General features: G+C 34.8%; 1 protein-coding gene and 1 long non-coding RNA gene across 3 annotated transcripts; one reads left to right on the top strand and one right to left on the bottom strand.

The window, feature by feature from the left end:
- The first annotated feature begins 91777 nt into the window (after positions 1 to 91777).
- LOC136024799 (fibroblast growth factor receptor-like 1) lies at positions 91778 to 205148 on the top strand. Its single transcript, XM_065700269.1, has 9 exons — positions 91778 to 91931; positions 105911 to 105996; positions 113821 to 113936; positions 123045 to 123201; positions 132529 to 132689; positions 146617 to 146764; positions 162199 to 162380; positions 183043 to 183244; positions 203806 to 205148. The coding sequence occupies exons 1-9, from the start codon at positions 91915 to 91917 to the stop codon at positions 204321 to 204323; spliced, it is 1587 nt and encodes a 528-aa protein (XP_065556341.1). The 5' UTR covers positions 91778 to 91914; the 3' UTR covers positions 204324 to 205148.
- LOC136024803 (uncharacterized) lies at positions 132106 to 269777 on the bottom strand. Of its 2 annotated transcripts, XR_010616924.1 has the most exons (4): positions 269723 to 269777; positions 242744 to 242958; positions 142442 to 142609; positions 132106 to 132447 (listed from the first exon to the last, which is right to left on the bottom strand). It is a non-coding gene; the product is annotated as an uncharacterized LOC136024803 (long non-coding RNA). The 2 variants fall into 2 exon arrangements; XR_010616923.1 differs by lacking the exon at positions 132106 to 132447 and having other exon boundaries at positions 141643 to 142609.
- Between the last annotated feature and the right edge of the window lie 18581 nt (positions 269778 to 288358).

The following is a 288358-nucleotide window of genomic DNA, read 5'->3' as shown; positions in this document are numbered from 1 at the left end:
AAACGACTCATTTTTTTAATATTAGAGAATTTTTCCAACTTTTAAACAATTCAGATGTCCATGTGGAACTGTGATACAAAGTTTACTCACCATGGACACCATGTGCTTGGCTGATTGTGCCTAAAGGCCCTTTTCACACAGAAATAATAGCTGAAATGCATTACCAAGAATTTATTTATCGCCTGAAAATTGTATTAATGCTATACAGCTCTGCTTGGATCCATTGAAGGATTTAATCGAGAAGATATGCATATATTGTTTCTAGAAAATTTTAAGACTCTCTTGGAAGTTTTTAGTTGGATACGAGGAGCTAGCACCTACAAATAGTCGCAGAAATCATGGGAGTAAATGCCACTTAAAGTGGTAAGATTGGGCTGCCCTTAAAGTAATAGGATAGGGCTGCGCTTAAACTCACAGATGAAATACTACTGATATTGTTGTATGCTTTTTCGACTATTGTGAACAAAATGGCTATATTACAATTTTTATTCGATACATTTGGGGAAAAGAAGGTGTCAGGGACGAAGGGGGTCCAGTTGCCTTCCATCAATTTTGAATCTCACAATGGAATTATAACAGTAAATTTCCAATTTGTTGATCCTCCTCTAAAGTTCACACAATCATCCTTTCCATATAAAGCTTATATACCTGAAGGGCATAAGTTACAACCATTGCCCTGAGACTCTTAAAGGTTGTGTCAATCCCAAAGACCATTTTATGTAATATTTAGACTCTCTTTGAGCATATGGCTGTCTCAAAATTACCGTTGGGTAAATTGGGATAATATAGACCTAAGAAGGGGGATAGTTGCCTTTGATCATTTTGACTCGTCAAAAGGGCACTACAACTTTTTGTTCTTGATCTAATGAGCCCGTTCAAAAGCTTATATGACCAATTTTTCCATTTAAACCCCATATATCCATGGGGTGAAACTTAAAACCCTTGTCGTCAGGGCTGTGAAGGGGAAATTTTAATCTTAAATGCATAATTAATGGACCCTTCAACTACTCTGAACAAAATAGCCGTCTCAAAATTTTTATTTAATGTATTTGATGAAATAATAGACGTGAGGGGGTTGACAGTCCTCCAGTGAAATTTTTATTATCCAAAAGGGCACTAAGCATTCAGATTTCCAATCGAAAAAGCCCCTTTTGAAATTTCTACGACAGCTCTTTCCTTGCGAAGTGCCCTGGTCTAATACCGAAAAAGAGGGGGGATTGCTTCCCACCAATCACTGTGACTGTAAACTGGCTATAATGAAAGAAAGCCAATCACTCGGTATAATATAAAGTTTGACTCTTTCATAAATCTTCTTTTTAAAACAATAAGAAACTTTTACGTAAAGAGCGAGGTGCTGAGGAGGGAACAGCCCCTTTCATATACGGAGTAGTTTCTGTTCGTTTAAAGTTTTAATGTCGCTCCTTGATTTCAGTTAACAAAAAATGTGCGTTTTATTTAATTTCCGAACGTTTTTGAATTAATGTATGTTTTGATTTTGGCTCTCCGCACTTGAATACTTAGATGCCCTTCAATCTTTTGGTTACTTAAAAAGGCAACTAGAACTTTTAATTTCTTAGGAACATTTTTATTCATAAAAAATATAAGTAACCTCCGAATTAACTTTCGCAACAAGCTTCTATATTCGTATTTTTTTAATACGTATATAGGGAGGGGGGTTTGCCCCTTCTTTAATACCTTGCTCTTTACACTAAAGCTTAAATTTTGTCCCAATTCTTTAAGAATGACCGCTGAATCACAAAGGACCTAGAAGAAATGGTTTAAATTAATAAAAATACTTTAGCGTAAAGAGCAGGTATTTAGGAGGAGATGAACCCCTCATATGTGAAACAATTTCCGTTCGTTACGTTTTAATCCTGCTCCTTACTTTCAGTTGAAAAAACTTTTTCATATTTATCTTTTCATTTTTTTTTTGTTTTAAATAATATTAGAAAATCCTTCGCTGGAAATATTCTCCTCCCATGAAATATTCCTCAATGGAAAGATCCTCCCATGAAACCCCCTCCCCTTAACCCCCTCCCCAGCCAAGAAAAAATTCTCCTGAAAACTTCTCTACACTTCCCAATAACCATTACTACATGTAAACACTGATCAAAGTTTGTAACTTGTAGCCCCTCCCCCGGGGACTGTGAGGGAGTAAGTTTTCCCCAAAGACATAGTTATTAGATTTTTCGATCAGAATTTTGACCCGTTGACTTTGGAGGAAAAAGTGAGCATGGGAAGGGGTCTAGGTGTCCTCCAATATTTTTGGTCACTTAAAAAGGACACTAGAACTTTTAATTTTCGGTAGAATGAGACCTAACGCAACATTCTAAGACAACTAGGTCGATACGATCACCCCTGGGGAAAAGAAAAAACAAAAACAAGTAAACACGCATCCGTAATCGGTCTTCTGGCAAAAAATACGAAATTCCACATTTTTGTAGATAGGATCTTGAAAATTCTACGGTAGGGATCTATGATACGCTGAATGCAACGGTGTGATATTCTATGACTTTTAAGGGGTATTTCCCCCTATTTTTCAAATAAGGCAAATTTGGCCAAAAATTTCCATTCTTTTCAAAACAGTCCAAAGATCATGTAACAAAGACTTTGGGGTCTACACTGCCCCCCAGAGCCCAGGGCAAGTGTTTTTTGGTCATTTCCATGTGATATTTAAGGTTTTACGGAAAAAGTTGTAGCAAAACTTTGGAAGGGGTTCGTTTTATTGGAAATTAAAAATTCTAGCTCCTTTTCCAAAGTAAAAAGTGATCAGAAGTTAACTACCCCCTCCTCCACGCTCTCTTTTCCTCTAATACATCAGATCAAAATTTTGAGATAGTCACGTTGTTCAAAATAGTTATAATTTCATATAAATAAAACTCCACGGTTGACAAAACTCCCAAGCGCCCGGGGGAAAGTGGTTTAAGTTATGCTCCTGGGGCATATAAGGTTTTTATTGAAGGGTGGTCACATAAACTTAAAGGGGGCTCATTTAGTTGGAAATTAAAAGTTTTAGTTTACTTTTTAAGAGTAAAGAGTGATTGAAGGGCAACTAGCATCCCCACACCCTTTTTCTTTAAATGCAATCGAATTTCTTATGTAGCCATTTTTTTTTCAAAATAGACCATGGTTAATATAACACTGCCTCTAGGGATTAACCCCCCCCCCTAGATTCTGGTGGCAAGAATTGTATCTTTTGCCCCTGGGAATGAAGGTGTTTAAGGAACGGGTGGTCGCATTAATCTTCGGAGGGGGTCATTTGATTGGAAATTGAAAGCTTTAGTTCTATTTTTAGGGTCAAGAGTGATTGAAGGGCAACTTACCCTCCCCATGCACCTCTCTTCCCCAAATATATCCGATAGAAATCTGAGATAGCCATTTCAATTAAAATTGTCAAAACATCACCGAATAATATCTTCAAGGTTGACTCAAGCCCGCAGAGTCCAGGGGTAGGAGTTTAGCCACTCCTGAACTACAGTTTCAAGCAGATTTTTTTTTCTTTTTTTTTTACGTTGGAAAATTACATGTCCACTCACGATGCGTGATAAGGGCAATTTCATAAGCTGAAGGACTTATCGTGATGGATTCCGGACAATCCCCAGAAATATATCAACTATTCATAACTTTTCCCTAAATGGTTTATCTTTACTTATCACTTTTAGCTGACACAGTGATCCTTCAGATGTCTCTTAATGTGTTAGAAGGGTTTAGTAGGAGCCAAAAGAAAGAATGCAAATCAGTTTTGGGATGTCAAGTTTGAGAGATTATTTAGTTTATCTTATTTAGGGACCTGCATGATTTTATGGTGAGCTTCATAGAGCCAAATATTCGTTGAGATTAAACAGCAGGATTTTAGTTACAGAATGGTTAAAAAATGGATTACAAAAACAGGAACACATTTAGACATAGAAAAAAAAACAAGAGCTAAGAGCTCATATGGCACTTGTGACGAGGCGAGAAGAGCTAAGAGCCAAGAGATCATATGGTATGAGCTCTAACAAAATTCTATGAATCAATAGATTGATTTAAAAAGGAAAATAGGAGGCTTAATGCCGGTCAAGATTTAAAATAAGAGCTCTGAGTCACAAAGTCCTTCTAAATATCAAAATTCATTAAGATCCGATCACCCACTCGTAAGTTATAAATACCTAATTTTTTCTAATTTTTCCTCTCCCTTTTGCCCCCCAGATGGTCGAATCCGGAAAAACGACTTTATCAAGTCAAATTGTGCAGCTCCCTGACACGCCTACCAATTTTCATCGCCCTAGCACGTCCAGAAGCACCGAACTCGCCAAATCACCGAACCCCTCCCCCCAACTCCCCCAAAGAGAGCGAATCTAGTACGATTCTGTCAATCACGTATCAAGGACATTTGTTTATTCTATCCACCAAGCTTCATCCCGATTCCTACACTCCAAGTGTTTTTCCAAGATTTCCCCCTCCAAATCCCCACAATGTCAAAAGATCTGGTCGGGATTTGAAATAAGAGCTCTGAGACATGAATTCCTTCTAAAAATCAAATTTCATTACGATCCGATCATCTATTCGTAAGATATAAATACTCCAATTTTCATGTTTTCCAAGAATTCCGGTTCCCCCCTCCAACTCCCCCGAATGTCACAGCATCTGGTCGGAATTTGAAATTAGAACTTTAAAGCACAAGATCCTTCTAAATATCAAATTTCATTAAGATCTGGTCACCCTTTCGTAAGTTACAAATACCTCAATTTTCAATATTACCCCCCCCCCCCCAATTCCACCAAAGAGAGCAGATCCGGTCCAGTTATGTCAGTCATGTATCTTAGCCAGGTTTCTATTCTTCCCATCCAGTTTCATCCTGATCTCACCGCTTTAAGTATTTTCTAAGATTTCCGGTCCCCCCAACTGCCCCCCCCCCAATTACGCTTGATCCGGTTGAGATTTAAAATAAGATATCGGAGTTACGAGGTCCTTCTAAATATGAAGTTTCATGAAGATCCGATTACTCCTTCGTAAGTTAAAAATACGTCATTTTTCTTATTTTTCAGAATTACCCCCCCCCCCCCCCCCGCAATTGAGCGGATCCGTTCCAATTATGTAAATCACGTATGCAAGACTTCTGCTTATTTTTCCAACCAAGTTTCATCCCAATCCCTCCAATCTAAGCGTTTCCCATCATTTCAGGTTTCCCCACCCCAAACTTCCCCCAATGTCACCAGATCCGGTCAGGATTTAAAATAAGAGCTTGGAGACACGATATCCTTCTAAAAATCAAATTTCATGGAGATCCAATCACCTGTTCGTAAGTTAAAAATACCTCATTTTTTCTAATTTTTAAGAATTAACCCCCCCCCTAACTACCTCAAAGAGAGCGGATCCGTTCTTGTTATGTCAATCATGTATCTAGGACTCGTGTTTTTTTCCACCAAGTTTCATCCCAATCCCTCCACTCTAAGTGTTTTCCAATTTTTAGGTTTCTCTCTCCCAACTCCCTCCCCCCAATGTCACCAGATCAAGGTCGGGTTTAAAATAAGAGCTCTGAGCCACGATATCCTTCTAAATATCAAATTTCATTGAGATCCGATCACCCGTTCGTAAGTTAAAAATACCTCATTTTTTTTATTTTTCAGAAATACCCCCCCCCCCCCCTAACTACCCAAAAGAGAGCGGATCCGTTCCGTTTATGTCAATCATCTATCTAGGACTTTTGTTTATTTTTCCCACCATGTTTCATCCCGATCCCTCCACTCTAAGTGTTTTCCAAGTTTTAGGTTTCCCCCTCCCAACTCCCCGCCCCCATCACCAGATCCGGTCGGGATTTAAAATAAGAGCTCTAAGACACGATATCCTTCTAAACATCAAATTTCATTGAGATCCGATCACCCGTTCGTAAGTTGAAAATACCTCATTTTACTAATTTTTCAGAATTAACCCCCCCCCCAACTACCCCAAAGAGAGCAAATCAGTTCCGATTATGTCAATCATGTATCTGGGACTTGCGCTTATTTTTCCCATCAAGTTTCATCCCGATCCCTCCACTCTAAGTGTTTTCCAAGATTTTAGGTTTCCCCCCTCCAACTCCCCCCAATGTCATCAGACCCAGTCAGGATTTAAAATAAGAGCTCTGAGACACAATATCATTCCAAACATCAAATTTCATTAAGATCCAATCGCCCGCTCATATGTTAAAAATACTTCATTTTTCTATTTTTTTCCGAAATAACCGGCCCCCACTCCCCCCCCCAGATGGTCAAATCGGGAAAACGACTATTTCTAATTTAATCTGGTCCGGTCCCTGATACGCTTGCCAAATTTCATCGTCCTAGCTTACCTGGAAGTGCCTAAAGTAGCAAAACCGGGACTTTAGGTTTTCCCCTCCAACTCCCCCCAATGTCATCAGATCCGATCGGGATTTAAAATAAGAACGCTGAGACACAATATCATTCCAAACATCAAATTTCATTAAGATCCAATCACCCGCTGATAAGTTAAAAATACTTCATTTTTTCTATTTTTTGCGAATTAACCGGGCCCCCACTCCCCCCCAGATGGTCAAATCGGGAAAACGACTATTTCTAATTTAATTTGGTACGGTCCCTGATACGCTTGCCAAATTTCATCGTCCTAGCTTACCTGGAAGTGCCTAAAGTAGCAAAACCGGGACCGACAGACAGACCGACAGACCGACAGACCGACAGAATTGGCGACTGCTATATGTCACTTGGTTAATACCAAGTGCCATAAAAATACTACAAAAGCCATATCATCCCCAATGTTTACAAGATGATTTCTATTCGTTTCAAGCTTAAAAAGTGTTGTGTCCCACGAGTTTTTCTTAAATTATGTACGCGCTGTTTTCATAAGAGACATTACTTCATGTATAGACCAATAAATACAGGAATAATCCTGAACAAAGAAATATTTTCATTATAAGAAAAAGATTAGGGGTGCAGGGAATTGCAGTTTTCAAAATATAGGGGGCAGTTTTGTTGTTGTTTTCTCATTTTACTAAGAAAAGTACCAAAAAAAGTACCCAAAAAACGTATTTTAAAAATATGGGAGACGAATGATAGTTTGAAATTCTGCTTAGAAGCAACGCTAGGATCTGTAGAAAGTTACTAAGAAAAACTGATAGAAGTTTTATGTAAACATAGGTAAACTCGTAGAAGACAAGGGAGGTGGGTTTATCCTCTGCTCAATGAATGATGACTACTGGTAAGGAGGATTGACTTGTAATGTTGCAAAGGCCGCAATCCTTTTTTGTCTTTTTTTTAAACCTCTTTTAAACATCAGTAGAATTATTGTAAAGAGGATTTACGGGTTAAATATGAAACAAACACAAAACTGACACACCAGTTCAGGCGTGTAAACGGATTTTTTGGAAGAGGGAAAATATAGAAAATATGTTATCATTGAATTTAAAGGGCTAAGATTAAAGGGCCAGGTCATGAGGCCTTTCCTGTGTGCATCCCTTAATCAGCTTTATTGCTGGATTTTGAGCACGAAAAAATCTTAATATATAGGGAAATAGAACGTCGAGGTCATTTTAATTTTATAAATTATTTTAATATTTTTTTCTTGTTTTCAATTCGCCTTTTATTCAAATACGTTCTGAACATAAATTTACAATCTAGTATCTTTATTTTACACATCGGAGTTTCTGTTTTTGAGTGTATGTCAAATTCTGCAAATTAAAATGTTTCATAAAACATTATTAAAACATTAAGTTTAAAACATTTTCAAACATTAAAAGATAAAACATGAAGTGTTTCATAATACTTCCTAGTCGATATTTTAGTTTCCGTGCAACCTCAAAAACTGCACGTGATTACCAAAGTATTAGGATGGTAATAAAGACTTTCCAATTATTCTAGAAAATCGCTACAAAAAGAAAAAAAGGAGCAATTTCTCATTTTTTTACCTTTCCCACTTTTGTCCTCGTGTTTTGTATTGCAGCCAATGAAAGTGGTCTTCTAGTAACATAAAAGATTGATTACTCTTTTTGACACTTCAGAATTAGGAAAAGTGAACCAGCAGCTGGAACAATCAGCAGTTAAATCCCTTTTGAGGAATTGAATGCACGTACCGTTCAGTCATCCCATACGCCTCAAGCTGAAATGGTGGGGACGGTGATAGAACAAAAATAAAGATCATTCATCACAGAGACATTTTGTCGATGGCTGAAAACACAAGATAAACATTTTACGGTTACGTTTGCCCTTTGATAAGCAAAATTGGACCCACATTGGTTTTTCTGGGGAGTTTTTCTTTATATGATGACAACCATTGTATGCTGGTTGGTTTTATTGAGGGTTATTTCACTTTCAAAATCAAGTATACCCCATGGTGCGTGCAAGGTCGTATCTTGAAGGGGGAAGGATAGTTCCCTAAATATTTGTCCAACTCGTAGAATTGTAACAAAAATGAATATCAACTAATTTGTATATGCGCTTTGCATTTTTTTTGTAAAACCCCCTTAAATTTTTTTTACCCCCTGCCCTGGGAACACCCTTGATACAACCCTGAGTACGTGCCATGCATAGTTGAAAGGCTCCGCGAAGAACTGTAGCGCGGCAGAGTGTTTTCTGGCTTTGGAAGAAGTATGCCATAGGTGATGGAACAAATAAAATTTCCAGATATATACCAGGTGATGAAGAGGGGCAGTCCCATGGATTTTATTTGTAATTGATGACTGAGCCAAAGAATTTTACATTCAGAAAAATTGTGGGCCAGACATTTGCTTCATAGGTGAGATTTTGCTTAAAAGGAAGGATTAGCCATAAAATTGGTTTTCTGATTTTTGATATTTGACTGACTTATTTTGACTGTGGCCCCAGACGTACTCGAGAGTCTTCTTGAGACCATCTACTTTACACGTTGACGGAACAGCTCTCTTTAGGATGTTCGGTAATCTGCTTGATTCAAAATTTACAGGAGGTTGTTTTCGAAGTTATCCCGCCATCTCTTCCTTGGTCTGCCGGCGTAGCAGCTGCCGCTCACCTTCGAAAATAACAGTTTGGCAGTCGGTAAATTCTCCATCCGGCCAACGTGGCCCAGATATCTAAGTTTTTGTAGGAGTACTCTTTGGAGTATAATTGTTTTTTGGCCTGCTTAAGACATAGTTCTCGAGAATTTTTTGGGATGAATAGGGGGAGGTTGGAAAGATTCTTACCCAAAAGGAAGGGAACGTGTTTATTACAGTGATGGGATACTGCAGAGAATACTTTTATAAAAAAATTTCTAAGAATCAATCGGCTTTGTGTGGTTTCCCTTTTTTATTACTTTTTATAAGTTTAGCATAACAAAAATATACTCTAAGAACAGAAAGTTTATAAGGTTCACTAAAAAATTGACAAACCGGACAAAGAGAGAAGATATGAGGTACAACAAGGCTATTATTAATTTTTGCAAGATTTAATTTATCTATGTGTTTTATATAAGATGCAGTTGAAGCAAAATCAGTTCTATGATCAAATTTTTTCCATAGAACTCAATTCTATGTTCAAATTTTTTCCAATAGGCATTCCAAGATAAACTAGTTTTTGAGATACTGGAGCTTGAACATTAGCTAAAAATAAAAAAAATAGGGCCATTTGTCTCCTTAAAATTGAAAGATACACCAGTAGTCATTTTTTAAATTGAAAAAAAGCCCAATATCTAAACGATAGTATTAAACGTTTAGTATTAACTAATTTAAATACTAAACGAAAAAAGAAATTTCTTAACTGAAAGTAAGGAGCAACATTAAAACTTAAAACGAACAGAAATTATTCCGTATATGAAAGGGACTGTCCCGTCCTCAACACCCCGCTCTTTACGCAAAAGTTTTTTATTGTTTTAAAAAGTAGAGTTGTGAAAAGAGTAAAACTTTATCATAAAGAGTAGGGTGTTGCGTTCGCCCCCTAGTCAATATCTCGCTCTTTACGCTAAGGTTCGAATTTTGTTCCAATTCTATGAGAATGACCCCTGAACCACAAAGGCCGTTCAATTAGAATAAATAGCTCTTTTGAAATTACTAAAAATACTCTAGCGCGAAGAGCGAGGCATTGAAGAGGATACAAACCCCCTCATATACGTAATGTTTTTTTTTAAGTTATAATGTTGCTCCTTACTTTCTGTTGAAAAATCTTGTTTTTTTATTTAACTGCAAATTTTTTTAAATAATGCTGGAAAAACCCCCGACCCCCACCCCCACCACCATAAGAAAATAACTACTTAAAACGAAAGTATACTTCGTTAATAACCAATACTATATGTAAACAAAGGGCAAAGTTCATAACTTGCAGGTCTTCCCAGGGGGACTGTGGGGGATTAAATCATCCTCAAGGACATATTTATTTGATTTTCAACTATTCTAAAAAAAATGGCTATCTAAAAAAATGATCCGGTGACTTTGGAAAAAAATGAGTGTAGGCGGGGGCCTAGTTGCCATCAAACTTTTTTGGCTACTTTAAAAGGCTACTAGAACTTTAAAATTTATTTATGAATGTTTTTATTAGTAATAGATATGCGTAACTTCCAAATTGACTTACGTAAAGAACATCGAATGCGCAACTTACGTAACGAATTAGCATTAAAATGCGATTCATAATATATAAGTTTCATAAAGTTTAGTTATACCCATCAAAAGTTACGAGCCTGGGAAAATTTGCCTTATTTTTAAAAATAGGGGGGAAACGCCTACTAAAAGTCATAATATCCTAGAGAATCACACCATCAGATTCAATGGTTCGGAGAATCCTACTGTAGAAGTTTCAAGCTCGTATCTACAATAATGTCGACTTTTGCGTTGTTTACCAGAAGACAGATCACGGATGTTTGTTTATTTATTTATTATTTGTTTTTCCAAGGGTGATCGTATAGACCCAGTGGTCCTAGAATGTTGCGAGAGGGCTAATTCTAACAAAAATTAGAAGTTATTGTGCCCTTTTTAAGTGACCAAAAATAGAAGGGCCCCTAGGCCCCCTCCCACGCTCATTTTTCACCAAAGTCACCAGATCAGAATTTTTAAATAGCCATTTTGTCCAGCATAGTCAAAAAACCTAATAATTATGTCTTTAGGGACGACTTCATCCCCCACGGTCCCTGGGGGAAGGGCTGTAAGTTACAAGCTTTGACCATTGTTTACATATAGTAATGGTTATTGGAAAGTGTCCAGACGTTTTCAGGAGGACTTTTTCACGTTAAGGGAGGTAGTTACGTGGGTGGATCTTTCAATGGAAGAATTTGTCATGAGGAAAGAAAATTTCCATGAAGGGGCCGCAGGATTTTCTAGCATAATTAAAAAAAACAATAAGAAAATAAATAAACAAAAAAGTTTCTTCAGCTGCAAGTAAGGAGCAGCATTGAAACCTAGAATGAACAGAAACTTTTACGTATATAAGGGGTTCGTCTTCTCTACAATACCTCACTTTTTACGCTAAAGTATTTTTAGTAATTTCAACTATTTATTCTACGACCTTTGTGATTCAGGGGTCATTCTTAACGAATTAGGACAAACACCATGCTTTAGTGTAAAGAGCAAGGTATTTACGAGGGGCGAACCCCCCTCATATACGTAATAAATATATACAAATATAGAACTTTGTTAAGTAAGTTAATTTGTAAGTCACGCATATTTATTAATTATAAAAGCGGCCGTAAAAAAAATCTGGCTACATTTTCAAGTAACCAATAATTGGAGTGCAGCTAGGCCTCGTCTCCCGCCCTTTTTTTCAAAATTTTCCGATCAAAACTATGAGAAAGCCATTTAGGCAAAAAAAAAAACAAACAATTATATACAAATTTTGTTTTAATTTTGTCATGGTGACTTTGGGAAAAATGAGCGTGGAAGGGGGCCTAGTTGCCATCCAATTTTTAGTGATTCAAAAGGGCATTAGAAATTTTAATTTCTGTTAGAATGAACTCTCTCGAGACATTCTAGGATCACTGGGTCGATAAGATCACCTCTGGGAAAAAAAACAACAAATAAACATGCATCCATGATCCTTCTTCTTGCAAAAAATAAAAAATTACACATTTTGTAATAGAAGTTTGAAACCCCTACAGTAGGATTTCTTATACGTTGAATCTGATGGTGAAATTTAATTAAGGTTCTATGACTTTTGGGGGGTGTTTATTCCTTTTTTCGAAAATAAGGTAAATGTTCTCAGGCTCGTTACTTTTTATGGATACGGTTAAACTTGATGAAACTTATATATTCAAAAAAAGCATAACAATACGATTCTTTTGATGTATATATTTTTATCAAAATTTTCCGTTTTTTAGAGTTTCTATTACTATTGAGCTGGATTGCTCTTGACTACAGTTCGTTACCCCAAACTGTTTGAAAGACCGTGAGGTAAGGCCACCTTGACGGACTCCTTTCAAAACATTCATTATAGCAAACATGGCATGCTCCCGGCTAATACCTTTTTGGTAACCAAACTGGTGGGGTGGGGCATAACATTTAGAAACAATTTCATCCAAAATAACTGACTCAAATAATTTAGAAATAGTACAAGAAACTGTTATAGGTCAGAGCAAACTACTCGTTGTGAAGTCCTTTTTGCCTTTTTTTTGGAATAGGGATATTTGATCAACTGTAAATTGATAAGGAACAACTCCGTTTTCTATAGATATTTTAGAAAGTAGTGATAAATGATGAAAAAGAAAAGTACTTGCATAATCAAAATGTTTGGCAGTGATTCCATCAACTCCTGCGGAATTTCCTTTATTTAGTTTTTTACAATAAAACAATATATCTCTTAGCTTAATCATAAATGTCGAAGATTCGTGTTTTTTTTCAGACAAGCACTTGGTTCTTTGTCAAATTTTGATTCAAAAGCAGGATTGGGAGAAGAAAACTCATGCTTATAATAGTTTATCCACTCATGCTCAGAATGTTTTTTCACAAATGTGTTAACAAGGGCGTTCAAATTTTTTCCAGAGCTTCAAAGGGCTCTCTGGAGTTTTATGGGCTTTTTTCTCAATAAGATCAGCGCAAAAAAACAAAATAACGTTTAGAACGTAGCCTGCCCAGACTTCGGCCTGCCGCAATCCTTCCATAGGTTTAGCCAAATTTTAGAAGAATCACACGTGGACATAAGGGAAGAGTTGTTTCACCAACCCTGATTTTCAGAACCTTTCCTAACGCTTGCACGGGACAGCTGAAGCTTCAGATCACTTTAATACATGGTTAATTTCTGCTAGACGGGTGGTAAGTCCAATGGCTATTTCTTTTTTACAAAGGCCCGAGTGTGTACACAACAAATGTGAGGGCATCTTTATTTTGTTTAACACACCGTCGCATTCAAAACGAAAACTCTTGCGGTTAACTTTTTTCCAGTCTCTTATATAAGACCACTTTCTACGACAAAAAAAAGTCTTGGGGGAGGTCCAGTTGCTCTCCCATTTTTGGTTACTCAAAAAGAAAACTAGAACTTTTTTTACAGACATTTTTATTAGTAATAAATATACGTAACATACGATTTAGCTTATGTAACTTCTATATATATATATATATATATATATATATATATTTATTAGGTATATGAGGGGGTTCGTCCCCTCGTCAATACGTCGCTCTTCACACTAAAGCTTGAATTTTGTCCGAATTCTTTAAGAATTACCCCTGACTCACAAAGGCCGTAGAATAAATAGTTGAAATTACTAAAAATACTTTAGCGTAAAGAGCAAGGTATTGTGGAGGAGACGAACCCCCTTATATGCGTAATATTTTCTGTTCATTTTAAGTTTTAATGCTGCTCTTTATTTCCAGGTTGAAAAAGATTATTTATTTTTTCATTGTTTTTTTTTTTTTTTAAATAATGCTAGAAAATCCAGCGCCCCCTTCATGGAAAATCTCTTCTCTCATGATAAATTCCTCCATGGAAATATCCAACAAAGTGACCCCTTCCCCCGAACCACACTCACCCCAACCAGAATAAGTACCCCCTGAAACGTCTGTACACTTCCCAATAGCCATTACTATGTGTAAACAATTGTCAAAGTTTGTAGCTTGCAGCCCCTCCCCCGGGGACTGTGGGAAATTAAGTTGTCCCCAAAGACAAAGTTATTAGGTTTTTAGACTATGCTCAACAAAATAGCTGTTTCAAAATTTTGATCTAATGACTTTGGGTGAAAATGAGCGTGGGAGGGAGCCTAAGTGCCCTCCAATTTTTTTGGTCAATTAAAATGGGCACTAGAACTTTTAATCTCAGTTAGAATGAGCAATCTCGCGACATTCTAGGACCACTGGGTCAATACAATCACCCATGAAAAAATAAATAAATAAACAAACAAATAAACACGCATCCGTGATCTGTCTTCTGGCAAAAAACACGAAATTCCAAATTTTTGTAGATAGGAGCTTGAAACTTCTACAGTAGGATTTTCTGATATGCTAAATCTGATAGTGCAATTTTTGTTAAGTTATTTTCGTTATTCTATGACTTTGAGGGGGTATTTCCTCCTATTCTCTAAAATAAGGCAAATTTTCTCAGGCTCGTAAATTTTGATGGGTAAAACTAAATTTGATGAAACTTATATGTTTATAGTCAGCATTAAAATGCAATTCTTTTGATGTAATCTTTTACATAAAAATTTCGTTTTTGAGAGTTTTGGTTACTATTGAGCCGGGTCACTCCCTACTACAGTTCGTTGCCAAGAACTTTTTGACAAATCTTTTGAAGCCTGAGTACCAGATAGCCGGCGACCAATTGAAGTATCGTTGCTTGCTTTTGTATCACTCGTTTGGTCAGTTTATTTTATAGCATTTATTTTGGCCTTGGTAACTTGAGTTGATAAAACTGATGTAATGCTTCACCCTTCACAGACAAAACTTCACCTCATCTTTTGACATATTTTGTATTAACAATTATTCTTGATTTCACTGAAATTTATGGAGGATCACAGCTTTGTGAAAAATAGACCATCTAGAAAGGCTATAATCTATAATCTAAAATCTTGCAATACAAAAAGGCACCTTCGTGTAACCGTATATTTGGTTCATTTCTATTACAATCGAAGTTGAAAATTATTGCTTCTTTGTCTTAAAAACAGCCTTTTAAAAAATACAAAAAGTTTCTTGTTAAAGTCTATTGCTGAAATTTGAGAAATTCTTCAAATGCTTACGAATAACTTTGAAAAAAAATCTTTCTTTAAAAGCTGTATAAGAAAAATTGATCTCAATAACAATATCCTATTTAACTGACATACGAACTAAAACTCAGATAGCGATATCCGCCTGCCGCTTACACTTGATAAGATTTACTGAATTCTTTTAAAACCTTTTAACTAAATTTTGAGCTGTGTTGGCACTTTTAATGTGACTGGATTTAATTTTTCTTCCTCTCTGCCTTTATACTATAGAAAGCTTTTTTTTGTTGAAAAATGTCCAAAGAAACGCAATTTTTTGACATTAAAATTACACTGAAAAGACTGATTATTCCAGAGCCGAAAATTTCTCTATGGGAGGAGTAATAGCGTCTAAGAATTATTTTCTTATCAGTTTTTTTCTATATTTTAAGGTGATTCTCCGAGGTTTGAAGCAAATTCTATTTCCTATAGCATTGAAATACGCAACGAGATTTTCTCCTTTCTCATTGGCTTAATTGCTCTCTTGAGGGTTGTACCAGAATATTTAAATACTGTTGTTTATTACGATCGGATTTAAAGGGAATTTAAATTTTTTTCACATGTCTAATTGGTAACAGCTGACCATTGAAATTTGGTTGATTACAAGTCAGATAACAGTTTAGCATTTGAATTTTCACAATGGGCAGAAAAAAAATAAGAACAAATAAAGGATGGGAAAACCTGAGACATCGGTAAGTTCTATTCCAACGTTATTGTAGATTATATTACTTTTATTCATGTACAAGTTACATTTTCAAACAGTTCGTGGTAACGAACTGTAGTAAGGAGCGAAGGGGCTCAATAGTAACCAAAACACTAAAAAGCGAAGTTTTGATACAAATAGTTACCACAAAAGAATTGCATTTTAATGCTGATTTTAAATATATAAGTTTCATCAAGTTTAGTCTTACCGGTCAAAAGTTACGAGCCTGAGAAAATGTGCCTTATTTTAGAAAATAGGCGGAAATACCCTCTAAAAGTCACATAATCTTAACAAAATCACACCATCAGATTCAGCGTATCCGAGAACCCTACTGTAGAAGTTTCAAGCCCCTATCATAAAAAAGGTGGAATTTTGTATTTTTGCCAGAAGACAGATAACGGGTGCGTATTTTTTGTTTTTTCTTTGTTGTTTTTTTCCTCAGGGGTGATTGTATCGACCTAGTTGTCCTAGAATGTCGCAAGAGGGTTCATTCTAACGTAAATTAAAAGTTCTAGTGTCCTTTTTAAGTGACCGAAAAACTGGAGGGCACCGAGGCCCCCTCCAACGCACAGTTTTCTCCAAGGTCACCGGATCAAAATTTTGAGATAACCATTCTGTTTAACTCAGTCAAAAATCTAATAAATATGTCTTTGGGGATTACTAAATCCACCTCAGTTCCCGGGGGAGGGGCGGCAACTTATAAACTTAGACCATTGTTTACACATAGTAGTTGTTAATTATGAAGTGTACAGAGGTTTTCAGGGGGACTTTTTTGTGTTGGGGTTAGGGTGGGTCGGGGGGGCAGGTTACGTGGGAGGATCTTTCCATGGAGGAATTTTTCATGAGGGAAGAGAATTTCCATGAAGGGGTCGCAGGATTTTCTAGCATCATTTATAAAAAGACAATGAGAAAATATTTTTTTTCAAATGGAAGTAATGATCAACATTAAAACTTAAAACGAGCATAAAATATTACTTAAATAAGGGGGTTTGTCTCTTCCACAATACCTTGCTCTTTACGCTAAAGTATTTTTAGTAACTTCAATTAGTTATTCTACGGCCTTTGTGATTCAAGGGTCATTCTGAAAGATTTGGGACAAAATTCAAGCTTTAGTGTAAAGAACGAGGTATTGACGAGGGGGCAAACTCCCTCATATACGTAATAAAAATACACACATATATAAGTTCGTTACATAAGCTAATTCGTAAGGTACGTATGTTTATTACTAACAAAAACGTTTGTTAAAATATAATAAAAAAAAATCTAGTTGTATTTTTAAGTAACCAAACATTTGGAGGTAACTAGGCCTCCTTTCCCCCCCCCCTTTTTTTTTAGCGAAATCGTCCGATCAAAACTATGAGAAAGCCATTTAGCTTGTAATTAACATAAAATTGCTTCTCCAAACTAAACATCCGTATGATATATGGGTAGATTATAGCAAAATATATCGTGCAGAGTACATTCCGGCAGAATATACTTCAATCTTTTGAGGATGCCAACTCCACGTGCAACTTTGGTGGAGATAATGTCGCTATGATGCTTCCACGATAGATTTGAATCAATATGGAAGCCGAGGTACCGCAGCTTTTCACCTAATAGAACTTTACTACTTATATCAACAGAATCACCCACTCTACAAAATGTCAGTAAGAATTTTTCTTTACATTCACACACAGCAAACTTAAACTTGTAAACATCTCTAATCTTTTGAGAGTAATATGAGCTTTTACTATTAAATCATCTGCGGATTTTGCAAATACTGTTAGCAATATATGTATCCTTTAGATAAACGCGCGTCTTGTTCACATAAACTGAATAAAGTAAAGGGCCCAGCACAGACATTTTGCTATTTATAATGTTAGATATTGTCGTATGAGTGTCTACACCAGGTAACTACTTTACCCCATGAAATACAAGGCTATCAAGCATGGACTCCTGATCATAATTATCAAGCTTTTTTTCTATTCTACTAATCCTCTCCTCCAAATTTTCAATTTGAAATCTCAGACTAACAAGAGCCTGCTCGATTTTGCAAACTTTGGATTAAACTTGAGCGTGATTGAATCATAAACCTGGCTGATTATCAGTTCAATACCTTCTTTGTTCAATGAATTTGGGTCATTGGGTCATTGGACGGTTAATTCGAAAAAATGAGGTATTTTTAAGTTACGAAGGAGTGATCGAATCTTAATGAAATCTCATATTTAGAAGGATCTTGCAACTCAGATCTTTTATTTTAGATCTGGCTGAATCCAGTTTCATTGGGAGGAATTGTGGGGGGGACCGGAAATCTTGGAAACGCTTAGAGTGGAAAGGTCACGATGAAATTTGGTGGGAAGAATAAGCACACATCCAAGATACGTGACTGACATAACTGGACCGGATCCTCACTCTTTGGGAGAGTTGGGGGGGGGGGTAATTCTGAAAAATTAGAAATATGAGGTATTTGTAATTTATGAACTGGTGATCAGATCTTAATGAAACTTGATATTTAGAAGGATCTTGTGCTTCAGCACTCTTATTACGAATACCGACCAGATCCGGTGACAGTAGGCGGAGTTGGATGGGGAAACCGAAAATCTTGGAAAATGATTAGAGTGAAGAGATCGGGATGAAACTTGGTGGGTAGAATAAACAAATATCGTAGATACGTGATTGACGTAACCGGACTGGATCCGCTCTCTTTGGGGGAGTTAGGGGGGTCTAGTGCTTTGGCGATTTCGGTGCTTCTGGACGTGCTAGGACAATAAAGATTGGCAGGCATGTCAGGGACCTGCACAAACTGACTTGATGAAGTCGTTTTCCCCGATTTGACCATCTGAGGGGGGCTGAAGGGAGAGGAAAAATTAAAAAAATGAGGTATGTTTAACTTACCAGTGGGTGATCAGATCTTAAGGAAATTTGATATTTAGAAGGACCTGGTGTCTTAGAGCTCTTATTTTAAACCCCGACCGGCATTAATTATCTGAGTTTCCTTTTCAATCAATCCATTGATTCTTAGAATTTTGCTAGAGCTCATACCATATGAGCTCTTGGTTCTTCCGACCTCGTCATAAGTGCCATATGAGCTCTTAGCTCTTGTTTTTTTTTCAGGAAGAAAAACTTGCCCGAACAAGAAAGTTTACCAGAACAAGAAAAATTTCCAGTGTCTCCAAATTGTTCCAGGCTTTCCGAAACTCCGAATCCGGCTTTAACTATTATAGATGATTCTACGGTTAGTAAAAATGCGCCATCTGGTAGCTCTTGCGATTTTGGTTCGCCAGGAGAACACTTTGGAATCGATTTGTCTGGAATTCCAGATGTAAATTGTATAGTCAACTTGCGTCATCTGCTTAGTGAGTTTATAGAAGCAATAAAACATCAGTTCAATTGCAAGGACGGGAAATCAAAGCTTTGCGTGAAAGAAATTAAAAACACTGGACTCCAAACAAAGCTCGTCGTTATCTGCCAAGACTGTGGCTGGAAAAAGCGAGTAGAAGGTGAGCCGGAAGCCCCCCTCAATACTGTAAAAGAATACCTAACAAATTTCAGTGAACAGATATTAGGTAACAAAAAAGAGAAGATCAGCAATTTACAAGGCAACGTGAACGTGAAAGCTGTATGGGGTATCATGGGGACCGGAGGAAGCTAGGCATCTTTGAACGAATTATTAAGTGTATTGGGAATAAAAAATATGAATCCGAAAACGTTTATGAATTTAGAACGCTTAGTTGGTTACGCATGGATGGATGCACTATCAGATGTCTTAGTAGAAAATGGTCGTGAATCCTTGAAATTAGCCATTCATGAGGACAGGTTTATCAACGATTTTTTCTGGACTAAGGTCATCTGTGATGGTGGCTGGAATAAACGCAGCAAAGGACACGATTATACTGCAAAAGGTTGTGTTGGGGTAATCATTGATGCCTTTACGAAAAAATTATTATATGTAGGAATAAGAAATAAATATTGTTACCTCTGCTTCAGCTCAAAGAAGGCAAACCAGAAAGTGAAAGATCATGTTTGCTTTATGAACTACAATGGTCCCTCGAAGAGCATGGAAACCGACATTCTTGTTGAAGGTTTTCGCCAAAGTGAAGCCATGCATAACCTTCAGTATTTACAATACATCGGAGACGGCGATTCTAGTGTTTTTTACAAGCTAAGACAAAGTGTTTCATACGGATCATATATCCAAAAAGAAGAATGTGCCAATCACGTGACCAAGAACTATACAAAATACCTCCATAATGTTGTGAAGACAAAAAAAGGGATGCACAGCAAATTTCTTTCAAATGACATAATTCTAAAGCTAACAAAAAATCTACGAGGTGCAATAAAAAAGAACTCGGCTGATGGTGGGTCTGCCGAAAATCTAAGACAACTCTTACGAAGAGGCCCAGAGCATGTGTTTGGTAATCATAAAGAGTGTGATTCTGGCTGTGCCAAAAAGAATGGGGTCTTAGAAACTATGGAGAACCGCTATAATAACCTTCCGAAAACTATTTTGGAGGATGTAAAAGCTGGCGTGGAAAATATTTGTAAAAAAGCGGACTTATTAAGAAACGATGCAACGACCAATCTTGCCGAGAATTATATGTCTGTTGCAGTGAAATTCGTAGGCGGAAAACAAATAAGCCGCTCGAAACGATGGTCATACCATGCTAGGATAAGTGGAGCAAGCCTATCCTACTCCTTGGGCCCGAAATGGCAATCTTCTACATGGAAAAAAACATTTGGCTACAGTCCTTGCAAAATAACAAAAGAATACACGGTGAAAACTTCTAATCTTCGGAAACGGACAAAAACAAATCAGAAAAGATATTACGCAACCATGGGTGGGAGATATATGGCCAAAAAGAAAGAGAATCGGAGTTTGCCTAAAGGCGATCAAAATTACGGACGAAATTGCAACAAGCCTGATATGAATCCAGAGGAATTTGAAATCGCAAAAGCTGATTATGTTGCAAAAAATATGAATCTGGATGGAGCCAAACTGCAGGAGATCTACGTAAACACAATGGGGCAAAATGATAACTGGATATTTGAGAGGAGCAAAAGGATTACTGCCACTTATTTTCATAGAATAGCTTCTCGCAAAAAAAAATACTCCAACCGCACCCATAGTCAAGAATATCCGAATTAATTCTAATTTCAAATCTATTCCAATGCTTAGGGGAATTCAACTGGAGGCTATTGCACTGACGGCGTACGAGCAGAGAGAGGGAGTATCATTAATAAAAGGAGATCAAATGGGACTACTCATTCATCCAAATATCCAGTTTCTTGGAGCTTCTCTTGATGGTCGCTTAGAAAACGGCACACCAGTTGAAGTGAAGACTGTCCATAATACTCCCAGAGGAATGACCATAAGGGAAGTGGCATCCCAAAAAGGATTGGTAAAGAATTTTTTCCTATGGTCACACAATTCAAAATTGGAGTTAAAGAAAAATCACAAATACTATGCTCAAATTCAAGGTCAGCTAGAAATCACCAATCATGAAGAATGTCACTTGGTGGTATATCACCATGAGCATGATGTGGAAATTTTAACTATTCCGAGATCAAAAGAATATTTTTTGTCCATATTACCAAAGCTTCAGGAGTTTTGGAGCGATTGTTTACTTCCGGAGATATTAGACTCGCGATTGATTAGGAACATGCCACTTAGAGAGCCTGCCTTAGTCCGGGCTGCAGCAAATCGCGGAATGAAACGGACTTTGGAGCCAGAAGACAGTGGATGTGAGAAAATTACTTGGTCCGACACTGAAAGTGAATATTGAAAGTGGATTTTTCATTGACATGCGAATAGTATAGAGATTGTTTAGGGGTCATAATGTATTAGTAGCAGTATTGTTAACCTTAACCTATTAGGGTTGTTTGAATAGTAGACTATTATAGGTTAACTATTAGTGTTGGTGAATAGCATATAAATATTAGTAAGTAAATTCTATTTGAAAAATTTCAGCATTCTGTCGAAGTCCAAACCATGTTGATAAGTAAACTCTAATTACGTTGAGATTTAGTTGCTACTTTAGGCACTTCCAGGTAAGCTAGGACAGCTAAATTTGGCAGGCGTATCAGGGAGCGGACCAAATTAAATTGGAAATAGTCATTTTCCAGATCTGACCATCTGGAGGGGGTAGGGGCTGGTTAATTCGGAAAAATAATATTTTTTCGGGGGCCGGTAATATTTCAGAAAAATTTCGGTTAATAGAAAAATGAAATATTTTTAACTGACGAACGGGTGACGGGATCTTAACGAAATTTGATGTTTGGAAAAATGTTGCGTCTCAGAGCTCTTATTTCAAATCCCAACTGAATCCGGTGATATTGGGGGAATTGAGGGGGGAACCTAAAATCTTGGAAAACGCTTAGAGTCGAGAGATCAGGATGAAACCTGATGGGAAAAGTAAGCAAAAGTCATAGATACGCAATTGACATAACTAGAACGGATCCGCTCTCTTTGGGGGAGTTGGGGGGTTAATTCTGAAAAATAGAAAAAATGAGGTATTTTTAACTTAGGAAAGAGTCATCAGACCCCGATGAAATTTGATGTTTGGAAGGATATCGTGTCTCATAGCTCTTATTTTAAATTCCGACCGGATTCGGTGACATTGGGGGAGAGATGGGAGGGGGAACCTAAAATCATGGAAAAGGCTTAGAGTGGAGGGATCGGGATGAAACCTGGTGGTAAAAATAATCGTAAGTCCTAGATATGAGATTGACATAACTGGAACGGATCTGCTCTCTTCGGGGGAGTTGGGAGGAGGATTGTTAATTCTGAAAAATTAAAAAAAAAGGTATTTTCGAGTGACGAAGGAGAGATTGGATCTTATAGAAATTTGATATTTGGAAGGATATCACGTCTCAGAGCTCTTATTTTAAATCCCGACCGGATCCGGTGAAGAGGAAGTTGGGGGGGGCCTAAAATCTTGGAAAATGCTTAGAGTACAGGGGTCGGGATGAAACTTGGTGGTAAAACTAAGTACAAGTCCTAGAAACGGGATTGACATAACTGGAACAGATCTGTTCTGTTTGGGGGAGTTGGGGAGGGAGGGTTAATGCTAAAAAATAGAAAAAATTAGGTATTTTAACTTATGAAAGAGTGATCGTACCTTTATGAAATTTCATATTTAGAAGGACCTCGAAACTCAGATCTCTCATTTTAAATCCCTACCAGATTCAGTGTCATTAGGAGGGGGGACCGGCATTACTGGTACGGATCGGTTCTCTTTGAGGGAGCTAGAAGTTGTTAATTTGGGAAAATTAGAAAAATTGAGGTTGTTTTAACTTAAGAATGGATGACCAGACCTTAATAAAATTTTATAATTAGAAGAAACTCAGGTCTCAGAGCTCTTCTTTCAAATCCCGACCAGATCTTTTGACATTGAGGGGGAATTGGAGGGGGAAACTGGAAATCTTGGAAAACGCTTATAAACGGCGTAGATACGTAATTGACGTAACTGGACTGGATCCGTTTTCTTTGGGGGAGTTAGGTGGTGTGGTTCAGTGTTTTGGTGAGTTTAGTGCTTCTGGACGTGCTAGGACGATAAAAATTGGTAGGCATGTCAGGTAGCTGCACTAATTGACTTGTTACAGTTGTTTTCCCCGATTCGACCATCTTGAGGGCTGAAGGGAGAGGAAAAATTTGAAAAATTGAGGTATTTTTAACTTACGAGTGGGCGATCGGATCTGAATGAATTCTGATATTTAGAAGTACCTTGTATCTCAAAGCTCTTATTTTAAATCCCGACCAGCATTAAGCCTCTGATTTTCCTTTTAAAGCAATCTATTGATTCTTAGAATTTTGCTAGAGCTCATATCATATGAGCTCTTGGCTCTTCTTGACCTTGTCACAAGTGCCGTTTGAGCTCTTAGCTCTTGTTTTTGATGAATAGTATATAAATATAAGTAGTTTCAAAAATTTATTAAATACTCCTAAGGGGTTTCCTTCCTCCCTTACCTGTATTTATGACCCCAGGGCAAGGGTGCCTAATGTTTATTATGTACCTTCAGGAGCATATCACTTTAAATGACATTAATTTAATAAGTATATGCATTACTCCGTAAAGCAAAGTATATGATTACCCCGGTTCCAAACCGGGGTAATCAGTCATTTATGAACGAGCTTATAAATCATCAACTATATGAGATGACGGGGAAAAACCAAAATATTCTAAGATACGGCACTATTAGGAATAAAATGAGATCCCGTGGAACTAAAATGGACGAATATCCTACAACTTTAGATTTAAAAAAATAATGTTCGTATATTTTATAGGCCTACAATCGGCGTTTCTTTACTTTTAAGAGCCAATAATGTCTAAAATAATGTGTTTTAAAGAATAACGTTCTTTTTAAAAATAATATTCATACATTTTATAGGCCTACAATCGATGTTTCTTTACTTTTAAAGGCCAATATTGTTTAAAATAATGTGTTTTTAAGAATAATGTTCTTTTTAAAAATAATGTTCATACATTTTATAGGCCTACAATCAGTGTTTCTTTACTTTTAAAGGCCAATAATGTTTAAAATAATGTGTTTTTAAGAATAATGTTCTTTTTTTAAAAAAATGTTCATACATTTTATAGGTCTACAATCAGTGTTTCTTTACTTTTAAAGGCCAATAATGTTTAAAATGATGTGTTTTTAAGAATAATATTCTTTTTAAAAATAATGTTCATACATTTTATAGGCCTACAATCGGTGTTTCTTTACTTGTAAAGCCAAACTGTTATCTGCTTTGTAACCTAACAAATTCCAATTCGTATGGTGTTAAAATGATATTGCCTCAAGGTGTTGTTGCCAATTATACATGTTTTCAGCTTCCTTTTAAATCTGGTCTTAATGCTAAGGAGATGTCAACATTCTTAATGACATTCTGGCAAACCCCTCAAGGAGTGCTTAAGCCAATGAGAAAGGAGGAAATCTTGAATACTAAGAATTATTGCTAAAAATCATCTGTTATAACTACAAAATTAACAATCTTTGGGATTATTTGTCGGTATAAGATCTACAAAACGACACAAAAATCAAGGCTATATGATTAGTAAAACCCTTTTAAACAGTAAAGGAAGAATATCTTAAATGGCAAATTTTAAAGGAAACTGATGATAATAAAAAAAAAAATTCACGGCTAAAATTTTTGAAATCTTGTGGCAAATGGAGAGGCTACTTTACAATTCTCTACGTCTTCTAAAAGTAATTTTATTGCTACTTTTAAAAATTAGAGGTGTCCCCACTAATTAATTTTTTATGAAGCTCTAAAGAAAAAAAATGCAAATTTGTTCGGCCTATTCATGTCAAAGCTTTCAATGAAGCCACAGTAATTTTTTCATCAAAGAATCTGCTCGTGTCTGTTGTTAATACGCATTACACTGCTATAGGAAAATAGCATTGGCTTCAAACCTCGGAGAATCGCCTTAAGCGGCTTGTATACTACTGAGTGAAAATCACGGACCTGGCCCACAACCCAACGAGCGTAGTGAATTGTAATTAGAAATTATGCACTATGTGTGCATGAGCTACCATTCTGATAAGTATGATTCCTCTTACCTTTTTCAGCACACATATAGCCTAACTCTAATAAAAATGATACAGACAAATATAAATACAGACAAAACTATCAAAATGCTGGGTTATTAAAGTGGGAATATACTTTTACAGAGTGCTTACTGGATTCTTTTTGGAGGGGGGTAAATAGAGTGGAATTTATTTTTCAGATCTAGTGGGGTAATTTCTTTTATTTTTATTTTTTTAGCGATATAAAAAAATTCAATGAAAAAATCACTTAATAAAGTAGGGAGAGGGACTAAAAAATTTTCTCTCCTCCCTCAGGGAGAAGGCAAAAACTTGAAAAAGTACGAAAAAAGCGCATCAAGTAGGATATGTAATATTTCCCTAAGCTTTTATCGCCATGTTCCCGGACAGATTTTCTCCAAAGTTTTGCTGAAATTTGTCGTGTTGTGTTAAAGTTACATATGCTTTTCTAAACATAAACATGTTAAAAGTTTGTTGTATTTGTTACACAAATTTAATAATTTATCAGAGTCCCAAGTTTGGTAGCCCATGATGTTTTCACAGTCTGAATTGTAATAAAAAAAAAAAATGCATTGAAATAGTCAAGCAAGTTACATAATAAACAGAATTCACAGGCTGTTTACCGGAAAATCTTGGATTATGGTTGCTCCTATTTAAACCGCGCATTAATTAGGTTTATACTTCAATATTCTGGTTTGTGCTTTTTGAAGACCATTGTTTTTCATTAACATGCCACCAGTTCCAGATTTTGCATATAATCATCAGGATATCTTTCTCTCTTTATTATTAGATTAATCTCTTTATTTATTAGAGAAGCGCATCCATTTATTAGGTTTCTAAAATCCCCCTCCAACGAGACTAAAAATGCGTAAATTGGGCTTGCTTACAGGTAACATTACCTATAGAGCGAAGCGTATTAGTCCGTGAGGCCCGCGGGCAGTGGGGCGAGACCAGTATTCTATATTTATTCAACAAGAGTGATAAAACTAAAAAAGGCTTATTAAATAAATATAGAATACAGACCTTGCCCTACTGCCCGCGGGGCTCATGGACTAATACGCTTTGCTCTATAGGTCATGTTACCTGTAAGCAAGCCCACTTTACGCATTTTTAGTTTGCCCCTTGGAGGAGAAGGGCCAGCCAGAAATGCATGCACTTCTATAATTAGCATTTCTAAGTGCTCTCCTGTTTCCAGTTTAGAGTACTTGTGACGAAACTAAACATTTCCAACAGTTTGTGGTTACGAACTTGTAGTAAGGAGCGACCCATCTCAATAGTAACCAAAACTCTAAAAAATGGAATTTTGATACCAATAGCTACATCAAAAGAATCGCATTTTAATGTTGATTTTAAATATATAAGTCTCATCAAGTTTAGTCCTACCCATCAAAAGTTACGAGCCTGAAAAAATTTGCCTTATTTTAGAAAATGGGAGGAAACAACCCCCAAAAGTCATAGAATCTTAACAAAAATTATACCATCAGATTCAGCGTATCACAGAACCCTGTTGTAGAATTTTCAAGCTCCTATTTACAAAAACGTGGAATTTTGTATTTTTACCACAAGACAGATCACGGATGCGTGTTTATTTGTTTATTTGTTTTTTTGTTTTTTTTTCCAGGGGTAATCGTATCGACACAGTGGTCCTAGAATCTTGCAAGAGGGCTCATTCTAACGGAAATGAAAAGTTCTAGTGCCCTTTTTAAGTGACCAAAAAACTGGAGGGCACCTAGGCCCCCTCCCACGCTAATTATTTCCCAAAGTCACCGAATCAAAGATGGTTGTTTTATTCAGTGTAGTCGAAAAACCTTATAACTATGTCTTTTGGGACGACTTAATCCTCCACAGTCCCCGTGGGAGGGGCTACAAGTTACAAACTTTGACCAGTGCTTGCATATAGTAATCGTTAATTGGAAGTGTAAAGACGTTTTCAGGGGGATATTTTGGCTGGGAGAGGGGTTGAGAAAAGGGGGATATGTTGGAGGAACTTTCTTTGGAGAATTTTGTCATGGGGGAAGAAAATTTCCATAAAGGGAGCGCAAGATTTTCTAGCATTATTTAAAAAAAAAAAAACAATTAAAAAATAAATATGAAAAAGTTTTTTCAACTGAAATAAAGGAGCAGCATTAAAACTTAAAACGAACAGAAAAAAATTACGCGTATGAGGGGCTCACCTCCTCCTGATACCTCGCTCTTTACGCTAAATTATTTTTAGTAATTTCAACTATTTATTCTACGGCTTTTGTGATTCAGGGGTCATTCTTAAAAAATTGGAACAGAATTTAAGCTTTAATGTAAAGAGCGACGTACTGCCGAGGGATTGAACCCCCTCATATACGTAATAAAACATGAGAATACAGAAGTTCGTTGCATAAGCTAATTTTTAAATTATGTATACCATTTACTAATGAAAACATTCATACAAAATTAAAAGTTCTAGTTGCCTTTTTGAGAAACCAAAATATTGGAGGGCAACTAGGCCTCCTCTCCCACTCCTTTTTTCTCAAAATCATTCGATCAAAACTATGAGAAAGCCATTTAGCCAAAAAAAAAAAAAATATGCAAAATTCGTTTTAATTATTCATCTGCGGAGAGCCAAAATCAAAACATGCATTGATTTAAAAACGTTCAGAAATTAAATAAAAAAATAGCTTTTTTCAACAAAAAATAAGGAGCGACATTAAAACTTAAAACGAACAGAAATTACTTCGTATATGAAAGGGGCTGGTTCCTCATAAACGCCCCGCTCTTTACGCTAAAGATTTTTACTGTTTTAGAAATTAGAGTTAAGAGAAAGAGTCAAACTTTAGTGTAAAGAGCGGAGCGTTGATGAGGAAGCAACCCCTTTCATATACGAAGTAATTTCTCTTCGTTTTAAGTTTTAATGTCGCTCCTTACTTTCCGTTAAAAAAAATTGTTTTTTTTTACTTAATACCATAAAGGGTCACTTTATCTAACCACGCGTTCTGAAGGATGGCAAAGTAATGATGTTTAAACAACATCCAATAAGCTACTATGATTAATTTCTTCTTATAGATTAGAGTAAAAGTAGCTTAAATAGAATTTTACACTAATCACAATAACCTTTTTTTGGCTCTATAATACGACGAAGTGTAAACTTTTTTTCAGTGTAAAGTTTTCAGTGTTCCAAATAGATTTTGTTAAGTTGTGCCAATGTTTGAGTTAGTTATTTTTGTGTGTTATTTGATTAAAAGGATTATGTTATCTGAAATCCTGGATTAGAAAAAGAGAAAGAAGAGCCTAAGGATGGGTAGAGTCAGTAAAGATTGAGTTTCAAAGTACTTCGATGAAACGATGGTCCTTAGGAAATAGGGCACCAAAAAGAGGTTCAGATGCACCCAGTCCAACACAATGAACAAAAAGATCCACATTCCGGCAGGTTTTGGAATGAGCCAAGGGAAAGAAGAAAGGAAGCTAATGTGAAAAAGTAGGAAATACTTTTGCATTTCAACGGAACGGGGGTCGAATGTAGATTAAATATCAAAATGAATTTCGGAGGCAACTGTACAGACAGAGCAAACAAAATGGCTAGATTATGTCCGAACTTGTTGTACTTCAGGATGGCAGAATGGGTATTATCTTATTGAATTATAAAATGGGGACGTTGAGTTTTTCTGCTTTGTTTGTCAAGGAAAAAGCAGATATACTCCATAAAATAGAACCTCCGTTGAAACATTTCGTACCTCACCCAAATGTGGGTCGGAGGTAAATTACATATCGAAACAATTCTCAGGGTAGGTCAATCTGACAGTGCAAAAAAATGGCCAGATTCCTTCAGATCTTGTTGTCATTAAAACTGAAAGAAGAGGATTATCTTATCTAGTTAAACATACTTATCTTATCTAGTGAATTCACTTGAAATACTTGAATTTTATTTATACCACTGATAAGAGCACAAAAGTAGGTTTGAAAGATGTTCCCCTTATCTTAATTAGTAAATTATTTTAAATAATTTAAATATTAAATAGTTAAATATTTTAAATATTATAAACATTTTAAATATTTAAATATTTTAAATAAATTATTTTATTTTAATTATTTTAAATTATATTAGTAAATAATTAGTAATTAGTAATTAGTTAATTAGTAATTAGTAAATTAGTTTATCTTCAGAAGATCACAGCCAAAAGTCCTCTTCTGTATTTGGCTCTCCTGAAAAGTTACAAAAATGGCATATACCGCACTTTTAATTATCATAACTGAGTGTCTATATTTGTCGTTCCTTTTATTTGACCTAGTTTGACCTGACTATTTAGGAAGGAATACACCAGGGTGGGGCTTCATTACCTCTAAAACTGGAAAGCTCAACAAAAAGGTTGATTTCTAAGAACTGGATAGTTTCATTACATCATTGTTTCAAATCAATTGGCTCTGTCACAATTTTCAAGTTTTGAACCAGAAAATGGCTGAAAATGCTACTTTTTTGTGGCACGAAGGGTAAGAGAACTTTTAATTTACGTTCAAAAAAGCCCTCAGCCCATTTCCTAGAACCAATGGTTTGATGTGATAACCCAAATCGGACAAAAATAAATAAACCCGCTTCCATGATCTTTCATCCAGAGAACAATGCAAAATGCCACATTTTGTAATCAGAAGCTTGAAACCTCTAAAATGATTGGTGGATCAAAATTATGCTGAATCTAATGGCAGGATTTTCATCAAGATCAGTTACCCTTTTAGGGATGATCTCCCTCTTCTTTTAAACTGGGTAATTTTTCTCAGACTCATAGCATTCGATAATGCTATATCGAATGATAATAGCTTTAGACAAGTACATCGAATATGATAATAGCTTTAGACAAGTACATCGAATATGATAATAGCTTTAGACTAGTACATCTTATGTATTGAAGTCAGCAGAAAACGCCAATTCTTTTATGTATTAATTGCTGATGAGGCCTACTTTTATTAAGTGTTTAGGTTGCTACTACCCCGTGTAGCTCCTTACTTACCGCTCATTACCACGAGCTTTTTTTTTAGAGAGAGAAAAGTTTTAATTAAATACCAATTAATAGTGCATTGTGCAAAAAAAAACATGCATTATTTTAAGATATTGGCTTTCCTATTGATATTATGGGATCATAAATAATGAATTTTCTTACAAGATATTAATGGCATATCTAAGAAGAAAGCGAAGAAGAACATTTCACTAGGCAGAAGTAAAATAAAGTTTTGGAAAGAGGCGGTGTTTTAAACGTAGCTTATCCGTGATAAAGGTGCGTAAGATAGATCAACTCGATATTCAATATTAAGTCAAGTGAAGTTGTCACTTGTGATGAACTCGCTAAATTGGACTTGCAGAAACTAATTATTCCTTTTCTAGGAAATTGTAAGAAGGCATAAAGAACGAAGAGTTTTGAGTCACAACACCTTTTAAGAAGTAAACTTTCTGTTTCTCTCTGAATATACCTTTTTCACAATAAAAGGAAGTTTTGCAGCCGATGTAAAACTTTTATAATTAGATTTCTGAAAGAAATTTTTCTAAATGAAGTCAAAGAATAACGTTAGACCTAATAAAAATATATATTATTCTATCTATAAGAAGATATCTACCATTCCAGCTCTTTGCACTAAGGTTAGCATGTACTAACCTGGCCAATTCATGTAAAAGGGGTTTTCGTAGAAACTTAAGAAGCGGCTTTTTGGATTGAAAGTTAAAAGCCATTTATCTCTGATTACTTTGAAAATTCACAAAAACAAAAAGATATACCAATAGATATATTTTGTTAAATGCAGAAAAAATATCGTAGATTCCTAGCAAAGAATGCCCTTTTGAATTTTATGGTCTGTCTACCCTAATTTTTTCCATGCTGCATCAGACCGTACCATAGAATAAATTTTGTTTAACTATTCAAAGAAAACACTTATTTTATACACTATTTCCCCTTCCCCTCAACAAAACTCCCAAAGATTTTATAAATGTAAGTCCTTATTTACGTATTCACGTATACATCAAATTTGCTATTTTCACAAGCTTACTAGAGTTCAAAAATAAAAATATTCACATTATCCCCTTTTCTTCTTCTACTTCTTTATAAACAAGAGTACCGTTAGTAATTATCAGTGTATAACAAATTTTTTCCATAGCTGTCAAAAAATTCAAAATACATTTTCGTACTTTATCGCTTTTCTGGTTTTAGGAAAAGAAAAACAAAGTCATATGATAATAAATTTAGTTTCACAATTAAAAGAGAATATTAAATTTTTACAGTATCTTCATTTCCCATCTATACAATACTCCCAAACATCAGTGCGTCACATGCGCTTTACTAAAACGGAAAATATTTTGAACCAAGGATTGCTTTAAACAAGAGGAACAGAGAGAAAATAATCAACCCAAACGAAGATTCAACGAAGATTTTGAATGACTGATAACTGCTTAAAAATGGAAAAACACAAATCTATATTTTTATCGTAAATTGATCTCAGTTGTCGAAAACTGAATTTGCAAGTTTTTCAGCATGTTTCAACGGTTTCGCTTATTATGAAATAGTTTTCTGTTAAATAGATTGCTCCATCATTGTTAAAGTACAATGGACAGTGAATATTAAATCTGATTGTTTAAATTGGTTAAATGTAAGCTCATCAGCCAAACATCTTAAAATTGATAAGAGTCTGGACTTGGATATATAGTTATGCAGTTTTTGGTATATTTTTGGTTCTGCATATAGTTATTTTAGTTTTTGGCAGCATGAAAAATCATCTTAAAAAAGTATAGTTTTCCTATGAAGGTGTAGTTGTTTTTGAAAATCACCGATGGCTACTGTTAACGTCTGAATTTTTATAGACAAAAAACTTTGTCAAGTTTGACTAAATAATTTTGCTTTTTCTTTTCATGATTCAGCATGGCGACACTGACGAAAATGTAGTACTGCCCTGAAAACTTCATAATTTCAAAACTGTCAAAAGAAAAATCATTGAAAATTACAGTTTTTTAGGTACAAATGACCTAAGTTTGGTCCAAGGGGAAAGTGTTTATATTTTAAGGTCGTTGGTACTTTTATTAAATATTTAATTTAGATTTCTATTTTGCTCATTCTATTCATTATATCAGAGAAACTAGTTGAAAAATATTTTTCTCTTCGTCGATATATCAAGAACTATCCTTTGATATGATGCTTTTAGAAAAAAACTGGTTTATTGGGGCTCTTTGAAAGATGGTATCTTCTAGAAACTCTGACGGATTTAGGCCCTGATGTTTAAAGGATTGAAAGTTGACTGGACTAGAATGCAACTCTTGGAAATCTGTTAGTTCTAAAATGACTATTTTTGAAGTTTTTTTGGCAAAAAGTACGTCAGTGTTTAGGTAGCTTGCTATAAAAAAATATTTAAATTGGTTAAATGTAAGCTCATCAGCCAAATATCTTAAAATTGATAAGAGTCTGGAAAAAAATAAAAAAGACCTGGATATATAGTTATGCAGTTTTTGATATTAGCAGTTTGAAAAATTATCTTAAGAAATATAGCTTTCCTTTGAAGTTGTAGTTGCTTTTGAGAATCACCGTAGGCTACTGTTAGCGTTTGAATTTTTATAGACAAAAAACTTTGTCACGTTTGACTAATTAATTTTTCTTTTTTGTTTTCATGATTCAGCATGGCGACACTGACGAAAATGTAGTACTGCCCTGAAAACTTCATAATTTCCAAACCATCAAAAGAAAAATCTTTGAAAATTGCATTTTTCAGGTACAAATGACCTAATTTTGGTCCAGGGGTAAAATGTTTGCATTTTAAGGTCCTTGATACTTAAAATAAAGGATTTCTTTTGTATTTTTAGGGAGTATTTACCTCAAAATTGTTTTCTACTTCTTCTTAATGTTAGCAATCCAGTGTTCACTCTCTAAGTAACCGAATACACGATCAGGCTTTTCAGGTCTAATTAAAGGGAAGAAAAGAAGAGGGGGAAATTTGATTAACAAGCTTTAGAAACAAGCAGAAACTGGACCCTTCAAATTGACCTTAAAGATTCGAATGCTCTTTAGTTCCAAGTTCCACGTGTCTTTTCGACAAAGATTTAAAGTATGCTTTAAAAAGAAAAATTAACTTTAAAAGCATTAAAAGTTAGCGAATATAAGTCTGGAAAAAAAAATTCTATAAAAGTGAAGCGCAAGATCGTAATACCTACTTTGGAGTTACTCGTTTTTATTTTAATTTGAACTTTTTGGCCAAATAAGAGAGAAATTCGTTTTCAAAACCTTCCTGGTCAACTTATAATTGGCTAACTGAGCTTAATAGGAATAGTAACTGAATAACAGTCATAGAAACTAATATCTGGACGAATAGGAATTGAAAATCTGAATTATTTGTCTGTTTTATTGTTTTTAATATTTGGCAAATGACGACTTACACTTAAATTACGACACGACTGCCTGTCCATGGATTATTCTTTACGGTTGATTGTGTATGGCTATGCAGTTTGACCTATGTATTTGGATGGATGAGTAGGGTTAAGGTCTCATTCAAGTACTGATCTATATTAATTACTAAAGTAGGAAAACAATCTTTCTTTCTCCTTCTGTCTTTCCTTTTTGTTTATATGTTTTTTTTTGTTTTGTTTTTTATGGTGTTTGTTTATTATGTTTATTTCTGTTTTTATGCTGTTGCATTGGTGGCTTCCTTCTTCATTATATATATATATATATATATATATATATATATATATATATATATATATATATATATATATATATATATATATATATATATATATATATATATATATATCAATAATCTCCTTATATAAATCATAAAGTGAACATTTCAAGGAACCTTCACACAGAGGTCTCGTGCCCTACGAGAATTTTATTTAAAATAAAAAATTTAAAATAAAAAATCGATTTAAGTATAATTTATGCTCTCTAAGCATGCTCTTACTAATTTATATGAAACAAGGGAAAAAATAGAGAAAAAACGGCATCCAGTATTAATGGTAATTTAAACAAATGCTCAAAGTAACAACAATAGAAAAAGGACAAAAAAAGGTAACTATAATCGAAATTAGAAACAATCAATTTAATTTAATTAATCTCTCGCAAAAGTAAAAAACTTTGTTAAGAAAAGCTAAAATTAAAGAAAATAGAAAAAAGGCAAAACGTATTATTTAAAAGGCTTTATAACCTGATTTTAAGCTAAGGCAGGTGCTCTACATACTCCTCCCCCCATAGTTGAATATACCAAGAATTGTGGATATCATTAGAGAATAGGAATTCATTCCATTTGTTTTACTTATGCTGGCTAACACAGTTATTTAAATTGAAGAACTGCGTTATCTTGATTTTGTCTCTCATCCCATTATATTGGATTACCTTTTTCTCTTCTAAGTATTTTTCTATGGAAGCGGAATGACTCTAGCTCTTGTAAAAGAACGATTCTAACATAGAGGGATTGGGAAAATCCTGGGAATGAAGGGATAATGGTTTTAGGTCAGCATATTCTTAACTGAAGTAGTACCGATTCAAATTACTGAATTCACAAAGAAGCAAGCATGTATTTGACAGATTGTTTTAATTTTTTATTTTATTAATGATTTTAAGACACTCAAAGGTAAATATAAGCCGTGGATCAATACTGCTTCAGTATATGTTTCGTTGGTTAGAACATACATAAACATACGGAGTATCTAGTATATGCTATTCTTATGTTTAACAGACCAAAAAGTGAGAAAAAAAGAAACTGAAAAGAAAGCTGTCTGTCAGGATAAGCTCAATTAGGAGGGTTTTTGCTAATTGAAGCAATTTCAATTAAAAGGTATGACAATAGCTGGTCATGCAAAATACCATTTTCCTTCTATGTGTTATCTTTTTTTTCACCAGGCCACTTCGTATCAAGAGGGTGGTATTGAATACTTGGGCAGAGGCTATCCTGGTCAGAAACTGAAAATGTTGCTGCCCAAGTAAATTTCCTTCTATGGAAATTCACCCCAACCATAAAATCCCTTCCCCCAAAAGAAATGTCTGTATGCTTCAAACAACAAATACTATAGGTAAACAATGGGCAAATTTCATAACCTTCAGGCTTCTCCCCGTGGACTGTGGGGGATCATTTTACACAAAAAGACGTAGTTGTTTGATCTTTCAACTATATTGAACAAAATGGCTATCCCACAATTTTGATCTGACAATTTTGGGGGAAAATCGCTGTGGGAGGGGACCAGTTGCCCTCCAATCTTTTTAGTCACTTAAAAAGGCCACTCGAACTTTTAAGATTCGCTCGAATTCTCCTCTCCCGATCTTCTAGGACCATTATTTCAATACGGTTTTTCCTAAAAGAAAAAAACAAAAACAATAAATTACACACATCCGTGATCTGTCTTCTGACAAAATAGCAAAATTCCAATTTTTTGTAAATAGGAGCCTGAACCTTCTACAGTAGAGTTATCTGGTACGCTGAATATGATGGTGTGATTTTCATTGAGTATTGAATATTAGGGGGAGCTCCCCCCTATATCAAAATCAAGTATATTTTCTCAGGCTCATAAATTTTGAAGAGTAGCACTAAACTTGATGAATTTAACATATTTGTAATCATCATAATACGCTGATTCTTTTAATATATCTACTGATGTTAAAAATTTCGTTTTTTGAGTTTCAGTTGCTATTGATCCGCGTCGCTCCTTACTTATAGTTCGCTACCACGAACTGTTTGATAATTACTTTTGTCTTTAGTTCAAATTGACTATTCATTTTCATCTCTGTTCTTTTCGGGTGTCATTATTCATCAACTGTAATTTCTGTTCCCTTTAAATTTGAATTAATATCTGACTTTATTTATGTTCTTCCTAGATTTTGACACGGCTTTTTACATATATTTCAAAAGTCTCATGTTCATATAGCTTTTTTTAAATTTTTCGCATATAAATATCCTAACCTGCTTTATTTTTTACTGTACAAAATCATATAATGATTTGTACTATCGGTGAAACACTTGTTCCTTATAATGTTACAATAGGGAAATTAGACATTTTGAAGTTTAGTTACTAAATCTAAAATGTTAACATCGCGTCGTCTCAAACTGCTGCCATTTTTTACTTGTGAGTATCAAACAGTTCGTGGTAACGAACTGTAGTAAGGAGCGACCCGGCTCAATAGTAACCAAAACTCTAAAAAATGGAAGTTTGATACCAATAGCTACATCAAAAGAATCGCATTTTAATGCTGGTTTTAAATATATAAGTTTCATCAAGTTTAGTCTAACCCATCAAAAGTTACGAGCCTGAGAAAATTTGCGTTATTTTAAAAAATAGGGGGAAACGCCCCCTAAAAGTCATAGAATCTTAACGAAAATCACACCATCAGATTCAGCGTATCAGAGAACCCTACTGTAGAAGTTTCGAGCTCCTATCTACAAAAATGTGGAATTTTGCATTTTTTGCCAGAAGGCAGATCACGGATGCGTGTTTATTTGTTTTTTTTGTTTTTTTGTTTTTTTTTGTTTTTTTTTCCCCAGGGGTGATCGTATCGACCCAGTTGTCGTAGAATGTTGCAAGAGGGCTCGTTCTAACGGAAATGAAAAGTTCTAGTGCCCTTTTTAAGTGACCAAAAAAATTGGAGGGCACCTAGGCCCCCTCCCACGCTAATTATTTTCCCAAAGTCAACGGATCGAAATTCTGAGATAGCCATTTTATTCAGCGTAGTCGAAAAACCTTATAACTATGTCTTTGGGGAAGAGTTACTCCCCCACAGTCCCCGTGGGAGGGGCAACAAGTTACAAACTTTGACCTGTGCTTACATATAGTAATGGTTATTGGGAAGTATACAGGCGTTTGCAGGAGGATTTTTTTGGTTTGGGGGAGGGGTTGAGAAGAGGGGGATATGCTGGGGGAACTTTCCTTCGAGAATTTGTAATGGGAGAAGAAAATTTCCATGAAGGGAGAGCAGGATTTACTAGCATTATTTAAAAAAAAACAATTAAAAAATAAAAGTGAAAAAGCTTTTTCAGCTGGAAGTAAGGAACAGCAATAAAACTTAAAACAAACAGAAATTATTACCCATATGAGGGGCTCACCTCCTTCTAATACCTCGCTCTTTACGCTAAAGTATTTTCGGTAATTTCAACTACTTATTCTACGGCTTTTGTGATTCAGGGGGTCATTCTTAATGAATTGGGATAAAATTTAAGCTTAAGTGTAAAGAGTGAGGTACTGACGATGGGGCGAATCCCCTCATATATGTAATAAAAACATGAGAATACAAAAGTTCTTTACGTAAGCTAATTTATAAGTTACGTAAATCTTTTACCAATAAAAAGATTCGTAAAAAATTAAAAGTTCTAGTTGCCTTTTAATTAACCAAAAAATCGGGGGGCAACTAGGCTTCGTCCCCCGCTCTTTTTTTCTCAAAATCATTCGATCAAAATTATGAGAAAGCCATTGAGCCAAAAAAAAAATATGCAAATTTCGTTTTGATTATTCCTCTGCGGAGAGCCAAAATCAAAACATGCATTGATTCAAAAACGTTCAGAAATTAAATAAAAAAAACAAGTTTTTTCAACTGAAAGTAAGGAGTGACATCAAAACTTAAAACGCACAGAAATTACTTCGTATATGAAAGAGGCTGCTTCCTCATCAACGCCCCGCTCTTTACGCTAAAGTTTTTTACTGTTTTAGAAAGAAGAATTGAGAGAAAGAGTCAAACTTTAGCGTAAAGAGCGGGGCGTTGATGAGGAAGCAGCCTCTTTCATATACGAAGTAATTTCTGTGCGTTTTAAGTTTTGATGTCACTCCTTACTTTCAGTTGAAAAAACTTGTTTTTTTTATTTAATTATGAATAGAGTCTGCTGTGAAATGAGATTCTACTGCACACGAGAAATCGAGATACCTATAAAACTCTGAGTCTGCACTTAAGTGTGTGGCACAGAGGTGACCAGGGTGGACTGAAGTAGTTTTGAGTAAATGGCTTAGAGGTTGGGAGTTATTTCCTTTGAAGGTTATTCTACTGAAATATTTTTCCTTGTTACTTGTACTTTGTCATAACAATAAAAGCAATAAAACATAACTTTTATCTCTTGCTTTGCATTTGACTAAAATAGAGTCAATAGCTCTGTTTTTTATTTTGTTTTTAATAGGCTGAAGATAAATAGTGTTTGTTCTTTTGAAGTTTTAATTTCACTCGTTAATAATTTTCTGAAAGGTTTTCTCTAATAATTGTTACAATCTAATATACTTGGCGGGAGGATATACTTCCATTAACATTTATCTAATCGTTCCTTTCTAATTGTTTTTCTATGGAAAATAAACGACTTTCGTTTTGAAAAAGGCAAGATCCTAGCGTGAGAGGATTGTAAAAAATGGCTTTAGGTCAGCAGAATCTGAACTTAAGTATCCCTCTGAAAAAGTGCTGAGGTATCAAAGAAGCAAGCGTGAATCTGTCAGATTAAGGAAAAATCAATTGTTTCCCAATGCCTTCAGACTCCGAAATTCATAAATTTGAGCTACAGTTAATAAATGCCTTAATATTCATTTCTTTGGTTTGGTAAAGCATTCTTATTTTGAAAACATTGCATATGATGTTTCCAGGTTTACCAGACAGTCTGGATCCCCTCCCCCTAGGTTTTGAAAAATACTTTTATAGCAAGTTAATTGAAATGAATTCTTTTCTAGTATTGTCGATTAGAAAAAATAAAAAATCCCCCTTCTTATTTCATAAATAAATTTAATTTTTTTTAAAATTTAACTTTAAATAGAGATAAATTTAAAATTCATATATAAAGTTTTATTTATAAAACACCAACTTTATTTTATAAAGTACGTGGCTCTGGAATCAGACGGACAAGAAAAACCGAAAATAAACTGAAAAGAAGATGGGATTGGTCGGATTATGTTCATTTTGTAGAATACTGACAAAATCAAATGATACAATAGCTTCCAAACAGATTTAATTTTTTTATTGTAAAATTTCCAATGGCCTATCAGTTTACACCAATTCTTAGGCTTAAGACTTCAAAAAAGTCTTAACGCTGATGTGCTTTAAAATTTTAGGCCATAGCCTATAAACAATCCAAAAATAATTTAAGAATCGAAAAATCTCACTTAAGTGAAAATTATTTATGAAACAAAACCTTTTAGTATTTATTTGTGGCTTTCTTTCTTTGAGGACGACAATCAGAAGATATTCCAATATATGACCTAAAAACTTGCTTTTTTAGAACAAAATTGGTTAAAGCAAATTACAACATAAAAAGTTTCGTAATAGTGGATGAAGATACAGAACAGCATCAGGCCTGTAGAAGAACAAGAATCCTGTATATTAACGATTAACATGAATAATAATCATCAAAAAAAGATTTTGAGAAAAAGAAGTGGAGGAGGAGGCTTAAAAGTAAGTAAAGTAAGTAAGACGGCACTAGACCCTTAAGGTCCAAACCCGCCTAGTTGCCCTCCAATCTTTTGGTTACTTAAAAAGGCAACTAGAACTTTTAATTTTTTACGAACGTTTTTATTAGTAAAAATACACGTAACTTACAAATTAACTTACGTAAAGAACTTCTATTTTCGTATATTTTTATTACGTATATGAGGGGGTTCCCCCCTTGTTAATACCTCGCTCTTTAGACTAAAGCATAAATTGTGTCCCAATTCTTTAAGTATGACCCCTGAATCACAAAGGCCGCAGAGTAAATAGTTGAAATTACTAAGAATACTTTAGTGTAAAGAGCTTGGTAAGTAGAAGAGGATGGACTCCTCACATGCTTAATAATTTCTGTTCGTTTTAAGTTTTAATTTTTGCCTTACTTTCAGTTGAAAAAACTTTTTCCTATTTATTTTTTTATTGTTTTTTTTTGTTTTAAATAATACTAGAAAATCCTGTGCCCCCTTCATGGAAAATCACTTCCCCCATGAGACATTCCTCCATGAAAAGTTCTTACCATATAAGCCCCTCCCCTCAACCCCCCTCTCAACCAAAAACAATCCCCCTGAAAATGTTTCTACACTTCCCAATAACCATTACTATATGTAAACAATGGTCAAAGTTTTTAACTTGCGGCCCCTCTCCCGGGAACTCTGAGGAAGTAAGTCGTCCCCAAAGACATAGTTATTAGATTTTTGGACTATGCTGAATAAGATGGCAATCTTGAAATTTTGATCCGTTGATTATGGCAAAAAAAGCGTGGGAGGGGGCCTAAGTGCCCTCCTATTTTTTGGTCACTTAAAACGGGCACTAGAACTTTTAATTTCCGTTATCTTGTGACACTCTAGGACCACTGGGTCGATACAATCACCTCTGGAGAAAAAAAACAAAATAAAGAAAAAAAATAAAATAATAAATAGACACGCACCCGTGATCCGTCTTCTGGCAAAAGTACGAAATTCCATACTTTTGTAGATAGGAGTTTAAAACTTCTGCATTAGGATTATTTGATACGCTGAATGCGATGGTGTGATTTTCGTTAATATTATATGACATTTAGGGGTGTTCTCCCTATTTTCCATAATAAGGCAAATTTTCTCAGGCTCGCAACTTTTGATGGTAAAGACTAAATTCGACGAAACTTTAAGATCAGCATAAAAATCTGATTCTTTTGATGTATCTTTTAGCATCAAAATTTTGCTTTTTAGAGTTTCGTTTACTATTGGCCGGGTTGCTCCTTACTGCAGTTCGTTAAGGCAGGACGGACTCTCAAAGAATCTTCCTATATCTCCCATGTTAAACATTTGGAGTTTGCCTGACGTTCCTGAATTAGTGATTTTGGCGGTTTTTATGTCATTAGAAGTAAAAAAAAATCTGGTGAATATTTTGACCTAATCAAATCTTAAAGTCGACAATTATTTTTTTTATAATTCCAAAATAATTATAAAACCTGTTTCGGGTTTGCATTCTAGATTGCTATGCTTGACATTGTTGTTGTGGGGTATCAAAAAATAGAGCAAAAAATTTTCTATTCAACAATCAGAAACTAATTTCTATAACATATACCTCCTGGCTGCAGTCCCTTCAAATACTTTACATATTTGTGTTCCGAAATCAAAAATTCCCCTCAAAAGGTTAGATTGAGCTGTAATCGGAGCATCTAAGAATGCATAAATTACATCAAGGGACTAACCACTCGGATTGTTCAGGAGCGATTCAGTCAAGCATTAATTAGTTGTAACCTGTTTAAACAGAGTCTAGAGAAGAAGTAGGGGACAGACACCAAATTGCCAGTTAATAAATATATAAGAAAATTGTATTGTATAAATAATTACAAGAAGAATGGCTAAGGATAAGCTGCGTCTAATCCTAGAGATAAATTGAAGACAGCACAAGGGCCGAAATAAGAAGCAAAGGTTTTATTTTAAAAAGAATGATTTATCGTTTTGGTTATTATTGTACCGTTAAAATCAATTCAGGACAAATCTATATATTGTAGTATAAGTACAATTTTGCATAATCTTCTACTGAAATAAGAATTAAAGATATATAAAGCGAGCTAATTAATAACTAATGTGAACGAAACAAAATGTCCCCAGAGTATTTAAATTTGTTATAGCAAGACTCGAGTCTTGCTGTAGAACTACCAAAGCAAACTACAAAAGCAGTAAGTGACCAGTCTCAAGTCCAAGGCATTTCCAAGAAACAATTCAACCCCTTAGTAAATAAACCCCGATAAAAATGGCCACAACCCTAATAAAATTCTTATATAGTTCTTGTTATTGACCACAGTAACATGGGGAAAAAAGAAATAAGTGAGGGCTCAATTTGCCAAATGTGCAGGCCCATCGTGAAAAGTTGAAATTAAATTACCGTGCTAGAGGCAGACCGCGTTTACCAAAATATTTGTTAGAAGGCTTAACGGTTGCTTCGGTTCACGACGAATCAAGTTCCGAAGAAATTGGAACAAATTCCCCTTTTGCGATGAAACTTATCACTTCTGGAAGAAATTTGGGGTCAGACCTACTAAAAGGCTCACGCTGGATTGTGGATCTACCTTACCTTTTCCAGAATTACGAAAAGCTCGTGATTCGCCACATGTAAGTTTTTTCTTTGTTTTTCATTTTAGGTCATTGATTTACTGCTATCAAAATTATTAGGATGGGGAATTATTCTGGGTTACAATTAATACAACTTGTACTTTAGTATTTCTTGATAATTGTCTTTTCTGCTATAGAGAAAGAATGTTCGATAACTTTTAAAGATATTTTCATCCCAAAACAACAAAACGCTCCGACGGCATCTGCTTAGGTTGGTTTAATTTCACCATTGTTGGTTTTACCAACAATTTAAGGCTTATATAGAATAATCGGAAGTTGTTTCGCTATTTCTTTAGCAATCTCAACTTCTCTTGTCCTATTTCACGGGTTTCTATCACAATATTTTCAAACTACGGTTTAGACAAGACAAGATTTATTCCTACAAAACAGCTATCACAAGCCCAAAAGGGCCAAATTCACACTTTAGTGTCAATAAAAAAATTTAAAAAAATGGTGAATGTCAATCAGTAACAAATATCAAACCAGTTTAAACTCATAAAATTGCAATCAGTAAAAAAGTCAAACGATAAAGTGTCGCAAATTAAAACCGGGAAAACAAAATGAAAATTTAGTTTAACTAGCAAGAGTTGTAAAGTTTGCAATTGCAAAATAAGCATTAAAACTATAAGTTAAAAGTGGAGTAAAAAGAGGGGAAAGTTACTAATTTAAAATTTCAACTAGGTGAAGGATGAACGTTCTTCTATATCTTTCAGTGGAAACTCTTATTGGGGCAAGAAGGGGGATTTTTGTTGAAATAGAACATGGGGCAGTGGTGGATGCAGGGAGGCGCCCTCCCCCTGACATAGTAGTAGATTTGTGGCTGGGACCGCTTGTTCTGGTTCTGTTTGGGACGATTTTTTTTTTGTATTTGGTTTTCAATAGTCGAGTTTTTAGTAAGTTTTTAATTATTAAGGCTGTTTCTTTTTATGTTTTAAACAAGGCTGTTTCTAACATGTTTTAAACAAGGTTTCAGTTACTTTTTGCAGTCTCTGTTAGAATTTATATTAATGACACATGTCCCCAAAAGGAATTTAATTAAATTTAAGTTTATCAAGGGAATCTGTCCGTAATACCACAAATGCCAATTGGGTGGCGAAAATCTTCATTCGTAAGGAGGGGAGATTTAAAATTCTGACTTAATTTGCTGCTAATAGCAACATTAAGAAATCATTATATCTCTATTTCTTTGTTCTATTTTTCCTGCTACACCATCAAACGAACTATTATTTAATGTTTAATCAACAATTAGTTCCAAAGAATATATGATACCAAAATATGGTACTAATTTTCTTTTTGACAATACAAAGTTTAACTAACTCGCTATAGTCGCCAGAAGTGCAAATGCTACAAATTATGCAGAAAAGATTAAATATATTATTTTTTTGTAGAGGGTGAACAACCTTTTAATTGTTTTATGGCGAGCTGATTCTTATAAAATTACTTTTTTTGTATCAATATTTCTAATTGACTTTAATTTCAATAGAACTCATCAGATTTTTTATTAAATAATAGTCCATGTCCACTACCTACCTACGACTTAGAAATTGTTTTAATTCCCTTTAAATTGCTGGTTTTTCTTTGTCCACAAGTTAGTCGGAGCAACCTTTTATGTGCCCCCCACCAAAAAAAAAAAAAATCCTGGATCCGCCCCTGACGTGGTGGGTGGGTGAATGTTCACTAGGGAAAAGAGAAGTAGTACAAGCGTTATGCACGGTATTGTTGGCAAAACACAAGGAAATTTGTACTCTCATTTCCTTAAGGGTGACTAGATTTGCTCTGTGAAGAAGGGAAATGTAAGGCCCTTCTGTCCCACAATTCATTGGACATGCCAGGATGGCAAACAGAGAAACAGAAAAAAAAACAGAAAAAAAATGTATTAATCCAAAAACGTTCAGAAATAAAATGAAAAAAACAAGCTTTTTAACTGAAAGTAAGGAGCGACATTAAGGCTTAAAACAAGAATAAATTACTCTGTATATTAAAAGGGTTTTTCCCTCCTCAACGGCCCGTTTCTTACGCTAAAGTTTGTTGCTGTTTTAAAAAGAAAACTTGAGAAAAAGAGTCAAACTTTAGCATAATTAGCAAGGCGTTGAGGATGGAAAAGCCCCTTTGATATACGGAGTAATTCCAGTTCATTAATGTCGCTCCAAACTTTCAGTTGAAAAACTTCTTTTTTTCATTTTCTTTTTTTCATAATTTTTTTTTATCTCCTTTTGTCGTTAAAGGGCACTTTACCTCCAAAAAAGCCTTCTCACCCAAAGGAAAAATTGCTATCCCGTCCGGACTGGCCCCTAGAAACCCATCTTCCTTGTGAATGAAAAGCCCAGCAGAGTTCACAATGCAACCCGTTTTCTTTGCAAAAGCTGCAATAGCTACAGGCTCATACATCTGACCATGCTCCATTGCCTTTGTTTGGCGGCTTCTGGGATACAGCAGCTGCCGAACTAATGAACCCACAGTCTTCATCCACCTTTTACAAACAGCACCAGCTACGGAAGCGGTAATTCTGTTTTTTCTGTATTCTATCCAGTTATTATCGATAGAATTTTTCTGAAGCCTAGTGGCTTTTTCGATACTGAGGATTTCCGATGCAGTACACTGGAGACGGGTCAAAAAATCTGTTTTTGCAATTTTGAGCGCACTGGAATCAAGATCTGGAGTGGTTACGTTCGAGCCTTAGTTTTTGTCTGCTCCGGTTGGCTCCCTGATTTCTTTTGAAGGGAGTTTTGTGGAAGTATTAGTGAAAAGGCGCTTTCTAGCAGACAGTTTTTTACGTCGAGCAGTAATGATGGCCCGCTGCTGTTTAAGTTTTTTCAACTACCTACTTGGTGTAGATCCTACAGTTCTTCGAAATATTTCAAGGCTAGCTGAGTGACCTTTCGTAAATCAGATTCCTGCTGCTTTAACACGGGTGGTATATCGCACACTTTGGCTAACCGTGATGTTTTTGCCACCTATAAGCCTGGCAACTATGCTCATAAAATATTCTGCCAGGTTGCTCGTGTTATTTCCTATCAGTAGACGAGCCCTTCTGGTCAGCGTATCAAAGGCTGAATACACATGGCTGAGAAAGATGTTGCTAGGGGCGTCTTCAGGATTAACCTGTAGAACTTTCCCGGAGAACGAGCAGCGTGTAGGACAAAATCTATGGTCGTCACGGAAAAAATGCAGAGGAATTGCCTTCAGCGAACTGATGAGATCCTTTACGCTTTTCTTCTCTTTGGTGGCACATTCAATTGCATTTCTGGCAAAATCACACATTTTCTTTATTATTTTGGCACAAAGAAATCTTCTGCGTTCGGCATTTTCATGCTGCTTCTTATTTAATTTGTTTTACAAATCGAGCATATCTTAGATTGTGCATGGATGTTGCTATTCGGAATGCGTCAACTAATATATCTGACTCCATACCTGTACTAGGCCCCTGCCATTTCATAAAACATGTATGGTCAGGAACAGATCTATTTACTTGATGCCTGTATTTCACGCAAGTACTCCAATATTTATTTCTAATTCGTAGATTTAAGAGTTTTTTCGAATAGAAACCTATCACCACTCCACAGCCTGAGAGTGCACGATATCCATAACTTGGTGTACACCGAAAATAGCGACGAGGACCACACTGCCTTTCCATAACAAACAAATACAACGTGGAGACAATAGGGAAAATTTTTTCAAGACAATGGAAATTATTTATGTAGATATTTCGGCCCTATGTCCAAGGGCCGTCTTCAGCACAATACAAGAATAAGAGAGAAACTATATATATATATAAAAGAACTTACATCAAATTGTGAGAATTAAAACTGATTAGTTAAAAACACTTATTAAAACATTTTTTTTTAAAAATATAGCCCTAGCATCCTTACTTCAGCGAAGTTCAAACAGGACTGGCGAAAAGAATGAAATGAAGAAATATAAACTCATTCAAACTAAAGAGAATAAAATGATTAGATGCAATTTCTTAAAGCTAATCTTGCTTGTTTAGCAGCCTGTCTCAAAGGCCTTTTCGTAGTTGGTTCAGTACTATTATAAATTGGTTTAGTAAAATATTTTGTTAGATCATTTTTAATTAGATTTGAGTATAAAGAATTTAGTGAGTATTCCCCCAAGTCCCTGTTCAAAGAAATATTTTTATTTATTTTGAGATTAATTTCAATTGATTCTCGAACCACCTGTTTTATTCCCAAATCATTACTAATGAGTGAAGAGTTTTCAAAAAGTATCATGTGGGACGGATTATTAAATATATGCCAACCTAGAGCAGAATCAAAGGAGTTGTTGGAACCATTTGAAATTAAGGCCTTATCTATGTGGGACCTTGTTTTATAATTAAATGCCTTAATTTCAAATGGTTCCAACAACTCCTTTGATTCTGCTCTAGGTTGGCATATATTTAACAATCCGTCCCACATGATACTTTTTGAAAACTCTTCACTTATTAGTAATGATTTGGGAATAAAACAGGTGGTTCGAGAATCAATTGAAATTAATCTCAAAATAAATAAAAATATTTCTTTGGACAGGGACTTGGGGGAATACTCACTAAATTCTTTATACTCAAATTTAATTAAAAATGATCTAACAAAATAATTTACTAAACCAATTTATAATAGTACTGAACCAACTACGAAAAGGCCTTTGAGACAGGCTGCTAAACAAGCAAGATTAGCTTTAAGAAATTGCATCTAATCATTTTATTCTCTTTAGTTTGAATGAGTTTATATTTCTTCATTTCATTCTTTTCGCCAGTCCTGATTGAACTTCGCTGAAGTAAGGATGCTAGGGCTATATTTTTTTTAAAAAAATGTTTTAATAAGTGTTTTTAACTAATCAGTTTTAATTCTCACAATTTGATGTAAGTTCTTTTATATATATATATATAGTTTCTCTCTTATTCTTGTATTGTGCTGAAGACGGCCCTTGGACATAGGGCCGAAATATCTACATAAATAATTTCCATTGTCTTGAAAAAATTTTCCCTATTGTCTCCACGTTGTATTTGTTTGGTGTACACCAGCTTCCATCAACTATAACAAATGTCTCTAGAGCTCCATTTGGGTGAATTTTCTCACCTGCTTCCAGTGCCATCCTTCGCTCGGTTTTCCCATTTTCGATAAGATAGTCATAGAGAACTTTTTCCAATTCTACGCAAATTTCTTTCTCAAATTTCGTAAAGACTTTTTGAGACAGAGTATTTGTTCCAATCGTAGAGAAAAGTTCTTGAACCTGGGCGTGAAACATTCCACCATTTATTATACCAACCACTACCTCTTTGTTGACACTTACTGTTACTGTTTCTGTTTTGTGTTTCTTTCTGATAGTATTCACACTATCAAAATCAGTCCTTTTCCGTTTTTTGACTACGGATTCCATTGAGTCTGTTTTTTAAGCCTTCGAGGAGCAAGGGGCTTTTCTGTGTGAATTGTGGCTTGCTCATGACATGATTCGCATTTGAAGATGAGTCTTGAGCGCAATCCAGCTCTATATTCTTTAGAAAACATCATATTCGAAACCAAATTGATGTCTTGGCACCTGTAAATAAAAGGCTAAATTGGTTGTGAGGAAGTAAAATAGTAAAGTAGCGATTTTATAGTTTTGGTAGAAAGGAAAGTGCTATAGCTTCAAAAAGGATAGGTAGTATGTAGAGTAGTGAGCGATTTAGGGTAATTAAGATATGAAATAAAATGTAAAATATAGCTAGAAATGGATTAGAAGTGGAAATTATACGATCTAATCGAAAGTTTGTTGTATTTCATTGTCAGATTAAACCACCCAATTTTACTTATGTATGTAAGCAAGCCAAAAACTGTCCTGAAACTACCAATGAGGAAAGCCAAGTATTTCAAAACTTTACAAAATCATTTGGTTCTTGACAGGAAATGCCCTCTAAATCGACCCGTGTCGTATTACCAAATTCCAAGAAAAATTAAGTCTCACTTGACTCCCTAAAATCAAATTCAAAGTAAAAATCCCTGCCCCAAATTCAGTTGCATCTCAACTATCATTTAGATTTTTATTCGAGTAATCCACAAAGTTCTTATTAGTACGATCAAAAATACCAATATGCTTTTATGAATTAGGAGGATCAAATTAGCTCGTTAGTTTCTCAAATCCTTTAAAGCCTTTGCAGACATTTTTTCAGAACCTTTATCCGTACTTTTTAATTAATAAATAAAAAACAAGTTTTTTTAAATGAAAGTAAGGAGCAACATTAAAACTTAGAACGAACAGAAATTATCCCGTATATGAAAGAGGCTGTTCCCTCCTCAACGCCCCGCTCTTTACCTTAAAGTTTGACTCTTTCTCTTAACTCTACTTTTTAATACCGGAAATCTTTAGCGTAAAGAGCGGGGCGTTGAGGAGGGAACAGCCCCTTTCATATACGGGATAATTTCTGTTCGTATTAAGTTTTAATGTTACTCCTTACATTCATTAAAAAAAATTCGTTTTTTTATGCAATTTCTGAACGTTTTTTAGTTAATCCATGTTTTGATTTTGGCTCTCCGTAGATGAATAATGAAAACGAAATTTTCATATATATTTTTTTTGGCTAAATGGCTTTCTCATAGTTTTGATTGAACGATTTTGAGAAAAATGAGCGGGGGAGGAGGCCCAGCTGCTCTCCAATTTTTTGTTACTTAAAAAGGCAACTAGAGCTTTTAGATTTTTACGATGGTTTTCATTAGTAAAGATATACGTAACTTACGAATTAGCTTACCTAACGAACTTCTATATTCGCATGTTTCTATTACGTATATGAGGGGGGTTCGCCAACTTGTCAATTCCTCGCCCATTACACTAAAGCTTAAATTAAAGCCTAAGTCCTTAAGAATGACCCCTGAATCACAAAGGCCGTAGAATAAATAGTTGAAATTACTAAAAATACTCTAGCGTAAAGAGTGAGGGATTAGGAAGAAATGAACCCCTTGTATGTGTAATAATTTTTGTTTGTTTTAAGTTTTAACGCTGGTCCTTACTTTCAGTTGAAAACACTTTTTCATATTTATTTTTTCATTGTTTTTTTTTAAATAATGCTAGGGAATCCTGTCCCCTCTCCTTCATGGAAATTTTTCCTCCCCATGACAAATTCCTCCATGGAAAGTTTCCCCCACATAACCCCCTCTTCTTGACCCCTCCTCCCAACCAAAAAATCCCCTGAAAACGTCTGTACACTACCCAATAATCATTAGTATGTGCAAACGCTGGTCAAAGTTTGTAACTTGCAGCTTCTCCCACGTTGACTGTCGATACGATCACATCTGAAAAAAAAAATAAATAAACACGCATCCGGGATTTGTGTTCTGGCAAAATATACAAAATTCTACATTTTTGTAGATAGGAGCTTGAAACTTGTACAGTAAGGTTTTCTGATACGCTGAATCTGATGGTGTAATTTTCTTCAAGATTAAATGAGTTTTAGGGGGCTTTCCCCCCATTTTCTAAGATAAAGTAAATTTTCTCAGGCTCATAACTTTTAATGGGTAAGACTAGACTTGATGATGAAACTTACATATTTAAAATAAGCATAAAACTGTGATTCTTGTGATGTATTTCTTGGTATCAAAATTCTGTTTTTTAGAGTTTTGGTTACTATTGAGCCGGGTCACTCCTTACTACAGTTCTGTAGTAGCTGTTTGAAATTACCTCTACTGTTAAGTTCGCTTTATGTTTGAAATGAAAAAAAGAAGATGAAAAAAAAAGATGAAAATTTTGATACGCTGACCAGAAGGGCTCGTCTACTGATAGGAAATAGCACGAGCAACCTGACAGAATATTTTATGAGCATAGTTGCCAGGCTTATAGGTGGCAAAAACATCATGGTTAGCCAAAGTGCGCGATATACCACCCGTGTTAAAGCAGCAGGAATCCGATTTACAAAAAGTCACTCAGCTCGCCTTGAAATATTTCGAAGAACTGTAGGATCTACACCAAGTAGGCAGTTGAAAATACTTAAACAGCAGAGGGCCATCATTACTGCTCGACGTAAAAAACTGTCTGCTAGAAAGCGCCTTTTCCCTAATACTTCCACAAAACTCCCTTCAAAAGAAATCAGGGAGCCAACCGGAGCAGACAAAAACTACGGCTCGAACGCAACCACTCCGGATCTTGATTGCAGTGCGCTCAAAATTGCAAAAACAGATTTGTTGACCCATCTCCAGTGTACTGCAACGGAAATCCTCAGTATCAAAAAAGCCACTAGGCTTCAGAAAATATTCTATCGATAATAACTGGATAGAATACAGAAAAAACAGAATTACCGCTACCGTAGCTGGTGCTGTTTGTAAAGGGCGGGTGAAGACTGTGGGTTCATTAGTTCGGCAGCTGCTGTATCCAAGAAGCCGCCAAACAAAGGCAATGGAGCATGGTCAGATGTATGAGCCTGTAGCTATTGCAGCTTTTGCAAAGAAAACGGGTTGCATTGTGAACTCTGCTGGGCTTTTAATTCACAAGGAATATGAGTTTCTAGGGGCCAGTCCAGACGGGATAGCAATTTTTCCTTCGGGTGAGAAGGCTCTTTTGGAGGTAAAGTGCCCTTTAACGGCAAAAGGGCTTACATTGGAAGAGTGGATAGTGCTTAAAAAAAAGACATGTCTTGAAAAGAAACTTAATAGTGAAATAAAGCTGAAAAGAACACATGACTACTATTACCAAATTCAAATGCAATGGGAATGTTGTGAGATTGATTTTGTATGCTTTGTAATAGTTTTAGGGGAAGAAGAATTATATTATGAAAAGATTGGTTGTGACCGAGAATTCTGGTCTAACAAAATGCTGCCAAATCTAAAAAATTTTTATTTTGAGGCACTGTTACCAGAAATTGTCAACGGAAGGTTACCAAGAAGTATAGAGATACGAGAACCGCTTATATAAATCCAACGGTGCTAGGTATAGATTAAATAAAAAAAACAAGTTTTTTTAACTGAAAGTAAGGAGCGACATTAAAACTTAAAACGACCAGAAATTACTTCGTATATGAAAGAGGCTGCTTCCTCATCAACGCCTCGCTCTTTACGCTAAAGTTTGACTCTTTCTCTCAATTCTTCTTTTTAAAACAGTAAAAAACTTTAGCGTAAAGAGCGGGGCGTTGATGAGGAAGCAGCCTCTTTCATACCACGAAGTAATTTCTGGTCGTTTTAAGTTTTAATGTCGCTCCTTACTTTCAGTTAAAAAAAAACTTGTTTTTTTTTATTTAATTTCTGGACGTTTTTGAATCAATGCATGTTTTGATTTTGGCTCTCCGCAGAGGAATAATTAAAACAAAATTTGCATTTTTTTTTTGCTAAATGGCTTTCTCATAATTTTGATCGAATAATTTTGAGAAAAAAAGAGCGGGGGAGGAAGCCTAGTTGTCCTCCGATTTTTTGGTTCATTAAAAAGGCAACTAGAATTTTAATTTTTTACGAATATTTTTATTTGTAAAAGATTTACGTAACTTATAAATTAGCTTACGTAAAGAACTTTTGTATTCTCATATTTTTATTACATATATGAGGGGGTTCCCTCCTTGTCAGATCCTCGCTCTTTACACTAAAGCTTAAATTTTGTCCCAATTCATTAAGAATGACCCCAGAATCACAAAAGCCGTAGAATAAATAGTTGAAATTACTGAAAATACTTTAGCGTAAAGAGCGAGGTATTAGGAGGAGGTGAGCCCCTCAAATGGGTAATAATTTCTGCTTGTTTTAAGTTTTAATGTTGCTCCTTACTTCCAGCTGAAAGAACTTTTTCATATTTATTTTAATTTTTTTTAAATAATGCTAGTAAATCCTGCGCTCCCTTCATGGAGATTTTCTTCCCCCATGACAAACTATCGATGGAAAGTTCCCCCAGCATATCCCCCTCTTCTCAACCCCTCCCCCAACCAAAAAATCCTCCTGAAAACGCCTGTACACTTCCCAATAACCATTACTATATGTAAGCACTGGTCAAAGTTTGTAACTTGTTGCCCCTCCCACGGGGACTGTGGGGGAGTAAGTCGTCCCCAAAGACATAGTTATAAGGTTTTTCGACTACGCTGAATAAAATGGCTATCTCAGAATTTGACTGTTGACTTTGGTAAAATAATTAGCGTGGGAGGGGGCCTAGGTGTCCTCCAATTTTTTTGGTCACTTAAAAAGGGCACTAGAACTTTTCATTTCCGTTAGAATCAGCCCTCTTGCAACTTTCTAGGACAACTGGGTCGATACGATCACCTCTGGGAAAAAAAAAACAAAACAAAAAAAACAAACAAATAAACACGCATCCGTGATCTGCCTTCTGGCAAAAAATACAAAATTCCACATTTTTGTCGATAGGAGCTTGAAACTTTTACAGTAGGGTTCTCTGATACGTTGAATCTGATGGTGTGATTTTCGTCAAGATTCTATGACTTCTAGGGGGCGTTTCCCCCTATTTTCTAAAATGACGCAAATTTTCTCAGGCTCGTAACTTTTGATGGGTAAGACTAAACTTGATAAAACTTATATATTTAAAATCAGCATTAAAATGCGATTCTTTTGATGTATGTATTGGTATCAAAATTCGATTTTTTAGAGTTTTGGTTACTATTGAGCCGGGTCGCTCCTTACTACAGTTCGTTACCACGAACTGTTTGATAGTTGTCATGTGTTATTACAGTCTTATCCGAATACAAATTCAGATATACAAATACACAAGCTAAACTCGAGCTTTACAATATTTTTCAATGAACCCGTATGGATAAATTAAATAAGAAAAACAAGTTTTTTTAACTGAAAGTAACGAGCGACATAAAAACTTAAACGAACAGAAAATTTTTTGTATATGAAAGGGGCTGCTTCCTCCTCAACGCCCCGCTCTTTACGCTAAAGTTTTTTACTGTTTTAAAAAATAGAGTTGAGAGAAAGAGTCAAACATTAGTGTAAAGAGCGAGGCGTTGAGGAGGGAGCAGCCCCTTTCATATACGAAGTAATTTATATTCGTTTTAAGTTTTAATGTTGCTCCTTACTTTCAGTTAAAAAACTTGTCTTTTCTTTTATTTAATTTCTGAACCTTTTTGAATTAATGCATGTTTTGATTTGGCTCTCCACAGATGAATAATTAAAACGAAATTTGCATATTTATATGGCTTTCTCATAGCTTTGATAGAATCACTTTGAGAGAAAAAGAAGCGAGGGAGGAGGCTTAGTTGCCCTCCAATGTTTTGGTTACTTGAAAAGGCAACTAAAACTTTTAATTTTTTACGAACGTTTTTGCTAGTAAACGATATATATAACTTACGAGTTAGCTTCCGTAACGAACTTCTGTATTCTGTTGGTTTTAAATTTTAATGCTGCTCCTTACATTCAGTTGAAAAAACTGTTTCATATTTTTTTTTGTATTGTTTTATTTTTAAATAATGCTAGAAAATCCTGCGCGCCCTTCATGGAAATTTTCTTCCCCCATTACAAATTACTCCATGGAAAGTTCCCCCAACATAACCCCCTGTTCTCAACCCCTCCCCCAACCAAAAATCCCCCTAAAAACGTCTGTACACTTCCCAATAACCATTACTATATATAAACACTGATCAAAGTTTGTAACTTGTAGCCCCTTCCACGGTGATTCTGGTGGAGTATGTCGTCCCTTAAGACATAGTTATAAGGTTTTTCGACTATGCTGAATAAAATGGCTATCTCAGAATTTTGGTCCGGTGACTGTGGGAAAATAATTAGCGTTGGAGGGGGCCTAGGTGACCTCCATTTTTTGGGTCACTTAAAAAGGGTACTATATACTTCATTTCTTATATATAATTCACTTATATATAACTTCATTTCCGTTGGAATGAGCCCGCTCGCAACATTCTAGGACAACTGGTTCGATAAGATCACCCCTGAAAAAAGAAATCCATATTTTTGCAGATAGAAGCTGGAAACTTCCACGGTAGGGTTCTTTGATATGCTGAATCGGATGGTGTAATTTTGGTTTTATTACTTTTAGCGAGTGTTTCCCTCTATTTTCTAAAATAAGGCAATTTTTCTTAGGCTCGTAATTTTAGATGGGTAAAACTGATGTATTTAAAATCAGCATTGAAATGCGATTCTGTTGATGTAGCTATTGGTATCAAAATTCCGTTTTTTAGAGTTTTGGTTACTATTGAGCCGGGTCGCTCCCTACTACAGTTCGCTACCACGAACTGTTTGATAAAATGAAGTAAATTGGTCACTTTGCTACGAGCAATTATATAAATTTTATTTTTGTAAATAGGTCTGCATGAAGTAAAAACCCGAAAACATGTACTTTTTATTTATAGTTTCCTGGCAAATTTATACCGCACCCTGGCAAATAATGTTGACCAGACCACAGGCACGCACGCAGGGAAAGGATTCACCCACCTCACTTTGTAAAATGCTTAATTTTCTCAGCGATATGTTTAATTTTCCCGTGTTTTCCAGGTATTTCTTTTGTAAGAGTTGAACCCCCCTCCTCCCAAAAAAATTCTCGAATAATAATTTCTCTAATTTTCTCCTCGAATAATATCTCTTTTGCAAATAAATATTCCTATTTACTTGCCAAATTACGAAGAATAACAATGCAATAATCGTAGTTTTCAGTGAGAATCCCCTTGAGTTTAATGACGGCAGTGAAATCTCATAACTTTGAGTGTTTGTTGATTTGCTGCATATGAAAAAGAACTGAATAGAGAGTATAATGTCTGTGCCCGGTAGGGCCAAAGCGAAAAACAACCCGTGCTGGAGCCTCATCTGGCATGGGAAGGAGAAGAGTTTTCCAGCGAACACTTTGTTGTGCAAGCATTTACAGAAAAGTCTCTAACATATGTGGCAGGTGAGCATGGTTGCACAAAAAAAACTAGTCCAGTGAAATCCCTCGATTTTTCTAAGCCCTTTGGTCTGAGCTACTTCTACGGCGTCGTAGACAGATTTTGTTACAGACCATATCTCCGGTCCATAAGAAAGCAAGGTGGTGATTAATTCGTTGTTAATACACATTCTAGCATAGTGGCTCATATATGGCTTATGCTAAATGCTGTTCCACCTCCCAACAACTGTTGACACTTCAGCGATTCGAGCGTATGCCCTTCTATGATTGAACTATCTCTATGATTGATTGAGCAGAGAGGGAAGGGGGGCTCGATGGGTATAACTTTGATTTCATGGTAGTTAATCCGAAGATCAAGTTTTGAGGCCTTTTCTGAGAGAACTTGGAGAGCTTCGATGATTTTTTTACGGTTCCCGTGACTAGTATATAACGATGTCTATGTTCTGCAATGTTCTTTACTAAGTGGGCCTTTTGATGCTGCTCAATCACAGGAAATGTCACCAACGACATCTATGTTTTTGTGTTTGGCTTGGCCAATGGTACTGCAAGCAGAGTCGAGTATATTTTCTTTGAAGGTATTCCGGGCGAATTTAGAGTCATTCATGTCTTGGAGGCAGCTAAAACGGCTTAAGGTTCATGTCGTCGTTTCATTGGGATAGCCTCTACTGTGACTACGTCATAGTCCAAACACTCAATAGAATCGACCATTTGTTCAATAGTAACCGCCCGGGCACAAACTTCCTCTTCAAAGGTAATAAAAGATGTAATAAAGTTTGTCCAAACTCAAACTGTGGACTGTTCAACTGTCAAAATATTATCATTACCTGCTCCAACAAAACACAGTCATCCATATACCCAAGAAACTGTTTAAAAAAAAGTTTTTAAAAAACATTATTTAGTTTTAACTCTCACAATTAAATGTAAATTTGTTTATATATACATATTTTCTCTCTTGTTCTCATATTGTGCTGAAGACGGCCCTTGAACATTGGGCCGAAACATTCACGGAACTGATTTTCATTGTCTTGAAAAGATTTTCCCTATTGTTTCTACTTTGTATTTGTTTGAAAAACTATATATTTCTTTGCAGGGATTCTATCTGCAAATTCTTTACTTCCCGATCACATGTCATTTCTTTCTGGTTTTATGTCATTTTGCAAGTTGATGCTACAGGCACTGAAGGCTGATTTCTATTTCAAGAAAACTTGTCAGTTGAAACAGAGGACGTTGTAACAACTCCTCTACCATGGCCTTGTAAAATCAACCTCTAAGTCCAATTTGTTTAAAGTTCATATTCTTTATTTTCCTTCTAAATATCAGTTAATGACTATAATACAAGAGAACTGAGAAACGGACCCAAATATAAATTTGAAGGAAACTATTGTTGAATGTATTAATTAAATTTACGCAGAGATGATCAAACCCACCGCAGAAGTAAATCTGTTCTACGTAGTTATAATGTCTATGGGCAGATCCAGGGGAAGGGGACAAAGGGTTTCATGTCTCCAGAGAAGTTAGAAAGTTGCGGGGACGAAAATTAGTGATGAGCCAGTCCAAATTTTGTTGCCCCACCCCAACATAGACTCTATATCTTCCCCTATTAATGTGATATTAAAAGGTAAAAAAAACTTCCCCTGATATTACAAAGGTAATAAGTAATAAAGCAAAGGGAAAAGCTCGCCCATCGTTCCAATTTTTGAACGGGGGTGGAGATGAGTACGGTCAAATTTGAAGTTCACTTTACACAAAAGAGCAAGCAATGTAAGTAGGAAACGTGTTCAAAAGCAGTAGAAGCAACAGAATGTGTTTAAAACATTGTAATAAAATACAAGGCCTCTAAAGTCTTTTCCTAATCAATTTCGTTGGCTTTGAATTTCACACTGAGGGGAGGGGGATCGGTAACAATAAATCGAATACACTTGTATTCAAATTGCAAAAGTTTTTCGATATTTTCAAAAGAAAATGCATAAGAAGAGAATAACACAGAGAGAGAGAGAGAGAGAGAGAGAGAGAGGGGGGAGAGAGAGAGAGAGAGAAAGAAAGAGAGATAGAGAGAGAGAAAGAGAAAGAGAGAGAGAGAGAGACTTTTATTATACATTTCATCAATATCAGCCACTTTAGAAAGTCAAAGACTTGTTAGTAGTGGCTGATAAACATACAAAGAAAAACAATACCCATTAAATTATCAAAAAATAAAATAAAAATGAGACCAAAAAGTGGGAAAAGAAAAAAGGAAAATAAAGAAGAAGAGATAGAGAGTGGGAGAAAAAAATCCTACTTAAAAAACAAGACAATAAGCCATTCCATTTAAATTAATTACTTAATTTCTTCCCAGAAGGTGGTTCTTTAGTCTAGTCTTAAAGTGACTGAAATCTTCTGATGACCTTATAGGCTACTCGTTGGTAAGAATTTCATTCTACTGGTCCAGCAAACCTTGGACTAAAACGTGCCCAAAACGCTAAACAGTAAAGTTTTTTATTGTTTTAAATGTAGAGTTGTGAAAAAAGTCAAACTTTAGTGTAAAAAGCGAGGCGTTGAGGAGGGGACAGCCCCTTTCATATACGGAACAATTTCTCTTCGTTTTAAGTTTTAATGTTGCTCCCTATTTGCAGTTATTTAATTTTTTTTAGACTAAATTCGCCTTTCATTTAGGTTGGCTGCTTCTCCTTTTCTTAAATTTTTAGCAATTTAAAAAATGCTGAAAACTACCTAGATCTACCATTTATCAGAATTATGCTTAAATTTGAAAAGAAGACGAAGTCTTAAATGTTCAATTCAGTTTCTGTATCAAACAGTTCTTAGTAACGACCTCTAATTAAGGATAAAATTGACCGAATTAAAAGGAGTAGAAATCATTAATGTAAAGGGGTACGCCCCTTTCTGAAGCCTCACTTTATACGCTAAAGTTTGACTTAAACACAAGGGCATTTGAATTTAAACGAGAAGTATTCTCTAAAAGCTTTAAGATTTTAGCCAGATGAGTGAGAGCTGAGGAAGGGGAAGACCCCTTCTATACGGAATAATTTCTTTTCGTTTCAAGTTTTAACGTTTCTACTTACATTCAGTGGAAATGAGTTTGTCTTTTTATTTAACTTATTTGAAAAGTGACGGAAATATCCTTAGCTTTCTAAAGAGGCTGCTCTCAAGAGGCTTCATAAATTTCTTTCCTAGAACATGCTTGGATGGAACTAAAACATTAGGTATCGATTCTTTTTGGTTAATTGTGCATAAAACGTTTTAGGGAATAATAGACACTTCCTGTCTTTCCTGTGAAATGTTCGAAACAGAATATTTATTGACTGGGATACATAAAATCCCTATAAATACAAGGTTTCCCTGTAATCTTTGTGAGTGTGTTCTGTTCTAGAAATGTCACATGTTCTGCAATTAAATTTAAGCTACACGTCGCTATGTTTTCTTGTACTAGCCTATGGCTAATCTGGTTCCGCATATTGTCTCTGCCGGTCACCTTTTTTTTTACATAAGTTTTTATTTTTAAAAACATTGACAGTTTTCAAGATCTATACTTAACAAATCTATGTTACAATTTTAAAAATCGAAGAATTCTTAAATGTTCTATATGAAAATTGTATTGTCTTATAAAGTGACATAATTAAATTTACTCTTCTTTTTATGGCACTTGGTATTAACCAAGTGACACATAACAATCGCAAATTCTGTCGGTCTGTCTGTCGGTCCCGGTTTTGCTACCGAAATCTTGGAAAACACTTAGAGTGGAAGGATTGGGATGAAACTTGGTGGGAAAAATAAGCACAAGTCCTAGATAAATGATTGACATAACTGGAATGGATCCGCTCTCTTTGGGGTAGTTGGGGGGGGGGGGGTTAATTCTGAAAAATTGGAAAAAATGAGGTATTTTTAACTTACGAACAGGTGATCGGATCTCAATGAAATTCGATATTTAGAAGGATATGGTGTCTCAGAGCTCTTAATTTAAATCTCGACCGGATCTGGTGACATTGGGGGGGGGAGTTAGGAGGGGAAAACCTAAAATCTTGGAAAACACTTAGATTGGAGGGATTGGGAAGAAACTTGATGGGAAAAATAAGCACAAGTCCCAGATACATGTTTGACATAACCGGAACGGATCTGCTCTCTTTGGGGTAGTTGGGGGGGGGGGTTAATTCTGAAAAATTAGAAAAAATGAGGTATTTTTAACTTACGAACGGGTAATCAGATCTCAATGAAATCTGGTATTTAGAAATATATCGTGTCTCAGAGCTTTAATTTTAAATCCCGACCGGATTTGGTGACATTGGGGAGAGTTGGGAGGGGGAAACCTAAAATCTTGGAAAACACTTAGAGTGGAGGGATCGGGATGAAGCTTGGTGGGAAAAACAAGCACTAGTCCTAGATACATGATTGAAATAACCGGAACGGATCCGGTCTCTTTGGGTAGTTGGGGGGGGGTTAATCCTGAATAATTAGAAAAAATGGGGTATTTTTAACTTACGAACGGGTGATCGGATCTCAATAAAATTTGATATTTAGAAGGACATCGTGACTCAGAGCTCTTATTTTAAATCCTAACTGACATTAAGCCCATGATTTTCCATTTAAATCAATCTGTTGATTCTTAGAATTTTGTTATAACTCATACCACATGAGCTCTTGGCTTCTAGCTCTTCTTGCCTCGTCACAAGTGCCATATGAGCTCTTAGCTCTTGTTAAAACTATTAAAGATGTTTCATGAATTCCTTCCTATAGCGTACTCAGGTGAAATTTGATGATAGATTGTGCTTTTAGTAATCCCGAGTATCTTTTGGTTTCCCTAAGTTTTTCTAGAATTTGGCTCCCCAAAATGTTCCTCAAAATTAACTTTAACGAAAACTATGGATGTGCTTTTTTGTGATAGCGCTCGTAAATTTACAAGGGCTGAATATCACTGAGATTTTGGGAAACCCTTTTTCACTCGCGGAACTTTGGAGAACATTTTGGAGAACTTTTGAAATATCAGTAATAGTGAAAATACTAACATCATCCATGTTGTGTTTAGTAGTGTATAAATTAAAAAGATGATATAATGGATGTAAATTTTTTCTCTCTTGAGATATTCAAGACGGACCCATTATGAACTGGGCAAAATAAATGGCTGAGTCAATACAGGGCTGCTCAACCGGGATAAATTGCAGTTTTATCAATATTCCCTCAGAGGCCATCCAGAAATAGTGTAAATAAAATATAAGACTATTTAAAATCTCTTAGTAGTTAAAATTAAGTATTTTCAGTTTCCCCATAACAATTCAAATATTTTCAATTCTATAAATGTGTTTTTTGTGATAATTATTTTTTTTTTATGGGTTTTTGTGTTACGTGTAAATGTATTTTTAGTGGTGAATACTTGATTTTGATTTTCGATCTCCTTTGTAGAAGCCACAGATTTATCGTCTAACCAGACACCAGATAATACAGAAAAAGCATAAAAATAAGAGAGCATGTAAAGGCCACTACATATCTAACAGAAATGATGGAATTGCTGTTGGGATCAATTTAGTTTAAATAATTGCAGGTGAATAAAAGTTTTAGCTCTTGTGTCAACAGTTTTGAGCTTTTTCTGTGGTATGTTTTGAGCTTCTAGTGACAAAGAATAAATAAATCTGGTTAGGTATTATTCATATGTTTGGCATAACGACAGTGAATTTTTGAACTTTTCGTGGCATGGAATAAATAGCTGTGGCAGGGAATCTTTTGCATCTTTGGCATAATGCTGCGCTGTCTTATAAATTTTAGCCGTTGCATGGAATAAATAGCTCAGAGAATTACACGTTGTTTGTAGTCTACAAGAAAATAAACATACATGATGAGAACCAATGAAAATCCTGTTTTCTCGAACTCTAGCATTTTCCTTTCCCTTTTCTATTTTCTTTGATGAGAGTTTTTTTCTAAGAACTGTAAAACGGAAAAATTCTTTAACCCATGCTGTTAACTCAGGGATTACTTAAAACACAAGTTGCCATGCTTTGTTTATTTACCCCGTCTAGGTTTTGAAAAATACCGGTTTGAAATTATTTTCATTGAAAAATCCCTTTCTTTCAGCAAATTAAGAAAGAAATCAAAATTCATGCTAAAGTTGAAGAACTATATTCCATTTCCCCTTGCATTTTTTTGAGCTAACACCACTCCGAAAATGGTGTATTTATTACTTTTTATATTTTGTTTTCTTGTTATTGGACTATTTTTTTTTACTTTTTTCTTGTCGTTATTATGAATAGGTCTTTTTTTCTTTAATTTTTTTTTCTTCGCAGTGGATTTACGAAGAATAACACAAATTTCAACCGTCCACTGCTCTTAGATTTGACAACATATTTTAAATATAAATTAAACAAAACAACAGGCCCTAGAAATCGCGAGCCGTAATACCGTAAGCCGTTCATCAGGTATTTTATATAAGTCCTTTTGACAACCCGGGTGATTATGGTGTTATATTATTCAGTTCAACATTCATCTCAATATTAAGTTACTGTTTCAACTTAACTCGCTTAGCCCGTCCTTATAGATTACTCATACATCCTTTTGATAACCTGGTTACAAATAATGTTTCTTGACTCAATATTCTCTAAAAATTTCACTTTAACACCCATAGCTAGTCCTAAGACAATTAAGACACAGTAGCTTTTTGTTTAGTAAAATATTCCTTGAAAGTTTAAAGTTCATAGCCTTACTCATTCCTGAGATATTCCAAATACGCCCTTGTGATAACCTGGATATAGCTTCTGCCTTTTAACTTAATGAAACAACCTCCTCAATATTCCTTGGAAGTTTCATCTTAAAAACCCTTAGCTGTTTCTGCGACATTTCAGATATGCCGTTCCTGAGTTATTGTATATACAAAACTGTTAGTTCCTAATTGATTTTTGGTTATTGGCTGCCGGTATAGTTTTTGCTGAGTAAAAAAAAGAAAATTATGTGAACTACTGAAATCTCCCCCCTCCCATCTCTATCTCTTTTCCTTCTCTCTCCCTTTCCCTCTGTCTCTTTTTCTCCATCCCTCACTCTCCCTGTTTTGTTTCTTTGTTTTTCGTTTACTTTATTTTCTGTTTATGCGTTGGGGGTTAAATAGGTGGCGGGCGTTTAACCCCTCCTCCCAGGCATTTAATCCCCCAGAAAATACCCCCGCAGATAATACCCTCCAGAAAATACGCCCCCCTACGGAAAACACTTCCCCTGAAAATACCTCCCACCCTGTGGAAAATACTGCCATGAAAAAGGACTCCTGCCAAAAATGCCCCTAGAAATATTCCCACCAGGAAAATACCCCCCCCTCCCACCGTGGAATACCTCTGGAAAACACCGCCAGAAAATACCCCTTATGTGCACTCCCCCCCCGTGAATACCCCCGTGGAAAATAAGGCTTTCCAAATTTTAGACCTTTGTTTGAGTTTTGTGTTTTTATTTTCTGTAGGAGGAAGGAATTTTGGTACTTTTGTAATATACGCCACTCACTCAAGTTTACGCTGTCTAAAACATGAGAACAAACCGGTTTCATAGATAGTTTCTTTCGACTTAGCGTGAGACAAAACAAAGACAAGTGACAGAATATATGGGAAATATATAATTTGGGCTGTATATTTGCACATAAGGAGGGGGAGGGGTAAAATATTTTGACCGTTTTATGTCAGAACAGAATTCTTATCTCATAATATGCAGGATAACTGTGCTTAACACAACTCGCATGCAGACCCGCTATGCTTTACCCCCCCCCCCGCCACTAATATGCAAATATATAGGCAGAATTTGTTCTTAAAGTAATGAAAAAACTAACGAAAAAACCGGTTTGTTTTCGAGTTTCATGCATCATTGACTTGAGTGAGTGGGATATAATACACAAGTACCGAATTTTTCATGGAGAGATTTCCCGGTATTATCTAAAAACGATCAAAAGTTCAAAAGAACAATTTTTTTCAACTGAAATTAAGAAGCAACATCAAAAATTGAAATGAACAGAAATTATCAAGCATATAAAAAGCGTTGCCCCTTCCAAAAGACCTTGCTCTTTACGCTAAAGTACTGACTTTTTGTCCTAATTCTTTAAGAACCATTCCTAAAACACAATGGCCGTTTAATTAGAACAAAACGCTTTGTTTTGAAATTCTGCAACAAAAACTTTAGCGTAAAGAGCCAGGTCTTGAGGAGGAGGCCACCGCTTTCATAAACGTAATAATTTCTGTTTGTTTTAAGGTTTGATGTTGCTCCTTACTTTCAGTTGAAGAACTTGTTGTTTTTTTTTAGTATCTATTGTTTTGTTTTTTTAATATTTCGGAAGTTCATTTTTAATTAAATTTGTGTATAAAGCATTCAGTGAATATTCTCCTAAATCCCTATTTAAGTAAATACTATTATTAATCTTAAGTCTGATTTCAATTGCTTCTCTAACTACTTGCTTTATGTCTAGATCATTGTTAATAATGGTGGATTCTTCAGAAAGTATTTTGTGGCTAGGATTTTCGAAAACATAGCTGCTTTTGCTCTCTATATACCATTATAAAATACCATTTTATTTGGAAGAATACTAACATTCTTATGTTTGGGAGGGGTGGTTTTCCACTGGGAGAATTTTTCGTTGGGAGCGAAGTTTTCGGGGGTGAACTTTCCTTGAGAAATCTTGCGCTCGGGGAATTTGACAGAATGATTGTGCTAAACTATTTTATTTGTCATACTCTCTCTTCGCCGCCTGAATTTTACAAGTGGCATTATTCCTGAAAAAATTTTCCAGGAGAAATTTTCAATTGGGCTGGCATTTTCTAGGGGATTTTTTCATGGTGGGAGGATTTCCACGAGATAAATTATTCATGGGGTAATTTCCCAGTGATAAATTATCCATGGAGGAACTTTTAACGGAACCAACTTCCCACGGAGGAGGGGGGAAGGAACTCTCGGGAAAAACTTCCACGGAAGGAGATTTCCATTTGTTCGGGATAAGATTTGAAATTAATGTCTTTTCGAAGGAAAGTATTTTAAGGAAAATTTTTCAGACGGACTCTTCGGCAAGAAAGTTTACAGGGGGAGTTGTCAGCGAGACTAAGTATTATTAGAGGGAATTTTTTGGCAAGGTAGGTATTTTTCATAGAAAAATACTTCAACTGAGAATTTTTGTTTGGGGTGGGGTTTCATGGAGGGGCCAGGTTTCTGGCATGAAATGAAAAGCCATTAGAAATTAAAAAAGAAAAAAAAAATCAGCTAAAAATAAGGAGCAACTACAAATCATAAAACGAACAGAAATTATTCTGTACATGTAGGGGAATACCCCCCTATTGTACCTCGCCCATTACTTACAAGTTTGACTTGCTGTCCCAAATCTTAAGAGCAGCTTCTGAAACACAAACGCTATTTAATTAGAAATAATATTTTCTTAAATAGGGAATTAGGAGAATATTCACTGAATGCTCTATGCACAAATTTAATTAAAATTGAGCTTACAAAATAAAAACAAAAACCAAAAAAACAATAGATACTAACACAGAACCTGTCACAAATAGACCTATAAGATCAGCAGCGAAAAAAGCTAGGCTGGCATTAAAAACCCGTTTTTAAATCATTTTCTTTCATTTCAATGAATTGCCCTGTTCCATAACAATTTATTTATCAGTCATGGTTGAACTTCGCTGAGGAAAGGATGCTGGGACTGTTTCGAAAAACTGTTAATTTCAGTTTTATTGATTTTATCCTCTTGTAAGTTGTCTTTTCTTATTTGTATTGCTGAGGACGGCCCTTGGACATAGGGCCAAAATATTCAGTCTAATTTGTTTCCCACTGTCTTAAAAAATTCCCTATTGTTCTTCTTGTTTTTGGTGTTTGTGATGGAAAGGCAGGGAGGTCTTATTATCGTCGTTATTATTGTCATTACTTCTCGTCGTTATTTACTCGTTTTTGGCTTAAAGAGGCTCTTTACTATTCTTTGACAAACTTGTTTTGTGAATTTTTTTTAATTAATTTCTATTCATTTTTATTGACATATTCTTTGTCATAGAAAAAAATTTCCTATTTTTTATTTGTTTTCTATTAGACTCAATAGTTTTTACTTCAAACTTCAAAGATTATTTGAAATTATTTCTGCTCATCTTTGGTTTATTGAAGCTCTTTACTTTTCTTTAAAATGTTCCGTATGCTTCCCGTTAACAAATATTGTCTATAAGTAATTAAAAAAAAAAAAAAACTAGTTTTTCAACTGAAATTAAGGAGCAATATCAAACCTTAAAACAAATAGAAATTATTACGTTTATGAAAGCGGTGGCCTCCTCCTCAAGACCTCGCTCTTTACGCTAACGTTTTTCTTACAGAATTTCAAAACAAAGCATTTTGTTCTAATTTAACGGCCATTGGGTTTCAGGAATGGTTCTTAAAGAATTAGGACAAAAAGTCAGTACTTTAGCGTAAAGAGCAAGGTCTTTTGGAAGGGGTAACGCTTTTTATATGCTTGATAATTTCTGTTCATTTCAATTTTTGATGCTGCTTCTTACTTTAAGTTGAAAAAATTGTTCTTTTGAACATTTGATTGTTTTTAAATAATACCAGGAAATCTCTCCATGAAAAATTCGGTACTTGTGTATTATATCCCACTCACTCAAGTCAATGATGCATGAAACTCGAAAACAAACCGGTTTTTTCGTTAGTTTCTTCATTACTTTAAGAACAAATTAGGGCTATATATTTGCATATTAGTCGGGGGGGGGGGGGGTAAAGCATAGCGGGTCTGCATGCGAGATGTGTAAAGCACAGTTATCCTGCATATTATGAGATAAAAATTCTGTTCTGACATAAAACGGTCAAAATTTTTTACCCCTCCCCCTCCTTATGTGCAAATATACAGGCCAAATTATATATTTCCCATATATTCTGTCACTTGTCTTTGTCTTGTCTCACGTTAAGTCGAAAGAAACTATCTATGAAACCGGTTTGTTCTCATGTTTTAGACAGCGTAAACGTGAGTGAGTGGCGTATATTACATAAGTACTAAAAATCCTTCCCCTACAGAAAATAAAAAAAAACGAAACTCAAACAAAAGTCTAAAATTTGGAAAGCCTTATTTTCCACGGGGGTATTCACGGGGGGTATTTTCTACCAAGGGTATTTTCCATAGGGGGTATTTTCTGGCGGTATTTTCCAGAGGTTTTTTCCGTAGCGGGAGGGAATTTTCCCGGGAGGAGTATTTCTGGGGGCATTTTTGGCAGGAGTCATTTTTCAGGGCAGTATTTTCAACAGAGGGGGGGGGGTATTTTCAGGGGAAGTGTTTTCCGTGGGGGGCGTATTTTCTCGAGGGTATTATCTGCGGGGGCTATTTTCTGGGGTATTAAATGCCGGGGAGGAGGGGTTAAACGCCCGCCACCTATTTAACCACCAACGCGTAAATAGAAAATAAAGTAAAAGAAAAACAAAGAAACAAAACAGAGATAGTGAGGGATGGAGAGAAAGAGACAGAGAGAAAGGGAGAGAAGGAAAAGAGATAGAGATGGGAGGGGGGAGATTTCAGTAATTCACAGATTTTTTTTTTACTCAGCAAAAACTATACCGGCAGCCAATAACCAAAAATCAATCAGGAACTAACAGTTCTTTATATACAATAACTCAGGAACGGCATATCTGAAATATCGCAGAAACAGCTAAGGATTTTTAAGGTGAAACTTCCAAGGAATATTCAGGAGGTTATTTCATTAAGTCAAAAGGCAGAAGCTATATCCAGGTTATCACAAGGGCGTATTTGGAATATCTCAGGAATGAGTAAGGCTATGAACTTTAAACTTTCAAGGAATATTTTACTAAACAAAAAGCTACTGTGTGCATCCCAATCGTTAAAAACACATTTCTTAATTGTTTTAGGACTAGCTATGGGTGTTAAAATGAAATTTTTAGAGAATATTGAGTCAAGAAACATTATTTATAACCAGGTTATCAAAAGGATGTATGAGTAATCTATAAGGACGGGCTAAGCGAGTTAAGTTGAAACAGTAACTGAATATTGAGATGAATGTTGAACTGAATAATAAAACACCATAATCATCCGGGTTGTCAAAACGACTTATCTAAAATACCTGATGAACGGCTTACGGTATTATGGCTCGCGATTTCTAGGGCCTGTTGTTTTTTTTAATTCATATTTAAAACATCTTGTCAAATCTAAAAGCAGTGGACGGTTGAAATTTGTATTATTCTTCGTAAATCTAATGCAAAGATAAAAAATAAAAGAAAAAAAAAGACCTATTCATAATAACAGCTAGAAAAAAAGTAAAAAATTAGTCCAATGACAAGAAAACAAAATGTAAAAAGTAATAAATACACCATCTTCGCAGTGGTGTCAGCTTAAAAAAGTGCAGGGGAAATGGAATGTAGTTCTTCAACTTAAGCATGAATTTTGATTTCTTTCTCAATTTACTGAAAGAAAGGGATTTTTCAATGAAAATAATTTCAAACCGGTATTTTTCAAAACCTAGACGGGGTAAATAAACAAAGCAAGGCAACTTGTGTTTTGAGTAATCCCTGAGTTAACAGCATGGGCCAAAGAATTTTTCCGTTTTACAGTTCTTAGAAAAAAAGCTCTCATCAAAGAAAATAGAAAAGAGAAAGGAAAATTCTAGAGTTCGAGAAACCAGGATTTTCATTGGTTCTCATCATTTATATTTTACTTTCTTGTAGACTACAAACAACGTGTGTTTCTCTGAGCTATTTATTCCATGCAACGGCTAAAATTTTTAAAACAGCGCAGCATTATGCCAAAGATGCAAAAGATTCCCTGCCACAGCTATCTATTCCATGCCACCAAAAGCTCAAAAATTCGTAATATAAACACATTCGTAAGATAAAAATACCCCAATTTTCACGTTTTCCAAGAATTCCCGTTTCCCCCTCCAACTCCCCCCAATGGCACAGGATACGGTCGGAATTTAAAATTAGATCTTTAAAGCACAAGATCCTTCCAAATATCGAATTTCATTAAGATCTGGTCACCCTTTCGTAAGTTAAAAATACCTCAATTTTCAAAATTAGCCCCCTCCCAACTCCACCAAAGAGAGCAGATCCGGTCCGGTTATGTCAGGATTATGTCACGTATTATGTCCGGATTATGTCACGTATGTTAGTCAGGTTTTTATTCTTCCCATCCAGTTTCATCCTGATTTCTCCGTTTAAAGTATTTTCTAAGATTTCCGGTCCCCCCAACTGTCCCCCCCCCAATGACGCTGAATCCGGTTGAAATTTAAAATAAGAGATCTGAGTTACAAGATCCTTCTAAATATAAAGTTTCATGAAGATCCGATCACTGTTTCGTAAGTTAAAAATACGTAATTTTTTCTAATTTTTCAGAATTCCCCCCCCCCACCAATAGAGCGGATCCGTTCCAATTATGTAAATGACGTACCTAAGACGTCTGCTTATTTTTACTACCAAGGTTCATCCCGATCCCTCCAATCTAAGCGTTTTCCATGATTTTAGGTTCCCCCACCTAAAATCATGGGATTTAAAATAAGAGCTTTGAGACACGATATCCTTCTAAATATCAAATTAAATCTATGGAGTCTAATAAAAAAACAAAATGATGTAAAATAGTTTTCTTATAAAAAAGACTGTATCAGTTAAGAATGAACAGGAATTAATTTAAAACCCTTTTTCTGCAAAATAAATTTATCAAAGAAAAGTAAAAAGCCTCGTTAAGCCAAAAATGAGTAGAAGTAGATTCAAATTATTTTCAAGCGTAAAACTACCACAAATCACAATCAATGCACGAATTAAACCCAAAATGAACAGAAATTACAATAAATAAACGATTCAATATCAAAACAAGTAAACGTTAACATGATTAGGGCTGACAATCCCCTCAAGACCAAAACATAAGTTGCAGTTTGCTGAAAACAAAATGCATTTTAAATGTTTTCAGTTTTTTTACATTTTTGGTTTAATGAGACTCTTTACTTTTCTTTAAAAAACTTGTTCCGTATGTTTCCCATTAACAGATACAATCTGTAAGTAATTAAATAAAAATAAAACAAACAAGTTTTTCAACTGAAAGTAATTAGCAGCCTCAAACCTTAAAACGAACAGAAATTATTCCGTATATGAAAGGGATTCTCTCCTTCCCAAGACCGCACCTTTTAAGCTAAAGTTTTATTTAAGTTGTTTTTTATGCAGAATTTTAGAACAAAGCTATTTGTTCTATTTAAACGACTATTATGTTTCAAGTTTTTTTTATGCAGAATTTTAGAACAAAGCTATTTGTTCTATTTAAACGACCATTATGTTTCAGGAATAGTTCTCAAACAATTAGGACAAAAAATCCAAATATTAGCGTAAAGAGCAAGGTCTTGTGGAAAGGACAACTCCTTTCATACACGTAATAATTTCTATCGTTCTAAGTTTCGATGTTGCTCCTTACTTTCAGTTGAAGAACCTGCTTTTTTAAATTTGATTTCTGATCGTTTTAAGTACTACCGCGAAATCCGGCTCTCTCTCCAAGAAGAATTTCGTTATTTGTGTATTTTACGCCACTAACTTTGATATAGTTTAACACCCCCTCCCCATTAAACCTCTCTGACAGTTTCAACCTACTGCCTATAGCTGTCTCTGAGGCATTAAAGATCCGAATTTTTTATGACCTGAATACACATAGTATTTTTTTGAATTTGGTCCAACATCTCTCTGCAGCCTTGCAACTTTTTCTTCACAACCTGGACCATCACTACGTTTTTTGAAATAGTTCAACATGCCTTGAAAATTTTCTACTTAGTACCCTTAGGTAACTTTGAGATTTTGAAGATCTATTTTTTTAGCAACCTAGATGCATCTAGTGTATTTTGATTCAGTGCAACATCCCTCAAAAAATTCCTTGAAAGTTTCCAATAAGTAGGCTATCCTTAGTCGCTGCTCAAATAACGCTAGTACGTCCTTATTACAAACTGGATGCCCAAAATTTATTTTTATGCAGTTCCAAATCTCTGTTAACATCCTCGGTTCCCATTTAATACCCTTAAGTGTTCTGGAGATATTGCAGATACGCTCTTTTGACCATACAGATGAACAGAGAACGTTTTGATGTAGTTCAGTTAAAATTACAGTTACCTTATTATTCTCTACTCCCCACCCCAACACATAGTTGGTGGAGGCGCCTCGCGCCCCCCCCAAGCCCCCCCGCGCGTGTACGTCGTTACGCGTCATATTAGTTACGCGTCATTGTAGTTGTGTCCAGGTGTCCCACCTGTGAATATATATATATATATATATATATATATATATATATATATATATATATATATATATATATATATATATATATATATATATATATATATATATATATATATATGTTTTTAACTACGTAAAACTTGACAACATTCTTCGTTGTCCCATTGTCTGTGTATATAAATAGATTGTCAGGTTTACCGACTCTTGAACATGCGACATATAATTGTCCATGGGAAGAACAATCCGTATTCAGATCTATACCTCATTATTCTAAAGATTGCCCTTGAGCTTTGTTGATGGTGATTGCTAGTCGAACATTCCCCGTGTCCCCGTGGTCATTTATATATATCCCCCCTGTGCCCCCCTGCGTCCCCGTTGTAGTTGTGTCCCTGTGTCCCAGTCGTCATTTGTGTCCCAGTGTCCCGGTCGTCATTTATATCCCCTGTGTCCCGGTCGTCATTTGTGTCCCGGCTGTCCATGGGAGAAACAATCCGTATTCAGATCTATACCTCATTATTCTAATGATTGCCCTTGAGCTTTGTTGATGGTGATTGCTAATCGAACATTCCCTGTGTCCCGGTCGTAATTTATATATCCCACTGTGCCCCCCGGCGTCCCCGTTGTAGTTGTGTCCCTGTGTCCCGGTCGTCATTTATATTCCCTGTGTCCCGGTTATTATTTGTGTCCCGGTGTCCCAGTCTGTAATATCTCTTTGAGTGTCCCGGTCGTCATTTATATTCCCTGTGCCCCGGTGTCCCGGTCGTCATTTTTACCAAATGACCAAAATTGGATGTTCCCTCCCTTAAAAATATTTATATTTTCTTCTGCTAATAGTTTTCAAAGGTACTCGTGACGTCATAGATCTTTAAAAATTTATTTAGTTCCTATAACTTACTCGATTCGTTCAATATTTGTCTACACTTACCCCTATTTGTGTTAAAGAATTGATTTTATTTTTTAATAGACATCAGTTACCATTTTATCGGTATTAACCACTGTGAACGGATTAATCAGAACAAAACTTTGAAATTTATTAATTAGCTGTTTCAATGATATTTAGCCTTCACATTATTATAGACAATTCCATTTCCATAGGAAATTTCATTTAGCAACGCAACTTTTACGCTATGCACGTTGCCAGGAGCTGGAAATCCTACCAAGGGACAACATTTCAACTAAGGGCAAATTACTCGTTTTGAAGATTCTGGTGTCATGGAAACTGATACCAGTAACTTAGGGAAATCCTTTCAATTTATATTTTCTTTGACACTTTCAAAGCATAGCATAATACGCTTTTTGTTATGCCCAAAAATATAGTGATGCTGTGGTATGAAAAAGTTAGAGAACTGAACTTTTGTCGTTGAGAACATCACCAAGATGAATTGTGAACAGCATTTGACCTGTTATTGATTGTATTATGGCTGTAAGAATTTCATTTAGTACTTACAACTCCCCCCCTCCTTATTTTCCTTGAAACTCACTAAACCTAAACTTCGGCTAATGAGTTGTCTTGAAATACTATAATATCTTGTCAAAGAAATATTATTTTTCAGTAAAGTATGTTACTTAAGCTTCTACTGTCAAACAGTTCGTGGTAATGAACTGTGAAGTAAGGAGTGACCCGGCTCAATAGTAACCAATACTTAAAAAATGGAATTTTTATACTAATAGCAACATCAAAAGAATCGCATTTTAATGCTGATTTTAAATATACAAGTTCCATCAAGTTTAGTCTTACCCATCAAAAGTTACGAGACTAAGAAAATTTGAATTATTTTAGAAAATAGGGGAAAACAACCCCTAAAAGTCGTAGAATGTTAACGAAAATCACACCATCAGATTCAGCGTATCAGAGAACCCTACTATAAAAGTTTCAATCTCATATCTACAAAAATGTGGAATTTTGTATTTTTTGCCAGAAGGCAGATCACGGATGCGTGTTTATTTGTTTTGTTTGTTTTTTTTTCCCAGGGGTGATCGTATCGATCCGGTGGTCCTAGAATCTTGCGAGAGGGCTCATTCTAACGGAAATGAAAAGTTCTAGTGCCCTTTTTAAGTGACCAAAAAAATTGGAGGGCACCTAGGCCCCCTCCCACGCTAATTATTTCCCTAAAGTCACCGGATCAAAATTCTGAGATAGTCATTTTATTCAGCGTAGTCGAAAAACCTTTTAACTATGTCTTTGGGGACGACTTACTCCCCCACAGTCCCCGTGGGAGGGGCTACAAGTTACAAACTTTGACCATTGCTTACATATAGTAGTGGATTATTTGAAAGTGCACCGACGTTTTCAGGGGGATCTTTAGGTTGGGTGAGGGGGGGGTTAAGAAGAGGGGGATATGTTGGGGAAACTTTCCTTGGAGGAATTTGTCATAGGGGAAGAAAATTTTCATAAAGGGAGCGTAGGATTTTCTAGCATTATTAAAAAAATAAACAATGAAAAAATAAATATGAAAAATTTTTTTCAACTGAAAGTAATGAGAAGTATTAAAACTTAAAACGAACAGAAATTATTACGCATGTGATGGGCTTACCTCCTCTTAATACCCCGCTCTTTACGCTAAAGTATTTTTAGTAATTGCAGCTATTTATTCTACGGCTTTTGTGATTCAGGGGTCATTCTCAAGAAACTGGGACAAAATTTAAGCTTTAGTGTAAAGAGCGAGGTACTGAAGAGGGAGTGAGCCCCCTCATATACGTAATAAAAACATGAGAATACAGAAGTTCGTTACGTAAGCTAATTTGCAAGTTACGTATATCTTTTGCTAATTAAAACATTTGTAAAAATTTAAAAGTTCTAGTTGTCTTTTTAAGTAACCAAAAAATCGTAGGGCAGCTAGGCCTCCTCCCCCGCTCCTTTTTTCTCAAAATCATTGGATAAAAACTATGAGAAAGCCATTTAGCCAAAAAAAGAAATATACAAATTTCGTTTTAATTATTCATCTGCGGAGAGCCCAAATCAAAACATGCATTGATTCAAAAACGTTCAGAAATTAAATAAGTTAAAAACAAGTTTTTTGACGGAAAGTAAGGAGTGGCATTAAAACTTAAAACGAACAGAAATTACTTCGTATATGAAAGGGGCTACTTCCCCATCAATGCCCCGCTCTTTAGGCTAAAGTTTTTTACTGTTTTAAAAGGTAGAGTTAAGAGAAAGAGTCAAACTTTAGCGTAAAGAGTGGGGCGTTGATGAGGAAGCAGTCCCTTTCATATACGAAGTAATTCTGTTCGTTTTAAGTTTTAATGCCGCTCCTTACTTTCCGTTAAAAAAAAACTTGTTTTTTTTAAACTAAATCATAGTTTGGAGCTAAACAAGACACTAATTTATTTTAAATTCACTATTTAGAGAAAAGTCTTGTATTCGTTGTTTGTCTTTATGGCTTCATTAGTTATGCTGTTAAAACTAAGAAATACAAGAATGCCTCATTTATGTTGACACTTCTGGTAAGTTTCTCTGGAGGGACCAATACTGCCCTTATTGCTGCATTAACCATAAAAAAAAAATAAAAAATGCTAAGCTCTACAATGGCTGGGATTGAACTAAAAGCCTCATTTTCTTTTGTAAAATTTCAGGTAGCTCTTTAAATTAAAAATTAAAACTGTTTTAACCGAGCTAATTTCAAGGATTTAATCCAACGAAGAAAATTGTAAACAATTTGTTTACAAAATTTTTCAGAACGAAAGCTCAAAATTTAATCTTAAACTCAAGCACCAGCCTTTTTATGTATTTGGAGTTGCTGTTTTACTGAGGTTGTGTGAGGTTGTTAATTATTTTAAGATTGGCAGGGCACTATTTCTCTTCACCTCTTTGAAATGTCAATATTTAATGACCCAACACTCAGAATCACCAGTCTTAGTCATAGAACGGAGTTTTTGTTTATATTGATGGAGATTAAGGCTAGTGGAACGAGTCTCTCTTGACGTTTAGTATCACCTCATATGTCAGAGCTTTATTCTTAGCTTTCCTCAAATGTAAATTTAAAGGGGTGTGAAAATTTCTTCATTAATTATGCTACACAGCCTTGATAAGTGACGACCCGAACCGTAATTTTTTTTTCTCTTTTAGTTTTCCATTTTTTGCTGCTAAGTTGTTGAGTATATGAATTCTTCTCAGGCAAAGCCAAAAACTTGAATCACTTTTCAAACACAATTATTTTCAATTAACCCTGAAGATATCCTTCTTCAAAACCCAAAACCTGGTTGCAGCGGCTATACAGCATTTTATCACTTTGGAGACTTAAAGAATGGTAGTGTATCCTATGCTGTGACCCTCTATTAGGCCACATCTATATATCTATATATCGATATTCTCGATATAATTTAGACATCGTATTACATATCGTTGAAAGTTTAAATAGTGTATTTGGAATCGCAAACGATGCCAAATATAAGCAGCTATACTAAAGCGGCTACACAGCCGCTGTTGAATGGTACTACACAGACATATTGAATGGTAGTATACCCTTCACCGTATTCCTAGAAATTTACAATATATGTAAACATCGTATTGTGAATCGTTGACAGTTTACAATAGTATTTGTGCAATCGTAATTCTTGCTGTCAAGCAATTAGTGCTTTGCTGAAAATGCTTGGTTTTGTTGGATCACAGACAAATATTGTATATATTCTCGTATCCATTTAAGATTTTGATTTTTTTTAACGGATTGAGCAAGGAAAAATCCAATTTTGTATCTACAGAGACCACCTAGCTGTAGAAAAGGTAGCTTAGGCTACCGTTTCTACCGTTTCTAACGGTAGCTTAGGCTACCGTTTCTACCGTTTCTAACGGTAGCTTAGGCTACCGTAGCTTAGGCTCAGACCGTAGCTTTCGCAAATTTAGCTTTTTGAAGTCTTGCCTTGAAATATTGTATAAAAAAAAGACATGGAACCAGAGGAGAGGGCAGGAGACGCCCGTAGAAAGGCTGATAATAAAAATTTACCAAGATTTTATGAAAACCCTGGAAGGACTGGTAAAAGCTTATTAAGATATTTTGACGAGGGATCTCTCGTCAAAGGCAGCTCTCAAGCCGTCGGTCCACCATGATAATTGTCCTACATATCCATTTTGTTAGATTGTGACGCAGTGAACCTTTAATTCCAGGGCTAAAACATGTGGGATTACTTTGACGATGAGCGTAGACGTGGCATTCTGTAGGAGACTTGGGGAGACGATAATGGCCAGGCCGACCTGTCTAAAAACGAAAACAAATGATACTTGCTTGGCAATTTGGACAGGCTTGGTATTCTGTATTAGAGTGGGGGAGGCAAAATCGGCCAAGCCATCATGTCTAAGAAATGGGAGACGCAATATTCCCGTTCCAACTGAAAATGTTTCTGATATTTGCGATTTTTATTTAATATATCAGAAAAGGATAAAACTTATATTCCAAAAATGAGGCTTGGATAACCAGGCATAGAAATCAAGCACTTAGTGAATCAGACAAAGTAAGAATAATTTGTGCGGTTTTCCTTAGAAATAAACTGAGTGTATGCTTATCCTAAAAAATTTCAGAAATTAGAGTTCAGTAGGAATAACCTAATGTGAGATTACAGTGGTGGTTTTTTTTATTTCTTCAGCAAAAAAAGAAAAATAAAAAGAGAAAAGTGGTGTAAAATCATTAGTAGGGGTCCAAAGTCTCTTTGGAAGGCTGGAGATAGTAGTCAGTTCTCTCAACCCAAAACTGTTTGGCCAGATATGATTACTTTACCAATGCCTAGCCTTTCCAAACTATGGCCTTTGGGAGATAATACTCCCCATTACCAGTTATTACCTATCTACCCTAAACTTTACCCTGTAGCCCCCTGCCCCACTCTCACCCTATGTTGGTATTTAAATGTATTCCCTCCATGACTATTCTATGGATTGGAACCCAGCCAAAAAATTGCTGCATGTTTCTTTCAGATTGGGCCCCATTTACTGCACCCAATTATCATCCTAAAACTTTCTATCCTTGTCACAGCCAATTTAAAATGATGCTATTGACAAGGCTTGATTTAGTTCAAATATGGATTTATTTTCACCGTTTGACTTTAACTAGTTGAGCCAGTCCCTCGAGACAAGTGATATCGTCCTGTATTTTAGGGCCCAATTCTTTGTCTCTCTCTCATGTATATGCGAGGGGGCCCGCAAATCTCTGATCAGTGATGACCCAGAGACATTTTGTCCCTTTATTCCATTTTGCTAGTGGTTTGTAGGATATATTATATTTATCTCGGGCTAAACCGATAGTTTCATCATCAAACAGTTCGTGGTAACGAACTGTAGTAAGGAGCGACCCGGCTCAATAGAAACCAAAACTCTAAAAAATGGAAGTTTGAGAACAATAGCTACAGCAAAAATAATCGCATTTTAATGCTGATTTTAAATATATAAGTTTCATCAAGTTTAGTCTTACGCTCCAAAAGTTACGAGCCTGAGAAAATTTGTGTTATTTTAGAAAATAGGGGGAAACACCCCCTAAAAGTCATAGAATCTTAACGAAAATTACACCATCAGATTCAGCGTATCAGAGAACCCTGCTGTAGAAGTTTCAAGCTCCTATCTACAAAAATGTGGAATTTTGTATTTTTTGCCAGAAGGCAGATTACGGATGCGTGTTTATTTGTTTGTATTTTTTTTTTCTTTTTCCCAGGGGTAATCGTATCGACCAAGTAGTCCTAGAATGTTGCGAGAGGGCTCATTCTAACGGAAATGAAAAGTTCTAGTGCCCTTTTTAAGTGACCAAAAAATTGGAGGGCACCTAGGCCCCCTCCCACGCTAATTATTTTCCCAAAGTCAATGGATCAAAATTCTGAGATAGCCATTTTATTCATCGTAGTCGAAAAACCTTATAACTATGTCTTTGGGGACGACCTACTCCTCCACAGTTCCTGCGGGAGGGGCTACAATTTACAAACTTTGACCAGTGCTTACATATAGTAACGGTTATTGGGAAGTGTAGGGGAGGGGTTGAAAATAGGGGGATATACTGGGGGAACTTTCCATCGAGGAATTTGTCATGGGGGAAGAAAATTTCCATGAAGGGAGCGCAGGATTTACTAGCATTATTTTGAAAAAAACAATGAAAAAATAAATAGGAAAAAGTTTTTTTCAGCTGGAAGTAAGGAGCAGCATTAAAACTTAAAACGAACAGAAATTATTACCCATATGAGGGGCTCACCTCCTCCTAATACCTCGCTCTTTGCGCTAAAGTATTTTTAGTAATGTGAACTATTTATTCTACGGCTTTTGTGATTCAGGGGTCATTCTCAATGAATTGGGCCAAAATTTAAGATTTAGTGTAAAGAGAGAGGTACTGACGAGGGGGCGAACCCTCTCATATGTGTAATAAAAACATGAGAATAAAAAATTCTTTCCGTAAGCTAGTTTATAAGTTACGTATATCTTTTACTAATAAAAAGATTCGTAAAAAATTAAAAGTTCTAGTTGCCTTTTTTATTAACCAAAAAATTGGAGGGCAACTAGGCTTCCTCCCCCACTCTTTTTTTCTCAAAATCATTCGATCAAAATTATGAGAAAGCCATTTAGCCAAAAAAAAATGCAAATTTCGTTTTAATTATTTCTCTGCGGAGAGCCAAAATCAAAACATGCATTGATTCAAAAACGTTCAGAAATTAAATAAAAAAACAAGTTTTTTCAACTGAAAGCAAGGAGCGACATTAAAACTTAAAACGAACAGAAATTACTTCGTATATGAAAGGGGCTGCTTCCTCATCAATGCCCCGCTCTTTACGCTAAAGTATTTTACTGTTTTAAAAAGAAGAGTTGAGAGAAAGAGTCAAACTTTAGCGTAAAGAGCAGGGCGTTGATGAGGAAGCAGCCCCTTTCATATACGAAGTAATTTCTGTTCGTTTTAAGTTTTAATGTCGCTCCTTACTTTCAGTTGAAAAAACTTGTTTTTTTTATTTAATTATATTACAAGAGAATTTCACTATCTTGAAAAATCCCTTCTTAATAATCCCTAGCTGGTTGCAATAGTTATACATATAATTGTTCTACATGGAGACATGCTGTACAGTAGCAGACCCTTTAAGCAAGCTGTTCTGTAGCTGTAGTATAGAAATTGGTCAGATGTGGAAAAATAGAACGTTTCATGCATAGATTTGAAGTTGGTGTTCTGCACTCCATGTTTTCTTTTATCCTTGCTGGTTTTCAGCAGTGGGTCGTATGTGGAGGGTTTAGTTTCAACCGGAATAATTGACGATAGGTGTCTTGAATAAAAAAACAGTGTAATTTGAAGGCAAAAATTTGACTTTCTGCAGTAAATTATATAATTAGTTTTAGATAAGTTCAAGGGAAGAAAGTTTGATAAATATCAATAAAGAATAATAGAAAATGTAGTATCCAGTTACTCAACCAGCTCCTTATAAAACTTCTCAGAGGGTGAAATTTTCTTATCATCTACAACATGCGTGTTGAGATCGTTGTGCTGATAAAGCGCGGAGAAGATCATTTCTATAAATCAGAAAAAGCAGAGGACCTTGGACAGTGCTCTTAGGTATCCCTAGCTTGGAAGACTGAGGTAGAGCCGGAGACAGGATATCGCCTCAGTCTACTTTTGCTCTCCATTATCCAGATAATATCCTTTATCTTATTATCCACTTATTATTAACCACCATTATCCACGTGGATAATACCCATTATCCACGCACACCAAAGTTAACCAGTTTACAAAAAAAGAATATAATTAGCTTTTGTATCGAATACTCTTTTTAAAATATAAATAAACTATTAGTAGAATTTATCCTTGCTCCAAGCATTCATTATTAAGGATGGCATGTTTCATGTGCCATATCATGTGTATATGTGCTATGTCAACTAACTTGCCTTGGGTGGAATGAAGAGGGAGAATTAGCTTGTAGTCTGAAGACTGAGTGATCTGGAAGAAGGAGCTTGGTTGGCTGAACTACTACTACTACTAATAATAATAACTCACTGCAGCACCAAGCCGCCTGAGGCCAACACAGCTACGCACGCTCCTCCTCCAACCTAATCTATTTAAAGCCTCTTTCTTTACACCCTCCCAGGAAGTTCCTATTTCCTTTAAATCTTTGTTTATGACATCCTCCCAACCCAGACAAGGACGACCTGCTTTCCGTGTAGCCTCAGACGGTTGGCCAAAAATGACAATCTTCGGTAATCTGTCATCCTTCATCCGTAGAACGTGGCCTAGCCATCTCAACCTTTCTTTCATTATAGCCCTAGAAAGCGGGATTGAACGACACTTTTCGTACAGCCTACTGTTTGAATTACGGTCAGTCAGCCGGGTACCCAGAACAATCCGTAGGCAATTTCTCTGGAAAACATCTAGTAAAATTTCATCTGGTTGGCTGAACGCTGTATCGAATTAAAAAATATTCACTTTTCTTAATCCAATCGCCGTTAAATATCCTCATAATTAACTTCTTTATATATCTTTGAGGATTCTTCTCGAGATGGCCTTCGAATATAGTAACCTCTTTTCTATTACGTTGGTGATTTAAGTCTGTTTTGATTTAAATTTTGTTCCATTTTTTTCATTTACTTCCCTTTTGTTGAATAGTCGGTAAAAGTAATTCATTATTGTTATTTTTATTATTACTATTATTATTGTTATAATTATTGCTATCATTATTATTGTAATTATTATTGTTTTTATTATTATTACCATGGTTATTATTATTATTATTGTTATAGTTATTGTTAGTGTATGAAGTCGCATTTAAAATGCACTGGGCAATACAGAGAAAGTTTTCGTCCAAAAATATAATAAATCGAATCTTTAAACTGATGAAGATTGGCTGTGATGAATCTGGACAACAATTCAATGGGTGAAAAAAATCCCCATATACATATATTCTTCCCCCCTTTCAGACTCTAGCATTTAAATATTACGTTAAGCCCTGAATGCAGTGGAAAACTTACTCTTCTTATCCGGATAGAATATTTTGTCAGATTAATTGTTGAAATTAATACTTTTCTTTGCATTGCAAGATGAACCTATTAGTTTCACAGTGTTGTCAATTTTTCACATCCTAGCAACGCTTTCCCTAATAATAGGGAAAAGGATTTTCCCTGTGAGAAAAAATAATAATATCAGAAACTGCTATTTAGTTGGCAGTCAAGGGATTATTTGACGAAAAATCAATGTAAATATTTGTGAAAAGAGTCAATAAAATCTGCTGGAGAAGAAAGGAAATAATGGCTTGTAATGGGACCCTATTTCAAACAGTCACTGGTAGTGAACTGCAAGAAAGGAGCAACTAATGCTAACGGCAGTCCAACTGGAATAACAAAAAAAGAGTTTCAATAGTAGTATATATTGGATTGTTGCCTCTGATTTATTTGTCTTTGTTTTTTCTTTTTTTTCATATTTCGTAAATGACGACTTATACTTACTTACGACACGACTGCCTATCCATGGATTATTCTTTATGGTCGATTGTGTATGGCTATGCTGTTTGACCTATGTATTTGGATAGATGAGTAGGGTTAAGGCCTCATTCAAGTACTGATATATATTAATTACTAATGCAGGAAAACAGTCCTCCTTTTCTCCTTCTGTCTTGTATTTGTATTTGTACTGTTGCATTGGTGATTTCTTTTTTCATTATATATATATATATATATATATATATATATATATATATATATATATATATATATATATATATATATATATATATAAATATATATATATATATATATATATTTATATATATATATATATATGTATATATATATATATATATATATATATATATATATATATATATAATATACATATATATATATATATATATATATACATATATATATATATATATACATATATATATATATATATATATATATATATATATATATATATATATATATATATATATATATATATATATAGATTGCACAAAGCCTCCAACTTACTGGAGGTCCCAGGGACTTCTTGCTGTTCGGTTCTTAAGCGCATCGGTGTAGACTGGAAAAGATATGCTGGTCCCCGTCCAGCACTGGTATACGAGATCATTGCTTTTCCTGAGGCCAAAATAATTTCAAAGATTTAAAGAACATGGAAATTGGAACTTGGATTGTTACAACGTTAGGCGTAACATTCTCTTCCTGCAACTATATCTCGGTTTAGCACATTGTCAAAATGTTCCGTCCGTCTTTCTCTAACTTTATCCTTATCACTAATTGTGGCCCCATTCCTATCTTTAACTGGAACTAGTCTGGACTGACTACTCCCTTTCAAATTATTAAGTTCTACCTAGCGTTAAGTTCTAATACTATTAAGTTGTAACCTGGGAGTTCTACCTACACCCAGGTTGGTAGAAATAGGGATAGATGGTATCCTAGCCTAGATAAATTTGGTGTAGGGAAACAAATCAGTAATGGGTATAGACGTTTGCGATTTTGTAGGTATAACAACCTAGTTATAGCCAATACGGTGTTTGGTTAAAAAATGGCCCATAAGTTGACATGGTATTCACGTGATGGTAAGGCAGCAAACCTTATTGATTATGTTATCAAACAGTTCGTGGTAGTGAACTGTAGTAAGGAGCGACCCGGCTCAATAGTAATGAAATTTTGGTACCAATAGCTATATCAAAAGAATCGCATTTTAATGCTGATTTTAAATATATAAGTTTCATCAAGTTTAGTCTTACCCATCAAAAGTTAAGAGCCTGAGAAAATTTGCGTTATTTTAGAAAATAGGGGGAAATACCCCCTAAAAGTCATAGAATCTCAACGAAAATCACACCATCAGATTCAGCATGTCAGAGAACCCTGCTGTAGAAGTTTCAAGCTCCTATCTACGAAAATGTGGAATTTTATATTTTTTGCCAGAAGGCAGATCACGGATGCGTGTTTATTTGTTTGTTTTTTTTGTTTTGTTTTGTTTTGTTTTTTTCCCAGGGGTGATCGTATCGACCCAGTGGTCCTAGAATGTTGCAAGTGGGCTCATTCTAACGGAAATGAAAAGTTCTAGTTCCCTTTTTAAGTGACCAAAAAAATTGGAGGGCACCTAGGCCCCCTCCCACGCTAATTATTTTCCTGAAGTCAACGGATCAAAATGAGATAGCCATTTATTCAGCGTAGTCGAAAAACCTTATAACTATGTCTTTGGGGACGACTTACTCCCCCACAGTCCCTGTGGGAGGGGTTTCAAGTTCAAAACTTTGACCAGTGCTTACATATAGTAATGGTTATTGGGAAGTGTACAGGCGTTTTCAGGAGGATTTTTTGGTTGGAGGCAGGGGTTGAGAAGAGGGGGATATGCTGGGGGAACTTTCCATCGAGGAATTTGTCATGGGGGAAGAAAATTTCCATGAAGGGAGCGCAGGATTTACTAGTATTACTTAAAAAAAACAATGAAAAAATAAATATGAAAAATTTTTTCAGCTGGAAGTAAGCAGCAGCATTAAAATTTAAAACGAACAGAAATTATTACCCATATGAGGGGCTCACCTCCTCCTAATACCTCGCTCTTTACTCTAAAGTATTTTTAGTAATTTCAACTATTTATTCTGCGGCTTTTGTGATTCAGGGGTCATTCTTAATGAATTGGGACAAAATTTAAGCTTTAGTGTAAAGAGCGAGGTACTGACGAGGGGGCGAACCCCCTCATATATGTAATATAAACATGATAATATAGAAGTTCTTTGCGTACGCTAATTTATAAGTTACGTATATCTTTTACTTACAAAAAGATTCGTAAAAAATTTAAAGTTATAGTTGCCTTTTTAATTAACCGAAAATCGGAGGGCAACTAGGCTTCCTCCCCCGCTCTTTTTTTCTCAGAATTATTTGATCAAAATTATGAGAAAACCATTTAGCCAAAAAAAATAAATATACAAATTTCGTTTTAATTATTCCTCTGCGGAGAGCCAAAATCAAAACATGCATTGATTCAAAAACGTTCAGAAATTAAATAAAAAAAACAAGTTTTTTAAATGAAAGTAAGGAGCGACATTAAAACTTAAAACGAACAGAAATTACTCCGTATATGAAAGGGGCTTTTCCTTCTTAATGCCCCGCTCTTTACGCTAAAGTTTTTTACTGTTTTAAAATGTAGAGTTAAGAGAAAGAGTCAAACTTTAGCGTAAAGAGCGGGGCGTTGAGAAGGAAAAGCCCCTTTCATATACGGAGTAATTTCTGTTTGTTTTAAGTTTTAATGTCGCTCCTTACTTTCATTTAAAAAACTTGTTTTTTTTTGTTTAATCTCACACAGGTCTTTCCGACACGTTTTTAATTTAGCGAAAACTCGCTTATCAGAAAAATTTTCAAAACTCGAATTTCAACATTTTCGACAAAGACGGATTTTCCTTCTTAGATTTTGTCCTGGCTCTACTTTGGAAAATATATCCTCTAAGATTTTCACACCCAAGGAGCTAAGTATTCTATCAAAAGACCTGTATTTGCAATGGCTGAGACACACGTAAATATATCAGAAATTATTACGAGTGTGGAGTCCGGTATTTTTAGCTCTCATGGTGAAGTTGAAAATCCAGACCTACTAAGAGGAGAAATAATAAAGAGTATTTTTGATTATAAGCCGTCATGGTCGCTTACAACTCAATCAAAGGAAGAAATTAAAATCCTCCAAAATTTGAAAAAAGGTACAAATACAGTAATTACAAGAGCGGACAAAGGAAACATAGTTGTGATTATGGATTCTGCAGACTATCAAAATAAAATAAATACCCTTTTATTGGATAAAAATACTTATAAAGAAATAAAAACTGATCTCACAGATAAATACACCAAGCAGTGGAGAAAAGAATTATAAATTTGAAAAGACAATAGACTAATCACCCCTCAAATGTACAGAAAATTTTACCTAAAAGGTTGTTCAGCCCCAAAATTTTATGGTCTACCCAAAATTCATAAGAAGGATACTCCGTTACGTCCTATTGTAACATGCTATAGTTCTCCAGCTACAGGTGTAGGAAGATTATTAGCTACAATTTTCAAGTCTCTTCTAACAACACAGAAATCTTATATGAAAAATTCCATAGATCTTGTTGAGAAGCTCAAAAATCATAGTATAACAGAAAAAAACTATCTTCTCTAGTTTTGATGCAGTTTCCATGTACACTTCACGCGATGTCCATAAATGTGAACAGGCCTTACAAAGAAAATTAGAGGAAAATTCTGCTTGGTCAGATTATAAAACCTTGGAAATTGACACAATAATGACGCTCGTACGTCTTTGCAACAAGTTCTCTTTATATTTTATGTTTCGAGAAAAAATTTTCCTTCAGGTCAAGGGCCTACCCATGGGCATTGTTTTGTCTCCTTTCTTGGCAAATTTTTACACGGATTTCATAGAACAGTCTGCTTTGAATAGTTTCCCCTTAAAACACTCTCTCTAGTTTCGTTTCGTTGATGATATTCTTGCTGTTTGGGAACATGGTCAGGACTCTCTAAAAGATTTTTTGGCACATTTGAATTCTTTGGATTCGAATCTTCAATTTACAATAAAACCGGAAGATTCAGGAAAGCTCCCTTTCTTGGATGTTTTAATTATAAAAAATATTCCTACCCTCGAATTTTCTATATATAGAAAGCCGACCCATAATGATCGGTATCTATATTTCTCGTCAAATCACCCTACTTGTATAAAAAGAGGGGTAGTAATTTCTTTAGTCGACAGGGTTTTAAAAATATGGTCACGTAATCAGGTAAAATCGGAGTTAGATTATGTTAAAGATATTCTATTTTGCAAGGGCTACCCAATCAACCTTATTGAAAATATAATAGAAAGACGATTAATAAAGGTAAAACAGGAAAATAGGGAGTCCATCCCCCTTGATTCAGTTACATGGGCAATTGAGAAATAAACTTTCACTACATTACCAAACCTCTCGAAACTCAGCGACAAACTTGGAAAAATTAAAAAAAAAAAATAATCTCTCTGTTTCTTTCAGAACTTAACAAAAAGTTGAACATTTTTTCAGCTCGGGAAAGGATAAAACGGACCCTACACTTGGTAGTGGTGTCTACAGAGTCCCGTGTTCATGTGGAAAATTTTACATTGGCAGGACCCAACAACAACTAGGGGAACGATTGCATGAACACAAAATTTCAATAGATAAGTCCGTGAGATTGGAAAATAAAAATGACAACTTTGATTCAGTTCTGGCCCAGCATGTATACGAAAATCCTGACCATTTAGTTCTTTTTGAAGAGGCAACTTTAATATCTACCGTAAATGGCCTTCCACAATCTTTTAAAGAGGCAATTGATATATATAAAAAAAACAAAATATAAATAGAAATTTGGCTATAAATAGAGACACGGGAGATTTTTCCTTAAGCCCAATTTATAACAATTTAATATTAAAAGACTCTGAATATTTTCGCCCAGTCTAATTTAAGACAAGCTGTCCGCATGTCTAATGAAAACCGAAATTGTAGACAAGCGAAATCTGTTGCAAGGCAAAGGATACTTATTCAATCTAATTGGTAACTTCTCTTTCATTGATTTCAAGTTGGTTTTTGTTGTTTGATTCAGTGTCTTTTTTCCTGTTGTACAGTTCACTTAAAAGGTTAGATTTTGTTGTTGTTTCTTCTTTGTTTCTTTTTTTTTCTTTTTCCTCTTTCTTTATTTTTTTTTAGCACTGAGGACGACTTGACGGAGGTCCTTGTCGAAATATTTGCTTGTTTTTCATATTTTGTTACTGGCTGACAAAATCCTCATTTTTCACCTATTTGATTTTTCTCTTTTCATTTATTATTTTCTTTCTTTGTTTTCATACGTCATGTATAGCCAGTAGGGTCTCAGAACGTATTTATATTAATTTTTGCAGATCTTGCTCCTTAACGGAAAGGTTTTCCCCTCCTCAATACCTTGCTTTTTACGCTAAAGCTGTTAGCACTTTAAAAAAAGCTTACTATTCTAATTAAACGACCCCCGTGTTTCAGTAGCTGCTCTTTAAAAATTGGGACTAATAGTCAAACTTAAGCGTAAAGAGCAAGGTATTGGGGAATGGCAAACCCTCATACATGGAATAATTTGTATTCGTCTTTCAAACAACGCAGGTAAATCTGACTCATCCTCTTTGAAATATACCTTTTCACTAAGAAAGAATCCTCCCCTCCCCCATCAAACTCCATCCAGAAAGTCCTATCTTCGCTGAGAATTTCCCCTCCCTGTAAAATTGCTTGAGAACGATTCATCCTGAAAAATTCTCCTTAGCATCCTTTCATTTGCAAAAAGCCTTTAATGTCTAATCGGTTTCTCGAATACTCAAGAAATACCCCCTTCCAATGAAATTATCTAACAGAAATCAAAATATGTGGAAAATAGCCTCTGAATAATTCCCACGGAACATGTCCACATGAAAAAATTGACAAAAAAAATGTAAGACCGTTAAAAATAGTTTTGTATAGTAAAATAGTATAATCCCCCCGTGTAACATTTTCCCTGGAAAACTCATCCCCAGAAATTTTCCTCCCCAAGGAAGATTCTCCCTATTCAAACCCACCCGAAGAACACCCCCTCCCCCAAAAAATGTCTGTATACTTCTCTATAATGAATAGTATACATAAACATTGGCCAAATTTCATAACTTACAGGTCTCCCCACGGACTATGGGGGTTCATTTTACACCTAAAAACATAGTTTTTTGATCTTTCAAATATATATATAAAAAAAATAGCTCTCCTAAATTATTATCAGATAACTTTGGGGGGAAAATGGGCTTGGAAGGGAGTCCAGATATCCTCCAATATTTCCGGTCACTTAAAAAGAGCACTAGAATTTTTAATCTCCGGCCAAAAGTACCCTCTCCTGATCTTCTAGAACCACTATTTCAATATGATCATCCCCCCAGGGGGGAGGGGATAAACGACAAGTAAATACGCCTCCGTGATCTTTCTTCTGGCAAAAATAGCAAAATTCCACATCATTGTTGATAGAAGCTTGAAACTTCTATAGTGAGGTTTTCTGGTGCACTGAATATGATGACGAGATTTTGGTTAAGATTACTTGAATTTTAAGGGGTGTTTTCTCCCTATTTCAAAAATCAGGCAAATTTTTTTAGGCTCGTAACTTTTGATAGGTCAACACTAAACTTGATGAATCTTATATATTTGGAATCATCATTATAACTTAATTCTTTTGACGTATCTATTGATTTCAAACTGCAATTTTTTTATTTATTTTTTTTTTACTATTGAGCCGAGTCAATCCGTACTTACAACGAACTGTTCCTACCACGTGGTAGGAACCACGTGGTTCCTACCACGAACTGTTTGATATCATTCATTATTTTTGAATCTACCCACCCGAAGTTAATACTCATCCGAAAATTTGCTTTATCAATAAGGGGGGAAGGGAGGACACCTCCATTGAACGAGTGATCTTGATGATAGTCACTCAACCAATTGCATATTAGAGGACTCAATTCTAGTGGTTTTAAGCCTCTTAAAAAAAAAAATCATTCTTTGTGATAATGTCATGTATAGATCTTTATTTGTTTATTTGGTTTTCTTCTTCTTTTTTCCCAGGGGTGATTGTGTCGAACCAATATCCTTAAAAAAAATCTAGAAATCTAAAAAGATCATTCATATACAAATGAAAGTTTTAGCATTATTATTTCATTTTACCTTTCGAATATGAAACTTTAAAGTTCTTTGGTATTTACAATTTTTTTATTCTAGTTAAACGGCCTTTCTGTTTCATGCGTTGTTTTTGTTTTTTTTAGAATTGGAGTAAAAAGTCAAATTTTAGTATTAAGAGTGAAGTGTAGAGGAGAGGGCAGCCTACTTTGTATACGGAAAAATTCCTGTTTACTTTAAGTTTTAATGTCGTTCCATACATTCATTTGAAAAAAAACTTGTTTTTACAAACTTGTTTTTTTTTGTTTTTGTTTTTTTTTTTTTTTTTTTTTTACTATTTCCCAGCATCACTTTTCAACATGCTCCATTTTCGCGTTACTGTATATAAAACAGATAACATCTAACGGGCAGAAATTACTGTAGGGGTACTGAAATAGGCACCACTCCTTGCATCCTTGAAATGAATAGTGGACCTGACACTTATAAATCATCAAAAAATGATCCTGAATATCCCGCTACAATGCAAAAATCATCCCAAGTGTATAAAATTCGCGAAGGTCCCCAGCTGACCAAATTTTTAAACTGGGATACATTTCCCAAAATAACTGAAGAGGAAAAATCTTGCAAAAATCCATAGAGAAGGATTTTATGAAGTTTTAAAGTTCTTTAGTACTTGCAGTTTTTTTTTAATTATACGGCCTTTGTGTTTCATGCGTCGATCTTTAGGATTGGGAAAAAAAAGCCAAATTTAACATCGAGACTGATGTATTGAGGAGGGGGGCAACCTCTTATTTATGGAGAAAATTCTATTTGTTTTAAGTTTTAAGTTGTTTCATACATTAAGTTGAAAAAAACTTGTTTTCTTAGTATTTCCCAGCTTCACTTTTTTCACTATTCTATTTCTGCATTCCTCTATGTAAAATATCCAAAAGGGAAGAAATTATTGTAGTAGTACTGAAAAAGACACCACTCCTTGTATACTTGGAATGGATAGTTGACCATAAATCATTAAAAACGATGCTGAATATCCTGCTACAATCCGAAAATAAACCCAAGTGTATAAAATTAGCGAAGGTTCCCAGTCAGCCAAATTTACAAACTTGGAGACACATCCTAAACAAACTGAAAAGGAAAATCCTGCAAAAAATCAATAAAAATTGATTTTTTTAACTATTAATTTTTTTAAAAAACATTGGAAAAGTTGACAGCAAAATAATTGAACAGTATAGTATATATATTGCTTCATTTTGGATTCAGCTGTCCAGTCCCAAGTGTTTTTGAATCTTTCGAATTAAGAAAATCCACTATCAGACCATCCCCACTATCAAGACCACTCTCAAGACCACTGTCTGGTCCACTATCAGGACCAGAACATAGTTGACACTTTACTAAAAATTTATAATTTTTCACTAATTTACCCTAGGCTTTGATGGCGCATATGATTTAAGCGTCAAAGACAAAGGTTTGATGAAAATGAACATTTTTTGGAGGCTCTAAGAGTTCAGGGTGCAAAAATAAATTTCAAAACTAATAATCAAACAGTTCGTGGTAACGAACTATAGTAAGGAGCGACCCGCCGCAATAGTAACTGAAACTCTAAAAAACGTAACTTTGATACCATTAGCTGCATAAAAAAATTGCATTTTAATGCTGATTTTAAATATATAAGTTTCTTCAAATTTAGTTTTACCCATCAAAAGTTATGAGCCTAAGAAAATTTGCCTCATTTAAGAAAATAGGGAGAAACACCCTGTAAAATAATGCAATCTCAACGAAAATCACACCATCAAATTCAGCGTATCAGAGAACCCTGTTGTGGAAGTTTCAAGCCCTTATCTGCAAAAATGTGGAATTTCGCATTGTTTGCCAAAAGACAGATCACGGATGCCTGTTTATTTGTTATTTTGTTTTTGTTTTTTGTTTTTTTTTCCAGGGGTGATCGTATTGACTCAGTGGTCCCTGAATGTCGGGAGAGGGTTCATTCTAACGGAAATTAAAAGTTCTAGTGCCCTTTTTAAGTGACCAAAAAAATTGGAGGGCACCTAGGCCCCCTCCCAGGCTCATTTTTCCCTAAAGTCACCAGATAAAAATTCTGAGATTGCCATTTTATGTACTATAGTCGACAAACCTAATAACTATGTCTTTGGGGACGACTTACTACCCCACAGTCCCTCTGGGAGAGGCTGCAAGTTACAAACTTTGACCGTTGTTTACATATACTAATGGCTATTGGGAAGTGTACAGACGTTTTCAGGGGGATCTTTTTGGTTTGGGGGGAGAAGTTGAGGGGGTATTATGTGGGAGGATCTTTCCATGGAGGAATTTGTCATGAGGGAAGAGAATTTCAATGAAGGGGGTGCAGGACTTTCTAGCATTATTTTGAAAAACAATGAAAAAATAAATATGAAAAGTTTTTTTTTAACTGAAAGTAAGGAGCTGCATTAAAACTTAAAACGAACAGAAATTATTACGCATATGAGGGGTTCACCTCCTCGTAACACTTCGCTCAACTATTTATTCAGCGGCCTTTGTGATTCAGGGGTCATTCTTAAGGAGCTGAGACAAAGTTCTAGTTTAGTGTAAAGAGCGAGGTATTGACGAGGGGATGAACACCCTCATATATGTAATAAAAACATTCGAATATAGAAGTTCGTTATGTAAGTTAATTCGTAAGTTACGAATATTTTTTCTAATGAAAAGGTTCGTAAAAAATTGAAAGTTGTAGTTGCGAAAAATTGGAGGGCAACTAAGCCTCCTCCCCCACTCCTTTTTTCTCAAAATCTTCCGATTAAAACTAGCAGAAAGCCATTTAGCCAAAAAAAATAACATTCAAATTTCGTTTTAATTATTTATGTACGGAGAGCCAAAATCAAAACATGCATTAATTCAAAAACGTCCAGAAATTAAATAAAAAAAACGAGTTTTTTGACTGAAAGTAAGGAGCGACATTAAAACTTAAAACGAACATAAATTACTCCGTATATGGAAGGGGCTTTTCCTCCTCAAGTAGAGTTAAGAGAAAGGGTTAAACTTTAGCGTAAAGAGCGGGGCGTTGAGGAGGAAAAGCACCTTACATATACGGAATAATTTCTGTTCGTTTTAAGTTTTAATGTCGCTCCTTGCTTTCAGTTAAAAAAACTTGTTTTTTTTTCATTTAATAAAAACAACTAAATCGCTTAGACTATGAGTGTATGAAGCTGAAGGAGTGATGTTGGGTATTGCAAAGATTAATAGGTCGAGACAGGCAGTGCTTTGCTGAAAGGAGGAATCAATTGTGCAGACCACTTCTTTTACTCCTTTCCAAAAAAAAGTATTTCTGCTCTTTTATTTTTTCCTAGCTCTGGCGTATAATGTGGGCTGCCGGAAACTCTCCGGCTCGTTGTTATTGCATGTAGTTTATAAATATTGGCTTTTTTTTAGGAATCCTTTCTAAAACCTCCTTTTCCAAATTTTCGTACTTGAACCTTTCTTGGGTCACAGGATTGCGTATAAATTCTGTATTTTGCTATAAAAGCAAAATAAAGAAATATAAACAGTATGCTTTAACTATGAAAGACGTTTGCCTTTCAAAAGTTGACTGGTCGCAAAGAACCTTTCTTAATAGATAAATATTCTAAATTACTAAAATAATTTACCAAAATTTCTGGCAAAATGTGTCCTAAGAGTTCTTAAGTTTATTCAATTTTTGGGTTTATTTCTCGATCAAATTTACGAATGTTAATTTTCTGTGCATATTGGAGAAAACTCAATCTTCTTCCGGAGAAATTTGTTATAGCGAAAGCTCTGACATCTAACGTCCGTTCGCATGTTCCAAAATAAGCAATAGAATATATGACATTGTTCGGGCATTCCTCATAAGCAAGCACAAGTGGTCTGGAGGGCTGAAAATGTTGCGCTTGCGGAGGCGGCACTCCAGCTTCAAAATGAAACAAAATGTTCCAAAACCTTCTCAGGCAAATTAGTATTAGCTTGAATCTTAGGCGAAGTTATTGTCAAAAGAAAGTAAAGCATCTAGCCAATTTGGATATATAATTTAGGATTTAACTTGAAATTCGTCGTGTAAGGATTTGGATATAAATTGGTGTCACTTCAGTGGTTGATTACTTCTAAAGGAAACATGTCAAATAAATACAAGTAGTTGCATTAAATTCTTTATTTGATATTCCTTCTAAATATAATTTTGCTTAAACTCTTTATTTGATATTCCTTCTACATATAATTTTTGCTTTTCTGGTAATGCACCCCACCACCCTAATGAAAGGAGTGGATATGGAATTAGGTAAAGGTTTTAAATTTGGCCTCTTCAGAAGGAGACAAGCAAGAACAAAAAGGGAAACATTTTTAGATTGTTCATTTTGTGCTTATTTTCATGGCTTGGATCGTCTTATTTATAATTTATCCGCAGCCCCTCTAAAATTCACGTGTAGCCTTAGGCTATACGATGAGGTAGGGTCACTAATGCAGGAACTTCCTCAGGGAAGGAGACCAGTAATAAAACTTTTATGGTAGGAGACAAAAAGAAAATATGATTTGAATAAGAAGTACGCAGATAGTGAAGAAAATGAGGAGTTTGTGGGAGGGGGCTAGCCCCAAGACATCCCCTGAATATACCCGGGAGGGGGAATACTTCCAAGTGCATAGTGTACATCTCAGAACGCCAAATGCGTCAAATAGTTCCACAACGCTCGACAAAGTTTCCATCACGATTCGTTAACTTGTCCAATGAGACACGTCACTTGCTGTACAAGATACATGAAAGTGAACGCCTGATCGATATCGTCCGTTTCTTCTTCAGCCAGACTCACATAAACTATTGGATCTAAGCAAAATACATCTGGACGACAGATATAGATTGTGACCAGCTCAGAGCTTACGGCACATTATGGATTTATATCTTTGTTTGTGCCGAAGCCGAATGGCAATGCTATTCGCCCATAGTGGCATCATTATCATCAACTAGTACAAGTTTTTTTGGTCTTTTCATGGTATGCCTCTTATCAAAAAGTTCGTGGTATCAAAAGGTTATCCCGGGGTCATGCTTAAAGAATTGGAACAAAATTTGAACTTCAGCGTAAAGAGCGAAGTATTGACTAGGGGACGAACTCCCCTAATAAACATAATAGTCCGTTTGAAGTTTTAATGTTGATCCTTACTTTTAGTTGAAAAACTTGTTTTTAATATTTTTCCTTATGAAACGCACCTTAAGCTTTTTTACGGCCTAGGTAACCGAAATTTCCAACGAGAAATTGGCAAAGTATACTCTTATTTATGTTTTAGCTCATTCAGTGTTCTTTTTTTCCAAGATGTTGGTTATTTTTGTAAAATTTTGAAATTTTTCAAGATTTTCTCCTAAGATATAGTGATTTATTATGACTCGGTGATAATCCTGTGTAATTATGAAGTCCTAAAATAGGCTAACTGTGTTTTGACCCGTACTCTGTTCATTAATCATATGGTAATCGGTGAGACTTCAGAAAAAAAAAATCACATCATAAATTGAATGAATGAATGAACTTTATTACCCGTAAAGTATAAAAAACACAAAGTACGGAGTATTATAAATAAATATAAATAAATAAACAAAAACAAATACGATAAACAGCGAAGAAAAACAAAATTCAAACTAACAAAAGACAATATGGACTAATCAATAAATTGTGATTGTTTGAGAACAGCTTTTGAATGTGAAATCGCTAGACTCGATCGGATCAAGAATGGGGAGGGGGTTACCAAAAAAAAATCATCCATGGACATGTATTACATCTGTTCTAATACTTTTACCCTCCCCATACATACAGTCTTGTTACTAAATTAAGGATCACTTTGAAATTTCACTCTTTTATGTAATAATGAAAATGACCTTTGGTTTTAGCCTCGATGGATTTGAACTTCACAACCTAAAAATTGCTAACTTAGCGTAAATTAAGAAATATCAATTTCATAGAAGATGCCTTGTTTTTGTGCGTTCTGACGCATGAATAAATTGTCAATTGCACTAAAAAGAAATAAATTAGTTTTAACATAATTTCGAACAGTTCGTATGATTGGCTTCTAATAGTTTGTAAAAATGAATAAGTTCGATTTATCATATTTCCGAATAGTTAGTGTGAAATGATTTTCATCGCTTGAATCGAGCTGAGCTGACGATTTATTCTTTGAAAGGTTCCAGGATGCAAGCCAAGCGCGTTCCAAAACTTAACTCTGTTGAATTCGAGATCTTCCCTAATATTTTGTCTGAGTTCAAGACTTGGATTTTTCCAGAGGAGTTTTCAAAACCCAAAAGGGTTGTTATTTCAAACACTATTGATCGAATATTAAATGATTCACCGCGAATTGAAATTATTGATGCCAAATCTATTAATTGGCATTATGAGCCAGCAGCGAGTGAGAAATAAATACAAAAAGGAATCCAAACCAACAAAGTCGCAAAATAATGAAAAAAATAATAATAGTGCCTATATACTGAATTTCGGGCGAAGTACACAAAATGGAAACGAGTTTTAAAACGATAAGAAAAAATTGATAATTTTGAATATTGGAACACAAGGGAATTAGATTTGCACACAGTAGATGATAAAATTCTAAGCCATTTGATTAGATGAAGTGGACGGAGCAAATCAAGATTAATACCAAAGACTATAAAGTAAAATCCCCGTAAAGTAAAATACAAAATACGTAAAGTAAAAGTAAAATACACACTATTAATATGAAAATCTAGAGACATTCTAAGATACGGCTCAATATACTCACAGACCGCTCCAATTAACACATAATGACTTAATTAATATAATTTATCAATGTTTTAGCAATCTGTCCAACATAGTTTATGTTTTGACTAATAATACAAGTTCCTTGCAATAATTTCCAAAATAGCCTACATTTTAAACTTTTATCGTAATTTTACAGAACCCAACAAACTTTTAGTTGAAAACCCAGGAAATACTGTACAACACTGCAATTTATCGGTGATGAAATTTAGTGCATATTATAGATCAATTGCGATCAATAAACATATAAAAAATGGTCCTTTTTTAAACAGTCGTCAAAATTTAAATGAAACACAAAATAATTTTAGGTACCTGTGCCGTATCCAGGATTTTTTTTCGGGGAGGAGGGGCGTGGGGTCTAAAATATTTTTCTCGGGGGATACAAAACTCCGAAAACACACCAAAAATGTGTTTATATTCATTTCTATTAAATTTTACGAGCTGGAAAAACATTTTTGGGGGGTTGAAGCCCCCTGAGCCCCCCTGGATACAGCCTTGTTAGGTGCACAAACTATGCTACGTAAAACCATAGTTTCGTCGATTTCTTTGAAAGTTAAAAAGGTGAAAAATAAATTCCAACGACCACTCTCGTTAAATACGTTCAGATTATGAAAGTAAACAGATAAATTTTACCCAGAGAAGCATAAGTATTCAAAACTTCAAAGGTACAGAAGCATTAATTATGTTTACTTAATTCATTGATGCAAATATTTGCTTTAGCTAAGCTTTCAACAGCCTTCTTGCGTAATACTGATTTTCTATATTTCTATGTATGTTTTAAGTCAAAATAAAACACGTAAGTCGACATGTAGTTTCATCAACATTAAGACGCCAGTCAGTATGACTGCGTAGTACGAGTTTACTTTATTTTAGATCTAGGTGTCTCCCCCCACAAAAAAATCCCCCTCCGCCGAAAAATCTTTCTATTTTACCGTAGCCCATCCAATACAAAAATTTTAAATAGCTGTTTGTTCAAAATAGTCCAAAGTTCAAATAACCACGCCTCCAGGTTTGACGACCCCTATTCCATCCCCTGGGGCAAAAAGTGTAAGCTATTCAAGTTACTTATTGTTAAGCCTTCAGGTAAATACAGAATTACTTCAATGGAAGGGGTTCGGGGAGTAGAGGTAAAAATTGATAATTAATCCCTCTTGATTTATGGGAATATTTCAGGTTTACGCTGTTATTAAATAAAAAAAAAAGTTTTTAAACTGAAACTAAGGAACGACATTCAAACTCAAAACGAACAGAAATTTTTCCGCATATGAAAGGGGCTGTCTCCTCCTCAACGCCCCGCTCTTTACCCTAAAGTTTTTTTTATCTTTTTAAAAAGTAGAATTGTGAGAAAGAGTCAAACCCTAGCGTAAAGAGCTGGACGTTGAGGTCGGGTCGCTCTTTACTAGCAGTTAAAAAAATATTTAATTTCTGAACGTTTTTCATTAAAACAGGTTTTGATTTTGGCTAACCGTAAATGAATAATTAAAAAAAATTTGCATATTAATATTGCTTTTTTTGGCTTAATGGCTGTCTCAATGTTTTGATCGGGCAATTTTGAGAAAAATGGGGCGAAGGAGGGGGCCTAGTTGCCCTTCAAATTTTTGGTTACTTAAAAAGGTCACTAGAACTTTTAATTTCATTTATGAATGTTTTTATTATCAATAATTACACGTAACTTACAAATTAACTTACGGAACGAACTTTTATATTCGTATACTTTTATTCCTTGAGAATTACCCCTGAATCAAAGGCCCATTTAGTTAGAATAAATAGCTCTTTTGAAATTGCTAAAACACTTTAGCGTAAAGAAATAGTTATTAAGGACGGGACGTACCCCTCGTATACGTAATAATTTCTGTTCGCTTCATCTTTTAGTATCACTCCTTACTATCAGTTGAAAAAACTTTTTGTTAATTTAAACGTTTTTTAATTAATGCAGGTTTTAATTTTGGATTCTCATCCATTCTCAATTTTTTAATCGGACCCCTTATGACTTACCTTATGACTTACTCCCCCACAATCCCTGAGGGAGGGGCTGCAAGTTACAAACTTTGACCAGTGTTTACATATAGCAATGGTTATTGGGAAGTGTACAGACGTTTTCATTCGGATTTTTTGGTTTGGGGGTGGGGTTGATGGGAGAGGGCTTTGTGGGAGGATCTTTCCTTTGAGGAATATGTCATGGGGGAAGAAAAATTCAATGAAAAGGGCGCAGGATTTTCTAGCATTACTATAAAAAAAAAACAATGAAAAAAAAATATGAAAACGTTTTTTCAAATGAAAGTAAGGAATAGCATTGAAATTTAAAACGAACAGAGATTATTACGCATATGAGGGGTTCTAAAAATACTTTAGCATAAAGAGCGAGGTATTTAGGAGGAGATAAATCGTATACGTAATAATTTCTGTTCGCTTCATCTTTTAGTATCACTCCTTACTATTAGTTGAAAAAACTTTTTGTTAATTTAAACGTTTTTTAATTAATGCAGGTTTTAATTTTGGATTCTCATCCATTCTCAATTTTTTAATCGGACAACTGTTAGAAAAAAGGGGCGATGAAGGGGGCCTAGTTGCCCTCTAATTTTTGGTTACTTGAAAAAGCCACTAGAACTTTTAATTTTATTTACGAACATTTTTATTAGTAATACTTATACGTAAATTACAAATTAACTTACGTAACAAACTTCTATACTGGCATTTTTTTATTATGTATATAAGGGCGTGTGTCCGCTCGTCAATACCTCGCTCCTTACACTAAAGTTTGAATTTTGTTCTAATTCTTTAAGAATGACCCCTGAATCACAAAGGCCGTAGAATAAATAGTTGAAATTATTAAAAATACTTTAACGTAAAGAGCGAAGTATTAAGGAAGGGACGACCCCCTCATATACGTAATAATTTCTGTTCAATTTATCTTTTAGTATTGCTCCTTACTTTCAGTTGAAAAAACTTGTTTTTTTTTAAATTTAATTTCTGAACGTTTTTGAATTAATGCAAGTTTTGATTTTGGCTCACCGTAAATGAATAATTAAAACTAAATTAGAATTTTAATTTTATTTTTTTGGCTAAATGACCTTCTCAATCAGACTATTTTAAGAAAAAGGGGACGAGGGAGGGGCCTAGTTGCCCTCCAATATTTTCGTTACTTAAAAAGGTCACTGGAACTTTTAATTTTATTAAAGAACGTTTTTATCAGTAATAAATATACTTAACTTACAAATTAAATTACGTAACGAACTTCGATGTTCGTATGTTTTTATTACGTACATAAGAGGGTTCGCCCCCTCGTTAATACCTCGGTTTTAACACTAAAGTTCGAATTTTGTTCCAATTCTTTAAGATTTACCCCTGAATCACAAAGGCCGTTTAATTAGAATAAATATCTCTCTTAAAATTACTAAGAATATTTTAGCATGAAGAGGGGGACTAACCCCCTCATACGCGTAATGATTTCTGTTAGCTTAATATTTTAATATTGCTTCTTACTTTCGCTTGAAAAAAACTAGTTTTTTTTATTTAATTTCTGAACATTTTGAATTAGTGCAGGTTTTAATTTTGGCTCACCATACATGAATAATTAAAACAACATTTGCATATTAATTTCATTTTTTGGCTAAATGGCTTTTTTAATAATCTGATTGGACGATTTTGAGAAAAAAGGAGTGGGGGAGGGGGCCTTCTTGCCCTCCGATTTTTTGGTTACTTAAAAAGTACACTAGAACTTTTAATTTTATTTACGAACCCCTCACTCTTCACGCTATAGTTTGAATTTTGTTCCAATTCTTTAAGAATTAACCCCATATCATAAAGACCTTTTAATTAGAATAATTAGCTCTTTGAAATTACCAAAAACACTTTACCGGAAAGAGCGAGGAATTGAAGTGGGGACGAACCCTTCATTTCGTATTACTTTCAGTTTGTTTTAAGTCTTAATGTTGCTCCTTACTTTAAGTTAAAAAACTTGCGTTTTTTTATTTACTTTCTCGTTGTTTTTTTTTAAATAACGCTGGAAAACCCAGTGCTCCCTTCATGGAGATTCTCTTCTCTCATGATAAATTCCTCCATTGAAAGATCCTCTCACGTAACCCCCTATCTCCAGCCCCCAGCCACCAGAAAAAATTCTCCCTTGAAACGTTGTCTTACTTCCCAATAAACAATGTTATATGTAAAAATAGGCCAAGTTCACAACTTGCAGTCCTTCCCCCGGGGACTTTGGGAGATTAAGGCGTCCTCAAAGAAATAGTTATTATTTTACAACTATGCTGAACAAAATGGCTACCTCAAAATTTGATCTGGTGAGTTTGGGAAAAATGAACGTGGAGGGGGCCTAGTTACCGTCTAATTTTTTTGGTAACTTAAAAAGGGCACTAGAACTTTTATTTCCTTTCGAATGAGCCCTCTCGTGTGATTTTAGGACCATTTGGTCAATACGATCACCCCTGGGAAAAAAAAAGAAAAAAAGAAAAAAAACAAATAAACCCGCATCTGCGATCGCTCTTCTGGCAAAAAATACACAATTCCACATTTTTCCAGATAGGAGCTTGAAACTTCTAAAGTAGGGTTCTGTCTTACGCTGAATCTACTTCTATGACTTTTAGGGGGTGTTTTTCCCTTTTTAGAAAATAAGGCGAATATTTGCAGGCTTGCAACTTGTGATGGATAAAACTAAACTTGATGAAAATTATGTATTTAAAATTAGTATAAAATTTCAATTCTTTTGATGTATATATTGGTATCAAAAATCCATTATTTAGAGTTTTTGTTACTATTGAGCCTGGTCGCTCCTTTCTGCACTTCGTTACCATGAACTGTTTGATTATGAAAGTAGAGTAACATTAAATCCCTGATATAATAAAAGGTGTTCACAGCATTTCCCACGCATTAAAAAAGACTTCTGTATTAACAAAATATTTGATTATATAACAGTAATCCGCAATAGACAATTTTCCAGTTTTTTCCTTTTCTCCAGAATGGAATTCTGGCTATTCTTCAGAAAAAATATATATATATATATATATATATATATATATATATATATATATATATATATATATATATATATATATATATATATATATATATATATATATATATATATATATATATATATTTATTACTGGGAGCCCGGTGGCTTCATCACTGGGTCCCAGCGCTTGGCATGCAGCAGGCGTCTATATATGGATTCTCACTGTCACTTGTCTTCTAAACCCAGACAATTTGGGCCTTTACTTGATGCATAACGTCCAAATGGACTTTAATTTAGAAGTTATGCCTCTGTAATTTTTTTTTTTTATTCGGCCTTTAACTTTTGCCTCGGCTTGTCTTTTGTCATTATGAACGACATATTGCCGAACCTTTGTTTCTTTTAATAGTTCAGATGGTGGGACAAAACTTCTTGTTTTTCCTAAGGTTGTTCTCGTTATTATTCAAGACAAATTGCAGAACATTTGTTCCTTTTAATTGCTCAGGTGGTGGGACATAAACTTCTTTTTCTTCCAACGATTTATCTAGTCCGCTTTTTAATTTTGAAAGGTACGGTAGGCATTGATGACCTTATACATGTCTAAATTTAAAACCAAATTTAATAATCCTCACAATCTTTTTCAATTTGCTTGGTTCGTTTTACCTCGGCTGGTCTTTCGTCATTATTAAATACATATCGCCGAACCTTTATTTTTTTTTTTTATCAACAGTATTACAGGCATTGATGACCTTATCCATGTCAAAATTGTAATTTTGACATGGACAATCATCATCGCTATCATTTTCAACTTTGACACGTTTTGATTCTCACTGTCCAGTTCAATTTTCTTCTTTTAACTCGCTTACACGTTTAGTGTCATACGTCTTCTAACAGTGTGTGTCTTTGCTTTTCATTTTCATTTTGACTCGCGCACAATACTCGGTGTCGCATGCCTTAAAACCGCAGTGTGATTGCTCTTCAACTTAATTTTTGACACTTCACTGCTGTACTTCTAACCACGTGTGTATTTGCTCCTCATTTTCATTTGTGATTCGCCGCCGCTTTTCTTCTAACCACTTGTGTCTTTGCTCTTCATTTCCATTCTTGGCTCGCTCAGTCGCTCGATGTCGCATGCCTTCTAACCGTGTGTTTCTTTGCTCTTCATTTTATTTTTGACACACTCTGATTGTCGTTTTCACATATTTTCTAACAGCATATATTTTTGCTCTTGATTTTCATTTTTGACACATTATTGTATTTTGCTTACTTCGCACAATTTAGCAATGGTCGTCGCTTTAGCTGTCCGTATTAGTGTAGTTGCAATTAAGGGTCCAGGCTGCGTATTTCCACATCTTGTCACGTTTGATTTTTTCTGGTGTTGGTTCCAAAGAATCCAAGGTTCCAAGGTTTAATTTATTTCCTGACGCTAATTTGTGGTAGTTTTAAGGGGTATGCCATTGAAGGATTGTGGACCCTGGCCTTCATCTCCCATATTAGTCCCCTAAAGAAAGGGTATCACGAGGGAACTAACCTCACTCGTTTTGGCCTCGCTTCTCATGAGTCATTAAAATGCATCCAAAACCGATGATTGTAGGCAGTACAATAGCGCTGCCAGAGTAAAGAACAATTTGAGCACGATGTATTATATAGTTTTTTTTTTCTTTTCGTTTTTTTTTCAGACGAGGACACTTAGTATAGATGGACTTGTCGTAGAAACTTCGAAAGGGGCTCTTTCAATTAGAAATTGAAAGGGCCAGTATTTTCTTTTGCTAGTCGAAAGTGATTGGAGGACAACCAGTCCCCTTACCACGTCCATCATTTCCTCAACAAATCCAATCAAATTTTAAAGATTGCCATTTTGTTCTACTTAGGTGAATGATCCAGACAGTATGTCTTTGAGGATGACACCCCCCCCCTAAAGCCCTCATTGCAATGTTTCTAAGTTATAACCTGGGGCCATATAAGATTCTTATAGAAAGGGTGGTCGTATAAATTTCGATCATATCTAATCAGAATTTCAAGTGCCCTTTTCAAACAGTTCGTGGTAACGAACTGTAGTAAGGAGCGATCCGGCTCAATAGTAACCAAAACTCTAAAAAATTGAATTTTGATATCAATAGCTACATCAAAAGAATCGCATTTTAATGCTGATTTTAAATATATAAGTTTCATCAAGTTTAGTCTTAGCCTTCAAAAGTTACGAGCCTGAGAAAATTTGCGTTATTTAGGAAAATAGGGGAAAACACCCCCTAAAAGTCGTAGGATCTTAACGAAAATGACACCATCAGATTCAGCGTATCAGAGAACCCTACTGTAGAAGTTTCAAGCTCTTATCTACAAAAATGTGGAATTTTGCATTTTTTGCCAGAAGACAAATCACGGGTGCGTGTTTATTTGTTTGTTTTTTTTTTTTTTTTTTTTTTCCCCAAGGGTCATCGTATCGACCAAGTGGTCCTAGAATGTCACAAGAGGGCTCATTCTAACGGAAATGAAAAGTTCTAGTGCCCTTTTTAAGTGACCAAAAAATTGGAGGGCATCTAGGCCCCCTCCCACGCTCATTTTTTCCCCAAAGTCAACGGATCAAACTTTGGAGATAGCCATTTTGTTTAGTATAGTCGAAAATCATAATAACTATGTTTTTGGGGATGACTTACTCCCCCACAGTTCCTGGGGGAGGGGTTGCAAGTTACAAACTTCAACCAGTGTTTACATATAATAATGGTTATTGGGAAGTGTACAGACGTTTTCAGGGGGATTTTTTTGGTTTTGGGGGTAGGGTTGAGGGAGGGGGCTATTTGGGAGGATCTTTCCTTGGAGATATATGCCATGGGGGAAAAAAATTCAATGAAAAGGTCGCAGGACGAATCTGGTCACGTTAGAGAAAAACGTCAAATTAAGAGCTTAATATACAATGCTGGGTGTTCGGAGCCTCTCTATTATGGAGTATAATTTGAAAATAACACAACTATACGAGCGATAAAACATATATACCACAGCCATAACTCAACTAACGAAAGAACTGCTAAGAGATAACACAACTATAAAGCGAAAACAGGTGAAAACTAACGGGAAAATAAACGAACTAAGAGGTGGAAGGGGCCCAGAGAAAAAATATAATCTTTTGTCAATTTTGAGCCAAACTTCCGCAAAGCAGAAATAATGTCAGAAGCCCCGAAATACCGAATTATTTTCTTTTCAAACAGTTCGTGGTAAGGAACTGTAGTAAGGGGCGACCCGGCTCAATAGTAAACGAAACTCTAAAAAACGGAATTTTGATGCAAAATTTGATTGACATCAAAAGAATCGAATTTTTACGCTGATTCTAAATATATAAGTTTCAATTAATTTATTCTTTGTCATCAAAAGTTACGAGCCTGAGAAAATTTGCCCTATTTTGGAAAAAAGGGGGAAACATTCCCTAAAAGTCATAGAATCTTAACGAAAATCACACTATCGCATTCGGTATATCAGAGAACTCTATAGCAAAAATTTCAAGCTCCTATCTAAAAAATGTGGAATTTTGTATTTTTTGCCAGAAGACAAATCACGGGTGCGTGTTTATTTGTTTGTTTGTTTTTTTTTTGTTTTTTTTTCCCAGGGGTCATCTTATCGACCAAGTGGTCCTAGAATGTCGCGAGAGGGCTCATTCTAACGGAAATGAAAAGTTCTAGTGCCCTTTTTAAGTGACAAAAAAATTGGAGGGCAAATAGGCCCCTCCCATGCTCATTTTTTTCAAAAGTCAACAGATTAAAATTTTAAGATAGCCATTTTGTTCAGCATAGTCGAAAACCATAATAACTATGTCTTTGGGAATGACTTACTCCCCCACAATCCCTGAGGGAGGGGCTGCAAGTTACAAACTTTGACCAGTGTTTACATATAGCAATGGTTATTGGGAAGTGTACAGACGTTTTCATTGGGATTTTTTGGTTTGGGGGTGGGGTTGATGGGAGAGGGCTTTGTGGGAGGATCTTTCCTTTGAGGAATATGTCATGGGGGAAGAAAAATTCAACGAAAAGGGTGCAGGATTTTCTAGCATTACTATAAAAAAAACAATGAAAAAAAAATATGAAAACGTTTTTTCAAATGAAAGTAAGGAATAGCATTGAAATTTAAAACGAACAGAGATTATTACGCATATGAGGGGTTCTAAAAATACTTTAGCATAAAGAGCGAGGTATTTAGGAGGAGATAAATACCTCACTCTTTATGCTAAAATATTTTTAGTGATTTCAACTATTTATTCTACGGCCTTTTTGATTCAGGGGTCATTCTTAAAGAATTGGGACAAAACTTACGATTTAGTGCAAAGAGCGAGGTATTAACGAGGGTACAAACCCCCTCGTACACATAATAAAAATATAAGAATATAAAAGTTTGTTATGTAAGTTAATTCTTAAGTTACGTATATTTTTTACTAATAAAAACGTTCGTTGAATATTAAAAGTTTTAGTAGCCTTTTTAAGTAACCGAAAAATTGGAGGGCAGCTAGGCCTCCTTCCCCACCCCTTAATTCTCAAAATCGTCTGATCAAAACTAAGAGAAAGCCATTTAGCCAAAAAAAAAATTAATATACTAATTTCATTTCAATAATTTATGTGCGGAGAGCCAAAATCAAACATGTATTAATTCAAAAACGTTCAGAAATTAAATAAAAAAAACTAGTTTTTTTTAACTGAAAGTAAGGAGCGACATTAAAACTTAAAACGAACAGAAATTACTCCGTATATGAAATGGGTTGTCCCCTCCGCAGTCCCACGCTCTTTACGCTAAAGTTTTTAATTGTTTTAAAAAGTAGAATTGTGGCAAAGAGTCAAACTTTAGCGTAAAGAGCGAGGGACTGCGGAGGGGACAACCCATTTCATATACGGAGTAATTTCTGTTCGTTTTAAGTTTTAATATCGCTCCTTGCTTTCAGTTAAAAAAACTAGTTTTTTTTATTTAATTAAGATCAAAAGTGATCAGAATTCATGCCGGTGATCTCCTGCTCTGGAAAGCCCCCCTTCATAAGCCTCCTTTTACCCCCTGGTTAATCAATAGCTGTGTAAGTAACATCGTTTTGCAAATATAGAGTCTGAATATCAAAGAAAGCAGATCGAGAATAATTGTGGCTCAAGAAAGTATCCTAGATTTTGCTCGGTTGGGGGGTATTTTTTAGGGATTATACAAAGAATAACTTTAAAAAACCCATCTAAATTTGCTTATATCCATTTTTGTTACGTTTTTATTAGTCGAACAGTTTTTCATTTGGTAGGGGGGGGGGTGAAACCTCCTTTACCTATTCTCCCGAAATCGTCTTGCTGTGGCTTGATTAGGTTTTGTAATTATGTTCCAGTTTAGTGCGCAAAAAATATTAAACTGATGCAATTAGAATGACTACTGTTGGGGGCTAATTTGAGTCTAAAACAAATTATTCTAGGGATAGTATTTACGAAATGGATAGTAGAGATCAAGTTATTTATAGTTTTAGTAATATGCTTAAAACTTTAAAGTACCAAGGACATCAAAATATACCGTTTTTGCTCCGTTAAAACTTGACCAATCTTAGATTTATTTTTATGTTGAAAACCATGATTTTTTGCAGGTTTTCCTTTTCAAAACTATAAAATTTTTTAGGCAATACAAATTCTCCTCAGTGTTGCGTCAATCTCAAACTGAATAGGCAAAACTAATTTATATTTATTTTCTTGTTACTCCCTTCAAATCTGTCAAAAATTCGCGTGACCCGTGAATATGCAGCTACGTGATGCGAATTAGGGAAGCGTGCAAGAACCTTTTTTTTGGGGGGGGGATCGTAATGTGTTATATAAATGTAGTTTTAATTTAATGTAGGCTCATTCTCATAGAAACGTTAATATTTTTTTGTTATTGGGGTGGGGTAATTGTGCGGATCGAACGTTCTATGCCCCTGCATTGATGTTATGATTTTGTGTATTTTGCCTGTGCTCACTTCTTTCTAGAGCCATTTTTGATGTATTTGTTTTTCTTTTATTTTTAGCAAATTTTCATTTTCGATTTCTCTTGCATAGAAATATTGCTAATTTTTTTCTGACAAGCTTTTGCTCAGCTATTGGTAATAAATTCGATACAAAATGAATCCGACATCTAGAATGGACACTATTTACATTTGTGCTATGATAGAGTAGTTTTGGCAAGTAAAACCTCCTTGATGCAGACTGGTCTGACCTTTAAGGAGGGGGAACGGGACATTTTATCGGAGAGAAGACAGTCAAAATAAGAAAATGTCCTTAGACCAACCTCATACGAGTGAACTCCTCTCCATCCCATTGCCCTGTGTGCAGTTTATCTGCACGAGCAGTTTAAAAAAAAAGCTATGCATTGTATTTTAAGTTCTGGCAAGAGACTAACAGACAACAATTTTCCAGGTGGACTGTGAATGGACTGAGCAGTATCTACGTGGTTCTTCGCCTTCTTCTGTTGTTTGGACTTGCTCACTGTGAAGGTATTAAGGGTAATTATCTTTGTTATATATTCTACGCTAAGATTACGAAAAATTAAAGTACAAAAAATGTATGTTTTCAAAGGAGGGACTACATATCCACCCAAGCTAAAGAGATTGTACTTTGCCAAGGACAAAAAATTTGTACTTTTTTTTATTTAGGACATTCATACTGAAATTTCAAATTTTTGATAGTATTTTGAATAATTAACATTTAATCATTTTGACCATTTGCCAAATAATTCCTGTTTAACATGTCTATGCATGCGAAGTTGTAAAGGTTGGCGTGTCGGGGACAATCGATCCAAATCACTGACAGAAAATTCGTACATGACTCAGATTTTCAATATTAGCAAATTGTGTAAACACAAACTTGAAAAATAATTATAAATCAATCTTACTGGAAATCAAACACCATTTGTGAAATATATGTTTTTTTATGACAACTATAGCGTGATCTTGAGGATTTTTTGGCAACTAAGATTTCCTCATTAACTAAATTTTAAATAATTTTACCTCAAAATTTCAACTAAATTTTAACTAAATTTTCCTCAAAACTTAATTAATATACCATCTCTGTGTTTAAAAGCCGTCTTCAGCCAATCGAATAAAAAAAAATATACTTACAATAAATACATGAAATGAAGAATATATTCAATAAAATTAGAAACAAATACTGTTTTATTGTTCATTTTAGTTTTTATGTATTTTTAATCAGGAGCATGCTCAGGTTTACAAAAATCAAGTTGAAAGACATACATAGATGGCTATTTCTGCGAAAGAGTAGGGTGTGTGTTTTGGAAAAGACATAGACACCTGCCCTCTAATTAAGCATATTGAAAATCCTAGGTTCTCTTTGATTCCAATAAGGTCTGATGTGTCCTTAAATAATGAAATTTGTTCTTTAAGTATGTTGACTCTCAACGTTCTTGTTGACCTTGTAAAATTAATCTTTCAGCCGTTCTGAATGAAATGGCTATCTTGATATTTTGATTCAATGTCTTCTGGAGCTTTGACATTGCCAATGGGCGATATGGGAAGTTGTTTCTAGGTTATTCCTTATCGATTCAACCCATCAAACGAAAATTATTCGATCGAATAAGCCGTCTCCCAAGTCTTTACGAGGATCTATTCTGTGTGACGACGCAGGGTGAAAAAAAGATGGCAGACGCGTCATTCTTTACGAAGTTAGTGCTGTTTCTGGACTATTACTACTACTAACACCTAATCGCTGCAACAAATCGCCTGAGGCCAACACAGCTACACGCCACCCTCCTCCATCCTAATTTTTTTCAAGGTCTCCCTCTCTACGCGCTACCAGAGAGGAAATTCCCATTTCCTTTAGATCTTTCTTTAATACAGCCCCCAACACTAACCCCAAGCGACCTGCTTTCCATTTATCCTTAGAAGGTTGTCAGAAAAGGACAATCTTCGGTAATCTGTCATCCTTCATCCGAAGATGGTGCCCTAGCCATCTCAATTTTTCTCTCATTATAGCCCTAGAAATTAAAATTGTACCACACTTTTTGTAAAGCCTACTCTTGAGATATGGGTGCCCCAACTCTACTCTTTGGGACACCCAAAATATTCAGTAGGCATTTCTTCTAGAAAAATCTAGCCCCCCCCCCTTTGATACATGCAATTTTACAACTAGCCTTCAGCCGTATCTTTCAACAAAAAAACAAAATGCTTGTGTCAATAGATTTATTAGTTTCATATCTATCTATTCACTGAGCTAGAATTATTATATTATGAAGGCTTTTTCTTAGAAAAGGCTCCAGATTTGCATAAAAAATAGGAAAATTTATTCTTTTTCATTATTTTCAACCAATTTTCAAAGCATTTTTTTTTTTTGACTCACAAAAACCATGTACACCAAATTTCAAGAATTTTATTCAGTAGATTTATAGAGAATAGAGCCTATTATCAGCGATGGAGGGATAGTAAAATTTTTGTCTTTCAATGATTAACTAAAACCGTAAGAGAATTTAAGAAAAAATAGCCGAAACTTTTATACGGAGCATAAACTTTGACTTTCACTTGAGTGATCGGGTGTATCTCAGTATTTGGCTTTTGAAGAGTTTGAGTCCAAACATGAAAGCTGGCCAAAATCAAAAGAAAAATGTAGTAAAAGAACACAGAAAAAGAAAAGTTTTTTACATTTTCAAATTGAAGATTATGTATTTGCCGAACTTACGTTTTATCTTTACCAAGAAGAGTAGTAATTAAAAAAAGTGTAATAACCGAGAAAACTAGGGTAATATCAGCCAGTGGACAGAAAGAAGCGATAAGACAAAAGCAGACATTTTGCCAATAATCTCCGCCAATCCATCTTCAGTGCTAAAAAAAGGAAAGAAGAAAATTTAACCTTTTGAAGTAAACTCAGAGTAAGAGAAACACTGAATCAAAAAAAAAAAACAAAAGAAAAAACGATAATTCACCAATTATATTTTGCGAGAGTTTTCTGGCTAACGATTGACTTAGCTTGCCTACTGACACAATTTTTCATAAAAGTTTGGACGTATGATTTTAATTTAAGCCGAGGGAAAATGTTATTGAATCTTTTTGTAGTGTTATTGTGAATTGGTTTTGAACATCTGTGGTATCAAACAGTTCGTGGTAACGAACTGTAGTAAGGAGCGACCCGGCTCAATAGTAACCAAAACTCAAAAAAATTGAGTTTTGATATCAATAGCTACATCAAAAGAATCGCATTTTAATGCTGATTTTAAATATATAAGTTTTATCAAGTAAAGTCTTACTCATCAAAAGTCACGAGCCTGAGAATGTTTGCCTTATTTAGAAAAATAGGGGGAAACATCCCCTAAAAGTCGTAGGATCTTAACGAAAATGACACCATCAGATTCAGCGTATCATAGAACCCTACTGTAGAAGTTTCAAGCTCCTATCTACAAAAATGTGGAATTTTGTATTTTTTGCCAGAAGACAAATCACGGGTGCGTGTTTATTTTTTTAATTTTCTTTTTTCCAGGGGTCATCGTATCGACCAAGTGGTCCTAGAATGTCGCAAGAGAGCTCATTCTAACGGAAATGAAAAATTCTAGTGCCCTTTTTAAGTGACCAAAAAATTGGAGGGCACCTAGGCCCCCTCCCACGCTCATTTTTTCCCAAAGTCAATGGATCAAAATTTTGAGATACCCATTTTGTTCAGCATAGTTGAAAACCATAATAACTATGTCTTTGGGGATGACTTACTCCCCCACAATCCCTGGGGGAGGGGCTGCAAGTTACAAACTTTGACCAGTGTTTACATATAGTAATGGTTATTGGGAAGTGTACAGACGTTTTCAGGGGGATTTTATTTTGTTTGGGGGCGGGGCTGAGGAGAGTAGGCTAGGTTGGAGGATCTTTCCTTGGAGGAATCTGTCATGGGGGAAGAAAAATTCAATGAAAAGGGCGCCGGATTTTCTAGCATTACTATAAGAAAACAATGAAAAATAAACATGAAAACGTTTTTTTTCAAATGAAAGGAAGAAGTAGCATTGAAACTTCAAATGAACAGAGACTATTACGCATATGAGGGGTTGTAAAAATACTTTAGCATAAAGAGCGATGTATTTAGGAGGATATAAATACCTTGCTCTTTATGCTAAAGTATTTTTAGTAATTTCAACTATTTATTCTACGGCCTATCTGTTTCAGGGGTCATTCTTAAAGAATTGGGACAAAAATTACGATTTAGTGTAAAGAGCGAGGTATTAACAAGGGTACAAACCCCCTCGTATACATAATAAAAATATAAGGTTATGAAAGTTTGTTACGTAAATTAGTTCTTAAGTTACGTATATTTTTTACTAATAAAAACGTTCTTTAAAAATTAAAAGTTCTAGTTGCCTTTTTAAGTAACCGAAAATTTGGAGGGAAACTAGGCCTCCTTCTCCACCCCTTATTTCTCAAAATCGTCTGATCAAAACTAAGAGAAAGCCATTTAGCCAAAAAAAGAATTAATATACAAATTTCATTTTAATAATTTATGTGCGGAGAGCCAAAACCAAACATGCATTAATTCAAAAACGTTCAGAAATTAAATAAAAAAAACTAATTTTTTTAGCTGAAAGTAAGGAGCGACATTAAAACTTAAAACGAACAGAAATTCCTCCGTATATGAAATGGGTTGTCCCCTCCGCAATCCCTCGCTCTTTACGCTAAAGTTTGACTCTTTGCCACAATTCTACTTTTTAAAACAATTAAAAGCTTTAGCGTAAAGAGTGAGGGATTGCGGAGGGGACAACCCATTTCATATACGGAGTAATTTCTGTTCGTTATAAGTTTTAATGTCGCTCCTTACTTTCAGCTAAAAAAATTAGATTTTTTTATTTAATTTTTGTTTAAAGTGAAGTCTATATTTATGTATTTTTTTAAGCTTCAATTACCTCCCTAAAAGATTGTAAATGGCAAATGACTTACCACAGTATTTTGGGGAGGCAATTGAAATTAAAAAATACATGAAAAAAAGCTTTGTTTTGTTTTCATTGGATTACTTAAAGTAGGAAGCGACATTAAATCTCATAATTAACAGAAATCATTCCGTATATAAAAGGGGCTGTGCCCTCTTCAATGCCCCGCTCTTTGAGCTAAAGTTTGACTATTTATCACAACTATATTTGTTGAACAATAAAAGACTTTAGCATAACGATTGGGGCATTGAGCAGGGGACAGTCCCTTTTATATATGGAGAAATTTCTGTTTGTTTTAAGTTTTAATGTCGCTCCTTACTTATAATTAAAAAAAAAATTGTTTAATTTCTGAACGTGTTTGAATTAGTACAGGTTTTGAAGATTGCTCACCGTACACGAGTAATCAAAAAAAAATTGCATATTAAGTTTACTTTCTCTAAACTAATAATAACCTTATAATAACCAAAGTTTATTTTTGTTCTAGTAATTTAAGAATGATTCATGATTCACAAAGCCTGTTTAATTAGAATAAAAACCTCTTTTAAAAGTTTCCTTTTATTCTATGAGAACCACTGTCTGCTTTTAAACTGAATCTTACCTATTCTATTTTCAAGGCAAATGTCCCCTTTTCATTTGCATTGGGTGCGTGAAGTTAATCAAGTTATTGTCTCTTTTACAAACTGAAAAAAGTGTAATTAAAAAAGTGTAATAACCGAGAAACCTAGGGTAATATCAGCCAGTGGACAGAAAGAAGCGATAAGACAAAAGCAGATACTTTGGCAATAATCTCCACCAATCAGTCTTCAGTGCTAAAAAAAAAAAAGAAAGAAGAAAAACTAACCTTTTGAAGTAAACTCAGAGTAAGAGAAACACTGTATCAAAAAAAAAGAAAAACAACTATAATTCACCAATTATATTGGGCGAGAATTTTCTGGCTAACGATTGACTTAGCTTGCCTACTGACACAATTTTTCATAAAAGTTTGGACATATGATCTTAATTTAAGTTGAGGGAAAATGTTATTGAATCTTTTTATAGTGTTATTGTGAGTTGGGTTTATAGGAACATCTTTAGTATTTTTCTTTAAAGTGAACTCTCTATTTATGTAATTTTTTTTAATTTCAATTACCTCCCTAAAAGATTGTAAATGACAAATGACTTACCACAGTATTTTGGGGAGGCAATTGAAATTAAAAAATATATGAAAAAAACCTTGTTTTATTTTTCATTAGATTAAAAAAACCTTTTTTTTAACTTAAAGTAGGAAGCGACATTATATTTCATAACTAACAGAAATTATTCCGTATATAAAAGGGGCTGTGCCCTCTTCAATGCCCCACTCTTTAAGCTAAAGTTTGACTATTTATCACAACTATATTTTTTGAACAATAAAAGACTTTAGCATAACGAGCGGGGCATTGATTAGGGGACAGTCCCTTTTATATATGGAAAAATTTCTGTTTGTTTAAAGTTTTAATGTCGCTCCTTACTTATAATTAAAAAAAACTGTTTTTTTTATAGTTTCTGAACGTGTTTGAATAAGTACAGGTTTTGAAGATTGCTCACCGTACACGAGTAATCAAAAAAAAATTGCGTATTAAGTTTACTTTTTCTAAACTAATAATAACCTTATAATAACCAAAGTTTATTTTTGTTCTAGTAATTTAACAATGATTCGTGATTCACAAAGCCTGTTTAATTAGAATAAAAACCTCTTTTAAAAGTTAAAAAAAAACTTTAGCGTAAGAGCAAGCTATTGAGGAGAAGTAACCCCTCAAATACGTAATATTTTCTCTTCGTTTTAAGCTTTAATATTGCTCCTTACTTTCAGTTGAAAAAACTTTTTTTTAAACTTAATTTCTGATCGTTTTTTAAATGATCCTTGGAAATCCAGAGCCCCCTTCATGAAAAATTTTCTTCCCCTATGAAAAACTCCCCCATGGAAAGATATACCACTTAACCCCCTCCCCAGACCCTCTCCCGCCCCACCAGAAGAAATCCCACCTGAAAACGTCTGTATACTTCCCAATCTATATCCCAACAATGGGCCAAGTTCATAACTTGAAGCCCTTCCGCCTGGGACTGCGGGGGATTCAGTCGTCCTCAAAGACATAATTCTAAGATTTGTTGACTCTGCTGAATAAAATGACTATCTGAAAATTTTGATCTAGTGACTTTGGGAAAGAATTGAGTGTGGGAGGGACCTAGTTGCCATCCAATTTTTTGGTCACTTAAAAAGGACACTGGAACTTTTAATTTATGTTCAAATGAGCTCTCTCTTGACATTCTAGGACCACTGGGTCGATACGATCACCCCTTGGTGAAAAAAAAAATACAGAAAAAAAAATAAACACACATCCGTGATCTTTCTTCTGGAAAATAAAAATAAAATTCCACATTTCTGCAGATAGGAGCTAGAAACCTCTACCGTAGAGTTCTCTGATACACTGAATCTGATGGTCTGATTTTCACAAAGATACTACGACTTTCAGTGGGTGTTTCTCCCTTTTTTTGAAAGTAAGGCAAATTTTCTCAGCCTTCTAACTTTTGATCGGTAGGACCAAATTTGATGAAACTTTTTATTTTAAATCAGCTTATACATTCAGAAACTCAAAAATTTATATATTTGATAAAAATCCGATTCTTTTGATGTAGTTATTTGTATCAAAATTCTGTTTTTCACAGTTATGGTTACTATTGAGCCGGTCCCTCCTTACTTATAGTTTGTTACCACGAACTTTTTGATTCAGATTTTTTGCTCTTAATTGATGTTTGAGGTTCACAGTTTCTGTTTTGTCTTTAACAGAAATGAGACAGATAGTTATGACGCCAAAGGCAACGAAACTTAAATTAGGAATCCCATTGTAACTTACAGAAAACCAACGAGGTTTTGCTATGTACGTAAAGAGTTTCCTGCAACGTCTTTTTAGGTTGAATTCCCCGCGAATTGAAAACAGACGCTTTCCTACATGGGTGGATACAAATTAATACTTGGGGGTGCACCAAATACACTTGGCTTTCTTTGTTGATGTTATTCGCCCCTGCATCCCTGTAATTAGTATAAACGTGGATCTTTTGGGGGGGGCATGTTTGTCTAAGATCATCCCCTCGATCCACCCCAGCTCTTCTATAATTCTTTTCCCTCATCAAGCTGGAGTCTGTTTTATACTTTTAAGCACGGCATTTTTTTTTTGAAGAACAGGATATTATCTTAGATTTTTTTTTTTTTTACAATAGGGCAGTAGATAAATCTTTTTAATAATTTCTTAGTGACTGCTTTTAAGTTTTAATTGCTGTTTCACAATAAAAAAGGTCTTAATAAAGTGATTCTGGTAAATTTTCAATCAGCGAAGAATTTAATTGGTTTTTAGGGTAAAAGTTACTTTTTTCTACTTTTTTAGTTTTTTATTCAATTCAGGGCCTCCTCACATTGTCAGTTCATACGAAAAGCGCCGAATTTTCAAGTATGGTGATCAAATAAAGCTTGATTGTCCTGTCAAAGGATATCCGACGCCTATCATAAACTGGAAAAAGGTAAGTTGTACTCTACTTTTGGAATCTTTATATTATATTTTGGAAGTCTATATTATATCTATTCCTTAATTTTTGTTTCTATCTTTGACTAATTTTTCATAGATTTTTATGGCACTTGGTATTAACCAAGTGACATATAGCAATCGCCAATTCTGTCGGTCTGTCTGTCTGTCGGTCTGTCTGTCTGTCGGTCTGTCTGTCGGTCCCGGTTTTGCTACTTTAGGCACTTCCAGGTAAGCTAGGACGATGAAATTTGGCAAGCGTATCAGGGACCGGACCAGATTAAATTAGAAATAGTTGTTTTCCCGATTTGACCATCTGGGGGGGGAGTGGGGGCCGGTTAATTCGCAAAGAATAGAAAAAATGAAGTATTTTTAACTTATCAGCGGGTGATTGGATCTTAATGAAATTTGATGTTTGGAATGATATTGTGTCTCAGAGCTCTTATTTTAAATCCCGACCGGATCTGATGACATTGGGCGGAGTTGGAGGGGGAAAACCTAAAGTCCCGGTTTAGCTACTTTAGGCACTTCCAGGTAAGCTAGGACGATGAAATTTGGCAAGCGTATCAGGGACCGGACCAGATTAAATTAGAAATAGTCGTTTTCCCGATTTGACCATCTGGGGGGGGGGAGTGGGGGCCGGTTAATTCGGAAAAATAGAAAAAATGAAGTATTTTTAACTTATGAGCGGGTGATTCGATCTTAATGAAATTTGATGTTTGGAATGATATTGTGTCTCAGAGCTCTTATTTTAAATCCCGACTGGGTCTGATGACATTGGGGAGAGTTGGAGGGGGGGGAAACCTAAAATCTTGGAAAACACTTAGAGTGGAGGGATCGGGATGAAACTTGATGGGAAAAATAAGCGCAAGTCCCAGACACATGATTGACATAATCGGAACTGATTTGCTCTCTTTGGGGTAGTTGGGGGGGGAGTAATTCTTAAAAATTAGAAAAATGAGGTATTTTCAACTTGCGAACGGGTGATCGGATCTCAATGAAATTTGATGTTTAGAAGGATATTGTGTCTTAGAGCTCTTGTTTTAAATCCCGACCGGATCTGGTGATGGGGGCGGGGAGATGGGAGGGGGAAACCTAAAACTTGGAAAACACTTAGAGTGGGGGAATCGGGATGAAACATGGTGGAAAAAAAAACACGAGTCCTAGATACATGATTGACATACCAGAACGGATCCGCTATCTTTGGGGTAGTTGGGGGGGGGGGGGTTAATTCTGAAAAATTAGAAAAAATGAGGTATTTTTAACTTACGAACGGGTGATTGGATCTCCATGAAATTTGATTTTTAGAAGGATATCGTGTCTCAAAGCTCTTATTTTAAAAGCTGACCGGATCTGGTGACATTGGGGGAAGTTTGGGGTGGGGAAACCTAAAATGATGGGAAACGCTTAGATTGGAGGGATTGGGATGAAACTTGGTTGGAAAAATAAGCAGAAGTCTTGCATACGTGATTTACATAATTGGAACGGAACCGCTCAATTGCGGGGGTGGGGGGGGGGTAATTCTAAAAAATAAGAAAAATGACGTATTTTTAACTTACGAAGGAGTGATCGGATCTTCATGAAACTTCATATTTAGAAGGACCTCGTAACTCCGATATCTTATTTTAAATCTCAACCGGATCAAGCGTAATTGGGGGGGGGGCAGTTGTTGGGACCGGAAATCTTAGAAAATGCTTAAAGCGGTGAGATCAGGATGAAACTGGATGGGAAGAATAGAAACTGTCTAAGATACGTGACTGACATAACGGGACCGGATCTGCTCTCTTTGGTGGAATTGAGGGGGGGGGTAATTTTGAAAATTGAGGTATTTGTAACTTACGAAAGGGTGACCAGATCTTAATGAAATTTGATATTTAGAAGGATCTTGTGCTTTAAAGTTCTAATTTCAAATTCTGACCAGATCCTGCGACATTTGGGGGAGTTGGAGGGGGAACCGGAATTCTTGGAAAACATGAAAATTGGGGTATTTATATCTTACGAATAGATGATCGGATCGTAATGAAATTTCATTTTTAGAAGGAATTCATGTCTCAGAGCTCTTATTTCAAATCCCGACCATATCTTTTGACATTGTGGGGATTTGGAGGGGGAAATCTTGGAAAAACACTTGGAGTGTAGGAATCGGGATGAAGCTTGGTGGATAGAATAAACAAACGTCCTTGATACGTGATTGACAGAATCGTACTGGATTCGCTCTCTTTGGGGGAGTTGGGGGGAGGGGTTCAGTGATTTGGCGAGTTCGGTGCTTCTGGACGTGCTAGGGCGATGAAAATTGGTAGGTGTGTCAGGGAGCTGCACAATTTGACTTGATAAAGTCGTTTTCCCAGATTAGACCATCTGGGGGGCAAAAGGGAGAGGAAAAATTAGAAAAAATAGGTATTTATAACTTACGAGTGGGTGATCGGATCTTAATGAATTTTGATATTTAGAAGGACTTTGTGACTCAGAGCTCTTATTTTAAATCTTGACAGGCATTAAGCCCCTTATTTTCCTTTTTAAATCAATCTATTGATTCATAGAATTTTGTTAGAGCTCATACCATATGATCTCTTGGCTCTTAGCTCTTCTCGCCTCGTCACAAGTGCCATATGAGCTCTTAGCTCTTGTTTTTTATACTGATCTTTGATTGACACACATTGATTGTTATTCTCTTTTGAATTTGTGTATTTTTGCATTTCTTGTTTCTAATGCATTAATATTGTTTCTTTTCATTTTTCGACATTATTTTGCTCGTGAGAGCCACATCAATACTAAAAATATGTCTTATTTTATCTTAAGTGTTTTCTAATTATTTCGGAAGAAGAATTAAATTGGTCATAGGCATTACCAGGTAATTGGTAGAAGGAAGCAGAATAGGAACCCATTTTGTTTTTACGATTTGTAAAAATATAATTTTTCAGGATTTGTATTTGTGTCTAATTTTTATGTTCTTGCTTTTAAGTTTTCGTGTCCGTATTAATTCATTCGACTCTTTCAATTATATACTCCCCTTATAAGCCCTCTTACCACTTAATCAGGAGTATGCCGCCGGCCCCCATCTCCTTTTAAAGGTTTGAGCTATTTTGAAATATTTGAATAGAAAGTTTTTCTTACGCCGTTAACTTTCTGATCATAGAATTTGAAATATGCACTTATTGTTGTTTGATAACGAGAATGCTTCAAGCGACTCCATTTATTGGGAAGAGAAAACTTCCCTCACCAAATTTTTGTACCCTCTCCCGGATCAAAGTTCCGAGTATGGTTCTGGTATGAAAAATTGTAGAGCTAATGTCAAAAAATTGAATTCTTTTAGGCATTATAAGCATTAGAAAACACTGGCAGATCTAGCGGGCAGGGGAGATCCCCCAAGAGTTTTCCCACGCCCTCTTTCCCTTTTTTTTCTTCACTCTTCTTTAGATTAAATTTGTCAATTTGGTCAATATTTGCCCCTTAATATTGGCCCCCTCCCGAGATTTTTATCTTTGGCACCGTTGTCACATTGGGCCTCGCCCAGATTTTACTCTAGATCCACCCCTGATCGAAAAAGGGAAAAATTGAGCAATAGTGATGAAAACGAACCCTCCCCCTCTCATTCGCTAGATCCAGATGCCCACTGAATTTCCTATTACTAGTAAACTTTACCCCAAGATAAACAAATTCATTGCTCACTGATATAGTTTCAACTTTAAAGGAAAAATTCACATCTTCACTTTCCATGGCTTTACGACCAAATACCGTCACCACTGTCTTCGATGTGTTCAGGATTAACTTCTTCTCTTCCAAATATACCTCCGTAATCATTAATAATTGTTGCAGTTTCTCCTTTGATTCAGCCCGTAATACGATGTCATCAGCAAATAGTAGTAAGCACAGTTTAGGCAAATATATCGATATCATTGGTGCATTGCTCTTAACGAAAAATTCTTTGGCATCATTTAAATAAAGGCTAAACAATTTTGGTGACAGCACCCATATATTGTACATTTTTTATTTATTTTTTTCTTTTTCTCTCGAACTTTTTTTTTACTACTGTTAAATTTTTGAGGAATTTATTTGATATTTCTAAACCAAGCAGATTAGATAAAGGTGATCGCTTGCGTGACTGATAACCTTAGATGTGGACAGCTAAAAGTTGTCACGTTTTTCAAATCCGTTTTTTGAAACGCTTTTTGTCACGTTGCTTATGCTAGGCTTCTCCCCTAAATGTGAGACAGATATAGACTACTTGTTTCCACTATTTAATAGGAAATTCCTGTGGGTTTTTTTTTTTCACAGTTGAAAAAATTTGGAAGAATAGAAAAATAAGCCTGCATACCAAATTTAGAGCTTTGGAAGCTATAATAATGACAGTGGTCGAACATGGCTCTGAAGTATGGGCGCTTTGAAAAGCGGATGAAGATTTGCTAGATGTTTTCCAGAGAAATTACCAACGGATTGTTATGGGTACCTGGCTGTTTGACCGTGTTTCAAACAATAGGCTGTACGAAAAGTATGGTTCGATCCCGCTTTCTAGGGCTATAATGAGAGAAAGGTTGAGATGGCTAGAACATGTTCTGATGATTAAGGATGACAGACTGCCGAGGATTGGTCTTTTTGGCCAACTGTCTAAGGCTAAACGAAAAGCAGGTCGTCCTCGTCTGTGGTGGGGGGATGTCATAGAGAAAGATTTAAAGGAAATGGGAAATCCCTTGGAGGGTGTAAAGAGGGAGGCTTTGAATAGACTGTGATGGAGGAAGAGTATGTTTAGCAGTGATGGCCTCACGCGGCTTGGTCCTGTATTAAGTTGTTAGCAGCAGTAGCAGTAGCAATAGTAACCATCTAATAGATTAAAAAGTTATGAGATTTGAAAATGATGCCTGTCATAGTAAAATCACTCTAAAAAAAGGTTTGAACCTTTCTCCAAAGTCCTGGTTTGAATAGTTCTCCAAAAATACTACAACATTTTTTATTTTGTTTTATACGGTTAGTCTGTCGGGAAATATACAATCATGTCATGATAAAATTTTGCTTTAAAAAAGGAATAATCATAATAAAACAATTTGTGATGTTGGAAATATATTTTTTATATTACAAGTAAATTTTATTTTCCTTCTTCTTTGATTATTCCTTCACTTAAAGCAAACACCCTAATACCTTTTAAATTAAAAAAGGAAGCTTTTTCCGCAATTGAAGTCTTTCAAAGAAAAGTAAAGAGCTAAGTTAAACCAGTGGCGAATTTCGTCAAGATCCAGGAGGAGGGGGGGGGCGAAGTTTGAGCAAATTTTCCCAAATCAAGTGCAAATGAAAAACTGAAAAGTGGAAACTTAAAAATGGTCCATATATTACCATAAAGGCAAAGATATACTAAAGAAAACTGACTTGTATCTCTCTGGATACTTCAATTATGCAGACTTATCTTAGTTTTAACAATAGCTTTTTTTGCAGAAGTTGAACTTCATCTAGGAGGGAGAATTGAGGTAAGGGGGGATCTTGGACCTGGAGAGGGGCAGTTTCCCCCATGTCTCATAGCAAAATATGCCCCTGTGTTAAGGCAAAGACGAGCAGAAATCAAGGGAAATAATTTTTTAAGCGTAAAACTACAATAAATCACTATCAATAAACAAATAAAACCCAAAACGAACAGAAATTACAACAAAAACCAGGCCAAACTTAAAATGGTCAGAAATTACTCCAAACATGAGTAGGGCTAATGCCCCCTATGCCTTCTAAAGACCAGAACGTCATTTGCGCTTTTTCAAAAAATTTTATTACAAGCTATGTGTTTTTTTAAAGACATTAAAAAGTCCCAAAAAGGAAAATGACTGAAAAGCACACATGAATCTAGGTTGAGAGTTTGATACTTAACAATATTCCGAGATACTTTTGGCTGCTCTTTTGGCAGCCTGCATGTAAATAATTTCTTTTGAATTACTTTTAAATCCCCATCGAGTTTCGCTGAAAGTTTCAACTTCATTTTCTACTCTGATCCTGCGACATTGCATCTATGCAATTTTGATACCCTGGAAGCACTTAACTTTTTTTATTTAGCCCCATAGTAGTAGTAATAATAGTAATAGCGGTAGTAGCACGCACTGGATTTAGTATGTTTGTGTATGTTTTATTACGATTTAGTAGCTTTTTTTACTAGATTTACTATGTTATAATTTAGTTCAACGTCTCCGTCAACTTTAGCTGAAAGCTTCATCTTAATACCCTTTGCCCTTTTGGAGTTCCAAGATCAAACATACACCCCTTTCCCAACCACAAATTTTTTGTGCAATGGGCAGCTTGTGTAACTTACAACCCTTGCCCTAAGTGCTGTGGGGATCGTATCATCCCTAGACGTATAGTTGTATCTTAAACTTTTTATCTTATGTATTTCGGGGTAGGAAAGCCAAAGGGAATGAAGGACAGGGAGGCTTTTTACCATCGAATCAATGTGAATCTTAAAAAAGGCGCTAGAACTTTCAATTTCCAATCAAAAGAGACACCTCCGAAGTTTCTACGACAACTCCTTCCATACAAAGTGGTCTGGTGAAAAGAATAGTAATAAGTTGTGCATGTAAGTCATTGCTTTTTACTTAGTCAGCGCTATTACGCTTCCTAATATAAAGCTCTGATCTTTTTTTGCTACTCTTTAATTTCTAATGAACTCGTTTGACTTTCTGAGCAAAATAGGCTAGAACAAGATGATTGTTTCTGTGATGGACAGCCCTTGATTTTGGAAACTAAAAGTAATTCGATTTTTTAAAACTTGAGCAGTCTAGGATTATCTTCCTCGGGAAGGTGAAAAAGCATATAAAGTACGTTTTTTACTATTTAACAGCTCAAATATTCAAAAAATGATGTTTTCTATAGTAAAATTACTCCTAAAATGTCTGAGCCCCTCTCTCATCAAGATCCTGGGTTGAATAGTTTAGCAACAGCGCAGTTCTGTGGTTAAAATAAGGTATTATCTACTGTCGTTGATAACCGTACTTTGGCGACACCTAATACTCTTTGGACCCTTCCAGGAATGTGAGAAATTGCAAAGAAAAAGTACACAGTCTTCAGTGTTTGATAGATTATTTATATTAGAAATATTTCTAACCTTTGTAATGTTTTTGATACTGTCGGTTTTTCATTGCAAACTTCATTGAAAAAAGCTTGGAAAGCTGGTTTGGAAAGTTTGGTTGTATTATCATAACACTTAGTACTTTTTTTGATTCGAATTTGGTAATGTAAAGTCATTTCCTGATGAAATGTTACCTCTAGAGAATAAAATGAGAGTAACAAAAAGTGAAAAGATCTATTTTTTATAAGTACTAATGGTTTTTTAAGTTTTACATTTTAATTTGTTTGTATTTTAATTTTTCTCTGGTTATTCCTTTTGTTAAATCAATCAACCTTCTGTTTTTTTTCTTTCAAGTCTTTAAGTCTCTTATCCTCAAGTCTCTAAGTTTCTTTGTTTGCTTCCAATTTAGTTTTTGATGAGTTTACTGGTTTTCTAAGCTAAAGAGGTTGAAACAAGGTGGTGTTTTGTGTGTTTGAAAACTCTGATTGTTAACATCTAACTGTTTTAGGCGATTTAGAACCAAAGGTGGGGGTGGTTGAAGTCTCCCCATAATGTGAGAATTCGCATATGAATACCCGATCTTCGTTGTTTTATAGTTGAAAATATAAATATGACGTCCTCGTGACAAACTTCCTTCAAAGTGGCTCCCACCTCCATCAAAATTCAAAAAATTTTGCCTTGGTTTGAATAGATGGGGAGCAATATCCCAGCATTTTGTCTTTATATGATTAGATTATTGACAATACAAAATATTGTTATGACAAGAGATTGAATTAAAAATAGCAAATGGCAATGAAAGTATAAGAAAAAATCTGTTGCAATGTAAGTTCTGTTTGTTTGGCATGTTATTATGTTTAATTCAATTTCTCTTCTTCATTTCAGGCTAATCCTTCTGTAAAACCAATCAACTTTTTAATTTTGTTTTTATATAAGTCTCAGGCTGTTTTTAATTTCTGATGAGTCCATTGGCTTTTCTAAGCTTAGGAGGTTAAAATGATTTGATGGTTTGTTTGACTGATAACCCTAGCTGTTGACAACTTACCGTTTTTCGCTTTTTAAACATATTAGTTTTCATGGAAACTGAGCGATCTTTGGTTGCATGCGGAAAAACAGCAAAAAGTTCTTGTTTTAAATTAAGATTTTATGTCGAAAATAGGTAGGATAAAAAGAAACCGCAAAGCTTATAGGTCTCTATTAAATCAAAATTCTAGCTGTGAAGAAGATAAGGAAGTAGGTAACAGGAGTTCTTTCATTTTATTTGTCAACAATTTACAAAAAGGGTTAGATTAAGGGTTAGTAAGGTTAATTGCGAACTTGTGAATTTTCCTGAATTTCTGGGCTGTTTCTTTTTCAGACTATTGAATAAAATTTGTGTTTTTATTGTTAACCTTCGCCCTGAAAAGATTCTTCCTTATATGCCTGAATAGTATATTTAAGTCTCCACCTTTTATGTTAACGGTATTTTCTTTTTTTCAATAAATTGGCATAGCCAATAAAGTGAAAGACATTAAAAGTTAAACACTAAAATTCATGGAATAACACCAGAAGTCAAACACAAAATTAGCCAAGGTTTAATATTTTAATGAAGAAAGAAATTAGTTGAATCAAAAGATTGGTGGGAGGGGGGGATATCTTCTCTTATATACCCTATAATGAACAGTTGTATGTACTTGTTTCTGTAGCGCCATATGACTTTCTTAAATCAACACAATCAATTTGTATTTCACAAATGGTGTTTGATTTCCAGTAATATTGTTCTATAATAAATGTGAATCTAAAATTCCCGAATTCCCCGCCCCTACTTACGCGCTTACTCCTGCTCATTGCACGAACGTACCTTGCTTCTTGCCTACGTTTCTTCACTATCATCTTAACCTTTCCAGCACAAAGAACTGCAAAACTAACAAAATCGAGCTATAAAAGATAAAAATAAACCGTGATTTTTCCTTTAGACAGTTCTATTACTAAGATGTTCTTGTCCCAAGGGAAGTCTGATAATTGAAATTTGATACTTTTATGTCTCATAGCATGGACAAAGATTAAGATATCAGCATCATCATAATTATCTTTTAGGATGGGGAGTCAATTACGATTGGATGGGATCGTTATCGTGCCTCCAATCAAATTCTAAGGATCAAAGAAGCTTCTCAAGAGGATTCAGGACTGTTTGAATGTATTGGAGTCAACGGGTTTGGTAGTGAGACTGTGAACTTCAATGTTATAGTCATAGGTAAGTGTAAACATGCATAACCTTATACATCCGAAGGGTGCAAGTAAATGAATAAACTGATTGAAAATTTACTATGCCACACCAGTCCATTCCCTAATATCCTATCACTCCTGAATGATCTCAAAAGAGCTGTTATTAGAAGATAGGAAAAATACAAGAAAAAAACAATACAAAATGAAATACATTTTATCTCTTTCAACGAGCAGTAATGTAGTTATGTATATTTATTTTCTTATCTGTAAATTTTTTCATGAAATCAGCCTTATAATTATACTTGGAATAGTTATAATAAATTTTACTGAAGGTGATTGTCTGTGTTAAGTGTTTTAAAAAGCACATTCCACTTTAATTTGACTGTCAATAGCAAAGAACAACTTGTCAGTACAGATATGCACAACGGTTTGCCGACTTCAATAAAATGAAATAGAAGTTGGTTTGCGGCAGAAATTTGTAATGGAAAGAAGTGACTTTTATACTTGGCAATCTTCTATCAACTTCGTCCATTGGAGTGCTCACTCATTGAAATGATATACACCAGTTGGCGAACTGGATGGATGGGGTACCATAGTCTTGACCATTTTACAGAAAAAAAAATAATAACAGAGAACTAAAGGTGAAAATACATAAAATAAGAATGATAAAAGGCGAAAGAAGACAACAAAATAGCAACCGTGCAAAGGCTGAGAATAAAAATTTTGGAGCTGGAAACTTGAATTGAATTTGAAATGAGTTAAACTATTACAAAACAAAATGCACGATTTAATGATTTAACAAGTTGCTGCCAAGGAAGAAATACAGATTTGAGGACGAGACGGCTAGAATAATCAATAGCCACAATTTCAACTGAATAACTCTAAAAAATTTGTGGCTTGACTTTGACTTTTATTTACATAATAAACAAAAATATAAACTATTACAGATACAAATCACTACGCAAGGGAAAAATTTAAATTTTGCTAACATAGCGATTAACCACATAAACATTCCTAAAGGCAACCAAAATTTAAAAGAAAGAAGAGAAAACCTACCAAATTTTTTTTGGAACATCCTAGACTAATTAAAATAATAATATAAAAGGAAGAAAAGAAAAAAGACATTCACCCTCTCTCAAACATCCCCAGAGTAACAACCACCACCCAAATACAACTCCTTCCTTCCCACCTCTTCAACCCGCTCTTCCCTTCAGCCCTATAGTCGACCCACCCCCCTCTCACAGACACACACACAAAAGCTAGAAAACTGATTCCCCAAGAAGAAATACTCTTTTAATCTTTTTCTAAACTCTGGAAGGTGCTCAGCGGTCCTAACACTCACAGGAAGCAGATTCCATACAGAAGAGCCAAGATACTTCAAAATAAAACCAGATCTCACACTGCTTTCAATATCAACAACCAAGTTATCACATCTATACGTATCATGCTCATGAACAGAACTTTTGAAACGGTAATTCTCATTACAAGTTTTAATGACTAGATTGTGCACTTGAACAACTTTTACATACTTACAACTTTAAGTATCACTGTATAAGAAAGCGATACCATGGATGAAAACTGATGCTGTGATTGTTTGATAGAGCTTTTGCATATGAAGTTAGGGAATTTGCCTAAACTTATTCAGTTGATGCTTGCATTTGTTTTAAACACATTAGATAAAAAAAATTTTAAATTATATAGGTATATATAAGGCATATATAATTGTTAATTACTTATATTTGAAAATCACTTGCTCATTTTGAAGCTGTTTCAAAACTGATACTGTTACCATGAAAACAACCAGTATATATACAAAGAAAATATGTGGCGAAGAGCCTGTAGTATAGGCAACCTATAGTGCCCAAATAAGGGTGTAAGGTTCAGAATAAAGGTAATCTTTAGTTCCAAAATAAGGAGGTTATCATGGGAGATATTAATGCTATACTACTTACGTATGCGAAAATTTAACTCAATTGCAATATACAAGTGTTGATTTATCTATTAAAATGGGTTTGTACAAAAATATGCAAAACAAGTGTCAACATTTCAAGGGCCAAGTGTCAAGCGCCAAAAGTAGGTTACAATGAACCAGACAACTTTAGAAAAATTATTTATTAACCCAAATGTTTGTTTCTAAGCTTTTAAATCAGTTATTAAGGTCCAATTTAAGGTAAAACAGAGGCAATCAAACAATTCGTAGAAACTAACTGCAATTAAGGAATGACTTTTTCTTTTCTACCAAAACTCTAGAAAAAGAAAATTTTAAATACAATTCATTCATTAGAAGATTTGGCTTTTTGTGCTGATCTCAAATATATAAAATTCATTTAATTTAATTTTACCCATTAAATCCTGTGAGCCTGAGATAATTTGATTGATTTTTAAAAAAGCAAGAAAACACCCAAAAGGTAAAGCAGTCTTAATGAAAGTCTCACCACCAGAGTCAGCATACCAGAAAACCATACTGTAGAGGTTTCAAGTTCTTACTTACAAAAATATGGAATTTTCTAGTTGTTTGCCAGAAGAAATATCACATATGCGTGTCCATTTCTATTTATTTGTTTTTTCTTTTCCCTGGGCTCATCCCATTGAACCAATGATCTTAGAAAATTGGGAAAGGGCTCATTCAAATGAAAATTGTAAGTTGTGTTGCCTTTTTAAGTAACCAAAAAGATTTGAGGCCAATAAGCACTCCTCTCACACCCCTTTTCCTCCCAAAGATTTCCTATCCAAATTTTGAGACAGCTATTTGGTTCAGCATAGTTAAAAGATCCAGTAACTATGTTATAAGGGATTATATGGACCTCCCCCCCCACAGCCAATGGGGAAAGGAATGTAAGCTATGAAATTTGACCATTGTTTATATTTGTTTTTTATTGGGAAATATACGCACACTTTTTGAAGGTTTTTCTTCGAGGGGTTGAGGGCTTTCCACTGGGAAAATTTGCCGAGGGAAGTTTTTCACGGAGGTGATTTCCCGGCATTGTTTGACAAACTATCAGAAATCAAATAAAAAGAAGTCTTTTCAACTGAAAGTAAGGAACCATATTAAAGCTTAAAACGATCAGAAATTGTTCCGTGCATGGGAGATCTAGGTTGAAAGCCCGAAACTTAAACTATATCCGTCTCTTCCCTCCTCAAATGATAAGCGCAATGTGAATAGTTTTATAACAATTAATTAAACTGTGATTTGCTTTTAAATTTATTCTAAACACAACATAATGAAATCAGGTACATTTGCAAGCACTTATATCGTGGGAGGGAAATTTGAAAACGCGGGACGGGAATATGTATACAAATAATGTATTTCTAGAAAATATCAGAAGTTTTTTTTTGGGGGGGGGAATAACTCGAAATTTCTGTGCCGAATAGGCTTAAAAGCTCCTTTACATACGCAGCTGAAATACTCAAAGAAATACTTAGTAATGCAAACCAACGTTTCACAATATTTAATCTTTTCATTTCAAATACTTCAGATATTACAACATTTTTCCTTATGTATATTAGTATCATCAGGGAGCCAACGAGAATATTTCTCATTTTTCCTATTTTGTACATTTTTTTATGTGTTCGTGTTTTACAGGGAGGATATTCACTGCACCCGCTACTTCCAAGAAGTGCATCAGTGCATATGTTGGTCTTTTTCATTATAAATTGGGTTCCTAATTTTTCCTTATTTCTGAAAATATCATCTTGGCCTTTTCAAATTGTCAAATTTCATTTTCACTACTTTTGGTACTTACACGTTGTGTAATGTATAACTGGATTTATAAAACTATACATCAAATACGCTTTTAGAATTTAAAAACAGGCATCAATTTGCAAATTTTTTCAGAGATAAGTTTAATAAGTATTTGTTTAGAAAATGCTATCAGAATTGAAAATCATTCCAAAATATCAAACCAAATTTGGAATTGTATTGTGATAGCATCTTTAATTACCCGTTGTTGATACTTGGTAAATACCATTTACACAATTGTAAACCACATCTAGATGGGGCTATGCCTCGTTGGGTCTCCTGACCGCAGACTGAAATTACGGGTTGTAGGCATTAATAATTACCTTTAATTTATGAGTTTGTTTTTAAAGATGTGGTTATAAATTACTAGTGAGAAACAAAGGTGGTGGCAAATTTGCATTATAGCTATCCTTACAGCTTCTAAATCCTTCCATTCATGGCCTATCTTATGTTTTCATACATGACCTCCTGTAAAGGGACAAACTCTTCGTGGTAAAACCAAAATTATATATAGATATGACAACGGCAAGAGGGGGGGGGCAATGACCCCCCTGATAAATTTTAAGAAACAATACCAGAGATCCTTATTTCAAAACAAAAGCTTCGATTTTTTTGGATTTTGATGTTTTGGAATTTTAACAGCTTATTGCAATAAAAGTAAGGAAGAAGATATGCACTCTTCTATTTCCAAAACTAAACCTTGCACTTAAAAAATGATTTCTAAGGTTGTCATCGCACATCGTTATCCTAGAATCCTAGAGTTTTTTTTTGTTTTTGTTTTGTTTTTTTTTTGACATAGCGCATCGATGTCATTGACATCCTAGACGTATCTTTTTTTATAGAAAGGTTGAAATTTTTTTCCATGGCAGATAAACAGATCTTAATCTTGTGGGGACCGAAACTTGCATTGGTTTTCTAGAAATAAAATTGCTTTTGTGAGTTTTTATATCTTAAAGCTGTGACTCAACGAATTCCCTGCTTTTAGTTGAAGTAAAATGAACCAGCTTCGAAGCTTAACTATTTAGACATCGAATACCTCTGAACACTGAGAGAACTCAATTTTATCTTTTTCAAAACCTTGAGCAAAGTTTCCATATATCTCGTAAATTATTTGGAAGTAATACCGGAAGTCATGATTTCGAATCAAAAGTTCCGACTTTCTTTTCTTTTTTTTAACTTCGTGTTTTTTGGTTTTAAGTTTATGAAAAGTAAGTGAGCAATACATTATTTTACATTTTAAAATGAAGCTTACACTAGGACATATGTGTAACCGTACACCAGCAGAGCATATGAAATTAATGAGTTTTGTAGCTAGTTTTAACATCGCTTCTATGTTTTTTGTGTCTCCAACCAAATATTATATTCATTCTCAAAAGCTCTGCTCCAAATTGCACAGCAATTTTTAACATTAATGGGATAAGTAACGGTATATGAAGTTATTTACTTAAGTAAGCTATGAACTGAGTGTAACTACTTTTAATGTATGTTTTTCAGTTATAGTATTACGTTTGAAACCAAATTGAGATCTCCTTGTTTAAGTAAAACAATGTTGATGATCGTAAATGAATACAAATTCTTCTTGCACAGGAAAAGGAGTCAAACCACAAATATATTTCCGGGTATATTTGCGAAAATATAAAGAGTGTAAAGATATTTGTTTTTATTATAGGAACTCTCAAGGGTGTATCCAAAATCTCCATATAATTTTTTTTCTTATATTTTTCAAATTTGTCAGGGGGAAGGACTAGACATTCCTCAATTTTCACTCTGGATAACCTTGAGTCAATCCTGTTCTCGTTTTTAGCAAAAATCTTAGCAAATAATTTAGGAAACCCTGATTCGAGATGAAATTAATGTCATTATTCCAAATTGAAAACGAGTAATAGTTGATTTTAGCCCACCCAGGCTTAAATTTTTTTTATTGTCCTCATAATTAAGTGAGAATTATGATTATGTGGAAAATAAATTAAAATCGATATTTAGATTTTTGCCACTTAGAAACATCAAAGAAATTTTTTCACGCCCACCCACATAGTTTTCTAGTCAAGTTAATTTAGTGCATTCAAACATGGACAGACGAAAAAATGCCAATTTTCATTGCCCTATAATGTCAGCCTAAAAACATCTTTTTCAATTCGCCATCTAATGTCTTTCAACATTAATACCATCCATTCCATACGGGAGCTACTGTTGATTTTTCCGTCTTATTGCCCCAATAAAATAAAAAAAAGTTGTTTTCCTTACCATAATAAAAAAAAAGTTGTGTCAATTTCCCAGTTGGAGCTATAAACACCTCAATGACTTGTGGCGATGAAACACTGGGTCTTGAGGTATTTATGATACCCTGCAGTTGGTTTTATTGAGAAAAAAAAACAAGCTTTTTTTGACTAAAAGAAAGGAGCGACATTAAAACTTAAGACTAACAGAAATTACTTCGTATATGTAAGGGAATTTTCCTCCTTAACGCCCCGCTCTTTACGCTAAAGTTTGACTTTTTTTCTTAACTCTACTTTTTGAAAAAAGTAAAAACTTTAAAGTAAACTTTAGAATGTAAGGTTAATCTTAGCATAATCTTTACTTAAAATAGCAAAATTTCTTTCGAACGACTGTAGTGCTCTACTGGGATTTAAAATATCATCTGCATAACTGATAAGCGACACATCGATCCCTTTTAAAATTAAATAAATAAAACTAGTTTTTTTAAACTGCAAGTAAGGAGCGACATTAAAACTTAAAACGAACAGAAATTACTCCTTAGTATGAAAGGGGCTGTTCCCTTCTCATCGCCCTGCTCTATACGCTAAAGTTTGACTCTTTCTCTCAATTCTACATATTAAACAGTAGAAAACTTTACTGAAAACTTTACTTTACCACAACAGAGACCCTTTTTTCACTTCATAATATTCTTCCTGTTCGGCAAAGTATCCAACTTTTAAGTGTTATGTTTAAGATTAAGCTTGAACGAGAAAAGCTACCCAGATATTTTGCATCGATGGGTCTTATTTCTTCTCCTTCATCTTCACAAGTTGAAACCCGTGGTAAATATAACGTGCGGACTCCCAAAGTAGTTACAGAGAGGTCGCGTTTTTGCCTGAGGTATTTGATTCCTCTACATTGGGAAAGATCGAAAAATGAGATTGATTTTAATGTAAGCATAGATGCTATAAGACGGAAGTTGAAAAGAGTGCTGATTCAAAGTTATAAATCCAAATAATATAAAAACCGTTTTTTTTTTCTTTTCTTTGTTTTAAGGATGTTTATTATTTTTTTGAGTATTGGGTTGGTCTCCGGGGTTCGCCCATGAGGCCTCCAGATGTCTTATGACTCATTTGGTTTTAAGTTGTAAATTTAATTGTCTCAAAATGGTGCGCGGAGGGTGGAAATGATATCATACGGCACGGGATTTGTTTTTTATTTATTTCTGCCAAGATTGGTTAAGAGAACTATTTATTTTTAATTTTTGTGCATATTTAGTGTCGTTTAAAGGTAGCTCAATTGCATTCGAGCAATACTCTCAGCCTTGAGTTACCTAATATTTTGTATATTTTGGTTATATTAAAAGAACCTTGAACCTAGCAAAATCTAGGATCTAGATTTCAAAGTCTAGGGAGGGTAAGGCAAGGTCTCCCCCCTCAGGAAAAGGATTTGATATCTCTAAGAAAAATCGAATTTGATATCTCTAAAAAAAAAGAATAATAGTAGTGAAGACATTAGTATATAGCTTGGCTTGAGTTGCCTTCTTCCTTACTGTCAAAACAAAGTCGAGATAACAACTTTACTTTGAAGGAATTTTGTTCCAGTTTTAAACTACGATGATATTTTTGAAGGCTAACAAATTTAGAATGTTCTCTTATAAAAAGACAAATTTCTAGCAATGTTTCATCGGAGAATTAAAGGCTCTTAAAATATTAAGTAGCTTTCTTAAAATATTAAGTAGCTGTTAGTTGTTGATTTCTAATACTAATTCTAAAAAAAAACTAGATTGGACAAGCAATAGAACAAAGAAAAAGCTTTGATCGTTTTGTTCGGTAGAAGATTGGGTAATCTACGTTTTGCAGTGTAAACTTAATTCAAGTCCAGGCATACCCAGATAAGACTTGGGCTTATGAAACCTCATTTGTTGTAAAAATGTATGTTGGTTGTTACATCTTATTTTTAATCAATTTTAGAATATGAAGACAACTTGGGTGTCCACTTTAGTCCTTTAAGTTCCACATTTCAAACTCCCGTCTACAAGCTAAATTTAAATTGAATAATAACCACAGTATACAACGTTGCTATTACGCCTATAGCTTGTATCTGCGATTTTTACGCAACTGAGACAGTTGCTAAGAACCATTCCCTAGGCTGCTATCAAAGGGAAGATCAACAGTCAATATAGACCAGAAAAATTGAAGTGAGAATATACTTTGACCTGCTGATCCTCCTCTTGAGAATAGCTTAGAAAATGGTATTCGTAAATTCTTTCTGAAGATTGAAAATGTAGATTGCGATCTATAGGCGTGTAAGTGCAGACAGCGTTAGTGTTTCACGCTAATAATCCTGGTTAAAACTGACTTTTCTTATATGTTTTATGCGTTGAGTGCATTATTTTTTTTGTGACACGAACTGCCACTGATCAGCATGACCGTTTAAGGCGTTTGACAATAAAATCATTTAAGCTCGAGTCTTATTAATAACTTTATCCTCCTTTTCATCATTTGCTACAATGTAAAAAAAAGAATGAACACTGAAGTCTCTTATGATGACCTCTTCATAGTTTTTTTTCAGGTTTTTTAAGAATTTATTGTTAGATGAAGATAATAATCTAATTGAGATTGAATTAAATATTAAATTAGATATTGTAAATTAATCATATAAATTTAATGAAAATAATGTGTATATATATATATATATATATATATATATATATATATATATATATATATATATATATATATATATATATATATATATATATATATATATATATATATATATATATATATATATATATATATATATATATATATATATATATGTGTAAAGTTTTTATATTTATAAATTTAAATAATAAATATATTCATTAATAAAATCCAAATTGAAATGTGTAATATAAATGTCATTTGTATCTACAAATTAAATATTTAGTATATAGTTTTGTAGGCTTTCGCGCAACTGCAAACTCTCATAGGTTTTTCTTCAGCACGAAAATGTCGGTTTTTATTTATTCTTTGTGATTGCTAAAAATTATAATTTTAACTTGATAACTTCAACATTAAGGAGATGCACGTCACAAAGACACGTTATGAAAAGATATTCAAAAAGATCTCATATTTTGGCTCAAAAAAAATAATAAAAAAAAAATAAAACACTGGGAAGTTGTTAAGCAGAAATATCAAAAAAGAGTATCTTTCTTCGTCTTAACTGGTTTGATGTTTCGTCTCATTTTACCACCTACGGTCACCAGAATCTTCATTTTGTAGAGATGGTAGTAGAGTAGTTCGATGGCAGGATCAACCAAGTATAGTAGGTTGTGGTTGGAACCGGTGATTTCTGCAATTTTGATATATAAGTACATTAGTACACCGAGGAAAGAGCACAAAAATTGTTTTATTAATATATATGCAATTTTAGATCCAAAATATGGTAATGTTTCACCTTCAGAATTTGTATCGCCAATAATTACGGAGTTCGTCAAGGCACCAGATTCACCTGTACAGATTAAGACCGGTAGCACTCTGAAATTGAGATGTGGTGCCGAGGGATTCCCGGAGCCTACTCTGACTTGGTACCGTGTAAGTATATTTATAATCTAGAACTATGAAGCAATGCAGAATGCTAAAATTAGTTACACAGAATTTTGAGCTCTAATTGAGCAACATGGAAATCTAGGTTTTTAATCTAGAGCATTTAGGTACGCCACATGTTATTAGATAATTTTTTCATCAGAATACTGTAAGAAAATGCATGCACTAGTTGCTTTGGCTCTTTTGTCTGGTGTTCCTGTTTTTGGTAAAAATATCCATTGCGACCTATACTTGAAGTGTCTTTTGGAAGTTTGGTATACTTTGAGCCAGGTAACCTGTAAAGCTATGGATCGAGGGTCAAGCTACACAGGCCCGTTGCCTCGTCAATTACAAAGGAAAACTTGATAAACAGTTTCAAGATGGTTTATGCCAAAAAAAATTCTTCATCGTAGCTGTAAATATCACAAATTCTTGTTTTGGCAAGTGTTTCTTTTTTTTTTAGAAAAGAACAGTAGCGTTGCATACTAAGCATACTAAGATTGTGCACACCCAGTGCACAGTGTGCATGCTCATATCATGAATACGTTGCAGATATGCAAACTAAGTATGTTCAGTATAATAGTGTTTACATCTAAATTTTCAGACTACTTAGTTAGCTGAAGTTCAATTTTAACGTACACATTCTCTTTAGTACAATGTTTGGCTACTTCCATAATGTTGATATGCTTCTGCTTCTTCTATAACGTTCCTTCAACTTCAGTTGCCGGAAATCACATGGGCTCCACAGCTGGGTCATTCATTACTTTCTATATTGTTACCGTTACGCTGAAAGTTCGTATCTGATATTTTCAAACTTCTAAAATAATTACAGAAAAAGTTTGTTAAGCTCCATTCAAAGTAGTTAGCGCGCTGGACTTCAGACCTGTTTGTCTGAGAGGATAGAGCTTTGCCTCCCACTGTTTCTGGTTATATGGCTTGAACGAGGGTTAGAGGTGTGGCTGATGGAAGGTAAGGAGGAAGGGTGTATCAAGGCACAGGATGGCTGGTACCCAACACCACCACCCCCCCCATTACAATACGAAGATCAGCACCGCCGTTAGGGATTGTAAAAACTCAATGCCATATTCTTTAACTTTTTTTTATTCAAATGGAGGATTAGCAGAGTATCATGTGTTACTCTGTATTGTCCTGCATACATTGCCATATACATACAAGGGTCAATCCAGCTCTAGTTGGGTACCTGGAGAAATCTGGGGAAGGGAAAGGGGAAGGATAGTCAAAGCACAGGATAACCCCACAGGGGAATATAAGAGCTACGTTCGAAGGAAGGATCAGCAGGGGATTTTTGTTGAGTAACAATTCGATCCTTCTAGTCGAAATCACCCCGCTGATTTTCCCGTTGAGAAGAGCTTGGCAAAGGGTTTTTCGCAATTATCTCGGATGTTTTAAATGTAAAATATGACCTTTAGGTATAACAGCCGCAATGCACCCCCTCGACCCGGTTGACTTGGTGCCATGCAGAAAATCCAACATTTTTATTAAGCATGCTGGTTATTTCTATGGAATCCACCTGATAATCTATGGCTCTAGATAGTCAGTGTACCATGTAGGCTATAACTCTTCTGTTTTGGTGGTAACCCGTTTCTTTCATTTCAGAGACGTTCTAAGTTAAAATGTAGAAATATTAGGACTGATGGGTGTAAACTCGTTGCTAATTTGAAAGTAAAAAATCCAAATTATAGTGGAACTTTAGCAAATAAGGCGATATTTTATTGGCCATAGAATAGTATATGGTAATTTCTAAATGATGTGAGGGTCAAATTTTTGACTGCATTTTTTTCGAGCGAATATCACTTTTTTGGACCTCAATTTTTACTCGCTCAAGATGCAGTAGTGTGCAACCCTAGCAAGTACAGTCACGTTGTTGTATGCAGTAGAGCTCAAGAATGTAATATGAAGTTCAATATTAAATCTTTTGACTTGCCTGAGGTAATGTCAGGTTCCTAATTCGCGAAAATTTAGGAATGACAAGGATTTTTTTTATGAAGATACCTGAAAAAGATGTTTCAAAAATCTAGGGGATGAAACATTTTTGGTTTTTTAATCTTCTTTAATGAAGACACCACACAAGTATTTTTCAAAATCTAAAGGGGAAACCTATCCCTCCCTATGACTTCTCCTAATTGGTGCAATCGCGCAACATATAAAATATAACTTTCATATTTTCCCTTTTTGTTATTATCTTTGGGAGGAAAATGTTACAGCTTGAAATTATAGTCCAATCTCTTGCCTAGTCCAATTTTCCATTTTTACGAGAGTAACTCTTTTCCCAGAATGAGAGTTAATCCTGCTATATCTCAAATCTCATCTCTTTTATTTCTCCCCTGTCTCTTACACAGGAGTAGTATATTCTGGCTTGTCTTGACAATTGGGTGTAGATCCTTCTAATATGAAACCCTTTAAAGAGGCTAATAATATAATAACCTGCATCAAGATTTGACTGCTGTTTTGATTTATAATCTATATTTTAAAAGTTAGCAATTAAAATTGACATTTAGAGTAGCTAAAAAGAGATTGAGTATTTCCTGCTAAATACATCTTCTATTAAAGCATATAATATGCTTTAATAAGAAATTAATATGCTTTAATAAGACAGACGTTTTTTGTGAGGGAAGTAAGAGAAAGACACTTGAATCGTAAAAAAAATTAGGTACACTATTGTACGACAATTGAGCAACAAGCCTATAGCTGAAAGTATGGTCGAAAGAGCAACATACTTACAACATACGTACTTATATGTAAAATAAATTATCCTCTAGTTTTTCTTATTTAACTATTTTTCTTATGGAATTATCTAAAACTGCGTAAAAGTAGCTATTTTTCATCAAAAATGTTCCTTTTTTCAAAGAAATTCGACCATTTTTGATGTTTTCAATCTAAAAAGCACACAAAGCAATTTCGATATGTAACTCGTCAAATTTTCAAACAGTTTATAAGTCTGGTACAATAACTTCGAAAATTAAATCACATTAAACAGAACTAAATATAAGAAAGTTCGTGAAATATAGCATGGAATCCTTCTTTTTTTTATTGTTAATTTCGTGTGATAATCAAAGAAATGCCCATAGGACGACCCAAAAAAACGCAAATTTAAAATTGTTACAAATTATAAATCGTTTGAACATTGAAAAAAATTTTGTCTAATCATTTGAACCTTCAAACTTGACAAGATCAAGAATATGATCCAAAAACGCAAATCCACAATGGCTGAAAATGAACAACCAGGCCCATCAAATGTGACAAGATCAATCCGAATAGCTAAAGCAAAGGGTATTATAAAAAAGGTCTGTAGTAAGGATAAACGAAAATGAAGAATAAAGAAATGTCCAGTTAGAAGACTTGCGACAGCAAGGATCATAAGGAGTAAGAAAAAAAGTGAAGAACAGAGAAGCTTACAGTTAGAAGATTTGCGAAAAGGAGGGTCCCAGCGAATCTAAAATAAAAGTGAAGAACAACCTACTACAGACATTCACGGATATTTTTGTTGGAAGAGAGGTGGTGCCGAGGTGGCAATAAATTTTTGTGATAGGGAGAGGGGGATTTTTCTCTGATCCTTGCAAAATAAATTGCACTATAGATCATTTTCCTTCTTATACCTGTTGTCCAATAGGGCTTGGCTTATATGCCCAGTCCTGGCAACCTCAAACCAGTTCGCATAACTGAACTACCATTTAGAGAAAAATTCGTGATCGCTTGTCAAGATCTTCCCTCATACTTTCAAGCTTTCATACTTTCAAAAGCTCTGAGTTTAACTTTAAAAAGAAAAGCTGTGAAACTTCTAATTAAAATAACTCAGTTGTTAGTAAAAATCGTGCTTAATGAATTCATTTTGTCATGAACTTTTCAGTGTGAAAGCTTAACAAGACCATCAGTAGAAAAAAGACAGAAAGTTTTGCTCCAAACACAGTTTGGAAAAAAAAGGGAATTTTTCTCCAGGAAATTGGATATTATGAAGCTATAGGTAGAAGAGGAGAGTGTACAGTTATGTTAACCTCACGAGGCTTGTTGTTGTATAGAGTTATTTGTGGTACTATTAATTAGTATTAGAAATATCAGCAAAGACAATCGATTAAATGAAACTGAAGTAGATTTAATAGTGATTTTTGCAGGGCGAGATTTATAATATATTTATTGGATTTTAGTATTAATTCGAATCAAGTCTAAAATATCAATGTTAAAATTTCAGCTCCCAACCTTTAAAACCACACCTAAATAGTTATTATGGTCTGCAATTAAGTATTTGTTATTGTAGCTTATTATAATAATGATATTGTCAATATATTATACAATAAAATTTTATTTTAAGCTACTATAATATTTTAGTATATTAGAATATAAGAAATCTATACTCAAATTTTTAATTATGATGAATTAGAAACATTAAATGGTTGTTAATAATTTTACCACGAAGTTGGGCCAAAAGGACATTAAACATAATAAACGTTTGTTTTTCTTTCAAATGAAGGTATACAAAAAAAGTAAGCAAAGACAAAATAAACACAAAAGCTTGTTTTTAGATGGTATTCCTTTAAAACTTAAATAAATTGAAATTACGCAATATTAGAGAGAGAGCTTGCTTTTCACTCTGTTAAACACCTCCCCCCTCCAGCTCTTTATTATAAAGCTTGACCAGTGTTTTTCTTAAAGCACTGTGGAGGTCAAAACATTTAAATAGTTAAAAGTCTAATTACAAGGGCTTTATCTAAGGATTCCCTTTCAATATTTTATGTGCAAAAATCAATTGGGCAGATATAACCAGTCAGGCAAATTACCATACTAAAGATTTTAGTGTTTAAAGAGGATACGACTAAATGAACATTTTCATATTCAAAATATTTTGGCATTTTTAACTTTTTATTGCATTGCTCTAGAATTGTGACATTGACTCTTGAAGCGTTGGTGTAAAACAATCAGTCCTTAAAATAAAGAGTTTGGGCCCGAAATAAGCAAGCAGCCCCCCTCTTCGCTTAGGAAAAATTTTCTTTAATTTGAAATTTACGTTACTATTTACTTTCATTTGAAAATTGTATATTTTGCTTAGTGTCTGTCCGTTCTCCAGGTAATATTCTGTGTGCTGTCTTAAGACAAAAGGTATATTACCGTCCCCCACATCCACTCGATTACTAGTCTTTACGATAAATCTGAACTATTTTTATAATAATGCTACTAAAATAACAAGGATAAAATAACATAGCTGTGTGCTTCACGCACATATCGACTTCACGAGCACCAATAGTTTAGGTTTATCTAAGGTAGGAGCATGGGAGCGAAAAGAAAGGCCGATTTGGACAGCTCCCCCCTTTTCATACTGGAAGATCAAAGATTCGTTGAAAAAGAGCAAATATTTTTCCATGTCAAATAATGACACCTTTTTTTTAACTAAAAATAAGCTTAAGAGTAAGCCCTCTGGAAGCATTTTGTAGTGCATCCCCTAGGATACCAAGGATGTGTGCACCCAAGCCTCTGTTTCATAATGCATTAACTAACAGGGATAAAAGTGTATCCTTCTGCATTTTCTCGGTTTTGTAAAAGTTTCTTGGATCAGAATCCATAGCCTAGATGGTCCAAAAAGGAAGAATCCGGGTTCAAAAACACGTGAAGTGTCCGAAAAAATCTGGGATATTTGGAATAGTTACGAAAAGAATCAGAAACATGATTAGTTTCTGAGAATATCGAGGGGTGATAGAATAGATGGCATGTACGATTATATTGTTTGATGAATTAATGGTGTTGTCACGATTACTTTAGAAATTCTAGTTATTTATCAATGGCGTTGTTATTTGCGTTCTCCTCAGAAGTATTGTTTTGCTACTTTAATTCTTCGTTTTATTTACTTTGTATTCGAGTATACGAAGTGAAATAAGTTAAAAAGTTAAAATTATAACAATATTTTAAATACGGAAGTGTTCATTTAGTCGTATTCTCTTTAAACACTAAAATGTTTAGTATGGCAATCTGCCTGACTGTTATATCTGCCCAATTGATTAGGGCACACAAAATACTGAAAGGGAATAAAGCCCTTGTAATTAGACTTTTAACTATCTAAATGTCTTGACCTCTACTGTGCTTTAGGTAAAACACCGGTCAAGCTTTAAAATGAAGAGGTGGAGGGAGGCTATATACTTTGTTTTTTTATCTATTGTTTTTTAACTTTTTTTATCTTTGGCTATCTGCTTGTTTTTTTGCACACCTTCATTTCAAAAAGAAACAAACGTTTATTATGTTTATTGTCGTTTTTGCCCAACGCCGTGGTAAAATTCTTAACAACCTTCTAATATTTGTAATTGATCATAATTGAAAAATTTAATGTAGAATTCGTACATTCGCATATACCACAATATTATAGTAACATAAAATCTTATGTCGCATAATATATTGATAATATTATTATTATAATAAGTTACAATAAAAAATGCTTAATAGCAGACTATAATAACTGTTTAGATTTCGTTTTAAAGGTTGGATTTTAACTCCAGTAGTTGAAATTTTAACATTGATATTTTAGATTTGATTCGAATTAATGTTAAAATCAAATAAATATATTTTAAATCTTGCCCTGCAAAAACACTATTAAATCTACTTCAGTTTCATTTAACCGATGGGTCTTTGCTGATATTTCTAAAACTAATTAATAGTACTACAAATAACAACTCTATGCAACAACAAGCCTCTTGATGTTAATATAACTGTGCACCCTCCTCTTCTACCTATAGCTTTATAATATCCGATTTCCTGGTAAGCTTTCACACTGAAAAGTTCATGACAAAATGAATTTATTGAGCATGATTTTTGCTAACAACTGAGCTATTGTAATTAGAAGCTTCACAGCTTTAGAAAGTTCCCTTGCTTAAAAAGAAGCTTATGTTGATATCAGTTTGATTTTCCCTTTTCTTTTTAAAGTTAAACTCAAGGCTTTTGAAAAATTATAAAAGCTGGAAAGTATTAGGAAGATCTTGGCAAACGATCATGTATTTTTTTCTAAATGGCAGTTCAGTTATGTATAAATAGAAAAAAACGAGTTTTTTTTAATGAAAGTAAGGAGCAACATTAAAACTTAAAACGAAAAGAAATTACTCCGTATATGAAATGGGTTTTCTCCTCTGCAATCCCTCGCTCTTTACGCTAAAGTTTGACTCTTTCTCTTAACTCTACTTTTTAAAACGGTAAGAAACTTTAGCGTAAAGAGCAGGGCGTTGAGGAGGAAAAGCCCCTTTCATATACGGAGTGATTTCTTTTCGTTTTAAGTTTTAATATTGCTCCTTACTTTCATTTAAAAAAACTCGTTTTTTTCTCTTTAATTTCTGGCCGTTTTTGAATTAATGCATGTTTTGATCTTGGCTCTCCACACATAAATAATTAAAACAAAATGTGCATATTAATTAGTTGCAATTATCGGAAGACTTTGAGAAAAAAAGTGAAGGAGGAGGCCTAGTTTCCTTCTAATTTTTTATTACTTAAAAAGGCAAGTAGAACTTTTAATTTTTTACAAACGTTTTCATTGGTAAAAATTATGCGTAACTTACGAATTAACTTACGTACCGAACTTCTATATTCGTCTGTTTTTATTGTGTATATGAGGGGGTTCAACCCTCGTCGATACCTCGCTCTTTACACTAAGGCTTAAATGTCCCAATTCCTTATGAATGACCTCTGAATCAAAAAGGCCGTAGAAAAAAATATTTGAAATTACTAAAAATACTTTAGCGTAAAGAGTGAGGTATAACGAGGAGGTAAACCCCTCATATGCGTAATAATTTTTGTTCGTTTTAAGTTTTAATGCTGCTCCTTACTTTCAGTAGAAAAAAATTTGCATATTTATTTTTTCATTGTTTTTTTCAAATAATGCTAGAAAATCCCGCGCCCCCTTAATTGAAATTCTCTTCCTCCATGAAAAGTTCCTCCATGGAAATATCCTCCCACGTAACCCCCCCCCCAACTCTCCCCCCTAAACCAAAAAAATCCCCCTGAAAACGTCTGTACACTTCCCAGTAACCATTACTATATGTAAACACAGGTCAAAGTTTGTAACTTCCAGCCCCTCCCACGGGGACTGCGGGGGAGTAATGCGTCCTTAAAGACATAGTTATTAGGTTTTTCGACTATGATGAATAAAATGGCCATCTCAGAATTTTAATTCGGTGACTTTTGGGAATAAATGAGCGTGGGAGGGGCCTAGGTGCCCTCCAGTTTTTTTGGTCACTTAAAAAGGGCACTAGAACTTTTCATTTCTGTTAGAATGGGCCCTCTCGTGGCATTATAGGACCACTCAGTCGATACGATCACCCCTGGAAAAAAAACAAACAAACAAACAAACAAACATGCATCCGTGATCTGTCTTCTGGCAAAAAATGCGAAATTCCACATTTTTGTAGACAGGAGCTTGAAACTTCTAGAATAAGGTTCTCTGATACGCTGAATATGATGGTGTGATTTTTGTTAAGTTTGTATGACTTTTAGGGGGTCTTTCCCTCTATTTTCTAAAATGAGGCAACTTTTCTCAGGCTCGTAACTTTTGGTGGGTTTAACTGATCTTGATGAAACTTATATATTTTAAATCAGCATTAAAATTTGATTCTTTTGATGCAACCATTGGTATCAAAATTCCATTTTTTAGAGTTTTGGTTACTGTTGAGCCGGGTCGCTCCTTACTACAGTTCGTTACCACGAACTGTTTGACACTGTTTTCAGGGTGCCGGGACTTGGTATATAAGCAAAGCCTTATGGAACAACAGGCATAAGAAGGAAAATGAACTACTGTGCATACTCTTTTGCAAGGATCGGAACAAAATCCCCCTTTCCCCATCACAAAATTTATCGCCGCCTCGACCCTACCTTTTTTCCAATAGAAATGCCCGTGAATGTCTGTAGTAGGTCGTTCTTCATTTTGGTTTTTAATCTGCAGTGATCCTCGTTGTCGCAATTCTTCTAACCGCGTATTTCTTTGCTCTTCACTTTCTTTTTTGAGTCGTTGTGATTCTTGCTGTCACAAGTCTTCTTACTGCATATTTCTTTATTTCTTTATTCTTCTTTTTCGTTTATCATTACTTCAGACGTTTTTTATGATATCTGTTGCTTTAGCTGTTCGGGTTGGTCTTGTCACATTTGATGGGCCTGGTCGTTCATTTTCAGCCATTGTGAATTTGTGTTTTTTGTGTCGTACTCTTGATCTTGTCAAGTTTGAAGGTTCAGACGATCAGACAAATATTTTTCTATGCTCAAACGAATTATCATTTTTAACAATTTTAAATTTGCGTTTGTTTTTTTTTGGTCATCCAATGGGCATTTTTTTTTATTTTCGCAGAAAATTACAAAATAAAATAAAAATTAAGGATTCCATACTATATTTCACTTACTTTTTTATGCTTAGTTTTGTTTAATCTGGTTTAATTTTCGAAGTTAGCATGCCAGGCTAATAAACTGTTTTAAACAAATTTGTTGCGGTTGATATATAGAAAGAGTTCTATTTTTAATTTCTAGACACATGAAGTTTGTTTTTTACTCGTTGTGATATTTGCTGTCGCTTGTCTTCTGTCTGCATGTTTCTTTGTTCTTCACATTGACTTTTGATTCATTGTGACCCTCGTTGTCGCAAGTCTTCTAACCGCATATTTATTTCTTTTTAATTTTGTTCACCATTACTTCAAAAATCTTTTCAAATTACTTCATTAAATCTCTTTTTATAAAGTTGTTTGAATAAATTCTACACAATATTTATAATCTTTTCTGCACAGGCTCAATACCTTTCTAAAATCACTTTGAAGAACACTAGGTACTTCTCGTCGTTGCATAGAAGCAGAGCCAGAAATATGTAGGGTGGTAGATGCCTGAAAACTCTGCCGCCGTTCCTTTGCAATTTCCATGTGCTGTCTCCTAGGACTAGCCCTCCTATTACTTCTATGCTCATTTTCCTAAGAACAAAATAAATAAAAAACCTTAGAAATCTGAAAAAGAAAAAACGACAATTCGAATGAACTTATTGCAATATAAAATTGGTCATACTAAAACATACATTTACATACATGATAATACATTTACATAGTGTTTTTTTTTTGTACAGCAGATAGAGCTGAAAGGAAGGAGACTAAACATCAGTTTGCACTTGAAGAATGGTGCCCCTCAAGGAAACTATAGCCTAGAAAACGAGACAACATTCGCACCGGATTCTGATTAATGGAAAATTCTTTTGGGCTTGGTCTGTTTTGACGGGCATTTTCTGGCTAAGAATCCTCTTCTGATCTAATTTATCTGCTATGGGCTGCCTCCCCGTAGTTGCATGATACTTTCAGGCATGAATATATAATGAGATGGAGGTAATGGGCTTTAGAGTGTCGATGCAGGATTTCAACTCTAGTTGATAGAAGACTATCGCCAAGTGCTGAAAACCATGCTTTGACCAGGATTGGCCCAAGATTGCACAAGCTCATTCTTCATACTGAAGATCCCAGGGACTCCTTGCTGTCCGGCTCCAAGCCGGCTTAAGTGCTTTGGTATTTAATTAAGCAGATATGTGACCCTCGTTTTGCACCGGTATTTGGAATCATTGATTTTCCTGAGGCTAAAATAATTTCCATGATTTAAAGAATCATGAAAATTGGGACTTGGAATGTTACGACGGTAAAAAAAAAGACTATCTTATCGACATTTTGACTGACTAATTGAGACGATTCAAAATGGACTTATTAGGAGTTTCAGAAACTCATATCCCACGGGTATGGCGCATGAAATTAGGTGATGTAGAATTTGTTTACTCAGGCAGGAAGGATAGGGTACATAGACAGGGAGTAGGGCTCATGATGAATAAGGAAGCTGCCAAGTCTTATTTAGGCTGGGACTGTATTAATAATAGAATATCGCTCATTTTATGACTAGAAAGTTCAGGCTATCACTTATAGTAGTGTACACCCCCGTAGAAACGACTGAGGGATGTACTAGTGACTCATCTGAATTTTGTTGCTTACAGTTACAGTAGGAAATAGACAGGGTCCCAGGTAGAAATATTATGTTTTTAATAGAAGATTTTAACGCCCAGTTTGATAGAAATAATTATAGATGATATCCAAACTTGGGTAAATTTAGTGTAGGAAAAGAAAACAGCAATGGCTACAATATTTGGCTATTTTCTAGGTATAAAATCTAGTTATAAACAATACGGAGTTTGGTCATAAAACGGCCCATAAGCTAATGTGGTATCTACGTGATGGTAAGACAGCAAACCTTCTTAATTGTGTTACAGTAAACCGAAGACTGGCAGAATCAATACGAGATACTAGGGTATATTGAAGCGATGTTACTTATGTCAAAAGTAAAGATCACCATCAATTAGTGTATAGGGTTAATTTAAAGCTGAAATTTTGGAAGGGTGACTACCTTGGTAGACTCTAGGATGAGAATTTGAGAGAAACTTTCCAGGAACAGTAAAATACTAAACTTCAGAATTTTTAAATTTGACACTGTGGAAGATTGTTGGAATAATAAAAAAAAAATTATTTGTGAAGTTGCTGATGGTGTCCTAGGGAAGAAAGTTAGGACTGCAGCTAGGAACATCAGTGAAAAAGCTTTGTGTTTAATATAGAGGAGAAGGGGCTTGTACCAGAATTATCTGAGTTATAGATCGTATGAGAACAAAAGGAATGTAAAAAAGTTGAGAAAACATTAAAATATGAATTAGGAGGTGAGTAGTGGATGCAAGGGATACAATTTCGAGTGATCTGCAAGATAATGCAGCTAGACGGCATATTAGTAAAATATTGTACTGGCATGTAAATAAATTCATAGGGAGTAGTCAATCCGGACTCGCCAAAGTTAAAGATAGGAACGGGGCCACAATTATTAATAAGGAAAGAGTTAAAGAGAGATGGGCAGAACATTTTGAGAATCTGCTAAACCAAAATGGAGTTGCAGGAAAAGATACAGTGGAAAATGAAAAAGTTATATCTTGGATGTGAAGGAAGATTTGTTTTGTAAGGAAGAATTAGTGATAGTACTAAGAGGATTAAATAATAATAAGGATCCAGATGCAGATAGTGTTGTAAATAGTTTTTAAATATGATGTTTCTATGGTTAGAAATAAGTTACTGAAGATAAGGAATATAAGTTCTGAAAAGGGGAAGTACCTCACGATTTTAGAAAATCCTTAATTAAACCAGTGTATAAGAGAGGTGGTAAGAGTGAGTGTGGTTATTATCGAGTCATCAGTCTTGTCTCTGTAGGTAGCAAGTTATTTAGTAATATGATACTTTTTGGACTGAGACATGCTGTAGACAAAGTTTTACGAGAAAAACAATTGGGCTTTAGAAAAGGTAGAGGATGTTGCGACCAAATTTTCATTCTTAGGTTAATAATTGAGAAGTGCCTGAGTAGTCAAACACCTTTATTCCTTGGTTTTGTAGATTATGAGCAAGTGTTCGATTCTGTTGATGGAACAGCTTTAGAAATGGCCCTACCCTTGTATGATATGCCAGACAATACATTAAATTGATTGTTGCTATGTACAAGAGTAATATTGCTGCGATTAAGGTACGAAATGAGGTTAGCAGCTGGTTTTGTATTGATTTAGGGTTAAGCAGAGTTGCGTTCTATCCTTCTTTATATGAATCATGTTGACAGACTTTGTGTTAAGGAGCATAGGAAAGGAAACGGGAGACCACGGAATCAAATGAGTGGGGGGGGGGGAACTTTCCTGGAATTAGGTTGTTTTGATGACTTAAGCATCCTTGCTGAAAGTGTGAGCAAATTTAATGAGCCTTTAGAGTCTTTACGAGTTCAGGGTGATAGAATAGGTTTGAAAATTGATGTTTGGAAGAATAGGTCACTTAGGCTAGGAAAAAGTGAAGATGAAAAGGTGACGTAGGGTAATGAAAAGATTGATCAGGTGGACAGCTTCACTTACCTTGGTTGTATAAGTAGGAAAGACGGTGGGAGCAGTGAAAATGTTAAAAGTAAAATAGCCAACGCTAAGGATATTTTTTCACAGTTTAAAAAAAGCTTGGAAGAATAGAAAGATAAGTCTGCAAACCAAAATTAGAATATTAGAAGCCACAGTGATGACAGCGGTCAAATATGGCTCTGAAGCATGGACGCTCCGAAAACCGGATGAATATTTGCAAGATGTTCTGCAGAAAAATTGCCTACGGATTGTTCTGGGTACCCAACTGACTGACCGTATATCAAACAGTAGGCTGTACGAAAAATATGGTTCGATCGCTCTATCTAGCGCTATACTGAAAGAAAGTCAGAGGTTGCTAGGGCAAATTGTATGGACGAAGGATCACAGATTAATTTTGTCCTGTCCTTTTCGGCCAACTGTCTAGGGCTAAACATAGAGCAGGTTGTCCTCGTCTTTGGTGGAAGGACGTGATAAAAGATGATTTAAAGGACATGGGAACTTCCCGAGAGGTTGCAAAAAAAGAGAGTTTTTGAATATATTGATACGAAGGAGGAGTTTCCGTAGCAGTGTTGGACTCACGTGGCATGGTGCTGCGGTGAGTTGTTCGTAGTAGTAGTGGTGGCAGTAGTAGTAGTAGTATTAGCAGTAGTACTTATAGTAATAGCAGTAGTAGTAGTATTAGTAGTAATTGAGTTATCATATGTAATATTTCACGATAAGAAAAGTGAGAGTAGCGAAGAAGAAAATCAAATAAACAAAAAGGAGAGAAAAGAGGGAATGGAAGAGAGAGTGAAAAAACCGAGAAATTTAATGTTTCTGACAAGATCTCTGCTCAACCTTCCTCAGTGCTGGAAGAAGAATAAAAAAATATGGTAGAAAACTAAAGGTAAAATAGAAGGAGCCCTTTGCTAAGCAATGAAAGCCCTTTGCTAAATGAAAAACCAATCCTTTTTATCTTTTTGTCAAACTTGGCCAGTGTATTCTTGAAAATTGTAGACAGTAAGGTCTTACAAATTATTTATGTTTCAGGATGGACGCCTCCTTCCTTTGGAAAAAACGTCAAATCGTTGGACTTTAAATATTCAAAAAGTCCAAATAGAGGACTCGGGAGAGTATTTATGTTTGGCTAAGAACCCCCTTGGTTCTTCAAATGCTACTTTTCTCGTAGAAATCACAGGTAAGCTTTTCATTAAACAATGATATCGATACAAAGGTATACTAACCGTTGGTGCAACTACATTTAGGAATTTCTAATATTGAAAATGTAAGCTACATCTAGAAAGAGGCCGCAGCCAAACCAACGGGGACAAAAAACGAAATAAAGTGATATTATTTCCTATATTATGTGATACGAATTGTGCTTAGATTTTCTTGGTTTACGAGTGTATCGTATTTTCGTAAGCCAGTTACGCTGTTCTTTAAGCATATGTCTAATGAGAAACCATATAGCATGATTTAATAAAGTCTGGTCCGTTCTTCTATGTTTCTGTGTGAAATTTTAAGCCAGTGAAAGGAATAAAAACTCATATTTTATCCGACATGGTTCCCATGTGTCAAATTTCAAGCCAGTGGAAATGTCGAGATTTTTTAGAGTAAGCCCTCTCTTTTTCTGTGTTTTAGAAACCATAATGGTGCCATTTTATCATCTTTAAGGGACAGAAAAGTAGAATTAATTGTTACAGGTAGAAATTTTAGTTTAATTTATTTCAACGAAAATTAAGTGCGAACCTGGGACGGTTTATTTACTTTATATGCATTATAATTTTTACTAAAATATGAGCAATTAAAAATGTAATAAGTAAAATATGAAATATATGTCTTAATGTGTGTTATTTGTCTTAATACTCATTAATTTTTATTTGATTGGCCATTTGCCTCCATTTTTCCTAACTTAATAATGATTTTGCAGAAGTTATTACACTAAAGATGGCAGTTAACCATGTTGACAAAACTTCAATGCACAATTTAATACGAACTTAATTTTCGATCGTTACATCTGTTAATTTACTCTCACGTGGAACGAAATATTTAATTATTATTAAATACTATTAACTTTTTGTCAAACCTGGAATGTATCCTGTGTTAGTGACGGTCAACCTTTCGATTTATAAAACTAAAATAGTGAACCTTCAATTTTTTTGAAAAATTGGTGGAAACTATTTGATGAAAGCCAGATTGGCATTTATCCCCTTGACGAGACATCTGAGCTCTTCATATTTGTATATAACCTATATTATAGTCTATAATTGTAAATAGCCTATGTAGAAGAAGACTAAGAAAGTTTGGCCTGAAATACAGAAGTGTTTACGGATTATATTTTGTAAGACGCTAAAGAAGATACACATTCTTCTTGAATATATTATTGTTATGTATTATTCTACGTCAAAAAACTGCAGAGATCAATAGTTTTCTTAAACGAGCCCTGTCTAGGATAGAAAAGTTAATCGTAAACCGAAACATGTGTCTGTAATGGTCTTTCGCAGGGCCATAAAGAGGGTGCTAGTGAGGGGATAGAACCATAATGCTATTGGGTATCAGAAAAGCCCGAGGGTGGCTCAGGCTTGAAGTAATAAGTACTTTGGTAATAATATATAATCATAGACTTAATTTTGCTCTAAAAACTTCAAGGTATAGCAATTTTTTAAATAACGTATTCGATCAGCTAGGCAAATCAGCTTAAGAATATTTTAGTGATAATTTTTCTTCCCCCATCTCATGAGGCATTAAGGTTATTACGGCTTTCTTCTGATTTCCATAATTTTTTGCATATTTAGCCATTTTACCATTTTTTTCTCCCCTCCTGGGACCCTCTAAAATAATTACCTTTGTACGTGCTAGAAATAGGTATTAGTTCAAATATAAATATATTAATTTGAATACAACTTTGATAGTTTTCTGGAATATTATTTTAATCAAACTGTTTTTAATAGCTCCCAAAGCTGCGAAAAATTCATCAAAATTTTGTTATGCTGTAAAAAGTTGTTTAAGAAACGGAAAATCAACTTATTTTAGCACCAAAACGGTGTTTTTTCCCATAGCTTCAAGTTTGCTTGGTAAAAGGGTTTTGAAGATAATTTTATGTGTAATTTCTTAAGCTTTTCGGTTTTTTCTTTTTTTTCTCTCGCTGTACATTGATAATTAAAAGAGAGAGCTCTTTCAACAAAACTCTTTCAAAGATCACCCCCTTCCATTGAGTTTTTATTATAAAAAAAGATTTTTTTATTTTAAAGATAGTATACCAGGGTAAAAAAATAAATGTTATCATTTAAGTAAAAAAAAAACTAGGTCTTCTTCAATGTTTTATATCATTTCATACTTCCATAGTTAGATTGAAATTTTAAGGATTGACTATTTGACACATTTGTGATCATAGTTTTTGCTATTGGACATTTGTACACTCTACTCCCTTAAGCTAAATAAGGGGTTATTTACAGTTCAATCCGTTTCCTTCTGCCTGATTAAAATTATATGCATACTTCTCAATAAAATACTATGCGTAAACATTGGGCAAATTTTATAGCTTTAAGTCATTTTCGCTGGGCTGTGGGGGATCACGTTGTATTCAAAGGCATATTCTTACGGCTTTTCAACTATGATAAACAAAATGGCTATCTCAAAATTTTGATCAGAAGGTTTTGGGGGAAAGGTCAGGGAAAGGGCTATTTGCCCTCCAGTCTTTTTGGTTACTTAAAAGGGGCACTAGAACTTATAATATCCGTTTCAATGAGCCATTTCACAATATTCTAGGACCGCTGGCTCAATACAATCACCCCTAGGAAGCCTCCCCCCTCTGAAAAAAAACGCATCTGTGATCTTTCTTCCGACAAAAAAAGAAAATTCCACATTTTTGCAGATAGGAGGTCGAAATCTCTGAAATAAGGTTTTATGATACGCTGATCTGATGGTTGATTCTCATAAAGATTCTTTGACTTTTAAGGGGGGTTATCAAGTTTCGGAAATCCAGGAAAATTGTATCAGGCTCTTAGCCTTTGATACGCAAAATTAAACTTCATGAAACTTACATATTTGGAGTCAACATAATAAGCCGATTCTTTTGACATATCTATGGGCATCAAAATTTGATGTTTTTTTAAAGCTTTCGTTACTTTTGAGCCGCGTCGCTCCTTACTTACAGTTCGTTACCAAGAGCTGCTTAAAAAAAAGAAAATAGCCACCTTATAAGAAGGGAGTAAACATATGACACAATCCCAAGAAAAGGAAAGAACAGCTATTCAAAATTATGGTTAGGTTTGAATTCTATCCATGGCCACTGGTGATGCCTGTTCCCTCATTTTGAATGAACTATATGTTCATATGTGCACGATATTATGTGATACGAATTGTGCTTAGATTTTCTTGGTTTACGAGTGTATCGTATTTTCGTAAGCCAGTTACGCTGTTCTTTAAGCATATGTCTAATGAGAAACCATATAGCATGATTTAATAAAGTCTGGTCCGTTCTTCTATGTTTCTGTGTGAAATTTTAAGCCAGTGAAAGGAATAAAAACTCATATTTTATCTGACATGGTTCCCATGTGTCAAATTTCAAGCCAGTGGAAATGTCGAGATTTTTTAGAGTAAGCCCTCTCTTTTTCTGTGTTTTAGAAACCATAATGGTGCCATTTTATCATCTTTAAGGGACAGAAAAGTAGAATTAATTGTTATCGGTAGAAATTTTAGTTTAATTTATTTCAAATATAACGAAAATTAAGTGCGAACCTGGGAGGGTTTATTTACTTTATATGCATTATAATTTTTACTAAAATATGAGCAATTAAAAATATAATAAGTAAAATATGAAATATTTGTCTTAATGTGTGTTATTTGTCTTAATACTCATTAATTTTTATTTGATTGGCCATTTGCCTCCATTTTTCCTAACTTAATAATGATTTTGCAGAAGTTATTACACTAAAGATGGCAGTTAACCATGTTGACAAAACTTCAATGCACAATTTAATACGAACTTAATTTTCGATCGTTACATCTGTTATTTCACTCTCACGTGGAACGAAATATTTAATTATTATGAAATACTATTAACTTTTTGTCAAACCTGGAATGTATCCTGTGTTAGTGACGGTCAACCTTTCGATTTATAAAACTAAAATAGTGAACCTTCAATTTTTTTGAAAAATTGGTGGAAACTATTTGATGAAAGCCAGATTGGCATTTATCCCCTTGACGAGACATCTGAGCTCTTCATATTTGTATATAACCTATATTATAGTCTATAATTGTAAATAGCCTATGTAGAAGAAGACTAAGAAAGTTTGGCCTGAAATACAGAAGTGTTTACGGATTATATTTTGTAAGACGCTAAAGGAGATACACATTCTTCTTGAATATATTATTGTTATGTATTATTCTACGTCAAAAAACTGCAGAGATTAATAGTTTTCTTAAACGAGCCCTGTCTAGGTAAGAAAAATTAATCGTAAACCGAAACATGTGTCTGTAATGGTCTTTCGCAGGGCCATAAAGAGGGTGCTAGTGAGGGGATAGAACCATAATGCTATTGGGTATCAGAAAAGCCCGAGGGTGGCTCAGGCTTAAAGTAATAAGTACTTTGGTAATAATATATAATCATAGTTTTAATTTTGCTCTAAAAACTTCAAGGTATAGCAATTTTTTAAATAACGTATTCGATCAGCTAGGCAAATCAGCTTAAGAATATTTTAGTGATAATTTTTCTTCCCCCATCTCATGAGGCATTAAGGTTATTACGGCTTTCTTCTGATCTCCATAATTTTTTGCATATTTAGCCATTTTACCATTTTTTTTCTCCCCTCCCCAAATATTTACGGGACCCTCCAAAATAATTACCTTTGTACGTGCTAGAAATAGGTATTAGTTCAAATATAAATATATTAATTTGAATACAACTTTGATAGTTTTCCGGAATATTATTTTAATCAAACTGTTTTTAATAGCTCCCAAAGCTGCGAAAAATTCATCAAAATTTTGTTATGCTGTAAAAAGTTGTTTAAGAAACGGAAAATCAACTTATTTTAGCACCAAAACGGTGTTTTTTCCCATAGCTTCAAGTTTGCTTGGTAAAAGGGTTTTGAAGATAATTTTATGTGTAATTTCTTAAGCTTTATGGTTTTTTCTTTTTTTTTCTCTCGCTGTACACTGATAATTTAAAAGAGAGAGCTCTTTCAACAAAACTCTTTCAAAGATCACCCCCTTCAATTGAATTTTTATTCTAACAAAAAGATTTTTTTTATTTTAAAGATATACCAGGGTAAAAATAAATGTTATCATTTAAGTAAAAAAAATAATTGATCTTTGGAGTTTGTTCAATGTTTTATATCATTTCATACTTCCATAGTTAGATTGAAATTTTAAGGATTGACTATTTGACATATTTGTGATCATACTTTTTGCTATTGGACATTTGTACACTCTACTCCCTTAAACTAAATAAAGGGCTATTTACAGTTCAATCCGTTTCCTTCTGCCTGATTTAACTTAGGTAACTTAAAAGCATGATTAACTTAAAATTTAAACAGTAGTTTAATTCAGTATATTGAGTTATGTAATTAACCAAGTTAACTTATAAACTTTAATCAACTTAAAAAAGAAACCTAACTTAAAACAAAACGTGAATTTAACTTAAAAAATAAATTATTTAATTACGGCATAGAAATGCTTCTTTTGATCTTCTTTATTCTCTGGCAAATTGGATGATTTCTAGGATTTTAATTAGATTCTAAGCCGCATTTATTTTCTGTATTTCTTCTTTTTATTTTCAAAAAAGATTCACTTTGATGGAATGTGTCAAGCCTTAAAAGTACGGAGAGTGGACGATGGAGAATCTTAATTCCCTTTTAGGTGTTTCTTTTTTTAATTTTAGGGGTAAAAATGGATACCAGTACTGGACACTTTTAAACTAACACTTTTAAACTAAAAAACCTTGTTTATGTTTAAAACATTTTATAGTGTTAAGTATAATCAGGAAATATGATTTAAGTCGGGTCCTTCTTATTTCAGGGGAAACAACCAACATTCTACTATTTAGTTTTTCTTATTTTAGCTTCTTGCTGTCTTGCACTTAAACTTATAAAATTGGGAGTGGTTTGAGCAAATCTTTTCGTTTGTTGTTTCGTGTGTTTTGTTTTCCCCAAGAGGGACCACTCAGCAGGGATTTTTGGGAGGAAAGTGAAAAGGTAAAAACGAAAAAATGCAAGAAATTATCATTGCATTAGCCAAAGTAACCTAATTATTTTGTTGAAATTATATCAGTTGCAGAAGTAGTAGCATTATGAATGAAAAACGAAGAAAAAAAAGAAGGAAAAAGGTCAATCAAACAGTTCGTGGTAACGAACTGTAGTAAGGAGCGACCCGGCTCAATAGTAACCAAAACTCTAGAAAATGAAACTTTGATACCAATAGCTACATCAAAAGAATCGCATTTAATGCTGATTTTAAATATATAATTAATTTCATCAAGTTTCATCAAGTTTAGTCTTACCCATCAAAAGTTACGAGCCTGAGAAAATTTGCGTTATTTTAGAAAATAGGGGGAACCACCCCCTAAAAGTCATAGAATCTTAACGAAAATCACACCATCAGATTCAGCGTATCAGAGAACCCTACTGTAAAAGTTTTAAGCTCCTATCTACAAAAATGTGGAATTTTATATTTTTTGCCAGAAGGCAGATCACGCATGCGTGTTTATTTGTTTTGTTTTGTTTTTTCCAGGGGTGATCGTATCGACCCAGTTGTCTTAGAATGTTACAAGAGGACTCATTCTAACAGAAATGAAAAGTTCTAGTGCCCTTTTTAAGTGACCAAAAATATTGGAGGGCACCTAGGCCCCCTCCCACGCTAATTATTTTCCCAGAGTCAACGGATCAAAATTCTAAGATAGCCATTTTATTCAGCGTAGTCGAAAAACCTTATAACTATGTCTTATATAATCTTATATATAACTATGTCTATAACTATGGTTATTGGGAAGTGTACAGGCGTTTTCAGGAGGACTTTTTGGTTGGGGGGAGGGGTTGAGAAGAGGGGGATATGCTGGGGAAACTTTCCATCGAGAATTTGTCAAGGGGGGAAGAAAATTTCCATGAAGGGAGAGCAGGATTTACTAGCATTATTTAAAAAAAAAAAAAAAAAAAAATATGAAAAAGTTTTTTTCAGCTGGAAGTAAGGAACAGCATTAAAACTTAAAACAGAAACAGAAATTATTACCCATATGAGGGGCTCACCCCATTCTAATACCTCGCTCTTTACGCTAAAGTATTTTTATTAATTTCAACCATTTATTCTACGGCTTTTGTGATTCAGGGGTGAATTGGGACAAAATTTATGCTTTAGTATAAAGAGCGAGGTACTGACGAGGGGGCGAACCCCCTCATATATGTAATAAAAACATGAGAATACAAAAGTTCTTTACGTAAGCTAATTTATAAGTTACGTAAATCTTGTACTAATAAAAAGATTCGTAAAACATTAAAAGTTCTAGTTGCCTTTTTAATTAACCAAAAAATCGGAGGGCAACTAGGCTTCCTCCCCCGTTCTTTTTTTCTCAAAATCGTTCGATCAAAATTATGAGAAAGCCATTTAGCCAAAAAAAAATTATGCACATTTCGTTTTGATTATTCCTCTGCGGAGAGCCAAAATCAAAACATGCATTAATTCAAAAACGTTCAGAAATTAAATGAAAAAAAAACAAAAAAACAAGTTTTTTTTAACTGAAAGTAAGGAGCGATATTAAAACTTAAAACGAACAGAAATTACTTCGTATATTAAAGAGGCTGCTTCCTCATCAACGCCGCGCTCTTTACGCTAAAGTTTTTTACTGTTTTAAAAAGAAGAATTGAGAGGAAGAGTCAAACTTTAGCGTAAAGAGCGGGGCGTTGATGAGGAAGCAGCCTCTTTCATATACGAAGTAATTTCTGTTCGTTTTAAGTCAAATCACGGGTGCGTGTTTATTTGTTTGTTTTTTTGTTTTTTTAAACAAAAAAACTTTAGCGTAAAAAGCGGGGCGTTGATGAGGAAGCAGCCTCTTTCATATACGAAGTAATTTCTGTTCGTTTTAAGACAAATCACGGGTGCGTGTTTATTTGTTTGTTTTTTTCTTTTTTCTTTTTCCCAGGGGTCATCGTATCGATCAAGTGGTCCTAGAATGTCGCAAGAGGGCTCATTCTAACGGAAATAAAAAGTTCTAGTGCCCTTTTTAAGTGACCAAAAAAATTGGGGGGCGTCTAGGCCCCCTCCCACGCTCATTTTTTTCCCAAAGTCAAGGGATCAAAATTTTGAGATAGCCATTTTGTTCAGCATGGTCGAAAACCATAATAACTATGTCTTTGGGGATGACATACTCCCCCACAATCCCTAGGGGAGGGGCTGCAAGTTACAAACTTTAACCAGTGTTTACATATATAATGGTTATTGGGAAGTGTACAGACGTTTTCAGGGGTATTTTATTTTGTTTGGGGGTGGGGCTAAGGGGAGGGGGCTATGTTGTAGGATCTTTCCTTGGAGGAATCTGTCATGGGGGAAGAAAAATTCAATGGAAAGGGCGCAGGATTTTCTAGCAATACTATAAGAAAACAATGAAAAATAAACATGAAAACGTTTTTTCAAATGAAAGGAAGAAGTAGCATTGAAACTTAAAACGAACAGAGATTATTACGCATATGAGGGGTTCTAAAAATACTTTAGCATAAAGAGCGAGGTATTTAGGAGGAGATAAATACCTCGCTCTTTATGCTAAAGTATTTTTAGTAATTTCAACTATTTATTCTACGGCCTTTCTGATTCAAGGGTCATTCTTAAAGAATTGGGACAAAACTTACGATTTAGTGTAAAAAGCGAGGTATTAACGAGGGTACAAACCCCCTCGTATACATATTAAAAATATAAGATTATGAAAGTTTGTTACGTAAGTTAATTCTTAAGTTACGTATATTTTTTACTAATAAAAACGTTCGTTAAAAATTAAAAGTTCTAGTTGCCTTTTTAAGTAACCGAAAAATTGGAGGGCAACTAGGCCTCCTTCTCCACCCCTTATTTCTCAAAATCGTCTGATCAAAACTAAGAGAAAGCCATTTAGCCAAAAACAGAATTAATATACAAATTTCATTTTAATAATTTATGTGCGGAGAGCCAAATCCAAACATGCATTAATTCAAAAACGTTCAGAAATTAAATAAAAAAAAACTATTTTTTTTTAGCTGAAAGTAAGGAGCAACATTAAAACTTAAAACGAACAGAAATTATTCCGTATATGAAATGGGTTGTCCCCTCCGCAATCCCTCGCTCTTTACGCTAAAGTTTGACTCTTTACCACAATTCTACTTTTTAAAACAATTAAAAGCTTTAGCGTAAAGAGCGAGGGATTGCGGAGGGGACAATCCATTTCATATACGGAATAATTTCTGTTCGTTTTAAGTTTTAATGTCGCTCCTTACTTTCAGCTAAAAAAATTAGTTTTTTTTTATTTATATAAAAAAAAAGACTAGGTGTTTCAAGTTTAAGCAATACTTTATATTTTTTCATGCTTCCATAGTTGGATTGAAATTTTGAGGATTGACTATTTGACATTTTGACGATTTTACACCTTATCCGCTTAGACCAAATAAGGGGTTAGCAACAGTTCAATCCGTTTTCTTCTGCCTAATTTAGTTTAAGTACCCTAAAAGCATTATTAGCTTTGAAGCTAAATAATAGTTTAATTCAGTCTACTGAGTTCTGCAATAAGCTTAGCTTAAAAAATGAAATTAAAAAAAAATTAAAAAAATTCAACTCTGCAATACTTTGTATTGTTTGTATTTTTCATGCTGATATCGCTGAATACCGAAGTGAAAGGGTGTCTCTCAAAATTTTATATGTTTGCTGAGAAATAAAAACCAGGCTCTTATAAACTCTTTGACAGAACAATTATTTATCTCATAACTGAAGGATATACATATTCATTTAAAAATTACCATGGCTAGCACGATTTTTTCCGGTAGGTATAAATTAGGTTTTAACTTAACATTTCGTTGGTCTTTTGGAGCTCAAGCATCAGAAAATGTTAAGAGAAGAGGTATAGATCGGGCGCAAAGACTGCCAACTGATATTGTGGTTTTCCACAGTGATTGTTTGTTTCTAAATCCCAAATCTTTGCTGAAGGCAGCAGTAAATTCATAAACAAATGCCAAGAATTCCAGAAACCTTAAGAAATCCTGGATAATTCCTGCAAAGTGGAAGTACTTAAACAGCCTACGCAAAACTTTGGCCAAAACTTTTTGATTATTTGCAACAAAGGCTTATTGGCTTTTAACAATCCTTTAAGACTGCATTTTTAAGGGCATATTTAACCTTATTTAGGTTGTGCTTGTGTAATATCTTTTTTGGTATTCAGAGCTACTTAATGAATTTGGGCTTCAACCAATCATAGTATTAAGATGTTGAGTGTAGCAATTCAAAAATAATAAATATGTATATTTTGCAGCCTTAGCTATAGAATCATTTGGTTGAATTCTATAGAATTGACATTCTAAACCTTCTAACACTTTTTAAGACCCTGTATAGTTTTACCAGGCTAATTGTAGTTCTGATGAAAAAAGAGGGTGTTTTAAGTATTTCGTAGGTAAGAGGCTAGGGATTTAGATTTTGCTCCTAGTTTATTGAGGTGTTGGATTGTTTAGGTAAAAGTAACTATTTGGGGTACCAATATTTTTTTTGCGGAAAGGGAAGCTAGTTCGTATCCTTTTAACAATTTTCAGCGTTCAATTTTTTGCAACACTTGTAGTTATGAGGGGAAAGGAAATTTGCTAAAATTACCAGTCTATGGTAATTTTCTGAGCTAAGGTTGATGGTATCTCCCGCTGCTCAAATGGGTCATGTAGTGCACAAACAGCTGGAATTTAAATGTAAAAAGGAGGTTAGGTGAAGGGAGTATAGATCATAAGAGTTAAGATTCCACTTATTTAAAATTTAGAGGCATGTATAGATACGCCTAGTACTGTATCCACTACTGCTACTACTAACAACTCACCGCAGCAATAAACTACCAGATGCCGAAACAGCTACGCAAGCTCCTCCTCCATCCAACCTATTCAGAGCCTCCCTCTTTACATACTCCCAAGAAGTTCCCATTCCCTTTAAATCTTTCTATATGACATCCTCTCACCCCAGACGAGAAGGACCTGCTTACTGTTTAGCCCTAGACGGCTGGCTGAAAAGGACAATCTTCGGCAATCTGTCATCCCTCATCCGCAGAACTTGCCCCAACCATCCCAACCTCTTTTTTTTTTTATTATAGCCCTCGAAAGCGGAATTGAACCACATTTTTCGCTGAGCCTACTGTTTGAAATACGATCAGTCAGCCGGGTACCCAAAATTATCCGTAGGCGATTTTTCTGGAAAACATCTAGTAATCTTCATCCGCTTTTTGGAGCGCATGCTTCAGAGCCATTTTTGACCACTGTCATCACTGTAGCTTCCAACATTCTAATCTTGGTTTGCAGACTTATCTTCCTATTCTTCCAAACTTTTTTTTAATTGTGAAAAGACACCCTGAGTCTTGGTTATTCTGCTTTTAGTATGTTCACTGCTCCCACTGTCTTTACTAATAATGCTACCAAGGTAAGTCGAGTTGCCCACCTGATCAATCTTTTGTTACCAACGTTATTTTTTCATCTTCACTTATTCTTAGCCTTAGTGACTTAGTCTTTTTAACATTAATTTTCAGTCTCTTCTAGCACCCTGAATAAGAAAAATCTCTAAAAGTTCATTTTGCTCACACTTTCATCTAGGATGCTGAAATCATCAGCATAATCTAAGTCCAGGAAAGTTTTTCTCCCCATTTGATTTTATGGTCTCCCATTCCCTTTCCTGTGCTCCTTAGGACAAAGTCCATCCAAATTATCCATATGAATGGAGATAGAACGCAACTCTGCTTAACTCTTGATTTAATACAAAACCAGTTTCTAGCCTTATTTTTACCTCAACTGTAGTATTGTTATAAGACTGAGGACCAAAGGTGTTTGATAACTCTGGCACTTCTCAGTTTTTACCCTAAAGGTGAAAATTTTGTCCACGAATCCCCTACCCTTTTTAAAACCGTTCTGTTCTTCTCTTAAAATTTTGTCTACAGCATCTCTTAGTCTGAAAAGTATCATATTACTAGATAATTTAATAATGAGCTTTTTCACTTATATTCCTAGCTGCAATCCTAACTTTCTTCCCTAAGACGCCATCCGCAACTTCAAAAACTGTTTTACTAATATTATTCCAACCATCTTACACATTGTCAAATTGTAAACTCTTAACTTTATTATTCAACTGTTTCTGGAAAGTTTCTCTCAGATTCTCGTCCTAGAGTCTACCAACATCATAACTTCCCGTGAGGTAGGTAATCTTCCGAAATTTCAGCTTTAAATTAATCCTACACTACTTGATGATGATCTCCTATATACCCTAGTATCTTGTATTGATCCTGCCAGTCTTTGGTTTCTTAACCTAATCAATAAGGTTTGCTGTCTTATCATCACGTTAATACCATGTTAACTTATGGGCCATTTTATTACCAAACACCGTATTGTTTATAACTAGATTGTTGTACCTAGAAAATTATTCTTCCAGATCCTCGGCAATTCACTTCATACACAATACACTTCCCTAGCTCATATTTTAGGACTTTCTCCACTTTCTTTACATTCCTTTTGCATTCATATGATCTATCACTCAGATGATTGTACAAACCCCTTCTCCTCTCTATTCAACATACAGCTTTTTCACTAATGTCCCTAGCTGCAGTCTTAACTTTATTCCCTAAGAAACCATCAGGAACTTGACAAATTGTTTTTCTAAAATTATTTCAACCATCTTGCAAATTATCAAAATTTAAACTCTTAATTTTAGCATTCAATTGTTCCTTGAAAGTTTCTCTCAAATTCTCATCCTACAGTCTACGTCAATAACAGCACTCCTAAATACCCTAATATCTAGTATTGATCCTGCCAGTCTTCAGTTCACTGTAACACAATCTACAAGTTTACTGACTTACCATCACGTTAGTGCCATGCCAACTTATGGACCATTTTATGACCAAACATCATATTGGTTATTTATAACTAGATTGTTATGCCTACAAAATGGCAAAAGTCTGTAGCCATTACTATTTTCTTTTCTTACACCAAATTTACCTAGGCTAGGCTTTCCCTACATCTACTGACCTGTGCGTTCAAATCTCCTAGTAAAAACACCATATTTCACCTTGGAACCTGTCTATTTCCTCCTGTAACTGTAAGTAAAATCCATCTGAGTCACTAGTATCTCCGTCAGTCGGATCAACAGGGACATATACTGCAATAGCAGCTACCCTGAACTTTTTAGTCATAAAGTGAGCAAATAGTATTTTTTTTATCAATACCTTCCTAGCCTAAACAAGACTTAGCAGCTTCCTTATTCATTATCAGCCCTATTCCCCGCCTATGTACCCCATCCTGCCTGCTTGTGTAAACAAATTCTTTATCACCTAATTCAATGCTTTTTACCCCTGGGAAATGAGTTACTGAATTTCCTATTAAGTCAAGTTCGAATCGTCTGAATCCGTTAGTCAAAATGTCAATACGATAGGCATGTTTTAACGTCGTAACATTCCAAGTTCCAATTTTCATATTCTCTAAATCATTAAAATTATTTTGGCCTCAGGAAAAGCAATGGTCCTTGATACCAGTGCAGGACGGGGATCAGCATATTTTCTCATGTGTACGCCGAAGCGCTTAAGCTGGCATGGATCCAGATAGCAAGATGTCCCTGGGACCTCCAGTATAAATGGAGGCTATGTGCAATCCTGGGCCAATCTTGGTCACAACATGGTTTTCAGCACTTGGCGATTGTCTTTTATCAAAGTGAGTCGAAACTCTGCACAGACAGTCCCAAGCCTATTACCTCCTACTCATTATATATTCATGCCTACAAATATTATACTACTACGAGGTGGCAACCCATAGTATATAAATTATCTAGGAAGGGGTTTTTCATCCCTAAAAACCTGTCAAAACAGACCAAGCCTAGAATAATTAGTGATTAATCAGAATCCCTTGCGAATGCTGTGTCATTTACTAGGCTATAATTTCGTCGAGGGGCGCCACTCCTCAAGTGGGAATAGAATTGACCACAAGGTCCCCAGTCTTGCAAGTAACCCTGAAAGGGTCGAGGCAGCTCTGTGCAAAGGCTGTTGTGCATAAATCTGGATCTTGAGCCCTGCTGCAGTTGTCCTCCCATAGAGGATCTTCCCACGACAGTGTTCTGCTCACCAAGCACTTCAACCTGTTACTAGGAGAAGGTTTTTAACTCATGGGACGTGCCAGACGCCCCTGGGCCATATTGAGTGCACATTTGAGGGATTTTCTTCCTCCTCAGCCTGTATTTATGGCCCTGGGTGAGGGTATCCCAGTTTCTATTTTGGACCTCCAGGGACAAGGTCCCCCCTTGGTTCCTGCCTCATATGGAGGTTTCCTACATATCTGTAGGACAGTTCCCTATCGCCACCTGGGGTGAGGCTGAGTGGCCAGTGGGAGGCCCCTAAAGAAAAGTGGACTCATAAAGCTTTCTTTTTTTCGAAAATATCGTTAAAACAAATTATCGCCCAACACTAAAGTGGAGATAGGTGGTACTTCAAAATACCTTCCTGTGTCATATTCCAGTCTATAGATCCATCCCCAAAAGTTTCACCTTCCCAATCCGACCCCCCTCCAAGGCGGCCAAAAGTAGCCGCACCAGAATTTTACCCAAATTTTGCCTAGGCTAGCCTATTTGCAAGGTTAAGAATAGTAATCTGCTTTTGCCAATCTTTAGAGCCTATTTTAGTGTTCTTATCCTGTACCTCTGTATCCCTTTCACTGTATCTCTGCATATACAATTGGTATTACCAGTAAATCACTAATCTAAAAAAAAATATTCGATGCTTTTCAACGGTCACTTGAAGACAAGCGAATTCTTGCTTTTAGATGTTGTTTTCAGTCTGATTTCAGTAAAATAAACTATTTTTCTGTATGTGGGTAAGGAGACATTGATTTTTGTGTTTTAGTGAAGGGGGGTAAAGCATTTTTCCCCGATCCTCACAAAAGAGTATATGTTTTGTTAATTATGTTTATTATATTTCACAATAAGGATAAAACGGCTTTTACCAAACCATTTTTACATAATATTCAGAAGCACAGAACACAGCCTACACAAAACATTAGTCAGTAGAAGTTTTGAATATTGGCAACATAGGTTTCTTGGGTTTTGACAATCCTTTAAAACTATTTTTAAAGGATGTATTTAATCTTATTTTGGTTGAGTTTGCGTCACATTTATTATTCTAGTATTCCGGGGTACTTCATAAATCGGGACTTGCAAGCAATGATGCTATTAAAACGGTGAATAAAAAATAGGATTGAGATCTTAAGGTGGGAACATTAAGAAATAACGAGTGTGTTTTGGAGGGAGGGCAAGGGGGTAAGGAGACATGGATTTTGTATCCCCGGGGAAGAGGATACATCCGATCCTCACAGAAGAGTGTACGAAACTTTTTTTGTCTCTTATACCCGTGATCCGACAGTTTATTTGGCCGGTTTCAAAATAAAGGTAAAGCGGTTCATGAAACCATCCTTACAGATCGAGAACCTCGTCAACCGGAATTTAGTGAAGAATTGGTGTCCAGCCAAAGTGCAGTGGAAGGAACCACAGTGAAACTTCAATGCAAAGTGAAATCAGATGATGAGCCATTTATTCAATGGCTAAAAAGAGTTGAAAGCGATAATACACAGTTATTCCCAATATCAGATGCACCCATAACAGTAAGTAAATGTAATTTTAAATATATCGATTTGAAAATGCAGAACACTAAGACAATAAAGATTTTACATCAAAAATTTACTCAAAAATTTAGAGCTCTCTGGTGTGATTCAGAATTTCACTCTTGTATTATGTCAAGTTGCATGTTGTGGACAGTTAGGAAAATTGTTTTAAATTGTGTTTTCCTGAAAAAATCTGTAGACAATTCTCAAAATCTCAAAATTTGATTTTTTTTTATCCATAAGGGAAGCCTTCTGGGCCTGACACAGAAACTTGATTGGGGTGAATGGGGTAGTAACTCCTCTCTTAAATCGTATTTGTTCCAAATTTCAGAATAATCCTTATTCATAATTATCAAATAAAATATTTTGTATTATTGCAGTTGCATTAAACCGGGGGGTTCAAACTGGTTAATCACCTTTTACAATTCTGCCGCTATCTACTACCCTTTTTTAACAATTTCTTGTGGCTATCAATTTTAATCCAAAGATGATTTTATAAATCCGACAAATCATTTTTTTGGTCTATTTTGTTTTGAAAATGAAGCAAAAAGAGAAAAAAAATACAACAAAAGCTGAGATTCTTAACCAAATGCACCATAAAGGGATTCACTGTAGGCAGAGGACGATTAAGAAAACAATTTTGACGGTTGGAGGTGTAAATAAGGATCAACGACAGGGGTATCTTTACACAATTATATACAAAACAGAATTCAAAGCATCTTAAAGGCAAGAAAACGTGCGATAGCATGTAAAAGAAAGATTTATTAAAAACTTAAATATCAAAAGGAAGGACTTGAAAGTTTATGAGATGTATCCATATAATTATGAGTTCAAGAGAAGAAAGATGGAGTGGATTAGACACGTTTTCTCATCAGCGTATTCATTCAGTTTCACTTATTTAACAATGGTGGGGGTTTTAACTCAAAGCTACTGATTAAAAAGGCTAGCATAAGACATTAAAATTGGGGTTTATTTAATGCAAGGCTTAGCACCTTCATATTTATGCTGTTCAAATGCCAAACACCGAATAATGTATAGCACCAATTCATATTTAAAAATTAACACGCACACCAAAAGCAAAAGAAAATCAGCTAAAAAAGAACTTAATATTAAAACAATATAAAAAAAAAGACAAAATGAGTTTTTCATAAGAAAAATTTTCTTGGGAGCATCGACACCTTTTTAAATTTTTAGAGTGTCAATTTGAGTGAAATTTGAAAATGTCACAAAAGATAAAAATGGCTTTCATGTTAGATGATTATAATTAGGAACTGTAGTTGGTGAACGGAAGGTTCCACGAGCATAATATGCGGAAAAACTATGTTGATTTCAAGTGCTTCGTTTTCTAACTATGTCTTTGCTTAATAAAACAAAATATAACACATTTTGAAAAAAAGAAAATAAATTTTGTATATCTTGTAAATCAAACAAGACATTAAAAATTTGAATCTAAGTTTTACGAAAAATAGCATACAACATTTTTGAAGTACTAAAACTGATTTGTTTCTTAAGATTAAATAAAAAACTTTTTTTCAACTGAAAGTAAGAAATAACATCACAATACAAAACGAACAGAAATTACCCCATATATGAGGGGTTGCTTCTTCCCTTCTCTATACTTTGTTCTTCGCGCTAAAGTTTCTTAGCAGTTTTAAAATAAGCTTCTTATTCTTTAAATGGCAATTTTGTTTCAGGAGTCGTTCTGAAAAAACTGGGACAAGCAGTCAAAATTTTATCATAAGGAGTAAGGTGTCGAGGAGGGGGGCAAACCTCTCATACACGCAATAATTTCTGTTTGTTTTGTATTTTAATGTTGCTCCTTACTTTTGGTTGAAAAAACTTGATTTTTATATTAATTTATGATCGTTTTCCAAACAATGCCGGTAAATCTGGCTCCCCTTTTATGAAAAATTCCCTCCCCTCACGAGAGAATTCTCCGTAGAAAGTTTCTCACACGTAAAACACCCTCTCCCCGTAAAATTCCTACCGGGTATTTCCGTCCTCGCTGAAAATTTCCCCCGCTTACAATTTTTGCAGACGGTTCCGTCTGAAAAATTCTCCTCATGATACTTTCGTTTGAAAAAGATTTTTCTAATTGTTTTTCTAGTCATTCCAGAAATCACCCTTCTGTGGAAAATTTTTCTGGATATCCCCCATTCTCAGTGGGAAGTTGCTTCCGCCAAAAATTCCCCAATAGAGAATTTTTTCTGCAAAAAACTTTCCCATGGAGAGTTCATTCCGTGTAACAACCCCCCCACCCACCATTAAAAAGTTAACCAGATAATTCCAAGCCCGAGGAAAATATCCCTTGAGACATCTCCACATGCAAATTAGGTCAGCAAAATGAAAGTAAGACAAATAAAGATAATTTCGTATAGAAACTTTGTCAAATTTCCCAGTCTGAAATTTCCCCTGTAAAGTTCAGCCATGGAAACATCCCTCTTCACGGAAAATTCTCCCAACGGAAACTCACCCCTTCAGAAAATCCCTCCTCCAAAACTTTTTCGTGTGATTACCCATAAAATCTACTATGCATAAATAATGGGCAAATTTTATAACTTACAGACTTTCCACAGGGGCTTTAGAGGGGCCACGTTACCTCCAATGGCGTATTTATTCGATCGTTCAACTGAATTGGACAAAATGGATATCTCAAAATTTGGTCGGATAACTTTGGACGAAAAGGCATGGGAGGGGGGCTAGGAGCTCTCCAATCTTTTTGGTCGCTTGAAAAGGCTCTAGCGCTTTTAATTAGGAATGCGCCCTTTCCCGATTTTCTAGAAAGATTGGTTCGATATGATCACCCCTGGGAGAAAAAACATGCATCTGAATTTTCCTCCTTATGTCAATAAATGCAAACTTACATATTTCAGCTGATGGAAGCTTGAAACCTTTATAGTAGGGTTCTCTGATACGATGAAATCTTTAGCTTTTTAGGTCTGTTTCTCCCCTTTTTCGAAAATCAGAATTTTTCTCAGGCTCTTAGCTTTTAATGAGTAACACTAAACTTAATGAATCTTCTATATATTGAATAAACATTAGAAACCAATTCTTTTGATGTAGCCTATCTATTTACATCAAAATTCAATTTTTTAGCATTTTGTTTGCTATTGAGTTAATTCATTCCTTACTTGCAGCTCATTACCACGAGTTGTTCGACTACCACCTCACATCTCGTGTTAACAAATCTTGAATTCTATTTTATTGGTAAATTCACTGACTTATAACATTCAAAATTCAAGGGAAGGGGGAGGAGGCTATCTTGATTGACCTGAAACTGCCTCAGTTCTCGTTTAAAAAAATGTTATTTTATGGATTCCTAATTGCTTAGTGTTTAGCAGGGAAAAAGAATTTCAGGAAAACATAAAAAAAAATTCATGAAAAGGAAAAATTAATGTTAGTACTTTATTTTGCTGGTAATTAATCTGCAGAATCCAATGAACAAATTTACTTCGGGGTCTAGTATTTCTTAGATGTTGGTTTCTATGGCGGCTTTCCTAAATCGTTATACTTCCCGTAAATAGTGATGGCTACGGTCCTCCAAGGTAGCATCCTAAGTCCTGGTCATTTCCTCGCATATAATAGAAAAATAGTAGACACCATGTTAAAACAAATCTGTTCAACAGTTAAAGTAATTGTGTCAGATATTCATGTTTAATCCAGGCTCTGTGTTGGAGGGCCTACATTTTGTTGATCCACATTTATTGAATTATTATTTAATTATAGTCAAGATTAGTAGCAAGGACTGAGGGTTTATCTTTCAAAGGTTCATGTCTAACAGCTAATTACATTTGCTCGTAGAAACAATGACTGTATAAATTTTAGTGTCCTGCTGTATTTTTAATTAATATGTGTCTTCACATCTGCAAACTGACCGTCTTACTGACAGTCCGTAGATGCAAATGATTATTCAGGAGCTTTGTGGACACAGCAATCCATAATCAGCTGCCTTCAGAGTGTTTTTTCATGGTAGCATCTGGCACATAAAACGTGTTTCCAGAGTTATCTAATTTTAGGGCAAGCAATACTCGTTAAATAGGAAACGGACGTTTTTTATCCCGGAGAAATGGTTGCAAGGGTCGCACAGCAACTCATAATTGATGCTAAATATCACAGGATTTGCTGCTGCATCTTAAATTTGGTCTACTTTCTGCTTCTTACAACGCTTTTAATTGTAGGCACTTTACTAATGTGATAAAGATTACTGTGGCAACAAAAATTATCTTATTGAAACTTTCTAAAAATCGGAAAGGGGTTTCAGGTAACTCTGAATTTTCACGCCAGATAGAAAAGCAAATAATCAAACTAGAGTGTAGTTTTCTGATTTTTTGGAAAAAATGTTTTACTATTGACGTGTCATAACAAAAACAGTAGAGTGAATATGTATTTTTTGAACTAACTTTGTTTCTATTCTTAAGAACGTAGTTTAGGTAAGTGAATGAAACTTTCGTATATTTCAAATGTTGGATATTTGAGCTAATTCCTAAAAATTTTATTAACAAGTCAAAGAAACTTTTTCTAGATAGTAACTATTTACCCAAAGAAGAAAACCTGGTTTTTGAGGCATTATTAGGGACTGCAAAAATTCTGAAGTAGCATTCGTTACGAATTTTTTTTGTTATGAACTGACAGTATTGACTTATTGCCAGATTAAATAAAAAAAACAAGTTTTTTTAACTAAAGTAAGGAGCAACATTAAAACTTAAAACAAACAGAAATTATTCCGTATACGAGAGGGGTTATTCCTCTGCAACGCCTCGTTGTTTACGCTAACGTTTGACTCTTTGTCACAATTCTACTTTTTCAAACAACAAAAAAAGCATAAAGAGCGAGACGTTGCAGAGGGATAACCCCTTTCATATACGGAATAATTTCTGCTCGTTTTAAGTTTTGTGTCGCTCCTTACTTGCAGTTAAAAAAACTTGTTTTTTTTTATTTAATTTCTAAACGTTTTTGAATTAATGCATGTTTTTATTTTGGCTCACCGCACATGAATAATTAAAACGAAATTTGCATATTATTATTTTTTGGCTAAATGGCTTTCTCATAGTTTTGATTGAACGATTTTGATAAAATAAAGGGTGAGGGAGGAGGCCTAGTTGCCCTCAAGTTTTCGGTTACTTAAAAATTTAACTTGATTTTTTATTTTTTTACGAACCTTTCTGTTAGTAATAAACATGCATACCTTACGAATTAACTTACGTAACGAACTTCTATATTTGTGCATTTTTATTACGTATATGAGGCAGTTTGCCTCCTCGTCAATACCAAGCTCTTTACACTAAAGTTTGAATTTTATCCCAAATCTTTAAGAATGAACCCGAAACCACAAAGGCCTTAGAATAAATAGTTGAAATTACTTAAAATACTTAAGCGTAAAAAGCAAGGTATTGTGGAAGAGACGAACTCCCTTATTTATGTGATATCTTATGTTCGTTTTAAATTTTAATGCTGCTCATTACTTCCAGGTGATTTTTTTTTCATTGTTTTTTAAATAATACTAGAAAATCCTGCACCCCCTTCATGGAACTTCTCTCTCCTCCTGATAGATTCCTCCATGGAAATGTCCTCCCACTTTACCCCCTCCCCCCAGCCCCCCTCTAACGTGAAAAAGTCCCCCGAAAATGTCTGTACACGTCCCAATAACCATTACTATATGTAAACAATGGTCAAAGTTTGTAACTTCCATCCCCTCCCCAGTGGACTGTGGGGGGGGATTAAGTCGCCACAAAAGATATAATTATTAGATTTTTCGACTATGCTGAACAAAATGGCAATCTCGAAATTTTGATCAAGTGACTTCGGAAAAAAGAGCGTGGGAGGGGGCATCGGTGCCCTCTAATTTAAATTGGAGGGCACTTATAAAGTGCCCTTGGTCACTTAAAAAGGGCACTAGAACTTTTAGTTTACATTAAAATGAGCCCTCTCGTGACATCCTAGGACCACTGGGTCGATACAATCATCCCTGGGGGAAAAAAACAAACAAATAATCACGCATCCGTGATCTGTCTACGCATCTGGGAAAAAATACAAAATTCCACATTTTTGTAGAAAGAGCTTAAAACCTCTTCATTAGGGTTTTCTGATACACCGAATCTGATGGTGCGATTTTTGTTAAGATACTTTGACTTTTAGGGGGTGTTTCCCCTTATTTTCTAAAATAAGGCAAATTTTCTCAGGCTCGTAACTTTTGATGGAGAAAACTGAACTTGATGAAACTTATATATTTAGAATCAGCGTAAAAAATATTATTCTTTTGATGTAACTATTGGTAACAAAATTCCATTTTTAGAGTTTCAGTAACTATTGAGCCGGGTCGCTCCTTACTACAGTTCGTTACTACGAACTGTTTGACTCAGTTTCCCTTGAAAAAAAACCACATTTTTTTTTATTTAATCTAGAAACTGTTTGATAAGAATAAATGATTGTTTGATAAGAATAAATAGTTTCATGGACAGTCAAAATGTATATGCTGATTCACGCGACGATCATACAAGGTTTATAGCTATACGTCACCAATTATATTTGATTTATTACAACTGCACAGTATATTTGAACTTATTTCTTGAAAAATATGCATGACCACGTTTTTCCTTATAATAATCAAATTTTAAGCGTAGAGATGAATTTAAAGTTTGATTGAGTTACCACAGAAAATTTGCTATGAATTATTGAACTAACCACTGCCACTAGTATGTAGGACCACATCCAGGTACGCACATAGAAATTTTTTGGGGACAGGGAAAGGGTTATTAAAATATTGTATTTAAGAATTTTAATTAGGAGTCTCCAGAATTTGAGGAAATTTTTGATTTTTTGGGGGAGGGGGGCTTGGACCTTAATCTCCCTCCCGCGTGTATCCCTGACCACAATAGCCTGAGGGTGGACCCCCCCCCCAAAAAAAAAAGAAACTTGAAGCTCTTGTGCGATTCCTCAACCATGAAACAAAAGAGGAATAAAAGTTCACCCTTTTAATGAAAGTTACTGACTGCATATAATCTCTTTAAACTCTAATCAGGACTCGCTTGCCTCCAGGCTTCAGACATGAAAAAATTTAAGAAAAACGTGTAACCCATCTGATTATTGGAAACCAACTGATTGTATAAATTGTAACAGTTCTGCGGAGAATACCCTCGCATTAGGCTTCAGCAATACGTTGCATTATAAAGAAGTGAGAAGTTAAGAACATTCATATTGGTAGAAATTTTGGGATGAATTATTTACAAACCTTTGGATTTTTCGCAAGTGAATTTTTTTGGGGGGTGATAGTTTCAAGTTTTTACTGGCAGGCCCTTAAAGTTATACAAGTAATGGAAAAATCTAAGAAAAAAACAGTAAAAAAAAATTAGTAAAGCAAACGCTTGGTAAAAACGCCAAATGTTTCTTGGGCCAAAGGAGTTTCATGACAGGGTCCTTGTTTTCATACCATTCCAAAGGAGACTACGAGAACGTTTAGGCTACTCAACTAAAATGTGCTAATCTTTTCAGAACTAATTAGGAATTATTGTGAAGTATGTGGGATGAGAGTAGGCTACTTTGTTCTTCTCAATTTGAAGTTTTGTAAAATTTAGTGTTTAAAGGATCATCAAAAGGATATTGAATCTTATCAAATAATAACTATGTGAGCAATAAGGGTATTCCCTTTCCTAATAATTAAATAAGTTTTTGCTTAGTTAATACATGGTAAAGAGACCTTTGTTCCTCAGCAGATGAAATTGAAAAATAAGATTTTCTAAAAAGCAAATAGTGATCTTTTTGTTTTGTAGTGATATTAAACAAAGAGAAACAAACGGGTTACTTTCCCGTAACTTTATGGTTTAAAGAGTACTTCAGTTCCATTGGTCTGAGATGAATTACTAATTCATCTGATGATTGTTTGTAAGCAATTAATGTCATTCCTAAATCATGGAGAAGTAAGATACCCTCCTTTTTAAACTTGAGTACTTCTATAAACTCCTGAGTGAAATTTTCACGAGTAATAAGAACACAAATTTTTTATTCACAAGTTTTTATTACAAGTGGTCCGTCTCTTTCGTCGCATTTTAAGCAAACCTATATATGTTTTTTATCAAACATTCATGGTAACGAGCAGTAAGTAATGAGCGACATGGCTCAATAGTAACCAAAACTCTAAAAAACGAAATTTTCCTATAAATAGATACATCAAAAGAATTGGCTTGTTATACTGATTGTAAATATATAAAACTCCCTAAGCTTAAGTGTTACCCTTCAAAAGATAAAAGCTTGGGATAATTTTTGGTTTCGTTAATGAAATGTGACAGAATATTACTTTTCCATTCCAAAAAACAGGTAGATACTTTTTTCCTCCCATTGACAAGTCTGACAAAATTTTAACCTGCAAAAAAATCACGACATTTAAATTCGTCCATAAAATTTCTACTAAATCCTCTTTAGTCGGTGCATAACTTGAGAATAGTCCGACAGATTTAGTTATGTCAGTTTAGCCTATGTTAGTCTATGTCAATAGCAGTTAGTCTGGGTCAGTCTATCACTGTGTCAAAAGAGGTCCTCTTTTATTGGGACTGTTTTTTGTTCTTCCAGTTCAACGGACAAGGATGAGCAAAACAAATTTTCATTTTGTATTTATCACATTCCTCCGTGAGGGTGTGTACGTATAGGGGTTGTAATACCAATTACAACCCCTTAACATTGAAACAATTTTCATAAATTATCGAAATATCTATGGTTTTGTCAATGAAATGCGACGGAATATTAATTGTCAATTCTAAAAAACGAGCAGACACTTTTTTCCCTCCCATTGACAAGTCGAACAAAATTTTAACCTGCAAAAAATCACAAAATTTAAATTTGTCCATAATATTTCTACTAAATCCTCTTTAGGTGGTGTATAACTTGAGAGTAGTCCGACAGAGTAAGCTTTTAACTTTCTTTAATGTTCAGGTTCAATATATATATTTTCTGAAGTTTGTTTTTTGTACAGTCAGGGCCGTATCCAAGATTTTATTTCTCGGGGGAGGGGGGTTTACAAAATAATTTTTTTTTTTGGGGGGGGGGGGTAAAAACGAATCAAAATTGGTTCATATTCATTTTATTTACGGTTTTACGAATCAGGCAAACATTTCGTGAGTGGAGGTGGTTCAAACCCCCTGCGAAACCGACTTTTTTACGAAACCGAATTACGAAACCCCGACTAAGCCTAATTTTTGAAAAATGGGGGGAACGCCCCAAAAATTAAGGAATCTTAGCGAAAATGACACCACTAGATTCACCGTATCAGAGAAACCAACTGTAGAGGTTTTAAGCTTCTACTGACAAAGAGAACCTTAATCTAGAATCTTTCAATCTAGCAACTTGCATTCAGTGGAAGAAAAATTTCTTTTTTTCATATTTATTACGGTTACCAATGAAAAACACTTGAGAAGAAGACTTGAATTGTTTTTCAAAGAGGATTGTCAAAAATTAAACGAAAGGTTTTTCAAAAATTGTGTGTCAAATACCTTAAGAATGATCAGACTTTGGAAAAAATTATACCTTCGAATTTTAACTTAGGAGATTGTCACATGCAATTCAAATTAAATATAAATTTACACTTTCTTCTGCTCCCTGTTTGTCAAATACCTGAAGAAGTGACCCGACTTTGGAAAAAAATTATACCTTCGAATTTTAACTTAAGAGATTGCCACATGCAATGCAAATTGAATATAAAAATAAATTTTTCCTGCTTCCCGATGAATCATGCTTCTTTTCTTTCTTTGAGAAAAATAAAATCATTATCCTTTAGATTCATTTAATTTTTAGTCATTGTTGCTCATATGGAAAATGACGAGAATTCCAAGTGAGAGTTTGGAAAACATTATCTGGCCAATATAAAGCATAGAATTGAATTTTGAATTTATTTCATTTTCAAAAATTGAATACTTTTAAGATTCATTTACAACATTATTTCAGTCACTCCTTAGTTTCATTCTTCGAAAAACGTGCTGAAAAATACAGCTTTTTATTCACATATTGATAGACCATTATTCCAAAAACCCCTTTCATAACACAAAACTTTTCAGCTATTTGCTCTCATACAGTCAGTGTCTTGTGGTCAATTGTTTGTGACCTCCTAAAACAATAATCAATTGACTGTTAGCATTCTATTGACTCTAAATGAACGACTGATATATGGCTGTTTTAAGGTTATTTTTTCTTACTGGAAGCCATCTCTAGTATTTGCTTTCTCGCAGCCATTGTATTAACCTTTTTTTGCACCCAACTTTGACCATACACAATTCTAACGAAAATCTAACAGCAGTATTGTGTTGACTGTTCGCGCAAATGTGTCACTATTTCAGATATATCTTTCCCTATAATTAGCCACTATTTCCATCTTATTGCTAACTCCCATGATCAATCTGTCAGCTTCCATGATAACGATCAGTTTCTTTTTTGGCTGGCTTGAATATGTATCACTGTTTCACGAACATTTTTCCCAATTACAACCCATCTCTGCTACTTATTTTCTCGGTGCCATCTCCTTGTAACCATTTTTTAAAACCATCTAACTTCAACCCTGTAGAACTCGAGTGATTACCTGAAGAGTATTCTATATTGAGTCTTTGCGTAGATGCGTTACTATTTCAAAGGTGACCTTTATCATTTCAAGCCATCTCTGTTATTTACCACCTTGCTTTTCAAAAGCCCCCAAGCTTTATCCTATAGAACGTAAATGATTACTTCAAAAAATATTCTATTGCATCTTCACGCCGATGTGTCACCATTTCAAAAGCATCTTTTCACGTTGAAAGCCATCTTCGTTGCTCATTTTCTCGGTGGCATTTCCTTCTAACCCTTTTTTAAAACCAACCTGCTTTGACAGTACAGAAGTTGAAGGATCGCCAAAAAATGTCCTATTGACTCTCTGCTCATATATATCACTATTTGAAAATAACCTCCTCTTGCTGTAAGCCATTACCTTTCTTTCCCTTCTTGCACGCATTTCCTTGTAACTTTTCTCTTATAGACCATCCAGCTCTTACCATCCAGAAATTGAACAGTTACCCAAGACAGTATTACAACTGAGTTTTTTTGTGGAGATATCTCACTTTAAAAAACTTTACTATGAAAGAGTGATTATCTCTGATGCTTAACTTCCCATGCTAATTCCTCGTAACCCTTTTTGAAAACAATCCAACTTCAACAAAATAGAGCACAAATACCTGTAAAATAGTATAGGTAAATGTAACGTTATGCTTACCTAAAAATGATATTTTATTGTGCCTTTCTGAATCTATGTATCACCATTTAAACATCCTCTTTTCTTATTGCAAGCCATTTTGTTATTTTCCGTCTTGCAGCAATTCCCTTGCAACCATTTTTATAAATAAATCAATTTTATCAAACGTAATGTTTTATTTACATAAAAATTGTATTCTATTCTGTCTTTGAGAATATATATATAAATCATCATTTAAAAATCATCTTTTCTTATTGTATGGCATCTTCGTTTTTTTTTCCCTTTCCTTGTAACCCTTATTATGAAACATCCAATTTTACCATGCAGATCTTGAATCATTGCCAAAAAACAGTAGACCCATTCCTGCTGACTTTTTGTGCAGATTTATCACATTTTGAAAATAAAACATCTTTTCTTGGTGAAGTAGCTATATCTGCTACTTAACCTCTTGCTGCTATTTCTTTGTAGTCTTTTTTGAAAACGTCCAATTTCGACCATACAGAAGTTGATTTATTACCTAAAAGCAATATTCTGTATTCTGTTTACTCTTTGCTCAGATGTATCACTGTATTAAAAACTTGTTTTGTTAATGCAAGCCTTTCTCTGCTATATACCATCATACAGTCATTTACTTCAAACTCTTTTCAAAAGCCTTCCAACTAAACTGTACAGTACTTGAATGATTACCAAAAAACACTATTCTATAGACTCTTTGTGCAGAAAAAAGTAAAAAATGTTTATATAAGTGAAGGATGTCAGGATTATACCACAAGTTCTTAAAAAAGGGATCCTATTATTAAATAGTTTCCTACCTCGTTCTTTTTGAGATACCAGCAAAAACTGTTTGGAACATAATAGGTTTTTTTGTTCACCTCTTGTCGCTGTCATCCTGTTATTTAACACTCTATAACTGTCATTTTTTTCTGCATTCTTTCCTGCTGTCAGAGCGGGTTTGTATGGTGTACCCAAAAAACTGCACTTGTACCCAAAGAGTATAAGTAATATACAAGAGTGGGAACTAACAATAGTCTCAATGAAAAAAAAACTGGAATGTTCATACGATTAAAACTTTATATCTTGCTCTTTTTACTATAAAAGAAAGAACAATATTTTGGCTTCCCAATAAGGATGGTAGGCTACTTTAAAAATTTAGGTGAACAAACATTTCAATTTCTAGCATAATATATTTTCATTTTATCTAGAAAAAAAAATAATTTCAGTATTTTAATCGGAAAATTAAATTCGTCAAAACAGGTACATATGTAGGGGGGAATGGTTTTGAGACTCTTTCCCTTCCTGAATTCTACATATTTTTTATATTTCCCCATGAATTGCTAAACTTTCAATGTATTTCGCCTGTTCTAGTTATTTTCCAAATTCTCCACTACACCCCCCCCCCCCGAAAAAAATCAATGCATTTTAACTTTCTGATAAGTTTAAAAATCCTTTTTAAATTACGAAAACCCAAATTTTGACACAATAATATTAAATGGGTCTACATGTGGATTTTAAACATACTGTACTAAAAAGTAAAATAAAAAAACAGAGTTACAATAAATCCCGTAATAAGTAAATATAAAGCTAATTATCATTAGATAATTCTTCTTGAAAACATCTTTCTTAACGTTTTGAATCACCCTCACTTACAATAAGATATACACTTTAAATACCCTTGATTCCAGTATTCTAACCTCAGCTATAGGCAGGTATGGCTCTGATCTCTTTTGTGGGGCAAAATATTGGTTAACGCCCCCTGCCTCCCATAATATTTCAGGCCAGATTTTAACAAAATTTCTATTTATAAAAAATATCCGTTTACTACCAAAATTTAAACACACAGAAAACATTAAAACTAATTAAATACGGCCAACATACTTTTGTTTTGGTGGATTGGTGGTGAAAATTTGAGAAAATTAAAAATTTCGGACTGCATTTGCTTATACTTACTGCAAACTGCGCCCTCTACTTTTTAGATAACAATACAAATTTTAAAAAAATACAAAATGACTATAACCTTTAGATTATTTATTTGAAATTTGTCACCCCTAAATTTCAGTGCCTGGAGCAAGTTCCCCTCTGTCCCCTCTAAAACCACCGTTGACTTAAGGACTTGTCTTTGCATTTTTCCAGTCTTTTTTCAACCGCAAAAAAACACACTCCCTCTTGCCTATTCTACCATTTCCACCCTCATTACATCCACCGTTCTTACTGATAACACTGCCTCGGCAAAAGTAAAACTTTCCACTCTGTCAGTTTTCTCGCTACCTATCTTTCCCTCATCATCCTCACTTATTCTGAATTAAATAATAAAAAAAAAAAACTGAAAGTAAGGAGTGACATTAAAACTTAAAACGAACAGACATTATTTCGTATATGAAAGGGACTGTCCCCTCTTGAACGCCCCACTAATAAAGTTAAAGTTATTCAATTTTTCTTAAGTAGAGTTCTGAGAAAGAGTAGAGCTGTGAGGAGGGGATTACCCCCTCCTCGACACCTCGCTCTTTACGCTAAAGCTTTTTAGTATTTTTAAAAAGGCTTCCTATTGTTTTAGTTAAACGACCCTTGTGTTTCAGGAGTTGTTCTTAAAGAGTTGGGACAAAATTCAAACTTTAGCGTAAAGAGCGAGGTGTTGAGGAGGGGGCAATACCCTTCATACACACAATAATCCCTGTTCATTTTAAGTTTTAATATTGCTCCATACTTTCAGTTGAAAAGACATGGTTTATTAATGTAATTTCTGATCGTTTTTAAGTAATGCAAGGAAATCTGGCCCGACCCTCACGGAGAAACCCCCCTTCCCACAAAAATTTCCTCTAGAAAATTCAATCCCCAGTGAAAATTTACTCCGACAATTAACCTTGAAAACTCCACGCGTAAAATTGAGACGCAAAAGAGAAAGCAAGGCATTTAAAAAGAATTTTGTATAGGAATTCTGGCAAATTCCCTAAGTGTAGAATTTCCCATGACAAGTTCAGCCCCTGGGAACTTCTCTCCGCATATAAAATTTCCCATTGGAAAGCCCCCTAGCAAAAATCCCCCCCACCCGAAATTGTATACATGCTTCACAATAACAAATACTATGTGTAAAAAATGGGCAAATTTTATTACTTAAAGACCTTTCCCCTGGGACTATGGGGAGTCATTTTATATCCAAAGGCATAGTAATTGGGTCTTTCAACTATGATGAGCAAAATAGATATATCAAAATTTTGATCGTACGACTTCGGGAAAAAAAGGGTGGGAAGGGGGCCAGGCTGCCCTCCAATTGTTTTGGTCACTAAAATGAGTACTAGAACTTTTAGTTTCCATTCGAATGAGCCCTCCCCCAATATTCTAGGACCACTGGGTCGATGCAATCACCCCTGCAAAAACAAACACAAAAAACAAACAAATAAACACGCACCCGTTATCTTACTTCTTGCAAAAAAAAATACAAAATTCGACATTTTTGCAGATAGGAGCTTGAAACAATTAAATAAAAAAACAAGTTTTTTTGTAAATGAAAGTAAGGAGCAAAATTAAAACTTAAAACGAACAGAAATTACTCCATATATGAAAGGGGCTTTTCCTCCTCAACGCCCAGCTCTTCACGCTAAAGTTTGACTCTTTCTCTCAACTCTACTTTTTAAAACAGTAAAAAACTTTAGCGCAAAGAGCGGGTCGGTGAGGAGGAAAAACCTCCTCACCGTTCTACAATAAAAACTTCTACAATAAAATTCTCTGATGCGCTGAATCTGACGGTGTGATTTTTGTTAAGATTGTATGGCTTTTAGGGGGTGTTTTTCCCTATTTTCTAAAATGAGGCAAATTTTCTCAGGCTCGTAACGTTTGTTGGGTAAAACTGATCTTAATGAAACTTATATATTTAAAATCTGCATTAAAATGCGATTCTATTGATGTAACTATTGGTATCAAAATTTCATTTTTTAGAGTTTCGGTCACTATTGAGCCGGGTCGCTCCTTACTACAGTTCGTTACCACGAACTATTTGACTACAGAAGGTTTTTCTGATACGCTGAATATGATGGTGTAATTTTTATTAATATTGTAATTTTGGAGGATGTTATCCTTTTTTTAAAGCAGGCAAATTCTCCCAGGCTCTTAGCCTTTAATCAGTAAGACTAAATTTAATGAAAATTATGTATTTAAAATCATTATAAGCCAATTCTTTTTATTATATCTATTGGTATTAAAATTCCGTTTTTTAGAGTTTTGGTTACTATTGAGCCGGGACACTCCCTACTTACAGTTAGTTACCACGAACTGTTAAATTGTCTGCACTCTGTCCTTGTGTTTTGTAATTGAGCAGCCCTTAATGAAGACAGCAGATTGAATTTTTAATTATATTGTAATTAAACTTCGAAGGAATTGTGTGTTTGACCTTCACTGTGAATTTCAATTTGTATTAGTGACTTTTGGCTGAAGGTCTTATGGGAAGAGGCAGAAGTAATCACCACACCATGAGCTGTAATTATTCAAACGGGTATATATTTCACAAGACAAATTTTAAATTAGAGAAAAAAAACAGCTAAACGAAAGGTTCTTGGTGTTTTCGATTACTACTGACGAATAGATTCAACTACACGAAGAGCTGCAAAAAAAATTACAATCAATATTTTTTTGTCTGGTCTTCAAGATAAGAGGAACAGCAATTTAATGTCAAAAGCTTTGAATGTCAAGCACATGGTCGCTGTAGAGAAATTTAACCAGTACGATCATATCAAAAATATTTGTCTACTACAGTCTCGGCACGTATAAAAGGTCCGCCCATTTTCTGTGTGTAAGCTTGGTTTAAACGATGTAGCATACATTTCTCATTAACTCAAGCATCTTTGAATAATAGTGTAAATTGTATTATTCATGATTGAGGAAGCAGAAAGAAATGGGGTGAGCTGGCGAAGTGATTCGCTACTGTCCCATCTCACAGGCATGACTTAAAACTTAACTGAGTGGTGTATCCAGGATTTTTAAAAGGGGGCTTTGTATTAAATTTTATCAAACACAGAAATTTCTAGGTCTAACTTCTAACCAACAATGCAACAAACCAACAATTCTAACCAACAATGCAACAGGGAAATTGCCAGGATTTCATAAATTGTGGGAAAGGGATCCATGAAGTTTCGGGACCATTGGAAATTTGCCACAAAGTATTTTACCACAAAGGGGCAACCTAATAGACTTAGCGCAGATTGTATGTCAGGTTTCACAATAATCTGTTGTTTTAGGTACTAATATTGCACCATAGAGTGTCAAATTTTTTTTTCTTGGTAAGTAAAAATAAACTCTTGAACTTTTACTCTTTTATGCTCTTTTTTGGGCCATAAAAATATCCTTCGAAATTTGATTCAGGGTCTTTGTTTTTCTTCTAATAGCTGGTGGAATAGCGCCATCCAGGAAAATGCCAAACATCTTATAACAACTGTTTTCCGTGATATTCATAGTGAGTTTTCAGAAAATTGAATGACAAAAAGAATTGCATTTGTAATTTAAGATGAATATAAAGTAGTGCTTGTTGTTATTATTGTTGTAAATATTCTGCTAGGAACTTGCAAATTGCGTTAAACTTCTCATCAGAAGCCATCTTTCTTTATGACTAATTAAGTTAACCCTCACGATTCTTTTTATCATCTTTCCAGTTTCGGTTTACGTACAAGTTTGGTATAAAACTTGGAGTATTTCAGAATTGTGTTAAGACTATTTAAAATTATCTATTAGTTACGAAGTTTATTGTTAGTTGCTAATTAATTTTTTGTCCAGGGCATCACCCAGAGGGAGGGGGTATAGCTCCTCATTAGATCAAACAATGGTCTAGCTTGCATAATTTGCTATAGCTTAATTATTAAGCTTTAATATGACATAGCGAAAGACTTTTGCAGATGCCAAAACAAAAGATTTTAGTCATGCGCATTTCTAGGATTTTCTTTTTTGGAGAAATGGGGGAGTTGAGTTTTTTTTTCATTCTTTATATTCAGTTCTCATTTTAGCTGTCTTGGCATAATTAGCTTCGCTTTAAAAGAAAATTTTCCTAAGAAAAAAGAAGTGACTAAATTTAATTTAGCTGCGAGTCTGTATTCATACCCACCTCATAATTTCCGTTTGAGAAAAGTTGATAAAACTATATAACTGAAATTTCAATGCAAAGTGCCAAATTTCTTAATCAAATGGCATCACGATATAGCATTGTTAAAATAAAAATTATTTTTACCTTGATTTTGCTTATAAATTCATTCTTTGTTTTTCTTTCCATTTTCAAACAATGTTATCTTTACCTTTTGCATTATAACAGCCAAATTCACTAATTTCCTTTTTTATCTCTTCAATGTATTGCATTCTTCCTTATCCCCTAGACGCTCGATTCCTCTTATTTCTGTTCCTGTTCTCCAGGCTGTGTCTACCGTTGCCAAGCGCGTGCCTACCCTCTCTGTAGAAAATTGAAGTGGCAGATATGGGTCATTACTGAGTTTTTCAGCACATCTTTAAAACTTGGCAATGTTGGTTTAATGAGAATGAGAAGAATTCAAATAACAATTTGGACTCGGAAAAAAAAATCTGAATCTTATTGACACCAATTTTATCGGTAAAAACCTAAAAAATATATTGTAGCATATCCAAACTGGAATTTTACTCCTTTCTTTATCTACATTTGATCCTCTAGATACTCCCGATTAAGCATCAAATGGCTGATCTTCAGCAAAACAGTGATGCGTAAAAACCCGGTTGCATTTGGCCAATAAACTTGAACGCATTAAATACCCCCAAAAAGGTTATCACAGCTAGAGAACAAGCATTTTTAAGGATCATCTTACATAAATCACCATTCACGTTTCGTTTTTAAACGAACAATAAATTTTTACTCTATAAACGACAAGAACACAGCCAAAAGGGCATAAACTGGCGTGTGGTAGAGGCTTATGAAGCATATAAGGGCGTGTTAAGTGCCAAAATTCATAAGTAATGACATGACGCGAAAATTGAAGTGACGTGATGAGTTTAAATTTTTTAACGCCGTGATAATTGTCTAGTATCCCAGATCGTGTAAAACTTTAAAAGAATGCATCTATTAAATAGAAATATCGAAGAAATAGTATATTTAGCATTGCAATTGCATATTATATATTACAAATAAGTCGCATGTGGTAATCAAACAGTTCGTGGTAATGAACTGTAGTAAGGAGCGACCCGGCTCAATAATAACCAAAACTCTAAAAATGGGATTTTGATGCCAATAGTTAAAATTAAAAGAATCGCATTTCAATGCTGATTTTAAATATATAAGTTTCATTAAAATAAGTCTTACCCGTCAAAAGTTACAAATCCGAGAAAATTTGCCTCATTTTAGAAAATAGGGGGGAAAACCCCTTAAAAGTCATACGATCTTAACGAAAATCACACCATCAGATTCAGCGTATCAGAGAACTTAATTAAATAAGTTTCAAGCCCCTATCTATAAAAATGTGGAATTTCGCATTTTTTGCCAGAAGACAAATCACGGATGAGTGTTTATTTGTTTTTTTGTTGTTTTGTCTTTTTGCTTTTTTGTTTTTTTTTTTTCCCAGGGGTGATTGTATCGACTCAGTGGTCCTAGAATGTCGCGAAAGGGCTCATTCTAACGGAAATTAAAAGTTCTAGAGCCATTTTTAAGTGACCAAAAAATTGGAGGGCACCTAGACCCCCTCCCACGCTCATTTTTCCCAAAAGTCACCGGATCAAAATTCTGAGACAACCATTTTATTCACCATATTCGAAAAACCTAATAACTATGTTTTTGGGCACGACTTACTCCCCCGCAGTCCCCGTGGGAGGGGCTGCAAGTTACAAACTTTGACCTGTGTTTACATATAGTAATGGTTACTGGGAAGTGTATAGACGTTTTGAGTTTTTTTTGGTTTGGGGGGAGAGTTGAGGGGAGGGGTTACGTGGGAGGATCTTTCCATGGAGGAACTTCTCAAGGGGGAAGAGACTTTCAATGGAGGGGGCGCAGGATTTTCTAGCATTATTTAAAAAACAATGAAAAAATAATATGAAAAGTTTTTTCTACTGAAAGTGAGGAGCAGCATTAAAACTTAAAACGAACAGAAATTATTACGCATATGAGGGGTTTACCTCCTCGTAAAACCTCGCTCTTTACGCTAAAGTATTTTTAGTAATTTCAACTATTTATTCTACGGCCTTTGTGATTCAGGGGACATTCTTAAGGAATTGGGACAAAATTTAAGCTTTAGTGTAAAGAGCGAGGTATCGACGAGGGTTGAGCCCCCTCATATAAGCAATAAAAACATACGAATTTAGAAGTTTGCTACGTAAGTTAATTCGTAAGTTACGTATATTTTTTACTTATGAAAACGTTAGTAAAAAATTAAGAGCTATAGTTGCCTTTTTAAGTAATCAAAAAATTGGAGGGCAACTAGGCCTCCTCTCTCGTTCCTTTTTCTCAAAATCTTCCGATGAAAACTATGAAAAAGCCATTTAGCCCAAAAAATTAATATGTAAATTTTGTTTTAATTATTTATGCGCGGAGAGCCAATATCAAAAAAATACATTAATTCAAAAACGTCCAGAAATTAAACAAAAAAACAAGTTTTTTTTTAAATGCAAGTAAGGATATATATATATATATATATATATATATATATATATATATATATATATATATATATATATATATATATATATATATATATATATATATATATATATATATATATATATATATGTATATATATATATATATATATATATATATATATATATATATATATATATATATATATATATATATATATATACATTCCACAAAGTTTTTTTTTGGTATTTAAGTTGTATACGAAAAACACTCAAGAACTTGAATTGCGAAGATAAGATAAACATTCAAAAATTCGGATTGTGAAGATCAGATTGGACAATAACCGGTTAGTTTGCAATGCATAGTGATAGAATGTAGCGTCTCGGTATGGATGTTCAAACTAAGGTAATGGATTTGCCAAGGACAGTAGAACAGACAATTATATTTTTCTAGGATAAAGGGTAGTTGTCCAAAATAATACAGTGCTTCAATGGACACACCATGACTTTGTACTCTTACGAGAAGCAACATGTTTGGAAGTGTAAAACTAGGCCATGTTTGAAAACGTCGATTTGCGTTTCAAAACGTGGTTTTATTAAATAAAATACGTAAAATACGTCAGTACGTGAAGTATTATATTTTCATCATATTTTGTTTTATTTCGCTAGCATTAACCAAAATTCAGTTGTCGAGTGTTTCTCGTATAATACATAAGTACCCTTTTTTCCATATTATGTCATTTCATTTTATTTAATTTATTCTATACATTTTTTTGTATTCATGGGAACTTAGTTGCATAAAAGGGAGGAATGGGGATCTAGTAACATTCTTTGTAAGTGTCAGATCATTAAACAAGTATTTCATATCGAGAACCTCACAGGATGTCTTTTTATTTTCAGTTTGGACAATGGAGATATCGAGTTGTTCGAGCTGGCCGAGTCTTAACACAAACGGACGATGGTGCTTATATAGATCGATTGGTCTTCGAACATATTTCAAAAGATGACAGTGGGACCTATATATGTGTGGCAACCAATAGCGTGGGATATAGCTTTCGAGAAGCCAATGTACGAGTCCTTCCACCGCCGAGCAACTACGCTGGTAATTTTTTTTCTCATTTGAACAGTCTCATTGGTATGATCAAAGAGAACAAGAGAGGATACTTTTCTGTTTTTCCGTTGTGAAAGTGCACTGTAAATTCATTGGTTTAAGTCGGTGACCAATTTTCGAAGTCCAATCCCTTTATTCCTTAAGGGTATTGAAAAAACAAGCTTTTTTAAAAGTAAAGAGAAATATTAAAACGAATAGAAGCTATTCCAATGGGGCTTTCTTCTCTTAAATCCCATGCTTGTTACGCTAAAATTTTTAGTGCTTTTAAATAGCTTCTTATTCCAATTCAACGGTCTTTGTCCTTCAGCAATTCAAACTCGGTACCCTTCCTCCTGGATACGACCTTGGTAAGGAGTAAAATCAAAACTTAAAACAAACAGAAATTATTCCACATAAAAGGGGGGCTGTTCCATCCTCATCCCTCATTCTTCGTGCTAACGTCTTAACGTTCTTTACAAATGACTACTCATTCAAATAGAGAGAAAGGTTTATTTAAACAACAATCGTAGCTCAAATAGCTAATTCAATGTTGAAATACAAAACATGCTATTATGCACTATTATATATTGACTTTAAAAAAAAGGGACAAAAAAGGTCTGGTAGCGGTTTGTCCGATCACGCTCAGGCACAAGTTGTAGCTTCTGTCTCGTACGGCTGACTGTCAAGGCCACTGGTGGTAAAATATCAAATTCAACGGCCCTTGTAAATGAGCAGTCTTTCTTAAATAGTTGGGACAAAAAGTAAGTTTTTTTGCAAAGATTATGGGATTAAAAAGGGTGTAGCCCGGCCCAAATACGGAATAATTCCTCTGTGTTTTATTTTTTAACTTTTCCTTACTTTCAGTTGAATTTTTTTTTTTACTTAACGCCGATTGTTTTTCAAATCATGCCCAGGCCTAATTAAGGTTAATTGTATATATATATATACATAATTGTAAATTGATTGGTAACGTCCCGATTTTTGGTTAGGGTGTAATTACCATTTTGAGTAAAATATGAATATATTTTTTTTAATGTTCTATGAACAGTGTAGTTTCGTTGAATAAGTCTTTCGTAATATCTTTAATACGGAATTTTGGGTAGACAGAAAGGGGTACTATTCTTTGTATGGACGGAAATTCTGCGTGACTTTTGATTTTTGACCTTCGACGCAGATTAAGTCATCGTGACCTCTACAATGGGGTTCTCCGATGTTTAAATACATGATATATATATATATATATATATATATATATATATATATATATATATATATATATATATATATATATATATATATATATATATATAGATATATATATATATATATATATATATATATATATATATATATATATATATATATATATATATATATATATATATATATACATATATATATATATATATATATATATATATATATATATATATATATATATATATATGTTTTAATACACTAAAGCGTTTTATATAAATAGGAAAAGAGAATTATTACCATTATATAAACAGGAAAACAGAAATATTACCATTTAAAATCGCTAAAAACAGAACTCCTGGTTGCACTTGCCATCTCCCGCAAGATATTTCCAAGTAAGGCACGTGATAACCTTCCTAATTTTTCAACCTCTGTGGGAGTAAGCATGTAAACTTAATCTCTTATGCTGCACAGGAAAAGAATGTCGCGATGGAGAGGCATTTATGCTCTCCTTAGCTCAAATAATATAGTCGTTGACGAATTAAGTTCCGAGGAGTTAAAAGTGATTAGGTACCATTACCCCCCCACCCTCCCAAAAGTCATTCCATATTTATTTGGAGGCTCAACGGGAGTTGGGATGTTTGGGCATTGAAAAGGACTCTTTAGGTGTCTGCCTCTCCACCCGCAAGTTGACCCATCGCTCCTGTTTCAAAATGGATTATATGCAATCAAAAATCATTGTATAATTTCATGAAATATGACAAAAAATCAAATTAGTTAAATAAAACTTTAAAATAATCGCCAAAAACATTTTTCTGCGACAAGGGGAAGGTATTATTAAGCAAAAAGTAACTTTAAAATAAAATTAATTTTAAAATAATTGCCAAAGAATTTTCTCTAACAAGGAGGAAGGTATTAGTTAGCAAAAAAATTACTTTAAAATAAAACTAACTTTAAAATAATTACCAAAAACATTTTCTGAGACGAAGAGGAAGGTATATGAATAAAATCAATTTCATTAAATAAAATTTTAAACTATTGCCAAGAATTTTTTTCTGCAACAAGGAGGAAGGTATTATTAAGCAGCACCCTTATTCAGGATTATTTTAATGATGATAAAAATAATTCCTACAACCCCTCCCCAATACCACTTTTTATATTTATTTGAAGGCTCATGGAGAGTTAGTCAGTTTGGGCATTGAAATGAACTCTTTTATACATCTTCCCCCTTCCCCCTTGCCTACAAAATGACCCACTCTTCATTATAGCTGATGCTTAATTTTACGTAATTAAATATAACGGTACTTGTATGATAAACCTACTACCGCTCAAGTTGTTCATTCATTTATGCATTATAGAACTTATTTTTCGTTATTTTCTATTAGCTTAGAGTGAAGCAAGACAAAGAGAAGTGACAGAATTGACGGAAAATATATAATCTGGGCCACATATTTGCGGAATAGGGGGGGGAGTAAATGTAAAGTGTTTGCACATTAGGGGGATGAAGGTAGAGTATTTAGACAGAGTGAAGTTAGAAAGCAGTTCTTACTACATAATATGCAGCATAATAGCACTTAACACATTAGGCATGCAAACCCTCTATAATTTACCCCCAACCCCCTAATAAACAAAGATATAGCCCAATTTTTTTTCAAAAGTGTTTTATCTTAATTGGTATATTACCATTTGCCATATTAATCATTTGCCTTGTATGAAGTACGTGGCTTTTCAGGAACGAATGCGCCGACGTATAGCATAACTTCCCTTGCCACTGGGTAGCTTAGTATATAGTTATTTGACGGTTATAAATCGATTTAATTTCACAGAATTTTCGATCAGTAGCAATTTGGTTTTCTTTGGGGTAAAATAAGAGTTTGGTGCCATAAAATGGTAGAAAACGTCACTTTACCGTCGTGCGCACTTTTGGTCACTCAAAAAGGGTACTAGAAATTTTATTTTTTTCTAAAGAGGCCTACCGTGAATTGCTGTACTTTTGGTTTGGCACGGTCACCCCTAGGGAAAAATCAGAATAGGCAGTTCTGACCCCCCTCTCATCTGGGTTTGATTGATTGGTTATTGGTTGGACAGCAGTTTGGCAACTACTGGCGGGGAAAAATAAAGGCGGGGCTTAAGGAGTCATTGGTGAATTACTTTCAGTTACAAATCTGGGACAAATCTTCTTTCAAAATCTCATAGATCAGACACTTTCTAGGGCTCGAAAAAAAATACATACATTAATACAAGCAAACAGTTTAGCAGCCTCGTCGAAAGTCTCTATGGATAGGGTTGTAACGAAGATAATATATTATTACCCTAGCTAATAAATTCAAACGTTTAACAATTGGTAATAAAAAGGAAACGAAAGAAGAGAATATTGGAAAAATTCTGCCCATAAAAGAAAGAAACCCTCCTGAGAAGAACGTACACTATATAAGATTCCTCGTCATCTGACCCTGATAATATTCCTACTAAAGTAATTAAGTTCATACTTCCTTCCATTGTCTCTCATTTAACAAAACTTATAAACCTCTCCTTTTAGTATGGTATTTTCCTGAATAGTCTCAATTGCACTCGATTCATCATATTATATAAGGGGGGGGGCGGAAGAGCACGAAATGATCTAGACAACCATCGGCTAATTTTTCTAATTAGTTTTTTTGCTAAACACTAATTAGTGTTCAGCAAAATAAATGAGAAGGCGATGGTTTCTCGTCTTAATAATTTTTTTTTAATTCTAAGGACCTTGTTAGTATTATTAGTAAATACGGTGGGAGCAGTGAAAATGTTAAAAGTAGAATAGGTACGGCTCAGGGTGTTTTTTCACCGTTAAAAAAAAAAGTTTGGAAGAATAGGAAGATGAGTCTGCAAACCAAGATTAGAATATTGGAAGCTACAGTGATGACAGTGGTCAAATATGGCTCTGAAGCATAGGCGCTCCGAAAAGCAGACGAACATATACTAGATGTTTTCTAGAGAAATTGCCTACGGATTGTTCTAGGTATCCGGCTGACTGACTGTATTTCAAACAGTAGGTTGTGCTGTGGTTCAATCCCGTTTTCTAGGGCTATGATGAAAGAAAGGTTAAGATGGCTAGGCCACGTTCTGCGGATGAAAGATGACAGATTGCCAAAAATTGTCCTTTTTGGCCAACCGTCTGCGGCCACACGAAGAGCAGGTCGCCCTCTTCTGGATTAGGAGGATGTCATAAATTAAGACTTAAAGGTAATGGGAACTTCTTGGGAGGGTGTAAAGAGGGAGGCCTTGAATAGATTAGGTTGGAGGAGGAGTGTGCGTAGCTTTGTTGGCTTCAGGTGGCTTGGTGCTGCAGTGAGCTATTATTAGTAGTAGTACATTCGCTTTGCCCTAGACTCCCTTTGTTTCCTGTTGCTTCATTTTTTGATGTTGTAAAGCCTGGTTGGTAAGCTCATAAGCTCAATAAATGGTGTTTATGTTTCGAGCGACCCCATACCAGATTGTTTCCGTTTGTCAAATCATCTCGTCGTTAAATCGGTAATGGGCAAAGGAACAAAATGGTTGTGGTAACTATTATTTTCTCTGCATTTCCACGCTAGTTCAGATGCAGCAATCCAGCTTCTAGTTTGTTTTATCTATTGTTTTCTTAACATTTTTTATTTTGATCTGTTTTAGTTTTATCTTTATTTTTAATTTTCAATTTTTATTAGCATTTCTTTTTTATGATCATTTCCTTTATTTTAATTGATTTTATCTCTATTTTTCTTCTAATTCTGAGTTTTCATTGGCATTTCCACATTAGGTCTGGTTTATAATCTCAAAAGCTCATAAAATGATGTTTAAGTTTCGATCAACCCCATACCAGATTTTTTCCGTTTATCAAATCATCTCATCGTTAAATTGGTGGTGGGTAAAGGAACAAAATGGCTGTGAAAACTATTATTTTCTCTGCATTTCCACGCTAGTTCAGATGCAGCAGCCCAACTTCTAGTTTGTTTTATCTATTGTTTTCTTAACTTTTTTTATTTTGCTCTCTTTTAGTTTTATCTTTATTTTTAATTTTCAATTTTTATTAGAATTTCTTTTTTATAATCGTTTCCTTTATTTTAATTGATTTTATCTCTATTTTTCTTCTAATTCTGAGTTTTCATTGACATTTCCACATTAGGTCTGGTTTACAATCTCAAAAGCTCATTAAATGGTGTTTAAGTTTCGAGCAACCCCATACCAGATTGTTTCCGTTTGTCAAATCATCTCATCGTTAAATTGGTGGTGGGTAAAGGAACAAAATGGCTGTGAAAACTATTATTTTCTCTGCATTACCATTGGCATTTAGCAACCCCATACCAGATTGTTCCCGTTTGTCAAATCATCTCGTCGTTAAATCGGTGGTGGGTAAAGGAACAAAATGGTTGTGAAAACTACTTTGAAATAATCTGTTTGGCCTTTAGTCAGCTTCCAGGTGGAAGTTCTCACTATTAGAAGGCACTATTAGAACTATTAGAATTAGAATATAGATCAATAACAACAGTTGTTGATCTATTTCTCGAAAACCCCATATGATCTCAGGGGAAGTAATTTTCTGCATTTGCTGTTTGTCTGAAGCTGAAATATCTACTCTAGTGACTATCTCAGCTCCTCTATTAGAAAAATATGTGATTATTGACTGAATATAAGCACTAGAGAACGTTAATAAAACAGAAGTGATAGCAATTCTTAGCGACACGATTTGTTTTATAATGTCATCAACTGTAAATTTTTGTGAAGTTAGAATGTCCACTCTTTGTTGAAATAAACAAAAAAAACAATTTTTTTTAAATGAAAGTAAGGAGCGACATTAAAACTTAAAACGAACAGAAATTACTCCGTATATGAAAGGGGCTTTTCCTCCTCAACGCCCCGCTTTTTACGCTAAAGTTTGCCTCTTTCTCTTAACTCTACATTTTAAAACAGTAAAAACTTTAGCGTAAAGAGCGGGGCGTGGAGGAGGAAAAGCCCCTTTCATATACGGAGTAATTTCTGTTCGTTTTAAGTTTAATGTCGCTCCTTACTTTTATTTAAAAAAACTTGTTTCTTATTTTGTTTAATTTCTGGACGTTTTTGAATTAATGCATTTTTTGACCTTGGCTCTCCGCGCATAAATAACTAAAACGAAATTTGCGTATTAATTTTTTGGGGCTAAATGGCTTTTTCATAGTTTTAATCGGAAGATTTTGAGAAAAAAGGAGTGAGAGCGGAGGCCTAGTTGCCCTCAAATTTTTGATTACTTAAAAAGGCAACTATAACTTTTAATTTTTACGAACGTTTTCATAAGTAAAAAATATACAGAACTTACTAATTAACTTACGTAGCAAACCTCTATATTCGTATGTTTTTATTGCGTATATGAGGGGGCTCACCCCTTGTCGATACCTACACTAAAGCTTAGATTTTGTCCCAATTCCTTAAGAATGACCCCTGAATCACAAAGACCGTAGAATAAATAGTTGAAACTATTAAAAACACTTTAGCGTAAAGAGCGAGGTATTACGGGGAGGTAAACCCATCATATGCGTAATAATTTCTGTTCGTTTTAAGTTTAAATGCTGCTCCTCACTTTCAATAGAAAAAACTTTTCATATTTATTTTTTCATTGTTTTTTAAATAATATTAGAAAATCCTGCGCACCCTCCATTGAAAGTCTCTTCCCCCATGAGAAGTTCCTCCATGGAGAGATCCTCCAACGTAACCCCCCAACTCTCCTCCAAACCAAAAAATCCCCCTGAAAACGTCTTTACACTTCCCAGTAACCATTAGCCTACTCTATGTAAACACAGGTCAAAGTTTGTAACTTGCAGTCCCTCCCACGGGGACTGTGGGGGAATAAGTCGTCCCCAAAGACATAGTTATTAGGTTTTTCGACTATGTTTAATAAAATAGGTATCTCGGAATTTTGATCCGGTGACTTTGGGGAAAAAATGAGCGTCAGAGGGGGCCTAGGTGCCCTCCAATTTTTTTTGTCCCTTAAAAAGGGCACTAGAACTTTTAATTTCCGTTAGAATGAACCCTTTTGCGACATTAAAAAAAAACAACAAAAAAACAAATAAACACGCATGCATAAAATGCTGGCAAAAAATGCGAAATTCCACATGTTTGTAGATAGGGACTTGAAACTTCTACAACAAGGTTCTCTGATACGCTGAATCTAATGGTGTGATTTTCGTTAAGATCGGATGACTTTTAGAGGGTATTTCCTCCTATTTTCTAAAATAAGGCAGATTTTCTAAGGCTCATAACTTTTGACGGGTAAGACTAATCTTCATGAAAATTATATATTTAAAATCAGTATTATAATGCGATTCTTTTGATGTAATTATTGGCATCAAAATTCCATTTTTTAGAGTTTTGGTTACTATTGAGCCGGGTCGCTCCTTACTACAGTTCGTTACTACGAACTGTTTGACTCAGTTTCCCTTGAAAAAAAAACAACATTTTTTTTTTATTTAATCTAGAAAAAAGTCGTTTTATTTCAGCACTTGATTTCTGACAGGATTAACTTGTCAATTGTAGGACCACTACTCGGCATGCATCCAAAGACTCCATTTCGAAAGTAAAACAGTTCAAAATAGGGATGATACCTTTTTATATAGATATAAAATTATTTAACTGGATATTTCGAACACATATACAGTGTTCATCATCAGCAGTAAAACTAAAAAGCAGTTTTTAGTTTTACTGCTGATGATGAACACTGTATATGTGTTCGAAATATCAAGTTAAATAATTTTATATCTATTCACTGTCAATAAAAAGGTATCATACCTAATTTGAACTGTTTTACTTTCGTCATGGAAAGGCAGTGTGGTCTTCGAAGTTATCTAAGGCTCCATTTGGGCCAAATCTTTGGTGGGCATGAACTCCTTCTGCCCTCCCCCCCCCCCCGATTCACTTCGTGTCACGTAAGAAAAATTCGGGTTTTCGCAGCACATCGATCTAATATTCTAAGTAAAAATGCATCTTCAGCACCCGTGTGTTGCTTGGGAATGTACTGTAACCGTATGTGGAACTCAGCCACACTGACCTCTAAGATTAATTATAACAACGAAGATTACAATTAACGAGGTTAAGTGATTAAAAGAAAGTAGAATATTCTAGAGCATCTAGTTTCACGGCAATTAGTTACAGAAATAGATAAATTGGGATACAGATTTGCCTAAGTTGGCTGGCTTGTGGTCTAAACTAGTAACAACGGATTTTCTCCGACTTGGACAAGGAATTATCTGACTAATGAACGGCGACCAATATATAAAAAAAATATATATTTGACGTAGTTATATAACTCTTCATACGGTGTACTACTCACTGCGGTTTTCTGTGCCACTTATTAGTACAGGATGCTCGAACTCGACTCTTTGAACCTAATTGGAAGAAGACAGGAGTTTGCAAACCGTGTTGCTCATAAATGAAAAAAACAACACGGAAAATCCTTTTCAGTGCAAATTCAGTTCTTTTAGTCCGCGAAACTGTGAGTGGCACAGAAAACTGAAACCAAAAAGAACAGAAACACAAATTTGCACTTACTTACAGAACCAGTTCACACGGTCATGGTTTCTGTTTCGTAATTATATAAGAAAAAACTAGTTTTTTTAACTGAAAGTAAGGAGCGACGTTAAAACTTAAAACGAACAGAAATTACTCCATATATGAAATGGGTTGTCCCCTCCGCAATCCCTCGCTCTTTACGCTAAAGCTTTTAATTGTTTTAAAAAGCAGAATTCTGGCAAAGAGTCAAACTTTAGCGTAAAGAGCGAGGGATTGCGGAGGGGAAAACCAATTTCATATATGGAGTAATTTCTGTTCGTTTTAAGTTTTAACGTTGCTCCTTACTTTCAGTTAAAAAACTAGTTTTTTTTATATAATTTCTGAACGTTTTTGAATTAATGCATGTTTGATTTTGGCTCTCCACACATAAATTATTAAAATGAAATTTGCATATTAATTCCTTTTTTGGGTAAATGACTTCCTCTTAGTTTTGATCAGACGATTTTGAGAAATAAGGGATGGGGAAGGAGGCCTAGTTGCCATACAATTTTACGGTTATGTAAAAAGGCAACTATAAATTTTAATTTTTAACGAATTTTTTTATTAGTAAAAAATATACGTAACTTAGGAATTAACCTACGTAACAAACTTTTATATTCTTTAATTTTATTATGTATATGAGGGGGTTTGTACCCTCGTTAATACCTCGTTCTTTATACTAAATCGTAAGTTTTGTCCCAATTCTTTAAGAATGACGCCTGAATCAGAAAGGCCGTAGAATAAATAGTTGAAATTACTAAAAATACTATAGCATAAAGAGCGAGGTATTTATCTCCTCCTAAATACCTCGCTCTTTATGCTAAAGTATTTTAGAACCCCTCATATGCGTAATAATCTCTGTTCGTTTTAAGTTTCAATGCTACTCTTTACTTTCAATTGAAAAAACTTTTCCATCTTTATTTTTTCATTATTTTTTTATAGTAATTTTAGAAAATACTGCGCCCTTTTCATTGAATTTCTGTTCCCCCATGACATATTTCTCCAAGGAAAGATCCTCCCACATAGCCCCCTCCCCTCAAACCCACCCCCACAACCAAAAAAAATCCCCTGAAAACGACTGTACACTTCCCAATAACCATTATTATATGTAAACACTGGTCGAAGTTTGTAACTTGCAGCCCCTCCCCCAGGGACTGTGGGGGAGTAAATCATTCCCAAAGACATAGTTATTATGGTTTTTGACTATGCAGAACAAAATGGCTATCTCAAAATTTTGATCTGTTGATTTTGGAGAAAAATGAGCGTGGGAGGGGGCCTAGATGCCCTCCAATTTTTTTGGAGTGGAAAATGATTTTTTCAATCATTTTCGTTAAAATGAGCCCTTTTGCGACATTCTAGGACCACTTGGTCGATACGATGAACCCTGGGGAAAAAAAACAAAAATAAACAAACAAATAAACACGCACCCGTGATTTGTCTTCAGGCAAAAAATACAAAATTCCACATTTTTGTAGATAGGAGCTTGAAAACTTTGCTATAGGGTTCTCTGATACGCCGAATGCGATGGTGTGATTTTCGTTAAAATTATGTGACTTTTAGGGGGTGTTTTCCCCTATTTTCTAAAATAAGGCAAATTTTTTCAGGCTCGCAACTTTTGATGACAAAGACTAAATTTGATGAAACTTATATATTTAAAATCAGCATGAAAATCTGATTCTTTTGATGTAGGCCTATATTTTAGCATCAAAATTCCGTTTTTTAGAGTTTCGTTTACTATTGAGCCGGGTCGCTCCTTACTACAGTTCTTTACCACGAACTGTTTGATTCATCTACTCAGAGAAGACTGATTTTCTGCCTCTTTCTCCTTCTTCAAGGCTGCCAATTTCCGCTTTTGAGCTCCGGAAAAACTCATGATAACAAACAAATAAGATGTTGAATCGACAAGATCACAAAAAATTCTGTCACTCCAATTCCTATCCTTGCCCAACTCGGTTTGCACTAAGATAATGACTTTATACTAACTAATGCTAATGTCTATTAATACCTTAAGGCTTAATGGTTAATAGCAAAGAGCGTAATTACCTCAAGGGTCGTCAGGTAATTATGCTCTTTGGTTAAAAGATTAATGGTCAATAGGCGTGCAGTAATTTCAAATCAATTGGACAAAATTGATTATGTTGGACATAATGGATTATTATGTCCGGCAAAGGGCCCTTTCTGGTGGAAGCTTGGGCCCCCTTGAAAATCTAGGGTGGGCATTTGCCCCTCCATGCCCCCCCCCCCATATGGTGCCTTTGCATGCATCCAGGTCCGGATTTAAGGCTTTGAAGCTTGGATTTCTAGGCCCAAGCGTTTTTTCCCTCCTTTGGTCAGATGTTCGGGGAAATTCCCAAAAAATTGATGAGCAACGGATGAGCCAAAAGTAATGAAAAAGAGGGGTGGTACCAAACTCTCAACTGCCAATCTTGGGAGACATCTAACAGTTTGTAAGTGGCCACGGAATTCCTGTATTGTCTTAAGATCGCTTTTCTGTGAATACGCAGTGCCTGGCGGAGTATACCTGGCACTTTGATGATAAATCACATCAGTCCAGTTTTTGTCAAGAGAAAAATAGCTGAGTCATGACTTATTGCACCTCATGACATTGCGCACCCCTTGGCCCGGGCCTAAGGAGCCTAGTGGTAATTAAATAAAAAACAAGTTTTTTTAACTGAAAGTAAGGAGCTACATTAGAACTTAAGACGAACAGAGATTGCTCTGAATATGAAAGGGGCTGTTCCCTCCACAACGCCCTGCTCTTTACGCTAAAGTTTAACTCTTTCTCTCAAATCTACTTTTTAAAACAGTAAAAAACGAACTGTTTGATTCCTGGCTTGTATACATCACATGCTAGCTCAGTTAGAAGTTAGTTTGAGGGTTTTGGGTTGGCTTCGTAGGAAGGCACCTATGAAATGGTAGTTATTGTACCTTCAGAAATTTCATTCGCCATATATTTTCGTAGTTTACCTTGTTTCGGTAATGGGCTTTTGAAATTCTAAAGAAACTTATTTCCGTCTCGGCGTCTTGGCATATGGCCAGATTAATCTTGATTTTTTTTCGCCAGTCTTTAGAAATGCTGATGATTTTATCATGGAGTGATGTATATATGCACTTCCCTATATAGTCTTAATGGATGAATAATGAATTGCTAGATCGAGCTAAAGATTTATATTTTGACAAGAACCATAATCTTTTCACAGGTAATAAAGTTGGAATCTATATTATACTAAAGGACTCCCGTAGAGACAAATATGCAACTTTTTTATTCGATGATATCACACCTTTTTTTTCTCTCTCTCTTTTAGCAATTGCATCACATGTTTTACATTGTTCAAAAACCTCGAAAATGATAGGTAGGGGTTAGAAATAGATACGAGCTCTAATGCTGGGTATTAACCAGCATTAGGGTATTATCATATTAGGCGACAATTTATTTCCGTTTTTTAGTAATAGTTCTGGCTCTTAATGATTTATAGGCTAAACTATTTAGGAAGTGTTTTTGTATCTTTTTTTTCTCTTTTTAAGTGTTTGATCAATACTTGATATTTTTTTATTGTAAGCGTTATCATTTATCTTTTCTTTATATTATATTGTAGCCTATTCCTCATTTTTTGAGGGAAATAAAGAAAATAAATAAATAAAAAAATAAAATATCTCCCCATCTTCTAGTGAAACTTCCTAGCTAACCTAGGTCACTTTAGAATTATGCTGAGATCCAGAATTTACTGTAGAAAGTGGCTCAATTACTTATTGCGTCAATTTTAAATTAGAGGAATATTATCCTGAAATTCAGGAATGTCTGCTACATACACTTGTTTGGCAAAATAATACTCTAGCCCGGATTCCACGGGTAGCTTTGAGGCATAAACAGCTAAAACTGCTCTTTCTCTGGGACGATTAAAAATAATTTGTAGTACTTCTCATTTTGGCTAACAATACTTTAAAAATATAATTATAATGGTTGTTCAAGGATAAACTCTAGGGAAAGGGGCTTTCAGACCAAACCCTCCATCTAAAACGCCGCAGTTTTTACAATTCATTCCACAATTCTCTGTATTTATTACATGTCTCGCTTGTTGTTGTTGTTTTTTTTTTTTTTTTTTGTTTTTTTTTTTTTTTTTTTTTTTTAATTTGCCCTTCTGTCTCCTATATTTGAACCTGATATAAGTCTCTGCTCTATTTGTAAATTTTTCTGCAAGTTTTTGTCTTGTTATACAGCCTTCTGAAATTTTGTTTTTAGAAAATTCAGTTTTCTACACAAAATAGTCGAAAAAATTCAGAATTTTTTTTACTATTGATCAATATCATACAGTAGGCTCACTTCACTCACAAAAAACGATGATTTGTGCTTTGAATTTTTGATTGTTACTACATATTCGTAAAGGGTAGTCGATTAAGGGCCTCTGGGAGTGCACCTGTGTGATTACCCTAAGTATTACCCTGAGTGATTAGACAAAAAGAGGATTCCCTTTCTCAACTATATGGTCCTAGGTTTATTATATTACACCAATAATATTTTTGATAGAAAAGGGCTTATGAAGGAATGTACTTCTTTTTTGCGAGAAAATTAAAATAAACTGGTAATCAAACAGTTCGTGGTAACGAACTGTAGTAAGGAGCGACCCGGCTCAATAGTAATCAAAACTCTAAAAAATGGAATTTTGATACCAATAGCTACATCAAAAGAATTGCATTTTAATGCTGGTCTTAAATATATAAGTTTCATCAAGTTTAGTCTTACCCATCAAATGTTACGAGCCTGAGAAAATTTGCATTATTTTAGAAAATAAGGGGAAACACCCCCTAAACGTCATAGAATCTTAACAAAAATCACACCATCAGATTCAGCGTATCAGAGAACCCTACTGTAGAAGTTTCAAGCTCCTATCTACAAAAATGTGGAATTTTGTATTTTTCGCCAGAAGGCAGATCACGAATGCGTGTTTATTTGTTTTTTTTTTTTTTTTTCTTTTTCCCAGGGGTGATCGTATCGACCCAGTTGTCATAGAATGTTGAGAGAGGGCTCATTCTAACGGAAATGAAAAGTTATAGTGCCCCTTTTAAGTGATCAAAAACATTGGAGGGCACTTAGGCCCCCTCCCACGCTAATTATTTTCCCAGAGTCAACGGATCAAAATTCTGAGATAGCCATTTTATTCAGCGTAGTCGAAAAACCTGATAACTGTGTCTTTGGGGACGACTTACTCCCCCACAGACCCCGTGGGAGGGGCTACAAGTTACAAACTTTGACCAGTCAAACAGTTCGTGGTAACGAACTGTAGTAAGGAGCGACCCGGCTCAATAGTAACCAAAACTCTAAAAAATGGAATTTTGATACCAATAGCTACATCAAAAGAATTGCATTTTAATGCTGGTTTTAAATATATAAGTTTCATCAAGTTTAGTCTTACCCATCAAAAGTTACGAGCCTGAAAAAATTTGCGTTATTTTAGAAAATAGGGGGAAACGCCCCCTAAAAGTCATAGAATCTTAACGAAAATCACACCATCAGATTCAGCGTATCAGAGAACCCTACTGTAGAAGTTTCGAGCTCCTATCTACAAAAATGTGGAATTTTGCATTTTTTGCCAGAAGGCAGATCACGGATGCGTGTTTATTTGTTTTTTTGTTTTTTTGTTTTTTTTTTTCCCAGGGGTGATCGTATCGACCCAGTTGTCCTAGAATGTTGCAAGAGGGCTCATTCTAACGGAAATGAAAAGTTCTAGTGCCCTTTTTAAGTGACCAAAAAAATTGGAGGGCACCTAGGCCCCCTCCCACGCTAATTATTTTCCCAAAGTCAACGGATCAAAATTCTGAGATAGCCATTTTATTCAGCGTAGTCGAAAAACCTTAAAACTATGTCTTTGGGGACGACTTACTCCCCCACAGTCCCCGTGGGAGGGGCAACAAGTTACAAACTTTGACCTGTGCTTACACATAGTAATGGTTATTGGGAAGTATACAGGCGTTTTCAGGAGGATTTTTTTGGTTTGGGGGAGGGGTTGAGAAGAGGGGGATATGCTGGGGGAACTTTCCTTCGAGAATTTGTAATGGGAGAAGAAAATTTCCATGAAGGGAGAGCAGGATTTACTAGCATTATTTAAAAAAAAAACAATTAAAAAATAAAAGTGAAAAAGCTTTTTCAGCTGGAAGTAAGGAACAGCAATAAAACTTAAAACAAACAGAAATTATTACCCATATGAGGGGCTCACCTCCTTCTAATACCTGGCTCTTTACGCTAAAGTATTTTCGGTAATTTCAACTACTTATTCTACGGCTTTTGTGATTCAGGGGGTCATTCTTAATGAATTGGGATAAAATTTAAGCTTTAGTGTAAAGAGCGAGGTACTGACGATGGGGCGAATCCCCTCATATATGTAATAAAAACATGAGAATACAAAAGTTCTTTACGTAAGCTAATTTATAAGTTACGTAAATCTTTTACCAATAAAAAGATTCGTAAAAAATTAAAAGTTCTAGTTGCCTTTTTAATTAACCAAAAAATCGGGGGGCAACTAGGCTTCGTCCCCCGCTCTTTTTTTCTCAAAATCATTCGATCAAAATTATGAGAAAGCCATTGAGCCAAAAAAAAAAATATGCAAATTTCGTTTTGATTATTCCTCTGCGGAGAGCCAAAATCAAAACATGCATTGATTCAAAAACGTTCAGAAATTAAATAAAAAAAACAAGATTTTCAACTGAAAGTAAGGAGTGAAATCAAAACTTAAAACGCACAAAAATTACTTCGTATATGAAAGAGGCTGCTTCCTCATCAACGCCCCGCTCTTTACGCTAAAGTTTTTTACTGTTTTAGAAAGAAGAATTGAGAGAAAGAGTCAAACTTTAGCGTAAAGAGCGGGGCGTTGATTAGGAAGCAGCCTCTTTCATATACGAAGTAATTTCTGTGCGTTTTAAGTTTTGATGTCTCTCCTTACTTTCAGTTGAAAAAACTTGTTTTTTTTATTTAATGCTTACATATAGTAATGGTTATTGGGAAGTGTGCAGGCGTTTTCAGTAAGAATTTTTGGTTGGGGGGAGGGGTTGAGAATAGGGGGATAGGCTGGGGTAATTTTCCATCGAGGAATTTGTCATGGTGGAAGAAAATTTCCATTAAGGGAGCGCAAGATTTACTAGCATTATTTAGAAAAAAAAAACAATGTAAAAAGAAATATGAAAAAGTTTTTTTCGGCTGGAAGTAAAGAGCAGCATTAAAACTTAAAACAAACAGAAATTATTACCCATATGAGGGTCTCACCTCCTCCTAATACCCCGCTCTTTACGCTAAAGTATTTTTAGTAATTTCAACTATTCATTCTACGGCTTTTGTGATTCAGGGGTCATTCTTAATTAATTGGGACAAAATTTAAGCTTTAGTGTAAAGAGCGAGGTACTGACGAGGGGGCGAACCCCCTCATATACGTAATAAAAACATGAGAATACAAAACTTCTTTACGTAAGCTAATTTATAAGTTACGTATATTTTTTACTAAAAAAAAGATTCGTAAAAAATTAAAAGTTCTAGTTGCCTTTATCTTAATTAACCAAAAAATCGAAGGGCAACTAGGCATCCTCCCCCGCTCTTTTTTCTCAAAATCATTCGATCAAAATTATGAGAAAGCCATTTAGCAAAAACAAAATATGCAAATTTCGTTTTAATTATTCCTCTGTGGAGAGCCAAAATAAAAACATGCATTGATTGAAAAACGTTCAGAAATTAAATAAAAAAAAACAAGTTTTTTTAACTGAAAGTAAGGAGCAAAATTAAAGCTTAAAACGAACAGAAATTACTTCGTGTATGAAAGGGGCTGCTTCCTCACCAACGCCCCGCTCTTTACGCTAAAGTTTTTTACTGTTTTAAAAAGAAGAGTTGAGAGAAAGAGTCAAACTTTAGCGTAAAGAGCGGGGCGTTGGTGAGGAAGCAGCCCCTTTCATATATGAAGTAATTTCTGTTCGTTTTAATTTTTAATTTTGCTCCTTACTTTCAGTTAAAAAAACTTGTTTTTTTTATTTAGTTTAGTAAAAGATCTATCTATCTATGACTTATCGTCTCTTTGTTTTTTATATTGTTTCTTTCTAAAGTAAGACAACTGACTATTTTTCTGGTCTTCAACTTTTATTTTAATTATTCAGGATTTCTTAAGAACAACATCAGTCCGAAAAATTCCTAATTTACTTTTTTGTTTAAGAATTGTCATATTTTACTAAATTTTCTGTAGAGAACTCTTTTAGTTTTAAATTCCACTTTTGAGTTTCAGCATACAAATCAAATTAGATAATTCCATATGTCCTGCCATAGTGAAAAACAAAATTAAAGAAATGAAGATTGAGAATTTTTTTTAAGGGGCAATAAAAATACTCGACGAAACAAACCAATATTCATTTTGTTGATTCGTTTTGCTTTGAATATTTGTTTTGTATGTAGCATTTTTATTGGCTTTAAGAATCCAGATTCTCGATGATCATTTCTCTAATTTCATTTTTTGAAAATCAATATAAGTTACTATACCTTGTGAGCTTTGCTTTGGCTTTTTATAAAGAAGCTCAGACCAAAATTCAAAACTCACTTAGTTCTTTAAAAAAACATAGTTTTTTTGTAAATATAGGATACTTACAAGTAATAATCTCATAATAATAATATTATTAATAATAATAATAATGATAATAATAATAATAATAATAATAATAATAATAATAATAATAATAATAATAATAATAATAATAATAATAATAATAATAATAATAATAATAATAATAATAATAATAATAATAATAGTAATAATAACAATAATAATATCGCACGTACCCAATATCTTATCTGCCTAATTCTTGACAGGTGATGGTAAACGACTAAATTCTAACAAGTGACGGTTAATTTTGTCAAGCAGAGCCGAACAGCCAATGTGGCCATGTATATTCGAACCAAGATGTCTGATTGGAAATAAAATTTTCTGACATATTCTTATAATATTGCTGGGAAATCAAACAGTTCGTGGTAACGAACTGTAGTAAGGAGCGACCCGGCTCAATAGTAAACGAAACTCTAAAAAACGGAATTTCAATGCTAAAAGATATATCAAAAGAATCAGATTTTTATGCTGATTTTAAATATATAAGTTTCATCAAATTTAGTCTTTGTCATCAGAAGTTACGAGCCTGAGAAAATTTGCCTTATTTTAGAAAATAGGGGGTAACACCCCCTAAAAGTCATAGGATCTTAACGAAAATCGCACCATCGGGTTCAGCGTATCAGAGAATCCTATAGAAAAAATTTCAAGGTCCAATCTACAAAAATGTGGAATTTCGTATTTTTTGCCAGAAGACAAATCACGGGTGCGTGTTTATTTGTTTTTTTTGTTTTGTTTTTTTTTTCCCAGGGGTCATCGTATCGACCAAGTGGTCCTAGAATGTCGCAAGAGGGCTCACTCTAACGGAAATGAAAAGTTCTAGTGCCCTTTTTAAGTGACCAAAAAAATTGGAGGGCACCTAGGCCCCCTCCCACGCTCATTTTTTTACGAAAGTCAACGGATCAAAATTTTGAGATAGCCATTTTGTTCCGCATAGTCTAAAACCATAATAACTATGTCTTTGGGGATGACGTACCCCCCAAAGTCCCTGGGAGAGGGGCTGCAAGTTACAAACTTTGGCCAATGTTTACATACAGTAATGGTTACTGGGAAGTGTACCGACGTTATCAGGGGGATTTTTTTGGTTTGGGTGTGGGGTTCAGGGGAGGGGGCTATATGGGAGGATCTTTTCTTGGAGGAATATTTCATGGGGAAGAGAAATTCAATCAAAAGGGCGCAGGACTTTCTAGCATTACTATAAAAAAACAAACAATGAAAATATAAACATGAAAAAGTTTTTTCAATTGAAAGTAACGAGAAGCATGAAAACTTAAAACGAACAGAGATTATTACGCATATGAGGGGTTCTAAAAATACTTTAGCATAAAGAGCGAGGTATTTAGGAGGAGATAAATACTTCACTCTTTATGCTAAAAATTTTTTAAGTAATTTCAACTATTTATTCTACGGCCTTTCTGATTCAGGGGTCATTCTTAAAGAATTGGGACAAAACAAGATTTAGTTTGAAGAGCAAGGTATTAACGAGGGGACCAACCCCCTCATATATATAATCAAAAATATAAGAATATAAAAGTTTGTTACGTAAGTTAATTCTTAAGTTGCGTGTTTTTTTACTAATAAAAACGCTCGTTAAAAATTAAAAGATCTAGTTGCCTTTTTAAGTAACCGAAAAATTGGAGGACAACTAGGCCTCCTTCCCCACCCCTTATTTCTCAAAATCGTCTGATCAAAACCAAGAGAAAGCCATTTAGCCAAAAAAAGAATTAATATGCAAATTTCATTTTAATAATTTATGTACGGAGAGCCAAAATCAGACATGCATTAATTCAAAAACTTTCAGAAATTAAATAAAAAAAACAAGTTTTTTGAAATGAAAGTAAGGAGCGACATTAAAACTTAAAACGAACAGAAATTACTCCTTATATGAAAGGGGCTTTTCCTCCTCGACGCCCCGCTCCTTGCGCTAAAGTTTGATTCTTTCTCGCAACTCTACTTTTTAAAACAATAAAAAACTTTAGCGTAAAGAGCGGGGCGTCGAGGAGGAAAAACCCCTTTCATATAAGGAGTAATTTCTGTTCGTTTTAAGTTTTAATGTCGCTCCTTACTTTCATTTCAAAAAACTTGTTTTTTTTATTTAATAGCTATTTAAGATAGCTTGTGGCTAACGTATTTTATCAATGTGTCACACAACTTCGGCGTTTGGAAAAAATAAGTTGTAAAAATCTAGTTCGAAACAGAAGCTACCCTAAGGTTTGTCCATAGATTCGGGATGAGAATTCTGATTGAATGTTTTTTTTTTTTTTTTTTTTTTTAATAACTGGAATAAAGGTTTATGTTTAAGATAAGTTACCATTTCCAATTTTTAGCAAAGCGTCAACCGATTAGACGACAACTTTGATGAGATGAAAAAAGTATTTTATAGTTTTAGTTTGAAACAGAATCTAGCCAAACATTCGTCCATATTTCTTTTTTTTTTTTTTGTTCATTCAGCCAAGTCTTAACATTTCTGAAGTACTTATAGCGTTGTCTTTTTATCATCCCTTAGGAAGAGAGACTTTATATATGTTTGATAATCTTTATAATTTATAAAATATTACCTGCTTTTAATTATGGTAGCCGCATTTTAGGCAACCTAGTAAAGAACCAACAATCGCCCATAGTAACCAAAAATTTAAATATGCGTCAAAAAAAAATTATCTAGTGGAAAAAGTTTTTTTTATAACAAAAAACTTCCCTTACGATCCCTAACTTTTTTTGTCTAATTGGCAGCCACTCTGTAACAAATCTTTCTAATTTATAATATGGGCTATGGAGTACCATCTTTATACATTTATATTCTGGTACAGTACTCACTTACTTTATTTTTTTACTTCGGTAGATTATTGGTGGATGTCCCCTTTACGCTAATAAATATTATGTTTTATTATCTATGTAAATATGAAATATTTATAGAAATTAAAATTTATGTCGGTTAATAATACTTACTTGATGTAGTACAGTTTAAAAGTTGAGCATAAAATAAAATATAAAATATACAATACAAGCATACGAGTGACCCCGGGGACAATGAATGTACTGTATGTAGACCTTTATCCGTATGTGCTATGTATAATATTAATAATAATAATTTTTTCTGACGCACTATACAACACAAGTGGAGTAATATAACAAAAGCCAAAATACCACAATAAAATTTTTAATTATTAGTAGACATACACAATATGTAATTATTATAAAATAACTGCTATTTTCTTTCAGGCTCGCTTGTTCCAGGACAGATTTCACGTCTTGATTCAACAACAATAATTGTCCTGCCTATAGCAAGCATAGCACTAATAGGAATAGTTGCTTTTTGTGTATATTGCATCATCAGAAGAAGATTCCAAACAAAAACACCTATATGTCAATATCGACTGCCTAACGAACAGACGACTCCGTGCCTACCCACACCTTCGTCCAATCTAGCGGAGGGACATTATGCCGTACCGATTGATAGCTATATTCATCAACGTGAAAAAAGCATAGTTTATCCTCATGTGACTTATAGAGACTCAAGATACCCAGCCAGTGATCAAAATAGGTATCTGGAACCCGTTCAAGTTCCATACACTGGATCTTATCCTTTGCCTAAAGATAATTATGGGGGTAGAAACACACCAACTTATTTACTACCTGGTGGAAATAGTTATAAGTCGTTCGGTCGCTTAAGTCAGGATACTTCTAGTTCTAAGGGTTATATAAAATGTCAACATCGTCGATGCCCTGATATTGTTTGAAACATCGGTGACTTACCTATTTTAAAAGTATCAGGGCTGTCTTAGTGATGTATACGGGCATGGGACAGCAGAAGTCTTAAAGATTTTGCCTTTAAAGTGTTAGCAAAATCAGTGTCTTGATGTCATTTAAAGCATTGATAACCTTCCTACCGTCAGCATGTGAGCCCCAAAACTCCCTCAGTGGTAGATAAGGGCGTAGAACAGCAGACTTCCTAATAGTTCGGACTTTAAAACTCTCAAAATTATCAGTGTCCTGACTTACTTTAAAGTATTAATGATTTTGCTGTTGATGCATCAGGCTATGGAATAGCAGAATCCATAAAAGACTCAGCCTTTAAAGTATCAGTATCATTGGTGGCCTAAAACAGTTTCAAGTGTTGATGGCTTCGCTATTACAAAAGGGATGAAACTTTTGAGGGTTTCAGAGGCTTTGTTACTGTAGTGATTAAATCTCTTTGTAGACTTTACACTGAGAATTTAAATGCCACCATTGCTACTGACGACACTGGATATGATAAGGGCCAGGAATGTCGATATTCTGAGGATCTTTAAGATTTTGATGATTTCCCTGTTTAAATTGTAACGAGTTTATTTAGCCTTTGGTTGAGCCTTGAGCCTTGGAGGAAAACAAGTTCAAAACCAAAAGATTAAAGGGGAAAGAGTAGTTTAACAGAAATAAAGACATTGAATATTCAGCGAAAGTAAATAATTTCTAAGACCACTTTGGTCTTAGTATGAAGTGTATAGTATGAAGGGTATAAATCACCTCATTTTCTTGTTTTCCCACGTTTTCTAGCATTGAAATGTCTGATAAACACAATTTCTTTTTAAATATTCTTTAAAATAATGTTTTATTTAAAAAAAAATTTAATATGTAAATATTTTTCAAAAATGATACAGCCTGGAAAAGTCATAGCTTCGGAACAATCAAAAGATAAATCTTAGAAAACCATGGCTTTCAAGCATGAACAGACCTAAGATTGGTCCAGACTGGGAGAGGGCAACAAATGTTTTCAATCGAATGTCCTTGGTACTTAGAAGTTTTACCAATAGATTTTAGTGATCAGTTAAAAGAAGCAATTTTATGGCTTTATATTGAGGCCTATTTCTTCATTGGGCATCTCTGTCACAGCGAATTTTTTCTATTAAGGCTCGAATTTGTAATAAAAAATGGTATTTGTTTTTGCTGGCTCAGCTTATAACTTAGGATATTGTTGTGATAACTATTGCTACGAATATATTACAATTAGCCTACAGACAAATATTTACGATTGCTATTTTATATAATGTTTATTAATGTAATATAAGTGTTGGCTAGTCAGAAGTTTACTTACAAAAATTTTTTTATTTTTATTTTTATAATAAAAAAAATATTTCAACTTCTTAATTTTCGTTAGCAACAATTTGTTAGTTTTTTTTACATGAAATGAATCTTCTAACGCATTTGAAAATACGTATATCATCTTATCCATAGCCAAAGAGCTTTTTTATACCAGCTCAGCTCTATCATGCGGATTAAATAAAAAAATAAAAAAAGTTTTCTTTAACTGCAAGTATGGAGCGACATTACAACTTAAAACGAACAGAAATTATTCCGTATATCAAATGGGTTGTCCCCTCTACGCTGAAGTTTGACTCTTTGTCACAACTCTACTTTTTAAAACAATAAAAAAAACTTTAGCGTAAGGAACGAGGCATTGCGGAGGGGGCAACCCCTTTCATATAAAAAATAATTTTTGTTCGTTTCAGGGGCCCCTTCCCCAAGAGTTTATCCTTGAACAACGATTATAATTATATTTTTGTAGATAATTTCTTCAGTAGGGTTTTCTGATACGCTGAGTCTAATGGTTTGATTTTTGTTAAGATTCTATGGCTTTTATTGGGTGTTTCCCCTTTATTTTCCAAAATAAGGCAAATGTTCTCAGGCTCGTGACTTTTGATGGGTAAGACTAATCTTGATGAAACTTAAATATTTAAAATCAGCAGTAAAATTCAATTCTTTTGATGTAACTATCAGTATCAAAATTCTGTTTTTTAGAGTTTCGGTTACTATTGTGCCGGGTTACTTCTTACTACAGTTCGTTACCACGAACTGTTTGGTCAGTGTTAGCCGAAATAAAGTTTTAATTTTGATATAATCTTCGAAAACATGGTAAACTTGTGGGGATAGTTTTTTATTATAGTAGCTTCATCATTATTTTTATATTTATGTAAGTAATTGAGAATAATGTTTTTAAGGGATTCAAAGAGGTTGCCAAATTGTGATTATTAGATGACCACATGTAGCACATGACATCCTTCATTGCTTATGTACTTAAAATAAAAATAATAAAAAACAATTTTTTTTTCAACTGTAACTAAGAAGTGACATCAAAACTTAAAACGAACAGAAATCAGCACGTTTCTGATGGTGTCTACCCTTCCTCAATGCATAGCTTTTCACGGTAAAGTTTTTTTTAGCATTAAAAAGAAAATATATTTTATTGTTCTAATTAAACGGCCCTTGTGTTCAAGGATTCGTTCTTAAAGAATACTAGTCAAGCTTGAGCATAAATAATAAGGTTTGAGGAGGACGACAACCCTCTTATTTATGTAATAATTCCTGTTTGTTTAAAATTTTTATGCTGCTCCTTACTTCCAGTTGGAATAACTCTTTTTCTATTATTTAATTTCTGGTGATTTAAAAAAAAAAAAATTTAAAGTCTGGCTCCCTTCCATAAACAATGTATCTCCCCATGTAAAATCTCCGCATGAAAAGTTTCTTGCAGGTAAAATACCCCCACCACAAAAATTCCCCCCAGACAATTCCAGTTTTGCTGAAAATTTCCCCCGGAAGATCTTTTGCGGACAATTCCGGCTGAAAAGTTTTCGCAGAACACCATCGTTTGAAAAAAAAAAAAAACTTAATTAGTTTTTGTTTTTCAAACCATTATGGAAACCTCCCCGCCAAGGAAATCTCTCCCCCAATTCTCCCTCCCTAGTATGAAGTTGATTCTGCAGAAAATTACCCCTGGAGAAATTATTCCGCAAAAAATTTCGCCATAGGCCCTAGAGAGTTTTTCCCGTGGAAAATCCTCTCCTAGCAAAATCCTCTAGATAATTCCAGCCCGGGGAAAACTTTTCCTGGACAATTCTACTTTAAATTTCCACATGTAAAATTTAGTTGACAATAAGAAAGTAAGACAAGTAAATTTGTAAGAAAGTAAGACAATAAGAAAGTAAGACAAATGCATTTTTTTTTGGAATTTTTTCCAATTCCCCCAGTATAACATTTTCTGTGGAAAATTTACCTTCTAGAATTCCCTTCATACGGAAAATTTTTCCTGTGAAAAATATCCCAAGCAGAAAATCCCCCCCCCCCGAAAAATGTCTATGTACTTTCCAACAATAAAAACTATGCGTAAACAATGAGCAAATTCCCTGACTTATAGACCTTTAACCAGGGGCCATGGGGGTCGTGTTATCCCCAAAGACATAGGCACTGGGACTTTCAACTGTGCTAAACAAAATGTATATCTCAAAATTTTGATTGGAGGACTTTGGAAGAAAATGGGGCGTGGGAGCGGTACTTGTTACTCTCTAATTTTTTTGGTCACTTAAAACTGGCACTGGAGCTTTTTAATATCAGTTTGAATGAGCCCTATTAAAAGGTAAAAAAAAAAAAGGTAAAGCATTAGACTTTACAGTCCGTACCGGCGGTGCTGATCTCCGTTTCTTGGCCCTTCAGCCAGGAAGTGCAATGGGGGATTGGGGGCCAGCCATCCTGTGCTTTCGCACACCCTTCCTGTTTACCTTCCCCAGATTTCTCCAGGTACCCATTTAGAGGTGGGTTGACTGTGGCTAAGCTTACAGAGTCACGCCACTGACCCCCGTCCCAAACTGAAGAATTGGGTACACTGGGATTCGAACCCGCGTCCTCTCAGACAAGGGATCCCGAATCCAGCGGGATCCCTATTACAATATTCTAAAACTATTGGTTCGATACAATCACCCGTAAATAAAAACAAAAACAAATAAACACGCATATGGGATCTTTTTTCTGGCAAAAAATACAAATTTCCACATTTTTATAAATGGGAGCCTAGACTTCTACAGTAGGCTTTTCTGATACGCTAATTATGATACTATTATTTTCATTGAGATTTCTTGACTTTTAGGCGGTGTTTCAGTCCGTTTTGAAAATCAGGAAAATTTTCTCAGGTTTTTAGATTTTGACGGGTAACACTAAACTGAATGAATCTTTTATATTTAGAATCAACATAATAAGCCAATTCTTTGATGTGTCTATTTATATCTAAATTTCTTTTTTTAGAGTTATGTTACTATTCAGCCGCATCGCTCCTTACTTACAGTTCGTTATCCCGAACTGGTTGCCTACCTAAATAGAACATGGAAAACAAATGGGCATTTGATGCGTTGTTCAGTCAAAAGGCAGGATTACTTTTAATTACAGTTGCTTACTCGACCATCGTCTCTCACAATTATAAGTTTCAATTTCCAATCGAACGAGCCCCCTTCCAGCTGTCTTTGATCATACCTTTCATGCAAAGAGGCCGGGTGAAAAAAGTAAATAATACATAGCAGGATCATTGCTCTTTACTGCAGGTGAGGCAAGTGCCTTTAATTGTAAATTGCAACCATATAATTAAGGGGAGTTGATCTTAAAAATGCCCCTTCCTATCTTCCCATCTTCCCCACCCTAAACCGTAACCACCAGATCAACGATTTGCTACTCTATCTAAACAGAACATGACATCTTGAGGATATCATAGTATCTATCGTCCTCATCTTGAGGATAGATATTATGTATCTATCCTCATCTGAGTATAGATACTATGTATGTATACTCAGATGAATATAGATACTATATGAATATAGATACTATATGAATATAGATACTATATATAGATACTATATGAATATAGATATTATATGAGTATAGATTCAGTGTATTGAGTATTCTATATTCACTATATGAGTATTCTATATTCAGTGTATGAGTATAGATACGCTGAAAATAGATACTATATGAGTATAGATACTCTGAGTATAGATACTCATCTGATTATAGACATCCGAGTATAGATATATATATCCTCATCTGAGTATAGACATCTGAGTATAGATATATATATCCTCATCTGAGTATAGATACTATGTATCTATAGTATCTATCATCCTCATCTTGAGGATATCACAGTATGACAAAGAATCAAATTTTAAGCCTGGTTACAGAGTGAACTCGACCTTAAAACATTTGATAATTCAACCTTAAAATTAACAGACATGAGTTAAATGGAAAAATGAAACTCAAAATGGACAGAAATGGCTATAAGTGAACAAATGAAAGCCAAAAAAAGCATCAGAAATTAAAATAAATAATCACAGCAAACAAATATAGTAGCTACTGCTAAGAATGAATAGATAGGTCCTGAAACGAAAAGAAATTTCGTTTTATTTTAGCAATTAAATAAAAAAACTAGTTTTTTAAACTGAAAGTAAGGAGCGACATTAAAACTTAAAACGAACAGAAATTACACCGTATATGAAATGGGTTGTCCCCTCCGCAATCCCTCGCTCTTTACGCTAAAGTTTGACTCTTTGCCACAATTCTGCTTTTTAAAACAATTAAAAGCTTTAGCGTAAAGAGCAAGGGATTGCGGAGGGGACAACCCATTTCATATACGGAGTAATTTCTGTTCGTTTTAAGCTTTAATGTCGCTCCTTACTTTCAGTTTAAAAAAACTAGTTTTTTATTTAATTTCTGAACGTTTTTGAATTAATGCATTTTTGATTTCGGCTCGCACATAAATTATTAAAATTAAATTTTCATATTAATTCTTTTTTGGCTAAATGGCTTTCTCTTAGTTTTGATCAGACGATTTTGAGAAATAAGGGGTGGGGAAGGAGGCCTAGTTTCCCTCCAATTTTTCGGTTACTTAAAAGGGCAAAGAGAACTTTTAATTTTTAACGAACGTTTTTATTAGTAAAAAATATACGTAACTTAAGAATTAACTTAAGTAACAAACTTTTATATTCTTATATTTTTTATTATGTATATGAGGGGGTTTTTCCCCTCGTTAATACCTCGCTCTTTACACTAAATCTTAAGTTTTGTCCCAATTCTTTAAGAATGACCCCTGAATCAGAAAGGCCGTAGAATAAATAGTTTAAATTGCTAGAAGTACTTTAGCATAAAGAGCAAGGTATACCTCGCTCTTTATGCTAAAGTATTTTTAGAGCCCCTCATATGCGTGATAATCTCTGTTCGTTTTAAGTTTTAATGCTACTCCTTACTTTCAGTTGAAAAAACTTTTCAACGGCTTTTCCTCCTCAACGCCCCACTCTTTACGCTAAAGTTTTTTACTGTTTTAAAGTATAGAGTTAAGAGAAAGAGTCAAACTTTAGCGTAAAGAGTGGGGCGTTGAGGAGGAAAAGCCCCTTTCATATACGGAGTAATTTTTGTTCGTTTTAAGTTTTAATGTCGCTCCTTACTTTCATTTAAAAAAACTTGTTTTTTTGTTTAATAGCGTAAAGAGCGTAAAGGGAACGGTGGAGGAAGTCTAGTTGCCCTGCGTTTTTTTTGGTTACTTAATAAGGCAACCTCAACTATTAATTTTTTACGAATGTTTTTATTAGTAAAAGATAAATGTAACTTATAAATTAAATACGTTTTGCACTTTTGTAATCTCATGTTTTTATTACATTGTATAATAAAAATTTTGCATGCAAGTTACGTGGTAATGTTAATTGTAGAACAACCAATGTAATTTACCTATTAGAATGTAATAAGTGCCGCCTACAATATGTGGGGGAAACAACTAATAATATATATAAAAGATTTTCTGGACATAAGACAACAGTTAATAATGAAAAAACTAATAACTATCTATTTCAACATTGTAATAATGGTAAATGTTCCATATCAGATATAACTGTCACAGTTTTAGAAAATTTAGAATTAGAAAATTTAAATAAAGAAGAGAGGAATAATAGACTACGTAAACAGGAGGATTTCTGGATCCATACTCTTGGTACAGCTTATCCTTTTGGGCTAAATGATCGTGTAGCAAAATATGGTGACATGTCTCATGTTGTTGTTAAATGTATTGATGGTTTTATGGACCATCCTTCTTTTACTTGTCCTACTAAACGTAAAAAACGATCGAGAGGACATAGGAAAAATAATAGAAAAAATGAATTAGATGTACATATGCTTTCTATAGATCTATGCCAGCTACTTGAATCTAGGGGTATGGTTTCTATAATAAAATGTCTAAATAATTTATCCAAGAGGAATTTGATTAAACTTTTCTGGTTGTTAAGAATAATACAGCTCTTGATTATAATTTTAAAGTAATATGTGATACAATTTGCATTCTAACTAAAACGAAATTTATTTCAAAAAAGAAAAAGTTCGATAAGATTAGTAATAAGGATAACAGATTATATTTACCTATTAACTTTACTTGTAAGCAGATTGAAGATATTAATTTACCAGAAATTTTAAATCAGCGGCATGTGAAACAGGCCCTTCCTAGTAATTTGAATTATAATTATAGTCCAGTTTTAACTTATAAATTTTCAAAAACTATTGGGCAAATTATTTTTAATTATAATTTAATACTAAAAAGACTAGATAGTGATATAAATTGGAAACCGGTTTGTAATTGTAAGCAACTTGGCCCATTTGTAAATCCTACTTACAAACATGTTATAACAGGGGACTTGTCAATAATAAAGGAAGATGATCTTCAAATTATAATGAATAAAGGGGCCAATTTCCGTCTTTCTCATCATCTGAAACCATCGAGTGTTCTTGATGGCTTGGAAAATGATTTTGATTTATTTATTGATAAGAGGTGTAAGAAAGAGAATAAAAATAAAGAGAGTTTTCAAAGTTGGAAGAATTTAATTATTAGTAGAATAAAAAATAAAATATATTCTAACTTAAAAAATAGTAACACTAAATCATTATTTTATAATGCGAAGATTAAACAAGCAATTGCTAATCTAAAGAATGAATTTGTAATTGTGCCAGTGGATAAAGCTAATAATAATTTTGCCATAATTTGTCAGAAGCTGTATTGTGATATCTTAAAAAGGGAGTTATGCACAACTAATGTTTACGAAAAGGTAAATATAGAGGATGAGAATTTAATTGAAAAGACTGAAGAAATACTTTTTAAAAATTTTAATATGAAAATAAATGACAATGATAAAAAGTTCCCTTTCCTATATTGGACTGTAAAATTTCATAAGAATCCCGCTAAACCACGGTTTATTGCTGGAGCAGCTAAATGTCCAACCCGCATTGCTGCTACTGACCTTTCTTCAATTTTAAAGGAAATTGTAAATAAACTTAAAACCTATTGTTCTGGTATTAAAAAATTTTGGAATTTTAATCCATATTGGAATGTTAATAATTCACTGCAGATGGTTTCAGCTAAAAGAATTGAGTCTTTCGATTTTGCGACAATGTATACTAATTTATCACTTAGTGTAGTGTTTGATAATTTAAAAACTGTTATCAAGAAATCTTTCCTCTTATCTAGTAAAAGGTTCTTAAAAATAGACATTTATAATAAAAAAAGCTATATGGACAAATTGCTTTAATACTACAGTTAACTTGAGATGTTACAGCTTGGATATGATTTTTGAGTTATTGGAATTTGTTTTATACAATACTTATATAAGATTTGGGGGTGATTTGTACAAGCAAATTGTGGGAATTCCCATGTGGGGGAATGCCAGCCCATTTATAGCTGACTTGTTTTTAAGTCAACTAGAATAAAAATATATGATGATAAGAATAATCCAATTAATTTAAAACTTATTTTGTCAAATAATAACAGATAGTTAGATGATATTTTAGTCTTAAATTGTAAGGATTTCATTGATATTTCTAAAAATATATATCCATCAGAGCTTATTCTTGAGCCTAGTCATGGCGCTGGTCATGAAGATCATTTCTTAGATTTAAATATTAATATTTGTGATAATAATAAATTAAGTTTTAAAATGTATAATAAAACGGATGATTTTGATTTTGAAGTGATTAGTTTCCCATTCCCTGAAAGTAATATACACTCAAATATCACATATTCAGCGTTTTTCTCACAGTTACTTCGTTATGCAAGGATTTGTAGTAATTATATTGATTTTAAAAATAGATGTAAAATCTTAAGCCAAAAATTGATATCAAGAGGTTTTTCTGCAAATAAATTAACTTGGCAATTTAAAAAATTTAGTTTTCATTATAACGAACTTTTAAATAAATATCAAAAGAATTATCTAGAAATAGTTAAAGAAATTTTCAACTAATTTCGGAGGTTCGAGAAATGTTGTCGCAGCGCCATTTATTTTGAATTTTGTTTCTGATTGAGCGGATTTTCTTAAAAATTAGCCACATGGTAAAGATGAATTCTATAATTGTTTAGTTCATTCAGGTTTTTTGCAATGTGTTAATATTTGTGATTTGACAAAATTTATAATATTTAGTTTACCTATTGTTGCTAAAGGGAGGGATATATTAACAGGATAAGCTTGTTTTGGTTTTACTTGGTTGTTTTACATTTGCTGGTTTTTTTCTTTCATAGGCATGTATTTTGGGGTGATACCTGACGCGGGGATGCCATGGATATTCTGTGGTAGCCACAACACTGTGCTGGGTAGAGAATTTAGAGTGGCGAAACCCTATATAGGCCTGTGTATTCTCCTGATGAGCCCTTATGTTGGGTGTTGCCTCTGAATTATTTGTCTATATTATTTTTTCTATTGTTTGGTAAATGACGACTTATACTTATTGACGACATGACTGCCTGTCCATGGATTATTCTTTATGGTTGATTGTGTGTGGCTATGCTGTTTGACCTATGTGATTGTATGGATGAGTAGGGTTAAGGCCTCATTCAAGTGCTGAACTATATTAGTCACTAATTTAGGAAAACAGTCTTCCTTTTCTCCTTCTGTTTCTCTTTTTTTTCTTTTTTTGTGTTTGTGCTGTTGCATTGGTGATTTCTCTTTTCATGATATAAGGGGTTCACCCCCTCGTCAGTACCTCGCTCTTTACACTATTAAATAAAAAAAAGTTTTTTTAACTGAAAGCAAGGAGCGACATTAAAACTTCAAACGCACAGAAATTACTTCGTATATGAAAGAGGCTGCTTCCTCATCAACGCCCCGTTCTTTACGCTAAAGTTTGACTCTTTCTCTCAATTCTTCTTTTTAAAACAGTTAAAAAACTTTAGCGTAAAGAGCGGGGCGTTGATGAGGAAGCAGCCTCTTTCATATACGAAGTAATTTCTGTGCGTTTTAAGTTTTAATGTCGCTCCTTACTTTCAGTTAAAAAAACTTGTTTTTTTTTATTTAATTTCTGAACGTTTTTGAATCAATGCATATTTTGATTTTGGCTCTCCGCAGAGGAATAATCAAAACGAAATTTGCATATTTTTTTTTTTTTTTGCTAAATGGCTTTCTCATAATTTTGATCGAATGATTTTGAGAAAAAAGGAGCGGGGGACGAAGCCTAGTTACCCTCCGATTTTTTGGTTAATTAAAAAGGCAACTAGAACTTTTAATTTTTTACGAATTTTTTTATTGGTAAAAGGTTTACTTAACTTATAAATTAGCTTACGTAAAGAACTTTTGTATTCTCATGTTTTTATTACATATATGAGGGGATTCGCCCCTTCGTCAGTACCTCGCTCTTTACACTAAAGCTGAAATTTTATCCCAATTTATTAAGAATGACTCCTGAATCACAAAAGCCGTAGAATAAATAGTTGAAATTACTAAAAATACTTTAGCGTAAAGAGCGAGGTATTAGAAGGAGATGAGCCCCTCATATGGGTAATAATTTCTGTTTGTTTTAAGTTTTATTGCTGTTCCTTACTTCCAGCTTAAAAAGCTTTTTCACATTTATTTTTTAATTGTTTTTTTTTAATAATGCTAGTAAATCCTGCTCTCCCTTCATAGAAATTTTCTTCTCCCATGACAAATTCTCGATGGAAAGTTCCCCCAGCATATCCCCCTCTTCTCAACCCCTCCCCCATACCAAAAAAATCCTCCTGAAAACGCCTGTATACTTTCCAATAACCATTACTATATGTAAGCACAGGTCAAATTTTGTAACTTGTTGCCCCTCCCACGGGGACTGTTGGGGAGTAAGTCGTCCCCAAAGACATAGTTATAAGATTTTTCGACTACGCTGAATAAAATGGCTATCTCAGAATTTTGATTTGTTGAATTTGGGAAAATAATTAGCGTGGGAGGGGGCCTAGGTGCCCTCCAATTTTTTTGGTCACTTAAAAAGGGCACTAGAACTTTTCATTTCCGTTAGAATGAGCCCTCTTGCATTATTCTAAGAAAACTGGGTCGATACGATCACCCCTTGGAAAAAAAACAACAAAACAAACAAATAAACACGCATCCGCGAGCTGCCTTCTGGCAAAAAATGCAAAATTCCACATTTTTGTAGATAGGAGCTCGAAACTTCTACACAAGGGTTCTCTGATACGCTGAATCTGATGATGTGATCTTCGTTAAGATTCTATGACTTTTATGGGGTGTTTCCCCCTATTTTCCAAAATAACGCAAATTTTCTCAGGCTCGTAACTTTTGATGGGTAAAACTAAACTTGATGAAACTTATATATTTAAAACCAGCATTAAAATGCGATTCTTATGATGTAGCTATTGGTATCAAAATTCCATTTTTTAGAGTTTTGGTTACTATTGAGCCGGGTCGCTCCTTACTACAGTTCGTTACCACGAACTGTTTGAAAGACTAAATTTTGTCCCAATTCATTAAGGATGACCCCTGAATTACAAAAGCCGTAGAATAAATAGTTGAAATCACTAAAAATAATTTAACGTAAAGAGCGAGGTACTAGGAGGAGGTGAGCCCCTCATATGCATAATAATTTCTGTTCGTTTTAATCTTTAATGCTGCTCCTTACTTCCAGTTGAAAAAACTTTTCATATTTATTTTTTCATTGTTTTTTTTTTTAATAATGCTAGAGAATCCTGCGCTCCCTTCATGGAAATTTTCTTCCCCCATAACAAGTTCCTCGATGGAAAGTTCCCCCAACATATCCCCCTCTTGTCAATCCCTCCCCCAACCAAAAAAATCCCCCTGAAAACGTCTGTTCACTTCCCATACTATATGCAAGCACTGGTCAAAGTTTTTAACTTGTAGCCTCTCCCACGGGGACTGTTGGGCAGTAAATTGTCCCCAAAGACATAGTTATAAGGTTTTTCGACTACGCTGAATAAAATGGCTATCTCAGAATTTTGATCCGTTGACTTTGGGAAAATAATTAGCGTGGGAGGGGGCCTAGATGCCCTCCAATTTTTTTGGTCACTTAAAAAGGGCACTAGAACTTTTTATTTCCGTTAGAATGATCCCTCTAGCAAGATTCTATGACCACTGGGTCGATACGATCACCCCAGGGAAAAATAAATAAATAAATAAACACGCATCCGTGATCTGCCTTTTGGCAAAAAATACAAAATTCTACATTTTCGTAGATAAGAGCTTGAAACTTCTACAATAAGGTTCTCTAATACGCTGAATCTGATGGTGTGATTTTCGTTAGGATTCTATGACTTTTAGGGGGTGTTTCCCCTATTTTCTAAAATAACGCAAATTTTCTCAGGCTCGTAAATTTTGATGGGTAAGACTAAACTTGATGGAACTTATATATTTACAATCAGCATTAAAATGCCATTCTTTTGATGTAGCTATTGGTATCAAAACTCCATTTTTTAGAGTTTTGGTTACTTTTGAGCCGGGTCGCTCCTTACTACACTTCGTTACCACGAACTGTTTGATATAGTTGGCGTTACACCATCTTTTTCACAATTTTTGTTCCACCCCTGATCCCAAGAACCTGAAACCTAAACGACAAAATAAAAGCAAGAACATCCTGACAGGAGAGAAGACAAAAATTGTCGACGAAGCTTTTTCAGATTTTCTCTGCAAGGTATAAAAGCACATCCAATTAAAAAAAGATCATCAAATTCCCCCTTCTTCTTTGTTTTTCACTGTTAATCAATACCCTCGTTCTTCTGCCTCTTCAACTAGTGCTTAAAGATAAAACTGGATCAAATCCAAAGTTAATTCTCTCCTTTGAGGTTTCTACAAGGCTTTCTAAATTTCCAACACAGGTGAATCTACTGTCACAGTTTTCTTTTTGTAGTGATAATGGAGAGCCAAGGATTAGATATGGAACAAAATGTATCCGTCAGTTCAGTTCGAATGAGGGAGGGGGATGTAATCCTTAATTTGAAAAAGATATCATATAATACCTTTTGAGTAGCATATTCTAAGATAAATGGAAAAATCTAAAATTGATTCTCTACTTTGAGTTTCCTATAAGCTTTACAATTCTTTTTATTTGTACAAAATAGGAAATCGGTGAACTGGAACTAAGGCAGATGAGACCAATCAGTTTTATTTAGAAAAACCTTTTTTTGGAGAGTGGCATTATGCCCATAAAGAATACCACATAACCTTTTGAATCAATGCATTCACCATTGTCTTGACTAAAACTCAATGTACAGTAGTTCTTTGCCCCTATTTTTTTAATTGGTCCGACAATAAAAAAAACAAAATAAGTGGCAGTTTTTTTGTATTTGAATATAGTTTAATAGTTTTTAATTGAATCTTTAGCTTTCAAATAGTTTAATAGCTTTTAGATTATATTTTTATATAGCTAATCTTTCAAATTAATTGTATTCAATATCTTCTATTTTATTATATTTATATTAAATAGTGGAATTGCTTCAATTTTTTTATAAGATGTGCATTTAAATACATTCCTTCTGTTTCCAATGAGCAAAAACACAAAATAGCAACTGGAACTTTTCTATCACCAATTCAGAAGGCATACCAAATTATTGTGAGTGATAAAAGAAACAGATTTGCTAATTAATGTCTAATTAATAATTAATGTCACTCCTCACTTTCAGGTTAAAAAAAAACTTGTTTTTTTGTTTGATTTCTGAACGTTTTTGAATTAATGCATGTTTTGATTTCGGCTCTCCGCGCACAAATAATTAAACCGAAATTTGTATTTTAATATATTTTTTTTTTGCTAAATGGCTTTCTCATAGTTTTAATTCGAAGATTTTGAGAAAAAAGGAGCGAGGGAGGAGGCATATTAGCCCTCCAATTTTTTGATTACTTAAAAAGGTAACTAGAACTTTTAATTTTTTTACGAACGTTTTCATTAGTAAACTTACGAATAACGTAATAATACGTAACTTACGAATTAACTTACGTAACGAACTTCTATATTCGTATGTTTTTATTACGTACATGAGGGAATTCACCCCCTCGTAAATACCTCACTCTTTAAACTAAAGCTTAAATTTTGTCACAATTCCTTAAGAATGACCCCTAAATCACAAAGGCCGTAGAATAAATAGTCAAAATTACAAAAATACTTTAGCGTAAAGAGCGAGGTATTACGAGGAGAGGAACCCCTTATATGCGTAATAATGTCTGTTCGTTTACAGTTTTATTGCTGCTCCTTACTTTCAGTTGAAAGAACTTTTCATATAAGTTATTTTATTTTTAATAAAATTTATTTTAATTATTATTATATTAATTTTTTCATTGTTTTTTTTAAATAATGCTAGAAAATCCTGCACCCCCTTCATTGAAATTCTCTTTCCCCATGACAAATTCCTCCATGGAAAGATCCTCCCTCGTATTTCCCCCTCAACTTCTCCCCCCCCCCACCAAGAAACAAAAACAAAACTGAAAATGTCTGTACACTTCCCTATAACCATTACTATGTGTAAACACTGGTCAAAGTTTGTAACTTGCACCCCCTCCCACGGGGACTGTAGGGGAGTAAGTCGTCCCCAAAGACATAGTTATTAGGTTTTTTGACTACGGTGAATAAAATGGCTCCCTCAAATTTTGATTTGGTGACTTTGAGGAAAAAATGAGCGCGGGAGGGGGCCTAGGTGCACTCCAATTTTTTTGGTCACTCAATAAGGGCGCTAAAACTTTTAATTTCCGTTAGAATGAGCCCTCTCGCGACGTTTTAGAACCCCTGAGTCGATACGATCACCCCTGGGTAAAAAACAACAAATCAAAGAAAAACAAAAAAAAAACAAATAAACACGCATTTGTGATATTTCTTCTGGCAAAAAATGTTAAATTCCGCATTTTTGTAGATAGGAGCTTGAAACTCTGGCTCGTAACTTTTGATGGGTAAGACGAAACTTGATGAAATTTATATATTTAAAATCAGCATTAAAATGCAATCCTTTTGATGTAACTATTGGTATCAAAATTTTATTTTTTGAGTTTCGGTTACTATTGAGCCGAGTCGCTCCTTACTACAGTTCGTTACCACGAACTGATTGACTACAAGAGTTAGGAGCTAAATTGTATACTTAGTACATAAATTGTTTATCTTGGTAGTTAAGAAAAATGAGAAACGATAACAAAAATTAACAACATGAAAACATAAAACAACATAAAAACTGTTGGATGGATGATAATTTCATAAAAAAAAAAAAAAAAAAAAAAAAAAAAAAAAAAAAAAAAAAAAAAAAAAAAATTCTGCGGAACTCATCGGTGAATGAAATAAAAGTTATAAAGGTATCAATGTTATTGTTTTATCTAGCACAAGATGAATGGCAAAAAAGCACAATTTAGCTATCTGGCCCCTTTCATGCATGCAATGTTTCTTAGATATCTTAAGCTTTCTTTCATTATAACCCTGTAAATGAGGGCCAAATCAAATTTTTCCTTCAGCCTGTTGTTCAGCATACCGTCCGTCAAACAAGTACTTAAGAATATCCTTAGAAAATTCGTCTTGAAAAGTTCCGACAAGTCTTCTTCAATCTTTCGAAGCGCAAATCTTACAAGCTATTAGACAAGAAATACGATAAATTTTACAAAACAGGGAAATACCTGAAAGAGGATAAAAACTTTCACGAAAATCACAGTTTCGTGTCAAACATACTTAAAACATGTTAAGGGTTGAGGTTTAGAGTCCCTGAATATAAAAGACAAAGTTTAGTATTTTTCCTAGAGGGGAAAATACTAAATTTTTCCTAAATATTTTTAGGATATATACTAAACTTTAATTATTTCAAATAAATAGATACATTATTCTTGTTGTAAGTTTTTCTTTCTTCTTCAGCAGATTGATTATATCAAGGTTATGGTTATAGAGTTTTGTACGAAATCTCGTTGATCTGGATGTTAGAAGTGCTGTTTTGCCCTTTCTATAAAACAAATTAAAAAAAAAAAAATTCTAACTAAAAATGAACGGAGATTATTCTATATATGAAGCGGTTTGTCCCTTCCTGCATACCTTGCTCTTGACACTAAAGTAATTTAGAACTTTTAAAAAAGCTTTTCATTCTAGCTAAACGGTCCTTGTGTTTCAGGAGCCGTTCTTATGGAATTGGGACAAAAAGTACAACTTTAGCGAAAAGAGCCAGGTTAAAGTTTAAGACCTACTTATTTGCGAAATAACTTACGTTCGTCTTAAGTTTTAATGCTGCTCCTTACTTTCAGTTGCAATATTTCTGATAGTTTTTTTTTTCAATTAATGGCGAAAAGAAAAATTGTACTAGTTTGTCCTGATATTGATTGCTATATTGCTACTCTTATTCCAAAACAAACGGGTAATGGAATGGACTAATAAAAAGGCCATTCATCAATTTCGGGCTATTGTCTTAGCAGCTGGCTTGCTAAGCTGTTTCATTCTGCACTACCCTTGGGTCGACAATATATTGTGCCGGTAGTCGCTGATTTTGCACCCTGTACACTACACGATTGGGACTCTGGCAAGGATTTAAAAAAAGTGTTTCAAAAAATCTTAGGTCTGGTGCACGATACCTTGGCGAGCGGTTGAAATCTAAACAAAGTGAAAAAGGTTTATAAGGTCGAGAAACACTGCATCAATCATCAGTCTCTACTCAGATCAAAAGCAAAAGACATCACTCTTGTTGAAGAAGAAGAAGAAACCAAGGATAAAAACTGTTATATCATGAAAGAATTTCTCTTCCTAAACTTTAATGGCATATCTACCACACAAGGATTCCCTTCCATCAGTCTCTTCATCTTTTAATCTATTCAATACAGAAAATGTTGATGAGAGTGTAAAACATGATTACTATCAGCAAATCTATCCCGTAACAACCACTCTCTGAAAACATCCATCTTCAAATTTGTTCCAGTGAAGACTATTTCGTGGATTTTTATTCTACCTTCATATATTTACATGTGATAGTCAAGAAATCTGACAATGAAATGCGGAGTCTTAGTGATGGAATATCCTACAACCTTTGTGTATTGCATAATCTATTTCGACAAATCAGTGTCTACATAAATGGAACATTGGTGAGCACTAGCAACAATCTCTCAAATTATAAGAGCTACATACAATTCACGTTAATGACACCAAGGCATAGAAGAAATTGAGGCGTTTCAGGCTATGGATATGAATACAAGACAGAAACTGATACTAGAAATGCACTTAGAGAGGCGACAACCAGTGAATTACATTTGATTGGGGAAATAAATCACGAGATATTTAATATACCCCAATGGCTACAACCGGATATTAAGATGGACATTAACGCTTGCCCCATCGGATTTCATTTTGCGAAAAGTACTTGCTACATCCCCCGATGTAACAGTCTCTCTCAGCTCGGCAATACTTCATATACGCAAGCAAAAGGTTGGGAGTTCTGTTGCTTTGGCAGTGGAAAAACTGAGAGCTAGTGGAAAAAACACTAAACTACTTGTCTCTCAGACAATCACCAATCAGCGACATATTGCCACGGGTTCATGCATCTTCAGTGACTCTTCATTTATCAATGGCAAAATTCCTTCTGAAAGAAACTAACAAAAAAAACGGTTCTGCAATGATTCAATGAAAGAACAACTAGAGCGATAGGGCATATATTATACACAAGTACCCTCGTACAGTAGAATAAAGCATTGGAAAAAATTCTTACAAAAAGGTTGACACACAAACACCCACAATTTTTACTTATTAGTTTAAATGGCTGCAAACCAAATCTATGATCTCGATTTGGATGTTTAATTAATTTTTTACTCAATGTCTGGGGCCTTTTTCTCCCTTAGTTGCATTTCCCTATTTTCAACGTACAAACTTGGGTGTTAGTCTTCTTGGCAAATATATTCAATTTTGTTTAAAAAGATGTAAAAACGCATCAAAAATTGTTTATATGCGTTTTTGTATGGGCTGTTACCTTCTTAACGCCCCGCTATTTACGCTAAAGTTTTTTACTGTTTTAAAAAGTAGAGCTGAATGAAGAAGTCGAACTTTAGCGTAAAGGACAAGGCGTTAAGGAGTAACAGCCCCTTTCATATACGGAGTAATTTCTGTTCGTTTTAAGTTTTAATTTCGTTCCTTACTTTCAGTTAAAAAAAACTTTTTTTATTTATTTCCTTGAAAGCTTCACCTTAAAACTCTTTGCTTGCAACGGTTGTAGTATGAGCAGGTTTTTTTTAGTACTTTCAGAAAAGCTTCCTTTTGTTCTAATTAAATAGGCTTTGTGTTTCAGGAGTCTTTCTCAAAGAATTGGGAAGAAATTCAAATTTTAGCGTAGAGCAAGGTGTTAACGAGGGGGCAATACCCTTCATACACGTAATAATTTCTGTTCGCTTTAAGTTTCAATGTTAGTCCTTACTTTTAGCTGAAAAAACTTTTGAGACAGCCATTCTGATCAGCGTGGTCGGAAACCTAATAACTATGTCTTTGGAGACGACATAATCCACCACAGTCCCCAGGGGAGGGGCTGAAAGTTACAAAATTTGAGCATTGTTTACATATAGTAATGGTTATTATGAAGTGTACAGACGTTTTCAGGGGGACTTCTTCGCGTTGGGGTGGGGTGGGTCGGGTGTTACATGGTAGGATCTTTCCATGGAGGAATTTATCATGAGGAAAGAGAATTTCCATGAAGGAGGTGTAGGATTTTCTAGCATTATTTAAATAGAAAACAATCTGATTTTTTTTCAACTGAAAGTAATAAGTAGCATAAAAACTTAAAAGGAACATAAAATATTACGTATATAAAGGAATTCATCTCCTCCAAAATACCTTGCTCTTTGCGCTAAAGCATTTTTAGTAATTTCAGCTATGGTCTTTGTGATTCAGGGGTCATTCTTAAGGATTTAGGACAAAATTCAAGCTTTAGTGTAAAGAACATTGCATTGACGAGGCGGCGAAACCCCTCATATACGTATAAGTTGATTCGTAAGTTGATACATAAGTTGATTCGCAAGGTACGTATGTTTATTAATAACAAAACGTTCGTTAAAAATAGAAAAATCTAGTTGAATTTTTAAGTAACCAAAAATTGGAGGACCAAAAATTGGAGGCTTCCTTCCCCACCCCTCTTTCTCATCAAAATCGTCCTATCAAAACTATGAGAAAACGATTTAGCGAAAAAATTAGTATGCAATTTTTTTTTAATTATTCATGTGCGGTGAGCCAAAATCAAAACATACATTAATTTAAAAATGTTCAGAAAATAAATAGAAAAACAAGTTTTTTAACTGCAAGTAAAGAGCAACCTTAAAACTCAACGTTTTTTAATGTTTTAAAAAGTAGGACTGTGACAAAGAGTCAAATTTTAGCGTAAAGAGAGGCACGTTGACGATGGGGCAACCCCTTTATATACAGAATAATTTCTGTTCGTTTTAAGTTTTAACTTCGCTCCTTACTTGCAGTTAAAAAAAACTTGTGTTTTTTTTTTTATTTAATTTACTTGAGAGGAGAGGATAAGCTAGATTTGTTTAATCTAGAGTAAAGGACAAAAATTTACATAGAAAGTAGAAATTTTTGTCTGAAAAAACTTCAGAAATAACCCTAGGATGTAAGCAAAAGATTAGTGATTTTGTAGTTCATGAAAAATAAGCAGTAAGCAAAAAAAACGATATATAAGTAACTTATATTAAAAAAAAACGATTATAAGTAAACTCTTTTTTATAGCCTAGAACTATATCTGGCTCAAATAGGTGGGGGGACTGAGGCATAATTGCAAATGTAGTGGTTATTTTGTTTGGATAGTGGTCATCTATTTTTTCTTTTTTCTATATGATTTCTGTTCTATAAGCAAAATTAAACTGAGATTGCAACCTTGCTATCGACAATATACGCCTACGGAGATGACAGCATATTTAATAAAAGTTTCATCTACATGTCCTATCTTCTGGAAACATTTGCTCTCTATCTGCTTATTTAGAGCTTTAAAAGACAGAAATGGCTAAACCCATAGCGAAAATTATTATATCTATTGAATTTCACATTTTCATTCTATCCGACATCTTCGCAGTATTAAAACATGTAAGAAACTTGAAGAAAAGAGTAAGAAAACTGTGTGTTTTTCCCTAAAAAAAACAACAAAAAAAACGAAATTTCATGATCAATATGGCTCAGATTTGACACTTCAAGTCTAGTTTCTAATTTTGATGGTTCTTGGATCATTTCTCGGCTGCTTGTGGTCTAAATTAGCTATTCTTATGAGCTCCACTTTGAAAATGATTGTCATATGTGTGGACCCCGTTCACTAGCCTGTTAAAGTTTCTTATTCTCTTTGGCTCCTGATAACAATTAAATAAAAAAACTAGTTTTTTTTAACTGAAAGTAAGGAGTGACATTAAAGCTTAAAACGCACAGAAATCACTCCGTATATGAAATGGGTTATTCCCTCCGCAATCCCTCGCTCTTTACGCTAAAGTCTTTAATTGTTGTAAAAATTAGAATTGTGGTAAAGAGCCAAACTTTAGCGTAAAGAGCGAGGGATTGCAGAGGGGAAAACCCATTTCATATACGGAGTAATTTCTGTTCGTTTTAAGTTTTAATGTCACTCCTTACTTTCTGTTAAAAAAAACTAGTTTTTTTTATTTAATTTCTTAACGTTTTTGAATTAATGCATGTTTGATTTTGGCTCTCGGCACATAAATTGTTAAAATGAAATTTGCATACTAATTCTTTTTTTGGCTAAATGGCTTTCTCTTAATTTTGATCAGACGATATCGAGAAATAAGGGATGGGGAAGGAGGCGTAGTTGCTCTCCAATTTTTCGGTTACTTAAAAAGGCAACTAGAACTTCTAATTTTTAACGAACGTTTTTATTAGTAAAAATATACATAACTTAAGAATTAACTTACGTAACAAACGTTTATATTCTTATATTTTTATTATGTATATGAGGGGGTTTGTCCCCTCGTTAATGCCTCGCTCTTTATACTAAATCTTAAGGTTTGTCCCAATTCTTTAAGAATAACCCCTGAATCAGAAAGGTCGTAGAATAAGTAGTTGAAATTACTAAAAATACTTTAGCATGAAGAGTGAAGTATTTATCTCCTCCTAAATACCTCGCTCTTTATGCTAAAGTATTTTTAGATCCCCTCATATGCTTAATAATCTCTGTTCGTTTTAAGTTCTAATGCTACTCCTTACTTTCAATTGAAAAAACTTTTTCATGTTTATTTTTTCATTGTTTTTTTTTTATATTAATGCTAGAAAATCCCGCGCTCTTTTCATTGAGTTTCTCTTCCCCCATGACATATTCCTCCAAGGAAAGATCCTTCCACATAGCCCCCTCCCCTCAACCCAACCCCCCAAACCAAGAGAATCCCCCTGAAAACGTCTGTACACTTCCCAATAACCATTGCTGTATGTAAACACTGGTCAAAGTTTGTAACTTGCAGCCCCTCCCCCAGGAACTGTGGGGGAGTAAGTCATCCCCAAAGACATAGTTATTATGATTTGTGACTATGCGGGACAAAATGGCTATCTCAAAATTTTGATCCGTTGACTTTGCAAAAAAAAAATGAGCGTGGGAGGGGGCCTTAGTGCCCTCCAATTCATTTGGTCACTTAAAAAGGGCACTAGAACGTTTCATTTCCATTAGAATTAGCCCTCTTGCGACATTCTAGGACCATTTGGTCGATACAATGACCCCTGGGAAAAAGAAAAACAAAACAAATAAACACGCATAAACACGTAAGTTTGACTCTTTCTCTCAACTCTTCTTTTTAAAACAGTAAAAAACTTTAGCGTAAAGAGCGGGGCGTTGATGAGGAAGCAGCCCCTTTCATATACGAAGTAATTTCTGTTCGTTTTAAGTTTTAATGTCGCTCCTTACTTTCAGTTGAAAAAACTTGTTTTTTTATTTAATTTCTGAACGTTTTTGAATCAATGCATGTTTTGATTTTGGCTCTCCGCAGAGAAATAATTAAAACGAAATTTGCATATTTTTTTTTTTTGGCTAAACGGCTTTCTCATAATTTTGATCGAATGATTTTGAGAAAAAAAGAGCGGGGGAGGAAGCCTAGTTGCCCTCCAATTTTTTGGTTAATAAAAAAGGCAACTAGAGCTTTTAATTTTTTACGAATCTTTTTATTAGTAAAAGATATACGTAACTTATAAACTAGCTTACGTAAAGAATTTGTTATTCTCATGTTTTTATTACACATATGAGAGAGTTCACCCCCTCGTCAGTACCTCTCTCTTTACACTAAATCTTAAATTTTGGCCCAATTCATTAAGAATGACCCCTGAATCACAAAAGCCGTAGAATAAATAGTTGACATTACTAAAAATACTTTAGCGTAAAGAGCGAGGTATTAGGAGGAGGTGAGCCCCTCATATGGGTAATAATTTCTGTTCGTTTTAAGTTTTAATGCTACTCCTTACTTCCAGCTGACAAAAACTTTTTCATATTTATTTTTTCATTGTTTTTTTTTTTAAATAATGCTAGTAAATCCTGCGCTCCCTTCATGAAAATTTTCTTCCCCCATGACAAATTCCTCGATGGAAAGTTCCCCCAGCATATCCCCCTCTTTTCAACCCCTCCCCCCAACCAAAAAATCCTCCTGAAAACACCTGTACACTTCCCAATAACCATTACTGTATGCAAGCACTGGTCAAAGTTTGTAACCTGTAACCCCTCCCACGGGGACTGTGGAGGAGTAATTCGTCCCCAAAGACATAGTTATAAGGTTTTTCGTCTACGCTGAATAAAATGGCTATCTCAGAATTTTGATCCGTTGACTTTGGGAAAATAATTAGCGTGGGAGGGGGCCTAGGTGCCCAAAAGTTTTTTGTCACTTGAAAAGGGCGCTAGAACTTTTCATTTCCGTGAGAATGAGCCCTCTCGCAACATTCTAGGACAACTGGGTCGATACGATCATCCCTGGGAAAAAGAAAAAAAACAAAAAAAAAACAAATTAACACGCATCCGTGATCTGCCTTCTGGCAAAAAATATAAAATTCCACGTTTTTGTAGATAGGAGCTTGAAACTTCTACAGTAGGGTTCTCTGATACGCTAAATCTGATGGTGTGAATTTTCGTTAAGATTTTATGACTTTTAGGGGGTGTTTCCCCCTATTTTCTAAAATAACACAAATTTTCTCAGGCTCGTAACTTTTGGAGCGTAAGACTAAACTTGATGAAACTTATATATTTAAAATCAGCATTAAAATTCGATTCTTTTGATGTAGCTATTGGTATCAAAATTCCATTTTTTAGAGTTTTGGTTTCTATTGAGCCGGGTCGCTCCTTACTACAGTTCGTTACCACGAACTGTTTGATCTTGACGAAAAGATTCGATTTCCTTGTAATTTTGCTTCTAATTTTAGTTTAGATGAAAGTCGGCAAAGCATAAGAATTTTTTTATTTGTAAGTTTTCGCCAATTGATCGTGTTTTCTATTAATACATGTACGATGTTCCAATGATAAATACCATATAAAAATTGTGTCAGTTCATTTACTTTAAAACAAAGAAAATACAGATATAGTCTGATTTATCCCATGAATTTCTATTGACACATACCAAGTAACAAAACTATTAGATGTCCAAATAGAAGATGTAAAATCATTCCGGGATGTTATCTGTCAAAATAAACACTCCCTGTAAATATCCAATCGTCGAGTGGTCTGTGTTCTTGTAATGTCAGAACTTCAGTCAAGAGATATTGAAAGCTGTTTATGTGAAATATTTAGTATTTTTTCCATCTAAAATATTTTAGTATCGTATCGTCAAGATCATGTTCTGAAGGATAAACTAGCAAAACCGGGACGGACAGACAGACCGACCGACAGAATTTGCGATCGCTATATGTCACTTGGTTAATTCCAAATGCCATAAAAAGAAAAATCTTTTACTTTTTCTAAAAACTATTTTTATTTCCTAATATATTGAAATATATATTCCATGCAAGATAAGCTTTCTTTTCAAATGTTGAAAACCATAGACCTAGATGGGCCAAATTTGCGGTTCAAAGTACAACTTATAAACAATCTCAGTAAAAACAAGAGATAAGAACTCATATGGCACTTGTGACGAGGTCGGAAGAGCCAAGAGCTCATATGGTATGAGCTCAAGCAAAATTCTAAGAATCAATAGATTGCTTTAAAAACAAAATCAGAGGCTTGATGCCGTTCGGGATTTTAAATAAGAGCTCTGAGTCACGAGGTCCTTCTAAATATCAAAATTCATTCATATCTGATCACCCACTCGTAAGTTAAAATACCTCAATTTTTCTAATTTTTCCTCTCCCTTCAGCCCCTCAGATGGTTGAATCGGTAAAAATGACTTTATCAAGTCAATTTGTGCAGGTCCCTGACACGGCTACGAATTTTCATCGTCCTAGCACGTCCAGAAGCACCAAACTCCCTAAAACACTGAACCCCACCTCCTAACTCCCCCAGAGAGAGTGGATCCAGTCCGGTTACGTCCATCACGTATCTACGACATTTATAAGCGTTTTCCAAGTCTCCCCAATGTCAACAGATCTGCTTGATATTTGAAATAAGAGCCCTGAGACGTAAGCTCCTTCTAAATATCAAATTTCAGTAAGATCCGGTCACCCGTTCTTAAGTTAAAAATCCCTCAGTTTTACTAATTTCCAAATTAACAACCCCCAGCTCCCCCAAAGAGAACGGATCCGTACCAATTATGTCAATCTCGTATCTATAACTTGTGCTTATTCTTCGCATCAAGTTTCAGCCCGATTTCTCCGCTCTAAGCGTTTTCAAAGATTTCCGGCTCCAAGATTTCTGTTTCCCCCCTCCAGCCTTCTATGTCTCTGGATCCAATTTGGATTGATAATGGAGTATCTGAGACATAAAATTCTTCTATATATCAAGTTTCATTAAGATCTGATCACCCATTCGTGAGATACCAAGATTTTCAAGTTTTCCCCCTCCAACAATGTCACCGGATCTGGTCGGAATTTAAAATGAGAGTTCTAAAGCGCAAGATCCTTCTAGATATCAAATTTCATTAAGATCTGATCACCCGTTCGTAAGTTACAAATACCTCGTTTTTTCTAATTTTTCCGAATTACTCCCCCCTCCACTCCACCAAAGAGAGCAAATCCGGTCCGGTTATGTCAGTCACCTATCTTGGACTGGTGCTTATTCTTTCCACCAAGTTTAATCCTAATCTCTCCGCTTTGAGCGTTTTTCAAGATTCCGGTCCCCCTTCCCCTAATGACACTGGATACGGTCGGGATTTAAAATAAGAGATCTGAGTTCCAAAGTTCTTCTAAATATGAAATTTCATTAAGATACGATCACTCTTTCATAAGTTAAAAATACCTAATTTTTTTTAATTTTTTAGAATTAATCCCCCCCAACCCCAACTCTCCCAAAGAGAGCAGATCCGTTCTGATTATTTCAACCCCGTGTTCAGGACTTGTGCTTATTTTTACCACCAAGTTTCATCCCGATTCCTCCACTCTAAGCGTCTTCCAAGATTTTAGGTTCCACCCCCCCCCCCCCTACTTCCCCTTCTCTGGACCCGGTCGGGACTTAAAATAAGAGCTCTGAGACATAATATCCTTCCGAACATCAAATTTTATTAAGAACCGATCACTCCTTCGTAAGTTAAAATTACCTCATTTTTCGATTTTTTCAGAATTAACCCCCCCCCCCCAACTCCCCCAACAAGAGCGGATCGGTTCCAGTTATATCAATCACGTATCTCAGACTTATGATTATTTTTCCCATCAAGTTTCATCCCGATTCCTCCACTCTAAGCGTTTTCCAACCTATTCGATCCCCCAAACTCCCCCCCCCCCAATGTCACCGGATCCGGTCAGGATTTAAAATAAGAGCCCTGAGACACGATATCCTTCTAAAGATCAAATTTCATTAAGATCCGATCATCCTTTTGTAAGTTAAAAATACCTAATTTTTTTTAATTTTTCAGAATTAACCCTCCTCCCCCCAACTCCCCCGAAAAGAACAGATCCGTTCCGGTTATGTCAATCATGTATCTAGGACTTATGATTATTTTTACCACCAAGTTTCATCCCTATCCCTCCACTCTAAGCGTTTTCCAAGATTTTAGGCTCCCCCCCCCAATGTCCCCGGATCCAGTCGGAATTTAAAATAAGAGCTCAGAGACACGATATCCTTCCAAACATCAAATTTCATTCAGATCTGATCACTCCTTCGTAAGTTAAAAAACCTCAATTTTTCCAATTTTTCAGAATTAGCCCTCCCCCAAAGTCCCCCAAAGAGATCGGATCCGTTCGCGATATGTCAATCACGTATCTAGGACTTATGCTTATTTTTCCTACCAAGTTTCATCCCGATCCCTCCACTCTAAGCGTTTTCCAAGATGTTAGGTTCCCCCCCTCAATTTAAAATAAGAGCTCTGAGACATAATATCTTTCCAAACTTCAAATTTCATTAAGATACGATCACTCTTTCGTAAGTAAAATACCTCATTTTTTCTAATTTTTCAGAAATAACCCCCCCCCCCCCCAACAGAGCAGATCCGTTTCGATTATGTCAATCACGTATCTAGGACTTCTGCTTATTTTTTCCACCAAGTTTCATCCCGATCCCTCCACTCTAAGCGTTTTCCACGATTTTAGGTTCCCCCCTCCAACTCCCCCCCAGTGTCACCAGATCGAGTCGGGATTGAAAATAAGAGCTCTGAGACACAATATTCTTCCAAACATCAAATTTCACAAGGATCCCATCACCCGTTCGTAAGTTAAAAATACTTCACTTTTTTTATTTTTTCGGAATTAACTGGCCCCCCACTCCACCCCTGATGGTCAAATCAGGAAAAGGACTATTTCTAATTTAATCTGTTCCGGTCTCTGATACGCAAGCCAAATTTTTATCGTCCTAGCTAACATGGAAGTGCCTAAAGTAGCAAAACCGGGACAGACCGACAGAATTTGCGATCGCTATATGTCACTTGGTTAATACCAAGTGCCATAAAAAGGGAGAAAAAATCTTCTTCAGAGCCATTGCTGGCGCATAGGGCGTCGAATCAACGTTTTAGTTGCTGGATCTTGTTTACAGAGACAAGTAGCAAGCTTGTCGTCCAACGTGGCTGCCGGAGGGATTGAAACCAGGACCCATTGTTGCCAAGCAGAGCTTCATTCCACTTGGCTAGAAAAGGGTTATAATACGAAGTATTGCTTTTACTCACTTCTATTCTGTTGCTCTAAATTCTAAACCCCACTACACATCCTATAAATTGATTTTCATTTATCAGAATAATTAAATAAAAAAATAAGTTTATCAACTTAAGACACGGAGTATATTTGAAACTTAAAAAAACAGAGATTATTTCATACTTGAGAGGGCTTCCCCTTCTTCACCTCTCAGTCTATGCGCTAGAGTCTTGAAGTTATTTATAAATACTTTTTATTCAAATTCAACAGCCTTTGTGTTCGCACTATCTTTCTTGTTGCTTCTTCATTTTCAGTTGAAAAAACTTATTGTTTTATATTTAATTTTTTTATTTTTTTTTAAACATGCAAGGAATTCCCCTACCATCGTGTAAAACCTCCCACTGAAAATTCCCTCAGAAACTTCCCTTCGTATGGAAAATTATCTTCGTAGAGCCTCCATCCCCTGCTGAAAATACCTCCAAAAAAGCTTTTTTTTTTCTGTAACAAGTGCTACACGTGAACAATGGACAAATTGTATAGCTCACAGTCATTTCCTAAGGCCTACGAGGAGTCTTGTTATCCCAAAAGAGATAGTTATTGGACCTTTCAACTTTGCCGAATTAACTGACTATAAAAAAAGAACCAGATGAATTTGGAGCAAAAGTGTTGTTGAAGCGGGGCAAGTTACCCTTAAATATTTTTGGTCACTTGGAAACCCTGCTATAGCTTTTGGCTGTCTCATTTTGATATGAGCGGGGTTGAAAGCCCCCATACATTTTCAAGACCATATCATAATTTATGCGTTACTGAAAACAATTTGTATGCATATTGCGTCTTTTGATATAGTTTGAATTTCCCCTCAATATTTTAAGTGGAGTGTTCTGGTAGTAGTAGTAGTGGAAGCTGGAGAAGTATTATTAGCATGCAAAAATTCTTTTTATCATATCCCCTATCATTTCCTGAATAATAGAAAATGATATGCATGTGGTAATCATCCCCTTTAAGCATTCTCTGGAAGATCCAACTTAATACCCAGTCACTTTTTTGAGAAACACTTTTTTGACAATTTGCATGCACATGACGTCTTTTGATTTAGTTTAAATTTCCCCTCAATAGTATGAATGGAGCACTCTGGTAGCATTAGTGGTGGTAGTTGTAGTAGTATTGGTAGTATGCCAATGTTGTATTTTTTCAGGCAACAAGGCTGAAAAAAATTCTCTTAAAATTTTGATCAGGCAAGTTTTGAGGAATGATAGGTTTGGGGAGGGATCATTACCCTCCATTCATTTATTACTCTTAAAAAGGGCGTTGAAATTTCCGACTTCCAATCAAATGAGCTCCGTCCGATGCAAGGCTTATAAGACCAACCGTTTCATTAAAACCTTATATGCCCCAGGGCATAACTTACTTCTATTGGCTCTGGGGGTTTGAATCTACCTTAAAGACATTATTATATGATTTTGGACAACTGGTAACAAAATCGATATCTCACAATTTCAATGGAATGTGTTTCGGGAAAGGAGGATGTCAAGGAGGGTGTGGGGCTAGTTGCTCTCCATCATGTTTGACTCCTAAAAGGGAGCTAGAACTATATATTTCTAATCAAATGATCTCCTTCTAAATTTCAAATGACAACTCCTTTCATAAAAACCTTATTTGCTCAGAGGCATAATTTACAACCCTTACCTCCAGACTCTGAGGGATTCTGTTAGTCCTAGAGGCCTTATTATATGATCTTTGAACTATTTTTGAAATGGCTAAATCAAAATTTCTATCGGATGCCCTCCGATAGGGGAGGGGCTGCCCTCCGATCACTTTAACTCATAAAATTGGCACTAAAACATCTGATTCCAGTCAAATGACCCCATTCTAGAGTCTTTACAACCATTCTTTCCATAAAAAACCGTATATGCCCTCCGGCAATAGTTTAAAACCTTTGCGCTGAGAGCCGTGGGGCTGTCATCCTCAAAGTCATAATTTCCAGACTTTTCGACTACGCTGGTCAAAATGATTATTTCCAAATTTCGGTGAGAATTGTTTCGGGAATTAATGGGCGAGGAGGGAGGGGGCTTGTTACCAGTGCCATAATTAACATCAAAAACAAGAAGAACAGTAGGGAATTCTTTTTGTAAGACAGTTGAAATCTAATTTGAATTAATATTTCGGCCCTACGTTCAAGGACTGTCCTCAGCAAAACATAAATATATATAAGAAGAAAAACTCACAATGACATAAAACCACGAAAAATAAAATAACAAATTTTCAAAACAGTCCCATCATCCATGCTTCAGCGATGTTCAAACAGGACCGACTGATAAATGAATTAAGATGAAACACGGCAATTCATTGAAATGAAAGAAGAATACTTACTTGCGAGTTTTTAGTGCTAATCTTGTTTTATTGGCAGCTAACCTCAAAAGTCTATTTGTGACTAGTTTTCTGTTAATATCTTGTGGTTTTTAAAAATATTTTATATTTAACTAAATACTTAACTAAATTTGTGTATAGAGCATTTAGTGAATATTCCCCCAAGGCCCTATTTAAGGAAATATTATCGTTAATCTTAAGTCTGATTTCAATCACCTCTTGAACTACCTGCCTTGTGTCTAAGTCATTGCTAACAAGGGTGGGGTCTTCAAAAAACTTTTTGTAGCTAAGATTTTCAAATAAATGACTGCTTAAAGAAGAATCAAAAGAAACAGTAGCGATATTAGAATTTAGAAGGTGATATCAGCTTTACGATTTTAGGCGTTTCTCTGAATTCTGGTGAGTTCTGCCTACATAATATTTGCTACAGTTGCATAGTATTTGATAGACTCCTCTTTGGCGTGAAACTGGGGTTTTATCTTCACCAGAATTTAGGAAATTAATGATTTTGAAATTACTGGTAAATACAGATTGTTTTGTGTGCAGACTTATTTTTAAGCTTTGTAGTGATTTTTGGGAAGATTTTCAGAAGGTAAATTATGTTTGAGGGCTCATCAGAATTCTCACATGGTAAGCTACCACTGATTTTACGTGAGTGTCTTTTCAATCTACGGTCTCTTGTATTATTAGCAAATAAAATAGGATATGCCTTTCCAAAAACCAAGTCCCTGAAAAAGTTTCGTTCTGCTGTGGTGTAGGGATGAGAACCAATGTTTAGGCTATGACCGACCAGAGGGATTACGACAGCTCTTTTAATTTGTGGGGGTGGTTTGATTTGAAATGTAAATGTCTAATGTTTGGTGTCAGTTTTCTCTAAATATTCATTCAAATTAGATTTTCACTGTCTTACGAAAAGAATTCCCTATTGTTTTTTTTTTTTTTTTTTTTTTTTTTGATATTTGTCAAGGAAAGGCAGGGTAGTCTTCGTCGCTATTTCGTGGCGTAATTTCGTGAAAATCCTGCGGGGAGAGCAAAGTTGGAGGCAATTTTCTCAAATCAAGTAAAAATGACAGTAAAAACAAAAACTGAGCCATTTGGTACCATATTGGTACTTTCTAGCACTATAAAAGTACATAAAGGTACTTTATAGTACTAAGAAAGTAAATATGTATTAAAAACTGATCTATTTCTGTCGATACTTGTGTTATACAGATATATCTTAGTTTTGACAAGATATTGGAAGAAACTAAATTTCATCTGGTGTTGGGGGAAATTTGGGACTGGAGGAGGGGGGACTGAGGTCTGAGGGGACAGTTTCCTCCCCCCCCCCTCCACCGCCCCATAGCAAATTATATCCCTAATTTTTGCCCTCCAATCACTTTGGACTAAAAAAAAAACGGTTCTACCCATTTTAATTTCAAATCGAATGAATCTTATTCGAAGTTTCTACGACAAAAAAATGGCCATATAAAAATTTTCATCAGATAAATTTCGGGAAAATACGAGCTTAGGGGGGGGGGGGCTTCCACCCTCTGATCATTTTGAATCTTAAAAGCAGCACTAGAAATTCTGGTTACCAATCTAAAGAGGTCGCTTCGAAGCACCTTTGACCACCCTTTCTATAAAAACTTTATATACCCCCAGGACACAGCTTAAAACCCTACCCCTGAGGTCTACGGGGGGGGGGAACCATCCTCAAATACATAATCTCAGGAAAGTTTAACTAAGTTGAAGAAAATAGTTGTTTCAAAATTTTGATTGGATGTATTTGGGGAAAGGATGGGCGTCAGAGAGAGGTTAGTTGCCCTCCAATCGTTTTTTACTACTAAAAGGGGTGCTAGCCCTTTTGATTTCCAACCAAATGAGCTCTTTTTTAAGTTCCTAGGACCATTTTCTTCGATACGAAGTGCCCTGGTCTAAGAAAACAAACCAAAAAATAAAAAGGAATAAAAAATAAATAATACATTGTGCCCACAACGCTCTTTACTTAGAGCTTTACTTTTCTTTTCTTGCACTCCCTACAATATTTAAGAACTTTATGTTTTGCCAAGTTCAAAAATAGGCCTAATCCTGACAAAGAAAGCACAGAAATAAAATGTACACTTTTTTAGCCAGTTAGTAACTAAGGATCATAAAAACGCATTACCATTTTTTCAAAACTCACAACCCTAATCCAAGTATGACCTCAATAATTCGTAATAATATCTTTTTTTTAGTATAAATATATGACATCTGTGTCTTAAATGCGCAATTTTCAAAATTCGAGGCTTTATCCCTGAAACTATACATATTATTTTTGTCCTCGAGATCACAATTCCTTAATCTTTGAACTTTTTTTTAAATTTGGCCACCATGAATCTTTGATCCAGTGCCACGTGACGTCTAAGGGAAAGGTGCACACGGGGTAAAAAATAAAGCTAAAATGACAGTGCTTTCTGATCGGCTGTAAAAACTGTAAAAAGAGATCTAATGGGCAGTTCCTCAGCTTTTTACGACAATTTATTCTATACAGTGAGGTACAAGCAAAAATATCAGCGAGATATCGCTCCTTATTAAATCAAGGTTATTACAATGACTAATTTCTTGGAATTATTTCAACTGAGCACACAAGCGATGAAATTTTAAGTGTTTTAATTATTTGATTTGTTGAAAATTTTCCCTGGAGTGGGATACAACCAGCGTCCTGGCAGAGGCCGGCTACGAAAACCACCGAAAGCTCGTTCAGAATTACTATTAGATTTTTGAAAAGAAAATTAAATACAAAAAAACAAGTTTTTTCGACTGAAAGTAAGGACTAACATTAAAACTTAAAATGAAAAGAAATCATTACGTATATGAGGGGATCTGCTTCCTTGTCAATACCTCGGTCTATACGCTAAAGTTCGAATTTTGTTCCAATTCTTTAAGAATGACCCCTGAATCACAAAAGCCATTTAATTAAAATAAATGTTCTTTTGAAAGAAATCAAAAATACTTAAGCGTAAAGAGAATTTTACTGAAGAGGGGGAGAACCCCCTCATCTATGTAATTGTTTCTGTTCCTTTTAAATTTTAATGTTGCTCCTGGCTTTCAGTTGAAAACAATGTTTGTTTTTATTTAATTTCTTATCTTTTTTAAATAATGCTGGGGAATGCGGCATCTCCTTCATGGAAAATTCCCTTCCCCTATGAATAGATCCCCACACTTAACTCCCTCCCTGTGAACCCCATCCCCCCATCCAAAAAATACCCCCTGAAAACTTCTGTATATTTCCCAATAACCAATACTATATGTAAACAATGGGCAACGTTCATAACTTGCAGCCCTTCCCCTGGGGACTTTGGTGGATTAAGTCGTACTCAAAGAAATAGCTATTAAATTATTCGGCTATATTGAACAAAATGGCTATCTCAAAGCTTTGATCAGGTGATTTTGAGGAAAACATGAGCGTGGAGGTGGCCTAGCTGCCTTCCAAATTTTTGTCACTTAAAAAGAGCATTATAACTTTTGATTTCTTTTGGGTTGAGCCTTCTCGCAACAATCTAGAACCAATGGGTCGATACGATCATTTCTGGGAAAAAAAAAGACAATAAATAAACACGCGTTCGTGATCCTTCTTCTAGCAAAAAATACAATTTTCTTCATTTTTGTAGATATGAGGTCAACACCTCTACTGTAGAGTTTTCTGATACGCTGAATCTGATGGTATGATTTTCATTAGAATTATAAGCGTTTTTAGGGGCTGTTTCACCCTTTTTTGAAAATAAGGCAAATTTTCTCAGGCTTGTACTTTTGGATGGGTAAGCTTAAACTTGATGAACCTCTGTATTTAAAATCAGCATAAAAATCCAATTCTTTTTATTTCGTATCAATATTCCACTTTTTACGAGTTTCGGTTACTGTTGAGTCGGATTGTTCCTTACTCACAGTTCTTTACCTGAACTGTATGATAGGAAATATAATTAAAGGCACATTTAAATGATATTTTATTAATTCTGAGATTTAGCTAGCACTGTTTTGAGCCAAACAGATTTTTGCTAGAATTTTTTGATTAGTTGCAAAAGTCTATGAAAAAATGTCGCTAGGTAACAGTATTAGCAAAATTCCACTGTGAAAAGGGACACATTTCAGACTATCACCAAAATCTTGAGGTAGTTACTGAACTTCAAATAATTTGATGAAAAAGTAGTAGTGAAGAGCTGAGATATATAAAAAAAATTAAATTTTTCATGGTTTAGTTATTGCTCAAATTTATCCTCTATTCTTTGACGTGTTGTTTGATGGACTATTCTTAATCATCAAAATTTGAGCAATACACATTCAGTCTTGTTTCAAAATGTGACACCTAGCCATGTGACATCTAGGAGAAAGGTGTCTGGGGATACAAATTGAGCTAAAATGCAGTGGGTCCCCCTCTGGTAGGCTATAAAAATTATAAATTGTGATATAATGAGCCATTTCCCGGTTTTCTACGACAGTTTATTCCATACAATGAGGTAAAAGCAAATATATCGGAAAGATATCGATCCTTATTAAATCAACGACATTACAAAGCATATAATTTCTTGGAATTATTTAAACTGAACACACAAGCGATGAAATTTCAAGCTTGTTAATTATTTGATTTACTGAAAATTTTCCCCGTACTGGGATACATCAAGCCTCTTGACAGAGGTGGGCTACAAAAACCACCGAATGGCTCGTTAGAGTTACCCCTGGGGAAAAAACAAAAAAAAAACAAATAAACACGTATCTGTGATTTGTCTTCTCGCAAAAAATGCGAAATTCCACATTTTTGTAGATAGGAGCTTGAAACTTCTACAATAAGGTTCTCTGTTACGCTGAATCGGATGGTGTGATGGTTATGATTGTATGACTTTTAGGGGGTGTTTTCCCCTAGTTTCTAAAATGAAGCAAATTTTCTCAGGCTCGTAACTTTTGATAGGTAAGACTAATCTTGATGAAAGTTATATATTTAAAATCAGCATTAAAATGAGATATTTTGGTGTAACTATTGGTATCAAAATTCCATTTTTTTGGAGTTTCGGTTACTATTGAGCCGGGTCGCTCCTTACTACAGTTCGGTACCACGAACTGTTTGATTAACGCCATTAGAAAGCACATAATTTATTGGAATTATTTAAACTGAACACACAAGCGGTGAGATTTCATTTCGTTAATTAGTTGATTTGCTGAAAATTTTTCCAGTACTGGAACGTAACAAGCCTCTTGACAGAGGTGGGCTACAAAAACCACTGAATAGCTCGTTAGAATTACTATTAGCTGTTTAAAAAGAAAAGAAACACAAGTAAAGGCATATTTAAAATGAAATTTTATTAATGTGATGTTTAGCTAGAACTGTTTTAAGCCAATCAGATTTTTCCTAGGTTTTTCTGATCAGCCGCAAAATTTTGTATAAAAAATTTCGCTAAATATCGGTATTAGCAAAATTCTACTGTGAAAGGGGACACAGTTCAGACTATCGACAAATTCTCGAGGTGATTACTCAGCTGTGAATAATTTGATGAAAAAGTAGGATTTCTAGAGCTGAAATTTAGAAGTTTTTTCCTCAATTTTTTTGTGGTTTAATTATTGGTCAAATCTATCCTCTCTTTTTTTGACGTGTTGTTTGATGGACTATTCTTAATTATCAAAATTTGAGCAATACACATTCAGTCTCGTTTCAAAAGTCATTTCCAAGATTAATAATAATAGTTTGTGACAGCTAATACGCTAAATTGGAGAGAAGATTGGAAGGACACAGTCACCTAGAAAATGGGAATTTTCATGGTCCCTACGGCAAGTTAAAAGGAACTTTCCGAATTGCCGCAAGCAAAAGTAGCATTCCCTTCATATATATTTTCCGCTACAAGTCTTGTCAAACAGTTCGTGGTAACGAACTGTAGTAATTTGATACAAATGTGTAATTTTGATACCAATAGCTACATCAAAAGAATCGCATTTTAATGCTGGTTTTAAATATATAAGTTTCATCAAGTTTAGTCTTACCCATCAAAAGTTACGAGCCTGAGAAAATTTGCATTATTTTAGAAAATAGGAGGAAACACCCCCTAAAAGTCATAAGATCTTAACGAAAATGACACCATCAGATTCAGCGTATCAGACAACCCTACTGTAGAAGTTTCAAGCTCCTATCTACAAAAATGTGGAATTTTGCATTTTTTGCCACAAGGCAGATCACGGATGCGTGTTATTTGTTTTTTTTGTTTTTTTTTGTTTTTTTTTCCCAGAGGTGATCGTATCGACCCAGTTGTCCTAGAGTGTTGCAAGAGGGCTCATTCTAACGGAAATGAAAAGTTCTAGTGCCCTTTTTAAGTGACCAAAAAATTGGAGGGCACCTAGACCCCCTCCCACACTAATTATTTTCCCAATGTCAACGGATCAAAATTCTGAGATAGTCATTTTATTCAGTGTAGTCGAAAAACCTTATAACTATGTCTTTGGGGACGAATTACTCCCCCACAGTCCCCGTGGGAGGGGCAACAAGTTACAAACTTTGACCTGTGCTTACATATAGTAATGGTTATTGGGAAGTATACAGGCGTTTGATCAAAATTATGAAAAAGCTATTTAGCCAAAAAAAAAATATATATGCAAATTTCGTTTTGATTATTCCTCTGCGGAGAGCCAAAATCAAAACATGCATTGAAAAGCGTTCAGAAATTAAATAAAAAAAACACGTTTTTTCAACTGGAAGTAAGGAGCGACATTAAAACTTAAAACGCACAGAAATTACTTCGTATATGAAAGAGGCTGCTACCTCATCAACGCCCCGCTCTTTACGCTAAAATTTTTTACTGTTGTAAAAAGAAGAATTGAGAGAAGGAGTCAAACTTTAGCGTAAAGAACGGGGCGTTGATGAGGTAGCAGCCTCTTTCATATACGAAGTAATTTCTGTGCGTTTTAAGTTTTAATGTCGCTCCTTACTTCCAGTTAAAAAAACTTGTTTTTTTTTTTATTTAATTTCAGTTAGAGTCGAGAATAATCAAACAATTGACTTTGATGTATATCTGAAATATAGTCTCCAAAGCAAGAGGCACATCTGAAAGTCGTACAATGAAACTTTGGTTATAATTAAAAGGAAACAAAAACATTAAAAAACGGGTGATTTAAATAGTGATTTAAATGATTTAAAACATTAAAAATAGTGAAAATATTTCTTTAATAATAAAATGGAATCGCTCTTCTGTCCCCCTTACAGATAAATAGTTTCCTTGGCCACTGGAGAATTACATTTAAAAATAGTTGTTACTTATTTAGTAGCTAAGCCTTTGAACAAAATGCTTAAATGCAAAACCGAATTAGGATATTTTTCAGTTTGCCATATTTAGTCGTATGAAATAATTCCAACCAGAATATCCTTTCAAACAACTTTAAAAAATTCCAATTATTTTGAAGCCTTATTTCTTTAAGTGAATTTTTACTCAATTGATGCGTAAAACAAAGAGAGCTGTCATTGAGATTTAGGATATATGTAAGATGTCTTGGCTCTTCCCGGCCCCAATATTGGAATACTTTTCATATTCTTGTTTACATTCCGTTCGGAGAATAACACCCTTTCAATTAGAAACTTAAAAACGCCTACAATTTGCTATCTAGAGGTGAGTATGCACTCGATTTGTCATTCTAATTATCCATCTGGCAATTTCTAGGTAAAAATGACAAAACCACCCCCTTGTCTTGCCTCAATAGAAAATTTCATTATACATCCATACAATACATCCATTAGGTCTTTGATGTATTCTTCTAATAATACACGGGATGAATTGTTACTAGTTGCTGATGATACGCTGCTTGGTTTTCAAAATTGGGGGCGACGATCCGAAGCCGGGGGACATATCCATTTCAGATTTTAACGAGTAGATATAGTTTTTGAAGCCGATTTAAAAACGTTCGGTTAAAGTTCCCTTTTATAGGGTAGCACCTAGAGGAGTAATAAGTGTCACAGGCCCGAAATTTTAGGATGCTGGGTTGGGGTGGAGATTAAAGCTATTCTCAAATGCTGCTTATTTTGCTTTTTGATCCACCCCTTTGCGGTAGACATACATAAGGGTTTACCAGGGGAGAAGAGTTTACTTTTACCTCGATTTCGAGAATAACATGTAAAAATAAAAAATGAGAAAAAAGAACAAAAATTAACAAAGTGAAACTACTTAAACAAAATTTAAAAAAGAACAAATTATATGAACAAAAACTGAAATAATGAAAACTTTCGGAAAATAAATTAAAAAAGACGAAGCTACTTGGACAAAATTGAACAAAAAATTTCCTGAAGCAAAAATTAAAAAAGGAGAAATTACATGAACAAAAATGAAAAAAGAAGAAATTAGTTAGACAAATTTGGATTAAACAAAAAGAAATAATGATCCAACACCTCTTCCAAAAAGATACACTTGATGCTGATGAAGAGATTTAATTCCCTGAGCACTCCAAAGAACAGAGTGGCTGACCTCCAGCCCCCCCCACTGCATTTTCTGGTGATTTCCTGGCTGAAAGTAATTCAAGCAAAAGGCAGATCTGGGATTTTTTTGGGGGGGACATTTTTTGGAGAGGTTTTAGAAGAAAAAATTTATAAAACACGTTATAATTTATTTACATAAGTATTCCTTACTTTTTAAGCGTCGGACGTTCAATCTGGTATCCTCTTTCCCCATGACGTGGACTTGAACTCAAGGCTTCGTTTAGGAGCTAGAAGGTTGACTTCTCTTTTTGGTTCTTTAGACATGGAAAAAGTAACGCACCAGCTGTGACAGTCATCAACTCATCAAACAGTTCGTGGTAACGAACTGTAGTAAGGAGCGACCCGGCTCAATAGTAACCAAAACTCTAAAAAAATGAATTTTGATATCAATAGCTACATCAAAAGAATCGCATTTTAATGCTAATTTTAAATATATAAGTTTCATCAAGTTTAACCTTAACCTATCAAAAGTTACGAGCCTGAGAAAATTTTCCTTATTTAAGAAAATAGGGGGAAACACCCCCTAAAAGTCATAGAATCTTAACGAAAATCACAACATCAGATTCAGCGTATCAGAGAACCCTACTGTAGAAGTTTCAAGCTCCTATCTACAAAAATGTGTAATTTTGTATTTTTTGCCAGAAGACAAATCACGGGTGCGTGTTTATTTGTTTGTTTTTTTTTGTTTTTTTTTCCAGGGGTCATCGTATCGACCAAGTGGTCCTAGAATGTCGCGAGAGGGCTCATTCTAACGAAAATGAAAAGTTCTAGTGCCCTTTTTAAGTGACCAAAAAAATTGGAGGGCATCTAGGCCCCCTCCCACGCTCTTTTTTTCCCAAAGTCAACGGATCAAAATTTTGAGATAGCCATTTTGTTCAGCATAGTCATAAACCATAATAACTATGTATTTGGGGATGATTTACTCCCCCACAATCCCTGGGGGAGGGGCTGCAAGTTACAAACTTTGACCAGTGTTTACATATAGTAATGGTTATTGGGAAGTGTACAGATGTTTTCAGGGGAATTTTATTTTGTTTGGGGGGTGGGGCTGAGGGGAGGGGGCTGTGTTGGAGGATCTTTCTTCGGAGGAATATGTCATGGGGGAAGAAAAATTCAAGGAAAAGGGCGCATGATTTTCTAGCATTACTATAAGAAAACAATGAAAAATAAACATGAAAACGATTTTTCAAATGAAAGGAAGGATTAGCATTGAAACTTAAAACGAACAGAGATTATTACGCATATGAGGGGTTCTAAAAATACTTTAGCATAAAGAGCGAGGTATTTAGGAGGAGATAAATACCTCGCTCTTTATGCTATAGTATTTTTAGTAATTTCAACTATTTATTCTACGGCCTTTCTGATTCAGGGGTCATTCTTAAAGAATTGGGACAAAAGTTAAGATTTAGTGTAAAGAGCAAGGTATTAACGAGGATACAAACCCCCATGTATACATAATAAAAATATAAGATTATGAAAGTTTGTTACGTAAGTTGCTAATTTATAAGTTACGTATATTTTTCACTAATAAAAACGTTCGTTAAAAATTAAAAGTTCTAGTTGCCTTTTTAAGCAACCGAAAAATTGGAGGGCAACTAGGCCTCATTCTCCACCCCTTATTTCTCAAAATCGTCTGATCAAAACTAAGAGAAAGCCATTTAGCCAAAAAAAGAATTAATATACAAATTTCATTTTAATAATTTATGTGCGGAGAGCCAAAACCAAACATGCAGTAATTCAAAAACGTTCAGAAATTAAATAAAAAAAAAATAATTTTTTTAGCTGAAAGTAAGGAGCGACATTAAAACTTAAAACGAACAGAAATTACTCCGTATATAAAATGGGTTGTCCCCTCCGCAATCCCTCGCTCTTTACGCTAAAGTTTGACTCTTTGCCACAATTCTACTTTTTAAAACAATTAAGAGCTTTAGCGTAAAGAGCGAGGGATTGTGGAGGGGACAACCCATTTTATATACGGAGTAATTTCTGTTCGTTTTAAGTTTTAATGTCGCTCCTTACTTTCAGCTAAAAAAATTAGTTTTTTTTTATTTAATTCCCTATCAGGACTAGGTATGCATAGATCTTTGTCATTCTATTAGGCTGAATTTGAAATAGCAGAAATAATGACTTCACAAAACTAGTAATTGTTCAAATGAGTTACATTGTGATGATTGAAAAACATGACATGAACATTTTACCGTATAATTTATTGTTTTATAAACAATGCCAATATAACAAATGTGGTTTTGTGTGAGGTTACATTTGAAGGGGATGATCACTAAATTGTATTATAATTCTTTTATCTGTTTTATTTAGGTTAAATTTTGATTTGGAGGAGCAGGTCTTGCCCATATTTCTTTGGAAATATGGCCCTTTTTAGAAGGAAAAGTCGCCAGATATCAAGAATATCGGTACAGTCTGTAAAGTATTTCCTGCAATATAAAATTTGTCGTTAAATAAAACGTTAGACAAAACATAAAACAAATTTTATTGGCTCACAGTATAGATGTACATAGGCTAAATCTCAAATTTCTCAGTCAGAGAAAGAGAGTTATAAGGAGATGGAAAGAGAAAGAGAGAGAGATAGAGAAAGAGAGAGATAGAGGGAGAGAGGGAGAGAGGGAGAGAAAGAGAGAGAGAGAGAGAGAGAGAGAGAGAGAGAGAGAGAGAGAGAGAGAGAGAGAGAGAGAGAGAGAGAAAGAGAGACTGAGAACTTGATATAGCAGGAGAGCAGAAGAAAGAAATTGAGAAAGTAGTGGGAGAAAGAGAGGGGGAGAGAGAAAGAAAGAGAGAAATAGAAAAAGTAGAAGAAGAGAGAGGGAGGAAGAGGGATGGAAATCGAGAGAACGGAGAAAAAGAAACAAATTATAATTTGTTGGAAAAAACTTTCAAATGGTAGTTTCGCTTTTTAAACTTTTGGGGATCATGAACTTTTACCAGGTTCTCATAATTTAGCAATGATTATTTTTCCATGCTGCAATTCATAATTGATTTTAGAAATTTGAGAGGTAAAGTGAAATTAAAGAGCCAGTTAATGAGGAATAGTTTGAAGAAATAGAAAGCGGCTCTAACTTTTAATTTTAAGACTCAACACCACAAGCTAAGTTTAGTATGATTCAGGTTCAGACCCCAAACTGAAACAAACACTGTGGGTCAAACCCCAATAAGGTAAGTATCAAGAAAAAGAAATAAGAATAACTGTTTTATTTAATTCTTGAAGGGAATGAAAAATAACTAAACTTGTGCTGTGCATTATAGCTAAAACTTTGTTTTCTTTAACTTTATCACTATTTAATGTCATTACGTCACTATCGTTTGTGACTTGCTGCAGGGGATTTAACAAGAGAAACTTAACATGTTCGTTTAGTTTATTTTTCTGTTAAAATACTAACACCAGGGCCGTATCCTGGAGGGAGGGTACTGGGTTTGACTCCACTTTTGAAATTTTTGTCCTACTCGTAAAAACGTAACAAAAATACATATAAGCAATTTAGATGTATTTATAAAAGTTTTTTAATTGTAACCACCCCATTTCAAACGAAGCCCCGGATATGCCCTAAACTTACATCACTCCTCCACGCTTTAATTATAAAACAGATTTACTTTCCAAGTAATCCCTACACCAATTTAATTATTTAAACCAAAATCATTTAACAATCAAATAATTTACAGTTTTTTTTCTCTATAAACTTAATTGAAAGAAATCTGATGTCTCGAAAAGCAACATTTACAGTAGTAAAATTTTCAACAAAAAAAATGCGGTAATTTTTATATGATTTTCAAAATTAACAGAAATTTTATCTAATGTCAAATACATTTGACGATAAAGAAAGCCTTAAAGACGACATTTCCTGAGTACAGGAAAAGTCTTGATTTCCTTCTTAGAGAAAAGGAAAAAATGTATCAAACTTTTTCTTCCATCTTTTTCATTAACATTTTTCTTTTTTCTTTTAATCTGTTTTTTCACATAATCTTTTTAGTAATTTTCCTTAATCTTTGAAGCAATATCCAAGAATAACAAAACACAAGTTTTTTTGGAAGCTTACAGGATTAAGTTTTTAATTATTTGTTCCTTTTTTATTGTTCTTGGTGTAAATATGATGGATGAGTAATAATAAATTCTGAGATAAATATTATAACACCCTCCAAAATACGAGGTGATAACTTGGATATAAAAAGCTGATAACGAGATATCAAATAAGATATCTAATATAAGAGACTAATTTCTTTTTTAGTATCGCATAATGAAGATCTATAACATATATTTGATAGACGAATACATCGGAATTTACTTAGGGTCATGGCGTTGGAAAATGCCAAGTTTAAAAAGACAGGAAAACAGGCAAATTATTTCAGGCTACAAAGGACCATAATCGTTTAAAAAAGATCCGGAAACCTGAAATGTGAAATTGATTGGACTATGTTTTAAATTCCCAAGACCATCCGTTCTATGTTCTAACCAAGGCCGTATCTAGAATCTTTTCGGGGGGAGGGGGAGATGACAGGTAGGCAAAAAAAAACTTTATAAAACGCACAAAAAATGTGTTTTTATGTATTTTATTACGTTCTTATAAGTCGGGCAAACATTTCACAGGAGGAGGGGTTCAAGAGCCCTTACCCGTCATCTGAATACGGTGTTGATGGTAGCTGTTGTGCAGAATAACAAATCAATGATACATTGGAGACAAACCGCATTGAAGTCTAAACTTCATTTATACTTTCTTCAGCATATTTAAACAAATATTTCTTGATTCATCCTAAAGCTACAACAATGTCATGTATATTGATAGCACTTATCTAGGATAAGAAATAACACAGATAAAAATCATAAATAGGCATTGATTTTTAGACCATTCCTTAGGAATAGAACTTCATTTAAAATATAGTTCAAAAATAAGTATCTTCAATTTAACCTGGAATAGGATCAGCAATATTTTAATACTGAAAACGGTTTTGCAATTATTTTCATCTAAGGTTTCACAGGCTTTCTTGTCATCAACAATTATATTCTTAGATATTTTTTTTTATTTTCAATGATATTTTTGAAGGATAATTGCAACCAGCAGCAAAGGCAGAATAAAGACAAGAAATACGAATTACCAAGCCCAAAAAAAACCATTTTATTGTAAAAAAAAAAATTGACTATCAACTAGAAAATGAATATGAAAAATATAGAGTCTATGAAGTGTAGGCTATGTTGTTTCTTGAGAACCAGATAATACACATTTTATCCATTCTACCAACATCTTCAAAGTGCCATCAATAAAGTGGCAAAGTGCCAACATAAAAGTTTCCCCGAAGCTTCAATTTGATATCCCAGTCGTGAGACAAGATAGGGTAGACCTACCAAAGTGACGTAAAATTCATCACATCTATAGAAACCTTCTTTATTACCTTCTTTAAACCTTCTTTACATAGGCCAAAGAAATATTCGCTCAGCAGGGAATAGCTTCACGTCATCAACATATGACGTTACACGATTGTGACAAGGCTTGGGTTAAATGGAATAGTGACAGTTTAAATGGAATAGTGAGGTTAAATGAACTGGAATGGAATAGTGAATAGAGATTTAAAATCTTTTTCTTCTATATAGTTTTTTCAGGTGTGGCTGAATTAATATTCATTTACCAATGGATAGAATTTGTAATCACGCGTGTAGGTCAAAATCAATTTTGGAGGGGGAGCAATATTTAATGGGAGGAGGGGGTAAAAACATAAAAAATACCAAAACAGACTTATCTAACTGAAAACAATAAAAGATAATTCAGGAAACTTAATTTTTGGGGAGGATTCACTTGCAAAAAAGATTTCCTAATATAGTTGCAAGATTTTTGTCACAGTTGAAAAAATACCCCCCCCCCCTCAGATTTAAATTTTTTTTTAATATTTCATTGAAAAATTGCACCCCACTATATTTTGAAAAATTTGCTAGTTATGTAACTTCATTTGAAAATCGTGTAAAAAATTTTACCCCATACCCCTCTTTATTTTTCTTAATTGGTGTCCCTGATAGCAAACTGCTTAAATAAATTGCTTAATTTAACAGGTTTTACCTTGCCCTGTAAAGAAGTGTGGTTAAATGCAGGAAATAGGCTGTAGTTAAAACAAAAAGAAAATAAAAGATTAATTTCATCCTTCCGTTTTAAGATGTGTTTTGATTCTTTCGGCTTATTTTTGCGACAGTAATCTGATTCCCCTGATTCAAACATAATTTAAAACCCATTAATCTCATATCTATTGATATGTCCTATTTTGAGCAAGTTTAAGGAACATGAAATCTAATTGGGTCTCTGGCATGAAGTTTTGAGCCAATAAAAAGATAGAAACGCTTTCTAGTCACAATATTATTTTTTGCAAGTAAGCTTTATGTTCACCCAAAAATTAAAAAAATAAAGCTTGTTTTAGCTGCCGTCTAAGATTCAAACAGACACACAACAATTTAACAATCTGCTTAATTGCAGTAACTTTGAAAGGGTAATTTCCCCAGATTTTAATTTTTTCTCAAGCCTTATCAGATGCAACGAACGATCATAAAAGTCGTTGGGGGTTCTCATAGATACGTAATAGGCATTTTGGATTTATAATTATAAAAGAGCTTTAGTGGTCCGAGTGAGGGACATGTGCTCGAAACTCCTATCCCCTTTTCCTCTTTGACTTCCTATTTTGTGTGTTGAAGCTAATGAAAGCTTTTTATTTAGTAGCCTAGAAGATTGATCATCCTTTTGACACTTAAGAAATGGTAAAGGTAACCAAGCAGCTGCGACAATCATCAGTTAGTTCCCCTTTGGGGACTAGGATATACGTAACGTTCAGTCATCTCACAAGGCTGAATTTGAAATGGCAGGAGCGATGAGTGAACAAAACTAATAATTATTCATTGGGGAATGAAACACAATCGCGGAGACTGGAAAAGCTGACAGGAACGTTTGTGGTAATATTTACTTATCTAAGAGCAAACCTGTGTGTTAAGCATCGAAAAAACAGCAACATAGTTTTATTTGGAGTTTTATCTAAGGAGAAGAATCTCATATGCTGTATCCTATGTTCATTTTTGTTACTTGACGTTTTTGAAGGGCTCAAACACTTGATCTGAAGGAAGAGCCCAAAATTAATTTTAAATTTGAGCAAAAAAAGATTTTTGAGTAAAAATTCTAGGATACTATCTTCACATTAAAAAAAAATCTCCATTCAGCTTCCCAGTTTTAGGGGCCACAATGCCTAGCCGTGGCACATTTATTCCTAAAACGTTCTACAGTCTATACGACATAAGTTGTTTAGCATCGTTCACCAACAAGCATTTTGGTTAATACTATTTCCATTAAATAAAAAAACAAGTTTTTCCAACTTAAAGTAAGGAGCAATATTAAAAACAAAAACGTAGAGATTATTCCGTACATGAGGGAAGTTATCCCTTCTTCAACCCCCTTCCATTAACGCAAAAGTTTGACTTTAGTCAAAAGTCATCGAGAGCAGCTGTCGAAAGACAAGAGCCGTTGAATTGGAGTAATAACCTTTTTTAAAGCAGTAATTGACTTTAGTGTAACTAGCAAACGATTGAGGAAGAACAGCCTTCCTCAAGTACGGAATAATTTCTGTCTTTTTAAGTTTTATTCCTGCTAATTACTTTCAGTTGAAGAAAAACTTATTTTCTTTTTAATTTCTGATCATTTTTTTAAATCCAACCGATAATTCCCCCTCCATGTAAAATGTCTCTCCTTAAAGTTCCCGCCAATGAAAAATCCCCCAGTGAAAAATTCTCCCACGAAAAATTTATCCTACATAAATCCCCCTCCCCCAAAAAAATAATCCACCTGTACAATTATCTTGTCGCTGAAAATTCACCACGTAAACATTTTCCCTTAACAATTCGTCAGAGTAGTCTCTCCACATTTAAAATTGAGCTGCGAAAGACGAAGTAAGTCAAATAAAAAAAATTGTAGGTCCATCTAAACTACCAAAAATTCCCCCTTCTAAGGATTCCCCTGGAAGATTCCCCCTGAATGTTTCCTCCCTATAGAAAATTCTTCTCGTAGAAAACCCCCCACCCCACCACCGAAAATCCCTCTCGTAAAATTTTATTTTATTTCTCAATAACAAATATTATATGTGAACAGCGAACCAATTACATAACTTACAGCTTTTTCCTCTGGGGCTGTAAGGGATCATATCATCCCCGGATCATACAACTACTCTGATCCAAATTGCTAAATCAAATTTATGATGAGATTTCATTGGAAAAAAGGGGCGTGGGAGAGGGGTTAGTAGCCTTTCAATATTTTTGTTCACTTAAAAAGGGCACTAGAATTTTTAATATCCGTTTGAATAAGCTTTGTCCTGATTTTCTAGCAATAGTTGCTCAATATGGTCAACCCTGAAAACAATAAAAATAAAATAACAAATAAACACACATCCTTGATATTCCTCCTGGCAAAACAAAAACAAAGGTTTACCTGAATTCCCTCCGTCTTTTTGGCGATAAAAATCAAACATGCCGACCATTCTCAATAGTAAACACTATATATTAACAAGGGGCTAATTACATAACTTACAGTCCTTGCCTCAAGGGTTGTGGGAGGGGGATAACACAAAAGACATAGTTACTAGACTTTTCAACAATCATGAACAAAATTGCCATCTCAAAATTTTGATTGGATATGTTGGAAAAATTTTGATTGGCGTGGGAGGGGTAGTGGTGTCCCGCTAATAATTTTGACTTTTAAAATGACAATCAAAAACAAAATAAGGCTTTGTATTACCTCCCTCCACAAAAATCATTCAATAGGTTAAAAATGGTCAACTTGCATTTGTTGGATCCCTTTCCCGAGGGTGGGGAGGATATTTCAACCCCTGAGCTATAGCTATTTGACTTATAACTGTTTTAAACAATATGACTGTATAAAAGTTTTGATCAAATGCACTTGGATAAAAAAGGGCGTGAGGGAGGGGGCTGGTTACTGACCGATCGGCTTTGGATCTTAAAAGGGGCACTAGAACTTTCGATTTCAAATCAACTGTGCCCCCTTCAAAGTTTACGCGAACACCCTTTCCATAAAAACCTCATTAGTTAACAGTGGGCAGCTAACATAACTTATAGCACTTGCCTCCGAGGGAGACTATTAAAGCCGAAACAGTAGCTAAATGACCTTTGGAATATTTTGAACAGAATGGCTATCTCAAAGTTTTGATCGAAAACATTTAAGTCAGCCTCAAATGACTTTTGAGTCTTACTCAAAACGTGAACCAAAAATTTTAGTTTCAAATCAAATGAGCCTTGTCCAAAGTTTATATTACAACCCTTCCATAAAAACCATATACACTAATAATGGGCAACTTGCATAACTTACAGTCCTTACCCTAGGGGTTAAAGATGGGTTTGTCATCCCTGGAAGCATAGTTACTTGACCTGTAAACTATTTTGAAAAATACGGCATTCAAAATTTTGTTTCGCAAGCATTTGGAAAAAAAAGGATGTGTGGGGGGACTAGTTTCTCTCCGATCACTTTTGTTTCTTAAAAAGGACACTATAACTTCCATTATCTAATCGAATGAGACTCTTCTGAAGCCTATGTGACCACCCATTCCGTAAAAACTTACATACCCCCGGGACATAATTTACAACCTTACCCCTTGGTTCTGGGAGGTTGTATCAACCCTGGATGCCTTTTTTATACAATTTTTGGTCTATTTGGACAGAAAAAAAATATTTCAAAATTTTCACATATGTATTTGGTGCAAAAAGATGTGGGGAGGGGGCTAGCTACCCTTTGATCAATTTTGATTCTTAAAAAGTGCATTAGAGCTTCCGATTTTCAATCGAATGAAGCCTCTCCTAAGTTTATGTGACTCCCCATCCGTTAAGAGCCTTATACGGCCCCGGGACATAACTTACAACTCTTACCCATAGGCTCAGCGGGGTTATGTCAACCTCGGAGACCTTTGTTATATGATTTTCGGACTATTTGGACAAAATAGCTATCTCAAAATTTTTATTGGATGCATGTGAGGAAAGAGTCATGGGGAGAGGGCTAGTTGCCATCCAATCACTTCCGAATCATTTAAAGGGCTTCCGATTTCCGTTCAAACTAACCCCCTCCAAAGTGACCACCCATTACATAAGAGCCTTAAGAGATAGCAATGAGCAATTAATTAACTTATGAGGGGGTCTGGTTGTCCTCCAATCACTTTTGACATTTAAAAAAAGCACTCAAAATTTCAGTTTAAATCAAATGAGCTCCGTCATTCCATGGACAACTCGTTGTATATGAAGTGCCTCGTTCAGAAGAAAATACTACTTTGTACTCTCTTCAGGGGCAGATGTAGATCAAAACTTGGGGGTGGGGCAATGCGATAAGGGTAGCAATGAGCAAAATCTTGGGGGATGTGACAAAGGTGCCAATAATTTACCAAATTGACAAATTTATTCTAAAAGAGAGTGAAAAAAAGGAAAAAAAACGAGACAGAGGATGCCAGAAAAAATCTTGGGGGGCCCAAAGCCCCCGGCTCCCCCTGGATCCAGCAGTGGCTCTCTTATCTTTTTACTTAGGCAGCGTAGTCATTCCAACATTTATATCATTATCAGTTGGTGTTTTGTGAGTGAAGACAGACTCAATGCAATACTCATTTCATATGGCAAGGCTTTATCCGATTATTACAGAGTTGTTTGCACCAAAAAGGAAACATGTCAGCGCTTTCCATGCAGAAAAATGATTTTCCTTATTTTTAGGCGGAAGACTTTAATTCTGTTTATCAGGGTTTTGAATATGACAATTCAACTGGGGCAGTTATCATTTCATTCCAACGGCGTTTCCGATGATTTTCAGGCTCTTTTCGAAGTTCGCAAAAAATTGTTTCCACGATAAACTTTTAGTATTTAGTAACCAATCTTGCTATTATATTCCTAAACCAGTTGCAAATCCATATTTATTCTCGCTAAACGTGTGAAATCTGGGTTATATTGGGGTAAGCTCTTTGTAGGTTGCAGCTATCAATGCAACCACTAAAAGATTTTTTTAAATACGACGCCTGCAACTATTACGAACTGTAAGTAAGGAGCGACCTGGCTCAATAGTAACTGAAACTATAAGAAATGATATTTTGATGCCAACAGATGGATCAAAAGAATCGAATTCTTATGCTGATTTCAAATATACAAGTCTCATCAAGTTTAGTCTTTCCCATCAAAGGCTACAAGCCTGAGACCATTTGCGTTTTTTCGAAAAAAGGGGGAAATACCCCCTAAAAGCTATAGAATCTTTATTGAAAATCACACCATTAGACTCTTACTGTAATTTACTGTAGGGTTTTCAAGCTATTGTCTGTAAAAATGTCTAATTTTCTATTTTTATGCGAGAAGAAAGATCATAGATATGTGTTTATTTGTTTTTTTCCAAGGCTGATCGTATAGACCCAGTGGTCCTAAAATATTAAAAGCCGGCTCACTCGAACGGTACGTGGTGGGATCTTTCCATGTAGCAATGTTTCATTAGAACAGAGAATTTTCTATGAGGGGGGCTGAAATTCCCACCATTATTAAAAAAACAGTCAGAAATTAAATTTTTTAAAGCATGTTTTTTCTACTGAAAAAAAGGAGCAACATTAAAACTTAAAACATAGGGGTTATTGCGCATATGAAGGGCTTCACCCCATTGTCAATACCTTTGTTTATTACATTGTCAATACGGTCTTTGTGATTCAGGCATCACTCTTAAAGAATTAAAACAAAATTCAAACTTAGGCGTAAAGAGCGAGATATTGACGAGGAGGTGAACCCCCTCATATACGCAATAATTTTCTTCTTTTTCAGTTTTAGTGTTGCTCCTTACTTTCCGTTGAAAAACATTTTTTATTTAATTTTTATCTAAAATTTTACTACGCTTCAGCAAATTCATCCGGTAATTTAGGAAAGCTTCAACGAATGATCGTAATTTTACCATGGAAACTAGAGAAGTAGATGAGAAATCAGTAAAAAATAAAACACAGCCTATTAGACTGTTACTTTCAAAGATTTTCCTTCCCTGGAAGGGAAATATAAATTCCCTTTAAAATCGTTTCTCCAAAGTTACACTGCAAATTAATGCTCCTAATAATTTATAGAAGAGAAAAATAAGTTTCAAGCAGTTTCTCTATATTTTCGGTAAAGTTGGTGGCGTAAAATTTGAATGAAACTTTTCAAAAAACTTGTTTTTAAACAAAATGACAATTGTCAAGAAAAAATGAATGATTTACAAGTAAACCATACTTCATAATTCATAATGTATCGTGTTTTTTCACCTTTTTAGATAGTCTACTAATGTTGAAGAATTTTTCTCTTGTCGTCGCAGTCATTGCAAAAGGTCATATCAGTCCTTTTCTATACTTCTGAGATAATTGCCAAAAAGTGTTTGCTGTGCTGTTTTTAAAGAGAGAACCAACAGAGCGAAGTAATCAAGGTTCTGCTCCTCAAGATTTTTCTGGCATCCTCATTTGTTTTTTTTTTCTTTTTTACCTTTTTGTAGATAAACTTGTCAATTTTGTCAATCATTTGCGCCGTTGTCACAAGATTTTACTCTACAACATTCTTTGTACAACAAAGCTTACTCCAGTTGATTTCAATAACTTATTGAATAATCATAATTAATTTGCTCTGCTGAACGTGGATTGAAGACCAAAATAAATTCCTAGCTAAAAAAAAAAGTAGAAAGAAATATTGCAACTCCTTAGAACCTTTTCATAAAAGGATTGTGATCTTTTTAGTGTCTATTTATGTCCTTTCCCAATTTAAGCCCTCAAAAGGGCCTTTAACGTGACGCGTTGTTCTGTATTTGCAAAAAAAAAATTCTGAGATGTAGTTTAAAGCAATCATAAATATTTACTCATATTAGCAATAACAGTACATTACCTTTCTTATCCCTTCTCCCTGGTGTATAAATGTAGAGTATACTATAAATATTCACATTATGTTTTAAATATCGCCCCTCTAATCTAGTAAATATCTAGTGGTTAGCGTTAGCCGTAAAAGAATGAAGAAGAAAAAAGTCATGCTATTGAAAAATTTTTATTGATATATGCAGAGTGGGTTGCATATTAGCCCATTAGGGGAGGGGTGGGGGTAAATGGATGCAGTACACTTTTAGAACCGATATAAGTGACTACTTATAAATTTGTTTTTATGTAGTTTCAAGACTTTCTACTATGATTATTACCAGACAGAAATCATAGAAGCAAAAAAAGGGATATATCATTCAACTCCCGATTCAATTACATTTTTAGATGCAACAGTCACTGCCGTAATAATTGCAAACCCCGTCCCTTACAAAAGCTGTATACAAAAGACTATATATTTCGTTTCTTTTTTAATTTGCTTTATTTTTCATTATGAACGAATCTCTCATGAGAAATAAGTACAAAAAATGAAGGATTAAGGAAAAACGAAATTTTTTAAACGAAACAGAAAATTAACATAACCCTTCATCAAACAAAGTTATATCTTCAGTTAATTTCGTCTTTAATAGTGACCGCCTACATAGATACTTAAGTTGAGGGTTCAATTTAAACTTGTTAATTATGAGATGAGTTCGGGGCTTTATTGACAGTTTGTCCTCATTCGATTCACCAAAACATGTTTTAAAGTGCTCCTAGAAAGAAGAGGGAAGCGAGTGAGACGAGGGAACGGGAAACAAGAATTTGGATCATAAAAATAGTTTATTTAACCTAAGAAAAATAATTTTGGCCTAGAATTTTTTTTTCCAAACATTAATCTTTGTTTTCAAAAAAAAAAAAAAAATGCCGCTATTGGTATCAGTCGTTAATTGCAGCAACAAGTAATTTTAGTTGCCTTTTCGTGAACACAAGATTTTCAAGTTGCCCAATATTTACTGGAAAAATATTCAAAGTTGCTGAAATGGTTGTTGCGTGGTAGAGCTTGGATGAAATAAATGTTCTCTTCTAATGCTCAAAAGGAAGTTTCGAAACAAATTATACTTTTTTGTGCAAAAATAGCATCCCCCTTCCGACTGAAGATGGTTTCCATAACCCTTCAGATTTTTGACATAAAAACTGCCAATTTTCCACATACCGGGGGGTGCACATTCGGAGAGTCAAGGGGGCATGGGCTGTATAATAATTTTTTTCCAAATTTGTGGGGGCAACTGGCCCCCATTGCTCACCAAACGACCCAACTGGCTTTACAATTAAGCTAGTTTCAATTTTAAATACTTCTTCCATTGCTGTTGCTATTGTATTGAAGAAAAAACTAGCTGGAAAAGTCGTTCAATTGCCCAATATAAGTTGAATTTTTCCTTGTTGATAAATTTTTTGAGAAAACAACTAAAATCGTCGGCAATGAGTAAATTTTGTTTCCATGTAAACCTCTGGGTGAACTTTTCCCATAAGGGTAAGCCATAGTAAAGTTTCTCTTCATTTTGTTATTGTGCAGTTACTCTTCAGTTGCAACAGTTTATGTCCGCTTAGAGTCTTAAAAATTTGAGGAGTAGAAATAGAAAATGCAAAACACCGGTAAACCATATTAAGAACCAAAAAATCATTGAGGAATATCTCAAAATTTGAAGGAGGAATGGGTTTGAAAGCCGTTACAATTCACGTGGACTATGAAATGGCCCAAAATACTTCAAGCGTACTTGTATCGCACATCAACACAAGCTATATCTTATCAGTCTCATTTATGACCTTATTGTGCTTCATAGGAGGGTCTTCTGCTGACATTTTGACAGCTTTTCATGATTATAAATGATGCATGCTTATCTTGTCAAATAAGTGATTCAAATTTAGCTTCTATTATTCTTTTTGCCGTCTTAATGTCTCCTAGCTTTTACAAGGAGATAACCATAAGAAGGAGATCATAAAACTGCGGCTATTGATGTACTTTCACACGTTTGACAGTACGAATCTTGTTTATCAGCCTCTTATCTGGTACTTATCTTATCTGCCTCAGTTATGACTTTATTGCGCTTCAAATTGTGTTAGAGTTAAAATTGTTGGGGATGATTTTTTGTCAAAATAGTAAAGTTGGAGTTGATCATAAATTCATTGAAAAAGGGATCCGCTCAACTATAGAAAGAGTAGCGATAAAGACTACACTGCCTTTCCATGTCAAACAAACACAAAGTAAAAACAATAGGGAAATTTTTTTCCAAGACAGTAGAATTCAATTCAGTGGATATTTCGACCCTATGTCTAAGGGCCGTCTTCAGCACAACTCCAGAAAAAATACACACACACATACACACACATATATATATATATATATATATATATATATATATATATATATATATATATAAAAATAAGTTGTCTGTGGATGTGTGGGTCTGTCTGTCGGGTGACGTCATGTTTGTGTGTTGACTAAGTCATGAAGTTAGTTGTCGTCATTTTTGTTATGACGGTGACGTCATTAAAGATATTTAAGACATATATTCACGTAGAAATCTATTAATGTTTAACTGTAAAATGACTGATGAACTTACAATGGCAACAGCCGAGGAAGATGCTCAAAGAGTCTATGCCAAAAAACTTGCTGCTGATAGAGAAAATAAGAAAAGAAAGCGTGCCGAGGAATCAAAAGAACAGCAAGGAAACAGGCTTGAGGCTGATAGAGAAAGTAAGAAAAGAAAGCGTGCCGAGGAATCAAAAGAACAGCAAGGAAACAGGCTTGAGGCTGATAGAGAAAGAAAGAACAAGAAGGCGTGCCGAGGAATCACAAGAACAGCAAGAAATCAGGCTTGCTGCTGATAGAGAAAGTAAGAAAAGAAAGCGTGCCGAGGAATCAGAGCAACCTGAAAGTTATCGCCTGGCATTCAGGTACAGCCCAGTCGATGATTATAGCTCGAGTAGATGTGTTCAAATCGGGACTCTGTCTAAAATTTGTCCCTATTGCAAGGCCTTGAAATTCAATGGTGAAACAATGGGAATGTGTTGCGCCTCAGGAAAAGTTAAACTTCCTCTATTGGCTGCACCACCAGAGCCATTGAAAACTTTGCTTGCTGGAACTACGTCAGAATCTAAGCGTTTTTTTATCACAGATCAGAAAATATAATTCATGTTTCCAAATGACGTCGTTTGGTGCCCAAATCGAAAATCCATATCAATTTATGCCTACTTTCAAAGTAAAAGGGCAAATTTATCATAAAGCAGGGTCCCTTCTACCATTCTCAGGCGAGAATCATAAACTTTTACAATTGTACTTCATCAGTGATAGAAATTCTGAATTGAATGCACGGTGCCAAATTTCTCCCAACGTTGAAAGGACAATCGTTTCCCAATTGCAACATCTTTTCCACGAAAATAATAATTTAGTGCGTCTCTTCAAAACAGCCATCGATTTGATGCCTACTGATACGCATAAAATTGTTATTTCCGCTGACAAAACGCCTCCTGGCCAACATGTGCGTAGATACAATGCTCCAACTATCGACGAAGTGGCAATCGTTATGGTCGGTGATCAGTTTTTACCTCGAGATATTATTCTTCATAAGCGAAACGCTCAGTTGTTAAGAATTGCTGAAACTCATCGATGCTACGATGCCCTACAATATCCTATCATTTTTTGGGATGGAGCCGACGGCTATCACTTTAATATTAAATTGATGAATCCAGCCACTAACAAAGAAATGAATAAGAAATGCAGCGCAATGCATTATTATTCCTATAGACTAATGATTCGGCAGGATGAAGAAAACTATATTTTAAAATGCCGTCAATTGTTTCACCAATTCGTCGTTGATATGTATGCTAAAATTGAATCAGAACGTTTGGTATATATCCGCCTGAATCAGACCAAGCTCCGCTCTGAACAATACATTCATTTGCGAGATGCAGTTATAAATGACGGTAATACCACAAACGTTGGAAGATTAACAATTTTACCTTCGTCATATGCTGGCAGTCCCCGTCATATGCATGAATATGCTCAAGATGCTATTGCGTATGTTCGTCTCTATGGTCGTCCAGATTTATTTATTACATTTACATGTAATCAATCTTGGGACGAGATACTGCAGCTTTTACTTCAAGGACAATCGGCGGTTCATAGACATGACATTACGGCCCGTGTCTTCCGGCAAAAGCTGAAATCACTGATAAACTACATAGTAAATTTTGAAGTGTTTGGGTCAGTGCGATGCTGAATGTACTCAGTGGGATGGCAAAACGAGGTTTGCCACACGCACATATACTAATCTGGCTACATAAAAAAATTATTTCGAACGAAATTGATGATGTGATTTCCGCTGAAATACCTGATGAAAACGTCGATAAGGGTTTACATGATATTATTGTAAAAAATATGATACATGGACCTTGCGGTGCACTGAACGAAAATTCACCATGCATGGCCAAAGGAAGGTGCACAAAGCAATATCCTTGACTTTTAGTATCCAGCACAATTACTGGCAATGATGGTTACCCACAATATAGAAGAAGATCTACTGAAGATGGCGGTAAAACAGCAATAATAAAGAAGCGTAACGGTACCACCATCGAAGTAGATAACCAGTGGGTTGTTCAATATTCCCCATTATTATCAAAAACATTTAATGCACACATAAACGTTGAATACTGTAACTCCGTAAAGGCAATCAAATACATATGTAAATACGTCAACAAAGGCAGTGACATGGCAGTTTTTGGCTTGCAGCCTGAAATCAAAGATATCGACGAAATCGTACACTATCAGGCTGGAAGATACATAAGCAGTAATGAAGCTGTTTGGCGAACTCTTTCATTTCCGATACATGAACGTAGTCCAGCTGTTGTTCACTTAGCAGTACATTTACAGAATGGTCAACGTGTTTATTTCTCGGAAACCAACGTGCAACAAAGAGCCCTGAATCCACAGGATACAAAGTTAACCGGTTTCTTTTCGCTTTGCAAAAATGATTCTTTTGCAAAAAAAACTGCTGTATACCGAAGTGCCTTCGTATTACACGTGGAATACTAAAAATAAAGTATTTGAACGTCGAAAACAGGGTAAGTCTGTCGACAGCCAACCTACCATCTTCAAAGATACCACGATAGGAAGACTCTACACCGTTCACCCCAATCAACATGAATGCTTCTTTCTACGCCTGCTTTTGGTGAATGTACCCGGTCCAACATCCTTTGAGTATTTGAGAACTGTAAACGGTACTATACATGACACTTACCGTAGTGCATGCCAAGCTCTGAATTTATTGGAGAATGACCAACACTGGGATAACTGCATCAATGACGCGTGCGAAACGTCAACTCCAAGTCAAATTCGTGCATTGTTTGGCATCATTTTAACAACTTGCTCTCCATCAGCTCCTAAAGAGTTATGGGGAAAATATAAGTCAAAAATGTCCGAAGATATACTCCATCGAAAACAGTTAGAGACGTCAGATATGACTTTTGATTTTACATCTGAAATTTATAACTACACTTTAGTTATTATAGAAGATTTGTGCGTACGTATGGGAAACAAACCTCTTCAGGATTTGGGAATGCCTTCACCTAACCGTATCGCTGCTGTTTCGACATGTGTAGAATTGGATCGTGAACAAAGTTACAGTATGAGTGATCTATTGTCGTATGTACAAAATAACATTTCCAAGTTAACGTCGGAACAAAAAGACATTTATGATACGATAATGCATTGTGTCGATAACAACGTTGGAGAAATTTTTCTTTGGATGCGCCAGGAGGTACTGGTAAAACGTTTGTGATAAAACTGATTCTGGCATCAATTCGATCAAAAAATGATATAGCGTTGGCAATTGCGTCGTCCGGAATAGCCGCAACATTGCTGCCTGGTGGAAGAACTGCTCATTCCGCGTTGAAATTGCCTCTGAATTTGCATTCTACAGAAACTCCCACGTGCAATATTTCGAAATCATCTGGGATGGGTAAAGTATTGCAGCAATGCAAACTTATTATTTGGGATGAGTGCACAATGGCAAACAAAAAATCGCTCGAGGCTCTGGATCAATGCTTGAAAGATTTGCGAGGGAAGTCGAAACCCTTTGGCAGCACATTAATATTGCTTGCGGGAGATTTCAGGCAAACATTACCTATAATACCTAGATCAACTCCTGCAGACGAAATGAATGCTTGCCTGAAAAATTCTAATTTATGGGCACACGTAAAAACATTAAAATTAACTACAAATATGCGTGTCCGATTGCAAAACGATGACTCTGGTCAAACATTTTCAGATCAATTGCTGGCAATTGGAAACGGAAAGCTCCCAGTAGACTCAGTTTCAGGACGTATACAACTACCTGCTGGTTTCTGTAATTTAGTGACGTCCAAAAATGAATTGATTGAAAAAGTATTTCCGAATATTCTAAACAATTATAAAAATAATAAATGGCTAAGTGAAAGAGCGATTCTTGCAACCAAAAATATAAACGTCCACGAAATCAACAATATTGTTTTGACCAAGATTCGAGACCAGGCAGTCCTTTACAAGTCAGTCAACACAGTTTTGGAACCAAATGAGGCGGTTAATTATCCATCTGAATTTTTAAATTCCGTGGATCTTTCAGGGTTTCCACCACACGTGCTACAACCAAAAATAGGCGTATCAATAATACTTTTAAGAAATATCAACCCACCAAAGCTTTGCAATGGCACGCGACTTGCCGTAAAAAAAAACAATGGAAAACCTAATAGAGGCCACAATCTTGACAGGGCCTTTTGAGGGTGAGGCTGTTCTTATTCCTCGCATTCCCATGATTCCAACGGATCTGCCTTTTCAATTTAAAAGATTGCAATTCCCAATTTGATTAGCATTTTCAATCACCATTAACAAAGCTCAAGGTCAATCATTAGAAAAATGTGGTATAGATCTTAATACTGATTGTTTTTCCCATGGACAGTTGTACGTTGCATGTTCGAGGTTCGGTAAACCTGACAATCTATTTATATGCAGCGAAAATTGGACAGCGAAGAATGTTGTATATTCGCAAGTTTTACGCAGTTAATTTGTATTGTATCTATCTATCTATCTATCTATATAAAAACGAGTTGTGTGTATGCATGTTTGTTTGTTTGTAAAAAGAGCGTTTGCATATGACGTCATTATTAGTATATATATAAAAATAAGTTGTCTGTGTGTGTATGTGTCGGGTGACGTTATGTTTGTGTGTCGACTGACGTCATGTTTGTTGATTGACGAAATTACACACCGGGACATCGGGACACAAATGACGACCGGGACACCGGGACACAGGGAATGTTCGACTAGCAATCACCATCAACAAAACTCAAGGGCAATCATTAGAATAATGAGGTATAGATCTGAATACAGATTGTTTTTCCCATGGACAATTATATGTTGCATGTTCAAGAGTCGGTAAACCTGACAATCTATTTATATTCACAGACAATGGGACAGCCAAGAATGTTGTACATTCGCAAGTTTTACGTAGTTAAAAATATATATATATCTATCTATATTCACAGGTGGGACCCAACTACAATGGCGCGTAACTAATATGGCGCGTAACGACTTGCGCGCGCGGGGGGGGGGGGCTAGTATATATATATATATATATATATATATATATATATATATATATATATATATATATATATATATATATATATATATATATATATATATATATATATATATATATATATATATATATATATATATATATATATATATATATATATATTTATATATATATATATATATATATATATATATATATATATATATATATATATATATATATATATACATATATATATATATATATATATATATATATACATATATATATATTCTTACCTTTAAATGTGAGAATTAAAACTAATAATACGTATTAAATACTTATAAATAAAGCCCTACATCCTTAATTCAACGAAGTTCAACCAGGACTGATAAATACAATGATGTGAGCTGATAAATTCATTCAAACCAAACACAACAAAATGTTTAAATGCAAGTTTTCAAATCTAATCTTGCTTTTTTAGCAGCTTTCCTCAAAGGTCTTTTAGTAATTGGTTTAGTAAAATATTTTGTTAGATCATTTTTAATTAAATTTGACCATAAATAATTTAGTGAGTACTCCCCCAAGTCTCTGTTCAAAGAAATATTATTATTTATTTTGAGACTAATTTCGATTGACTCCCAAACCACCTGATTTATCCCCAAATCATTACTAAAGTGGGAAGGTTTTTCAAAAAGTATTATGTGGGAGGGATTATTAAATGTATGCCAACCTAAATCAGAATTAAAGGAGTTATTAGAACTATTTGAAAGTAACGCCTTGTCTATGTCTTCTTTATTGTGGTGCAGCTTTTTTTCTAGATTCTGATGGGTCCTACCAACATAGTAAAAGTGTCGTGTAGGATGTTTATGGGTGTATGGGTGTAGTATGGGTGTAGGATGCTTAAGCAAATATCTGCTCAGACTCACAGGCACACAGAGAGAGATGCAAAAACATCTACAAACAGAAAGAGTCAAACACACAAACCCACAAAGATAGACATGGGAAGAAGCGAATATCCCCTCAGACAGACAGGTACACAGAGAGAGAGAGTCAAACAAATGTACTTTTGACTACAATAAACTTAGCAAGCCGATAAATCCCGAGTGTTTCATTAACAACAACTAGGTTACATTGCGTTAACTGTTTTCAAGCTAGGCTCGCTTAGGTTCACTTAGCGTGACAAAACGCTCAGAGTTAGACACTAAAACACACATAGAAAAACAACAAACACCCGCTCAGACACACAGGCAAAGAGAGATTGACACCTAAAAACACACAGAGAACGACAAACAAACACGCATCAGCTCAGACACGCAGGCACAGTGAAGGAGAAACAAATAAAAGCACTTTTGATTACAATAGTCTCTGCTTGCTGACAAATCTCGAGCGTTTTAGTTAAAAACCTCTTAACTAAACGTATGACTTAGCATGACATTTAGCGGTACTAAAAAAAGAACCACCGAATCTCATGCAACAGTATATAACTATATATGACCTAAAAAGTAAAACTTATATTAAGATTAAAATTATGTCATAATGACATAATTTATTTTGGATTTGGGTTGTATTTAGTCTTGTAAAGTAGTTTTTGTTCGTTTTGAAGTATAATAGAAATGTATATATTTGATGTTATATTTAATATAAATCCTTATATTTCTTTAATTTTATTGATTTAAAATAGCAGTAAAACACCATTGGTTTATTTCAAGCTACCACTTCTTACTAATTTTATTTTTATTCTAAAATCTTACACACAAGGATATGCAAGGCTGCACCTACAATTTGTACAAAAATGTATTAAAAACTTCTTGCAGTGTCTTGAAACGTGCGGAAAAACGTCTTTCTAAGTGGAGTTCTTTCTAAGTTTTTTTTTTTTTTTTACTAGACAAATAACTGAAAAAATTAGCAGAAGTTTTATTGTATATTAGGTTTAATCAACATGACGTGAGACAAATAACTGAAAAAATTAGCAGAAGTTTTATTGTATATTAGGTTTAATCAACATGACGTGAGATATTATTTGTAAAATTCAACACCGAAAAAATATAAGGATATACATGGTCACAAGTGAACTAAATATTTCTAATAGGAAACCAAGAACTTTGGATATTTTAACAGATTTTATTTCCACCAAACGAACATTAAGCTGTATGTCTCTAACGTCATATCATACCTTCGTTAATAATGTTTTAATGTTCACTCAATCCAGTCTTAAATGTAACAAATATGACGTAGCTGAAATAACATTTTTGCTGCAATCTGAGAAACAAATAATCGAAAATTCGACAAGATTGTTTTTTGTTGCACAAAAAAAAACAAGAAAACAATTATTCCTGTCAAGGTAAAACACTGCAGCAAAATAAAACCATAAAAGTCGGCAATTTTAACAGAAGAACTGATGATTTTGGCTTAAATTTGGCGAAAGAAACCAGTTTTTATGTTATTTCAAGCATATAGAATTCATCTAGCTTAAAGTTATTTTCCTAAATCCCCATTTAGCGCTGGGTCGACTCTGGATAATCTTACAGAGTAACGCCACTGACCCCAGTCCCAAACTAAACAATTGGGTGCACTAAGATTCGAACCCTCGCCCTCTCAGACAAAGGACCCTGAATATAGCGAACCAACCCACTCGGCCAGGACGGCTATATATGGTACATTATGAGGCAGTATATGAGTTATTTGGGTTTTTGCCTGAAGTATAGGAGTTACTCTGATTTTGAAACGCTTTTGGAACACTTTGATTTTGTTTTTCAAATATTGACGACAAATTAACAGAAATCACGGGGAGACCAGCCCACATTCGCCACTTTGTTCGTTTTTTATTTATTTTAACCACAGTTTTCGACTTAAAATAATTCTGAAAATCCTGGAATATAGGCTTATCTATGGGGTATCTAGGAAAAAAATCCCAGCAGTCAATCTTTTTCGATGCAGCGAAAAAAAGAGCCACAGTGAGATTCTCCAAAGATGGGTAACCTGGGCTAACCTGGTTCACGTTCGCCACACATTAGCCCACGTTCGCCACCATCTTGCATCATGGTTATTAAAGCATCTATTGCTCTAAATGTAGCGCTAGAATAGATGTTTATGTATAGTTATTTCAGATATTTATTTGGCACGCAGCTACAAAAGGAATTAGGTATAGCATAATTCACTTAACCCATCTTGTATACTAATAGGTGCACACCAAACTTCAGCCGTTCAGCAAGTCTTGAAGTTCCACCTGATATTGAGGGTTTTCCTAATCTGGTTACAACCTCGGACTTCAAGACGCAAGATTACTCTTCAGTCAGCACGAACTTGCTCACTTCTACACACTTCAAGAATTTAACACCAAGCTCATCTGGATATTCCTTTAAAACTTTCGCAGCATAAAAATGCTTGCCACTCTTTTTCCCTGCAAGACCAACTAAGATAAAGTCGCCCAATTCTATTGGCCTGCTTCCCAAATCCTCTTCATCGTCTCCTAGATTCAGACTGTTGTCACTATCATCATCAAACACCATCTCAACATGATCGGATTCACTCTCACTCTCAAGAAATAGTTGCTTGCTTGCTTCTTGTAATTTGACTTTCTTTGCATTCTCCTTTCCCTGGCCCTTTTTCTGTTCTTTTTTCTTCTTCCTGTCAGCTTTCAGTTCTTCTTTCAGACGGATTCTTTCCTTCACTGGGGTGTCAGTCAAGATTTGTTTGAACGACGTCTGATTTGTTTTCTCGGAGAACCTTTTGGGAATGGAGAGATGTCAACTAGTTCAGAGAAGCTTTTGTCAGCCAATAGGTCTACATCTTAAGGTAAGCCCAATAGAGATTGGGTATCGTTGTTACAGTCAGTAAACTGGCTAGCCGCATCATCTTTACGGGAACCAGAAACTGGTGATGGAGGTACTAAGACATCCTGGTCCAAAGGATATGGTCGATCAGAGACATATGAGCTGAGATACTCGTGATCTTTGAAAACATTGGGATCGAAAGGAAAAATCCCAGTGCTACGAAAACCGCTTATTATGTTTTCTGGAGTCATTGCTTTGGGATACGCCTCTCCGCAAAGCTCGGATACATTGTACATGGAAATAGTCTTGCATTTGTGCTGTGTCATAAAAGTCGAAGATTCCCTGTTGCAGAATGCCTTCAAAGGCACTGTCAGCATGACAACACCATTCTCTTTCGCAAACTCAAGCAATTCACTATTGTAACGACTAATGTGATTGTCAAGAATTAGAAGAACAGGATTAGCTTTGCTTGGTCTTGCCCGACTGATAAAATGGTTCATCCAAACAAGAAAGAGTTCATTGCACATCCAACCCGATGCCGTTTCTGAGCCGTGAGGAATGGTACCTGGTGGTGCTCCTTTCAGCAGAATTTCAGGGCATTTCTTGCGAGGGAAAATGAGCATTGGAGGGACGCTATTACCCATGGCACTGACACAAACACACATAGTAACAATCTGTCCTCTTTCTGCAGAAGTAACCTTGCCAACCTGTCTCTGTCCTTTTGCTGCAACAATTTTTCCCGGCTTGTGGACAGTTGATAGTCCAGTTTCATCGACATTCCAAATATTTTGGGCAATATATCTGTGGCACCTGTACACTTCACCAAGTTTCTCAAAAAATTTTCCAACTGTCACACGATTGAAAGCAGTTGCTCGGCCAAGACTTGTTGCTTCAGGCGCTCTGACAGCTAGGTGTGGGTGTCGTGCCATAAAACCACCAGTCTTCCCCGGCGGCATTTTGATTTTCGTTGCAAGACCATGACTCTGGAATAGCAATTTCTTTCGCGAGAGCGTATCTGTAGGCAAGTTGCCGCACTTCAAGCGGCGTTAAGCCATAATGCATCTGGCAAACAAGTTTCAAGTACATGGCAAGGGCATTTTCCTGTTCTTCTGTGAAAATTTTTCTTGTGATGTAAACTGGGGGAAAAAATGAGAGAGGTAGAAGGTCAATTTCCATGTTCTGTTTCTCAGCTTTTGTGACATATCCCCTTAGAGTTCCCCGTGGTATTCCATACTTTTTCGCAGATGTAAGCGTTTTTTGTTTTTTTACTAACATTTCAATGACAGCTGCTTGAACCAGTTCAGGATCCACAGCACCCTTTTTCCTTTCTTTAATTGTCTTTGTTATTCGCACCATTTTACCTGAAAAAAGTAAGCTGAATGATTAAATTTTTCTTTTTTCCCACCAAACTATTTGATTTCCCGAGAACTAAGGGAGAGAACTCCAAGCTGAATTACATGAGATACTCCCTTGTTTGTCTAGTGTAGTCTATCAAGGAAGAACCAGGGTATAGATATAAATATAAATATATATCTATATATATTTATATATATATATATATATATATATATATATATATATATATATATATATATATATATATATATATATATATATATATATATATATATATATATATATATATATATATATATAGTGTGTGTGTGTAAAATTTTCAGACATTCAGCAGCATTATTTTTATAAGCCATCATCTAACTACCCTTTCCTTTGACATTGTGATGATTTTCTCCTAATGTGATATATAAACAGTTTAATCTAGGTTGAATTTTGGCTTTATATCCCATAGAGGAAGCAAGAGAAAGAAGCAATGAATCTCTGGTTTGAACAAAAATTGGTAAATGATTGAGAAGAAACGCTATTTTCTTTTGTCTCCTTGCTCACAGAAAAGTGAGGAATCACGTTTTTACATATCTAAGGAATCTCCTTGGTGCATGAATCACGTCTGGTTTTATAAACAGATAGGTTTGAGCAGAATACTGGTGGTTAGTGTTTCTCTAATCATCAGTGCAGCACTAGTTACAGCTTAGTAAAGAGTGAAACATGACTCATTTTCAACGTAATCTTAAAATGTATGCTGTAAGAACCGTATTAAATATTTTCGAATGAATGCTGATACAAAATAATAGCTATTATTTGATTTTAAAGAACAATAGATTGTCTTTATTGAGACACATTTTTGAGAATTTCAAAAGAAGCCAGAAACACCTCAAAAAGTATGTCAAATCGAAATAAAACACCATTGAAATCGAAATTCTTGAAAATCCTCGATTGAGGACTTACAGTCCCAGACATTGAACCAAAAGGAAAAGCACAACTTGGAACGATCAGTTTTTTTTTCATGGTTGGTGCTTCCGTCACAACCTCCATAGCAGCCAAAAACTTAAAACATGTTTGGGAAAACAGCTGCCAAGGGAGGAGGAATCGTCATCTGAAGCTGATTCAGGAATATCAACTTTCGTATTTTTTCTAGGGGTTGATCGTACCGACTGTTGGTCACAAAGTATAAGAAGAAGAAAGGTCATTTGAACAAAAATTACAACATTTACTTCCCGGTTAGGTAAAAAAAGAAGATAGACTTAGTCGGTTTATTGCGAGAATTCGACCGTCCAGGTTCGCCAGGCCTTGGTTCGCCATTCCTAGGAGTGGCGAACCAGGGCTGGTTTTTGATGGCGAACGTGGGCTTGCTCCCTGTTTTGAGAAAAAAAAGTGTTGATAAGTTATTACCATAGATGGCGTCAAATATGCACCCATCATTGTTGCTAAGTTGCAGATGATCACGTTGAGATAATAAGTCCTCTCATACCTTTATGTTAAGGATTGACTTTTTCCATTTTCCATCAGGACAAAATCTAGTTTTAAAGGACCAAAAAACAACTTACCGCATAGAATTTACAAAACGTGTTTTAACATGCTTCTTAATCCACTTAAACTTTTGCTACTAGATGGCAGTTCAAATGCTAGATTATGGGATTTTCTCCGTGGATGGATTGCAAGTAAAACGCAAATGGTGAACCTGGGCTGTGGCGAAGTTGGGCTGGTCTCCCTATAATAATCAAGATAACCGGAAAGAACTAATGAAAATAAACTGAATATTTAATACCTAATATCATCAATTCCTGGAAAATAAGTAATTCAAGATTTTATTTCACTGTAATTTCTTTTCTTTTTTTAATGTTGTAAATACAAAAGAAAATATTTGCAACATATTTCGTTTTCAGTAAAGTGTAAGTATAATTTGGTTTCTGAAAACATTTATTGAGTGTTTATCATTGTGTTAGATACAATAAAGACAAGGTTTTTCAATGGGGCAAAGCTAAAGTAAGAGTCAGTAAAATGGGAGGAAAGAAAAGTCAAGTCAAGAAACTGATCATAAAAAAAATGCCATTGAACTTTCTAAGATTAGAAATGTTTCCCAAGCTTATAATTTCAGTGGCATCAATCGGAGGGATATATTTTCCCGTCTCTCAATTTTGTTTTTTATACCCCTTTAGATTTGATAATAACCTTTTCGGGTTTTTTTTTTTTATTGAAAAAAGCTTCGCTTTGCTTCTGAAATTGAAAAAATGTTAAAGTCGCCCCCCATAGCATTTCAAATATACTTTGCCTCCCCGTATGTTTTCTTATTAGTGTTTCCATTGATATAAGCAATTCTTCTCCAAATGTATAATAAATTATTAGAAAGAAAGGAAAAGATTACTGGGTTTACTAACTAGATAAAGTCTATAAAGATGGAAAGTCGTTCTAACTTCTGTCTTGAAAGCTTGGTAACAACGTCTATGATTGTTTTGAACCAAATCTGGACTAAGAACTAAAATATGCATTGGGAATTAAGTTGGAATATATCTAGTGGAAAAAATGTGAAAAGGAAGCAGACACAACTTTTGAATTAATATATAGAAAGATAAAAAAGCAATATCAAAACTTCTGCTGCGAATTACAGCTATAAACTTGTTATTCTTAGAATTTCATATCTTTCTCTTATGGTTTTTATGTAGAGATAGAATAGCATGAAGAATGAGGGTACAGTCTGAATAAAAGAGGAAGAGCTAAATACTTAATTTAGAAAAATAATAAAACACCCCACTGGTTAAAAAAATAAATTTTGCGATAAAACAAATGCTTTCGTCATAGGAAAGCACAAAATAAAGTATTTTGTACTTCAAAAATATGTACATTTGTTTCGTCTATATTTTGAAATTAAATAAAAAAAACAAGTTTTTTTAACTGAAAGTAAGGAGCGACATTAAAACTTAAAACGCACAGAAATTACTTCGCATATGAAAGAGGCTGCTTCCTCATCAACGCCCCGCTCTTTACGCTAAAGTTTGACTCTTTCTCTCCATTCTTCTTTTTAAAACAGTAAAAAACTTTAGCGTAAAGAGCGGGGCGTTGATGAGGAAGCAGCCTCTTTCATATACGAAGTAATTTCTGTGCGTTTTAAGTTTTAATGTCGCTCCTTACTTTCACTTAAAAAAACTTGTTTTTTTTATTTAATTTCTGAACGTTTTTGAATCAATGCATGTTTTGATTTTGGCTCTCCGCAGAGGAATAATCAAAACGAAATTTGCATTTTTTTTTTTTTTTTTTGGCTAAATGGCTTTCTCATAATTTTTATCGAATGATTTTGAGAAAAAATAAGGGGGGGACGAAGCCTAGTTGCCCTCCGATTTTTTGGTTAATTTAAAAGGCAACTAGAACTATTAATTTTTTACGAATCTTTTTATTGGTAAAAGATTTACGTAACTTATAAATTAGCTTACGTAAAGAACTTTTGTATTCTCATGTTTTTATTACATATATGAGGGGATTCGCCCCATCGTCAGTACCTTGCTCTTTACACTAAAGCTTAAATTCATATTCCCCAATATGATGATCCCAATTTTTTATCCCAATTCATTAAGAATGACCCCTGAATCACAAAAGCCGTAGAATAAATAGTTGAAATTACTAAAAATACTTTAGCGTAAAGAGCGAGGTATTAGAAGGAGGTGAGCCCCTCATATGGGTAATAATTTCTGTTTGTTTTAAGTTTTATTGCTGTTCCTTACTTCCAGCTGAAAAAGCTTTTTCACATTTATTTTTTAATTGTTTTTTTTTAATAATGCTAGTAAATCCTGCTCTCCCTTCATGGAAATTTTCTTCTCCCATGACAAATTCTCGATGGAAAGTTCCCCCAGCGTATCCCCCTCTTCTCAACCCCTCCCCCCAACCAAAAAAATCCTCCTGAAAACGCCTGTATACTTCCCAATAACCATTACTATATGTAAGCACAGGTCAAAGTTTGTAACTTGTTGCCCCTCCCACGGGGACTGTGGGGGAGTAAGTCGTCCCCCAAGACATAGTTATTAAGTTTTTCGACTACGCTGAATAAAATGGCTATCTCAGAATTTTGATCCGTTGACTTTGGGAAAATAATTAGCGTGGGAGGGGGCCTAGGTGCCCTCCAACTTTTTTGGTCACTTAAAAAGGGCACTAGAACTTTTCATTTCCGTTAGAATGAGCCCTCTTGCAACATTCTAGGACAACTGGGTCGATACGATCACCCCTGGGAAAAAAAAGACAAAAAAAAACAAAAAAACAAATAAACACGCATCCGTGATCTGCCTTCTGGCAAAAAATGTAAAATTCCACATTTTTGTAGATAGGAGCTCGAAACTTCTACAGTAGGGTTCTCTGATACGCTGAATCTGATGGTGTGATTTTCGTTAAGATTCTATGACTTTTAGGGGGTGTTTTCCCCTATTTTCTAAAATAACGCAACTTTTCTTAGGCTCGTAACTTTTGATGGGTAAGACTAAACTTGATGAAACTTATATATTTAAAACCAGCATTAAAATGCGATTCTTTTGATGTAGCTATTGGTATCAAAATTCCATTTTTTAGAGTTTTGGTTACTATTAAGCCGGGTCGCTCCTTACTACAGTTCGTTACCACGAACTGTTTGACAGGTGAAATCCAGGACAATTTTGTATCTTCATAACTTACTTCTTGTTTGTGTAATATTTATTCTTTTAAATAGTCCCTTAGCAAGGATAGAGCCTGCCCTGGGCGCCAGTTTGCATGGGGCGCTAGTTCGTAAGGCACTTTTTGATGTCATCAAAATAAAACTTGAACCTAAACTTCTAAGATTTATTGTCAAGTTCATAGTTATCTATCTATTCGAAGAATGAACGACGTTTTAGACTTCATAGTTAAAGCACTATTTATTAGGACTATGAAACTCATAATGGCCGTGTCTATCAAAAATTTCAACTCCCATAGGTTTTGAACTAACTAGAAAACATTTGTGTTGAAGTCGTTATTAACAGCAATAACCGTTGTTACTGACACCAAATAATTGTTTGTCCACTATATTCGGACACAGTCGACAAGCTGTCAATTTGAAAGTAGCAATCGCCTTTAAGATGTATTTAAGTATGTATGTATCATTTGCTTCTAATGAAGGAAGCTTTAGCAAATTAAAGTAATTAGAAACAGGACGGCCGAGCAGCGCTCCAAAGCTTTCATATGAATATATTAGAGTCATTTTGCTTCGAGAAAAGTTAAGCTCATAAAGTTAAGTTATATAGTACAGGACAAGATTGATTGTATATAATTTAGATTGTGTATGTACTGTGTCACCAATAAACTGATATTACGTGAAGCCTTAAGAGTTTTTCTTGAGCCTTGTTGAACATATTAGGATTTACATAAAAAAAATAGTACTAATAACAGTAATATAATTGAGCAAATGTGCAATAGAAAAAAAATTACTTTAGGGCAGTAAAATAGCCGTAAACTGATATCTATAATGGTTTTGCTGACTGGGGAACATCAAAATTATGCCCTCGTTGTATAACTTATAACCCTTGTGCTGAGGGCTGCGGGGGAGGGTCATCCTCAAACACATAATTTCCAGGTTTTTCAACAACACTGAACAAAACAGCTATCTAAACATTTGATTAGATGTGTTCTGGGAATTGATGGGCGCGGGGCAGGCTTGTTGCCCTCCAATCACTTTTGACTATTAAAAAACGCGCTTCCAATTTCCGATTGAATCAGCCTTTTTTGAGGTTTCTAAGACGACAAATATCCATCTCAAAACGTCTATCATACGCATTTTGGGATAATACGAGGTGTGGTGGGAGTATCTGCCCTCCGATCACTTGTGAACATTAATGTCGAACAAAATCACTATCTCAAAATTTTGAATCTTAAAAAGGCCAATAGAGCTTCTGATTACCGATCCAATGAGCCCCCTCCGAAGTTTATAAAATCATCCTATCTATATATGCCTTACATGCCTTATAGGCAGAAACCTTTGAGCTGAGAACTTTGGGGGTTTGTCATCCTCAAAGACATAATTTTCGGACCTTTCAATTACGTTGAACAAAATGGTTATTTCAAGATTTTTGATTGGATGCGTTTGGGGAAATGGTTGGCGTGGAAGGAGGGGTTAATTGCCCTACAACCACTTTTGACTATTAGCAATGGCACAAGTCCTTTCAATTTCCAATCGAATGATCTCTTTTCGAAGTTTCTATGACAACAAAAGACCATCTCAAAATTTCTATCAGATGCGTTTCGGGAAAATACCAGGTGTGGGGGGGGTATCCACCCTCCGATCACTCTGAATCTTAAAAAGGACGATAGAACTTCTGATTACCAATAAAACGAGCCCCCTCCGAAGTTTATACGATCACCCTATCTACCTTATATGCCCCCCAGGGCACAACTTACAACCCTTACTCTGAGGGCTCATGAGGGAGGGGGTGGGTTTGTCATCCTCAAAGAAATAATTTCCAGACATTTCATTTGCGTTGTACAAATGGCTATCTCAAAATTTTGATTGGATGTGTTTGGGAAAACGGTGGGTGTGGGAAGGGGGTTAGTTCTCCTCCAATTACTTTCAACTATTAAAAAGGGCACAACCCCTTCCAATTTCCAACTGAATGAAAATTTTTTAAAGTTTTTAAAACAACAAATGGCCATCTCAAAATTTCTATCACATGCATTTCGGGAAAATACGAGGTGTGCAGGGGGTATCCACCCTGCCTTCACTGTGAATCTCAAAAAGGGCATTTAAACTTCTGATTAGTAGTCCAATTAGCCCCCGCCGAAGTTTATACGATCACCCTTTCTATATAATCCTTATATATCCCCAGGGCATAACTTACAACCCTTACTCTGGGGGCTGCAGGGGCGTTGTCATCCTCAAATACATAATCTCCGAAACTTTCAACTACATTGAACAAAATGGTTATCTTATAGATTTTATTGAATGTGTTTGGGGAAACAGTGGGCATATGAGGGGGGTTAGTTGCCCTCCAATCAGTTTTGACTTCTAACAAAGGCACTAGCCCTTTCAATTTCCAATTGAATGAACCCTTTTCGAAGCTTCTAAGACAACTCCTTCAATACAAAGCGTCCTTGTCTAAAACCAAACAAAAATAAATATATGATACATTGTTCCGGCTTTTGCTCTTTACATAGACAGCGCTATTACACTGCATATGATATGCCTGTTATGGCCTTATAATAACCGGTCTCCACATAGCATGTTTCATTTTAGTTCATTATTCCCTTCAACATCCTCAGGAAGTTTCACTGTAACTATAATACTCTTAGTTTCAGTAGTACTAGCGGTAGTCGTCGTCGTAGTAGTTGTAGCAGTGGCCGTCATAGTAGTAATTGCAATAATAATAGTTGTAGTATAGTAGCAGTAGCAGTAGTAGTGTCACCAGTTGTAGTAGCATAGCCATTTTGTAGTATAGTAGCAGTAGCAGTAGTAGTGTGACCAGTTGTAGTAGCATAGCCATTTTGCATTTCACCTTTTTCAACATCCTTATATCTTGAAAGTTTCAACTTAAGTTTCCTAGACCCTTCCCAGAATTTCTGTCATATTGGTGGCCCTTTCGGCAACATTTACTTCAACTTCTTCCTAAACATTCTCTGAAAGTTGTAAGTTACTGCCCTTAGCCTCAGTAGTAGTAGTCGTAGTAATAAAATTAATGATACCAGAAGTGGCAGTAGAAGTGGTAGTAGTAGCATGCACAGGGTGCCTTTTGGTTAGTTTAACGTCCCTCTCAACACACCTAGGATGTTTCAATTTAAATTGCTCATAAATCCTTTTGGCAACCTGAATGCATGAAGTATGTTTTGATTTACTTCAACACCCCCAAATATTCCCCGAAAGCTTCACCTTAATATCTTTAACCTCAGTTAAAGGAGTAGTAGCAGCAGTCATAATAGTAATAATAGTGGTAACACGCACGTAGTGCCTTATGATTAGTTCAACATCCCCCTCAACATACCAATGGTCAACTGATCACCCCCTGATCATTCCCTTAAAGTTCCAACTTAATACCCTTAGTCATTCCTGAATTTCCTCCTTTTGACAACTTTATGCATATCCTATGTTTTAAGTTAGTATAACACCTAAGCACTACCTGAAAGCTTCACTTGAATACACTTGGTTTTTTAAAACATATTGTTTCTGTCTGAATAAGAAACATCCTACTGTATATAAACAATGTGCAAATTGCATTATCATCAACTACTCCTGAGGCATTGCTGATACCTGCTCTTGACAATCTGCTTGCGCATAGTGTGTTAGATTTAGTTCAACACTGTTTCAACATTCCCCAAAATTTATTCATAAATTTATTTCGATATTAAAGTTTATTGTAAATCTAAAATTTAAACTGGAGTTAATTATTCTGTTTGCGAAAAAATCCTACGATTATGATTTATTGCTGCTAATCTTTTTCCTTGAAGATTTTCAATACATGTTTTTTATGGCACTTGGTATTAACCAAGTAACATATAGCGATCGCAAATTCTGTCGGTCTGTCTGTCGGTCTGTCTCTCCCGGTTTTACTACTTTAGGCACTTCCAGGTAAGCTAGGACGATGAAATTTGGCAGGCGTATCAGGGACCGGACCAGATTAAATTAGAAATAGTCTTTTTCTCGATTTGACCATATGGAGGGAGTGGGGTTCGATTAATTCGGAAAAAATAGAAAAAATGAAGTATTTTTACGAACGGGTTATGGGATCTTAATGAAATTTGATGTTTGGAAGGATATTGTGGCTCAGAGCTCTTATTTTAAATTCCAACCAGATCCGATGACATTGGGGGGAGTTGGAGGGGGAACCTAAAATCTTGGAAAACGCTTAGAGTGGAGCGATCGGGATGAAACTTGGTGGAAAAAATAATCAGAAGTCCTACATACGTGATTACCATAACCGGAACGAATCTGCTCTGTTCGGGGGAGTTGGGGGGGGGGGGGGGGGGTTAATTCTGAAAAATTAGAAAAATGAGGTATTTTTAACTTACGAAAGAGTGATCGGATGTTAATGAACCTAAAATTCAAACTAAACTTCAACCTAAAATTTTAAATCCTGACTGGATCCGGTGAAATTGTGGGGAATTGAGGAGGGGGAACTTAAAATCTTGTAAAACCCTTAGAGTGGAGGGATCGGGATGAAACTTGGTGGGAAAAATATTCTCAAGTCCTAGATACGTGATTGACATAACTGGAACGGATCCGCTCTCTTCGGAGGAGTTGGGAGGGGGGGTTGATTCTGAAAAATTAGAAAAAATGAGGTATTTTTAAATTACGAAGGAGTTATCGGATCTTAATGCAATTTGATGTTTGGAAGAATATCGGGTCTCAGAGCTCTTATTTTAAATCTCGACCGGATCCGGTGACATTGGGGGGAGTTGGTGGGGGGGGGGGGGGGACCTAAAATCTTGGGAAACACTTAGAGTGAAAGGATCAGGATGAAACTTGGTGGTAAAAATAATCATAAGTCCTAGATACGTGATTGACATAACTGGAATGGATCCGCTTTCTTCGGGGAGTTGGGGGTAGGAGGGTTAATTCTGAAAAAAATGAGGTATTTTTAACTTACGAAGGAGTGATCGGATCTTAATGAAATTTGATGTTTGGAAGGATATTGTGCCTCGGAGCTCTTATTTTAGAACCGACCGGACCTGGTAACTTTGGGGGGGGGGGGGGGGTTCTGGGGGGCCTAAAATTTTGAAAAACCCTTAGGGTGGAGGGATCGGAATGAAAATTTATGGGAAAAATAATTATAATTCCTAGATACGTGATTGACATAACCGGAACGAATTCACTCTCTTTAGAGGAGTTAGGGGGGGAGGGGGATTCTGAAAAATTAGAAAAATTAGGTATTTTTAACTTACGAAGGAGTGATCAGATCTTAATGAAATTTGATGTTTGAAAGGATATCATGTCTCAGAGCTCTTATTTTAAATCCCGACGGAATCCGGTGAAGGAAAAGTTGAAGGGGGCGGAGCCTAAAATCTTGGAAAACGCTTAGAGTGGAGGGATCGGGATGAAACTTGGTAGGGAAAATAAGCACAAGTCCTAGATACGGAACTGTCATAACCAGAACGGATTTGCTCTCTTTGGGGGAGTTGGGGGGAGGGTTAATTCTAAGAAAATAGATAAAAAATGAGGTATTTTTAACTTACGAAAGAGTGATCGTATCTTAATAAAATTCCATATTTAAAAGGACCTCAAAAATTAGATCTCTTATTTTAAATTCCGACCGGATTCAGTGTCATTAGGGGGGGGCTGACAATCCTGTAAAACGCTTAAAGCGGAGAGATCAGGATAAGACTTGGTAGAAAGAATAAGCACAAGCCCAAGATAGGTGACTAACATAACCGGACAGGATCTGCTCTCTTTGATGAAGTTGGGGGGGGTTCATTCGGAAAAATTAGAAAAAATGACGTATTTGTAACCTACGAACGGGTGATCAGATCTTAATGAAATTTGATATCTAGAAGGATTTTGTGCTTTAGAACCCTCATTTTAAATCCCGAAAAGATCTGGTGACATTGATGGGAGTTGGAGGGGGAAACCGGAATTCTTGGAAAACGTGAAAATCGAGGTATCTTACGAATGGGTGATCGGATCTTAATGCATTTTTTTATTAAGAAGGACCTCGTGACTCAGAGCTCTTATTTTAAATCCCGACAGGCATTAAGACTCTGATTTCCCTTTTAAAGCAATCTATCGACTCCTAGAATTTTGTTAGAGCTCAACCCATATGAGTTCTTGGCTCTTGACTCTTCTGACCTCGTCACAAGTGCCATATGAGCTCTTAGCTCTTGTTTGAATATAGGTTTATGTTTTTGAAATAATATGGTAAATCGAACCAATTTTTAAATTACACAATTAATTGCTAAGCTATATCAGCGAAAACATTTTTTTTTTTTTTTTTATTCTTAGTTCTTCTACAGCCTATTGTGTGAAACCTTTGTCAATGGAAATGGCCTTTGCTTCATCGAAATGTACATAATGGTCTTGTACAATCCTATATCATTTGTTCACTTTGAAGAAGCAATGATCATTCCCAATGGGGTCTTTTCACTTAGTGTGCGCTATTGCGCCTCAACTAAAAGGAAATCACTCGTCCAGGAAATCGATACAAAATGTACCAGGAGTGGGCTTTTATTATTTCATTTTGAAATGGTTAAAGATAGATAATTCAAAAACTCTGCTTCAAACCTCGACACCATGATCCCGAAAGTTTGTATTTGAAGGGAGTTGATCTTTAATTAGCCTAGCATGCACTAAGAAAAATACACACAGGTGCAAGGATGCAATTCACCCCTTGTAATTTGCCAATGCACCAAGTTTTGCGAGTAGGCGGCAGTTTTGCCACTTCTGAACTAAACTTTCACAAGGTTTTTTTTTGTATGTCGGAGAATTACATGTCTACTCAAGATACGCGATAGGGGCATATTCATCTTCACTGATGTTAATGCACTTTCATAAGCTGAATAACTTATCGTGATGGATTCCGAACATTCCCCACAAAATACATCAACTATTAATATCTTTACCCTAAATGGTTTATCTTTGCTTATCACTTCTAGTTGTCGCAGTGATCGTTCAGATGTCTTATAATGTGTTAGAGGGAGTGTAGTAGGAGCCAAAAGAAAGAGTGCAAATCAATTTTGGGATGTCAAATTTGACAGATTATTTAGTTTACCTTATGTAGGGACCTGCATAATCTTACGGTAAGCTTTATAGAGCCAGATATTCTTTGGGATTAGATAGCAGGATTTTAGTTACAGAAGGATTAAAATGGATTACGAAGACAGGAGCATATTTAGGCAGAGTGAAAACACCACAAAAGGCACAGCAGCCCCAACGTTTACAGCATTTAAAGGCCGCAGCAGTCCACAAACCAGAACAGCCCCAACGTTTACAAGCTGATTTCTGTTCGTTTCAAGCTTTAAAAATTATTGTGTCTCACGGGTGTTCCTTGAAATATGTACGCTGCGTTTTCATAAAAGACTGTACTTCATTAATAGACCAGTAAATACAGGAATATACCAGAATAGAGAAATATTTTCCTTTCAAAGGGAAATATAAGGGATGTGGGAAAAATGTATTTTTCAAATTGTAAGTGGCATTTTCGTCGTTCTTTTCTCATTTCCCAAAAGAAAAAAACAAAAAGTCCCGGAAAAGAGCATTTTAAAAATATGGAGAGGGGTGAATGAAGGTTCGGAATTAGAGTGCGAAAATTTGCTTATGAGCAATGTTAGTATCTAAAGAAATTTATAAAAGTAACCCACAGAAGAATTATGTAAACGTAAGTAAACTGACGAACTCATACAAGACAATGGAGGAGGGATTATTTTCAGCTCGATGAACTATGACCAGGGGTTAGAAGGATTTACTTTTGCTTTTGTAAAGACTATATAATCTTCTAGATTCGACGATTTATACTGCTATGTAATTCCAATTGTCTTTTTTATATTTATTTTAAGATGTTTGGAAAGAAGGTATTCATAATTTGTTTTTATAATTTTTCTATAGAAAATACACTCTAGCATTCTTTTTTTTTTCCTTTTTTGAACATCTTTTGAAGATCAGTGAAATTATTGTAACGAGGATGTGTGTCAAATTATGCAAATTCAAGTGATTCATAAAACATTGATATTAATACTTTCTAGTCAATATTTTTGTGTCCATCTGCCGTCAAAAATTGTATGTGAGGGATGGTAAGAAACATCTTCCAATTATTCTAGAAATTGCTACAAAAAGTAAAAAGGAGCAGTTACTCTTTTTCTACCATTCCCACTTTTGTCCTCATGTTTTGTATTGCAGCCAATAAAAGCGGTCTTCTAGAAACATCAAAATTTATTGCTCTTTTTGACACTTCAGAAATAGAAAAAGTGAACTAGCAGCTGCAACAATCAGCAGTTAAATCCCCTTTGAGGAATTGAAGACGGCTTCATCTGAAATGGTGGGGACGGTGATTGAACAAAAATAGTGATCATTCATCACAGAGACATCTTCTTCGTGGCTAAAGACCTAAGATAACCCTTTTACGGTAACATTTGCCCTTTGATAGACAAAATGGTACCCAAAATTCGTTTTTCTAGGGAGTTTTTTTCTTAAAATGACGATATACATTGTGTGTTTACTGGTTTTATGGACGGTTGGCTCACTTTCAAAAATCAAGTACACCAAATGTTGCGTGCCACACATGACTGAAATGCACCAAGAGGAGGTGTAGCGTGCCGGAGTTTTCTGCCTTTGGAATAAGTATGCCATTTGTAATGGAACAAACAGCATTCCCTGATGTATACCAGGTGATGAAGATGAGGCAGTCAGATGGGTTTACTTGTTATTTATGACAAAGCCCAAAAATTTGACATGAAGAAAAATTGTGGGCCAGACATTTCCCAAAGTGTACTCTTCGTCAAGTTTCTCTAGTCCGCTTCCTTTCCAAGTAACTTCACTCAGGACAAGTATACCCAGGCAACACTGTTTCATTTCTTAGAGAACTTGTTGGGTTGTTGAAATCTGGTTCATCGTTCTTACATTCCAAAATCCTGTTTTGGTGGTTCTTTTCGCAGTCAGAAATTGAATCTGGGAGCGTGTAGGGGATGTCATCAGGGAGATTGAAATATCCCAGGCTATTGTTGACGTTTCAGATGCAGTTGTTTTTCGCAAGGGGTTGCCCCACTGGGTCTGGGTTTGGGTTGCAAACCCTCAGCCCAACCCTCCTTTTTCCAATCTTGGGACTGGCTACCGTACACACATTGGTATGCATAATAGGCGGAGCAACTACTCATGTTAATTTTTGCTCCTTTTGAGTTTGATACGATTATTATTTGTAATTTTTGTTCATTCTGGGTTTCATTTATCTATTGGTGGTGATTTGTAGAAGTTTTGCACTTGGAAGATTATTTGACTTTATTTCTGCTTATTTTTGGCTTAATGGAGCACTTACTTTTCTTTGAAAAACTTTTTTTGTGGAAAAAGTTTTTTATTTTAAATTTTGTTCGTATTCATTGACATATTCTTTTTCGTGGAATTTTTTTTTTCATATTTTTACGTTTTTTTTTAACAATCCATAGTTTGGCATTCTGTTTGTCCTACTATGACTTGCTATTTGTCCTTGCTATAATTCTGCCGTAAATAGTGTTGTTTAATTTAATTTTTATACTTCCCCAAGTAAAACTGAAAAATTGAACACGATATCATTCTCAAATATCTTTTCTGGGCTCTTTGACAACTTGGATACACTCAAACTCTTTTGATTTATTTTAATTGTCAGAGAAGAAGTAGCAATAGTAGCAGCCCCAAAAATTCCAACTTAATATCAACGTCGTTCTCGATATATTGCTGAGTTGTTTTTTTGGTAACCAATCACACAATGCATTTTGATATAGTTTTAAGGCAACATTTAGTTTTGAAGCATAATGAGCCTATTACGTAATTCTTAGGGATTTACCCAATATTCCTCGAGACTTAGTTACTGGACCGTTCTCCTATGCTGAAAATAACTGTCTCAAAATTTTGACTAGATGTATTTGAAAAAAGAATAAGCTTGGGAGGAGGGCCGTACGCCCTCTAATCTCTTTTAGCTCTTAAAATGGCACTAGAATTTTTTGATTTAGTTTAACATCCACCTAAATATTACTTGAAACTTTACCTTGATACTCTTAGCTTGTGTAGTAGCAATAGTTGTCGTAGAGTAGTATGCACATAGCACCTTTGTTTCCTCAACATCTTCTTCAAAACAAGCTGAAAGTTTAAACTTAATACGATTAACCTTTCCTGAACCATTTCTGATACGTCCTCTTAAAAACCTGTGTGGGTATAGTGTCTGTCGATTTGGTTCCATATAGTTTCAATATTTCCCAAATTTTTCGCCTTAATACACTTAGTTTTAATAGCAGCAGGAGTAGTAATAGCAGTAGAATTTTAAGTAGTAGCCTTAGCTTTGGTGTCAGTAGTAGTAATGATAAAAGTAGTAGTAGTAGTAGTATGAGTAGACGCAACAGTGTTAGAATTCAAATATTTTTCTTTTTTTTGGTTAGTTCAACGTCCCCAACAACAACCCCTGTTAGTTTCAACTTCACACTCTAAACTGTTTCTAAGATATTGTTGTTACAACTTCTTGACAACCTGCATACAGACGGAAAGTTGTGATTAAGGTCACCCCCCTCCCCCCTCGCCTTAATACTCTTACCCATAGTTCAAATAGTAGTCACAGTACTAGTATTTGTATCACTAATAGCAGTATTAGTAGTAATAGTGGTAGTACTAGTAGCAGCAGTAGTATTAACGTATTGCCTTTACAAATAGTTGCAATAGAAGTAGTAGTTGAAGTAACAGCAGTATTAGTAAATGTAGCAGGGATTGAAGCATTATTAACAGCATTCACATATTGCCTTTTGGTCAGATGAGTTTCCCCTTTTAGCATTCTCTGAAAGTTCTAACCTAATGCCCAAGTCAATTCTTGAGATTTGCTCTTTTGACAATGTACATGCACATAGCATCTTTTGATTTAGTTCAAATTTCCCCTCAATATTGTAAATGATGTAGTGTGGTAGGAGTAGTATTAGTGGTAGCAGTAGTAGTGGTGATAGTTGTAGTATTAGTGGTAGCATGCAAATCTGGCACGTACACAGGGGGGGGGCTTCGGGCCCGGGCCTTCCCTTCGAAATATTGTGAAATGTTTAATTTCCCAATGGTTTCTTGGGATTTCTGGCCAAAGTAGGACATTTATTAAGAATCTAGATACATGTGTGAAGCCTTTTTTGGGGGATTTTACAGCATGCAATTATCCGGTCAAGCCACAACCCAATTATTAACCCATTTTCTGTCTAACTTTTTACCCTCTTTGAATTAATTAGCAATTGTACTGTTATTTTTCTTTTTTTTGTAAAAAGAGTGCTTTCCACAGCAAAATAGAATTATCCTTGGTACTAGGGCGTTTATCCCCCCCCCCTTTCAGGATAAAGTACAGCTTTTAATGGATCAATTTTGTAAACTATCATTCTTTATTAAAATCTACCTTTTTTACAATAGAAGAACTACCCCCACAGCACCCATATTGTGTTGTTAACCCTAAAATTTCCCTTTCAGTGGGATATAATAGATTTATCACTGGTTCTAAATCGCTATGAACACAACCTGAGCCTAAAACGTACTTCTGATGCTTCAGTCTTCTCCCCCCCCCCCCTCCGCTACAATACTACAGATTAATGTTAATCTATATTTTCCGATGTACGTGCTTTTTCCATTACTAAATAAAAAAGGTGATACTCTATATCTGCTGTTTCGAAGGTTTTGCCCCTCCCCCCAAAAAAAATTCCTGCGTACGTGCCTGATGCAAATATTTCCTTTTTGATAATATCCCTTACCATTTCCTGATAAATAGTTACTATACCCAGTCATTCATGGGTTATGTCCTTTTGACAATCCGTATACATATAACTTGCTTTGATTTGTTCAACACTACCTTCAGCATTCTCTAATGTTCTCACCTGAATGCCGATCGTCTTTTTAGAAAATTAAGTTCAGACATGCTTACCCTACACCTATACACTATATAACATATAACATAACATATATTATGTGTAAAAAAATTTCCAACTTACAGCCCTTGCCTTGAGGACTGTGAGAAGGTTAACATCCCCAAACGAACAATTACTGGACCTTTCAACAATGCTGAGCAAAATACATCTTAAGATTTTGATCAGATGTGCTATGGAGAATGATAGGCTTGTGAGGAAGGGAGTGGTTGCCCTCCATTCACTTTTGACTCTTAAAAAGGGCACTAGATTTTCCGACTTTTGATCAAATGAGCCCCATCAAATCCAAAGTTATGAGACCACCCGTCCCATAAAAATCTTATATATCTCGGGTTAGAATTTACAGCCCTTACCCCTGGGCTCTGGAGAGTTGTGTCCACTCCTAAGGTATTGTTATATGGTCTTTGCACAATTGTGAACAAAAGGTCAATTTCACAATTTTGACAGGAGGCGTTAGGAGAAAATAGGGTGTCAGCGAGGGGGGAGGGCTAGTTTCCCTCCATAGCTTTTGACTCTTAAAGCGAACTAGAGACTCTTAAAGCGAACTAGAACTTTAAATTTGTAATCACATGAGTCTTGTAAAGCTCACATAACAACCCCTTTAACAAAGACCTTATATGCCCCCGGGGCATAACTTACAAACCTCCCCCTAGACTCTGAATGATTATGTCAACACCAAAGGCCTTACTATGTGATCTTTGGACTCTTTTTCAACAAATGGCCATCTCAAAATTTCTGTCAGATGCATTGAGGAAAATAAGCCGTCAGGGGGGAGGGAGGACTACCCTCTCATCACTTTAACTCTTGAAAAGGGCACTATAGCTTCTGATTACCAATCGAATGAGCCCTTTTATGCCCATGGGCCATAACTTACAGCCCTTGTAGTGAGGCCTGTGGGGAGGAGGGAGATTGTCATCTTCAAAAACATGATTTCCGGATCGTTCAACTACAATAAAGAAAATTTTGATTGGATGTGTCTGGGGAAGTGATAGGTGTTAAGGGTGGGGACGGCTGGCTGTCCTCCAATCACTTTCGACTATTGAAAGGGCGCTAGCTCTTTCAATTTCCAACCGAATTAGACCCTGTTTAAGTTTCTACGACAACTCCATGTATACGAAATGCCCTGGTCTAACAAAAAATACATTTAAATACATAATATATATATATATATATATATATATATATATATATATATATATATATATATATATATATATATATATATATATATATTCCCCTCTGAGACTCCGCAATCTTAATATTACGTTGGGCTCTGAAAGCAATTGAAAACTTACTCTTCTTATCCGGATAGAATGTTTTGCCAGATTGATTGTTGAAATTAATACTTTTCTTTGCATTGCAAGATGAACCTGTTGGTTTCACAGTGTTGTCATTTTTGACATCCTAACAGCGTTTCCCCTACTAACAATGGGAAAAGGATTCTCCCTTGGAGAAAAGATAATAATGATGTCAGAAACTACTATTTAGTTGGCAGACAAGGGATTATTTTAGTAGAAAATCAATGTAAATATTTGTGAAAAGAGTCAATAAAATCTGCCGGAGAAGAAAAGGAGTAATGACCTGTAACGGACCGCATTTCAAGCAGTTCAACAAGTAAGGAATAAATTATTCTAATAGTAGCCCAACTGAGATACCGAAAAGAAATAATTTTAAAACCGGTATATAAAACAATTAGTGATAACGAACTGTAGTCAAACACTTCGTGGTAACGAACTGTAGTAATGAGCGACCCGGCTCGATAGTAACCGAAACTCTAAAGTCCGATACCAATAGTTACATTAAAAAAAATCGCATTTTAATGCTGATTTTAAATATATAAGTTTCATCAAGATATCAAAAGTTACGAGCCCGAGAAAATTTGCCTCATTTTAGAAATAGGGGAAAACACCCCTAAAAGTCAAACAATCTTAACGAAAATCACACCGTCAGATTTGGCGTATCAGAGAACTTCATTGTAGAAGTTTCAAGCTCATATCTACAAAAATGTGGAATTTCGCATTTTTTGCCAGAAGACAAATCACGGATGCGTATTTTTTTTCCAAGGGTGATCGTTTCCACTCAGTGGTCCTTGAATGTCGCAAAAGGGCTCATTCTAACGGAAATTAAAAGTTCTAGTGCCCTTTTTAAGTGACCAAAAAATTGGAGGGCACATAGGCCCCCTCCCGTGCTCATTTTTTCCCTATATTCACCGGATCAAAATTCTGAGACAGTATTTTATTCACCATAGTCGAAAAAACCTAATAACTATGTCCCTTGGGACAACTTACTCCCCCGCAGTCTCCGTGGGAGGGGCTGCAAGTTACAAACTTTGACCTGTGTTTACATATAGTAATGGTTATTAGGAAGTGCACAGACGTTTTCAAGGGATTTTTTGGTTTGGGGGGAGAGTTGAGCGGGGGTTACGTGGAAGGATCTTTCCATGGAGGAACTTCGCATGGGGGAAGAGACCTTCAATGAAGGGGGCGTAGGATTTTCTAACATTATTGTAAAAAAACAATTATAAATAAATATGAAAAGTTTTTTCTACTGAAAGTGAGTAGCAGCATGAAAACTTAAAATGAACAGAAATTATTACGCATATGAGGCGTTTACCTCCTCGTGATACCTCACTCTTTACGCTAAAGTATTTTTAATAATTTCAACCATGTATTCTACGGCCTTTGTGATTCAGGGGTCATTCTTAAGGAATTGGGACAAAATTTAAGCTTTAGTGTAAAGAGCGAGGTATCGACGAGGGTTGAAACCCCTCATATACGCAATAAAAACATACGAATATAGAGGTTCGTTACGTAAGTTAATTCGTGAGTTACGTATATTTTTTACTAATGAAAACGTTCGTAAAAAATCAAAAGTTCTAGTTGCTTTTTTAAGTAATCGAAAAATTGGAGGGCAACTAGGCCTCCTCCCTCACTCCTTTTTTCTCAAAATCTTCCGATTAAAACTACAAGAAAGCCATTTAGCCAAAAAAAATTAATATGCAAATTTCGTTTTAATTATTTATGTGCGGAGAGCCAAGATCAAAACATGCATTAATTCAAAAAAGTCCAGAAATTAAACAAAAACAAGATTTTTTAAATGAAAGTAAGGAGCGACATTAAAACTTAAAACGAACATAAATTACTCCGTATATGAAAGGGGGTTTCCTCCTCAACGCCCCGCTCTTTACGCTAAAGTTTTTACTGTTTTAAAAAGTAGAGTTAAGAGAAAGAGTCAAACTTTAGCGTAAAGAGCGAGGCGTTGAGGAGAAAAAGCCCCTTTCATATACGGAGTAATTTCTGTTCGTTTTAAGTTTTAATGTCGCTGCTTACTTTCATTTAAAAAAACTTGATTTTTTTTAATAGCATAAGGAGCGACCCGGCTCAATAGTAAACGAAATTCTAAAAAACAGAACTTTGATAATAATAGATACATCAAAAGAATTAAAATTTTATGCTGATTTTAAAGTATACATTTTATTAAATTTTGTCTTACCTATCAAACGTTACGAGCCTGAGAAATTTTGCCTTATTTTGGAAAATAGGGGTAAGTATCTCCTAAAAGTCAGTGAACCTTAACGAAAATCACACCATCACATTTAGCTCCTATATAGCTCCTATATTTTTTCAAGATCCTATATAGAAAAATGTGGAATTTTG

This window comes from Artemia franciscana, chromosome 3 (assembly GCF_032884065.1).
Source record: "Artemia franciscana chromosome 3, ASM3288406v1, whole genome shotgun sequence".
NCBI lineage: Eukaryota > Metazoa > Arthropoda > Branchiopoda > Anostraca > Artemiidae > Artemia > Artemia franciscana.
The sequence above is the reverse complement of the archived record's forward strand: the minus strand, read 5'-3'. Positions and strand labels throughout refer to the sequence as shown.

Bases quoted from the DNA above. Each gene is read 5' to 3' on its own strand.
- LOC136024799 (XM_065700269.1), top strand. The intron at 113,937-123,044 runs GTAAGTTGTACT...ATTATCTTTTAG, and splicing joins CTATCATAAACTGGAAAAAG to GATGGGGAGTCAATTACGAT. The intron at 146,765-162,198 runs GTAAGCTTTTCA...CCATCCTTACAG, and splicing joins TTTTCTCGTAGAAATCACAG to ATCGAGAACCTCGTCAACCG.